This window comes from Odocoileus virginianus, chromosome 2, assembly GCF_023699985.2.
Source record: "Odocoileus virginianus isolate 20LAN1187 ecotype Illinois chromosome 2, Ovbor_1.2, whole genome shotgun sequence".
NCBI lineage: Eukaryota > Metazoa > Chordata > Mammalia > Artiodactyla > Cervidae > Odocoileus > Odocoileus virginianus.
This window is the reverse complement of record NC_069675.1, coordinates 64,642,123-64,861,040: the sequence shown is the minus strand read 5'-3', so window position 1 is coordinate 64,861,040 and position 218,918 is coordinate 64,642,123. Positions and strand designations below refer to the sequence as shown.

General features: G+C 39.9%; 4 protein-coding genes and 2 long non-coding RNA genes across 9 annotated transcripts; 2 read left to right on the top strand and 4 right to left on the bottom strand.

The window, feature by feature from the left end:
* Window positions 1-2,534: 2,534 nt before the first annotated feature.
* Window positions 2,535-27,900, bottom strand: MXD1 (MAX dimerization protein 1). Of its 2 annotated transcripts, none has more exons than XM_020877830.2 (6): window positions 27,817-27,900; window positions 26,971-27,070; window positions 22,108-22,137; window positions 9,600-9,714; window positions 7,702-7,861; window positions 2,535-7,510 (listed from the first exon to the last, which is right to left on the bottom strand). In XM_020877830.2, exons 1-6 carry the CDS (start codon window positions 27,887-27,889, stop codon window positions 7,320-7,322), a joined length of 669 nt encoding a protein of 222 aa, XP_020733489.1. In that variant the 5' UTR covers window positions 27,890-27,900; the 3' UTR covers window positions 2,535-7,319. The 2 variants fall into 2 exon arrangements, with proteins under 2 accessions (XP_020733489.1, XP_020733490.1); XM_020877831.2 differs by lacking the exon at window positions 27,817-27,900 and adding an exon at window positions 27,250-27,804.
* Window positions 27,901-28,558: 658 nt separating this feature from the next.
* On the top strand, window positions 28,559-29,297 carry LOC110127565 (uncharacterized). The gene is made up of 2 exons (XR_002310826.2): window positions 28,559-28,648; window positions 28,925-29,297. It is a non-coding gene; the product is annotated as an uncharacterized lncRNA (long non-coding RNA).
* An 8,587-nt stretch (window positions 29,298-37,884) lies between these two features.
* On the bottom strand, window positions 37,885-45,228 carry SNRNP27 (small nuclear ribonucleoprotein U4/U6.U5 subunit 27). The gene is made up of 6 exons (XM_020877834.2): window positions 45,122-45,228; window positions 44,029-44,149; window positions 43,280-43,392; window positions 42,490-42,569; window positions 39,274-39,338; window positions 37,885-38,279 (listed from the first exon to the last, which is right to left on the bottom strand). Exons 1-6 carry the CDS (start codon window positions 45,153-45,155, stop codon window positions 38,225-38,227), a joined length of 468 nt encoding a protein of 155 aa, XP_020733493.1. The 5' UTR covers window positions 45,156-45,228; the 3' UTR covers window positions 37,885-38,224.
* Window positions 45,229-45,307: 79 nt separating this feature from the next.
* On the top strand, window positions 45,308-59,708 carry LOC139039516 (uncharacterized). Of its 2 annotated transcripts, none has more exons than XR_011492826.1 (2): window positions 45,308-45,410; window positions 59,445-59,708. It is a non-coding gene; the product is annotated as an uncharacterized lncRNA (long non-coding RNA). The 2 variants fall into 2 exon arrangements; XR_011492825.1 differs by lacking the exon at window positions 59,445-59,708 and adding an exon at window positions 47,385-48,187.
* GMCL1 (germ cell-less 1, spermatogenesis associated) lies at window positions 50,454-101,911 on the bottom strand. The gene is made up of 14 exons (XM_070480609.1): window positions 101,397-101,911; window positions 94,760-94,883; window positions 94,032-94,128; window positions 92,718-92,815; window positions 90,321-90,433; window positions 89,299-89,364; window positions 87,506-87,590; window positions 85,908-85,998; window positions 80,698-80,835; window positions 71,871-71,940; window positions 64,312-64,387; window positions 59,490-59,635; window positions 57,321-57,408; window positions 50,454-50,826 (listed from the first exon to the last, which is right to left on the bottom strand). Exons 1-14 carry the CDS (start codon window positions 101,654-101,656, stop codon window positions 50,698-50,700), a joined length of 1,581 nt encoding a protein of 526 aa, XP_070336710.1. The 5' UTR covers window positions 101,657-101,911; the 3' UTR covers window positions 50,454-50,697.
* Window positions 101,912-105,096: 3,185 nt separating this feature from the next.
* On the bottom strand, window positions 105,097-176,158 carry ANXA4 (annexin A4). Of its 2 annotated transcripts, XM_020911132.2 has the most exons (14): window positions 176,028-176,158; window positions 175,352-175,585; window positions 151,113-151,165; window positions 138,221-138,308; window positions 132,746-132,840; window positions 130,011-130,124; window positions 129,086-129,176; window positions 127,608-127,687; window positions 125,458-125,514; window positions 117,686-117,779; window positions 111,535-111,630; window positions 110,884-110,942; window positions 109,750-109,872; window positions 105,097-106,175 (listed from the first exon to the last, which is right to left on the bottom strand). In XM_020911132.2, the coding sequence occupies exons 3-14, from the start codon at window positions 151,113-151,115 to the stop codon at window positions 106,116-106,118; spliced, it is 960 nt and encodes a 319-aa protein (XP_020766791.1). In that variant the 5' UTR covers window positions 151,116-151,165; window positions 175,352-175,585; window positions 176,028-176,158; the 3' UTR covers window positions 105,097-106,115. The 2 variants fall into 2 exon arrangements, with proteins under 2 accessions (XP_020766791.1, XP_020766790.1); XM_020911131.2 differs by lacking the exon at window positions 175,352-175,585.
* Between the last annotated feature and the right edge of the window lie 42,760 nt (window positions 176,159-218,918).

The window sequence follows — 218,918 nt, the reverse complement described above, 5'->3', positions numbered from 1 at the left end:
AATGCTGAGCCCTGAACAGGACTTCCTGTGGGGCCCTTGAGCCCTGGAAGCTGACTCTTCCGAACAGAGGAGAAGGCCAAGAGGGCTATATGGCCAGGCCTGCTAAACCAGGGTCTCTGTGTAGGGAGCTTCAGTGTGCCCGTCCGCGTCTAGGTCACACGACACCTAAGAGGTGGGCAAAGTGGTGCTCGGTGATGATGGGGTGATGGGGACGCCAAAGCTAAGGCCAAGCAGATCTGTATGTGGTAATGCTGGTGGAATCAGTAGAGTGATGTCATGGGGTCTTCAACCCAAAAGACGTGGTAGAGAAAGAGCATCTTCAGCTCTTGGACAGAACGTCCTCCTTCAGGAGCTGCCTGGGTTGCTGCCATGGGCTCCGTGTTAGGGTCCAGAGAGGGTGGTTACTCCTCACTGCCAGCTCGGAGAGATCCAGGGGAGGGTGATGACCAAGCCATGACAATCCACAATTGTCTTGTGCTTTCCCTGTTTCTGCCCCACTAACTGGAGCTGAAGGTGCCTCCTCAGAAAGTAGGTAGCTGCATTCAAAGGCTTAAAACAGAAAAGGTGCCTATGCATGAGAAACTGATTAGAACTTGACACAATTGCAATTTGCAAAAATTGAGGCAAGGGAGAGCGGGGCTCTGGCCAGAGGTCACCAGCTCCATGGACTCAAGGCAAGACGCCTCAGCCCTCTCTCTGAGTCCTCACCTGTGAAGGGGGCATAATGATGGCACATCCCCAGGGCTGTGAGAGTTCCTGGCCAGGGTCGAGGGGCACAGAGCAGAGCACTCAGTGCTCAAGAAGCACTCAGCACGTGTGAGTTGACCATGGGCCCAAATAGCAGAAGGGGACTCTCTTCATCAGGCTACTATGAACAAACAAAGTCAGGAAACCTTGAAAATAAGATTTGTCATCTTGTGGGCGAGGTTCTCTTTATGTGTGAGAGCTGTCTTGGTTATCTGTGGTTTAAAGCTTCCTCTCTCGGCCACAGTAAACAGGGGTCCTGATGCGAGGCAGAATGTAGCTTTCGTCCATGGTGCTGGCGATTTAGTTTTGGTGGATTCAGTTTGGAGCCTTCCACAGAGATGGGTCCCAGACTCACACGTCCTAGGAAGGCCTACCATATAGCTCTGCTTTTTGGGGAGAAAACAAAAGAGGTAGGCCTTAGCTTTTCTCAAGTAGAAATACCAGAAGGATCCTTTTTCATAACACCCTCAAGTCATCATAGTTCACTTTTGGGGCAAAATAAAAACCTTTCAAAAATTTTAGGTGGTTTTAGAATAAGAAGCCACTGGCCAAGAAGAAGAAAGACACCTTTTTCCTTAACAAGTGCTCTGCTGAGGGAACAATGGCAGGTCAGGACGACGTACTCAGCTCAGCAGACTTGCCTGGCCAAGGACTTGAACACGAAGCCTGCTGCTCTAGAAAGGAACTCTGAGAGGGCAGGGGGTTTGTGTATTTTGTTCATTGGTATGTCTTCAGCTCTAAGATAGAGTCTGGCTTAGCCCAGGCACTCAATCCCTGTTTGTCAAATGAATGAATAGAAAGGGACTTCCCTGGTGGTCCAGGGGCCAAAACTCTGTGCTCTCAATGCAGGGGGCAGTTCAATTTCTGGTCGGGGAACTAGATCCCGCATGCCATAATGAAGACTGAAGACCCGAGTGCCACAACTAAGACCTGGCACAGCCAAATAAGTGAATAAAAAATAATAAATATTTCAGAACAACAGCAACAACAAGGGGAGTCTGAGTGACTGTTACAGCCAGAGGAGTCTGAAGGAGAGATGATTAGGATTTAACATGTGTCTTTGGTAGGATCGTGGATCAAGAAAAACAAATGAAGTCCAAATAAATATTTAAAAAGTGAATGAATAAATGTGAATTAACCAAAGGGTTTAATATGTGAAAAAACAAATTTCCCAAACTGGGTGTGTTTTCTCCTCTCAGTGACTTGTCTTTCCTGGTGTGGTGTCCCCCTTTGCACCCCATCACTCACCACAGGCTCCCAGCCACACCCCAGCCCCAGGAGCTCTCCCTTCTCCACCATCTGCCTGGTTGTACTGACTCTTCTCTTTGCCTGCAAGGGAACACTCTTTCTCCAGGGCCCACTTGCATGTCACCACTTCTATGATTTCTCATAGCCAGTCCCTGTATGACTTTATCCCACCACCGACTGTATTGCATTGAGTGGTGAGTACTTTGCCCTCTTCCACACCAGACCACAGGCTGCCAGAAAGACAGCGTAGTCTGGTTTGCTGTGTGGTCCCGCAGACAGCCTGCATGATCAGATGTAGCACAGTGGAGCAGAGCCAAGAGCGAGTGCCTGAGCAGGAGAACAGGAGGAAAGCAGCGGGGAAGGGCCTCAATCGGAGCCACACGATCAAAGCTCCCATTACAGAATCCAAGTCCTGAGAACTTTTGGCCAGCAAATTTTCCATGATTATTAAAAGGAAAGAGAAACCTGATGAACTCAGTTCTCTAAGTAAAAAACCAAGAAAGGTTAAACTGGGTACAAAACATTAGGAAGACGAAAACTTCTTTAATAATGAAATAATTTATTATTTGTTAACGGTTGAACAATACAGAAGTTTACATATACACAGCAAAGATTCTCTAAAACATGGAGTAGTTCTCAAAATGCATGTACTAACTGTAGTAAAAAGCACCATTCTCTATGTCTTGACACAGGATTTACATTGGCATCATATTTACATCAAGAAATAAACATCTGGAAACAGAAATTCACACTCTTGTCTGCTGCTCCCTGTTTAGGCTGTGTTTACTGTTAGGGTGATGGCCCCCAACATTGATGGTTGACAGCAACATTCCTAGAGCACCAATTCTAAGGACAGGGGTCAAGGCAAGCTTGGTTCTCTGGTGAAAGCTAAAATGAAGAAAGCCCTCTCAATCCTCCACACCCTCCAGACAGAATATAAAATCAAAATTTAAAATCTGGGTAAATCTTAGAAACAAGTGCTTTACTAATCCTTATTTTATGATTTTGAGAGAAGACAAAGATACTCAATTTCTTCAGCCATTCAATAGCTGATGATAACAGTCCCAGGCAATTATTTCTTCTTTCAGAAGATAGGGTAAGAAAATCATCCATGTAGTAAATTAATGAAAAAATCATGATAAATCACATATCATACCCCCCTGCCCCCATCCCCCAATATTTCCAAAAACAAAACATCCCACAGTCTACAGAGATCTGATCATGTAGAATGAGAAAAAACACCTCATCTAAAAGGGTCTTTGGGTCATCTTCTCCCAGGAAGGATTTTTAACATCAGGAGTAGCCAGCTACTGAAACCTACCGCATCCAAGAGTTAGACATACAAAAATAAAAAGACTGACATGCAGGAAATTGCTTTGCAGCCTTTGTCTTTCTGGTGTTCAACACACAGGGCAGGTAAAAGAGGAAGACAAAGACACTTGGGGAAACAAAGAAGAAAGAAAGGAGTGAGATTTGGGGGACTAAATGGATTATAAAGCACAATGAAAGTGGTATCCTAGCCAATTCAGTATGATATAAAAACCTAAGTTATGTGTCTGTATATACTTTTCAAAAGTAAGTTTTCTCTTTAAAGGATGGGGGAGAGGAAAAAGGAAGTCCACAAGCATTATTAAGTCCCAAGATATTGCTTGGCAGTTATTCTGAACATCACAATCCTACCCAGTTTATACTTTTTTCCCCCACACCCCAAGATTTGCTTTTGGCCACTTCAGGGACAGAGAAGAGACCCATAGGAAACCCAGGGAAGGACCCTTTGTTTCTTTTGGAAAAAAGTAGAGGTTAAAGGAGAATGCCCATCTTTAAAAAAAAAAAAAATCCTCAAACCACTTAAGTGGCCAAGTGTAGGGTCAGGGCCTTCTTAGAGCTCAATTCTGAATCAACACTGAAATTATTTTAGCTTTGGGTTGACAGGAAGAAAAATCTAGGTCCTGCTCTAAAAGGTGACGTTCTTTGAATCACTAGCATAAGATATGTGACTAGAGAAATGAGCCGCGGTTACTATCAGCACCTTGAATTCCAGATCTCTGCTTAGCAAAAGAAACCAAAAACACCCTGGGTGCGTGCCCGCCATTCTAAGCCAACAGGCAGGGAAAGTTAGGTCTTCTGGGTGTTAGCAGAAGCACACATAGAAATTTTCTCACTGCATGAAATTAAACTGCACTACATACTCTTTATTTTCCCACTTGCATTGCAATGGTATCAGTAAGAGTGTAGATTTCTTCTTAGTTTCTTAAAACCAGTTTTCACATAAAAATATGCATGTGCCTATATTTACACACATCTATTATTTACGTACAACAGTCAAAGTCTTAAAGGCTGGGGTTTATATCTTTGCCCATCCCCTCCCCCCAATAACCCTAATAGAAAGGTTTTTCATTTTGCTTAAAAAATTAAAAAAAAAAAAATAGAAAAACCAGAACCAAAAAGACTGTCTAGCTCTTAACAGTCATGCTGGTGGATAAGTGAATGGCAGGGCAGATTGGCGAATCAGGGCGGCTGATCAGCCACATGGGGAAGAGGATTAGCTGCCTTGGGCTGAGTTTGCTGGTCCTGAAGCTTACAGTTTTGGTTAGAGAGAGGCTTGTCTGGCACGCCGATTTGGTCTGCCTCGAGCTTTGAAAGTTGTGTCTAACCCTGGTGTCAGTTTATCACAAGTGAATAAAAAATATAGAGATCTATCAAGTTCCACATTTATATGCCATCAAATTGAAAAGGACCAGACAAACAGTGCAAAGGTCAAATAATTACTATTTTATATTGGGACAGTACATTTCATATTTCAACCAAAAGACAAAAATGCAGTTTAACTCAAAAGGCACAATTAAAACACAGAAAATAACGGCATCTCTCAGATGCCTTATTTCTAAATTAAACAAACAAAATACATGAGTTTTGTTCCCTTCCCTCCCTCAACACAAGCCCACAAGCTTTTCCCAAAGTCTTGAGTTTTCGATGCCATACAGCATCCAGCATCATGGACTTGTGAGGCGCTTGAAGGTAGCAATTAAAATGCTTTCGAGGTCTAGTGAATGGCATTCAAAAGGGACCTCAAAGTGCAGTTATATCTTTTTTCAAACATGTTACAGGCTGAGCTGGCTCTTTGAACACTATCACTCTGCTTAAATTCAGGAAGCAGGCTTTAAAAATGCAAAAGGCATACAAGTTGTATTTCAGTGCAAATCTTCAGCTGGTAATTGGAAAAGATTCCAACAATTAAAAAACAGAAAAAAGAAAGAAAAATCTTTTGTATCACCTGCCCCTCCCCCCACCCAAAGCTGAAATGAAGAGAAAAACAGAACAAAAATAGAAGAATTAGAGATGACTTTGGAATCATTTAGGAATCTACTAGTTCCAATTAAAATTTTTTGAATACATTAAGAATTCATTTAAAAAGCAAAAATAAACACAAAGGTAATGTTTCAGACTGCTCTTCACGTCTAGAATGAGCTTCCGTGTGGAGTGCGTTTGAACTTTTAGTTGTGGGCAAGGAGGGGGCGCGGAGGAGGTGCGAGGCTGTGGTGGGGAGACCGCAGGCCAGCTGGGGGCACAGGCGGCCCCCACTACCAGTTCAGCCAGCGAGCCCTTAGGTTGCAGTGCGGCTGTAGATTTTAGGAATGTTCTCATCACGTTGTGACACACACTCTTGTTTCAGCGTCACAGTTATTACAAATGGTTCAAATTCAATGAAAAAGGTTCGCCAGAGGTTGAAAACATCGAGACCTCGAAAATATGAATGCAAAAATATTAAGGGGAAATGAGCCAATTTTGTAGATACCTACATACAAAGTTTCTAGAACATCTATAAAAGCACAAAGTTGTAAGAATTTATTTTCCATTACATTAGTTTATATAAAATGAATAAATAGTATTTATAGATTTAATGTGTCTTATGTACATATACATGTGCTCTGTTTTAGCTTAAATAAAAATGCTACAAAGTGGGAGACCACTTAAGGGAGAAATCATAACCAGAAAGAAAAATCAGCCTTTTAAACTATCAACCCAAAAGCCTCCATAAAGAAGTTCCCGGGTGCGTCCAAAAACAGTGAGGAGAGAGATTCTAGTAACACTGTACCATCCCCTCCTGTTCACCTGCAACAGAGAGTAGAAATGTGGACTTTTCCCCTTTCACTGATGATGGACACTAGCTCAGCTAGTGCCAAAGCTCAGTTATTGCTGAAAGTTACATAGGAAAATAGTTAAGGATTGGACCAAATGTCACTTATTCGGGAAAAAAAAAAGAGGCATAATCAGTTTGTATTAAGTGGGAAATGGAGATCTCATTTATCTCTGAGGTAGGAAAAAAAAATGTTCCAGAGACAAGTAGAAAAACCAACTTGGAGGGGAAACGTGCCTTCGGAGAGCAGGACACAGCACGGACCCAGGGACAGCGCACAAAAATAGATTGTACCATTGTTTTCGTGAGAACAAATAACGTTGGAACTTTTATAAGCAAGGTGTCCATCTGAAGGTGAGAAATACTGCTCCTGTCTGCACGTGGGTTGGGGCATTCACTCGGGGTGTGTGTACGTGTGTGTGTGTGTGTGTGTGTGTGTGTGTGAAGGGCATGTTTTCTGGAGGTATTCCTGACTCGTCACGGGTGGTGAGGGCCAGGGATAAGTGCTCTTAAATGCCACTTTCAAAGCTTACTTTGGAGTTCTGAGATCAGGATCTCAACTTGAGAAGTTTGTTTCCTTCAGTTTCCTAAGCACAAGACACATTCGGACGTTTCTGCTAGGCATGTCACACAGGAAGTCAGAAAACGTTAAGGAAGGTCTAGAAGACCACACAGGACAGTAAATAAGAGGGGGAAACTGCCGAGACGTCAGAGGTGCTTATTCGGCCTCAGAGTTCTTGGATGCTTCGAACTGATTGGAATGTACGGTCTCTCAGAGAGACTTGTGGAGAGAAAGAGAGAAGCTAGAGGATGCAATCAGAAATCCACGATCCTGGTCGGCGTCCCCCAACTTCTTGCGGGGCTAAGCAGCATTCAGCCACCCCAGACTGAGCAACACGGAGTCGAGGTGCCCCTGGGTGTCCTGGCTGCACTGACTGGCTCAGCGGCCAACTCAACCCCTTTCGAGATGGGGATCGGGGACTTAAAAAAAGGAAAAAGGAAAAAGAAAAAAACAGAAACCCACAATCCTAATCACTTCCTTGACAACTTTTAAACGCAGCTGCTCTTGGTGACGTGATACACGGAAGCCGACGTGCGAGGGGATTGTGGGCAGGTCCCATACGCTACCTAAATCGGAGCCGACAGGGAGGACCATCCGGGCGGCAGCCGAAGCGACCACGCTCTCCTAGAGACCAAGACACGTCGTCTTGTGACTGTCCTGGAGCTTTATTCTCTTGACGCTGGAGCTGGAGTAGCCCTCGTCACTGCCCAGGCTTTGCATGCTTCCCCGCTCGTCCGAGTCGCTCACGCTGCTGCAGCTCCAGTCCAGGTCGCCCGTGAGATAGTCTGTGCTCTCGACGTCCACGTCGATCTCTTCTGTGGGGACGAGACAGACCGCGGTGAGGGCCCGCTCTGGGAAAGACAAGCTCGGCTGCGGGGCCTGACCGCCGAGGGACCGGGAGGCCGGCTCCTGCAGGTCACACCCCTTGACTTCTCTAAGTCAGGGGGCCTCTTGGTCCCCGCTCTGCCCGGGTGGGAGGGGGGGCGGGGGCGGGGGGGACGCTCACCCCTGTCCGAGTCAGAGCGCTCGGAGGAGACAGTGGAGCCGGTGCTGTCCATCCGTATCCTCTCGATGCCCAGCTTCTCCAGCTGCCTCTTCAGGTGCCGCTGCTCTCGCTGCAGCTGGTCGATTTGGTGAATGGCTTTTCTGTCACAGTCTTCAAGTTTCTGCGGGTCGAAGGGGCAAGTTGTTGAAGGGCGTGGGCAGATTTCACAATCGGTGATGGCCCCGCACCTCCCTGCCTAGAGGTGAAATGTGCCAGTTTCCCACAGAAGCCGTCTGTCATGTCCCTTGTTGAGCTTCTCGCGGGGACAGGAAGCTGACTGGCTGCTGACCCCCCGTCTTCATCTGACTTGATCAGCGTCAGCGGCACGGTGGAACCTGCACCGTTGTGTGGATTCCGGGGTGAGCTGACACTCTGGCATTCGGCCCCCCTCAGCCACGAGAGTGAAAAGACTGGCGGGAACCCCCAACTGGTCTCCCCTGTCTGTGGTGACGCCTCCCCCAACACCTACTCTCTGAGCAACTGTGTGTGACAGAAGCTTCAGAAACATACCTTTCCCTGCAAAGGTACGTTTATTCAAGTACGCATCCCAATTGCACTCGTGATTTTTTTGTGTCATGCCAAATCTCAATTAACTTTTGTCTGTTGGCAGGAATGATATTCCCTTTTGAAGTTCTCATTCCAAACTGTCCAAATAAGAGCTTAGAAAACACATTTTCATAGATCACTTTGTTTTCACAAATCTGTTCTCTAGTTTCTCAGATAATTCTTCAGATAATTATGAAGACTTGTGTAATTGCGGTTGTTTTGCTCTAAACAGAGGTTCTTGCCCCACTGCTGCAGAACTGCCATGTATGCAGGCTACTAGCTATAATTCAAGTGACATGTGTCCACTTGTGACTATGACTATAAAAACACGCTAAACGGTGATTTTGGCTCAGGAGTTACCCTTTGCTTTTCAAGACACATACTGTGTGCTGACTTTGTTTCAGATCCTCTGGGAGGTGCTGGGAATACAAGGTGAATACAAAGATCTGGTCCCATCCTTGTCTGTATCCTAACATAGTGGATGCAGACAAGTGAACAGTCACACAAACCATGGTCAGATGTCAACTGTGATGAGTCCTAAAGAGAGAGATCCAGCAGTGAGGACCATCTCTTAACAGGAAGAAGGCGACTCAGTCATGGAAGGTGTCCCTGCACCATGATACCTGTGCTGAGGTCTGAAGGATGACAAGAAGTTAACTAGGTGAAGAAGGGAGGGGAAGAGTGCACCAAGCAGAGGGAATAGCATGTGCAAAGGCCCTGCAGTAAGATAGCCTGACAAGGGCAAGGGACTGAGAAGGGCTGGGGGTGGGCGGGGGGGAGCGGAGAGGAGAGTGTCTGGCATGAGCTGCTGCTGCACAGGCAAGGGAGTGGGGAGGGGGCAGGTAAGGCAGGCCTGGTGACGCAGTATGTCCTGAGCAGCCGTGGAACACTTTTACATGTGGTGACATGTTGATTTGAACTTTGGCAGGACTGACCTTGGGAAGCAGGGAGATTAGTTTGGAAGAGCCCTCTGAGGAGTCTGCTGCAGTTCATGATGGTGTTTATGGAAACAGAGCAGGCTGTGGGATATGTGAGTCTTGAAGGCATGTGGCTAAGGAGCAAGATGATATCAGGATCAAGGGTGACCCTGAATTTCTGGCTTGTACATCACATGGACAGCTGGATGGACAATTTAACTTCTGGTTCTTGGGGGTGAGAATTACTCAGTTGGGTGCTGGACATGTCTGTGATTCGTCCAAGAGGTAGGTTGGAAGAGTTCAGCGGAGGGAACTGTCCTGGAGACAGTCTCTCATAACAACAAACAAACTCTAAGTGGGCAGTCAAGACAAAAAGGCACCTCAGGATGCACTTACCTTTATGTGCAATTTGGCTTTTGTTAATAAACTCAACGTAGTGTGTCGATTTGATTCTGGACCAAGTGGCACCAGCCCCTTCAACTTTTCCAGGCACAAGCGAAGGTGGGCCCGTCTACAAAAACAAGATCACAGAAGCACTTGAGACTTTCATAGCTGACCAGAAGGCACCCAGGAGAACAAGCTCTAACAGAGTATGAAGTTGCCCAGGCCCACTGACGGCAAATGCCACCAGGGACTTCTGGCCAAGTGAACATCTTTTGAAATTAGGCAACTCTGATAAAAACCAAGGAGATGCAAAATCCATGGTTTTCTAAAGTTAAGTCTGTAACACACATCAAGGGTAAACACTGATATCTATACACTATACATGTCAGCGAGAGAATCCTTTGAACCCATACCTCTCTTTCCCCTTTCAGGACCACTAAATCATGACAACTTTATCTTGCTGTATATAATATTTATCCTTGTGAATGACAAATGTGTATGGTTATTCGTTACAATTTTATTAATAACAGCAAAGATTGAAACAGCCCAACCCATCATCAATAGGGACTGGTCAAGTGAATTAGGGTGCACCCAGACAGTAGAGTAGTATGCAGCTATGAAAGACAATGAAAATATGCTCTATGCATTACGAGGAAAGAGCACTCAGATATGCTGTTAAGAAAAGAAAAGCAAGATACCAAACTATGCCTATAACATGCTAGCTTTGAGTACAAATGGAAGAAAAATAATTATCTATATTCATATCTTCTTGTGTGACATAAAGAAAGTCTGAAATGATACATAAGAAACTAGTAACAGCAACTGGGCAGAGAAGCATCAGGGCTAGTCGGACAGGGACAAAGAAAGAGAGGGAATTTTTACTGAATAATTTGTTACAGGTTTTCGTTTTTCAGCCATTCAAAAAGTTAAATGCATTTTTTCCAAAAATAAGGAAAAAGCCTATCAGTGGTATTGCTACACCAACAAGCATGCTGAGAGCTGGCAAGGACCACCTGTATGTCTTGGAGCAGGACAGAATGGGAGGAAGGCTGCCTGAGGCAGAAGCTGCAGACACTCACTGGAGAGACAGCATTTACTACAGACCAGAAGCACAGGAGTCTCTAGAATTTTGGAAATGAATACTTCACTGAAACCCTGGTTTAGGCTTTAACCTGGAACCTAGCAGATTCCGTGAATGTAAGAAACAGCTGAGGTTCAGGGTTCTTGCTTCAGTGAACCTCCACCTCCTCAAAGCCTTCACAGGACATTCCAGTCCACAGGGCTTCCTCCTTTCCTCCTTTTACTTTTCATACTATTCATTGGGAAATTCACTGTTCTGCCTGAATTTTTTTGGTATTTGCGATTTAACCATTCATTGCTAACTCCTTAGAAAGTCAGGATTACAACTTAACTATTGTTGGCTTCCCTTGATGCCTTCCCCTCTCATATATATGCTTAATACATGTTTGCTGCATGGATGGTGTCTTCTGTTCCACTGGACTAAGTTTCTCGGGGTTTGAATGGTTCTGAGCCCCCGCCTCATCTGCTTCTGAGACTCCTTCCTCATCTAGCTCTCGAGGTTGCCCTAAGCTCTCCAAGGACCCCTAAGCCCTGGTGTCCATTCCTGAGCTAGGAAGATGTAGTGGTATAAATTCTGTACTATTTTATAAGACTTCTGCTTGCTCTGAAAACCTGCCCATGTGGAATGGCCACAAACAAAGACTCACATTAGAAGTTTGCTCCTTCAACTACTACATGAGGAGAAACACAAACACAGGACCTGTGTATAAAATGTACTTGTTCACCTCTTCATGAAAGAGCCATGAAAACAGATCCTACTATTAGAAACACTATGAAAAACTATGATTAGTCATATATAGCTATCTAACTTATTCCCACTACAAAGTTTACACATTTTTTTAAAAGTTCAAAAATTAAAATTAGACATTTTTTTCAGCCTGCTCACTGCAAACACTGCATGATTCAGAACAGTGTCATATTAGTCCTTCTATGATGTGGGTTTATCTATAGATATGAGTATGTAAATTCTTAAGGAAGTTTGTTTTCTGATAAAAATAATAAAAGTCATCTTTCCATGCAGTGTCATTTCTAGTTATCCAGGGAGTCGGGCCCAGAAAGGACAATTTCACTCCCTAAGTGTGGGTGGCCGAAGAACACTCCCAGTTGTGAAACTTGAAATCAGCCATTTGACTGATTCAAGCTTAGAGTAATACATGTTCGTTCAGTATTTGCTGACCTAGTTTTATGAAAATAGGACCGCAGTGCTTGCTGGATTTTTGTAGAGATCCAAAGCCAGCTGCTGTCTCTGGAGTGCCTGCCTCGGCCTGCTACAGCGCCTCACTGCTCCAGCCTCACGGCTGCCCTGCCCACGTGCCGCACACACATCCGCAGGCTGCTGCCTGCACCCACCTCAGGGGAGGGATGAGGTGTGTGAGGAAGCTTCAGTTCCATCATAGAGCAGTGAAATTCAATTCTTGAGCCAGATGCAGAAAAGCAAACAGACCCCCCTGTAGCAGCTTCCACCGAGGGTCCTCGACTCCAAGACATACCCCTACCCCCAAGCTGGGACCCGTCAGCCAGCCATGAGCACCCATGGAGCGCCTAGATCTAAAACAAGTAGAACAAGCTCCTGTCTCAGCTCTCTGTCCTCAGTCCTGACCCCTCCCCTGCCCAGGGCTCTGGCCTTCGAGAAGGAGCCTACTGTCCCACCGTGAACCTGGCCTAATCCCCTCTTCCAGGAATTAGCAGGTTTGGCTACATCTCCTCAACAGGAAGCCACTCGACACCTCCATCTGACCCTTACTTGGGTCCCCTCTCATCACATATTCAGACAGACCTCTTCCTGTTGTCAAGAGCTGCCTCCCAGCTCCCCACCCCCGCCCCGCCGCCAGCAGAAAAGAGTAGTCAAATCCTGGCCCCCTCCTGCCCCAACTGCCTCCTCTTTGCGCTGATCCAACTGCTTTGTAAGTGATGGACTTTGACAAACCTCACCTGCTGACTCTTCAGAAATATTGTTCTTGTTATTGTGAATAGGTTGATACACCTTTGGTCTACAGTAGCACAGAGAAACTAGTCTTTGATCTGGATACTCAGAGTCAAGTGTGGCCTATAACTAGTGATAATTAAACTAGATGCAAACTACAGCTTCTCTTTGCTATGCTTTTTTTTTTTTAGTATCTCAAATTTTATTTTTGTTTTTAATTATTTTTATATTCTGAATGTGTCAGTCACTATACAACCAAATATTAGCGTAATGATTAAGGGTAAAGGTTTGGGACTCTGGCCATGCCACTTATTTCCTGTGTGACCGTGGGCAGATTACTTAACTCCACGCAGCGTCCGTTTCCTTGGCAGTGGAGGAGGATGACAATGCGTCCCCGCAAGGCCTGTCGTGAGTGTTAACTGAGACGGCGTATGCGAGCCCAGACCAGGGTCTGACGGGAAGTGCTCTGTGTATGGTAGCAGTTATTCTCTCAATCCTAGCTTCCTTTGAGGAAGGATAATTGCTGGGAGCAAACACAGATAATTATAACCCTATCATATTCCTTTCAAAATCAACAGGGAACTCAGAGTGTCTCACTAGGTAAACAGAGGCTGTCTGGTTAAAATCCAGTTCACTCAACTCTTCCTTAAGGAAAACGGACATCTTTTGTCATTAAAAGATTTAGTGGAAAATCTAATCCATTTTCTATGGAGATACAGATCGTGCTTATGCCAAAGGTACTATTTTTTTTTTTTTTTAACATTTAAAAAATTAGCAGGGACTTTACAAAACAACCCATGCCAAAGGAAAGACTCGCTTGGGGCCACCCCCATTATGCGGAGGCAGGGCTGGAAGGGATTCCGAGGTGTGGCGGGATCCATCTAAAGCACATGAAGACTCCTGCCTATATCTCTAGTGCAAAGGCCAAAGGCAAGTAAAAATCGGAGCAAAAATGTACTGACCTTGGAAATGCAAGTACATTTCTGGATGTGTTATCTATACCCAGAAAACCTAAAATATTTCATGTACGATAGCAAGAAGAAAGGAAAGCACGTAAGTACAGACTTAAAATAGTCTGGGAAGGCTCTCTGGGAAGAAAACTATAAAACTTTGCTGAGAGACATAAGAAAATCTGAATAAATGGAAAAAATAGCACATCCCTAGATATGAACCCTCAAAGTAAAAATATCAATGTTACCCAACTTTTTCTACAAATTTAACATAATTCCAAGAGAAAAAAATCCCCACAGCATTCTTTTTAATGCTGGGAAATTAAACTTCATCTAGAAAGAATAAAGAGACTGCCAAAATTCTTAGAAAAGAAGAATGAAGAGGACTGTGCTATACTGATCATTAAGTTGTATTACAAAGTATCAATAATTAAAAACAGAATATATTAATATAGGAAAAGGTGGACAAATCAAAGGAAGAGAAGAAAAAATTCCCAGAATCAGACTTAGGAATAAATGTAAATTGAGCATATAATGGAGCTAACACTGCAAATCCTTGGAAAAGAACAGATTACTCCGAAAATAGCAGGGGAGTGGGGAAATAAATATCAAAAGACATTCTAAATATATTAAACATTTAAATATAAAGTATATTTGGATATGACTTTTTTCTGTTGTTAGTTTTCCTGAACTCATGTCAGCCACGAATTATGGAAAATTAAACCTGCAAGTGAACGAGGTCATCAGTGAAGTGGGCTCTGGTCTTTTGGGGGCACTTCCTGCCACTCAAGCTTGGCACTGACAGAACGCACGTGGGTTCACCAGTGTGCTCTCAGACAATTCCGAATGCTGCCCTTTTTATTTCTGCTTCCAGACTCAAGCTTCTTTGATTCTATCCACACCTTCCTTGCTCAGGTGAGCAGATTTGTAAATTGATGGAAAGATGCAACAAAAAAAAGGTCTCCAGGTAGAGAAGATGCCGTTTGCAGACAGTGCTCCTGAATTTACTCTGTTATCCCTGTATACAAGTTCTTCCTGACTTGTATGTAGCCAAGACCAGGAGGAATGGTACGAAAGCAGGTGTGCAGTTGTGTGTGTGAGTGTACTGAGAGAAAGGCATGTTATCAGACATTACTCTTCTTTATGGAGGATGTAACTGAACTCTCTCTGCCAGATTTTCATAGTGAAATGTATGACACAAAAACGTATCAGGCTGGGGCAGAGCGAACAGGATGGTAGCCAGTGAAGAGGACAGATAAGTAATGAGGTTCACAGATGGAAATCCTGAAACATACACTTGGCTGTTTCATTCACTTATTAACCTCTAGCATCTCTCAAAGGATTACTATGCACTGCCACCTTCCTAGGTGCTGGTGATAGAATGCTAAGTGAGACAAAGTCACTGCCTTCGAGGTACTTAAAGTTTAGCTGAAGTTTACATCAAACATGTAAACAAATTATTGCAGAATCACTTATCTCGGCTACCTTCAGGCTGTGACAAATAACAGCTCCCACTGAAAGTTCTAGAACGGACCCTCCTTTGCCCTCTACCAAACATTATTTTTCCTTTTCCCTTATCCACATCTTGTTTGACTTAACTTCTCCATAAGGGTTTTCAGAGCTTTCACAGCTTATTAGAAGCTTGTTTCCCTTTCCAAATAGATAACATTCATTTATTCTTTCACTTGCATGCTGTAGACCTCCTGTGTATCTATTTGTTGTTTCTTCCATTACCAACTAACAGAAGTGACTGTCTTCCATTTCGTGTTAATCCACTCGAGTCTACAAATAATAAAGCACATGCAGATGCTGTCCTAAGAGTAGAATCTGATCTCTTTGGTAATTCACATGCCTTCTCTTTGAGGAAAGCTGTGCTTAGTGAACATGATCCACTGGACCTCACCGAGTATTAGTTTTCATTAAAACTGGGCCTAAGACTATTAGAAGGGAGAAAATAAGTTACATAAACCATGCCTATTTCCTCTCCTACTTTTGTGTGGATACAGATTCAGCCAATTAAACAGTAAATCCTATAGGACAACTGTAGGGTGAAGTGAAGTGAAGTCGCTCAGTCATGTCCGACTCTTTGCGACCCCATGGACTGTAGCCTACAAGGCTCCTCTGTCCGTGGAATTTTCCAGGCAAGAGTACTGGAGTGGGTTGCCATTTCCTTCTCCAGGGGATCTTCCCGAGCCAGGGAAGGTTGAATAACTGGAGGATGAATAAAGGTAATTTCCAATATGGGTATGTATGAGCTGCATAGTGATTTTAAAATAGAATATTTAGTATAGTCTAAGAAGAAATAACTCTTATGGTGTCAAAATTTACTCCCCTAAAAGTGACTACAGGTCATGGAGATCATAACCTTCTCCAGATTTTGAGTTGAGACCAAAGCCTTACTGGATTACAAAAAAATCCAGGGGAAGAATACAAGTCACTCTCTGAGGGAAAAAAGTATTCTCCTTTTTCTAAAATGGTCCCTTTATAAATACTGCCAAATGCATCTTTATTACTGACTTAAGTGGAATCTTGGAAGGTTTTGAAGATCTTTCATAACTGTGATAGTAAGCTTTGTAAAATACACAAATATAGCCATACATCCTCACTGTATGGGAACATGACACTAAGTGAGCAATACGTAAACAGTAATTCAGGCTGACTACATTTTAATAAAGTCAATTCTCTATTAAAGTATTAAATACATAATCATCTATTTAATATTTCCCTTATAGAGCCAAATTTTTAAAAAACACAAAATATAGATTATAGTTAATACCTGTTAGCTCTATCTCACCCTTCAACTATTACTGTCTAGGACAAAAAGTCAGGGAGTATCTCCAGTGTTCTGGTAGGGAATTAGAAATTGGCTGAATAACTAGCTTGTTTCTTCTACAAGTTCTTCCAAGAGGTACAGTCCTGAAAATGGATTCTAGTAGCACAAATCAGGGTGCACCTCCACACCATCACCAGAGAGATCTGTACACTAATACCTATACCTTTCCTTTGTAATGACCAGGCTGTGTCTTCAGCCCCCTGTGGCAACAAAACAATGTGGATTTGTTACAACATTCTAGTGAAATGTGAATATGGTCAAGGGCGTTCAAAAGCGGAAGAGTGGTGCAATGCCCATCACAACTCAGGCCCCGCCCCTTCCGAGGGGGTGCGGCCATTTGAAAAGCACGACTCCAGGGAGCTGCGGCCATTAGCACATCTTTCCAAGAGAGGCCTGACGGGAACGGCTGCTCAAGTCAGACCAGGTGCTATGAAATACTGTTTGACCAGATGAAAACAGCAGCTTAGGTCAGGCTGCCGAGTCTTTCTCACAGAGCACACACAGAAATCTTTTGTCATGGGGTCAGAAGACTCTGGCAGAGGTAAGCTCTCTAGACCAGCTGCTTAATTCCAGAAAGGCCTGCATGTGTGTACCATTCCAGAAAAAATGGGTGTCTACAATTAAAGGAGATGCTAGAGCCTTCTTTTGAAAAGGAGCCCATTCAAGCACCTGACTTCTGACCCACAGGCTGCAGCGTATTTGCATTCACTCAGCCTCCATTTTGCTGAGCAGCGTATTGAAGGGCATTCAAACCAGAGGAATTACCAGCTAAGGAAAAGAGCACAATTATCATCAATAAAGGGCATAAAAAAAGACTAAAAGGTTTCCCACATCCCAACAATAATTAATTAGTAGTAGTAACAGTGGGAAACAAGTAGCAATTTTAAACATATACACATAAATCCAGGAATACCTTTTACAAGGCATGTGTAAGATTTACCCGGAAACACAACAAAACTTGGCTTAGAGACATAAAAGAGATCTGAGTAAATGAACATACATATCAAATCCTGGATGGAAAACTCTAATATGTAAACATGTACTTTTAAAGGTTAATTTATACTGAAATTATTTAGTTTGAAATTTGAAAATCCCCAAAGAATTTGGGGTATGGAGAATTGAAAGACTAACTATAAAATTCATTAAGAAAAATAAACTGGTAAAATAAAAAAAGAGGAGGAGGGAAGAATAGGGATTTGCTTTACCAGATCCTAAACTGCATGAAACCACAATGATTAAAACTGTACACTGGTGCAGGAAGAGCAGACAGATCAGTGGAACAGAAGAACAAGTCTAGAACCAAACTTAGCCATAAACAAGAATTTAGTATACAAAGAGGCAACAACTTTAAATAGTGTGAGAACATCGATTCTGTAAAGGCAAATGACAAACAGGACAACTGTATGATACCTGAAGGGACAACACCGTTTTGTTTTTTGTTTTTTTTAGCCACATGGCATGTGGATCTTACTTTCCCAACCAGGGGTTGAACCCACGCCCCTGCATTGGGAACACCAAGTCTTAACCTCTAGACTGCCAGCAAAGTCCACCAAGGGGCAATTTCTTTCATATACACCCTATATATTTTAGAATCTTTTCAAAATAAAGAAAAAAATGCTCAGTAGAGAATTGGGCAAAGGTTATTTAACAGGCTTCCCTGGAAGCTCAGACAGTAAAGAATCTGCCTATAATGCAGGAGACCTGGGTTGGATTCCTGGGCTGCAAAGATCCCCTGGAGAAGGGAATGACAACCCACTCCAGTACTCTTGCCTGGAGAATCCCATGGACAGAGGAACTTGGTGGGCTATAGTCCAGGGTGTTGCAAAAAGCTGGACACAACTGAGCAACTAACACTTATTTAACAGGCAATTCACACACACACATACAAACTGTCAAAGATAATGAAAACTGTTAAACTGTCTTAGTAATACAAGAATGCAAGTTAAAACAAGTTGTGTGTTTGCTTTTTATCTATCTAATTTATAAAAGGCTTAAGCTAAAATATAAACTTGTGAAAGTAGAAGGAAAATATGGCCTATAATCTGCCTGGTGGGCAATCCAGCAGTCAACATCAAAAACCACAACCATTTGGATACCATTCATTTCACAACCATGAACTTACCCTAAGGAAATAATTATGATGTTGGACAGAGATTTATCTATAAGATAATTTAAGGAAGCATCAATTATATTAGCAAAATACTGGGAAGAACCTAAAATAGGAGACTGGTTATATGAGTTATGGCACACCATATAATGTAATATTGATTTTTAAAAAGTATGCACAAAAGTCTAGTGGATAGAGAACTTAACAGGAATGTTGACAGTTGTTATTGCTGCAAGGTCTGTTACTGGTGATTTTTATTTTCTTTGTGCTTTTCTGAACTTTCCAACTTACTACACTAAACTATTTTAAATGTTTCTTTCCAAAAAGCCACTGAAAGATACATTTCAAAGTTTCACTGATCTCCTTGGGCTTCTAGAATTATGGATGATTTAATTTTTAGTATATGATTTTCTATATTTCTCAAGGCTTCCCCAGTGGCTCAGGAGTAAAGAATCTGCCTGCAATGCAGAGGACGCAGGAGATGCATGTTCGATCCCTGGGTGGGGAAGATCCCTTGGATCTGTCCAGTATTCTTGCCAGGAAAAACTCATGGACAGAGGAGCCTGGTGGGCTATGGTCCATGTGGTTACAAAGAGTAGGTCACGACTGAAGCGACAGAGCACACAATATACTATATTTCTCAAAATTTTCTATGAGATCAGTTTTTAAAAGCGAAAGAAAGACCACACACTCACCATGGGTGTTTCCTTAGGAGGCTAGACTCACAAAATCAGTTAAAAAGCAGAGAAGCACATGCCAAGTGACAGATGTATCTACAGTGACACTAGCTGAGCCCTCCGCCCTGGGGGCTTGGGTTCTGTTGGGCTCTGGATCCCAGCACCAGGTACCCAGCATCTACGGTGCTCCACGAATGCCTAGTCTATCGAACAAAAATCAGCGCTACCGCCTCTGCCACTACCACCTCCATCTCCACCATTCTAGAAATCTTTTAATTGTCCCACCACTGCCAAGATTATCAAAGGGGCAGTTTGAATATAATGTCCTCATAGTGGAGTCCTGATGCACACCAACTATTCAGAATCTCTAGAAAGCCACAGAAAAGGTTTTGGTGTGAAAAAACTTAACACAAATCTAATTAACTCAGCAATGTTAAAGGGGAAAAAAAAATCCAATTATTAGAATTCTTTTCCTCAATTGCTTTTTTTTTGAGAGCCATGTCAATCTTTTTTTTTTTTTTTTTAATGTGATGTTAAGGAAAAAAATGGCCTAAGTGTGTCAGCATTTTGCAAGTTGGTCTTCTTTTGTAGGATTCAGCTACGAAAACCAAGGAGACTGCAGCTGTTCAATTGACCATCAAACCTTAAAATCATAAGCATCTACTCTTTACAAGAGAAGAACCCAACAACTTTAACTCCCTCCCACCTCCCCGACCAGCAATTGCAGCAACCAGCACTTGGTTAAATTAACTAAATGTGAGTCTTTACTTCCCTCTCTTCTGCTCACATGCTTTAGACTAGAGGAAAAATGATCAAGACCATAGAAGACGAAATTCCAAAAAAGGAAGGACAATAAGGAAACTAGATCACTAGCCCTTCAATAAGCAAATGTTGACTGGTCACAATCTGAATTATAAGCAACCGGCCCTGTGATGACTTCAAGTCCAGTTTTCTAGAACCTTTACCTCCATTGCTTCCTGTGCAGACTGTATGTTTCTCATTAGACAAACTACACTTCTTTAAGATGGAGACCATGCTGATTTCATACCCCAGGATGAACTTACTTAGTACCCCAGTACTGAGCACAAGCTCTTAAGACATGGCAGGCAGAAAATAAACATTCTTGAACTGCTAAAATAAATGATAAAATTGACATCCTCTGGTATTCCTGCACAGGTGAAGCACAAAGCTGAGTACACCTAAGAGCCCTTACCTGAAGGGATGACATTTTAATAATACAAATAAATGCCTATGAGGAGGAGGAGAACTAGGAGGCTTTTCAGCAGAAACAGTCCCAGTTAACCAGTTCCCCTAAAAAGCATGGAGATGTAAGAATCTAAAGATGAGAAAGAGAAGCCACATCAGACTACCTTTCCGCCTTCAGAAGAGATACTCTGGAGTTTCCAGTTCATCACACACACACACACACACACACACACACACACACACACACACATAATGCTAAATGTTTGGCCTGTTCCAAGATTATCCTCCCTTGTCAGGTATGGTATTCCCTTTCACTGATGAAACATGCCATTCAGAACCTGACTATCAGAGTCAGACTCTCTTCAAAGAGGGTTTGCATGAAATAACCACGTGTTTAGAGAACCATCATCACGCATCATCCTGTTCATGCAGAGCACCGAGAAAGCACTCAGTCTGGATGGGCAGCCTGTACTTCAAACTGATGGGAGTTCAGAGACCAGAATGAGGCTTGTTCAGTGGTCTGCAGCCCTGGCTGAACATGAGAATCACCTGGGGTGCTTTTAAAAAAATACTAGTGTAGGATCTCAACCCAAATCAATTAAATCAGAATTGCTAGGGGTGAGGTCTGAGCATTGGTGTGTGTTTTGTTTTTTTTTTTACCTGAAGTTCCACAAAGAATTAACTTTTTTCAGCATGATAAAAGCAAGTGGTTATGTTTTGTATTACTAGAGGTAGAAGAAAATGTGCTTTTAAAAACACTCCACAGAGAGTTTATTATACAAGATTGGTAAAATGCTGATAATTGTGGAAGCTGTGTGATGGATACATAGAAGTGGATTACATATTCACTCTACTTTTGTATATTTGAAAAATTCTATAATAAAAAGTTACTCTATAAAATGAGCAGAAATAAAAATGTGTTCTCTTACCCCAAAGAGTATTTGACTGTGTGTGCATGCTAAGTTGCTTCAGTTGTGTCTGACTCTTTTTGACCCCATGGACTGTAGCCTGCCCGGCTCCTCTGTCCATGGGATTCTCCAGGCAAGAATATTGGAGTGGGGAGCCATGCCCTCCCAACTCACATGAGTGTATGTGTATACTATATTTAATGGAAAATAATTTTTTAAAAAACATTAAAATAAAAGCTTCGCAAGTGATTCTAACGTGCAACCAGAGTTGAGAGTGACTAGGCCACATTATTTGAAAAATAAGGAGTCAAATCAGCAGCAGAAGGGAAGTCAGGTGAGATGTGGTAAGATGGAGCCAAGGGAGGGTGGCCCGCCTTGTCTGAGTGCCTCACTATCTCCAATTTCTGCTTTGCATATATTTACCTAAAATTTGAGCATCTTTATTCACAAGTGAACTTCTGTATGTGTATGTATATATATATCTATGTGTGTACATGATTTAAGACAGCACTACCAATTATATTCAGTAGCATGTAATTTTTGAAAAACACTATTTGCGGAAATATTACCTCTGACTTAAAACACTTTGGCCTTAGAATAGTCACATGGAAAGCCCTGCTGGGGAACAGCAGGCTGCAGGGGTGAGGGTTGGGGGTGTCATCTTGGGAACTGGTGAGCCGTCTATCTAAGGGCTGTACAGGCAGTGCTGATTAGAGGGTCCTGAGTGAATTTTAATATCAGGAGCTCATTGTGAGAAGTCAAGAGCAGCAACCAAGTGTCAGTGAAAAAATACATCAAAGCTCCCCCCATCCCACCCCCGGAACCCCCAACTCACCTATTCTTCTCCATTTCATTGTGAGTCGATCTGAAAGAGGGACCAATAAGAGAAACATTATTCTTGTTTTAAAGGACTGCTCCAATGCCAACACAATTATTTTAACTTCTTTCTCTCTCAAGCTGGAGGGAGAGAAGACAGAGGAAGGGCTCTACTAAAGAAATTAGTCCCTCTGGGGAAATAGATAAATGTAAATATCTCAAACAGCGTTCAAGGAGAAGGGAGAAACTGAGAGGCATGCATTCCCTAGTGGAAAAGTAATCCATTTTAAGAAAGGAAATAAAAGGGTTCTATTTATACAAAGGGAAAACAGCTGCAAAATGTGATGCGAATTTGGGTTATATAATACCACAAGGCTTTCTTTAGGCTGAGCGTGGAACACCAGAAATTTGGCATCCCCACCCAACTCTGCAGTTCTCTAGGTGTACTGTACACCAAAATTGTATGCTAAGTTGTCTGACTATAGGACACAGTTTTAAAAGGATAAATATAACCTTTCTTCCCTCAATCTTTCTACTCCTTGAAGTTATTTTATGGCATGCAACCTCCCCAAAGATGCTATTGTTGAAGAGCTACCAAATGTTTTTAGGAAGGGGATTCCAAAACTCAATTCAATGTAAAGATGACAGGCTGGTTAAGGCAGCCCTTTGGGTGGAATCTGAGGTCCAGCTTTGCCACTGACTGATACTGTGGAAGAAATAAAAACGCTTACCATCCTGTCCTTTACTCTTTTGTAAAATGGAAATAAAAATAATTGCCAATTATCTACAGAACACATGTGGATCAGTGAGGTAGCAACTGTAAAAGTGATGAGAGAGGCTTGGATGAAAGCACAGGTGTGTGTGAAATCAGACTATTAGTGTGTTTATAGCTGACCTTGGATATAAGGTCTGGCCTATGGATTTATGGACAGGTTTTCACAGATGTCACAAGAAGTCAGTCAGTGTGGCTATCTCAGTGTCCATCTCACATAACTCATCCCAACTAGTGAAAAAAAAACTTGAGGAACCTTCCAGCATTATAAATGAACTGAATCTTGACCTTAGTTTTGGAAATTCTCTAGAATCTAATCAGTTCAGGAGAGATGACGCCCTGGCTCAGGTCAAGAATTCTGTGGGGCAATAATTGGAACTTTACTGGGCATTGGAAATAAATTCTCACAGTAATCACGGAGAAACCATACTTTTGTGAATGCTCAATCACGCATTCACATCAAGGGGCAACACCATCACGTTCATTCACACCAGAGACTGGTTGTGGGATCTGGGGCATTCTTGAAATGGGAAATTTCTAATCCAGCACTAAACTTCTTTTCCACAAGGCTTCTGGGATATCAATTTTCATTCACAAGGAAAAACAAACAAGACAATAATGACAGTATTTTAAATTTTAGAATATTTGTTTCCTAGATAAGGGATATATGAACCTTAAAACTGGTTAACTTGAAAGCTTTAAATTGATTCGCTTGGTTACCCTTCAGTGTTCTTCAGTTATGTTTTTTTGATGTATACTTCACTTCCTGCAATGGCCAGCAGGATATCACAGTTAAAAAGAGTCTGGCCTGCAACTGCAAACCTTTGGCTTCATAGCACATGGCATTCTGGTTTTAACAGAGAATAATAAGTTCAAAGTCTGACAGATTTTTTAGATGGATGAAAATATATGATGACAGGTGGTCAAAATTTCCCTGTTTAACTGCAGACAAGGACCATTCTGAGGAGGTGGAGAAGAGAAGGGTGGATATTTGAAAAGAACATGGTGTCTGATTACAGAAAAATCAGAGCACCACAAGTTACCCTTATCCCATCTGGATTCTTTGAAGGTACATATAAAAAAATTCAGAATTCCCAAGATTATCTTTTTTACAAATTCCATAAGCAGCACAACTCCTTCCAAACTTTGAACAGTTTTGGAAACTATGGATCTTATTCGATTACTTAAGAGTGTTGAACACATAGTGATTTTTACAAGGGGACTTATACCTAACAGCTAGGACATTACTGAAGTACATTTGGTTTAGTGAAACTAAATTTGTCTTTAATAAAAGGGAGGCCATTCAAAAAAGGCCGTCCAGAGACTCCCTGTCAACTCTGTTGATGGGAAAACATTTATATTTTTAATTTAAGAATCATAAGAATATATAGACACCTTGTATCAAAATCATTTTCCATGTGATTACTGAAAAGATTGGATAATTCTGGACTCATTGATAAAGGTCAAATGTCATCACTTAAAAATATATTTTAACAAAAATGTAACTAAGCCAAACCAGTCCCTGGGTTAAAAAAGACTCACCCTGTCAAGTCAGCTATATGACCACTGTCTCATAAAAGAACTGGGTGAGAGGGCTGAGCTTCCTCTTTCACATGAGTGCCAATGCCTGCTTCACCAATGTAACAAAACACACTTTTAAAAACTCTGGATTTCAAGTCTAATTGTTTAAGTAACTAATTTAAAAAATCAGTAGGAACGAAAAAAAGATTCCATCTTCCTGTAGTTCTCCAGATGATTCGAGAACAATCAATATTCACAATTTCACTTGTTTTTGTTTTTTAAACAAGCAATTAGAGAAATTTAAGATCTGCATTTTCAGTTTCCAAGAAATTTGCTATGCAGCTAAATCTTATTTTTTTAAAATTGTTGTCCAAGGAAGAGTAACCCCCAGATGATACAAGCAAAGAGCCCAGCACTTCAACCTGAATTAACAAGAATACACTGTTACCAATGGTTACCTAAACCAGAAGTAATCTATAGCTCTTAAATCAGTTCAAAATTCTGACCATACATGGCCTTGGATATAAGTCTGATTCAAATCAAGGGGTCAAACTGCATTCTCTGGGGAGATGTCTCATTGCTCAGGTAAGGGTCATTCCAAACAGGTCATGAAGGAAGTGATTACATTTAAAGAAAACAACCTGCTGTTGCTTCATCTGTTTTGCTTGGTGCAATCTCCAGGTTTAATCATGGTCTCGCAGAGATCCCTGCACCACTTAAATTACTGCATGAATTGATCATTAGTTAAGAACATGAAAAACTGTGAGAGCCTCCTGTTTTTAACCATGGAAAGCAAACCAAATCCATTGACAGAAATAATAGAGCTTTCCCCCAATCCAGAGTTGCAATCATTTTCCCAGGAATAAAGCTGGATACTAAAGAAAAGAGAAAGAATCTATTTCTTGAATTGAAATTCTCAACTATCATTATTTTTCTTTCCTAATCACTTTTTAGAGAATGGAATGGCAATCTACTCCAGTATTCTTGCCTGGAGAATCCCATGAACTGAGGATCTGGTGGGCTACAGTCCATAGGGTCGCACAGAGTCGAACACAACTGAAGCAACGTAGCATGGCATAGCATGGCAATCACCTTTTGGGGCCAAGCTACTTCTCATCGACAACATCCCCTTCTTCTCCTCACCACTGAACACCCTTCAACAACTTTTCTGTGAAACTTAGGAAAAAACAAAGTACTAAGGATAAGCCTTGACTATTAATGTGAACAATTCCTCTCAAATCATGAGTGGACAAGAGTAAAAGTAACAAATGAACTACACTTTTCCATAAAAATAAAGCCAAAGCCTTCACTGTCTTGTCAAAAAGTTATTAAAAAAATACTGTAACAAAAAGCAACACAGATATTGCTTTATACCACTGCACACTACAAGTCAGCATTAACCTTCTTCTTAAAGGCCGTCAGTACTCATGCATAGATCTACTTGCTACCACCTTCAGATAATGCCAAAGGTGGGAGGGAAAGGAAAAACCACCAGGAAACTAATGAACAGGTTCATCCTTCCCATGCCTTCCTATTCAAGAGCTTGGCACATATGTGCTGCTCACTCATATCCTGTGGTTCTTCCAATGCTACGGACAATGGGGTGAACCAAGGACAGAAGAGGAAGGAAGAACAAGGGTGTTAAAGGTTTAGGTGGGAAACTTCTGGCTTTTAGTAGTCTGTATAATGTCATAGATGCTAACCAAATACAGTTATTTGCAGAGAGTATTCATGAGAATGGGAGATGGACAAGGATTCTAAATCAGTAAGGAAAATGTCAATGATTTTCAATTACTGGAATAAAAGGTATAATTCAATGAGTCTAATAAAAACAGATTTCCCAGCTAATGTATATATTAAGGTCAAAGAGGGGAAAAAGTGGGTGCAACAGCATTAATGGAGTACTCATTTATATCAGGAAGTACATTCAGGGTTTTATTATGTGATTTCATTGACCATTAACCAAATACTTTCCAGTGAGACTTAACAAATTTCAAGAACTACAAGATTAACATAAAAAACTTGTAGCATATGAATATTTTAATATTATATCAATCTATTCCTCCATCACCAACAAGCAGGTTTGAACCTCAATCATTCCTCTTTGCCATTATAAATCGAGTGACAGATTAACAGACATATCACTGTATTTAATTTACATGTCAAATATGAAATCCTACCGCCTATGCCAAATCAATACTTTAACATATTTATAAAATCTTCACTATGTAAAGTAAAAAGTGGGTAATGTCCAGGATTTTCAGCTATAGAAAACTTGCCCTGAATCTGCAACTTCTGAAGACAAAATACTGTCACTGAGGCTAATGTCACTTGAAGTTTCCACAGATTTTTTGTTCCAAAAGAGATGAAAAGCAAAATTAAGTTCTGGAAAATAAAAGTTCATAAAGAAATAGAAAACACTTCCATTGCTCTTTTCAGTCCCCTCAACTCAAACAGAAGGGTTTCTTCCAATGCCTTAGGACTACGTATACATTACTGAATCACGACTGCCACTTCATTTACGGGGTTAAAACCCGGTATCATCTGCGGCATAACCTAAAAGAGAAAGGGAAATATTTACCAAATTACCTGCTACTGCTGTTATTCTTCTTGGATTTGCTCCTCCGTTTTAAGGCATCTCTGTCCTTGTTATTGTATGGTAACATGGAGGCATAACCATGTTCAGCTTCTAGAAAACCGGAGGATCCAGTTAATAAATGAACCCAGAACAGTCAACACTCTCTCCCCTTCACAATATTTCCTTTTAAAAATGGATTTATTTTTCATTAAAAGAAGACTGTGGAAATAATTAAAAGGAGCACGGTGGAATTCTTAGAACAATGATTGTTTTTTTAATTGAGTGAATACCCTCAGTTCGGAGCAGGTGTAAGGAGCATTCCAGCTGCTCATTGTTGAGAAAGACACAGCAAGTCTCATGGAGCCTGGGTTTCCCATTGGCAACGTCCAGCAGGTTGGTGTATATTAAGTGGGACCGGCCTCAGACGAAGGTGCGGGGCCAGACACTGGGAGCCAGAGCCGAGGACGGAGGATGCGGGGCAAGGGAGGCGCTGCTCCGCCGACTGGGAGACCCGACGCCAGGCCCACTTGGGGGCGGACCGGGAAGAGCGGGGTGAGGTAAACCAAGCGCTTGGCTGAAGGGGCCCCGGGCACCCCACTCGCGACGGGATGCGGAGGGGGAAGCGCTCAGGATCCCGGGAGCAGCGGTCCCTTTCCACTCCCATTCATTGACTTTGGGGCAGCGACGGCCTCCCTTCGGACCGCGCGTGGGGAAAGCTGGAGGGGTTGGGAGCGCTCGCGGGTCGCGCTCTCAGCTCCTCCAACCACCCCCGGAGCGGCTGGGCGCCTGGATCCGCTGCCAGGCCCCTCAGAGCTCCCGGCACTAGCTCAGGCCGGACCCCTCCCGTCCCCGTGCACCTCTCTCCCGTCGTTCCAGGTAGTCGGCCGCCTCCAGCAGCATCTGGATGTTCATCCGAACCGCCGCCGCCATTCTGCACAGGGGGCCGGAGCCACGGGACCAACCCCCACTGGACACAGGCTCGCCGCCGCCGCCGGACACCCGCGCCCCGCTGTGGACCCCGCAGAGCAGGGCTGAGAGAGCCTCTCTGGCGACCACGCTCGCCGGAAGGGGGAGGGGACCGGCGAGCTGGGCACCACCGACACCGTGACAGAACCTACAGAAGAGCAGCAGCCGCCACCGCCGCGGAGTGTTTATCCCCGACTCACCGTTCCCCCGCCCCCAGGCCCTTCTCTTGACAGGCCCACTTCGGCTGCATTCCTCATTGGGCGCCCTAAAGAATTCCCCGCCCCTGGACCTGTCCGATTGGGGGAAGGCACTACGGCCCCATCCCTCAGAGTCCGCTCCTCTCCCTGGTTGGTCACGCTTGACAAGGCCCGGGCTCCACCTCCTCTTTCCAATTGGTGACAGGATTCTCAACTCCGCCTCGTGCTCCTTCCCTGTTTTCCATTGGTTCTATATGGACAACCGGGCCCCCTTTTGCTTTGTTAGTATTGGCCAAGAGCTACAGAAAGCAAGCCACTTTGCCTGTCTCCCATTGGTGGAACCTTCCGACACCGCCCAGCTACGATGACGTCATCTGTGCCCTGGCTAGCGATCCCTGAATGGCTGGTGGTTAGACGCCGGGCTATTCCTACCCGAATCTGGCATTGGATCGCAGGGCTGACCCGGGCACCAGCAGCGCTGATTCACCGACCCCGCCTCGGACCTGTTGCCGGAACCTGTCTCCGGGTAAAAGTTCCGGGGATCTGCTGGACGTCACTAGAGTGGAAGCTGGCACCGCGCTTTACCTGGGCGCTCTGCCCTGCTCGGGTTCGGGGCCAGATCCCCGGGCCTGCTAGCTGCGGCCCGGAGGTTCCAGGCTTTCCGCGACCGAAGGCCCCGCCGACAGCCCGGTAGGGCGGTGGGCCTGGGGCTCCGGCTAGCGCCACGTGGCTGTAGCACTCGGCGGGGGAGACTGTCTCGTGTTCAGTGCTCGCCACCCAGCGTTTTTCTCTCTCTCCCCAGAAAGCACTGGAATCGTGAGGCTGTACACCCCGCCCTAAGCGCTGGCCAATTACTCCCTCATGCGAGTGTATTTTAACAGCTCACAAACTTCCTGTACCTGCAGACTGACGCCGAATTCTGAGATTTGTTTGACATCTCTTTCAGAGTCTTTCCTTCCCTTTTAATTCTAGAGGAAAACATTCAAAAAGAATACTTCCTATTCAAGACGGCTGTAAATGATGTTTTTGTGTGTGTGGTACCACTATAAATGTACGTAGAACAGAACTAAAATTTTTAAGAATTGTTCCTTAAGCTATCTGAGACCCAAGTTAACGCTGTTAATATACTGAGAGCTCCATTTTAAAAAACTGAAATAAAACTCTTGGTAAATTGAGACTCCTGAATATAGAAATGAGTAAAGCATGAACATATTTAACAAAGCTTTTAAGAAGTTTATTGTTGCCAATATGTGAAAACAATAGCTTGTCAGGTAATTTACCTATATTATTGCTAATCCTCAATATAACCCCATTAGATAGGTTAATTATCTACATTTTGCACATAAGGAAACTGATGCCCAGAGAAGCTAAATGACTTTCTTAGACATCCATTCAGCCAGAAATGGAAACTGAACCTAGATCTGTTTCACCCAAAGCCCATACTATAGGTGATAGTTTTTCTAAAAAACAGGAATTAAGAACTGGATCTCCATGAGTCACAAACACTGACAAACACGGGGGAAAGAAAGAAAAACATGTAATTATTATGGTAAGTTTTAAATATGTCTTTTCTAATGGTTGATAAATCCATTAAACTCAAAAGAAGAAGAATAAATAGAGTAACCCAGTCCTGACATATAGAACACATATTTTCTGGTTTTAATGGTTAATTGGATCTAAAAGCTGATTCTTTACAGCAATTAATAAATACACTGAAGATAAAAGTTTTCAAAAAAGCACAAAGAGCTAGAATTGGGGATATAAGTTTATAAAAATTATAAAGATATAATTTTTAACTGCACATTGTTTGTAAAACAAATCTGAAAATAGTAATGAATATAGTTTTTACTGATAGTAAAAACACTGATTTCATTCTTCATTTTGGATTCTGTATACTTCTATATTTTCTCTTTGATTTTATTATGAACATTTAGCATCTCTTTATTCTTTCTCTTACCCTCAGCTCTTTTTTTTAAAAAACCCAGTCTTATTTCAAAATCATGATCCTTCCCCTGGAATTAGCCTGATTGAAAATCACACTTATAAAATTAAAAAAGGAAAAATGGTTGAAATCTGAGTCAGATATAGCAAAGGAACCATTTAAACACCGACAAGTTTTGCTTAAATTCCAAACAAAAATAAATTACATAATATATAAAATCAGAGAATTAAGACTAAGGAATGGACCTCTTTCTGTTCCCTGGCAGCGGAGGAAGAAATCAGTAAGCCAGTAACACCAACTAGGAAATTAGTTAGTATCATGAAGAACTCCAAATGGTGTCTGATGCCACCTACTGGACATCAAGCAGGAAGTATAAAACAAAGGGTTTTTTCTTGTTTTTCTAGCAATTATTTTATACAAATATATTACAATGACCAGTTAGATAATCTGAAAGTATAGATTTTGAAGAACTGAAATCCTAAAATGAAGAAGTGATTACCCCCAGCATCTAGCACTTCAAAGGCATTACACAAGCACTAACAGATGGAGAGGCAAAACCCTCAGAATAAGAACTTGCAATTCCAGAATGTTTTAACCTAAATTTTATGACCAGAATTTTAAGTAAAAAGCTATATGAAATAGGATAAACATAGGCTGACAACAGTTTACATCCTTGAGCAGGTATTAAGCTAAACTGGCAGAACTGGAAACTAAAAATATATTGAAAATGGGAAGCACAAAAGATTGTATTTGTCAAATAATCTTTACTGTATTTTTTTAAAAAGCCCTAGTTTCCTTCCTCTGAGGGGTTTATACTCTAGGTGGGCAAGGGACAGTATGTAAATACCAGTGCTGAATGGCAGGTTTATTAAATGCAGTGGAACTTCTGACAGACAGGTGCATTTCAGTTGAGTACCTCAGAGTGCAGAGAAGACAACTGTTGGTATTCTAATCCTTTAACTGTCTAAAAAGTTCCAGAACTGCTGAATGCTGAATTCATTATAATGTTAATGACATTAAAATGAATTTTGTTTTCTAAGTTTCTGAGGAACTGATTTTATTCTTCGAAGTCTAAAAATCAGGACTGTGATTTACTGTCTTAGTATTAATCCCTTTCTTTGTGGCTACCTGGGACACTCTAACATAATGATATACAGTATCACAAAATTAAAATTTAAAAACCTTTAAAAACACTGATCTGCAAAAGTTAATTACTCCACAAATATTTGATACTTTTAAAAACAGAGCAATGGCTAAACGGGTACACACATTACACAGAACACTAAGTTTAAAAAAAAAAAAAGACGAGTATATATATATATATATAGGCAAGGAAACATCTCCAAGGCAGTGCTGAGTAAATACCTGAGTTATAAGATGATCCCTGTAGCATATTATCTGTGTAAAAAAAAACAAGAAACAAACCAAACACCTCAAACTAGGCTTTCCCCCTCATTTCTAACACTAAATCTGATACATATATATATATATATATATATACAAGCATGCACGTCTGGAAGGAAACACTACAAAGGATTCACAGTGAATCAGGACTGCTCAGAAGGGATTAAGCAGTCATGTTTTAAAATTTTTGTAGGAAAAATGTGTTCATTTAAGAGTTGGATAACTAAAGGTTAACTTAAAAACTTAGGGAAGTGGAATGAAGTTTAAGTCAGAAAGAGGAAGAGAAATATCACATATGACATATGTGGAATCTAAAAATAAATGGTACAAATGAACCTATTTAAAAAACAAAAATAGAGTCACAGATGCAGAAAACAAACTTACCAAGAGGAAAAGGGGGGAGGGATAAATTGGGGGACTGGTATTGACGAATTCATACTACTATATATAAAATAGATATGCACCTCCTGTATAGCACAAGGGACTCTACTCAGTACTCCATAATGACCTATATGGGAAAAGAATCTTAAAGAGTGGATATATGTATAACTGATTCACTTTGCTGAAGAGCAGAAACTAATACAACATTGTAAATCAACTATACTCCAATAAAAATTAAAAAAAAAAAACCACTAAGAGAAGTCCTTAAGTGAAGAAATGTTACTAGATTACATTCAGGTACAGGTATTCGTTGAGTGCTCTACTGGTTGCCAGGCACTTGTGGTGCTGGGGCTGCAGCAGCTAACAAGACAGAAACCCTGCTTCTGAAAGGTCAGAGACAGTAATACAGAGTATGTCAGGCACTGATAAACTATAAGGAAAAGGAAACTGCAGAGGATGTGGAGAAACTGGAACCCTCACAAATTGCTAGTGGGAATATAAAATAGTGCAGTTGCTTTGGAAAACAGACAGTGCTTCAAAAAGTTAAACATGGGAGTTTAACTATATAACCAGTAATAGCACTCCTAGCTATATACCCAAGAGAACTGAAAATATTTGTTCATACAAAACCTGGATACAAATGTCCATAGTAGCATTATTCATAATAGCCAAGAAAGTGGAATAACCCAAATTCCCATCAACTGATGAATTATAAGTTACAATGTGACATGTGGGGGCTTCCCAGGTGGCACAGTGGTAAAGAACTCACCTACCAATGCTGGAGACAGAATTGGGTTTGATCCCTGGGTCTGGATGATCCCCTGGAGAAGGAAATGGCTACCCAATCCAGTAGTCTTGTCTGGGAAATTCTACTGACAAGGAGCCTGGCTGGCTACATCCATGGGGTTGCAAAGGGTCGGACATGACTGAGCATGCACACACGCATGCACACACATCCACAGAACAGAGTATTATAAACTATAAAAAAGGGATGTGTGTGTGCTAAGTCCTTTCAGTCATGTCTGGCTCTGTGCAACCCTATGGACTGTAGCCTGCCAGGCTCCTCTGTCCGTGGGATTCTCCAGGCAAGAATCCTGGAGTGGGTTGCCATTTCCCCCTCCAGGGGATCTTCCCAACCCAGAGATTGAACCCAAGTCTGTCTTCTGCATTGGCAGGAGGGTTCTTTACCACTGAGCCACCTGGGAAGCCCTTTAAGTACTGTTTATGATACAAGATGAATGAATCTGGAAAACACTGCTATGCAAAAGAAGCTAGACACAAAATGTCACATATTGTGTGATTCCATCCATTTGAAATGTCCATTTACATGAAAATGTCCAGAATAGATACACCTTTAAAGACAAAGTACATTTAGCGGTTTCTGGGGTGGAGGGTAAGATGGATGGGGAGGGATGAGAAGCAGCTGTTAATGAGCATGGAGTTCCTTTTGGGGATGATGAAAATATTTTAGAATTACTGGCAATAAATACATAACTCTGTCAATATACTAAAACCACTGACTGGTATACTTTTATTTATTTCTGGCCATGCCACATGGGGCCTGTGGGATCTTAGTTCCTGCAAGTTAGTGCAGAGTCCTCATCACTGGACCGCCAGGGAAGTCTCTGAAATGATATACTTTAATAGGTTGAATTTTATTTCAATTTTAAAAAAGCTAAAAAGTAAAAATAAAAATAAAATAAAAAAAAAGCTAAATAAAAAAGAGTAAAACAGGGTAAAAGGATAGAGAGGGAAGGGGAGGCTGCTGTTTTGGACAAGGTAGTCAGGAATGACCTTATTTTAAGCAGTGACCTGAACAATATAAAGAAGCTAACCATGTAAATCTGAGAGGTGGGAGGAGGGAGAGGAGGGACATTCCAGGAGGAAAGGCAAGTAGGAAGACTCTTAAGGTAGATGCATATCTATTTTTTTTTTTTTTTGCATATCTATTTTTAAGGAACAGCAAAAAGGCAAGTAGTGTGGCTGCATGCAGTAGCAAGGGGTGAGGCTGCAGGAAGCCACAGTCCAAACTATACAGATGTGTTGACCCACAGTAAGGACTGGTCTTCACTCTAAATGATAGAAAGCCATCAGAGCCAGAAGCAATGACCAGATGTACATTTATAAGGTTCACTCTGCTGCTAGGTAGGGAATAAACTGAGGCAGAAGGGAAGGAAGGAAATCTATTAGAGATGGCTTCTGTTAGTATAGGTGGGTGAAAAATGGTCAGATTTGATGTACATCTAATCACCACAATATACACTTTAAATATCTTAAACTTGCATTTGTCAATTATATCCCAATAAATATGGGGGGGAAAAGTGGTTTGATTCAAAATATACTCTCTTAGAGCTGAAGGGATTTCTAATGAATCAAATGTGCCGCACAGAAGAAAGAGAGGAGCGAAGGATGAGCCTAGGGAGTTTCACTCTGTGCAAAGGTGTAAATGGAGAGTTCACTCACTGAGATGGGGAAGCCTGAGAGAAGATGACTGGGCAGGGAAATGAGAAGTCAATTCATCTTAAATTTGAGGTGCCTACTAATCCAAGTGCATGTACAAGACTGGAATTCAGTGAAACAGTAAGGCCAGAAGTATACAATGGAGAGCCACGGCAGAAGACATTTGACGCTTTGTGAAGGGATAACTCACCAGAGGCAGACAGGAGAGTCTAGGGGTTGGGCCCTGGAGCACTCTGACATTTGGATACTTAGAAGATTTGGCAGAATTTATGTCTTCTGAGAGGAGCAGCCTGTTAGAAGAAGACAAGAATGCTCCATCTTTGTTATTCTTACAGAATCAGATGATCTGATGGATAAAAGTTCCTTCCAAGCAAGACTTGATCTCATCTCTAGATCTTTAAAGATTTCTTCCTCTTCCATTTCTTTGGTGTTAGCTCACAGAGAGTGAACCTATTGCTCTACTAGGTATTCTCAGATTATTTCTTTACAAAGTATGCTGCCTTGAGGATCTCAAGTTAGCGTGCTGAAATGACAATCATACCGAACACCACACTAAAATGACAATCTAAATACCCATTGTTTGATTTGGAGTATATTATTTCATTCCAGAAATTTTAGCTTCCCAATAAGACAACTGGGTGTGCTTTTCTTTAGATGTGCACAAATGTGGTCAGAAACAGTCCTTATCACAGATACTTTACAGATAGGCTGTATTTTGGATGGTCAGGATATGGGAATCTACTCATTTGGCAAAAAGTCTAAGCAAAATAACCCAACTGCTTGGGGTAGTGACACTTGTGCAGTGGGTACTACAGGCTGTACAGCTGATGTAGCGCATTTAACGAATTATAATTGCTACCCTTAAAAAAAGAGGCAATAAGGTTTCCCTGATGGCTCAGTGGAAGAGAATCCACCTGCCAATGACAGAGACACAGTTTGATCCCTGATCTGAGAAGATCCCATGTGCCGTGGAGCAGATAAGCCTGTGCACCACAACTATTGAGCCTGTGCTCTGGAGCCCCAGAGGCACAACTGCTGAAGCCTGTGCGCCACAAGAGAAGCCCATGCCCATGCACCACAACTACAGGGTAGCCCCCACTCTCCGCACCTAGAGAAAAGCCTGCAGAGCAACAAAGACCCAGCCCAGCCAAAAATAAAACAAATAAAATCATTAGAAAAGGAGTTGGGGATGGACAGGGAAGCCTGGCGAACTGCAGTCCATGGGGTTGCAGAGTCAGATGTGACTGAGTGACTGAGCTGAACTGAATATTACCTACTCTGATAAGAAACAATCTTAAGACGTGGTAGTAAGTGAAAAAATAGGTGCAAAATCGAGTGTAAAGTTTGCTTAAATTTGAGTAATAAAAGACACATATACATATAAATTATATGCTTATGTATTCATGGAATATCTCCAAAAGGATACAGTTAGCTCATCATATTGTGTTCCATGTGTTTATATTGGTTACTCAACACCCAGCACCCCCCCAAATTAAAAATCTAGCCACAAAGCCTCAAATATCAGTGAGACAGGAAACAGAATAGGTAATGGTCATTAGAAAAGGAGACTCCTTCAAATAAGAAAAAGAAAAGCTTGCTGAAAGATAAATGGAGCCAAGGTTTGAAATTAGTATTTCACAAAAGAAATATACATGGCTAATACATTCTAAAAACATACATCTTCCTTAGAAGCTAAACAAAACCAAATACCATTATTTTAACCATCAGACTGGAAGCTTAAAAAAAGAAAAAACACTCAATATTGGTACACGTATACAAAACAGGAATGCTCATACTTTACTGGTGATGCTTAGGTATTAGCCTTCTAACCACACATGTATCAAAAGCCTAAGCATGCACATCAAGGGTAAAGCATGCACCTTTCTCTCACCCAGCAATGCCACCTCCAAGAACTAAACAGGAGCAAATAAGGCAACAAGTACAAAAAGATACATGCAACAGGGATACTACTTCATGGGTGTTGTGTTTTGCTTTTTTTCCCCTTACTCCTAAATAATCTACTCATAGCTTTAATTATAACAGCAAATCTTGGAAGGGAAGCCAATGTTCACCAATAAAAGATTAGTTAATGAATTACAGTATAAACAAGTAGCCACTAAAACCTAAGTTTCCAAAGAATTTATAAGAGCATTTAACAAATGTTCACACTACATGGGAGAAAAAGGATCAGCAAAGAAAGCAGCATCCGATCTCTTTGGCTAGGGGCAAGAAATAAACACCCATAGGAGCCTGGAAATATAAATACCAAAATGTTAACATTCTGGGGGTAGATTATAGGTGATTTTTGGTTTTTCCCCCTACCTTCTGATTTCTCCCAAGGTGTTTTTTATTTAGATGAGAATACCAGACCACCTGACCTGCCTCTTGAGAAACCTGTATGCAGGTCAGGAAGCAACCGTTAGAACTAGATATGGAACAACAGACTGGTTCCAAATCGGAAAAGGAGTATGTCAAGGCTGTATATTGTCATCCTGCTTATTTAACTTATATGCAGAGTACATCACGAGAAACACTGGGCTGGAAGAAGCACAAGCTGGAATCAAGAGTGCCGGGAGAAATATCAATAACCTCAGATATGCAGATGACACCACCCTTATGGCAGAAAGTGAAGAACTAAAGAGCCTCTTGATGAAAGTGAAAGAGGAGAGTGAAAAAGTTTGCTTAAAGCTCAGCATTCAGAAAACTAAGATCATGGCATCCGCTCCCATCACTTCGTGGCGAATAGATGGGTAAATAGTGGAAATAGTGGCTGACTTTATTTTTGGGGGCCCCAAAATCACTGCAGATGGTGATTGCAGCCATGAAATTAAAAGACGCTTACTCCTTGGAAGGAAAGTTATGACCAACCTAGACAGCATATGAAAAAGCAGACATTACTTTGTCAACAAAGGTCCATCTAGTCAAGGTTATGGTTTTTCCAGTGGTCATGTATGGATGTGAGAGTTGGACTATAAAGAAGGCTGAGCATCGACAAATTGATGCTTTTGAACTGTGGTGTAGAAGACTCTTGAGAGTCCCTTGGACTGCTAGGATATCCAACCAGTCCATCCTAAAGGAGATCAGTCCTGGTTGTTCACTGGAAGGACTGATGTTGAAGCTGAAATTTCAATACTTTGGCCACCTGATGCGAAGAGCTGACTCATTTGAAAAGACCTTGATGTTGGGAAAGATTGAGGGCAGGAGGAGAAGGGGACGACAGAGGATGAGATGGTTGGCTCGCATCACCAACTCAATGGACGTGAGTTTGGGTAAATTTCGGGAGTTGGTGATAGGGAGGCCTGGCGTGCTGCGGTCCATAGGGTCGCAAAGAGTCAGACACGACTGAGTGACTGAACTGAACTGAATAAGCATGTATTGCTTTTCAACTGGGGAAATATGGTATTGGGGCAGGGGGCAAAAAACACAGAAGACACAAAAAATCCAGTTATATTTTTTTTCAATATTCTAATTTTTAAACCTATGAAGAATCATGATATCTAAATCTATGTATGAAAAAAGAAAATGTGTAGGGAGATTCTTTTTTTCTAGTTATAAAAATGTCAAATACGAAAGGGTAGAAATTATTGCTTTATTTGAGAAACTTACTTCCAAATCACTTTTATGTATTTTAAAAAGTCATAAAGAACATCCAAGAGAAAAACATATACAGTTTCCATAGGAATAAGGACAAAAAAATGGGGTTGATGACTGCCCCAAATGATATTTCCTAAAGGAAAAAAATGTAATATTTAACTTTTTTTCTTGAGGCAGGGTAAGTGAACTACACACATCATAAATAAAATTTTCTTACTTTACAAGGAGGAAGGACTGTGATCCTGTTTTTGATGCATATTAAATACAAAAATCCACTGTTCTTAAGATGAGGGAAAAAACATCATTCTTCAACAATTCAGCTCATGCAATGAAATCCAAAGGTCTGTTGAATCCACCTTTTCGATTCATGTACTGCCTACGATGAGAAAATTTATTTATTAAAAAAATTGTGGGTTTGTTTTATAAAAGAAATAATCATATGCTTCAGAAGTTAAAACTATAAACTATTTCTAAAATGGCAACATCTAGGGCAATAAGTATTCAAAGTCAAAATCTAAACAAAAGTATGGAAATATATTTCAGTATTATTTGGGAAGATTCTACAGACTTAAAAAAAAATCAATTGAAAATCCATATTTAAGTAACACTAAACAACTACCAAGTTTAAGGAAAACAGAGAAGAGTTTCAAATGGGTACCTATCAAGCAAATCTGATTACACACTGTACTAGTTTTCCCCATAAGACCTTATTTGAAGGTAATTTTACAGTGGATTGTTGATTCTAGTATTTTAACTCACAGCAGTCTCAAATCACATTATTCATATTCCTAAATTAACTGAAGTATTAGTCTAAATTAACTGAAGTGATAAATGTAGAGAAAAAGACAATGTTTGAAGATGTCTTGACTTTCCTGATCAAGGGCTGAGATTTCAAGTATGGATTGGTTTGTTTTGTGGTGTTAATAAAATATGCCTATACTTAACAGAAAGGTATTTATAGTTGAAATCCTTACATAATCAATTTAGATAGATAATTCAGGAGGAATCTATTTTAAAACCTATAATTTTAATGAAATTAAAGTCTAAAGACTTGAGATTATGCTATTTTGAAGGAAGAACTACTTATAATCTAAAATATTTAAGCCAACTAACCTTTCTCTGTAATAGTTTCTGGTTCACAGGTAAATTTAAAATTATTTTAACATACAACAATATAAACAAGGAAGATTAAATCAAGGAAAAATATGGAAACCTCACTAAAGTAAGGGATTGTATAGAAAACAGCTACATTTCCTACAAACATGATTATCCTGAAACCAATTCTTTCCCGAGCATATAATTAAATTAATATAATTTAATAATATAATTATAATATAATATTCAAACGTAATAATGGCAGCTCTACATACCTATACTTTCTCTTCTGAGACACATTTATGGCATAGGCGTTTACAGAGCCATCCACCTTTTTCCCCTGGAGAAAAGCAAGAAACAAAAACCAAAACACAGACACAAACAAACAACACACAAGAGAAAGAATATAGTTAATGACTTGATCAAAGAGCTGGATTCCACAGACCTCTTTAATGGCAAGATTTCATTTAAGCATGACGTAGTCCAATGACTGAAAGAATTTTCAGATCCTGATGATATCCCAGGAACTTCCAAGTGTTATAACTCTGTTCACATTTTTAGTCACATATAAGCAAATACCAATATTCAAACCAACAAACACTCATATGTATTATGTGCAAGGCATGCAGGGAAAGTAGGTAGCAGAGCCTCACCTTTTCTGGTCAGAGCATTCTTCAAAACCAAATATAAGTTATGGGTATCTCCTCTAGAAAAATTCATAGTCACAAAAATTTAACTTATGACCTGAACTGATGGGATTCTCAAATCAGTCACCATTCGTATATAATCCCATTTCTTGCATAGGCTTTGAAATTTTGATTTTTAAATCAAGAATCAGGGTAACAGGTACTAATGTTGTATCACTTGTATCTCAGACTTTCTTTTTCATTAATTCCTTTATGGGTCTTCTGATTCAGCAAAATGAACTCACCACTTTCTGTTCCTCATGCCTAAACTGCCTTCTTAACTCCCATCCAATCTTCAACCGTCTGGTTCTTGTGCATTCTTCAAGGCCCACGTCAAATGATCCAGCTGCTAGGAAGAGCTCTCATCTCTAACTCCCACAGAATGTTAACTGTGCTTTCCTAACAATTCCCTCATTTTCTACCCTCCATTTATCATGATGTCTAATCATGATGGTAACATCTACAGGATCACCATGTGTAACATCACACTGTTGTTGTTTAGTCACTAAGTCACATCCGACCCTTTGCAACCCCATGGACTATAGTCTGCCAGGTTCCTTTGTCCACAGGATTTCCCAGGCAAGCATACTGGAGTGGGTTGCCATTTCCTTCTCCAGGGGATCTGCCCCACCCAGGGATCAAACTCAAGTCTCCTGCATTTAGCAGGCTGATTCTTTACCACTGAGGCACCAGGAAAGTCCATTAATCTTTTTTACTAAGTTCAATTACTGAAGGCTAACTGATTTTTGAAAATTATTTGTAGAGTTGTATATTTTCAGCTCTTTTTTTTTTTTTAGCTCTCTTTTCATGTTGGAATAGAAAATTTGTCCATAAATAAACAAAACCAACTTTGAAATTTTTTAGAATGTTAAAATAGAAGGGAAAATAAGTGACTAATTTGGCATTTGAAGAGGTTCCACCATAGAATGATGATGAAATATTACAAGATACACATTACTAAAAAATACAAATGAGCTGAGAAACTATAACTGACAGTCCTGAAGCCAACTGCGTATGAATTAACATCCTTGTCGATGTCATTAAAAAAAAAACTGACATCATTTGTTCTTGTGGTATTCCATAGTTTTTATGGAATCTGTAAATTCTCACCTAATTTTTCCTTTATAAACAACCATCTTCAGCACAGACTACATTTAGAAGTAATGGCTCCATCTTTACATCTGATTCTCAAGAATTCTAAACATAATGTCAGGCAATAGTAAAACCAAAAAAACCCACAAAAAACCAGGAATTCTAATAAGGTCCTTCACTATTCTTCTAAAAACAGTGAAATTTAGTTGTCTCATTTTGAAAATATTTTTATTCATCCAATATACGTATTAATAAACCAGTTTACTTACAAAACCCTCATTGGAATAGCAAACAAGGAACTGGTATAGTCAAGAAAAAAACCTGATAGAGAAATTGCATTAAATTTTAAAATGGGGTTCACATAACCATTTGTGAGAATCAAAAAGCTCAGTCTTAATTTTCTCACCTCAAAACAGTCATGCCTCTGGTACTCCTCTTAGGCCACACACTGTCATTTAAAAAATACATGGGAATCCTACAGAATAACATTAGTTATATGCTCTTAGAGCATCTGCGATTACCCCACTCCATTCATGACATAATGGAACACAAGATTAGGGGAAGTGGATTACTTTTGACACCCCTCCTCAGAGACTGCAACTTCTACTTGCAAAATGAAAAGGACTTAAAATTCTATAAAGAAAGTTTTAAAAATATATTTTCTCTCCACACACACTCTCCTTGTCTATTCTTAATAGCTTCCTCTCTCTCTCCTCCCTTCTCTCTTCATTCAATTTCCTCTCTCCCTCCATCTCCCCTTTGCTCTATTTCTCTCTACCCCACCTCCCACTCCACAACCCTTTGCTCTTTTGCCTCCCCACCTCCTTATTCTTCTCAATATGATGGTCAGGGCTAGAGAGCATTCAAATTCCTGTCAATCCCTCTTTTTGAGTTATGAGATATGTATGCAGCTTGCAACGCTATCTTTATCTGGCAGCTGCTTTTCATTCTGTTTCATAGCACTTCCCTTTCCTACAATCCTTTCTTTGGTTAACCCTATCAGCCTGACACCTCAGAGTCATCACTGACTACTCACCTCCATTCCCACCACCACTAACTCTTGCTTCTGAATTGTTCTCAGTATTCCAGCCTCTCTCCTCAAGTCAGACCTTCATCATCTTTCACTGCATGACTGGGCAGTTCTCCCAGTCTTTTGTTTGTCCTCCATGAGGTCTCAGGTCATCTTTCTAAACATACATATATTCTGTTGCTCCCTTGCTTAAAAACCATTGCTTCCTCTCATCACCAAAATAATCAACTTATATTCCTCAGTATGGCTAAGGATATCAGCCTTCCGTGATTTGCCTCCTACCTCTATTTCTAGCCCCATCTATAGTCACCAGCCCATCAACACCCTTTCTCTAGTCACTGAATTTGAACCTCCTCTAATACTCTATGCTGCTTCACGCTGACAGGGCATCTCTGTGAGCTTTTCCCTCTACTTCAAATGATCTTCCTCCTCTTCTTTGTCTGATCACCTCTACTGGCCCTTTAAGATCTAATTCAAATATCCCAAGCAAATACTCCCTAAATTTCAATGGCAGCCCACAACTTCCTTTGCTTTCAAATCCCTTCACACAAATAGTTACTGTCTTCTAACAGAATAAACTTGTTATCATTGGAAGAAATTACAAGTGATAGTAAAAGAATATTGAAAAATGGGGCAGATCAATTCACATTAAGAATACTTGACTGGCTACATGTTTTACTTACTTTTGTGGAGTCAAAGGAGGCAAATCCCATTAACTTCATCATTTCTATTTCTTCCTCTGTTTTGCCCTCTAAGTCTTCCTCTACAAAAATAAGTGATACATTTTAAACTAATTTTATACATAAAAAAGAGAACTGGCAATAAATTAATAGCTGTTCCACTTTACCAGCAGAGAATATACTAAACAATTAGCTAAAGACTTGAATTTAATGAAAAATCCCTCAAACTGGATAGAAGATAACTTAAGGTGCAAGGAAGAAGTGTGGTCTCCATCCTCCATTGTAAGAGACTGCTTAAAAGGATATGCTTGGCATCTTTAGGAAGGACCACCTTCAACATCAGACAGTGAAGATACTTCCAAAATAGAATATGTTCATGTTTTTAACTGTCCTTCCTGTATCAAGAGCACCAAATAACTAGTAATTAGGGTACAATTAAAACAAAATCTCAAAACCATATGCAGTGGAACAGTGTGTGTGTGCACTCAGTCGTGTCTGATTCTTTCACAATGGCATGGACTGTAGCCCGCCAGGCTCCTCTGTCCATGGGAGTTTTCAGGCAAGAAGAGCAGAGTGGGTTGCTTTTCCTCCTCCAAGGGATCTTCCCAAGCCAAGGACTGAACGTGTGTCTCCTGCACTGCAGGCAGATTCTTTACTACTGAGCCACTGGGGGAGCCCCTAATGAATACTGTCAAAAACTTAAAGAGCTAAGTGTTCAAAAATTATACTTAATTTTATAATTGAATTTCTAAACAAGGCTGTCCATTTCCTACAGTTATTTATCTAATATTACCAGTTATCTGACGTTCTTTGCTCTTTGTTTCTTTTGTTTCTTTCTTCTCCTCATCTCTTCTTTCTTTCAGTCGAGAAGGGGAAGGAGATGTGGATCTATGTCGTCTTGGAGATCTAATATTTAATAAGGAAAGATGTCAGAAACAGAGACATACCTGGTGACTTGTGTTGACGAGCACAGATAAACATGAGTGCATGAAAGGTAAAGGCTGAACAAAAGCCGGATTCCAGAGAAAGGAATTTGTTCCCCAAAGCAGAATGAGGAAGAAAGTTCTGCCTAGGCCCTGACTATTAACAAAAAATTATTTATTGTTTAATTATCAGTTACACTCAGTATAGCTAGGCTAAAAACGTTTTTGTAAGGCAGAAAAAAGAAAACCAAAAGTGTTTGATGGTTATTAAGAATCAGAGTCCACTTCTAAGATTCTTCCAAGATCTCACACTCTTGATTATATGGTTGACTAAACTATTATCACCAAAAGTTTATAAAAAAATAAGACTATAATATACAAAACGCTTATTTCTTACTCCTGCTAAGTGCTTTTCATGTATGACTTCTCATTTACTCCTCAAGGCAACTCTACCATGTGGATTGTTATCAACCCCATTTTACCAATGGGAATGTTAGGTTTAGAATAAAGTGGGATAAAGTTCCGCTGATGTCATGAAACCGCAAGTCCCTTTGGTAACAACAAAGTCAAGGGCAGCGACTGCGCAGCTGTGGTAAAACTTCTGCTCCGCTGCACTTACCTGGAACGCCTTCTGTGTGGGGAGCGAGAGCGGCTTCTTCTCCGATCTCGCTCCCGGGACCGGGACCTTTCTCGGCGCCTGCGTTCTCTTTCCCGGGACGTGGACCGAGACCGCCTACGCTCTAATAAAAACACAAAATTGCAGAGTCGAAAATTACTTCAAACATCTACTGGATGCTGAGCCGGCCAACAGTAATATAATGCAAGCCATTTCTAGATGTCACATTTAAAAAGTAAAAAAAGACACATGAGATTAATTTTAACAGTATAGATTTAACCAAAACCACCACCATTTCAACATGCATTTTATATATATATATATATTATATATATATAAACATATTCTTTTTATCCGCACTAATCAAGGAAAACCGGTGTGTTCGACACTTAAACAGCAGTTCTCAATTCGGATTGAGAACTTGTCAAGTGCTCAATAGTCCTCTGTGGTTCGAGGGCTCATTTAACGTTTAAGATAAACCCTGATTAGCTGAAGGTAACAGAAACCAACGAGGGGGCAGAATCGAGGTTCTATGTGAAATCTTCCCCTCTCACTGCCCCCTTTAGGGGGCTGGGGCCAGAAGTCATTAACAGGTGAGCACCCTGAACGCAAACTCCTAAACGTCGATTTCCCTACTGTAAACTGGGGAGGAAACCCTGAGCACTCAAGAACCTGGCGGCAGCACATGCTGAGCGTTACGGAGTGTGGCATCCATTCTCATGTTAGCTTTTAAAAGGTAATATTTACCCTAGATGTCTAATTACGGGAATTCGGACGCAGGAGGGCTGGATGACTTGCACTCGGTCACCCAGAAACTGGAGGAACCATGGCCTGACTCTAAATTCCCAAGCCACAAGTACAACAAAAGTTATTACAGGAAGCTGACAAAGAGTCTGCCAAACCCCAGTTGGGTAAAAGACTGCCTTCAAACCGGAGGGCTGAAGCGTGTAGGGCCCAGGTCTTCGTTCCCAACAGACCACCTCTCTTCTCCGTAGAAGAGAAGGTTCCCCCCTGTCCGCGGCCCTTAGACTGGGAACCAACGTGAAAACGAATCTCCACCCGAGCCCCAGACCCTCAGAGTCTCTTCTACACTCACCCCTCCGTGGGGAGCGGCTGCGGCTGCGACCCATTTGGAATCCTCCAGTACAAGTCGACCCGGAAACGGCTGTGCAACAACTTCCGGGAGGGCCGGGAACCGAGCTTTCACCGCCGACTGGGAAACGTCCAAACGACTCGCCAGGGTTCCGGCTTCTAAAGAAGAGAGGCTGCCCCAACCTGATACCGCCTCATCCGAGCCCAGAGGTTCCGTCGAGAACAGAGTTGTCATCTCTGCTCCTCCAACCCCTTTCCTGGTGGCTTCACTATCTTCTCTCCCGTCTTTCGAGGTGGGCATTAGAATGTGCTTTGTTGTTGTTTAGTCGCTTAGTCGTGTCCCACTCTTGCGACCTCACGGACTGTGGCCCTTCAGGTTCCTCTGTCCATGGAATTCTCCAGGCAAGAATACTGGAGTGGGTTGCCAGTTCCTCCTCCAGGGGATCTTCCCGACCCACGGATGAAATCCTGTCTCTTGCATTGGCAGACGGGTTCTTTATCACTGACCACCAGGGAAGCCTCTGCTCCCTGTTATTCTAGAAATATAAGGAAAAAGCCATATATAAACCACCCTAACACAGTTCTCACCCCCGCCCCGCCCCCATTATTCTTTCCGACTATCTTGACCATAGGCAAAAAATAATTCATATCAAACCAATCTAAACTTACCATATGCAAAGTTTTAAGTCCATACGGGGATGCAGTAGGGCGGGTCAGGAGGCAGAGGGAGCAAGGGGAAAAAAAGCATGGCTGAGAGCTTTTGTTGAGTTTTGTTGGAGGGAATAGCAGAGGCTGGGAAGCAGGCTAAGCAGGTTCTCTAAGACTGATCAGCGGGCCTTGAGATTTAAGGGCTGTCCAGAGCTGTTGGTACCTGGCCCTGGGATCTGTGGCAGAGGAATAATGCCTTGACTTGTGAGCTTGATAAAGGAGGTGATAGGAGAGTAGGGGCTTCCCACTGGCTGGCTTACATACTAAAGTCAGACTCATAAGGGGACTCATTTGCTATCTCGCAGAACTAGCTAGTCCTGGGAAGGGCAGTCTTGGCAAGGCCCCAGATGTCAAAACACCAGAAAATGTAAGCAATTAAAAAGGCATGATTAATACAATTATTCACAAAAACATTTATTGCACACCTAGTACCAGAGGATTAAAAAAAATTTTTTTAACTTTTAAAATTTTTGGTTGCGCTGGGTCTTTGTTGCTGTACACGGGCCTTCTCTAGTTGCAGCCAGCAGGAGCTACTCTCTAGTTGAGGTGTGCGGACTTTTCAGTGCTGTGGCTTCTCTTGTTGCAGAGCACAGGCTCTAGGCTTTCGGGCTTCAGTAGTTGCAGCAGGCAGGCTCAGTGCTTGTGGCACACGGGCTTAGTTGTTACACAGCACGTAGAATCTTCCTGGATCAGGGATCGAATCCATGTTGCCTGCATTGGCAGGTTGATTACTATCCACTGTATCACCAGGGAAGTCTTGTACCAGAGGATTAATCAATGAAAAAAGCAAGTCTGTTCTTGAGTGCTTGCAGTCCACTGAGGGATACAAACAAGTAAACAGTATCAAGATGCACCAGAGGGGCAGAACAAGATACTAGGAGTTCACATGAAGTGGATACCTACCTTGTTTCAGGGGAAGGGTTCTCAAGGAATGTGTCCAGGAGGAAATAATGTCTAAATGAGACCTTAAGGATGAGTAGAAATTAGCCAGGTCAAGTGGGGTGACTTTTGTGGTGGGGACAGGGAAAGATTGTCCAGGCAGAGGAGACTGCATGTGCCAGGGCAAGAGGTAAGGGAGCAGATGGGCTAAAAGTAGAGACCTACGGAGCAAGGAGTGAACGTGTGAAGGCCAGACTGGAAGCCTTGTAGGCTGTGGTCAAGTTACCCTGATGTAAAAGCAACAGAGAGCTGTTTGTTCAAGGGCTTTGAGGACTGGAGGGACTCACATTTGAGTTTATTTAGAGTACATGCTGGGTAACGTGGAGACTTGACTGGGAGGTGGGGGTGCAAAACACCTGAGGAGGAAGGTACAGTGGTCTAGGTTGGAAACTCCAGTGACCTACACTAGAGTGGTTATCCGTAGGTAAGGTGAAAGTGGCTGAATTTGAGAATTGGTAAAACTGGAAAAGCTTGATTCTTAGATGTCTGCATGAGAGTTCGAAGATTCAAGGATGGCATCCAGGTTTCTGGCTTGTCAAACTGGGTAGATGGTAACATCATTTGCTAAGATAAGTCATATAAGTTTTGAGTGAAGGCTATATATCTTGACCTAATTTGAGGAGCCATTCTGAACACCCAAAAGGAGATGCCAACTAGATGTGTATCTGGAGTTTGGAAGAGAGCTCTCGGCTGCAACCACACAGAAAAGGAATCATCAGAATACAGATGTTCATTTGAAGCCATGAGAGTGCATGAAACCACTCAGGGAGGCTGAGAGAGAAGGGCCTGGAGACAGCTAGAAGAACCCCAAAAGGAGACTAAGGGGTAGCCAGAGAAACAGCAGGAGTGTCATCAGGTAAGTTTTAAGAGAAGCCTGCTGTTTTAAGAACAAAGTGGTAAAATGTTAAAATGAAAAATAAAAAAAAATAAAAAACAAAACACCAAACCTTACCCACATCTAACCTAAAGGATTTAGCAACAGAGTCTTTGTTCACTCAGTTTTATAGAGTTGTGAATGACTTTTACAGTGAAGAGAGAATTTGTATACCCCCCCCCCCCCCTTTAGGTCTGTGTTGCTTTTGAGATATTAGTTCCTCCACCAGGGATTGAACCCAGGTCCACCACTGGACCACCATGGGGTTCCTTGCATAACCCTCTTGAGAAGTTTGTCTTGTGCAGGGCAAAATATGGACTTTCAGAAGAATCGCAAACTCTGTGGCTGGGAGGAAACTACTGTGACTTTTTTCTTTTAATGTAGTTAATGGATTTAGGTTCAAATTACTTGAAGTTATGATTCAACACATCATTCTAGGTGATTGATAAGTTATCTACCATTTGCAGTCTTATTATCCTTTTCTGTTCTTTACATGGGTTCATCTTTAGGGGAATATAACTCCTGACAGTTTCAACGTTAACAGTCCAATATTCTAGAGCACCTCTGTTCCATAGAACTTTTTGCAATGATGAACAGACTCTATATTTGCACTGTCCAATACAGTAGCCACTAGTTACTTGTGGTTAACTAAGCACTTGGAATGTGTCTAGTGTGACTGAAGAAGTAAATTTTAAATTCTATTTATTTTTAATTAGCTTAGATAGCCACAGTGACCCTATTTTTACATCTGATGTTGAAATTTACTTATTAGTGATGGCAATCAATCCTCTTTAAAGACTTTGAAATGTGATAAAATGTTGGCTACTAAATGCTTGGTAAAAAACCAATGACTACCACTAATCATTTAATTTTGCCTACCTTGCTAAAAGTTTCAAGCCAAATTGATTTTTTGAAAAAGAAAGATATATATCTCTAGTAATTTAGCATGGAACTCTAGAATATTTCCTCTTAAGGACCTCTTCTTTACTGATAGCCAAGTAAAAATAATTATTAGTTGGCTTAATCTTGTTTTTTAGCCCTTGCAGCTTAAAAGAAGACCTGGCAAAGGTTATAAGGCAAAAGGTGACCAACACAAAAATCTGCATATATATTAGTTCATATAAGACTTCAGCTGACCCTTAATACTTTATTAAAAATATTCCAATTAAAAATAATGAAAAGTATGCAAAGTATTTGGTAAGAAAACAAAAACAGATCTTACTGTCAGTGTGAAGTACTAGCTGAAAATTACCGGTTTCTCCAGTGAGAATACAACTTACTTATGACTGAAGAAATAATTATTTTGTTTGTAAGCAATTTGGCTAGGAAACAAACAAGGGGCAGGAACCATATATAATTCCAATTTGATTAATTCATACAAGTGAAATGAAATAATTTTACTAATATACTCAAGCTTTAATTATCTTTACTCCCAAGATTTGTAAAAATTCAGTTATTTAAATAATTTGACTTAAATTTATGTAAGGGTAAGGAATCTCTGATGTTACAATAAGACAGGAAAAAAACAAAAGCATCTCATGAAAGAGATATAGCCAAATACAAAAACAAGAAATGTAGTCTCTTTATACAGCCAAATTATTGTATTAAAACCATTCAAACTACAGTTCTAGGGGTGGAGATAGGGAAGGCATTTAAAAGTTTCCTTTAAATTCACCATGAGGATCAATTTTGAAAGGACAAAAGTGATTTATGAATCTCTGGACATATCGCTAGGGAATAAAAACTAGCAATTAGTTCTAAAAGTTAAATCTAACTAGAAAAAAATCAAACTTGGAAAAAAAATTCTGGTTTCAACTGAGTTATTTTTTTGGTTCATTTTATATGTTATTTATTCTTTCTCCAAATGGGTATTTATTTGTACAGATACACAAAAGTAATTCCCATTTTTCTTAAAACATACTAAAAATATATATTAACCACAAAAAGTACTCACTTTGACTGGAAAGATGATGAGCATGGCTATTTTCAAAATAGCAGTAAATCCAAGAACTGAACATATATAAATCATGAAAAATGTACATCTCATTTTTGACAAAAATAAGTTCTATTTATACATTAATGCTTTATTATCAGCTTCTATATGATATCCTCCGACCTTATTTACATTTACTATGAGATTTCTAATATTATGTGTAACTCAAAGGCACTCAATTCGGAGATTATAAAGTCCTGAGCTTAAGTAGGAAATAGGATTCCCAACTGAAATTTGAAAATAAATAATTCAAAGATCACAGAATATGAAAATGTTTAAAGTATAATATTTGGTACATAAATAATCTGTGACCTAATGATAAAGTTGTACAGAACATCAAAGAAAAGACCATTAAAGGCAAAGGAATATCCTCAGAATAAAACTAATTTTCTTCCCCTATTCAAGATCATTTGAAAGTCTGAAGCTGATTTTTTTCTTGTTAAAATTCTAGGAAAGCAAAATAAAAAAGCATGAAAATGCTTAAGTTAAATAAAAGTTCCTCAGCTTAGTCTTCAAAACCATGAAAAAAAATTTAATGATTAATAACATATAAAGACTGGAAGAATATCTGACTAGTAGGAGGAATCATAAAGAGCAGTTGAAAAAAAATTAAGGACAGCTTTAAATACACCAATTGAAAGAGCACTTATAATTGGCCAGATTATTCCTTTAGCATTCTTTTAGTCAAATAAAAATGAAACTAACAGACGGATTATTGAGGTTCACTAACATTAAGTAGGATCAAAGTTCAAGCTGAAAACTGACTCTATGGTTGCAGAGGAATGTGAAATTTTCCTATAGCAATTTTCTACTGATGCTAAATTAAAAAGCATGAGTTGATATCTTTATTAGCAAATGGTTTGACAGATATTCTCTTGGCTTTAAAATGCTTTTCCATATATGCATAGAAATGTAATGAGGATAAGAATAGTCTTCTGTATTATCTGTACAGTTCGTAAGGCCTTTGTCATTGTTAGTCACCTTAGATGTGAATATCTGCAGGGCCATTAAATTAAAGCTGGCCAAAAAGTTTTCAAAGTGCTACTGTTTCCAACTGGTGAGATCTTCAGTTTTCTGGATTTTCTGGATGATGACTATTTTCAGTTCTTTTTTCTGGCGATATATACAGGAAGTTACAGCAGATATATAAAGGGAAGATCAGAAGCCTGCTGTCCAAGTTCATCACTACTTGTTCCTATAAAACAAATTTGTTACTTTAATGATAATAGTAGTATTATAAAAATAAAACAGAGAACAAAACTGTTGAAACGAGTGAACTAAAGGTTAGTATGGTGGTTAAAAGTTTGCATCTGGAATCTGACAGTCACTATTCAAATCTCAAGAATCCACCCACTAGCTTTGTGACCTCGGGCAAGTCACTGACTTTATCAACTGCAGCTTCCTCACTGTAAAAGGGGAGAATAACCACTCCATAGGATTATGCTAGGATTAAATGAGACAGTGCACATAGAGGGCTCAGCAAAGCCAGCTATATATTAAGTAACCAATAACCGTAGTTATTTTCATTACTGGAAAATTTCTATCAAGTACCTACATATTTTATGAACAGATACAGCCCAGAAATACAGAGACTTCTCATTTGGCTTCTATGTCTGATGGTCTTTATGTACAGCAAATACTTGATATGAGTCATTAATAATGACTTGGGGGGTTGTCACTGTCACCAATAAGCATGGCTCCTTCCCACTCTTGTCTAAGATATCCCACCATCTCTAATGCAAACAAGTTATTTGTCTCTTGGAACCTAAAATACATTACCATGTAAAATCAATTTCAAGTTCAGTTATATCAATATACATGAGAGCAACTTGAGATTCTAGAGCCAGGAGTTGATACTACACCTGAGAGCTACAAACGGAACCCTCACTCACTCATGCTACAGATCTCTGGAATCATTTACCAGCAGGTTTTTGTGGAAAGAATAAATCCTTAGAGTATAAGCAGTAGCCCTGAAATGGGAACTCCTCTATTTTTTCAATAGTTGGATATATTCTCTGAACTAATATGCATTTGTTTCATCTTTATACATTCTAAAGAATATACTTTTTAAAGAAAGAATTAAAAAAATATTTGACTGTTCTGGGTCTTTGTTTGTGTGTGTGGACTTTCTCTAGTTGTGGTGAGTGGAGGCTACTCCTCATTGTAGTATATAGGCTCTAGGAGAGCAGTCTTCAGTAGTTGCAGCTCAGAGGCTCAGCAGTTGCGGCTCACAGGCTCTAGAGTATGGGCTCAGTAGGTGTGGTACACGGGCTTAATTATCTGCGGCACACGGAATCTTCCCGGACCAGGGATCACACCCATGTCCCCCCCTGCACTGGCAGGCAGATTCTTATCCACTGTACCACCAAGGAAGTCCCCGAAGAATATACTTTTAAAATACTGTTTAAAAATAAAATAAAGTACTGTTTAAATATAGAATTTTATATTATTTACTGAAGCATGTGTTCCTATAGAGGGACTAAAACTGGAACATTTGAGTGACAGACAAAGGCTCAACTAGATACAGCTTCTGTGTTGGAGCAGCAAGATAAATTTGGATAAAGAAGGTAGGGAACAGAAATGTTACACACACACACACACACACACACACACACACACACACACACTATAGTCTCCAAAATGGGCAAAGTGATATTTTGTTGTTTAGGTGAACAAAATGGATATGATGACAAGTCAGATGAGGCATCACCTGGGCTGACGGTGCAAACACGGTTGGCAGAGAGCAAGCATGTCAAACAAAGCACAGTTGACCTTCAGATGCTTAAGTCACCCTGGACTAGTCAACATCTGTAGCAATAACCTGAGTCAAGGCAGATTTACCAAGTCTATTGAGGACAAAGCCTTTGATAATGTGTGTATCTGATGATAAAAGCAAGATTCTCTACCCACAACTCTTAAGAAAATTAGCATTCTGGTATCTAAATATAGTTAAGGTTGGTGGGGGAAAGTATGTCAAAGACCCAATTCTGGGGAAAGAGAGCCATGCAGTTATCACTTGGGAGCTGAATGGACATACCAACTTCTGACTATTACACTGTACTAATCCCCATTTCCCATCCATTAGACACCTAACTCTTGCTTTGTTAAAACCTTTAACGCTGCCCGATGGCTCAGTTTATATCCATATGTGCACCTTTATCTTTAGAAAAGCTCCATTTTCCTTCTTCCACTATGGCATGGAAGCAGTGAAGTTCACACATCACAGCATCAGACATACTGGTGGTATCTTCCTAGTTTTCATCTGTTTCCAGACTCTTTTATTTCTATCTTTTCTGCTTCTCTGAGGCTCATGTTATTTATTTCTACTATAGATCTATTATTTATAAATTCCAGAATCCTTAAGTCCAACTCCTTACTAGAAGAAATCTTCACTTAGACATAAAGCAACTCAAGTGTAAATCATCAGCTACTGAATACTACCTACTGTTTCCATTCTTTTTGGGCCATCAGTACTGTCATGCTTGCAACTGGTTTTGATTCCCGATCCTAGTTCTTAAATACCTCACACCAGGTTACTTTTTTTGCCCACACCTTAAATACCAATGTTTCTTAGGTTTCCATCCTGTCATATTGTCAACATAATTTCCTGTAGGTTGTCTGATCCAATCATTATTCCTAGCCCAGGCACTGCTGATAAAACTCTAGACCCACTTATCTACCAGTGTACCAATTTTTACCTCAGTGCCCTCAAATCAAATATGCTTTAAACGGAATTCATCATCTCTTTACCCCCAAGTCATGTTCATTTTCCTTCCTATAATTCAAATATAAGGGAAAAAAGTTGCCCAAGTCAGAAAGCCAGGTACTATCTCTGACTGCCTTCTTCCTCACCCTCACACACACTTAAGCATCAAATTCTACCAAGTGCACACCTTAATTTTAAGAACCCATCAACATCTCCTCACCCCATTACTATCCTCCTTAAGTTAAGGTTCTCGTTTCTGATCTGGGTTACAGCAAGAGCATTTTTTTTTAAATTGGATATTGGTTTCTTTATTTTTTAAAAGGGTCTTTACTGAGGTATAAACATACAAGTTACATAAAATATACAGTAAGTTCTACTATATGTATATACACTTGAAAAACCAGCATACTCAAGATAACAGACATATCCATCACCCTCAAAGTGTCCTTAGGTTCCTGATGCTTCCTCCCCACTCTGGAAACCAACTGCCTGCTTCTGTTCCATAGTCTGCCTTTTCTAGAGTCTTAAATAAAAAGAATCATACGGAATGTACTCTTTTTTTTGTCTCACTTCTTGCATTTAGCCTAATTATTTCATCCATGTTATTGTGTGTACCAATAATTCATGCCTTTTTTACTGCTGATAATTTGCATTATAGCAATAGTTTGTAACCTGTCTTCCTGCCATTATCATGCCTCTAAGCTCAAAATGGATTATAAAGACCTAAATGTAAGATCAGAAACCATAAAACTCTTAGAGGAAAACACTGGCAGAACATTGTATAAAACATAAACTCACAGCAAAGTCCTCTATGACTCACTTCCCAGAGTAATGGAAATAAAAAACAAGTGAGACCTAATTAAACTTAAAAGTTTTTGCAAGGCAAAGGAAACTACATAAAGAAACTGGGAAGACAATCTTCAGAATGGAAGAAAATAATAGCAAATGAAAAAATTGACAAAGGATTAATTTCCAAAATATACAAGGAGCTCATAAAACTGAACACCAGAAAAACAAACAACCCAATCAAAAAGTGGGCGAAAGACCTACTAAACAGACATTTCTCCAAAGAAGACATACAGATGGCTAATAAACACATGAAAAGATGCTCAACATCACTCATTGCTGCTGCTGCTGCTAAGTCACTTCAGTCGTGTCCGATTCTGTGTGATCCCATAGACGGCAGCCCACCAGGCTCCCCCCTCCCTGGGATTCTCCAGGCAAAAACATGAGTGGGTTGCCATTTCCTTCTCCAATGTGTGAAAGTGAAAAGTGAAAGTGAAGTCGCTCAGTCATGTCCGACTCTTAGCGACCCCATGGACCGCAGCCTACCAGGCTCCTCCATCCATGGGATTTTCCAGGCAAGAGTACTGGAGTGGGGTGCCATTGCCTTCTCCGACATCACTCATTAGAGAAATGCAAATCAAAACTACAATTAGTTATCACCTCACACTGGTTAGAATGGCCAACATCAAACAATAAATACTAGAGAGGGTGTGGAGAAAAGGGAACCCTTTCGCACTGTTGGTGGGAATATAAACTGATACAGCCACGATGGAAGACAGTATGGAGATTCCTCAAAAAACTAGGAGTAGAACTACCATATGAACCAGCAATCCCACTACTTGGCATATATCCTGAGGAAATGAAAACTGAAAAAGGCACATATACCTCAATGTTACTGAAGCACTATATATGATAGCTAGGACATGAAAGCAACCTAGATGTCCATCATCAGATGAATGGATAAAGAAACCGTGGTACATACATACAATGGAATATTACTCAGCCATAAAAGGAATGCATTTGAGTCAGTTCTAAAATGAGGTGGATGAACCTAGAGCCTATTATACAGAGTGGAGGAAGTCAGAAAGAGAAATATCATGTATTACCCCATATATATGGAGAAAGATGGTACTGAGGAACCTATTTACAGGGCAACAATGGAGATGCAGACTTATGGACACGGGCAGCAGTGGAGGAAGGAGAGGGTGGGACAAATGGAGAGACTAACATGGGAGCATATACACTACCATGTGTAAAATAGACAGCCAATGGAAATTAGCTATGTGACTCAGGGAACTCAAACCAGGACTCTGTAACAACCTAGAGGGGTGGGAGGTGGGAGGGAGGTTAGAGAGGGAGAAGACACGCATACCTATGGCTGACTCATCTTGATGTACGGCAGAGGCCAACACAATATTGTGAAGCAATTTTCCTTCAATTAAAAATAAGTTAAAAAAAAAACTACCAGACCAAAAAAAAATGATGTTGCCATACATTTATTGACAAGAAAAGCTACATACAACTAAGTGGAAAAAAAGCAGGTTACAAAGTAGTTTAACTGTAAGATAAAATTCTGGAAAAAGAATATAGGAGATGAAAAAAGTGTCATCTCTCAGTGAACCATGTATGATTTTTTTTCCTGTTTATTTTTATTTTCTATAACAAACTTCCATAAGCTACATAAAATACATATATGCAACTCCCATAGCTCTCTACAGATCTCAGGAAAAAGTCCAAACTCAATCCATAGCCCATCATGCCCTGCTCTACTCCTGATCTCATCCTCTTTCAAACCTCTCAGTTCCCTGAAGGACCCATATGCTCCCTGGGCTCCATCTGAGGACTGGTTCAGGTATCCATTCACTTTTCAACTTGTCCAGAAGAGGCTTTCCTGAGCTGTCCCGAACCACTCCCCAACACCAGAGTAAAGGTTAGAGATATCTCCCTCAATGTCACACTCTTTGAGCCCACCTCTCTTGTGCTACTCAGCTTTATAACACAAGTTTCTCTTCATTTCCTCCACTCCTAGCATAAAACTAGCATGTAACAGGGACACAAATGTTTGTTGAATGAACAAATCAAGGAACACTAGGAATACAACTATCTTGGCCTGGTGATTTTTAATTAAGTCTCTGGCTGCTTTGGGCCATGACAGTGTTTTTTTACGGAAGTTCTAAGTTGAAGGTAAAGACAGACAATGTTCATGCAGCTCCAGAGGGTAAGAGAGAGACCAGTAGAGAAATTCAGTGGAGGCTGATTTGAATTTATTATGTATCTACCTTGTCATTTACTACCTCACATGACAGAATCAGTTTTTCATCCTTAAGAGTTCCAAAGTAGTTGAAGACCCTCCTTAAGAATGCTATTAAAGAAGTTCTCATACAAGGCAGGGAGGTCAGAACTATCACTTCCAAGGCTGCTCCATGCAGTGCTAAATTCTGATATTCTATGACAGGCTCTTCAGTCTGATGAAAACTGCTAACTTCTTTGTATGTGTGTTTTGCTTTTTATTTTCTATTTTTTTCTTTCAAAACTGCTAACTTCTAATAATTTATGTAAACTATAGGCTCCAAAACCTTTATAAACACAGTATGTCCTTTGAAATGATGGTTAGCTTTACTAGAAACAAACTTCCTTGATTTTTAACAGCACTCATTTTATTTTTTGAAACTGGTTTACTTTTGCATCATGATGTTTTGAAACTTATACATGTATGTTATTGAAACAAATGGTCTTAGAGATAATTTTAGGAACACTGTAGATGTCTGTCATTTTAGAAACCCGCTGTGCTAGCAGATTAGGTTCTCTTAATATCTAGGATCTATGGAAACTTAGCAGATTGTTTTTAAGGTATCTGTTATTAATGTATAAATAAATGCAATAATGAACACAATGGAGAAAACAATTAAGAGTCATAACTTTTTGAAGATCATGTTCAAGATGAATAATTATTTCCGTACTGTCAACTTTTCCCTGCTCCTCAAATCAAATTGTATTTCCTTCTTTTTTGTCTTAGTTACACTTCTGCTAGAATGGTGTAAATCTGAATGAGTGAACACGGCACTTCCATCTTTAATTTCAAAAAACTCTCAAACCAATCTTTAAATCAAATATTAAAATCTTCTTATGAATTTTCAAAAAGGAGTCAAAAGACAAATACTACAATAAAAAATTAACAGAAAAATAATCAGACATACCTGGTCCTTTTCAAGTGTAAGTATTTGATAGCCAGTTGTTCTACTGCATATTAGTTTTCCACTGCTATCAAAAGAGGCCAAACGTAATCTAGAATAAAAACACACGAACAACAAAAAAAAAAAATGATTTTTTAAAGTGCAGATTAAATAAGCCATACTTTAATTTCTACTTTTTTCTTCCATATTCTTTTACTTTATTTTTAAATTTTTATTTACTTACTCTCTAGAAGTCTTTTATCTGGTAATACTTTGCAAAGTCTTTTCAAACTATAAACTGATTCCGTTTATATTTTTAAGCTTGTGCTATTATGTATATCTGGGATATAAAAATAATTTATGTTATGCCTTTTTAATTGTGATAAAATATACATAAAACTTACCATTTTAACCAAGTTTAAGTGTATAGTTCTTAACACCGAACACATTTCACACTGTTCCGTTGTAGTCAATACCATCATCCATCCAGAACATTTACTTCTTCCCCAAATGAAACTCTGTACCCAGTTACATGAATTTCCCAGTTCTACCTCAGCCCCTGACAATCACCATCCTATTTTCTGTCTCTATAAACTCGTCTACTCTATGTACCTCATGTAAGTGGAATCATACAGTGTATGAACTTTTGTAACTGGCTTATTTCACTTAGCATAGTGTCTTCAAGGTTCATGTTACAGCACATGTCAAAATTTCCCTCCACTGTAAGGCTGAATAATATTCTGTTTTAAGTATATACTATGTTTTATCTGTCCACCTGTTGACACTTGGGTTGCATCCACCTTTTGACTATTGTGAATAATGTTGCTATGTATACAAATATGTTTGAGTCCTTGGTTTCAATTCTCTGGGGGTAAATAACCAGAAGAGGAATCGCTGGGTGATATGGTAATTCTATGTTTAATTTTTTGAGGAAATGCCATACCATTTTCCACAGAGTTTGCATCATTTTAACATTCCTAAACTTCTCCACATCTTCACCAACACTTTTGTTTTTGATATTAGCCATCCTAACAGGTATGAGGTGATGTCTCACTATGGTTTTGATCTGCATTTTCCTAATGATTAGTGATGCTGAGCATCTTTTCATGTGCTTACTGGTCATTTGTACATTTTCTTTGGAGAAGTATTTATTTAAGTTCTTTGTCCATTTTTGAATCAGTTTTTTGTTGTTGTGGAATTTAGATCTCTTTGTATTCTGGATATTAATTCATCAGATATATGGTTAGCAAATATTTTTTTCCTATTCCACGGGTTACCTTTTCACTTTGTTAAGTGTCCTTTGGCACATGATTTAATTTTGATAAGTTCAACTTTTTTTTTGGTTATTGTTGCCTGTGTTTTGGTATCATATTGAAGAAATCACTGTCAAATTTAGTATCAAAAAGCTTTCTTCCTGTTTTCTTTCAAGAGTTATTTTATTGTTTTGGCTCGTATGTTTAGGTCTTTGATTCACTTTGAGTTAATTTTTGTGTATGGTGTAACATAAATATGACTTCCCAGGTGGCACAGTGGTAAAGACTCTGCCTGCCAATGCAGGAGTTAAGAGTTTGATCCTTGATATGGGAAGATCGCCTAGAGAAGAAAATGGCAACCCACTCCAGTATTCTTGCCTGGAAAATTCCACAGACAGAGGAGACTTGCCAGCTACAATCTGTGGGGCCACAAAGAGTCGGACATGTCTGAGCATACACACACATAACGTAAATATGAATCCAGGACTTTTAAATAATCTGTTCAATAAGCTATTTTCCAATTTGTCAGCATCCTCTACAGAAAAATATTGCCAGCTCAACTATTAGGCAAAGTTGGACATCTGAAATCCTATAGAAAGTTAAGGATAATATGAGACATGTTTTCTTATAAAAGTACCTTGTTGTATTTCCAGTTTGGACCTTTTAAGATTAGCAGCAAGGAAATAGCTTTAAGCCCAGTATCAAGCCTATACCATTTATATTTTAGCACATTCTTTCTTCCTGATATATTAGATCTAGGTTTTATACTTTAGATTATTAATACACTTTACAGGAATGGAGCTTTATCATTTCCTTCCCGTTTCATTGTATATTGTATCTTACCAAAGTTCTACCACTGTTGGTAATAAATTATGGTTTTATTTCATTTTTATAGTTCTTCTGGAGTGAGGAAGAGTGGGGTGGGAAAACTTCATCCTACCTAAATGCTATGCTCCTTCGAGGCTGTAAACTGACAGATCCACTACATGGCTGATTCAGTGTATTGCGTTTGAAAATGATGTATCGATTGGTGTAAGTTACAAGCAGGTCGAAGCCGAAGTTAAAACCTGTCCACCGCCAGCAGTACTGAAATACAAAGGAGAAAGATTAACTTCAGTTTATCATACTAGCAAGTCAAAAATTAAAAGATCAAAATGTCTTTTCTTTTTTAAATTCATTTCAAATATTCCTCTATCATGGTTTCCTAATTTTGTCAGTGCCTTAAGACTTACCACACAGAATATATCTGTAAGACGTGTGAAAGGTTTACTACACAGACATGGTATATATCAAAGCGAGCAAAAGCAGCCTTTATAATCATTATTCCTTAAGGTACTTTCTTAATATTGTCTCTTTATGGTTTCATCAACTCTCCACACTGTAATTTTATCATAACTAATATGGCTTTTTACCACAATTCAAAGGAGGTATATAGTTTAGGAAACTAGGAGTCTAGATAAAGGTAGTAAGAATCCATTAAAATTTCTCCTGCTTTAAAAATACTCTGAAATACCTTAAGTGATACCTTGTGTGATTTCTCTTACATGTAAAATCTAAAAAAAAAAAAAAAAAGTATTAAAAAACTCCTAAGCTCACAATTACAGAGAATAGCTTGGTAGTTGCCAGAGGTTAAGGGGTAGGGAGTAGGAGAAATGAATGAATACTGCTTTAAAAAAAAAAAAAAAGTTTAAATTAAATTATAAAAATACTCTAAACTAACCAACACAATCACCAACTGAGATATTTTAAATACCATCAGGAGGGACTTCCCTAGTGGCTCAGTGGTAAAGATCCGCCTGCCAATGCAGGAGGCACAGGTTTAGATCCCTGACCCAGGAAGATCCCACGTGCTGTGGAGCAACTAAGTTTGTGCGCCACAACTATTAAGCCTGTGCTCTAGAACCCAGGAACTGTAGCCACTCCGTCCATGCGCCCTTAGAGCCTGTGCTCCGCGACAAGACAAGCCACCTCAATGAGAAGCCCATGCACCACAACTAGAGAAAAAGCCCACAGAGCAACCAAGATCCCAGTGTAGCCAAAAAATAAATAACTAAAACCATCATGAGGCTCACAAGTTTGTTTATTCTATTAACTAATAGTCAACAGACACTACTAAGTAAAGCGGCATGCTACAATGATGCTGAAGTTAGGGCTTTGAGTGCTTGGTTGACATTATGAATTACAACATTAAATCAATAGTTCATTGATTATTTATTGAGCACATATTTTGTGCCAGGTACTGCTCTGGTCATTAAAGAGATGGCAGTAAATAAGTTTTAGCCCTAGTAAATGTATATTTTAATACATGTATGTTTCTGTGGAGGAGGACAGAATGTAATTCCAGGAGAGCGTGACAGGGCAGAGGATGGGGGCTGGCAGCTGGGGAGCCTACTGGTTCAGGCAGGTGGTCAGGGAACGTCTAAGAGATGCTACATGACTAGCGCCCTGAGTCAACTAACAAGCGGACCAGGTAGCTATCTGGGAAAAAGTGACTTAGACAAAGGGAACAACGAGTCCAAAGCTCTGGAGGTAAAAACATGCTTGGCATATCTGAAGAACAGCAAAAAGGGCCATGTGCCTAGGGTAGTAACTGAGGGGGACAGAAGCTGGAGATGAGTTCAGAGAGCCAGTCAGGGGCCAGAGAATATAAGGCCTAGTGTCCATAGTAGAGAAGAGTTTGGATTTCTTCCAAATGTGATAAAAGTCTAATGGAAAATTTTAGAGAAGGAGGTAACATGATCTAACTTGCATTTTAAAAAGATGATTTTGGCTGTTGAGTGGAAAACAGAATGTACAACAAGAGTAAAAACAGGGAGAGCAGTTATGAAGCTACAATATAGTCCAGGCAAGGGGTACTGATGACTTGGATTTGGGGCACAGTAGAAGAGAGGGCAAGTATATTTTGAAGCTATATATTTAAAGGAACTTCTTACAGACAACAGGTGTGGAATGAAAAAAAGAAGAACCCAAAATTTGGAGCTTATACAATGAATGAACAAAGGAGCTATTTATGGGTTGGAGAATACTTGGGAAGGAGGAGTCTGGCAATGAAAATCAGAGTTTAGCTGGGCCTATTCTATTTGAGATGCTATCAGGATTCTAAGATGTCACATGAGAAACTGGATACAGGAGTTAGAAAGTTAAGTGTTAACTTAATGGTGTTAAGTCACAGGACTAGGGGAGATCACTTAGGAGCCAGCCAAAGAGCAAAGACAAGGAAGAAGTCCAAGTACTGATCCTCCAGTCATATCAACATTTGTTGAGAAAGAGAAGGATCTAGCAAAGACTTAGAGGAAGCAGCCAATTAGGCAGAAAAAAACCCCGCACAATGTGCTCTCCTGGAAGTCACAGAGAAAATCTCCAAGGAGTGAGTGAGCAGATGGGTCACACTGCCAAGAACTTTCAGAAGATTAAAAACTACTTGATTTGGTAATGCAGGAATCAGTGGTGATAGTGGCATGGCAGTTTCACTTGAGTGTATTGGAGTAAATGAACTGGAATGAAGACAGACAACTTTATTCAATGAGTTTTGCTTAAAAATGGTGCAGGGAAATGGAGTGGGAGCTAGAGTGGAATGTGGGTCAGGGAATGGTTTAAGATGGGTGATGCTGTAGCATGTTATATGCTAATCAGAATGATGCAGAAGAGAAAAACTGACAACGCAGGAGAGAGAGGTGATTGATGACTATGAACAAACCTTCTGAATACGTGAGAAAGGATGGGGTTGTTACAGGAGGAGGGGATGGATTAGGACAGACACATACAGTTCATCCATTCTGATAAAAGTACAACACACGGCTATAGATGCAGGTAGACTGGTAGTATTTTTGGTAGAAGATGCACAGATTCTCTTCCTATTGCTTTTATTTTCTGAATAAAGAAAGAAGCAACGCCACTGGATAAAAATAAGGGTGGCAGCACTGCCCTTGAGAAGGTATGAGAGTTACTCCAAGTGTGAGAGGATAAGTTCACTAGGGAGATGCAAGGATCACACAGCATTAAAGACCTGCTTGAAGTTTACAGTTACAAACAAAACCTGCTGGGGTATATTTGGTGTTTTTCCTTAGTTGAATTCATTTGTATGGAAGCAGACATGGAAAGCAGGGGTTTCCCTGGCAGCTCAGTGGGAAAGAATCTGCCACTCCAATATTCTTGCCTGGGAAATCCCATGGATAAAAGAACTTAGCAGGCTATAGTCCATGGGGTCTCAAATGACTCAGACATGACTTAGCGACTAAACAACAATAATTGGCATGGAGAGCATGGAAAGGGGGGATTTAACAAGAACTGAGGACTAGCCAGGCGAATCTGACAGAGTGAAAAAGGGAAAAGAGAAATTAAGAGTATAAGCCAAGGACCAATTTCAAGATGTAACATAAAATTTAAGTCAAGTAAAGAGAGAAGTAGGGATGTGGTGAGAAGGTAATGGAAAAAAGACAGTAAGGACAATGTAATGTACATTCCAGTGGGGTCAGAAAGATGCTGGGAGGTCAAATACTAGAGGGAGAGCGCTACAAAGATACACTCTGCAAATGGTGTGCTTAAAATGGAGATTTTGAAGGGGGTGTATGAATCAGGCATACAAAATGGAGGATATGCTTACAGGAAATGGGTACCTGAGGTAGAGTGGAACACAAGATCATGGAGGGAAGGAAGGTTCAGGAAAAGATACTAAAACCACTGAGGCTGCTAAGAAAAGTGGGGAGAAAGCAAGCCAGCGAGCCCAGGGAGTGATGGCCATAGTCAGAGTACTGAGTGGTGAAGAAGTATGCTTGTCAAAGGAGATATCATTCAAGTATGATGAGGGTGGAACAAGGTCTGGGAGTGGCAACTAGGATGACTGAGGAAGATGCTATTTCTCATTCATATTCTCATCATTTATCACAACTGTTAACACAAACATAAAATAATAAATCTTTCAAAACTTAAAAGTTAAAATGAGGAAAAATCTGGGAGAAAAACAACCAAATGGTGATCTAAATTAGGCTGGTGATCTGTTCCACATATAATATAGATCGCCAGTCCAGGTTGGATGCCTGAGACAGGGTGCTCAGGGCTAGTGCACTGGGATGACCCTGAGGGATGGGATGGGGAGGGGGGTGGGGAACACATAGAAATAAAAAGTTAAAAAAAAAAAAAAATTAGGCTGATTTTTTTTTTTAAAGATAAAAATTACAATTAGGGTAGAGTTTTAAAAAAAATGTAGTTCATGTCTCCTTAATGGCTGTAAAATCAATTTAATGGGTCACACTCAGTTTTTAAAAATAAATTAAGTAGAAACAAAGCTTGGGACACAGCAGCTGTAAGCACTGTTTTGTAATACTTTTGTTTCCCTTATAAGCATTTGTACTGGGTGGTAATGAAAACCAATCTTAATGTGGATGGCAATCAAATCAAAAAGGTTTGAATGTCTTTGATCTAGGGTTGTAACTGTAAGATAGAATCACTCTTAAGACTACGTAATGGCTCTCATTAAAGATATTAAGATATTAATAGGATAAACTTCTTATTTATCTTAATTTCTGGATTACTGAGGGATCTTCTCATATCTCCTACCTAGACTCCAGAAGTTTAACAGTCTCATGAAAGGCTGACAAATCAGTCACCATTGAGCATGTAACTCCTTGCCCAGGAGATCATGCTACAGAAACTAAAACACACAAAAATGCTCTTCTGAGTTGTAACATATATCATGACTATTACTGAACGCATATTTTGCACTAACAGTATAACAATTTGTATGAGTTACAACCCATACTTACTTCACCATCTTTGGCAAGCTTTCTACCACACCTCATGCTGTTTCCCTCTAGTTCTTCTTTATTAATTTCTTGAGGCCTAGAAATATACATAAAACATGAAATCTCATAGAAAATAAGCAACTAATAATTGAAAAATAATTGTTAGTTCAAATCAATAGGAATAAACTGCTACTACATTCAAAATTTTGTGGTGTAGATAAAGATCAAAATGCAGGGATTAAATCTAGCCTATTACCTTTGCTAAATAAAAAATTTTAAATCTTTAGTGTTTCACTTATTGCCTTGACTTCTAGAACACTTTTACAAGGGCACAGCAAAACCAGAGAAGAGGTGAGGGAAATCTATGAGAAATTCTGCTTATTAAGAAAGAAAAATACTTAAAGTCTATTAAGTAAAATTTATTAAAATCTATTATATAAGATGTGACTTGGTATCATCTATTCTTACTGTTTTACACAGAACCCATTTTTTAAGAGTAGAAAAACCAAGTTCAGCATTTAACAGAAAACTGCTGTAGAACTTTATCAATTAATCTTTACTTGGCCCTTTAAAAACCATAATCAACTAAGAGAGAGAGTGTTATTTCAGTATGAAATAATAAAATGACATTATTACTAGCTTAGAATTCCAAATGATAAAAGTAATGTAATATATTCATTCATATATAGCATTTATTAAGTACCAAGATACTGGGGCTATCATCCTCTCATAAATATACTGAAACAAATACAACAAATAAAAGTTAATTAAATGTAGATAAAATAGAACATGCCCTTGACATCCAAGACCCCAGTCTAGTAGGGAGCTAGACTTAAGTAATAGTATAATAATGTGGAGAGAACTAATGTTAAGAGCATGAAGAAGGCACAGGTTTATTGCCTGGGGTTAGAGTGAGATCATCATGGAGGAAGTATTATTTGTGCATGAGAAGGAGTTTCTTGAGGTAAAGGTCAGGGATAACCTCTGCAGAAGAAGGCCATTTCATGCAGAAGATCAGTAGGTAGAAAAGGATCAGAGCATGAAAGGATACCAAATGTCTGAAGAATGTAGTGCAGGCAGAACCTAAAATGAGCATGAGAGACGAAGCAAAAGCATTTGGGACAGACTGCTGAAGGGCTGCCCCTGCTACACTATATATAAACTTTAAGATGAGAGAGTTCCCATGTATTTTTTGTTACTTTAAAATTTTTTCTCATGAAAAATTTAAAACATGTAAAAGTAAACAGCATAATGAGCCAAATTTTTTCTTACCATCTAGGTTCAGTAATTTTTAGTTTTACTCTCAACCCACTTCTCCCCACACTCCCAACTGACTATTTCTGAGGCTGATCCTCCAGACACCATATCCTTTAATCTGTAAATAGTTCAGTATGTACTTCTGAAGAATAAGAACATTCAAAAAATATTGACACAGATTTATCACACATGAAGCAATAATCCCTAACTAACCTCAAGTGTCCCTGGTCCTATTTAAGCAGGGAAGTGAAATTATATTTATATGTAGGAAGATAATCCTGTTGGCAATGTGGAAAAGAGTTTGGAAGAGGAGAACCCTGGAGGGAGACTTTACTTGATGATAACTCCCGAGAGTCCAGGGAGTACACTGTCTTTCTCATTTCCTGGCCTTGCAGTAGCAAGAAGATGCTCAGCATGTGTGGGATAGAGTGCTTCATTAGGGGCAACACAGTCATATACTTCTGAGGGCAAGAAAACCACTTATTCTAGCTCAGACGCTTAGGTAAGACTCTATATTATAAACTAAAAAAGGGTATACATGAGAAAAATCTTGGGGAAAAAAAAAAAAAGACCATCCATCATATAAAAACTGAATATACAAAAGAAGTAGGTAGGATGGTTTATAAAATATTTCATACATTACAAAATTCTTCACATCCAAATTCCAATAAATAATTTACTTTCATTGTTTGGAGGGATTTTTCTTATTCCTATTCCAACTATCTTACTATATTTCTGCAAAGTAAGTATGCTATGAATATATCTGGGAGAAGATGAGATATAAATTATAAGTAAATAGAAACTAAGAACCCTGGATAACAATCTTGTAATCATTATCATGAGTTTACAGAACCCTTTCACATACTCACTGTTTAGATACAAACACACTAGACTATTATTTTAGTAAGTTTTCTGGTATATAAAAATAAATTAAGAGAGACTGGGACAGGAATAAAATTAAATGTAAAGCCCTTCTATAAACTTATAGGTGGACTGTCTCTTCATACTGCCTATACCAAGGAGCTAGTATAAAGGTCAAACAACACATGTGGAAGTACTTCTGTGAACTGCAGAGCACTACACACTGATAAAACAGATAACATGCTTCCTCTTAAAATGAAGACAGTACAGAAATATTTTGTAGAGGCGTCATGTGCTTTTGACAAAGACACCTGTATCTAAATGAGTTAATTCACCTTAAAGTCTTCAAAAAACCTATCACATTAGTGAAAATTTGACAATATCACCACAAATAAGAAAATCAGCTTTACCTATACACATATATAAAGATCATGCTTTATGAAAGCGTTATTCCAAGTAACATTTCAATTAGGTTAAAAGAAAACTGTAACACTGAGACAAAGCACATAAATTATTCAATTTTACTAATAAAACAAATGACAATGCAAATACCCCATAACTGACCAGAAAGATAAATATTTTTAATATTGACAGTTAAAGAAATATAAGGATAAAAGTTGATTACATGATCTTTTCTCTAACAGCTCTTGATTTTAATACTGTTACTGTTTTTTTTCCAACATAATGAGTCCATTTAAAAATTCGTAGCAAAATCCACACACCTATCATCAATTAATCTACAATAATGGAGGCAATAATATACAAAGGGGAAAAGATAGTCTCTTCAACAAGTGGTGTTGGGAAAGCTGGACAGTTACATGTAGATCAATGAAATATGAACACTTCCTCACACTATATACCAAAAAGAAAAAATAGTTTATATACCTAAGTATAGAGACATGATAGCATAAAACTCCTAGAAAAGAATAGGGAAAACATTCTCAGATATAACCCAAGCAGTATTTTTTTAGATCAAGTCTCACATGGCCAAAGAAATGAAAGCAAAAAGGAACAAATGGGACCTAATCAAAGTTAAAAGCTTTTGCACAACAAAGGAAACCATAAACAAAATGAAAAGACAACTGACTGAATAGGAAAAAATACTTTCAAATGATTTGACTTTCAAGGAATGTTAATATCCAATACATACAACAGCTCATACAACTCAAAAAGAAAATGAACAACCCAATCAACAGTGGGCAGAATACCTAAATAGACAATTCTCTAGGGAAGAAATATAGACGGCCAATGGGCACGTGAAAAGATGCTCAATATCGCTAATTATTAGAGAAATACAAATCAAAACTACAATGAGGTATACTTTCATACCAGTCAGAATGGCCATCATTAAAAAGTCTATAAGTATTAAATCTGGAGAGGGTATGAAGAAAAGGGAATTTTCCTACACTGTTAGTGGGAATGCAAATTGGTGCAGCTGCTATGAAAAAATGGTGCAGAGGTTCCTTAAAAAGCTAGATTAGAGGCACCATATGATCCAGCAATGCCATTCCCAGGCATATATCCCCAAATGATGAAAACTCTAATTCAAAAGGATACATGCACCCTAGCACTATTTACAGTAGCCAAGACATCCAAGTAACCCAAGTGCCCATCAACAGATGATTGTCTTAGAAAGATATGGTGTACACACACATAAATACATAAAGTGGAATATTACTCAGCCATAAAAAGAATGAAATAATGCCATCTGCAGCAACATGGATGGATCTAGAGAATACTGTACTATGTGAAGTAAGTCAGACAAATTATCATATGATATCACTTATACATGGAATCTAAAAAACAATAAAAATGAATCGATACAAAAATACCCAACAAATTTGCTTATAAAACAGAATCAGATTCACAGGCATAGAAAACAAACTTATGGTTACTAAAGGGGAAAGGGTTGGGGGGTAGGGATAAATTACGAGTATGAGGTTAACAGATACAAACAACTATACATAAAACAGATAAGCAACAAGGATTTACTGTAGAGCCCAGGGAACTATATTCAACATCTTGTAATAGATTATGATGGAAAATAATCTGAAAATAAATATATATATATATATCTGGATCTTTTTGATGTACACCTAAAACTAACACAATATTGTAAAATCAACTAAATTCAGTATTTAAAAAAATTTTTAATTGACAAACCATTAGCAAGACTCATTAAGAAACAAAGGGAGAAGAACCAAATTAACAAAATTAGAAATGAAAATGGAGAGATCACAACAGACAACACTGAAATACAAAGGATCATAAGAGACTACTACCAGCAGCTCTATGCCAATAAAATGGACAACTTGGAAGAAATGGACAAATTCTTAGAGAAGTATAACTTTCCAAAACTGAACCAGGAAGAAATAGAAGATCTTAACAAAACGATCACAAGCAAGGAAATCGAAACTGTAATCAGAAATCTTCCAGCAAACAAAAGCCCAGGACCAGATGGCTTCACAGCTGAATTCTACCAAAAATTTAGAGAAGAGCTAACACCTATCTTACTCAAACTCTTCCAGAAAATTGCAGAAGGTAAACTTTCAAACTCATTCTATGAGGCCACCATCACCCTAATTCCAAAACCAGACAAAGATGCCACAAAAAAAGAAAACTACAGGCCAATATCACTGATGAACATAGATGCAAAAATCCTTAACAAAATTCTAGCAAACAGAATCCAACAACATATTAAAAAAATCATACATCATGACCAAGTGGGCTTTATCCCAGGAATGCAAGGATTCTTTAATATCCGCAAGTCAATCAATGTAATACACCACATTAACAAATTGAAAGATAAAAACCATATGATTATCTCAATAGATGCAGAGAAAGCCTTTGACAAAATTCAACATCCATTTATGATTAAAAGCAGGAATAGAAGGAACATACCTCAACATAATAAAAGCTATATATGACAAACCCACAGCAAGCATCACCCTCAATGGTGAAAAATTGAAAGCATTTCCTCTGAAATCAGGAACAAGACAAGGGTGCCCACTCTCACTACTACTATTCAACATAGTTTTGGAAGTGTTGGCCACAGCAATCAGGGCAGAAAAAGAAGTAAAAGGAATCCAGATAGGAAAAGAAGAAGTGAAACTCTCTCTGTTTGCAGATGACATGTTCCTCTATATAGAAAACCCTAAAGACTCTACCAGAAAATTACTAGAGCTAATCAATGAATACAGTAAAGTTGCAGGATATAAAATTAACACACAGAAATCTCTGGCATTCCTATACACTAACAATGAGAAAACAGAAAGAGAAATTAAGGAAACAATACCATTCACCATTGCAACAAAAAGAATAAAATACTTAGGAGTATATCTATCTAAAGAAACAAAAGACCTATACATAGAAAACTATAAAACACTGATGAAAGAAATCAAAGAGGACACAAACAGATGGAGAAATATACCGTGTTCATGGATTGGAAGAATCAATATTGTCAAAATGGCTATACTACCCAAAGCAATCTATAGATTCAATGCAATCCCTATCAAACTACCAATGGTATTTTTCACAGAACTAGAACAAATAATTTCACAGTTTGTATGGAAATACAAAAAACCTCGAATAGCCAAAGTAATCCTGAGAAAGAAGAATGGAACTGGAGGAATCAATCTGCCTGACTTCAGACTCTACTACAAAGCCACAGTCATCAAGACAGTATGGTACTGGCACAAAGACAGAAATATAGATCAATGGAACAGAATAGAAAGCCCAGAGATAAATCCACAAACCTATGGTCACCTTATCTTCGACAAAGGAGGCAAGGATATACAATGGAAAAAAGATAACCTCTTTAACAAGTGGTGCTGGGAAAACTGGTCAACCACCTGTAAAAGAATGAAACTAGAACACTTTCTAACACCATACACAAAAATAAACTCAAAATGGATTAAAGATCTAAATGTAAGACAAGAAACTATAAAACTCCTAGAGGAGAACATAGGCAAAACACTCTCCGACACAAATCACAGCAGGATCCTCTATGACCCACATCCCAGAATTTTAGAAATAAAAGCAAAAATAAACAAATGGGACCTAATGAAACTTAAAAGCTTTTGCACAACAAAGGAAACTATAAGCAAGGTGAAAAGACAGCCCTCAGATTGGGAGAAAATAATAGCAAACAAAGCAACAAAGGATTAATCTCAAAAATATACAAGCAACTCCTCCAGCTCAACTCCAGAAAAAAAAAATGACCCAATCAAAAAATGGGCCAAAGAACTCAACAGACATTTCTCCAAGGAAGACATACAGATGGCTTACAAACACATGAAAAGATGCTCAACATCACTCATTATCAGAGAAATGCAAATCAAAACCACAATGAGGTACCATTATACGCCAGTCAGGATGGCTGCTATCCAAAAGTCTACAAGCAATAAATGCTGGAGAGGGTGTGGAGAAAAGGGAACCCTCTTACACTGTTGGTGGGAATGCAAATTAGTACAGCCACTATGGAAAACAGTGTGGAGATTTCTTAGAAAGCTGGAAATAGAACTGCCATATGACCCAGCAATCCCACTTCTGGGCATACACACCAAGGAAACCAGATCTGAAAGAGACACGTGCACCCCAATGTTCATCGCAGCACTGTTTATAATAGCCAGGTCATGGAAGCAACCTAGATGCCCATCAGCAGATGAATGGATGAGGAAGCTGTGGTACATATACACCATGGAATATTACTCAGCCATTAAAAAGAATTCATTTGAATCAGTTCTAATGAGAAGGATGAAACTGGAGCCCATTATACAGAGCGAAGTAAGCCAGAAAGATAAAGACCATTACAGTATACTAACACATATATATGGGATTTAGAAAGATGGTAACGATAACCCTATATGCAAAACAGAAAAAGAGACTCAGATGTATAGAACTGACTTGTGGACTCTGGGAGAAGGCGAGGGTGGGATGTTTCAAGAGAACAGCATTGAAACATGTATATTATCTAGGGTGAAACAGATCACCAGCCCAGGTTGGGTGCATGAGACAAGTGCTCGGGCCTGGTGCACTGGGAAGACCCTGAGGGATCGGGGGGAGATGGAGGTGGGAGGGGGGCCGGGATGGGGAATACATGTAAATCCATGGCTAATTCATTTCAATGTATGACAAAGACTACTGTAATGATGTAAAGTAATTAGCCTCCAACTAATAAAAATAAATGGAAAAAAAAAAAAATAAAAATAAACAATGCTATGATGTACCATGGGGGCTTCCCTGGTGGCTCAGACAGTAAAGAATCTGCTTGCAATGTGAGTTCCATCTCTGGGTCAGGAAGATCCCCTGGAGAAGGGAATGGCCACCCCACTCCAGTATTCTTGCCTGGAGAATTCCATGGACAGAGGAGCCTGGCAGGCTATAGTTCATAGTGTCACAAGGAATTGGACATGACTGAGTGTCTAACACATACACACACACGCACGATATAGTATACTTACCCCACCTCACTGTCTTGTTCTGCTCGGAGCATAGCCAGCCACTGCTGTTTATACACAGAAGATAGCCATTCTAAAATGTAAAAACAAATATAATATAATAAGAAATATGGAAAAACAAAGGATTTAAAATTTTAAGAGGTTGATAAAATTTTTACCATCTTAAAATTCAAATTTCAAATGGCAATAAGTAAAGCTGGTAATCTGTATTTTACAAATATGCTACAACATATGGCCTCATGATCTTTAAAATGGTAAACGTTATCTTCCTTTGCCTTAGGACAGACTCTACTTTAATCATATATATTTAAATCTTTAGTTAAAAGTATATTCTTACATCTAATGGTTTTCTCTTCATAGCTCATACTGATTTTCATGTGAGAAACAAACCAAAAGTATTATTTTCAGTGTTTACAAAAGCTTTAATAGAAAATTGAATAATGGAACGTTCCTGTACTGAATTATCTAAAAGCAACTAAATAATGAGAAGTAAACCATTTCTAAATTATTAGATGAATCAAGCACACTCAATAAATAATTCTGACACATTAGGTTTAGATAACTATTATAATGAAAATTACTGTAAATGCAATATAATAGATATTTTCCTTCAGTAGTAAGCATATTAATTTTTCTATAAAATGAGACTTTGGAAGCTGAGATTTTAATTATTTTACATAAAAACATGGACTTACTAAAAACCTAAGTAGAACTGGCTTAGCACCGTATTTACTTTTTTGTTCTTATTTATTCCCAACTAAAAGGACAGTTTTTCTAATTTTTAAGTGATTTGTCTATCTCTACCAAAAGGCAGGGGGAAAACCCTAGTGCAATTAAAATCTGGATGTTCATGTCATAATTCTCTACCTAATAAAGGTACCCAGATGATTTGCACTCATTTATTAGTGTCCTTCCTCAATATCCTCCATAAATATACTTTTGAGTGTTTCTTTCCTTAAAATAATATTGTTGCCATTATAAAGAATAACTGCTAAATATCTAGGTGACAAACAATTCAGCTTTAGTAGGTAAAGACTAACAGCAAAGTTTATGTGACTCAGTATATCTACAAACATATTCAATCTTACTTGCAATATATTTGGATTTTTAAGTTTTGTTTTACTGTATTTTATTTTTTTAAAAAACAGCTGATCCCTTCCCATTAAAATGATTTCTCAACTCACTACAGGTTATGCCTATAGTTTGAAATTCACTAATTTAGAGATAGAATATGGCTTTTCATTATTCCCTTATAAAAATGGAGTGAAAAGGTTATACATTCACATTCACAAATATCATATAAGCTATATCCCATGAAAATGATTCAAAACTTAGTTTCAACAACTTTGAATAATCTCCTTTAAAACTAAAAACATTTTTTTTTTTGGTTGTGCCGTAGAGTTTCCTAAAAATATTTTTAACAAGTTAAAAATGTGTGTAGATATTTTTGTCTCTCCTTTCTTGCCTTAATCTAAAGGTAAAAAGTCAAACTAGAAATCTTTTCAGTCACTGGTAGTTCATCCAATAGTTCAGCCTTAAATAAGTCAACAGAACCACTGGTTTGAATGCAGTGCTGACAGATGATGGATAAGGAGAAATCCCTGAAAAAAACAAGACTGAAAAACATGGGATGAAAAGTGAAACAACTGCCTTTATGTAGAGCTTTTAATATGATTATATGCAGACATATCTCCAAAAGGTAGAGTTTGCCAGAATCCTTTTCGGCAGTTAGTGTTGTGGAAAGATTCTGAAAAAGTGCCTTCAAGAAACTTCCACTTAGTGAAAACAAGTTCAACCACTTATTTTAAACTTTATTGGACCAAAATCCAAAACAAACTCAAAACTGGCACATCAAGGTGGCACTGGATGGCACTATAAATCAGCAGTTGCAGATGTAATGATAACAGTCTTAAATGTAAACACAGTACTTTTCTAATAGAAAAAGGTCAGAATGAATTTATTTAGATAATTTCTCTTGTCTTATACAAAGGATATGGGGAAGGGGGTCTCCAAGAGCAAACTGTTTGAAAATCTAAATGTCTTAGATTTACAAAACTTTAAAAAACAAACAGAAAGATAAGATACACCCCCTAGCTTGCTTAAATGAAAAAGTGTATATTCAGGTATTTCCTGAAAAATCTGTATGCAGGTCAAGAAGCAACAGTTAGCACTGAACATGGAACAATAGACTGGTTCCAAATAGGAAAAGGAGTATGTCAAGGCTGTATATTGTCCCCTTTAATTTAACTTATATGCAGAATACATCATGTGAAATGCCAGGCTGGATGAAGCACAAGCTGGAATCAAGATTGCCAGGAGTAATATCAATAACCTCAGATATGCAGATGACACCACACTTACGGCAGAAAGCAAAGAAGAACTAAACAGCCTCTTGATGAAAGTGAAGAAGGAGAGTGAAAAAGATGGCTTAAAGCTCAACATTCAGAAAAATAAGATCATGGCATCCGGTCCCATCACTTCATGGGAAATAGATGGGGAAACAATGGAAACATTGACAGACTTTACATTTTTGGGCTCCAAAATCACTGTAGATGGTGACTGCAGCCATGAAATTAAAAGACACTTGGCCCTTGGAAGAAAAGCTATGACCAACTTAGACAGCATATTAAAAAGCAGAGACATTACTTTGCTAACAAAGGTCCATCTAGTCAAAGCTATGGTTTTTCCATAGTCATGTATGGATGTGAGAGTTGGACTGTAAAGAAAGCTGAGCGCAGAAGAATTGATGCTTTTGAACTATGGTGTTGGAGAAGACAGTCTTGAGACTCTTTAGAGTCCTGTGGACAGCAAGGAGATCCAACCAGTCCATCCTAAAGGAAATCAGTCCTGAATGAATATGGAAGGACTGATGCTGAAGCTGAAACTCGAATACTTGGGCCACCTGATGCGAAGAACTGACTCATCTGAAAAGACCCTGATGCTGGGAAAGATTGAAGGCGGGAGGAGAAGCGGACAACAGAGGATGAGATCGTTGCATGGCATCACCGACACAATGGACATGAGTTTGAGTAGGCTCTGGGAGTTGGTGATGGACAAGGAAGCCTGGCGTGCTGCAGTCCACAGGGTTGCAAAGAGTCAAACACAACTGAGCGACTGAACTGAACTAATATTCAAGTATACACAACATAGAAAAATCTACTCACAACTAGTAAAGCTTTATAGCAAAAAACAGCCTACAGGTTGAACTATTATATGAAGCACATTGTCAGAATTAGATCATGAAGGTGTAGGAAAAAGCCTACATAATAAAAATTCCTATCTGGATAAGTAAGAATATCTTGTACAGAGCATCTAGGTATATTAGTATAAAAATGGAGTAGTTCAGCTCAAAGATCTTCATGTATAATAATCTAAAATCTAGTTCCAAAAGATGACAATTTAACTTACTGAGTACAGTATTTTTCAATAGAACTACTTACATGAATTTCTGTATTAGATTCTTTCCATTTTAAGCAACTTACTTTCATAAAATTCATACTTTAATGATTATCATCTCTACGTAACTTACAAAAACATTAAAAGTTCCCCCATTATACCCACAACAGTAATTCCTGACATTAAAAAGTTACAAGGATACCCGTAAGGGAATAAATCTATTTCACCACTTTGTTATCAAGAGCCAAATCAAACATACTTGAAAGAATGGTGACTCAAAATTACTGCTTAAGTTTATGCAATTGGATATGCAATTTTAAAGAGATTAAACCTAGTGGAATTCTTTTAAGTAACCAGTAAGTTGCAGTTGGGGACTTCCCTATAGCTCAGACGGTAAAGAATCTGCCTGCAACTCAGGAGACCTGGGTTCAATCCCTGGGTCAGGAAGATCTTCTGCAGAAGGAAAGGCAACCCACTCCAGTATTCTTGCCTGCAGAATTCCATGGACAGAAGAGCCTGACAGGTCACAAAGAATCCAACACACGCTTACTTAGGCTAAGCGACTAACACACACACAGATGCAGTTAAAAAAAAGGCGGGGGGTGCTTTAGAACAGGAAAGACTTGGGCTGGCATTTGAGCTCTGCTTCTAACTAGCTGTGTGACAGGATAGTAATACTTCATGTATAATACAGAATAATTACCTTGATAATTTTAAAGATTATGTTACATAATAGACATTAAATGCATAATCTGGCATGTTACTGGGACACTAAAGAATTTACACATTTACTTTTTCTTCTCCCCTTTATAATTCTTAGATTAGGAATTAGAATCTGAACTTATTTGATAGGTAAATGCAGTGTTGGGCCATATGTAAGTTGGTATGTTTTAGGACACAATTTTAGTTCACACAAACTGAGTGCCTACTACCTATCAAGTACCTAAGAGAAAAAGCTGAAAAACATATGGCCCAAGAGAGCCACAGATATATTCTGTACTAGAGTAATCTAGCAAGAGATAATGATGCCTTAACAAGGAAGTGGTAGCAGGTACCAAAAAAAAAAAAAAAGGCTTGAGAATTATCTAAGAAAAAAATATACAGGACATGGTGAATGGATGTGGAAGAAAAGAGTCTGAGGAGGAATAGGATGACTTCCAGGATTCTGCCATTTTTGAGAGAATGGGCAAGTTATTAATATTGATGATTGATAAGCAAATATAGGAAGAAAAAAGAATGCAGGGATTAGGACCGGAGGGGAAAGATTAAGTATTCTTTTGAATAGACGAACTGAAGCAATTTATAGATGGCAAGCTATCAGTTGGATATCTAAGTATGAAACTCAGGGAAGAGGTCAGAACTGTATTCTTTCAATAAATCATAGGAATGAAGGAAATCATTTGGGGACACTATGTAGAATGAAAAGATCAATGGGCCAAGGGTACACTTAGGAGGTTAAGAGGTGGGCAGAGTAAGAGAAGCTTACAAAAGAAAATGAATGGTCAGAGAGATAGGGAAAGAATCAGAAGAGTATAGTATTTCTAAACTAAGTACTGTACAGAATTGAAAGAAAAAATAATAAACCATGATATAAAATGCTAGGGTAGTTAAAATAGGACTAACATAAGATCACTAGATTTTAAAAACAGGACAGTCCTAACTTTTGCTAGAAAGTTTCAGTAAAATAGTGGGGGCAAAAGACAGATTGTAGTGGGTTGAGAAAAGTCTGAAAGGTAAGAAGATGGAGACAGCAACTATAGACTACTTTGAAGAAGGTGATTCTAAGGCAGAGGAATAGTTACCATGAAGGGGACTCAGGGTCCAGACGGGAGTGGGGGGATTTGGTTTGTTTTTTTAGTAAGAGGTTTGACCATATTTATAAGCTGAGGGAGAACAGGAGGGGCTGAAGATACAGATTATTAAATGACAGCATAAAATTATAGGATTATGAACACAGTAGGAAGTTGGCCTGAATAGGAAGGGAGCACTTCAACCTCTGGGACAGGACAGGAAGGAGAGGTAAGTAAGACTAGAAATCTGAATAAATCTTTGCCTGATTACCTTGAATTTATATAAAAAACAACAGAGTTTCCATGGGCTTCCCCTTGTAACTCGGTTAAGAATCTGCCTGCAATGCAGGAGACCCAGGTTCAATTCCTAGTTGGGCAAGATCCCCTGGGGAAGGAAATGGCAACCCATTCCAGTATTCTAGGCTGGAGAATCCCATGGACAGAGGAGCCCGGCAGGTTATAGCCTACAGGATCCCAAGAGTCGGACACGACTTAGTGACTAAACCACCACCACCCACTGATAGTGAGGTGACTGGAGAGGAAACTTGAACAGAGGAGCAGAGGTTTGCTAAACAACTGCTGAAGCAAATTTTAAAAAGTCACCAAGTAAAAGTGATATAAGGAGTCGCAAGGTCCAAGCTTAGCAATGAAATATGAGTTTGCAGCGGCACCAATATAAAGTTATAGAATGTTCTGGAGCAGTACTCAGCACAAAGTAGAGGGTATTAAGAACAAAGAAGGTTTAATTTAGTTTTAGAATTTTGTAAAGTAGGACAAAAAGTTGAAGGCAACTGTGAGAGAGAGCAGTTCAGATGATCTAACATGAAATCCAGGTCTGAAAGGAAGAAAAAAGTAGGAGGCTTGAAAGACTGGCAGAAAATGGAGTTTAGAATGGACTGGAAATCAAATAACAGTGTAACAGGGATGAGACTACAACCATCTAGAAGGTTATTTAGAGCCTGCAAACTACTGGATTTCTGATACTGAGACATTTTGGGTTACAGGAAGAGTCAAATGTAGCAAGTGCTTAATGGTCAGCAGATAAATGTTACAGGAGCTAAGGTCAAATTACTAGGAGGCTAGTAAATGTAATGATAATATGGACACATTACATTACTGAAGAAGGGTGGAGAAGCAGCCAGAAATCAAGTGTCCAGGTCTTAAATGAATGTGAAAGAAAGATTGGGGATCAGAAGAGAAAGAAGAGAGTATGAGCTGGATCACATGCAACAGGGATTTAGAAAGGGCACTCAGGTGGCTGGGCCGATGACTATGTGGCCTCCTAACCCTTTCTTAGCAGGATGTGTTGAGAGAAAGTCCTCCACAGAGGGAAAATACTCTCTTCTGAGAGAGCTAAATAAAATGGAGAGAATATAGGAGAGGATGTAAAGAGAAAGGTCTGGGAGAGATGGTAACAAGATAGGTCAGAGGTATCAACGGGGAGGGGAGCATGACAATGAGAGTATAGAACAAAACAGACTTAATGACCTCACCTAAGGTAAATCAAATTTCGTGGACCACAAAAAAGGCTGAGCACCAAATAACTGATGTTTTCGAACTGTGGTACTGGAAAAGACTACTGAGAATCCCTTGGACTGCAAGGAGATCAAACCAGTCAGTCCTAAAGGAAATCAACTCTGAATACTCATTAGAAGGACTGATGCTGAAGCTGAAGCTGCAATACCTTGGCCACCTGATGCAAGGAGTCTACTCACTGGGAGATCCTGATGCTGGGAAAGATTGAAGGCAAAAGGAGAAGCGGGTGGCAGAGGATGAGATGGTTAGATAGCATCACCAACTCAATGGACATGAATTTGAATAAACTCCAGGAGATGGTGAAGGACAGGGAATTCTGGTTTGGGGCAGTCCATGTTGTCACAGAGAGTCAGATACAACTGAATGACTGAATACAACAAATCTAATTCTATGAAATAATGGAATTCAACTGTGCTTAACACAGTTAAATCCTAAAATACTACAATGTTTCTACACAAAGTCTGGATTTAATTTGGAATTAACATATCTCTATTAAAAGTTTAATTTTTTTCTCTTTTAATTTCCATTTGAATTTAATTCTGACCTAAAGATGATAAAAGATGTATATATTAGAATTCCCCAGATTACTGAACATATAACTATGAATAATGTTAACACATTTGGCACTATTTCTGAAAAATGATCAGTGAATTTCAGCTACATAATTGAAACTATTTTCACTTATTTCAAATCTAGGATACACTCCTATTGAGAGAATATACGAATGTATCTTGAAGGTGTGAGCTATGTGGTCACTTTTTGCCCTCTCACAAACAGCATGGGATTTAATTTTATTTATACCCTGCTTTTGAAATGATAATTTATTCAGATATACAGGAAAAACTATTTGTCCATTTATATTTTAAAATGAAAAAAAACTGCCCTCTATTGTAATTTTAAGTTAGAAAAAATCATGGATGAAATCTGGTCAGAAATTTGGGATCTAAATTCTTTTCAATTTTATATTAAAGCAAAGTCAAACTAGAAATATTTATGCCCATCTTATATTTCAAAAATATAAAGCTTATCCCCTTGCATCATAGACACACCTAAATTAAACTACTTTAGAACAGACTTTATTTTTTAAACTCTTTAAAAATTTATTAGAGAGAGCCTTAAAAGAAGTAGGATTAGAGTGGGAGTATGTAACAAGCCCTGGCATCTAATGTCACACACGGCTAGTGTTTGGTGTATAATATATACTAAAACTATTATAAAGCTGCTATACTAAAGGGGAACATGATCTTCAAACGAAATGGAGACTGAGCAAACAAACAAATCTCAGACCCACAACCCACACAAATATAATACAAATGAATAATACAAAATTAACAAAAAAGCACTTTGTCTATAAACCTGCCTAGAGTGATTTTATTAAAAAATGCATTACTTTAACTACCAGAAATGTTAACTCTCAGTTTGGTTTCCACTGAATACCTTTATAAATAAATGTACAGATTTCAGTAACAATTTAAATCTATAAACACAATTATGTTAAAAACTAAGGTGTCAAAAATTATAATTTTCAGACAAATCTATACAAATTTACAAGTAAATCTTCAAATGCTACTTTCTATTTCTTAAATGTGAATATAGTACTAAATTTAATCCTACACAAGCACTAGACACTCAACTTAGAAAATTAAAACAGTAATTGTTTCACAAGTGTTAAATCATAACTAGCAAAGATATTACATTTGCTTTGACATAAAGTTTAAGACTAGGATACAAAACAGAAAACAGCAAACTTAAGCAGTATTAATAGAAAAAGAAATTGACCTCTAAATAACACTTCAAAAGTCAAAGTCTAGTCCAAAATAGTGTACTGGTTAAGCAAATTAAAGAACACCATGTTATAGAACACTATACAGCCACTTAAATGTTCTGAAGAGTATTTAAAGATATGGGAAGATACTCACAATATATAATGTGAACACAGAAAATTATCTACATGGTATAATTCTGCATGGTATAAAAATCCTTACTGGAATTAAGGATAACTTCTATTTTCTTCATTATTATTTCTTCATTATTATTTTTCTATGGTATATACTACTATTATAATCAGAAAGATTTTACTTAAAATCACAATTTTATCATGTTCTTACCTGAAGGTACTAGAGAATCTTGTTCAATAATTCTTGCGGAGGCCAAATCACTGATAATATACTGTAACCTTAAATGTCTGAATACTGACACAAATGGTTTTCCTTGCTCAGTTTCAAGGAAGGTCATACCTTCAAAGTCTACAGAACAAATAAAACCAAACAAAAAAGCTTAAACTAAATAGCCATTCTTTTCAAAATCTATTAATTTATCTATTTGAACTTGGGGAGATTTAGTAAAAAAAGCCCCAGGAAATTAACTTTGGTCCTAATTAGACCCTTGGGCTGGGAATTCAACTGATGCCCTTCTGGGGACTGGAGCTTAAAGCACATAGCCCAGCAAGGTGGGAAAGGAAGGCTTGAGAATGGTGGTTGAGGGTAGGATATCTTTCCAGAATCCCTTTTCCCAGGGACTGAACACTTCAGTGGAACTTGAGCCCAAATGCCTCACTCAAGGGTCTTCACAAGACACAAAGGACCTGGAACATTTCTTGGCATCTTTCTAATTTATACTTTAGTTACAAGTGATGAACATTACTTAAGACCTTAATTCTATACTACAATACAAAATAAGATACAAAGACACTGTAGCTGTGAATCTGCAACACAAGGGTAGTATTTATTGTTAAAATAATTCAAAGTTATTAATTTCTTCTTCAGGGAGAATTTAAGCTTATTTCCAGAAATCCTCTCAGCTGCATTCCAATATGCTCTCATGAGTGGGAAGGAAAGGTCTGCTGCTATCAAGCGTGGAGTTGCACATAATCCTTAGCCTGTTTTCTGTTACAAGGTATACCCACAGCAGTGGACTCAGCCTTATTGCTATTAAGGATAGGAAATAAAAGAAGCAATCCTTAAGTATAACTATGCAGAAAATTTTCTAAATTTCTATTGTTCTCTTGGTCCTGATGCATATATAACTGAAAAGACAAATAATTAAGATAACCTAAGAGAAATATTGGGCTTCCCCTGGGCTTTCCTGGTGGCTCAGATGATAAAGAATTTGCCTGGGGAGGAGCCAAGATGGCGGAGGAATAGGACGGAGAGACCACTTTCTCTCCTACAAATTCATCAAAAGAACATTTGAATGCTGAGCAAATTTCACAAAAGAACTTCTGATCGCTAGCAGAGGACATCAGGCGCCCAGAAAAGCAGCCCATTGTCTTCGAAGGGAGGTAGGACAAAATATAAACGACAATAAGGGAGTCGAAAGAGCTACGGACGGAGAGCCGTCCCGGGAAGGGAGTCTTAATAGAGGAAGTTTCCAATCACCAGGAAACCCTCTCACTGGCGGGACTGGGGGGAGTTTTCGGCACTGTAACTGGGAGGAAAAATTAAACAAGGCCCACAGATTACGTGCCTAAAAGCAACTCCCAGCAGAAAAGTACCCCAGACGCCCGTACCCGCCAGCAACAAGCGGGGCGGAACGGAGAGGAGCGGGCGGCATTGCTTAGGGTGAGGTCCAGCCCGAAGACCCTGAGAGCAATCGGAGGGAGCTTTTTTAAACTGTGGGATAGCAAGGGACAAAATTAACCGGCCCGAACACACTGCCGGCGGTTCGCAAAACAAAGGGACTGAGAAACTCCAGCGAAGAGCCGGCCCATCCCCGCTGGAGGTAGGAGGCAGGGGGGAGGGGAAAAGGGCAAACTCAGCCCCTGAGAAGCCACCCCCTCCCACACTGCAAACAGGCCTCCGGTTTCTAGCTAAAGACTTCCTGAGACCCGACTGGCGGTGCGTGCTGGGGCCGCGGAGGGAAAAAGCGCGCCGTACCCGGGGAGAGAGGGCGCCCAAGCCTCTGGCTGCCTGGGCCGCTCGCCGCGGAGGGATAAGGCGCGCCGCACCCGGGAGAGTACGCCCAAGCCTCTGGCTGCCTGGGCCGCTCGCTGCGGAGGGAAAAGGCGCGCCGCACCTAGGGAGAATACGCCCAAGCCTCTGGCTGCCTAGGCCGCTCGCTGCGGAGGGATAAGGCGTACTGCACCCGGGAGAGTGCGCCCAAGCCTCTGGCTGCCTGAACCGCTCAGGCCGGGGAAGACACAAAACGCAGGAGCAACCGAATCTGCGCTTTTGTGGAGTACCCGAAAACTGGAACCGCACTCAACGCAGGGCCCGCTCCATGTGGAGCAGCCGGGAGCCTGAGCAGTGTAGACGGCGAAAGCACAGACACCCGTGAGAGGGGGAAACCCAGTGTGGCCGGAACACGGTGAGCGCTATCCACACAGAGCGGTGTCTGTCTGCAGCGCCCCGCCCTCCCCGTAGCAGGACTGAACTGAACTAGAGAACCTAAATAAGAGATCACCTCCGCCCGCCTGTGTCAGGGCGGAAATTAGACACCAAAGAGACAGCAAACAGAAGCCAAATAAACAAAGGGAACCGCTTCAGAAAGGACCGGTGCAACAGATTAAAATCCCTGAAGGTAACACCGGCTACAAGGGAAGGGACCTACAGATATCGAGAAGTGTAAGCTGGAAAGAGGAGCTATCTGAAATTGAACTGAACCTACGCTGACCGCAACAACCTCAGAGAAATTCCTAGATATATATGTACATTTTTTTTTAATTTAAAAAAAAAAATTTTTTTTTTTCCTTTCCCTTTCTTTTTTTTTTTTTTTTTTAAATTTTTTATTTTTTCTCTTTCATTTTCTTTTATAATTCCCTATTACTCCCCCATTACTCCTCAACTTTCATTTTCATATATATTTTTACGATTTTTTTATTTGGGAAAAAAAAAAAATTTTTTTTTTTTTTTTTTTTTTTCTTTTTCTTGTTTTTCTCTCCTATTTCCTTTTAGAGTCCTCTAATACTCCTCTATTATTCCTTAACTTTCATTTTCATTTCACTATAGCCACACCAAAAAAAAAAAAAAAAAGAGAGAGAGAGAGAAACCCTATTTTTAAACTGAACTTCATATACAGTTCTAAATTTTTTTGTGTTTTTGTTTTTAAATATTGTATTTCAAAGAGTCTAACCTCTACACTAGATTTTCAATCTTTGTTATTCTCCCTCAGAACACCTCTACTTCCTCCATTCCCCTTCTCTTCCCAATCCAACTCTGTGAATCTTTGTGGGTGTCTGGGCTACAGAGAACACTTTGGGAACAGATAACTGCGTAGATCTGTCTCTCTCCTCTTGAGTCCCCTTTTTCTCCTCCTGCTCACCTCTATCTCCTTCCTCCCTCTCCTATTCTTCATGTAACTCTGTGAACCTCTCTGGTTGTCTCTCACGGTGGAGAATCTTTTCACCATTAACCTAGAAGTTTTATTATCAGTACTGTATAGTTGGAGAAGCCTTGAGACTATTAGAAGAATAAAACTGAAATCCAGAGGCAGGAGAATTGAGCCCAAATCCTGAGAAAACTAAAGAATTTGCCTGCAATGAGGGAGACCCAGGCTCAATCCCTGGGTCAAGAAGATCCCCTGGAGAAGCAAATGGCAACACACTACAGTATTCTTGCCTGGAGAATCCCATGGACAGAGAGCCTGGTGGGCTACAGTACATGGGGTCGCAAAAAGAGTCGGACATGACTGAGTGACTAAACAACAACAAAGAGGAATATAGTAAAATATAGTGGGTAAGGGGACTACAAGTGATCTTTTTGGTCTTATTTTCTGGGTATTTGTCACATTTATAATTTAAAGACTGTTTGAAATAAACTTCTGAAGTCCTCTTTGAAAAACAAGGGCATCAGGTTTTATGCAGTAGATGTTTCCCTGAAAAGTTATCTTAAACTGTATACGTTTATACTACTGAGGCTGGGACAGAGGGCCTAGAGTGGAAAAACCAGAAGGCAGAGGGGACCACGGCTTCCTATTCTAGTTTCTGCCATTCAGGCTACAAAGTAATTTCTCTCTTGATGGACTGTTGCAATTAATCCAACTGGAGCTCAAATGAGCATAAATTTATGTCAAAATTTACCTAACATCTACTGTTTCTATTGAGCCTCTTTGTCTTTTTAGCTTCTCTACCTTCTTTATCTTTTCCAGCTTTAACTTCTGTTTTTTAACTTAAATTTTCTCCTCTACTTTTTTCCTTTTCTTAAATCCCTCTTTAACTTCCATAAAGTATAACTTAAGACAGAAATTGTGTTTTATTCTTGAAGCAAATCAAGTTAGATTTAATTGCTATGGTCATTTACACATTTTTGGTCATGAGCTTCAAGGAAAAATAATTACCTAGTAAATCTCACTACATAATTCTAGAAAATTTATTTAAATAAGACTAAAAGAGCACACTGAATTTTAATATAAGAGACTCTATTCATCAATACACCTTTAAAAAAGTTAAAAAACAATCTAAACTGAAAGATAAATGCAACATATATTTGTGACAAAGAATTGATTATCAAGAATATATAAAGAATGCCCACAAATCAGTAAGAAAAGACAATTACAATATTAAAATAGGAAAAAGACCTGAACAGACATTTCACAGAAGAAGAAACATATGCTGATAAACACACAAAGAGCTGTTCAATCTCTTTAGTTTTCAAGGAAGTGAAAAGCAATACCACGGTATGAAATAGTTCAGTAACAACAAAAACAGGATGATATGTTGTCCAGGAGTAAGTTGAATATGGCTTGTACTGGCATGCATTTCTTTCCAACTCCACATTCAGTAGTATCATGTTAGCCTGAAATTAGTCATGCTAAGAAAATTTGTTATCATTAAAATTAAAAAAAAATGCTATAAATAAGTGATTATTTTTTCAGAAAGCCAGCTTACCAGCACATCACTATGTTATGCATTCATGTTAAGACATGTGTAGAATGCCATAACATTATTTTTTAAAAGCAAGGGAAAAATAAACACAAAATTAAAGACAGTGGTTGGGGAAAGCTGAAGTGACACAACAGGAAAGAAGCACATGAATAGACTGAATTATTAATGTTCTACTACTTGATTAGTTCATTGAGGTTCAATACTTTTTTTTTTTTAAAGAAAAAGGTAGTTGTGCATAGGTAAACAATGATAGTGAACTAAGAAAATCATGAACTAAGGACTGTGATTTTTATCCACTTTTTTGCTCCTGATGGCCATTAATTTTTTTTTTCTGTAGTCTCTTTTATCCAACCTAAATTTTTTCAGTATAAATAAAGGATTGAGTTAGATCACTGCCAAGGTCCTCTCCAGCACTAAAATTCTCTATCAATAAATTAGGGTTCAATTTTAATTAAATTTCAACTAAAAAAAAAGTTTGAGTAACAATTTTAGTCACACCTTTTCTCCTCTTAGAAAACCAGACATCTGTTTCAGTCAAAAGCTGTTTTAAAGATCCATTCCAAGAAGGCACAAGTTGAAGGAACATCCACTAAAGTAAAACAAATAAGAAAAAAACCCCGTAAAACTTCATCATTTTGAGTTCACATTTCCAAACTGCTCTCTTAAAACATAGTATCTAAAAAATGTAATTTCCATTTTATAAGCAACTGAAAGAAGTACAACTATTACATGATATGCTCATGATAAGCCTTAAATTCATCATGGCATTAATCGTTGTCCAAAGATAAAAACTAGATGAGCATAAAAGGAATAAGCTAATACCTGAAAAATATTTATGGCTTCAAATGCACTATAGTTTTAGTATTGAAAAGGTAAATGTTCTACGTGTGTGTGTAAACACAAACATATAAAATATACTATATTATAGGGTGTAGACACAATACACACACATATATATATATATATATACAGTATATAAAATTTACTAATTTATTTTACTCAATTAACAATTAAATTTCACTACATACTATGTGACGTTAAAAAAAATTAAATATGGGAAAAAGGAGTTTCTCATTGTCTAACTGCTGTTGAGACAGTATGCACAGTAATGAAGAACATGAATTTTTAAATCCTGGCCCTATCAATTAATAGAGAGGGAAATTAACTAGTTTCTCTGGGCTTTAATTTCTTCATTTGCAAGATGAGCATGATAATATGTCAACCTCACAGGACATTAGAATTAATATGGGTAACATACTTAGAGTGCCTAGCACATAGTAAGCATTCATCAATACTTATGATAAAGAAAGAATGCTACCAGTGGCTCAGAGATAGAAATGGGCTGTCTACCTTCCTTTAATGATAGGTTACCACATTACTAAACTTCTTTGAGGAAAAATAGTAATAGACTCTCACCCAGAAGGTGACTCATTCCCAGGTTTTATGACCATATTAATGTAAACTTGGTGCTAAGGACAAAAGGCTGACAGCAAAATCACGCAGTGGGGAAAGCAACAGACTAGAACTCACAGACCTGGGTTCTGTCTCACGTCTGCCATGTAGTAATTGTAAGAATTCTAAGTGTTACCATCTACAGAACAAAAGTAATAGCCCATTTGTCTCTTCAAAGTTGTGAAAACAAAATTATACTAAAAATGTTGAAACCTTACAAAAGGATGAAATGAGACATATGCCTTAAGTACAAAAGACCTTTAAAAGAATCTCAACATTCTCTAAAAAATGTGCGAAAAATTCATCATAAAGTTATTAATTCAACTAAAGCTCAATTCTAAAAACGTTTCTGAAAACCATATAAAATATTTAACATCTCTGATCATGTAAATAACGTGTTAATTATTGAAAAAAAAACATTTGGAAAAAAAACAGAAATGTATTCCTAGAAAAGTATAAAGAATAAAATTAAAATTACTCATGATACCAATTCCCTAAAGCCTAAAGACTTAGCATTCTGGCATATTTCCTTTTCTTGCATATATAATCACTCTCTTACCACTGGACACTAGCTGTTTTCAGTTTTTCACTATTATAAGCAATGCTGAGTGGATATCTTTACACATATCACATTATGGAAATACCTTTTTAAGGGCTGTGTATACATCCATCTCCACTTGCATCACAAATAAGTTAGATGAACCAATGAGTTGTTTCATGACATTTATACTAGAAAAGATAAAACAGAAGTAGTGAGCCTCGCTTTATACAAAAGTCAAAGACCCTGGTGGAACTGAAAGCTTTTTAAAGTCTTTTTTATCAAAAGAAAACACAGAATTAAAAAACTACATCAGTCTTTTTGCCCAAGACAAAGAATCTTAGACAAAAACAATCTATTTGAATGTAAGGATACTTATAATTCAGACTGTACGCTGCAAAAGGTTTTTTCTTTCGCTGCTGAGGAAACAAAGAGCTTGCTCTGCTGATTAATCAAGGTAAAGCAAAGTCCTAATAAGATAAGTTTTAGCATGCTCTGATAAAGTGGCAGCCTTCCCTTTCTTTTGCCTTTCCCTTTTATTCAATTAACAAAAATTCTGTCAAAATTCACTGAAGAAGATATATCTTCAAAGTAACCTTTTACCTCTAGGCTTAAGAGAATTGTTTAGTCATAAAACAAATTTTTATTTTATTAAGGGAGTAATATCAAGAAATAAGTGTTAGTGTAAATTTAGAATGGAAATGATATTACTAGCTCTTTTCTTTTTTCCCTTTCCCCCCACTACCCTCAACAAGCCAGAAGAGCATCTGAATTTTTAAGGTGACCACTATGATTTAGCTTCCTTTTGAAAAAAACCTCAGTGAGAATTATAGAAAAGAAAAAGTGTTTCTAATGACTTTGTTTATGCTTTGACATCATTTAGGTGATGATTTTCTGGTAGAATACAATACTTCTCAAATCTTTCTATCAAAGTACCCCTTAAGGGCAGATGAAAGGAAAGGACCCAGGAATCTAGGAGAAGGCTAGCCATAAAAATAACATTCCTATTAATTTTTGTACTTATAAGCCCAAAGAAACTTGAATTCTTTCTATTCCACGATGTGTTTAAACATAAAAATGTTTACTTCTCTCCTACTCCGCCCTACTCTTCTCCCCCCAAAAGTCAGCAAAACTGACAAAACCAGCAGGCCACTCAATGTTAAGCCTTTGGTTTTGTACATTTCCATAGTAACGCTATATACTCCCAGGGACATTTGTACCCCTGTTTCAGAACAGGGTACTGAACCCTGTTCTGCAACCCTGCAACCCTGAAAGTGTTTTATAGAGTTTCTGGTCTTTAAAAGTTCATTCCAACTCTGAATTTCTCAGACCCATGGCAGATATGTTAGCTCCATTATTATAAATAAGTTCAGAGAGAGCAGAGACCATGACGTAATTACTTCTGCCTCCTTCAAAGCCCTTAACAGAGCACCTCTACACATAGCAGCCATTCAGAAGCTACTTGAAGGGAGGAAGGAAGAATAAGCAAACCAGATCAGAAGCCCACCTTAACTGTGAATTTAGTTTCATCAGTCTTAGTAACACGTTTAAGACAACTTTCTCAAATGTAATTTCTGGACAATAAGAAATAGTGGTTTTTAAAATACATGTTTAGATTCTCTAAGAGTCCAGAAAAAGTGAGATAACCCTAGAGACTTTCTATAGTTTTACAGCAGCAATGAATTTTTCCATTAAAATTGATCAAAACAGTAGACATAATATGCACTATATCAAAAAAATGCATTGTATCATTTACAACAAAGGAAAGAGACTTAGATACATTTCATTAAGTTCACTTTTTCATAATATATTTTTGTTTTATACAAAAATGTCTTGCATACTTCAACAAATGAAGAACAGTATTTTGGATAATTATGAAGCTTTTTAAAATTCAAATACCTGAGTTCTTTAAAAAGTTCAACATTCTGGTGAGTCATCAAATTGTTCAGAAGCCATTCAAGGCACCTGAAATTAAAACATGGAATTATTTCATTATACATTATATATTTATGATTTATTAAGTAGGACATACAGTTAAAGTAAAAACAGAATATTAATCTTGCTAGGACATGCTCAAATATTTTAATCTAACAACTGGAAATTTAGTACTGTTTTTGTCAGCAGTTAGTAAGGGAATATTCCCTTAATATTAATAAGAGCCTTTCTAATTGAGAAAACTTCAAGTTTGTGTTAAATGGTTTATGAAGGGCCTTACATACTTCTGTTACCTTCTTTATAATTTGAAAATGGGTACTGCAATTCTCAAGAGTTAAAAACACTGCCAGTAGTTGCACTGATATACAGTCAGCCCTCGGTATCCGTGGGTTCTCTATCCGTGGATTCAACCAACCGAGAATTAAAAATATTGGAGAAAAAAATAATAACTTCAGAATGTTCCAGAAAGCAAAACTTAAATTTGTCTCAAGACAGCAACTATTTACATAGCATTTACACTGGATTTATAACTATTTACATAGCCTTTATACTGGTATTATAAATAATCCCAGAGATGATTCACTGTATACAGAAGGATGGTTATTTGAAAATACTACACTATTAAATAAGGGAGGTGAGCAAACGCAGATTCTGGTATCCACCCAGGTCCTGGAACTAATCCCCTACGGATAGTGAGGGACGACTGTAATAGCTATTATGCCTACTGCTTTAAAACATTTAATAGCAATGTACTGTAAAGAGGGATCATAGTTTTTATAAGCATGTATAACCCACCCACAGTCACAGAGACCACACTTGAGGAGTTTACTAATTAGTCCAAATATAAAAAGGAACCTTTTATAGCAAATTCTATTCTTTTTTTTTTCCTCTTTTTTTTTTTTTAATAGCTATACATTCTCGTAAGAAACCAAAGCAATCAAATTCCCAAAAGTGGAATGAGAGGAAAAACAAGTAAGGTAACTCACTTTTTCTTTACAGAGTCTAATCCATAGGTCCCTGCTGATGTGTAATAGCCACACACAGTTTTCACATTAATTGTCTCCTTCATTGTCTCACCACACTGCTGTATTAAACCATCCTGTAAATATAAATAAGCACTGGAAAGGCCCATTTCATGTGGGAAAAATTAGCTCTGAATATGTGCTTTCACGTATTAAAAAGGAAAAAAAAAAGGAAGAAAGAAAGAAAAGAAAGAAAACTATTAAGTGCAGCAAGCCTAAGTCTTTTTTGAAAGTCCAGTAAAACTTCCTAAAAAAAAAATTCAGCAAGTATTCAACTAAATACTTGAACTGAAAAATGGAAGGGAGAGGGTAAAAGCAGTAAAACAGAGATAAAAATTGCCACTCTCTTTTCTGTTCTCCTCCTCTCTGGACCTTTGCAAACTTAAGTAGCATTCTGTTCTGCCTGTTCTTTTAAAACTAAGACCTTTTACATAGTCAGATGACTATGTAATGGGCTAGGCAAGTACACAGTATGAATCACACAGTATAAACTTACATTGAAATTTTAATCTAAAATGTTTATATAGAAGATTTCAAATAGCTAATTTTATTTAATATAGGGAAAGAATTCTGTCATTTTTTACTCAAATTTCTGAGCTATATTCACCATGCAAGAGTATTACTGTTAAACAGCTAAGTCACAAAGATAATGCAGAAAGTGAATTTACTCAAATTTGTGAACTACATCTACCATGCAAGAGTATTATTGTTAAATAGCCAAGTCACACAGATAATGCAGAAAGTGAATTTAGAATAAAACTGAAAAAGGATTAAGAGTTTAAAAAGTATAATTATTGAACCTAAGTATTGAAAAGATCAAAACATTTAAAAAGTCAAATTACCTCAGCCAAAGATATTTAACAAGCTATTATTTCAAATAAATCAGTATAAAAATGCCACATAAAAAGAAACTTAGCTTTTTAAAATGATCAAAATAAAATGTTGACTCAAAATTGGGATTTTAAACTTTCCAAGATATTCTAGACTCCGCCCCTTTCAACATCCATCTGTGTCATCAGGTCTAGAGGATAATCCCTGCTTAACCTTGCCAGTATCCAGTTTTCCTCTTCATGCTTTTACCCTCATCTAGACCCTCCTGTGGATTACTGCAATAGGATTTATATTCAACTTTCCTTTCCGCTTATCCTTCACATTGATAAAGCATTCTTTCTAAAATACAACTCTGAACTTTTCAAAAGCACTTATAATATGCAAAGTGTTAACTTTTTAAAAGGTACTGAGGGACTTTTGTGATCTGGCCTCTACCTCCTTTTCTCCAACCCTTCTTCTATTCTATGCTAGATCTGTGTTCCTCTCAGATTCTCTAATGCTCCATTATTTTCTCATTTCTATATTTTAGTTTTCTGCATGAAATGCTCTTTCTTCCCCTATCTTACTTCACAAGATAAACACATTTCTAGTTTTTAAGACTCAACCTCAAACACAACTTCCTTCTTTGACACTACCAGGTTAAAGTGACCACTTTGCACATCTACTAAATGCTACAGAAAGTTTATCATCATATCTATAATATTGGACAGCTCTTACTTTACTCTTTGGGCCTATATATCAACCCTTCCTCCTTGACTCTATACACATTACATTGTGAGCTTCTTGAAGGCATAGATATCTTTATTTACCTCTGGATCTCTGTGCCTAGCTTGACACACTGCTCAATATACGTCTGTTGAATGAACAAATCTGTCATTCTACCAATAGATTATATACACTTAGGTGGTTTACACACAATTATTTCCTAAGAAAATATTTACACAGAAAGCACTCAAATGTTTTCCGAATCCATGAACTATATGAATTAATAATCAAATCATAAGCCACTTGCTTCATAATAGTCAAGGAAGTCATTAATGCACAGAAAGAAGTGAAAGTTGCTCAGTCATGTCTGACTCTTAGAGACCCCATGGGCTATATAACCCACGCAATTCTCCAGGCCAGAATACTGGAGTTGGTAGCCATTCCCTTCACCAGGGGATCTTCCCAACCCAGGGACTAAACAAGTCTCCTGCACTGCAGGTGGATTCTTTACCCCCGGAGCCACCAGGGAAGCCCCATTAATGCATAGAAATCTATAAATGGATTTAGACAAGTATATTTGTTCCACATTATAGTCATTCTAAGATCTTTACATACAAACAGCCTGCATTCATTTTATACAAGTATCAAGACCCTCCTCATTTGTAGTAAAGTTTTTGGTTAAACATTTTAAATGACTTATCACAAAAGAAGTATTTATATATTTATTTTAAAAATTATAAAAAGCTAGGTTTTACTGTTTTTGGAAGGGATACCTTGAAACAAAGACACAAGTGTTACTCTTTTTTGAGTAATATGCATACTTACCAATTGCAGCATACAAGCTGCTGCCAAAATGGCAATGACTCGACTTGGCTTTATTAAGACATCGTCTCGATATAATGACCCAAATGCCACCTGAAGTGCTGAAATCAAAATACACAGATAGAACGAAATAACAATTTTAGCTGTAAGAATATTACAAGAATAAGGACAGTCTTTATACACTAAGACATATGTCTAAATCTAGTATAAAAGGATAAGATGATTATCACTAATAAAACTACTAATAATGGTTATGGACTGATGATACTTTAATAACAATGTTATACATTTCCATCAATTCTATCAAATCATGCTGGATTCTCCTACATCTAACCTTGTTATCAGTTAGTGGTCAGAATTAAGACACCCTTAGAAAGAGTTTTATGACGATATCCCCGAGTAGATCAATCATTAAGTACAACTACACAGACCAAATGACAATCTTAACCCGTGTTTCAGTGCTTCACTGCAGAGCATGGGATCCTGGTCCTGTGAGTGAGTGCTCAGCTGTGTCCAACTCCTTGTGACACCATGGACTGTAACCAGTCAGGTGGTCGTCTATCCATGGGATTTTCCTGGCAAGAGTACTGGAGAGTGTTGCCATTTCCTCCTCCAGGGGATCTTCCTGACCCAGGAATTGAACCTGCATCTCCTGCGTATCCTGCCACCACAGCTATTTGAACCTGTCCATCCTTTTCTCTACTGCCATTCTCATGTGTGTCCTGCAAGGTTTGCTTTATAAATATTCTTTGCCTATGAGGTCATACTGGGTGCCACCACTTCAGTTTTCAAAGAGAGAAGCGGGAGCAGCAGGATAGGAGTTAGAACTATAGTCTGATCCTACCTCACTAAGCTGCTCTGAGACCTAAATTAAGTCTCTTAAATCCTCCTGGCCTCAGCTTCCTTATCTAAAGACCATTATAACTCTAAAACAATACTGACTACCTGATACATCTACTTGTTCCCAGAAAAGATCTTTATGTATAGGGAATAATCAATGAATACTGTTTACTGGCTTACTGTTTATTGGTCATACTTCTCCTTTCTTCACTCTGCATCCTCTATATCCCAGGCAAATATATTTTTAAACATGAAGGAAACAGATTGATAAAGCTGACACGACAAAATAAGATTAGAGATATACAGAACAGAATTGATAAAGTATAGAGTAAATCAATAAAAAATTGTCACTGTGGAGTGTTAAAAGGAGCTTTTTTCCTAGTTAACAAGGTTAGAAGAAAATATTTTCTGCCAAAAGGACAAAAAGGTTATTTTTTTTAATCATTTTTACATAATAGTAATTATGGTGGCAGTTACCTTCTATATCAATATTCTGGTCAGGAATCTCCAGTTCAATGGTATTCATGCTGGATTCTTTCCAAGAACCACTGAACATACTAGAAAAGTAGCCAGACTTAACAAAATGAAAAAGAAATTATGATAAAGACACTATTAGGCTTATCAAAATACTATGTTTTTAATTAAAGAAAACTAAATTCTCATATTACTATCTGAACTGAATTCTTATTTACTACTTGAACCAACTAAGCTTTTCACTAAGTGGAACAATTTCTGAGTATATTACATATATATGTTTTCCTTTTCAATAGTATTCTAAATTCAAGCATAGAAATTATATATTTAAGTATCTCATAAACATACGACTGCACACAAGATGGATATAAAATAATACAAGGAAGAGAGAAAAGAAACTAAAAACTGTTGAGTCCTTAGCCTATCCTCTTCCCCTAACTTTCCATTTTTGTCAACACAAGGCACTAAAACAAGTACCTCACTGGAATGACAAAAACATACTCCTAGGTTGGTATGACAATGAAAACTCAAAATCTGTTTCCTAGACCAAACTAAGTTTTCACTAACAATATTCACAGTGTATCTCTTAAAGAATGAGACTTTCCATCAGACAGGACAAATATTCATGCAAAAGACTACTGTGAAATACAATGAGAAAGAACAAGACTTAAAAGAATGAGTTGTTTTAAGCGACTACCTTGGCTACTCAAAGAGAAAAATAAAATACTTACTTGACATAAATATATTTTGTGTAAGCTCCATTCTTCTCCTAGAGCACAAATTTTAATGTCACTGTTTTCACCATTTAAAAATAATGTTTGATAAATATATTTGGACGTACTCTTCAGTTTTTTCCTGTTAAAAGAAATGCAAACATTATATATGTGTAATACTGAGTATTTTACTTATTTTGCATGTAACTCTAAATACTCCTTTTGCTCAATTTCTATTAAATAGAACCAATCTGCCCACGGAGTAAAAAGATAGAGATATTATACATTCAAATATGCTTATGTATGGAAGGGCACATAAAAAACTAATAATAGTGGTGATCTCTGGAGTAGTCTTCCCAAGAGGAGCAACAGTGGATAGAGGGGGGGTGGGGTGAGAGGGAAACCTTTCACTATACAGCTTTTTGCAATTTTTGATTTTTGAATTAAGTCAATTACCTATTCAATAAAGATAAATCAGCATGATGATTTTGCTTATTTCCTTGTCTAGAAATCAGCACTATGGACAATGTCAATATAGTTGCAATAACACTGCAACTACAAAATGAAGAACAAGACCTACCCAAGTATTTTAAAAGTAATTTACATTTGATCTTACTTTAGTACCAAACAACTTTTTAAAAATGTAATTTACTTTTATTTTTGGTGTGCTTGGTCTTCATTGCTGTGCAGGCTTTTCTTTAGTTGCGGCAAGCAGGGGCTACTTTCCGGTTATAGCGTGCGAGTTTCTTATTGTGGTGTCTTCTCTCATTGTGGACAATGGACTCTAGGACATGCAGACTTCAGTAGATGCAGCTCTGGGGCTCTAGAGCAAAGACTCAGTTGTGGAGGCGCATGGGCTTAGCTACTCTGTGGCATGTGGAATCTTTCCAGACCAGGGACCGAACCCATGTCTCCTGCATTGGCAGGTGGATTCTTTATCATTTAGCCACCAGGGAAGCCCCCGAACTATTCTTAAACTCCTAAAAATGTGTTTTTCCCTAAATCAGACAAATGGTTCACAGCCTCAGACCAAAGGTTTTCAAAACTATGCTCAATGGAGCAGTGTCTTAGGCTTTACAAAGGACAGTGAGGAGTGAACTCTGGGTATCCCATCTAACCTCAACCAGAACAGCATCACATATTATTATGCATCTGTAAATATCCTGGATTTGTGCATAAGATTTAATTTAAAGGAAGAACTGTGTAATTTTTGTTTTGACAATCTGTGATCAAGATGGTCCATCCAGTAGGTGAGGAAACCCCTAGGCAGAGGTTGCTCAATATTTTTTATACTCCTGGCCAATTCTGACAGCTTTCCTAGTAAAACTTTTAAATGTTAAAAGAAAAAAATCATTAATCATTGATTATTAATGAAAATGTAAAATTAATGATTGATTTTTTATTAAATGTTTAAAAAAATCAGTAATCATTCTGACGGCATCTTAAATCTGTGTATTGAATACCTCTTCCCAACAGACAATAAAAATTGCACATGCTTTGGTGGTAGACAGACTTGGCTTTGAGTCCCAGCTCTATCACAGCTCAGTTACCTTACATGTGACAAAAGGGTATAAATACTCACTTCATTGGGTTACTGTAAGAGATAAATGAGACAAGTAGTCTCCAGTTCCTAAAAGCACTCTCTCTAGATTATATGAAGGTTAAAAGTGCAGAAAGGAATAAACCCACAACAGGAATAAGGTGAGGTTGGGCTTATCACGTGATGAGAAAATTCCATGGATCTGGAAGTTAGAAAACAAACTGGAATGGAAAAGAGCAGTGAAAGCCACAGCCCAAAATTTATCAGGATCTAGAATGGAGGGTGAAGCCCTTCAGAACTGTGGGGTGGGGATGGGGCTGGGAGGACGAGATGTCAAGAGAAAAAGAAGGCAGAAATGAGGCAGAAAATGGGGAAACTTGTTCCCTAATGACCTCCACCACTATGAACACAGAGTATAGATAACTCCTGCAAACAGAATCCAAGGTTTTTCTAGAAAGAAACAGAATATATTTATCAGGAAGAATTAAGACTTTGGTGTAGGTGTTGGAGCCTCATCCTGGCATTTGAGCAATCTGTAACCTGTTACTTACCAACCTATTCACCAGGATTTAATCCTGGTTCCCAAACAGTGTACCAAAGCACCTGGAGCACCACAGCAAACTCAGGGAGGCATGTGAAATATTCCAAACTTAAAGGAAATCACAGCAACATCATTCAGATACTATGTGATCTACACTATTAACTTGTTTGGACCTGACTATTAAATATTTCTTTAGGCCAGAGGTGCCAAGAAAAACATTACTGAGACACCAAGGGTACTGTGAACCAGTAACGTTTAGGAATCTCTGTTCTGAAAAAGAGCATGCTGCACCCATATACAACCATATACAACTTAGTAGGCAATCTTCCTACTCAAAGGGGAGGCTCAGTAGTAATAAATCTATTTATTCAACACACACACACACACACAAGCTACCCATTCTGAGGCAGACAACCAAGGATCTCCCAACATGAGGAAAATTAGGAGTATTAAAGACTATTTTTAAAAAGAGAGAATTTGGCATCAGAGGAAATGTATAATTCAGGGGAAGGAGAACTTAAAAAAAAAAAACCCAATACTTTAATTATAACTAGCACACCTACAGAGTTGAGATTTTTTGTTGTTGCCGCTCAGTCAAGTCCAACTCTTTGAGACCCAAGGACTGTAGCACGCCAGGCTTCCTTGTCCTTCATCATCTTGTGGAGCTTGCTCAAACTCATGTCCATCTCATTGGTGATGACATCCAACCATCTCATCCTCTGTCGACCCCTTCTCCTCCTGCCTTCAATCTTTCCCAGCAACAAGGTCTTTTTCTAATGAGTTGGCTCTCTGCATCAGGTGGCCAAAGTACTGGAGCTTCAGTTTCAGCACCACCAATCGAAAGCATCAATTCTTTGGTGCTCAGTCTTCTTTATAGCCCAACTCTCACATCCATACATGACTAATGAAAAAACCATAGCTTTGACTAGATGGACCTTTGTCAGCAAAGTAATGTCCCTACTTTTTAATACACTGCCTAGGTTTGTCATAGCTTTTCTTCCAAGGAGCAAGTATCTTTTAATTTCATGGCTGCAGTCACCATCTGCAGTGATTTTGGAGCTCAAGAAAATAAAGTCTGTCACTGTCTATTGTATCCCCATCTGTTTGCTATGAGAGTTGAGATTATTACATTTATAAAATAGGATGCTATGATAAAGGATGACTCAGAAGAAGAGGGAGAAAAGAGCTCTCAGGACCAAAAACATGGTTGCTGAAATTAAAAAAAAAAAAGGAAAGACAAAGTTAAAGAAAATTTCCTAGAACATAAAGCAAAAAGGACCTAGAAAGAAAAAAAAGAGAAAGAGGTGCAGTCCAAGAGATCCAAAATTCAGTTAAGAGGGGTCCAAGAAAGAAAAAACAAAGATAATAGAAGAAAGGGATTTACAGAAGAAACTTTCCCCAAAGCAGTCTTTAGACTGTAAGGATCCACAAAGCACCAAGGCCATTAAAAGACCTATACTTAAGCATCTTCTAAATTCCAAAATACCAAAGAAAAACTTCCAAAAGCTCCAGAGAGAAAAAAAAGTCACCTAAAAAGAAAAGAGAATTAGACCAGTATCATATGAATAAATACCATCGGAGATATAAAAAGTTATTTCAGATTAGACTTCTATACCGAGTCAAAAGATGACTAAAGTGAGAGACTAAATTTACAACTAGGTAAGCACAAATTACCTTCTTTAGCAATTTTCTTAGGAAAATATAGGATGTAGTTCCCTCAGAGAGTTCAGAAAAGACATAAGCTACAGAAAACAGGATCTAATCCTACAGACACGGTCAAAGTCTGTCCAACATAAGTGTTATCTTGGGACAAGATAAGTGTTGACCTAGCGGGCAATGAATCCAGATTGGAACAGGAGGATGAAGGTACCTGAGAGGGAGGTTGGGTTTAAATAAGACGGACTCCATTCAAGTATGTTCGGAAAGAGAAAAATCTGAAGACAGGATGAAGGAATATTATTTTTTTGAATATTATTATTATTTTGAATATTATTATGGTGGGGGTGGAAGCCAGTCAGAGAAGTCTAGGAAAATAAAAAAGCAACACACACACAAAAAAGAGTACTGTTTTAATAAGCTACAAATGAAAACAGGGTCCGAATTTAAACACTTAATGGAATGTTAAAAAAAAAAAAGAAAAAAGATTCAATTTAATTATCAGGTTAGAAGATTTCTCCCAAGAGGAAAACAAGTGGTTGTGACTTTGGACCCAGGAAGTACGATTTATAATCCTAGCACACTACGTGACTCTGCGGTGAACAACATTTACATAGCTCTAACAACAAATAACTGTTCACTAGATTTCCATTTTGAGACACTCTATAGACAAGAAACTAAAGATCTGGTTGCAGAACAGCTGAATTTTAAGTCTTGTTAATGTAAAATTAAAACATGAACTTGACAAAAGGTATTAGGTAGAAAGTGGGCCTGGAGACCAAAGCTTTTCATGGAGTGGTGGCTGAGGTAGAAGTGCACACGAGACAACCTCAGGAAGCGTATCATCGACAACTCACAAAATTCCTGATCTTAAAATTTTCTTACACCCTTTGTCCATGCTGAGCTGAATAAACTAGGCATCTTATGCTGGTATACTAGTATAACACACTAGATTCTGATATACACTTCCTAATAAAGATTTGCTTTATTAGATTTTCCATTCCACTCTACTCACGTAACCTGGGGGTCGGCAAACTTTTTCTATAAAGGTCTAGACGGTAAATATTTTCAGTTTTGTGAGCCAGACAGCCTTCAGGCTAGTTTTGATGGCATGCCAGTGGGTGGTTTCTTGCTAGCCAGTCTCAGCCTTCCACAACTTAGCAAACTTTTCTACCATCTAGAGGGCCACAACTCCTTTAACATTTGAATCTCAGCTTGGAAAAGGTGTCCCTATTCCAAATTTGTTTCTTCCCTGGATAGTCTGTCTCAGCCCTAGAAGTAGTGACTGCTCCCTGTGTCCTCTATTCTTGTATTTTTCAGAGATCTCTTTACTTCAATAATGGTTATATTAAATTTTCTTTCTTTAATTTCTTTCAAATTAATTAATTTCTTTCAAACGGACCCCGACACATATATTTCTATGTGTGTGTGTTAGACGCTTAGTTGTGTCCAATTCTTTGCAACTCTGCAGACTGTAGCCTGGCAGGCTTCTCTGTCCATGGAATTCTCAGGCAAGAATACTGGAGTGGGTAGCCATTCCCTTCCTGACCCTGGGATAGAACCCAGGTCTCCTGCATCGCAGGCAGATTCTTTACATCTGAGCCATCAGGGAAGTCCCATATATTTTTATAGTGACATTAAATACAGTGGTCTAAATACTAATTGAAAGGCAGAGATTATCCTATTGGATTTTTTCAAAAACAAGATTCAACTAAATGCTGTCTACAAAATACTACTTTAAGACACAGGTTAAAAGGGAATCAAAACAAAGTGGTACTGGCTATAGTAATACGGATGTAAATATCTTTATATTTTGTAAAGATAAGGGGAGCCGATTCATCAAGGAGACATAATATTTACTGACTGCTTCCATACCAGGCACTGTGCATTGTATTAGCATCTCCATTTTAGTCATGAGGAAATAAAGCTATTAAAAGCAAAACACAGCCTAGAACTCAGAACTTGAGCTCGTAAAACTATACTGCACTAATTCTCCAAAAAGGGAACTGAACAGTTTGACAGTCGGGTCCATTTTTGTAAATATAAACATAAAACTGTATGAAAGGATTTAGAAATCAAATTACTTAGAGGTTATTATGATACTCTTATTTTACAATAAACATGTAACGTGTAGCATAAAATTTTACACTCTTTTAAAGTTTCCTTTAAAAAATTACATCTATGTGACCCACTGATGGCCTTAAAAAAAGGTAGCAACGAGACTGTTTATGTGAAAATATATTCAACTTACAAAGGACATTTTAGCTCCCAAGTAAATACTCCGTTTTTCAACTCTTCTAAAAAAAAGGTTAAGCAAGCTGCCTTACACTTGGTCAACGACTCTGAGTGCTAGAGACGCTGAAAAGACTCTGTTGCTATTGAGGAACAAATGTACACATTACTGATAAATTTCACCTTTATAGTTAAAAAGAGCCCCTGTATGTAATCATTTCCCTTTCGCTGAGGGACAACAGGGCTGCCCATTTCAGGGCCTGAATGTACGTGTCTCGTACTATTCAAGGCAGCCGGATGCAAAACAACTTAATTCTACTGTCACCCACTCAAGAGAGGACCAAGGTGTATTACGGAAGGCCGGCCGGCTGGCTCTGTCTAAGGTTTAACGAGGCGCAAGCCTTGGCTTGGCGTTTCTCAGTCTCATCTTGGGGCGGTAGCACCACCCTGGCGGCGTCTGCGGTTTACAAGCCAGACCACGGGGCGTCTCCCCAGGTGCACCCCATCCGGCCCGCCTCGGACCGACTCTTAGGTCTACCCAGTCAAGGGCACGTCCGGCTCTTCACAGGCTGGGGAGCGCCGCAGCCCCCGAAGCCCCCAGGGCTCATCCCCAGGCCGGGCCGCGGAAGCCGCCCAACAGGTGCGAGAGCGGACAGTGCGGGCGTGTCCCCCTCCCCGCCCCGTACCTTCGAGGGGTGTTGAGGAGCCGCTGCTGCTCGTCCCCTTCCTCTTCATCCTCGTCGGTCTCGGAATCGGGGTTACAGTAGCAGAAGGCCCCGCTGTTCCGCTTGCGCTTGTGACTACCCGGACAGTAACAGAAGCCATGGCCGGGCGCGTCGCCACCAGTCTCCGGCCTCCGGGCGGAGCCCCCAGCCCCAGAAGCCGGCTCCTGCTGGGCTCGGGCTCGCCCTGGGTGGCGCAGCACCCGGCTGCTCAGCGAGCCCATGGGTCACGGCTCCCCGAGACGGCAGGGAGCGCACCTCAGGGAGCCCAACACAGACGGTCTCCCGCCATGGCCCGGCCACCACCGCCAGTCTCCACAGAGCCCGAGTTGCCTACACAGCCACCTTCTCACGCGCGGCCACGACCGTTGCCGTGGACACCACAGCCTCCATCCTCCGCCCCGGCCGCCGCGTCTGGCCGCCACTCGCGCGAACCGCAAGACCTCACCCCCTAGCTTTTGCAACAAAGCGCGGAACGTAGGACGCATGCGCACGGCGAGCCTCCGGAAGGGGCGGGGGAAAGCGCGCGTACGGCACAGGTGGAGCCTGCGCAGAATGGGTTGAGGGCGGGAACCGGGCTGCGCGTGTGCTGTCCCCGGGATATTCACACTGAGCTTGGCTGATCTCTCCAACAATCCTGAGTTGGAAGCAGAACTGCCGTTTAGCTTTAGTTTGGACATCACTTTGTGTTAGCAAGACTGGCAATTCTAGCTTATTCGTTCTTTCTGCAAAGATTACCTAAACTCCAGATGTCTTCTGGGCCCTGTGACCGGCACGGGGCAAAAAAGACATTGCTGTTTGGGGGTCTTTTTTGGAGGAGCTCACCATGTGTGAGCTTGGCGGTGCAGAGTCCGACACGACTGAGCGACTGAACACCAACCATGTGCGAGGGTCACGCCCTGCTCAGGCTTTCCAGGAGAGGAGGACCTCGAATGTGGAGCTTTGCTAAGCCCTTGGGTTTTTGTGCATGTGTGTTTTATTTTTTAATGTTTTTTTAAATCGAAGGATAATTGGTTTACAGAATTTTGTTGTTTTCTGCCAAATATCAACATGAATCAACCATCGGTATGCATATGTCCCTTCCCAGCCCTTGGATGTGTTAAGGGGCACCTCTCGCCTGCTCTGAACTGATTACGGCGAGTCATTCCCAGGACTCTTTTCCTTCCCTCCCAGCGGCAGTGGGATGTCTGAATAGGCTTCATACCGGGCCTGTCAAGGTTTCAAGTGCCTTCTGGAGGTCCAAGCAAAACTTACAGGTGCTGAGCAAAAATTAAAGTTGTATACGTGGAGTATGCAGCCATTGCTATGGACCCTGGGCAGTCAGCTTTCATTCTCTGATTACCTTCTGCTAGTTTTTAAATGAAATGTTTATGACAGTGAAAGTGAAAGTCTCTCCGTTGTGACTCTTCGAGACCCCCTTGGAATTCTCCAGGCCAGAATACTGGAGCGGGTATCCTTTCCCTTCTCCAGTGGATCTTCTCAACCCAGGGATCAAACCCAGGTCTCTAGCATTGCAGGCAAATTCTTTACTGGCTGAGCCACAAGGGAAGCCCTTATAATGACAGTATTTATAATGAAATATAAATGGAATACTTGAAATGAATTACTCTAATATGATAAATACCTATGGACTCACCACAAATATAACTTAAATTTTAGTAAAAACTTCAGTATATTATACTAGCTTTGATTCATTCAAGTAGAACAATACAGATAGGCAGAAACTCCCTTCCCTCTACACTATCCTCAGAATGGTTAGATCATTATTCCCATGCATGTTTTTATATGTGTACCCATAGCAATATATTTTCTTTTGCGTGTTTAGACATGTAATTAAATGGAATCATTCATACCTATCATTCTGCACCCTTCTTCTCTCTCAAAATTATACTTTTGAGACTTAATCAGTTGACAAATCTCTAGTTAATTTTCACTACTCATTTTGTGACTAACCCAAAATTTATCTTTTCCTTCACTGAGGGAGTTAGGTTGTTTCTACTTTAATGTACATAAGAGCAGCAGCAGTGAATACCATGTGCAGAGATTCACTAAATAGATCCCCAGAAGTGTTTGCTGGGAACTTTATATAACTTTATTATCTATTGCCAAATTACTCTCTGAAATGATTGCACTAGTTTATACTCCCATCATGGTATATGTAACTTAGGGCCCCAGTGTACTCACTCAGAAATATGAACTGAGAGAGGCTGGCTGAGGTAGCTTGGAAGGGAAATGTGGAGGGGAAGAGCAGATCCCCTGCTGCACCGCCAGAATACCTTTTGTCAGCACAAAAGGATACACATGGAACAGTTGTGAGCCACTATAAGACAGCAAGCATGGGATCCTGTCTAAAAGGACTGGGTGGCATGACAGACTTTGGCACAGAGCCTGAGTTTCTAGGGGCTGAAAAAAGGAGAACTGCATTTGCTTGTGAAAGGAACCAAAGATGAGTAGTTTATTGATGATGGACTTGTAAAGGAATGCAGGATTGTCTTTAAGAATTAGCCTTTAAACATCTGATAGCATCACACAACACTGATCATCTATCATCGCAGCACTAGCAGGTAAAAAGTTTCCTGTTCCCCTTTCCTCTTCTCCTTCCTGCTAGGTTGGGGAGGGGAGGTTTAGAAGGAAGCCAAGGTGAAAAAAGAAGCCTACTGTCTCCAAATGCCAGCTTCCTGCTGGCAATAAACCAGAGCTGAACAAGGGGAGAAGCCTCAGCTGTAAATGAAGTTTGGAATTTTAACTGAAAACATTCATTACTGAAATGATATTTTATGACCTGCACAGTACGACTTTTTAAAACCTAAGAATGACCAGAAAAGTCACAACCTTATCCTCTATCTAGAATTTTCATCTAAAGACAGGAGAAGAACTAGACCCAATGAATAAACGTAAATGGATAGTGGGAGAAAAAAACTAAGTTGCTTCCTAAGTATATTACAAAGTCGTGCTTATTCAACTTAACAATCATTCCCTCCAGGGTGGCTTTACCGCCTCTCTAGAAAGTTTCTCATCAACATATACAATTTGTTTTAAAATTCTGGCTAAGGCATATATTGGGTTGGCCAAAAGTCCATTCAAGTATTTCTGTAACATCTTATGGAAAAACCTGAATGGACTCTTTTGGTCAACCAATGTAATTTAAACATAAAATCACCAAAAATTTGGAGTGCTTCCAAAGCTAAATAAAGTTGACCTGGAGATTGCATGCTTTTCTAGGTAGGAATCGAAGCAGCAGTACTATTTCCTACAATTAACTGCAATGACTAAATATTCATGTAAATAGCTTTCACCAATAGTCAAGCACTTGCAGTAGGCAAGAAGAAACAAATCCCTATATTTCACCCATCAAAATACAACAAATATTACAGAATGAACAAAGAAGACAAATATTTTTATTCACTATGAATGGTCTACTTAGTAGAACTGAGAGTATCACTCATTTCCAGAGATAAATTAAATATACTATTTTCTATCATTAAGTAGAGTTTGGTATATGTGAACATTAATTTTACAGCTGTAAGGGTAAATATGTTATTTTCCTTAATGCTGTACTTTCTAATAGAAATTGAGTAATATAAATCCTTCAAAAAGATCTCACTTCAGAATCCAGGATGAAAAAACTCACAGGCAGAAAAGTCAATCAGGGAAAACATATACCTCATTTGAAATGCACCATATTTTATTGGAATTATTTTTCTGTGTTGTATGCAAACTGAACTTTTAAATTAAATCCAAGTACACCTTTACAATAATTCTAGAGTTGAAAGGCACAGTGCAAGTCAACAAAATGCAAGTATTCAAATCAACAAAATTAAAAATGATTTTAAAAATTATTTTTAGCACAAAAATGTGTAAATTCAGAGCACTACACCATCACCAGAATATGTAGTTTGACACTTAATTTTTTCACATTCATCTTCAAGCTGGCTTTAAGACCATTATTATTATTATTAACCCTAATATTGTGGAATGTCCAGCATTTATGTTTGGTAGTCAGACATATATGATCTGTATAACCACACAGAGTTGAATTTATTCAGACAAGTCAGTGAGTTTGTTATACTTCAACCTGGAGAGTCTAAGTGACCTTAATGTAAGATGTGATGGAGCGAGTCTCCAATGCTGAACTTAGTACTAAGATCAACTAGCACTTTAGATGAAAACCTAAACAAAGCAGATGTGTAGATGCTTTCAAACAATTACTGTAAAATAGCAAACTGGATAGATATTCTTACTAACTAGATGCTGACAATTTCAAATCAAGAAATTACTAGCCACTCTAACAATAGAATGAGGGAATAAAAGAGGTTTTAGAACAGTCTTCCGGTCTTCCACTTCAATAGTTTTCACCAAAAAGAGAATATGAAATAATGTAATATAGCCCAATTTCTGTGAAACAGAAACAGGAAGAGATCTGTTGAAAACATGGAGCACATTCTTATTTCTAATTTGAAATCTCCTTTTAGGTTTTATGAGCTTTGAAATGCAAGTACAGCTTTAAAGCATCATAGTGGGTAATTATAGATGAATAATAATACAGGCTATATCCTAGGAGGCATCTGTAGGCGTTTTAATTGGAAATAAGCATTCTGAGATAATGCTAATAGCAGTGTAGAAAAATTAAGTTAAAAAGAATTCAAAGTGTAGGGAATCTTCCTGTGCTTTCTGGATTTTATTTTAATCATCTCCTCCACAGAGAATGAGCAGCACCTTCCTGTAGTCTCCGGATGTGTCACCCTGGTGGTGGAGGGGGCAAGAAAAGCAGAGTTCAGTCAGAGAAACGGGCTTCAAAATAGAATATACAGCTCAAAGTTACCTAGGTTACCTTTTCCAATCTTGCCTGGATTTTTCTAGAAGTGTTTTTTGTTTTGTTTTTTTATTTTTAAATGACATTTGTTATTTTTTATTACAAAAAGAACACTTGTTCAATGTAGAAAATAAAGACATAAAAGAATATAAAGATCATCCATAATTCCAACATCTAGAGATTACTATGCCTAACATTTTGGTTTTTGTATATCCTTCCTGACTTTTTTCTATGCATACAGATTCCTACATGATGAGATTGTAGTATTCGTCTGTATTCTGCTTTTTACTTAATATTGCTGATCTCCTATTATTAAATATTCCTCCACAACATCATTCCTTAATGGTTACAGAGTATTCCATTTTACATAGGTAAAATAATTTATTTGATCTCCCCCCATTGGATATTTATGTTGTTTCCAATTTTTCACTATTAAAAACACTGCTGTAATAAACATACATTTTTGTGCATTTTCTTAATGATTTATTCAGAATAAATTTTCATAAAATGGGAATTGCCAGATCAATGATCATGCATTTTCTTTTAATAGGGTTTGCAAAACAGCCTTCTAGAAAGAAGAAATAATTTTTATGTAGAATTTTTCATGGTCTAAATAATAGATCAGTTTTTGTTAGTGCTTCATGGGTGACTAGAAAAGATGGAATTGGATTCAAAGTTTAATGTATATTATTCAAATCAACCTTAATACACTCTTGTTGATACTTTGCCTCATTGATCTGTCAAAAGATAAGGATGTGTTAAACATATCCAGCAAAGTATCCCCATCAACATTCTTCTGAAGTCTCAAGTTTCTTATTTGTATATTTGAATGCAATACTGTTTGGCACCTAAAGTTTCATGGTAATTTAATCTTGGTTGTAACATGTAGCTTTTATCAAAATACAGTGATCCACTTTTTCTCTGTTTAATGCTTTTCCCCCTTAAATTCTTTTTTTTTTCTTTCTGGCCATGCTGCACAACATGTGGGATCCCAACTAGGGACTGAACTTGTGCCCCTTGCATCGGGAGCCGAGAGTCTTAACCACTGGACTGCCAGGGAAGTCCTGAATTCTTCTTTTTACTTATAGTATAACCCCTGCTTTCCTTTTATTTGTCTAACGTTCTTTTCCCTGGCTTTTTCTTTTAAAGCTTCTTACATATCACTGTATTTCAGTTGTTCTTTATAAACAGTATGCAGTAGGATTTTGTATTTTTACCTAATCTGGGAGTTTATTTATTATCATAACTTATGTTTCTAACCTCACTTCTGTCTTTTTTCTATTATTTACATATTTTCTATTTCTATCCTGCTCCTTTTGGCAATTGTTATTGAATGGGCCATGTAGTCTTTATTTTTAGACTTTCCAGTGTTGTATGATATGAGTGTGTGTAAACACATATATTTGCATATTTATACATATACAAACACATAATGTAAATATATTTGTTGAGCTGTTTCCGCAAGTCAATATTTTTTACCCCGTCATTTTAGGGTCTGTGTAGTATTCCATTGTATAGATTTTCCATAATTTCAGTCATCCCCTATTGGTTAATAAAAATGAAAATAATATGTAATAAACTCTGTAACCACTAAGTTAAGAATTTCCTGTTCCCCTCTTTCTCCAGCCCCTTATAACCTCTAGTGTACTTTTGGTCTCTATGAATTTACCTAGTCTAAATATTTCATGTAAGTAGAATCATATACAGTATTTGTCCTTTTGTGTCTGGTTTATTTCACTTAGCATGTTTCCAGAGTTCATCCATGTATCAGAAACTTCATTCATTTTATGTATGTATCTACCACACTGTAAACATTCATCTGTTAATGGACCCTTAGGTTGTTTTCACTTTTTGGTTATTATGAATAATGTTTACATTGGTGTACAACCTCGTTTTTATTTCTTTTGAGTATATACTTGGGATTGGAATTGCTGGGTCATGTGGTAATTCTATGTTTAATTACTTAAGGAAGTACCAAACTGTTTTCCACAGTGGCTGCACCATTTTACATTCACACCAGCAATACACAAGGTTCCAATTTGTCCACGTTGTCACCAACTTTTGTTATTTTCCATTTTTGTTTTAATTTTAGCCATCTTAGTAGGTATGAAGATAGTCAAACCCTCTGTGATTTTTTAATTGGATTGTTTGTCTCTTTGCTATTGAGCTGTAGGAGTTCTTTATATATTCTGGATAGTAAACTCTTACTAGATATGATTTGTAAATATTTTCTCTCACTCTGTGCATTAGTGCACCTTTACCTTATTATTTCCCCTAAAGAAATTCCTAAACACTAACAATAGCTACATAAGAGGTATAGTTTATTTTTTAAACATTTATTGCCAAATTGCCTCCTAGGAAAGTTAGACTAGTTTACAGTGCTTCTGTAATAGCTGGTGAGTTTTCCCCAAGCCTTTCTCAATGCTGGTTATGAGCTCTTTAAACTTTGTTAAGGTATTTAGTGAAAAATGATGATCCATTCTTATTTGTAATCTATTATGTATTAGTGAAATTAAACATTCTCCATATTTAGTGTCCATTTTGTGTTTCATCTTTCATTGAGTGCATGTTTTCTTTTTGTCCAGGTTTTCCTTTTGGATTTTTTTCCCCTTTTTCTTAGTGATTTGTACAAGCTCTTCAGATAGGGATATTAACCCTATATTATATGTTACAAATATTTTCCCATAGCTTCATTTACAGTCATCCTTGAATCTTAAAATTGTTTTACTTACAGCTAGCTATATTTCAGCACTGCAAAATAAAATGACCTCACAGATTGTACAGAAATAGAAACAACTTTCTGAATGCCTTGTAGACATAGTTACAGACTCTGCAGTTCAAATCACCCAGTAGCTACACCTCTCCAAGCTATGAGTAGGATTCAGAATATTTAATTCACAGATCAAATCCTGACTTGACATTTACTGTGCTGGGAACACCAGCTTCTAGGGACATAAGTCTTGGTTTCATATCCTTGGCTTCATATTTCATGTTCCTTCTGGTTTCCTCAAAGAGCAAAATTGCAGTAATGAGGGGTTTTGAGCAATGTCAACCATTTCTCATTACTCCCCATGCCATGTTAGGATGGGAAGTCTGGTGCCAGGTAAAGAACAGCAATTGAGGACAACTGTCGTGTTTTCCCTTATTTTCAGCAGACCTCGGCTGCCCCACGATGGGGTTCTGGATGACTGATTTAATAGCTTACCTTTTATTGTAAGCAGGTAGAAATGGAAATTGTGCTCTTAAAACCACTCATTAAAATATAATCTTTCTCTGTCTGGGATCCACATGAAATAATTACTATATTTAGAAGGCAAATATTTTCAACTTCTAACCAGGCAGAGATTTAAACATCCATGTGAAAGGAGACAGACTGGAAATATTTGAGAGTACCACTTTAAAGGGAAGGATATCTGACAAGAAGGAGATGATAGGAAGTGTCTAAATACCTAGGTCAGAACCTGCTCCTTTCATTAGCGTTTTCCCCTGGCTCCCATGACCCACCTTGATGAAGGAGTATAGAGACTTTCCATAGAGTCTCTTGAAGTTTGCCCGGATGTCCAACATATCAATCTCCGCTCGAGAAACCATCACTCTGATAAGGGTGTCATCATCGGTGCCCAAGCCCTAAGGAAGAAACCAGATCACTGCATAGAGAGCTGAGCTGGTTTTCAGACAGGGCCCTTCGTTAGGCTATCAAGGCAAGACTATGTATCAGTCTTCCATAGACATCCTTTGGACTACAACCTTAGGGGCCTGTGGAATATCACTCCTCCTCACAGAGCTCAAGGCTTTCTCCAACTTATCTTTCCAACCCTCTGTGTGCTGACCAGAGGAGACCACCCTCTGCCCTTCTAGAGACATACCTGTGTTCTCCAGCCTGCCTGCCTCACCTACAGTGATCCACCCATCTTCCCTTCACAGCTTCACCATCCTTCCTACCATGTAAAATCCTCTGATATAAAACTTCCTTTAAGGTTCTGCTTAAATATACCAGTTTCTTATAAATTCGTTTTTGATCCTCACCCCCAAACAAGCGTTTTTTAAAATACCCTTTCCTTTGTGTCCTTATGATATTTGGATCTTCAGTGACTGTCTTACATTCTGTTTTGTTCTTATGGTGTTTTGCACATACCTGCCTTCCTGTCTAGAAGTCCTGCCTTCCTGTCAAGGCTAGAAGTTCTCTGAGAGCAAGGACAGATTTTGATCTCTCTTGCCCCTCAGCAAGAGTGCTTGCACAGAGTACCATTCATGGTTAGGAGCTGGGGCTCTGAAGCCCGTCTGCCAGTGTTGGCATTCCTGCTCCATTAGGACCCTGAGCAAATTGCTTAGCCTCTTTATGCCTCAGTTTTCTCAACTATAAAATGGAAGTTGGTAATGGTACTTGCCCCACAGAGCTGTTGTGGGGATAAAATCATACATATAAAGCATTAGGAAGAGTGATCACACATTATATAAGTACTCAATACATATTATCTAGCATTGTAATTAGCAAGCACTCGGTGAAGTATTTGAAGAATTGAACTGAATAGCTCAAGCTGATTTTGGCTACTTTGTGTGGGGTATGTAAATAAGCATATGAAGGTGGACATATAAGACCCTCAGAGCCATTCAGATGCCAACAACGAGGTCATTTACCTTCATGGATTTATAAAGCCTTTCAGCAAAATATGCAGATTTGTTCCTCATGCACTTTACTGTCAAGAGATTAAAAAAAGAAATGAAAAACTTACAGATAAAATCTACGAGAAAAAAGTGACAGTTGTTCCCATTGTTTCTACAAGGTCTGAAATAGTATCTCTTGATGGTTTTGTTGGAAAAATGTAGTCAACAATGTTTTATGAGCATAGGCTATGCTAAATGCATTTTCACAGGTGGAAAGTACCCTCAATTTATTGTCAAGTTCCTGAAGAGATACTTAATAAAGGCCATTAAAGCAAAGGCACCAAAAAATTTCAAACAGATTATTGTTATCTGTACCATATGAAATAGTTTATTAGTTCTAACCATTCACAGACTTGCAAGAAGCAGCTAGTATAGGATTAACCTTCCCATGTACTGAGATATAAAGGCACGAAGGATATAAAAATATATAAAGCCACATGGTACAATAACAATCAGGCTGTATATAGTATTTCTCACTTAAAATTCTGGTTCGCACATCATGAGTGCTTTTAAAAAATTTTTATCCCTGAAAAAAAATTTCTACAACCCATGATGACAAATTGAGAACAAGAAGGAAAGCCTGTGAAGATTTGTTTCTCCACTCCCCACTCCCTACCAGCTTACCTATGGCCAGCAAAGCATCTTCAAAGTTGCCAGATGTTTCAGATTTAATACTCTGCTCAATATCCTTTTGTGCTATCCTTTTGTATTCATCAAACACTACAAACAATAACAAAATGAAATTATAAAAAATAAAAAAAAGAACAGAGGAAACGAAAATGTTTAAGAGAACGAGCATTTTTAACTAGACTATACTGGTTATTCTCCAGCATTTTTCAAGAGGAAACTAGTTAGCAATGTGGGTGAGAACCAGGGTGCCTATGACAAGTGGAACGGGCCAGAGATGTGGAAGGAATGTTGTGAATCTTGGAAGATGTAAGGCAAGTCATTTTCCTTCTGTGGGACTCTGTTTTCACCACATAAAGTGGAGATTACCTCTGGAGAGATACACTTTCTTAGCAGAATGTGTCTCTTCTTTAATTTTTGCCTTGGTAATCACCTGTATATTCATCTTCCTTTCAGCTCATCAAAACTAGAGCAATTCCTATATACAATACAATAGTCAAGATATGGAAGCACCTAAATGTTCATCAACAAGTGAATGGATAAAGATGTGCTATATATAAATACACACACACACACACACACACACACACATGCACACACAATAGAATATTACTCAGCCATCAAAAAGAATGAAATAATGCCATTTGCAGCAACATGGATGGACATAGAGATTATCATACTAAGTGAAGTCAGAGAAAAACAAATATTATATGATATCACTTATAAGTGGAATCTAACAAAATGATACAAATAAACTTATTTATACAATAGGTGCAGATTCAAACATATAGAAAGCAAACTTACGGTTACTAAAAGGGAAAATGTGGGGGAGGGAAAAATTAGGAGTTTTGGATTAGCAGATAAAAACTACTATATATAAAATAGATAAACAACAATATCCTACTGTAGAGCACAGGGAACTATATTTGGTATCTTGTAATAACCTATAAAGGAAAAGAATCTGAAGAAGAATATATACACGTGTACACATACACATAACTGCTGTATAGTGGAAAGTAACACAACATTGTAAATCAACTATATTTTTTCAAAAAATTAGAGCAATCCAACTTTTTCTAAACTTGGTCACATTTGATAATATCTGGTTGCATCTTTTAATAGACTTTAACATAACTAAAAATTCTCTCCTTAACAAATATTTTTAAATGTTAAGGATCTTCCCAGGTGTCTCAGTGGTAAAGAATCCACCTACCAATGCATGAGACGTGGGTTCAATCCCTGAGTAGGGAAGATTCCCTGGAGGAGGAAATGGCAACCCACTCCAGTATTCTTGCCAGGAAAATCCCATGGATGGAGGGGCCTGGTGGACTGCAGTCCATGGGGTTGCAAAGAGCCAGACACAACTGAGCAATGAAGCACGCACACACACTTTAAAATGTTATGTACATATTTTCCTCTCTTGCTGCCTCCTCCAGAGCCTACTTAGGGTGTGTATCTGTTTTATCTTCTTAACACTGCTTTCTTTGGAATGCTATCCCACAACCCCATCAGTCATTCTCACAGGACTGTCAAACCAGGGACACTCCTTTCACTGAACATATACCATAAGCTCTAACAACTGAGTGAGCAGTTCATTCAGCTAGGACCAATCAGCCTTACTCTCCTGGATATTTTTTGACTGAGCAGACCACGAGGATGGCTAAAAGCACAGTAATTTTTAACCTCAGAGAATGTAAGCATCACCTGGGAAACCCATTAAACTACTTGGGTGTCACTCTCAGAAATTCTAAATCAGCCTATCTGAAGTAGAGGTTCAAGAATCAGCATTTTAATTTTATATTTACTTATTTTTGGCTGTACTGGGTTTTGGTTGCTGCACCTGGGCTTTCTCGCGTTGCAGTGAGGGGGAGTTATTCTCTAGTTGCAGGGCTCGGACTTCTCACTGCGGTGGCTTTTCTTGCTGCGGGGAGCACAGGATCTAGGGTGTGCCAGCTCAGCAGTGGTGACACATGGGCTTAGCTGCTCTATGGTATGTGGAATCTTCCCAGACCAGGGATGGAACCCATGTCCCCTGCATTGGTAGGTGGATTCGTGGACCACCAGGGAAATCCAAGAATCAGCATTTTTAATGAAAACCTGATTTTCGAAAACTCTGCCTTAGAAATAAATCCATGACTCCCTTCTACTGCGATTTCCCAGAACTGCCTTGATTTCTAGTCTTTTTAGAGCTGTTCGGCTCTCTTCAGTACAGTAGACTGCTAGCATTTTCCATTTCTTTTTTATCCCACTCTATATTGTCTCCTCTTTTCCTATGTAATTATTTAATGTGTATCACTTGGAATTAAAAAATCCAGTTGACACATTTTTTAAACCTCAGTTTTCTCTACTCTAAAATGGGGAAAAGAAGAGAAGTGAAAGGCAAAAGAGAAAAGGAAAGATATATCCATCTGAATGCAGAGTTGCAAAGAACATCAAGGAGAGATAAGAAAGCCTTCCTCAGTGATCAATGCAAAGAAATAGAGGAAAAGAATAGAATGGGAAAGACTAGAGATCTCTTCAAGAAAATTAGAGATACTAACAGAACATTTCTTGCAAAGATAGGCACAATAAAGGACAGAAATGGCATGGACCTAACAGAAGCAGAAGATATTAAGAAGAGGTGGCAAAGAATACACAGAACTATACAAAAAAGATCTTCATGACCCAGATAATCACGATGGTGTGATCAATCACCTAGAGCCAAACATCCTGGAAAGCGAAATCAAGTGGCCCTTAGAAAGCATCACTCTGAACAAAGCTAGTGGAGGTGATGGAATTCCAGTTAAGCTATTTCAAATCCTAAAAGATGATGCCATGAAAGTGTTGCACTCAATATGTCAGCAAATTTGGAAAACTCAGTAGTGGCCACAGGACTGGAAAAGGTCAGTTTTCATTCCAATCCCAAAGAAAGGCAATGCCAAAGAATGATCAAACTACTGCACAATTGCACTCATCTCACATGCTAGCTTTCCTTGTGGCTCAGCTGGTATAGAGAATCCACCTGCGATGCAGGAGACCTGGGTTCGATCATCCCTGGGTTAGGAAGATCCCCTGGAGAAGGAAAAGGCTACCCACTCCAGTATTCTGGCCTAGAGAATTACATGAACTGCAAAATCCACGGGGTCGCAAAGAGTCGGACACGACTGAGTGACTTTCACTTTTCTTTCTTTCACATGCTAGCAAAGTAATGCTCAAAAGTCCCCAAGCCAGGCTTCAACAGTACATGAAGCGTGAAATTCCAGATGTTCAAGCTGGATTTAGAAAAGGCAGAGGAACCAGAGATCAAATTGCCAACATCCGTTGGATCATCAAAAAAGCAAGAGAGTTCCAGAAAAACATCTATTTCTGCTTTATTGACTATCCCAAAGCCTTTGACTATGTAGATCACAATAAACTGTGAAAAATTCTTAAAGAGATGGGAATACCAGGTCACCTGATCTGCCTCTTGAGAAATCTGTATGCAGGTCAGGAAGCAACAGTTAGAACTGGACACGGAACAACAGATTGGTTCCAAATAGGGAAAGGAGTACATCAAGGCCATATATTGTCACCCTGCTTATTTAACTTATATGCATAGTACATCATGAGAAATGCTGGGGTGCATGAAGCACAAGATGGAATCAAGATTGCCAGGAGAAATAGCAAGAACCTCAGATATGCAGATGACACCACACTTAACGGCAGAAAGTGAAGAAGAACTAAAGAACCTCTTGATGAAAGTGAAAGAGGAGAGTGATAAAGTTGGCTTAAAGCTCAACATTCAGAAAACTAAGATCATGGCAAATAGATGGGGAAACAGTGTTAACAGTGACAGACTTTATTTTTTTGGGCTCCAAAATCACTGCAGATGGTGACTGCAGCCATGAAATTAAAAGACACTTGCTCCTTGGAAGAAAAGTTATGACTAACCTAGACAGCATATTAAAAAGCAGAGACGTTACTTTGCCAACAAATGTCTGTTTAGTCAAGGCTATGGTTTTTCCAGTAGTCATGTATGGATGTGAGAGTTGGACTATAAAGAAAGTTAAGCGATGAAGAATTGATGCTTTTGAACTGTGGTGTTGGAGAAGACTCTTGAGAGTCCCTTGGACTGCAAGGAGAACCAACCAGTCCATCCTAAGGGAAATCAGTCCTGGATATTCATTGAAAAAACTGATGCTGAAGCTGAAAATCCAATATTTTGGCCACATGATGCAAAGAACTGACTCATTGAAAAAGACCCTGATGCTGGGAAAGACTGAAGGCGGGAGGAGAAGGGGACGATGGATGATGGCATCACTGACCCAGTGGACATGAGTTTGAGTAAACTCCAGGAGTTGTTGATGGACAGGGAAGCCTGGTGTGCTGCAGTCCATGGGGTCGCAAAGAGTTGGACATGACTGAGCGACTGAACTGAACTGAAAATGGGGAAAATAATGTCCGCTTTCATTATTATGTTGCAACAAACAATACTTATAATATACTAAGCACTGCACCTGGAAGATAGAGAATTAACAAAATTTTAGTTATTATGAATCCTCATTATTGTTGGTTGGTAAGAAAACTATGATGTTTGTTCAAATAATGCTTAAAAGATTTTCTTCCAGTGGCTTACAAGCACAAGTTACACTACTGACTTGTGTCTAGAAGCGAAAATTGTTAAAAATATATTAATATTTGCATTAAATCCACTTCTGAGGACATGCAGTTTCTGAAAAGTATCACCAGGGGGAGATGTGCTTTATTAATAATCAGGCAAGGGAAGGCAAAAAAATAGGGAGCTGAATCAGAAGTTGGTGCATCTGATGATGCTTGCATGCTCAGTCGTGTCTGACTCTTTGCAACCCCATGGACTGTAGCATGCCTGGCTCCTCTGTCTGTGAAGATTCACTAGGCAAGAATACTGGAGTGGGTTGTCATTCCCTTCTCCAGAGCATCTTCCTGACCCAGGAATTGAACCTGGGTCTCCTACATTGGCGGGTGGATTCTTTCTGAGCCACCTGGGAAGCCCTGCATCTGATGATAGTTCATGACATTTAATAACTGGAATAATCACTTACTGTCAGTGTGGAATACCTGAAATAATTGCAACTTTCAAATATATTGTAATTTTCAATTATTTTTTAAAGTTTTCAATTTAGCAAACTCTTTCGCCTCAAATTTCTCACCAGTTTTGTAAACTGTGAGTGATTATAAGGGCATGGTGAATTTATAAAATTAGGATATAGCATAAAGACCTAGAGAGCTTATATAAAACATGAAATATCTTACTAAACCTTTATCACTGTTTACAGGAAGAAAATAAACCAGGCAACAAATATTCTACAACTGTATAGTGCCTTTTCCCCAAAGAACTCAAAAGTACATTACAAAGACTAGCATTATCAGAAGCAAAACAAACTTTGCACATAAGAAATAAAATTTGAAATTATCCATTCTTCATCTTATGCAACAAAACCCCTAAAGAAATCACTTCTATTAGTTTTTACAACTTGGATGTTAAACAGGAATAAATGTCAACCAATATTTCTATTTTAATACTTGCTGATATACTAAAGATTTTGCCTTATATAACTAAATTTAAATAGAGCTACTTTAGGAAAAAAGATTGACGATGGAAGTGGGTGAAAGTGAAGTTGCTCAGTCATGTCCGACTCTCTGTGACCCTGTGGACTGTAGCCTACCAGGCTTCTTGGTCCATGGGATTTTCCAAGCAAGAGTACTGGAGTGGGATGCCATTTCCTTCTCCAGATCATGGAAGTGAGTTTCCTACAAACAGGAGTGCCAAACCTCTATGAACATATCTGCTGCTGCTGCTGCTGCTGATGCTGCTATGTCGCTTCAGTCGTGTCCAACTCTGTGCAACCCCAAAGACGGCAGCCCACCAGGCTCCCCCGTCCCTGGGATTCTCCAGGCAGGAATACTGGAGTGGGTTGCCATTTCCTTCTCCAGAACATATCTGCTAATTACTCATAATTAATCTTCCAGCAATTGACTCTCATGCATATCATTGCACTCAACAGTTCTCAAGCTAAGACATTTAAGACAGTTCAGTACAATTAGTAAAGTACTTTACACCAAGTAAAGGAAAAAAGGTTATCAGTTATGGGTAATATTTTCACTATCTTTCAAATAGTTTCTTTAGGAAAAAAAAAAGCAAGTGCCTTACCATGCAACAGATGATTTCGATTCCGAGAACAGAGAACAGTTAGAAATTTCACCTCATCTGTCCCCCATTTCTTCTCTCCAGCCTCATACAGGTCCTGAAGCCAAACAAAGCACGAGTTTAAAACACAACAGAGAAGGTGCCAGAACATCTGTAAATACTTCCAGAACTTCAAAGAGTGGGAGTTGGCTTAGTTCTGTTTTCCTGGTGACGGGGGTAGAAGTGGGGTTGGCAGCGAGTGGAAATGACTCAGGAGTTTTCCTTAGGTATAAGACTAATGGAACTCTATGATATCTCTGGGAGAGTCACGGCAAACATGCCGACTTTGTGGTTTGTCTTAAGAACCAAAAGGAAGGCTTAGACCTGGGCTGTTCCATATGGTAGCCACTCACTACATGTGGCTATCTGACTTTTAATTAACTACAGAGAATTTAAAATCCAACCCCCCAGCCATACTAGCCACATGTCAAGTGCTCAATGACCACATGTGGCTTAGTGGTCACCCATCCTAGACTCGGAAGGCGTAGAACATTTTCAACATTAAAGATAGGTCTATGGGACACCACCACTCTAGAACGACCTGTGGTTTACTTCTCTCTAGTGGCACGTGGCTTCTCTCCCCACTGTTCATTTATCACCAGCAGCTGGCTTGTTAAATTTCTCAAAATACCCTTCACTGATACATTTTGTCACTCCTTGGGCTCACCTCCATCTACTCAGCTGTTTCTTCACTTCCCTCTCTACTGCCACATGATTAAAGAGTCAGTTCTCAGGACCATGGAATTGTACCATTTTACAGTTGATTTACAATGTTGTGTTAATTTCAGGTGTTTAGCAAAATGAATCAGTTATACATATATACACTCTTTTCTAGATTCTTTTTCCCATACAGAGGACTGTGGAATTTTATTTTTATTTATTTATTTATTTTGGACTGTGGAATTTTAAAGCTGGGAGGATACAAAAGGTTTATCTAATTCAGTGTTTCTCAAATCTGATTCTCAGCAGCCTTGTGAGTGCTTCAATCAATAAAGTACAGTGTCGGTGACACTGATTTCTGAGGCTAGGTCATAAAGCTCAGGCAGCTTTGGTTCTCATGGAATGCTGGCTTTCTAGGTGGTCCCTCTTGAAAGGCAGCCACCATGCTCTGGGAAGCCCATGCCACCTGAAGAGGCCACAGGTATGAGACCCTTTTGAAGCCTGAGGTGAGCCCCGTGTTCATAGCCCAGACACCAGACACAAGTGATCGAGACTCCTACCCCCAGCCGTTTGAGCCACCTCTAAGCTGTTCAAGTCTTCCCAGCTAAGACCTCTGACATTATAAGCTTGAGGGAGTTCTTACACAGCGATTGTAACTAGAACATGAGGGCAAACAAGGAACCTTACATCTATCACAGAATGATACTTTTGTAAAATACCAGAAAAACTAACTTGAAAAGGGTAAAGTTTTAGTTATGGGTAGAAAACGGTATCTTTTTGTGTTAGTTTTTTAAATAACTAGTGAGGTTGGTCATTTTTTGGTGTATTTGCCATTTCTTTCTTTTTTTTTTTTTTTGAGTTGCCTGTTAATGTCCAATGTCTTTTTTTTTTTTTTTTAAAGAAATGGAGCATTCTTATTCAGAACAAATATGAGTAAGTTTCAGTAACAGTATTGAAACAGTAGTTTACTCATATATTTTCATATTAAGCTTACTATACATAGGGTGAAATTTCTCCCCATTCTATCATTTGATCTTTAATTTTGTTTGTGGTATTGTTTGGTAAAACAATTCTTTCTTTTTAAAATTTAGCCAAACTACCAATCCTTTTCCTTTATGGCTTCTATCTTAAAAGAAAATGCATACAAAATCCTTTTCCAGTTCCAGATTTAAAAGAGAATATTTAACTTTTTTATACTACCTTTATGGCTTACTTTATTTATGCTAAAAATTTAAATCTATTTGGAATTTATTATGCTGTCAGGTGAAAGTTGGGATCTAACTTTATTGTTTCTCAAACGGTTAGCCAATTTTTCCAACTCCACTGAGTAACCTGTGCTTTCTTCACTGACTTGAAATGCATATATTCTGTATATATTCCTGTATATTCTCACATAGGCTTGGTTCTGCTCTTAGACTTTCTATTATTCCATTGACTTCTCCCTATCTTACACCAGGACCACATGCTTTAATTCATTTGTACATTTATTATACATTTAACTATATATTAGGGCAAGTCTGTCCATACCCTTCTTGTAGAGATTCTAATCCCCACTGTCTTTCCTCTATCGTCCTCATCTTATGTGATTGTTTTGTCTTTTTTTTCCCCTGAAAATTGGAGGTATTTTCAGCATTGCCTTTGACAACAATAACTGTTTTGTGCAGTGTCATTTCTGATCAGTGCTGCTACTAATAAACATTTATTCTGTCTTTCCTTGTTTCATTTTAGAATATTTATTTATTTTTGACTGCATCGGGTCTTAGTGGTGACACACGGGCTCTAGAGCACAAGGGTCAATAGTTGCGGTGCTCGGGCTTAGTTGCCCCTCGGCATGAGGGATTTTAGTTTCTCACAGGGACTGAACCCGAGTCCCCAGCATTGGAAGGCAGATTCTTAACCACTGGATCGCCAGGGAAGTCTCCTTTCCTTGTTTCTAAGAACACTTCCCCTCCGCTCATCTAGCCTTCTCTTTATCTCTGCTTGCCTTCATGCAGTTCCATTTTCAGCTCCATTATTTTCTCATTGCATTTTTTTTTTAAAGCTCTTGTTTAGGTAATTAAAACCTGTCATTCTCTTACGTATGTCAGGATCCAGAGCGATCTGAAATCTGTCTCTTCCTTAAAGTGAGCCCCTGTTTGCCTCCCTTTGGGCCCCAGTTTCTTCATGGGTCACATAGTATTTGAGTTGAGATTAGTGGATGTGCATGATCTTTGATCTTGAAATGACAAACAGTTTATCCAGACCTGGTTTTCTCCACACAACACGGTGCAATGGATTCTTCTTTGAGCTCCTTACTTTTCACCTGGATGAATTTCAATCAGGAGGACTTGCTGCAGGTCCAGTGGAGGTGGCTGAGACACAGCCCAAGTCTTCCCTGAGGAGTTTCTCCATTTGCAGGAAGCCACTCTATTTCCATCGGGGGCAGAGAGCGTGTGTGTGTGTGTGTGTGTGTGTGTGTGTGTGTGTGTGTGTGAACTTCTTTTCTGTGTGTGTGTGTGACTTGCTGCAGGTCCAGTGGAAGCGGCTGAGACACAGCCCAAGTCTTCCCTGAGGAGTTTCTCCATTTGCAGGAAGCCACTCTATTTCCATCGGGGGCAGAGTGTGTGTGTGTGTGTGTGTGTGTGTGTGTGTGTGTGTGTGAACTTCTTTTCTCTGTGTGTGTGTGTGAACTTCTTTTCTGGGGCAGCAATGACTCTCTGGCATCCTTGGCCCAGCTTTGCTGCCCATCTGGCACGGTTTCCAGTTTTGATGCAGATTTTTCTCTATTTTTGTATTTCCCGGTTTGTTTTTCAAAGGGAATCAAATATGTGCCATATTCTAACAAAAGCTCTGAAGGGCATTTTCAATGTGCTTTTAATACATTATGAATTTCTTTTTCAAGTAGGAATTCTGAGCACTACCTGTTATTTCCTTGGGTGCAATTTTCATCTCAAGAATAGATAAAATTGGACATTTAGCTTCTCTATATTTTAAATTTTCTACCTTTGATAATAAATTACTACCTAATTTCCTCTCTCCTGATAATTCTTTTCATCACAAACTAATTTACTTGCCTCAAAACCCAGTTCCATAATACCCAAAGTCTGCAAATGGCCCTTTGCTGATGCACCTTTAAGAACAAAGGCTGACCAGATTTTCCTCTTGTTTTATTTTGGAAGAAGAGTGGAAACCTTGGAGAGTGGTTCTTAAGTTCTTTGTTTCTTTGTAAGACTTGGAGGATACAGAAAAATGAGTTCTAGTCCTTCCAGCATCCCCCAGCCCATATTTGTTGTTAAGCACCTTTTCACCTGGTCACTTACAAGGAGAACTATGCTCCTTGAAGGACTCCCAAATATTTGTTAAATTGCATGGTTTTGTTGTGTTTTTTAAAAATTAGGTACAATTGACATATAACATTATGTTAATTTCAGGTGCAGAACATAATGATTTGTTATTTGTATACACTGTGAAATGACCCCTCCCACAATAAGTCTAGTTACCATCTGGCACCATATATAATTATAAAGTATTTTTTCTTATGATAAGGACTCTTAAGATCTATTCTCTTTGGAACCTTCAAGTATGTAATATAGCATTATTGTTTTTTAACACAATTTTATTTATTTACTTTTGGCAGCACTGTGCAGCATGCAGGATCTTAGCTCCCTGACCAGGGATCAAACTTGTGTCTGCTGCAGTGAAAGTAGTCTTAACCACTGGGCTGCCAGGGAAGTCCCTAGTATTATTAACTGTAGTTACTATGCTGTACATTACACCCTCATGACTTATTTATAACAGAGTCTGTACTTTTTGACCTCCTTCACCCATTTTGCCCACCTCCACCCCTGCCTCTGGCAACCACCAGTCTGCTCTCTGTATCTATAAGCTTGTTTTTTCCTTGGTTGTTGTTTGTTTTTTTCATTTCCACATATAAGTGAGATCATATAGTATTTGTCTTTCTCTTTCTGGCTTATTTCAGGTAGCATAAAGCCCTCTAGATCCATCCACATTTTTGCACATTTTAAGATTTCACTGTTTTTATGGCTAGAGAGCATTCTTCTATTCATATATATGACAATTTCTTTCATTCATCTATTGATGGGTACTTAGGTTGCTTCTATTTCTTGGCTATTGTAAATAATACTTCTGTGAATAAGGGGGTACATATGTCTTTTTGAGTTAGTGTTTTCATTTTTGAGGGGCAGATAGCAGAAGTGAAATTGCTGGATCATGAAGTAGTTCTATTTTTATTTTGTTTGAGGAAACTCCAAACTGTTTTCCATAGTGGCTGTACCAATTTACATTCCCACCAACAGTGAATGAAGATTGCCTATTCTTCACGTCCTTGCCAACACTTGCTGTTTATTGTGTTTTTGATGACAGCCATTCTGACAGGAGTTAAGTGATATCTCATTGTGGTTTTGACTTGCATTTCTCTGATTACTAGTGATGCTGAGCATCATTTCATGTGTCTGTTGGACATCTGGATGTCTTTGGAAAAATGTCTATTCAGATCTTCTGCCCATTTTAAAACTGCATTGTTTGGTTACTTCTATTAAGTTGTACAGGTTATTTTTATATTTTAGATATCGACTTTTTATCAGATATATAATTTGCAAATATTGTCTCTCATTGAATAGGTTGCCTTTTCATTTTGTTGATGCTTGCTTTTGCTGTGCAGAAGCTTTTTAGTTTGATACCGTCCTACTTGTTTATTTTTACTTTTGTTGCTTTAGCTTTCAGCGTCAGATTAAAAAAATCATTGCTAAGACCCATATAAGGCAGCTTATCACATATGTTTTCTTCTAGGAACTTTATGGTTTCAGGTCTTACTTTGAAGTCATTAATTCATTTTGAGTGAATTGTTTGTTATGTATGGAGTAAGGTAGTCGGTTCTGGTTCATTCTTTTGCTTAGGGCTATTCAGTTTTCCCAACAAAATTTATTGAAAAGACTATCTTTTGCCCATTGTATATTCTTGGCTCCTTTTTCATAAGTTAATTGACCATACATGTGTAGGTTTATTTCTCAGATTTCTCTTCTATTCCATTGATCTGTACATCTATTTTAATGCCAATACCATACTCTTGATTACTGTAGCTTTGTAATATGAATTGCATGGTTTTAAAAAATCATACAGACCTAGAGTCAAAGAGCCCAATTCCTCCAGTTATGTAAACTTATACAAGTTATATAAATCTGAGAATCAGTCTCCTAGTCTATAAAACAGAAGTAGTATCTACTTCACAGATTTATTATAAGGAAAAAAAATGTAAAGTAGTTAGCACAATGCCTAGCACCTGGCAAGCCCACAAAAAAAGTGACAGTGGATATAATGTTTCAGGAATAAATTGCTCACTAACTCTTCATTTAAATTCAGGATTCAGGATAAGAAAGTTGTGGTACATATAGACAATGGAGTATTACTCAGCCATTAAAAAGAATCTATTTGAATCAGTTCTAATGAGGTGGATGAAACTGGAGCCTATTCTACAGAGTAAAGTAAGTCAGAAAGAAAAACACCAATACAGTGTACTAACGCATATATATGGAATTCAGAAAGATGGTAAAGATGACCCTATATGCGAGACAGAAAGAGACACAGATGTAAAGAACAATCTTTTGGACTCTGTGGGAGAAGACGAGGGTGGGATGCTCTGAGAGGATAGCACTTAAACATGTATATTATCATATGTGAAACAGCTCGCCAGTCCAGGTTCGATGCCTGAGACAGGGCGCTCAGGGCTGGTGCACTGGGATGACCCTGAGGGATGGGATGGGGAGGGAGGTGGGAGGAGGGTTCAGGATGGGGAACACATGTACACCCATGGAGGATTCATGTCAATGTATGGCAAAAACCTCTACAATATTGTAAAGTAATCTGCCTCCAATTAAAATAAATAAATTAATTTAAAAAACTAAATTCAGGATTCACCTGGGCTATGGAGGTTCCTTCCAGTATGCCCCCAAATGTTCTCCTAGAGGTAGCTGAAATGCACATAAGCATCTGAGAGTTTTAATACCTTCTCCTTCCTCGAAGCTTCTGGATTGAAGGCAATTTCCTGTATCTCCTTATGGGATGGGCCTCCCTGAGTCTTCAGAACTCTTAGGATTTATATACTTCTTTCACTTCTAGTGAAAGAAAACGGTTCTTTCCTACACAATCCTGAGTGCTTCATTGTTGTTCAGTCGTTAAATTGTGTCTGACTCTTTATGACCCCATGAAGTGTAGTATGTCAGGCTCATCTCTTCTCCACTATCTCCTGGAGTTTGCTCAAATTCAGGTCCATTGAGTCAGTGATGTAATCTAACCATCTCATCCTCTGCTCCTCATCCTGAATGGGACAAATCTCTCTCTAAGGTCATATACTGGTTAACAAAGTCTAGATCCAAATTGCATAGGTTCAAATCCCGGTTCTGTCATTTATTATCTGTGGGAACTTGAGCAAGATATTGACTTCTCTGAGCCTCAATTTCCTTGTCCATAACATGGGAACAGCAATACTTAGTTCATAGGGTTATTATAAGGAACCAATGACATACTTCATATAAAGAGTTTAGAACAGTGTTTGGCCCCTGGTAAGGACAAAACCAGGTCCTTACTAGATTTTATTAGTTATTATTTTTAGTGTTCTCTGGTCACAGTGAAAACACCATTAGTTGGTTTCAGGGCAGCCATCAATGGGCTGGATACCAGGGAAGCAACTGCCTCTTAGGGTTTGGTATTAGTTTTACCCATTTTACACAGGTTGTATTAAATGTTCTCTTTGGGGAAGAAAAAATGTGAGGTCAACAAAGCATAGGCAGGTCCCTTTATCACCTAGTGATTCAGAAGACGCTCTGTGATTTTTTGGGGCAGCCACACCATGGTCCCAATGTTAGAAAATCTGGAACCCAGGGATGCTTATATACTGATGCCCCAAACCAGCCCCAAGCCCCAGGTATCTCTGCAAGAAACTTCTGCTATTAAAGGCACCTGTGGGGATCTTTTTTCATAACAAATCCCAGCCTGACCAATATTCATTGAAATATAAGATGTCCACCAACTCGGCCTGTATCATAAGCAAAAGAGAAGAAAGAAGCTTCAGTTCTACTCACCTGGGCATCCTGTCTCACGAGAGCATCATCCAGATAGTTGCTTTCATCCCTGCCTCCCTGAGGATGAGAAAAACAAACCACAGAGACTGAGAGAGGATCCAAGAAGATCTGGGTGCCCTGTTAAGACAGAATGTCTGGGAACCCAAGGACAGGGTAATTAGACAGAAGTGGCATGAATGCAGCTTAGGGAGAAAGGACAGATGTCCTCTAGTGTGTTTACGTTACGTCCATGGCTCTGATCTGATCAAACAGAGGGTAAGCATGGTGTGGCTCCCTGATGTTGTGTGGGTGTCTCTGACAGTTGAAGGGGCAGGAGGACAAATATGGCCTGGTGAGTTCTCTTCCCAGGACCATAACCCCCTTTTGCCTCCCCTTCCTCCACTCCCATGTCTTCCCAGCTAGCTGACTTATGTCTCCCTAACTGGCAACTTTATGCTGATCAACACTGCCACATAGGAGCTGGGGAAAGAGGAGAATCAAGAGACTCTGGGGCCAACTGTGGGGGCCTGAGGAGCACCCCAAGTGCCCTGTCCCTCACCAACACAAGGAGGGCAGGACTGAAGGGTAGAGGAATGCCCAAGTGTGGCAAAATGGGCTACTTTTCTCTGGTTTGTTACACGATTTTAGCTCTAGGCTATTCCAACATGCTACAATCTAGGCATGGCTCTGCAGTGGTAAATCTGGGAGGAAAAGAAAAAGTGGGTAGGAAGTAAGAAAAGCAGGCTGGTTGGGACTTCCCTGGTGGTCCAGTGGTTAAGAATCTGCCTTCCAAAGCAGGGGACTCAGGTTCGATCCCTGGTTGGGGAACTAAGGTCCCACATGCTGTGAAGCATCTAAGCTCGAGTGCCACAACTACTGAGCCTGTGTCCTCCAGGCCCCGTGCCACACCTAGGGAAGCCCGCACACCGCAGCCAGAGAAGACGGCATGCTGCAACGAAGAGCCCCACACCACAAAGAAGACCTGGCACAGCCAAAGCAAAAAAATAAAATAAAATGAAGAGAAAAGCAGGCTGGCATGATTACGTAAACATCAGAGACACAGCAAAGTGGGAGCTGGAGATGCTTTCCAGGCTTCCACTTTGGTTGCTGGAGAAACAGAAACAATAGTAATAGAACAAGATGAGGGAGGAAAAAGAGTTGGTTTGGAGGCAAAATGAGTTCAAGTTTAGTTTAGGAGTACTGGGTGGACGGAGGGAGGTGATGGCAGAATATCCACAAGGGAACAGCGAAAAGGCAGTGAGAAATGAGAGTCTCACACTCTGGAAGGTCAGGCCTAAAGATAAAATTGAGAAGTGGTGTGAAATGTTTGTAAATCCATCTTTCTTTTCTGGCATCCCTGCCCCGACACTGGCCCAGACCTGCTTTTTTCATGATATCTGGAATACCAAGGTAACCTCCTGCCTGGGCTCCCCTCCTCCAGTTCAATTCATTGGACACACCGCTATCACATTACTCTTCTAAGACGTTCGAATCACATCACTCTACTGCTCCAAAACCTTCAGAGGCTCCCCACAACCCTCCAAAAAAAAAGCACAAACTCTCCCCAACATGGGACCCCGGTTCATTTTCCGGCTCAGCCAACTGTTCCCTGAACCCGCTCTGTGTTTCCTGACTCCTTGTCTTGTCCTCACTGTTCTTCCTGCCTGGAATATACCCACACACACCTGTGCCTCTTGAAATTCCAGCAACCCTCCTGGTCCTCTCTCAGCCAGCACCTCTGCCATGAAGCCTTTTCTTTGTTTCTGCAACCAAAATCTCTCCTTGAACCTTTCTTCTACTCTGTGCCTCTTTTTTGGCACATACTTTCATGCTTTTATTAGAGCAACACATGGGCCTGCTAGATCACCTTCTGACAATATAAATTCTTAAAGCCCAGGACTGCCTTTTAACCACATTTCTAACTTTCAATGAGTAACGATTGTCTGGCATATATTAAGTACTTGTATGTATAAATGAGAAAAAAATGAAGATGCAAGATTAGCTAGAGTCTTTAAGGGAGAGCATATAAAACAACAGAGAGGCTTCAGAAAAACACAGGGAAAAATTCCCATTTGGGAGGTTGAAAGGCTGAGAAAGGCTGGAAGAGCAGGTAGAGAGTGAACGTCTCAGTAAACCACCCCCCACCCCCATCAAAGGTGGGAGCGACTCACGGCGGACAGAGACACCAGCACGCGCTGGAACATGAACGACGTGTCAGAGCGAATGTCATCTTCAAGGCTCCGCCCATATTCTAGCAAGAGAGTCAAATTAGTAACATCAAAGTGAAGATCCCTGCCCAAACCCAGGTCACACCCCAGAGTCTTCCATCCTCTCCTGGACCAGCCTGATTACTGAAGCAGCACATCGTAAGGTTCTTCAGCCCATACACAGCTGATGAAAAACTAAAGTCTTGGTAAAATGGTCAAGATAAGTTGATGGTTAGAGCAGAAGATAAATGATTAGAGCAGAAACAAGATGCTCTTGTTCCTTAAATTGGGGATTGAGAAGGCGGGGCTCCACTGTGGTTCCTACTGTCTAGGGACCTGTCCTGAATGTGGTTTGCAGTGACATGCAGAACAGGTTAAGCAGCACGAGGAAAGGCAAACCGCGTGGAGGCTCTGAACCTGTGTTTGGGGACAAGCGGCGGGCTGTCCACAGGGAGAAGACCACAGGAGTCAGCGCTAGAACCAGATTCCCAGGTTTCGAATCTCCGGCTTTGAACCTCTACCAAAACACTCTTACTGTTTTGCTTTCTTTCTACCGAACTGTACGTTTATTACAGAAAACTTAGGAAAAACGAAATGAGTTAAATGAAGTGGTGCGGGGGAGGCAGGGAACAAAACCTCATCTAATCACCCAGAAATAATAATCATTGATCACATTTTGGTGAGTATCCTTCTTCATTTTCCCCACATGACATATTATTTTTGTTTCTTTAAGAAATGGGATCACAATATCTCATTTTATGATTTGTCTTTTTCCCTTATCCATATAACATACCACTCATTGTAATTTAATTATATCCTCCGATATACATTTTGATGATTATGTTGTATGGATGTGCCATATTTTGTTTAGCCACTCTGTTGGACATTTTAAGCTAATATAGATGACACTGTGGGATCTGAACCTTTGGACATTTTTTATTATATTCTTAGGTCAAAAAGGCATGCCTCTTTTAAAGGCTCCTCATACGTACTGTCCTCTGGAGATTTTTAAGAGAGGAGTATTGCCACTGAGCGACTGAACTGAACTGAACTGACTGCACTGAAGGTGGTTGCAGGACCTACAGCCTAATCTGAAGGTAAGAAGTTGAGGAGACTGCTCCGCCAGGTCAGTCCCTGGAATGCTAAGATTCAGTGGTGCCGCCACATTTGAATAAACACCTTTGATTCTCTGCTTGATACTAAAGAACAGCTTTCCAGCTTTCAGGGTAATAAACACTTCATTGCATAGCCTAAGAAGAGTGGCAGGTACACCTGAGAAGTCTCGAAAGCCAACAGTCATTTGGATAAACAGGGATCTGCCTGAGAGCGGAGCTTGTAGCTGAGGCTCCCTCGTGGTCAGTGTTTCAGTGGGTAACCTCCCACTTCCAGTCTAGTTCTCAGAGGACAGGGCCTCCACCAAGGCCTCTGAGGATGCTACATACGCAGCTGGTAGGTCTGGTTTATGCGCCGGATCTCCTCAGGCGTCCGGGAGGCCAGGATCTCAATCAAGCAGCCCTCATCCGTGCCAGCTCCCTAAATGTAAAAGCCAGAGGAGAGGGCGTTATGAGTCAGGTTACCAAGTTGAGTCCCAGAGACAGGAGGAATACAACCAGAAGCCTGCAGAGAATAAAGACAACTCACCTAGTTCCAGCAATAGGATTTGCTCATTTTTAACTTTCCTATCCAGATTCCAACATGTTTATTGGTCATAACAAACATTTCACGGGCTGTTTTTGGGTGTTGGTTAGGAATAGCTTCCATCCTCTGCGGCTTTTGTCTTGCCTTGGTCTCCCCTGTACTTTCCCTTTGAAGGACAGAATCTTCTGGCAAAGGCTGTTATCTCTGTTTCCCAGTGACTAGCCCAGAACCTTCCATGAGCCTGAGTGTTCACTGACGTGAGGGAGGAGGGCAGTCATAGCTGAATTTTGTACTTGGTCGCTAAAACTCGGCAGAGCCTGGCGTAGGGCACAGTGGCTCCAGCATCTTGGAAGGCTGAGAACTCTTGACAGGTTCTGAGCTTACAACAGACCAAGAGGCCCTCACAGTGTCAGTCAAAAGTTCCATTTCTCAAAAAAGGAGCTAATATGGCAATAAATTGTCTGGAGTTACACCACAAGCACAAGTATAACCACTCTGCAGTGGGCCACCGGGAAGAAAGAATTTCTTCACTTTGGGGGAAACAACTTTGAAGTTACAGTTGCTAGATTGTAATGTCCTGTTTTCAAGTTGTCTTAAATGAAGGAAAATCCTTCCCCCATACCCTCCTCCTCCACGCTCTCAGGCCTCTGTCATGGCTTCTTGAGAAAGCCCGGCAGCGGTCCTCCTTTGCACCCCCAGCCCCAAGAGCAGGAGGAGAGGAGCACAAACCTTCATCGCCTTTTGCAGCTCCTGCACATCATACAGCACCGTGGGCGTCATCATCCCCAGGATCACCTGCTCAAACCTGCCACTCAGCTCCGACTTCAGGTCGTCCATCAGGTCCTGGGACAAAGGAAGTGCTCCGCTTAACTGCTCCAGTAACAGGAAGCAGCCGCCCTCGGTGAGGTCCAGGGATGGCTGAGATCTCCAAGACCCTCTCAGGGGGCTCACGTCCTCGAAACCCTCTTCATAAGAACACTAAGACGTTGGGATCTGACATTACACCCTCATCCCCTCCCAGCTGTCCTGTGGAGCTTTCCAAAGGCTGCTCAGCATGTCTACAGATCCATAGTTATGTGAAAAGGCTATGAAAATACTCCTCCCCTTCCCAACTGTACAAGACCAAGTTTTCTTCCTACTGTAACCGACACCAGGTATCGCAACAAGGTGAATGCATAAGCACATATGAGAATCCAGTTGTCTTGCATTCAGCAGACATTAGTGAGATTTGAAAATGTAAAACAACACCAATCTTCTCACAACTATTTTTTTGTTTTGGAAAATAAAGCTATTTTTCCTGAAATTGTTATTTTTGCTAGCATGCAATGAGTTTTTATTGTTTTTAAAATAAGTTAACAAATACTTAGTTTTAAATATCTTCACTGTTAATTTCTAATACGGTCAATATTAATAGAGGCAACCAGCAAAAACAAAAAAAGTCTTCAGTAATTTAAGAATGAAAGGGGCCCCAAGATCAGTGTGTTTGCTCACTTATGAACACACCCTGAATATATTTCCAAGTCAGTATCTACCTACAATATTTTTAACAGCTGCAGAAATTTCTATATGTAGATGTAATATAATTTATTTTATCAATGCCCTGTTTCTACTTTTCTACTATTCTTCTAAATAGGCATTTAGTTGCATTCTTGTAATCATTCATGATTAATTCTTAAGGCTCAATTGTCAAAAAGAAATGTAATAATTACTTGGACAAAGGACCAAATTCTAAAGACATTTAGTCCCACTTCCTCTTACAGGTCAGAGAGTTTAAGAACCTGCTTAAGATCAGCTAGATAGTAAGGAGGCGATTTGCTTTCAAGTTCAGATCACAGATTCTCACAAACCTGAGTCCAAAACACTGTATTTTAATCTATTGTACCTATTTTTATGTTAATCCACATATATCAAACAGATGAATGAACAAATAAATTAGCATTCAGTCAATCTGTTAAGGTTGCTCATCTTAACAAACTGCTGTCAGATCAGCTTAGTTCTGAAGCTGAATAAATCAACCCCAAATATGTAGCCACACTTTAGCTCACACACCACAAGCATGTTCATTAAACTTCTTTGGGGAATCAGGAGATTTTAAAATGCCCAGAAGATAGTCCAAGCAACCTGATGGATAGAATCTTGTTTTCTGCTGGTGCCCAGCCAAGGTTGGCATGTAGATGCTCCCTGGAAGAGCTGAGCCAGGCCCGTCCTGCCCAGCAGCTTAATGCCTGTCTTTGGGAAGCAGCCTCATCTGACTAGCTTTTATAAATTATCTAGGAACAGAAATACTTATCATGGAGTTAACAGCACCTGAGACCTGGAGGCACTCACTGATAACGTTTACTCAATAAAAAGATTGTCTAGTCACACAGATAGGCTTTCAGTGATATGAAAAAACCGGGTGAATGACTCTGGTAAGTGAGCTGTTGGAAATAAAACTGAGACAGGGTTCCTCGGGGGTGGGGATCCAAAGCAGAAGGGGAAACATGGTGAGTGAACCAGTTCGGAATGCACAAGCCAGTAAAATGCACACACACATACACATACACACACACACACACACACACACACACACAGAACCCCATTCTATAACTGGTGGGGGTGGTTCTCTATTGAGGATCATTCAAAGGAATGAATATATGCCACAAATCGGTTCACATAGAAGAGTCAGAATAGACCCTAAATCCTAGGAGAGCCTATTTAGAACAACAAACTGGATTTAATATTTTAATCGGTTTGGAGGATCTTCGTTCACAAGTGGCCAAAGGAAGCCACCAGGTTGAGGGAAGGAGCATGGGAAGCAGAGCCCTGCCTGGTGCTTCAGAGCAGGGTGGGGGCAGTGAGTCTATTCCACAACTAAGTCCCTGCGAGAAATTGTGTGTGAAGAGACTAAACTTAGCCTTGAGCTTTGTGAACCAAGAGCTCTGTGAAATCACTTCTGGCTACGGACAGTGGAGGAACTATAGGACGTGTTGAAGCTGTTCGTTTGTTTTCAAGAATATCTTTAAACAAGGCAAGGGATCCACCTTTTAAAAACAAATGGCTGGGCTTCCCCGGTGGCTTGGTGATAAAGAATCTGCCTGCCAGCGCAGGAGACACGGTTTCTATCCCTGGTGCAGGAAGATCCCATACACTGAGGAGCAAATGAGCCCATGCGCCACAACATTGAGCCTGTGTTCTAGAGCCCCAGAACCGTAACTACTGAAGCCTGGGTGCTCTAGAGCCTGTGCTCCAAAATAGGAAAAGCCGCTGCAGTGAGAAGCACAACTAGAGAGAAGCCCTCCTTGCCGCAACTACAGAAAAGCCCACACAGCAACGATGACCCAGCACGGCCAAAAACAAAAATATAAAATTGTTTTTTAAAAATCCAAAACAAAGGGCCACTACTTCAGGGATCAAGTAGGAAGGGGTCCCTGCTTCCCTGTTGCCTGACAGATCCCTTGTCAAGGCGGAGAGCACAGGCCTACCCTGCCGATGGTGGTCTTGTAGGCTGTCCGAATTTCCTGGCGCTGGGCCGTGCTGCGATAGGCCAGGACGTTGATGATGGCATCTTCATCTGTGCCTGGTGGAGAGGAGACAGGGAGGGAGTGCGATTTGAGCAAGGAATGAGAAAGTGGATTCCTCTGTGGACACTGGCATAACCCTAACACACACAGAGAGCTTTCTAAGCAAAGAAGTCCTTATTCAGAGTGTTTGTCTATTTTGAAGGGAAACAGACACTAGATTTAGTTATATGTTGTTGTTTTTTAGTTGCAAAGTCATGTCCAACTCTTTCACGACCTTATGCACTGTAGCCTGCCAGGCTTCTCTGTCCAAGGAATTTTCCAGGCAAGAATACTGGAATGGGTTGCCATTTCCTCCTCCAGGGGATCTTTCTGACCCAGGGATCAATCCCTTGTCTCTTGCATCTCCTGCACTGGCAGGTGGATTCTTTACCACTGAGCCACCAGGGAAGCCCCACTAGTTATTTACCACTAGATAAAAGAGTCAAGGTCTCTGAGCAATAGTCTCCTTATCTACAAACGTGCATGATCACAGTACTTTCCTACTAGGGCTGCTGCAAGTGTTAAATAAAACAAATTAGTGCATTACTTAGCACAATGCCCAGTGCTTGCTAAATAGTCAGTACATGTTGACCAGGATCACCCGTTTCCCCTTCTCTGGAATTCTTCTCAGAGTCTTTGGATCACCCATATTTATCATCCATGTTCTTACCTTTCGCTCTTCACTTCGATCTCTTTATTATCTCCTCTGAGTTTTGAAACAGTTCAAATTAATTTTCAAAATTCACCATTTGGCACTTCATAGGGTTTAAATTGGCGGCTGATAGTATCTACTTCTTTTTAAGATCTGTAACTGTGTTTTTCTTTTCCAAGCTCTCTTTCCTGATCTCTGATTAGAAAACTATTTAACTTTATTAAAAGTTTTCATTTGAGTGACTCTTATGGTAGACTATTTCTTATCTTTTGGAAATGTTCACAACAAATAAAAATAGAATTTTGTGTTATTTCCTAAAAGAAAAAAAAAGCCATTTGAACTTTTTGTTGTTGCAAAAGTCACAGTGTGTGTGTGCTCAGTTGTTCAGTCATGTTCGACTCTTTGTGACCCCATGGACTGTAGCCTGTCAGGGTCCTCTGTCCATGGGATTTTCCAGGCAAGAATACTGGAGTAGGTTGCCATTTCCTCCTCCAAGAAATCTTCTCAACCCAAGGATCAAACCCTCGTCTCTTGCATCTCCTGCATTGGCAGGCAAATTCTTTACCACTGAGCCACCTGGGAAGCCCTGTGTAAATGTTATAGAAACCAACTCATTTTCCTTTTTTTTTTTTTACACATATGTACATTTCAAAAATTATGCTTTTCCATTACGGTTTATCACAGGATATTCAATATAGTTCTCTATGTTATACATTAGGGCCTTGCTGTTTATCCATTCTGAATGCAATACTTTTTTGCATCTACCAACCCCAAACTTCCAATCCATCTCTCCCTGCCTCCTCCTTGGCCTTCTCTATGTCTTCAAGTATGTTTTGTAGATAGGTTCATTTGTGCCATATTTTAGATTCCACATATAACTGATATGTTACTTGTCTTTCTTTTTCTGACTTATTTCACTTAGTTAATTTCCAGTTGCATCCATGTTGCAGAAAATGGCATTATTTTGTTCATTTTATGGCTGAGCAATATTCCACCGTATATATGTACCGCATCTTCTTTATTGATGCGAAAACTTTTTACAACCGCCCATGAATTCCCATGATGCATTATCCTACCAAACTTTTTCATTATGAATTCAAATTTAAAATGTCATAAATTTTGTTTGTTTTTTTGCAGCAGCTTTTACAGCAAGACTTTATTCTGATCCTTCAAATTGGCCCCTCATCTTAGTCACACCTGGATGTTCATATATGTTGGGTGAGTGTTCAATTTTTTATTGTTTACACTATATGGGGAGTTATGATGAGTTACAGAGGAGAGTCTATTTAAATATTTCAGGGAGAAATGGAAAATACATACATTCTTTGCAAAATTAAAGATCTACAAAAATGTGAGCTGTAGAGAGGAAACTATAGAATTTTAAGTTTACATACCTTAGGAATCTACTCTCTGTTCTTTTTTTTTAAAACAAAGAGGATAATAGATACAACCTCAGATATGCAGATAATACCACCCTTATGGCAGAAAGCAAAGAAGAACTTAAGAGCTTCTTGATGAAAGTGAAAGAGGAAAGTGAAAAAGTTGGCTTAAAACTCAACATTCAGAAAACTAAGATCATGGCATCTGGTCCCATCACTTCATGGGAAATAGATGGGGAAACAATGGAAACAGTGACTGACTTTATTTTTGGGGGTTCTAAAATCATTGCAGATGGTGACTGCAGCCATGAAATTAAAAGATGCTTGTTCCTTGGAAGAAAAGCCATGATCAACCTAAATAGCATATTACAAAGCAAAGACATTACTTTGCCAACAAAGGTCCATCTAGTCAAAGCTATGGTTTTTCCAGTAGTCATGTATGGATGTGAGAGTTGGACTATAAAGAAAACTGAGCGCTGGAAAATTGATGCTTTTGAATTGTGGTGTTGGAGAAGACTCTTGAGAGTCCCTTGGACTGCAAGGAGATCCAACCAGTCAATCCTCAAGGAAATCAGTCCTGAATATTCATTGGAAGGACTGATGCTGAAGCTGAAACTCCAATACTTTGGCCACCTGATGTGAAGAACTGACTCAATGTAAAAGACCCTGATGCTGGGAAAGATTGAAGGCGGGAGGAGAAGGGGATGACAGAGGATGAGATGGTTGGATGGCATCATTGACTTGATGGACACGAGTTTGAGTAAGCTCCGGGAGTTGATGATGGACAGGGAAGCCTGGTGTGCTGTAGTCCATGGGGTCACAAAGAGTCAGTCACAACTGAACTGAACTGAATAGATACAACCATCCTTTTTCCAGAACTCTCTTTCAGCTGAGGGCGGGGGGGAGTAAGTTCATTACCTTTTGCTTTTTTACCCCATTTCTGTGAAAGGCACCACCGTCTGGTCTGTTAGACTTGAACCCTCAAAATAACTTTGATTATTTAAACTGCTCTCTTCCTTCACATTCAGAGATCTTGAATATGCAAAATCTAGCTCTAAAATCCTTTTTGCATCTGTCCCTTCTTTTTAATTCCTACCACAACCACTCCAGTTCAGGATTTCTTCTTAGATAACTATAAAGTTTACCACTAGTAGTCTTACCTCCTAATTGGTCTTTCCAAAGTCCTGCCAGATTCATTTTCCTAAAACGAGAAATTCTCACAGTGTCTTTCCTCTGCTTAGGATACATGATGGCTCCCCACCATCTGTTGGATTTAGTACCAGCACTGGAGTCTGGCCTTTGGGACCCTCAATAGCACCCCATTCACTATTGTAAATATCCACATAAAAGGATACACGCAGCCAAATCCAGAGACTTTGCTCCTGAATTCCTGTACTTGACCTGACTATACTGTACTCTGTTCTCCTAACCTCCTTACTATACCAATCTATGGGATATGTCTCCCTAACCCCCTCCATCTAGCATCCTGATTCTGGCATTTGTTGTTTGCTGGACGATGCCTCTGGGTCAGCCTCCATGTCAGCAGTACCCTAGGACCCCTCTATGGCTCCTGCCTTCCCGGAAGTCTCCTAATCAGCCAACACCTATTTTGCCAGTACATTCCTACCGCAGGCCATGTATTTATCCTGACTCCCGGAGGCCTCAGCTAAAATGCAAAACAGGGCGATGCTCACTTTCATTCCATGCTTTGCTCATGCTGCTCCATTCACCTGAAACACATTCTCTCTGTCTATTTATTGAATAAACTCATCTCCCAAGGCCCATCTCAATTTCTATATCCTCCAAGAAGTTTTGCCTGATGCCCCTAAATGAAATGTGATCCCTCTGACTCCTAATGGGATCTTATGCCCCTCCGTCCTTATCATATTACTAACTGATCGCATTTCCATGAATGCCTTTGCCGCCGAGCATCCCTGGATGATTGGACCACAGGATTAGGTCTATGGTCCTTGTCTCCTCTGACTGTCTTTCTCTCATTGGCCCACACAGCAGGCACTGAAAACGGTTGGTGGTATCGAATGCCTCCTGACTCTGAGAATTCCAAATGCCATGTGGTCTGTGTTCCAAATTACAGTGCTCTTGCTATCCACCAAAGAATTAGCATACACCGGAAAAATGAGTAGGCCAAGTACTTTTTCCATTTTATTTATGAAAAAGAGGAAAATGAGAAGATAAATTCAAGGCAATGTCCTATTCAGAGATAGGCAGCAGGATAGTACAGAGGCTTACCCTCCAGTTCTAGAGTCAGAATGCCTGGACTTGCCTAGAATCCTGACTCTAACAAACACATCCTGCCCCAGAGACCTTTGGCAAGTTAACTGATCTCAGTAAACCTCAACTTTCTCATTAATAAAACAAGCTGCTGTCAAAATTAAAACATAATCTATGCAACACATTGTGCCTGACACATAGTAGAGCTTAATAATGGTTATTGTTGCTGCTAGTTGTATTGGGGCTGAGCAAGATGAATTCTTTGTGGATAGAAAAACTGGGAAATAATGCCTCATGGTCAAATGTCTTTATCCAAATCTTAAGGAGATTTTAAATAGCAGGTATGAAACAGAGAACACTTCTCAGGCCAAATGTCCACTCAGGCAAGTCTGGAGGGAGGCTCTAGGTCAGTGGAACCCGAAGTGCCCAGGCATGGCTATGTCCAACTGGAGGGAGGTCTTGGCCCTGGGGAGCTCCCAGAGGTTGGTGCACTGGAAGACAAGCCCTTCTGGTCACATACACACAACTTTCTCACATAAAGTCGTACACACCGCCCGGGGGCACTGTCCTAGCCACAGCTGTCACAGGAGCAAAGTACAGGGGTCTGACTCAAGGGAAAGAATGTGTACTTAGAGTTGGCAGGCCCCAGCTTAAGAAGGGCTCTTTGAGCGTGACTCAAGGCTCAGCTCCACTTACTCTGCATCTTATTACATAACTTCTCTGAGTCTCAGTTTCCCGTCTGTAAAATGGGGCAAGAATAACAGCTGCACCAGCTGCTCTCATTGTATCACGGGATTATGGTATCTACCCATTCACATAATATTTGTCAAAATGCTTTGTTAACCTTCTGGCACAACATGCATGCCTGGGTTAACTAGAAGACAAATATATTTCTCAAATTTGATAGATTTATTAATGCTGGAATGAAATTAATTGGGGAAGTCCAGAATGAGTTCATCACATTTAAAAGTCTATAGTAAAAAACCCTCCCTTCCAGTTTGCCTTGAAAAGTCACCTTGTCCCCACCGTGTTTTCTTAGAGTGAGACATACATTTGCTTCTGGACACAACGCCCTCTGGGCAACTCTGGGATGCGGGACACACAGGGGATGTTCACCGCCAGTGGGACACTTACCGAGCCCTTTCATGGCCTTCCTCAGGGTCTGGGCATCTTCGGCGGCGTTGAAGCCCGAAGTGGCTTTGACAGTGCCTCCCTTGGCTGCCTGATGCAGAAAGAAAGACAGAAAGGTGTGACCAAGAGGCGCCTTCCTGCCAGCACCGTGGCAACTCGCACAACAAACGTTTGTTGAGTACCCACCAGGGGCCAGACACTTGTCCGGGGGCGGGGACACAGCAGAGACTGGGAGAGATGAGGCTCTTGTTCCCTTGCGGCTGATGTTCAAGTTCAGCCAGAGGTAGACAGTAAAGAAGCCAATAAACAAATACTCCACCAGGCAGCTGGAGGTGAAAAGGGCTACAGGGCAGAGAGAGTCATGAGGGGCTGCCCCGAGGAGTGGCATTCAGGCTGAGGTCTGACTGCAGGAAGCAACTGACCCTGCAGAGATCTGGGGGAAAGTGTTGCAGGCAGAGGTAACAGCTGAGGCAATGGCCCCGAGGCTGGAGCTGGCTTCTGAGGGACAAGTGGGAACAGAGGTCAGTGGGACTCGACTTGGAGGGCAAGCTGGGGAGGGGTAAGGTAAGTGACACCATTACCTTTGAAGTAATCTTGTCTCCCCAGAAAGTGGGAAATCAAATCTGAATCCAATCAAACCTCTTAGGTCAAACACCAATTTATAATAAAGAAGAGAAGGAGGAAAATGTTAGCCCACAAAACAGGGCTGTCATCAGCATAATCCAGACTATGAGAAACACTACTTGATGAATGCTCTAGGTTCTTTAACAAATTGCCAGAAGAAGTAGAAAAGAGAGAAATGGAGGGGAAATATAACTTGAAAGATTAAAATAATCATAATGGGTAAACCTTATTGGGATCCTGAATCAAATAGTAAAAAAAAAAAAAAAAAAGAAATGACATTTATGAGGCAACTGGAAAATTTTTTAAAGTAAGCTGGATGCTTTTATATTATTTGCCTACTTGAATTTGTTCCTTTTTCATAACGGCACTTAGGGTATCAAATTTAGACCACTTTGCTCCTTTTCCAAGAAAGGGAGGGAAATAGATACCACCTTACATAAAAGTGGGGTGATGAATGCAGAGGGGCAGTTGGTTCCAGAGGCCTTCGTTCCAATGCTGCCAACCACACGTAACAGAACCTGCTGCTGCTGCCGTTCGGCTGCTCTGCTGTGACTCTTTGTGACCCCATGGACCGCAGCCCGCCAGGCTCCTCTGTCCGTGGGGTTTCCCAGGCAAGAACAGTGGAGTGGGTTGCCATTCCCTTCTCCAGGGAATTTTCCTGACCCAGGGATTGAACCCATGTCTCCTGCACTGGCAGGAGGATTCTTTACCACTGAGCCATCTGGGAAGCCCTGAACATGGACTTGATATTTGATGCCATTAAGCAACTCATGTTAACATTTTTAGGTATGATAATGTCTTTGTGCTTATATTCTATTTTTTGGGGAGTCGAATCTTATACACATTGAAAGAGTTTACAGATGAGAGGATAAGGTGATTGGAATTTGCTGCAAAATTACAGGTTAGGGGAAGTGGACACACAGAAGAAACAGGTTGACCATGGATGAATAGTAATAATAATATAATATTATTAACATATATGAGTTATGATTATATAATAATTATTGACCATGAGTTAATAATAATTATAGGTACAAAGGGGTTCTTTTTACTATTTGATCTGCTTTTGTATGTGTTTACACTTTTCCATAATAAAATAAGAGACATGACGAGGGGAGAATGAGAGCCTTCACAAGCTGGTGAGAAGCGAAAGGTGTTAGTGGCTCAGATGTGTCTAACTCTTTGTGACTCCATGGATGGTAGCTCAGCAGGTTCCTCTGTCCATGGGATTTTCCAGACAGGAATACTAGAGTGGGTTGCCATTTCCTTCTCCAGGGGATCTTCCTGATCCAGGGATTAAACCCAGGTGTTCCGCCCTGCAGACAGACTCTTTACCATCTGAGCTACGAAGGGAGCACACAAGTTGGTGAGGATTTTCTATTTTATTCTAAATATGTTATGAGCCACTGGCAGGTCTGATTTACACATTTGAAAGATCACTTGGGCTACTGTATGGAGATACAGAGATCAGTTTAGAATCTGGGCCAAGATCCAGGGATGTGATGGTAAACGAGGGTGAAATAGCAAAAATGGACACAGACAGACTCAGCACATGTTTTGGAGGAAAGGAGGCAGAACTTGATGATGGATTGATGTGGGAGGTGAGGAAAGAAAAGCAGCAAGTGTAACTCTAAATCATTTCCTTAAGCAGCCAAGTAGAGAGTGGTATCATTTATGTAGATGGGGAAAGCTGGAGACTACCAGATTTGAGATGGCAGTGAGGAGAGGGATTTAGAAGTTCTATTTTCAAAACGTTAAGTTTGGGATGTTCGTTAAACATCCAAGTAGAGTCTAGAAAATGGTTGGTTGTACAAAGTACATCTAGAGAGCAAGTCTCCAGTAATACACTCAGGACACATCAGCGTTTGGATGGTAGCGGACAAAATGACCTGGGGAGAAACTGAAGAACAGGGGTCCTAGGACAAGCCTAGACCTCTCTAGCAGCATAGGGTTAGCAGAGAAGGACCCGAATGGATGGCCAAGAAGGACTGGCCCTTGAGGGGCCAATAAAAGGAAAACCAGGACTGTGTGTTGTCCAGAGGCTGAGGAAGGAGGGAGAGGTCAGTGCCTGCTAAGGTAGGTATGAACAGAGGGCACAGAAAGGATGGTCAGATCTGGGAACATGGAAGGTCCTGGTGACCCTGACAAGAGCTTCAGCAGAGGAATGGAGGAGACAAAAGCCTGACAGTGTGGCAGAGGGAAGGAGGGGGCATCATGAGGAGGAGATAGCAGCTCTAGATATCGAAGGTGAGGACTAGCATCACCAGAAACCAGCATGCCTTAAAGTGAGACACACTCTGATGTGTACGAGGGATGAAAAGTTAGTAGAGACTAGTAGATTCTGCAAATACAGACTAAAAACTAAAAACGTCAACAAGCAAAACATGGGTTAGTGACCAGTAGGAACCATTTAATTGAATTCTGTCTTAGAGATGATATACTGATTAAGATCAAGGTGCCCCGAGTACTTCTAATGTATTTACTAAATTATTAATGCTATTTTAAAATTGATGTTATTTATAAGGGCTTCCCAGATGGCACTATCGGTAAAGATCTTGCCTACCTATCAATGCAGGAGACATAAGAGATGCAGGTTCAATCCCTAGGTTGGGAAGATTCCCTGGAGGAGGAAATGGCAACCCACTCCAGTATTCTTGCCTGGGGAATCTCACAGAAAAGCCTGGTGGGCTATAGTCCATGGGGGTCAAAAAGGGTCAGATATGACTGAAGTGACTTAGCATAATGTATGTGAGGCGGCATAGAGAAATACATACGATTCAATATAAAATAGATGAAAAAAATCAGTGAACGAACAAACCATAGAAAATTACAGTAAGTTGAGTTCAATTCAGTCACTCAGTCATGTCCCACTCTTTGTGACCCCATGGACTAGAGCATGCCAGGCTTCTCTGTCCAGCACCAACTCTCAGAGCTTGCTCAAACTCATGTCCATTGAGTCGGGTATGCCATCCAACCATCTCATCCTCTGTCGTCCCTGTCTCCTTCCACTGTCAATCTTTTTCAGCATCAGGATCTTTTCTAATAAGTGGCTTCTTCGCATCGGTGGCCAAGTATTGGAGTTTCAGCTTTAGCATCAGTCCTTCCAATGAATATTCAGGACTGATTTCCTTGAGGATTGACTGGTTGGATCTCCTTGCAGTCCAAGGGACTCTCAAGAGTCTTCTCCAACACCACAATTCAAAAACATCAATTTTTCAGCACTCAGGTTTCTTTATAGTCCAACTCTCACATCCATACATGACTACTGGAAAAACCATAGCTTTGACTAGACAGACCTTTGTTGGCAAAGTAATGTCTCTGCTTTTTAATATGTTATCTAGGTTGATCATAGCTTTTCTTCCAAGGAGTAAGCACCTTTTAATTTCATGGCTGCGGTCACCATCTGCAGTGATTTTGGAACCCCAAAAATAAAATCTGTCACTGTTTCCATTGTTTCCCCATCTATTTCCCATGAAGTGATGGGACCAGATGCCATGATCTTAGTTTTCTGAATGTTGAGTTTCAAGCCGACTTTTTCACTTTCCTCTTTCACTTTCATCAAGAGGCTCTTAAGTTCTTCTTTGCTTTCTGCCGTAAGTGTGGTGTCATCTGCATATCTGAGGTGATTGATATTTCTCCTGGCAATCTTGATTCCAGCTTGTGCTTCATCTAGCCCAGCGTTTCTCATGATGTACTCTGCATAGAAGTTAAAAAGCAGGGTGACAAAATACAGCCTTGACATACTCCTTTTCCGATTTGGAACCAGTCTGTTGTTCCATGTCCAGTTCTAACTCTTGCTTCCTGACCTGCATACAGATATCTCAAGAGGCAGGTCAGGTGATCTGGCATTCCTATCTCTTTCAGAATTTTCCACAGTCTGTTGTGATGCACACATTCAAAGGCTTTGACATAATCAATAAAGCAGAAGTAGATGTTTTTCTGGAACTCTTGCTTTTTCGAGGATCCAGTGGATGTTGGAAATTTGATCTGTGTTTCCTCTGCCTTTTCTAAAACCAGTTTGAACATTTGGAAGTTCACAGTTCAAATATTGCTGAAGCCTGGTTTGGAGAATTTTGAGCATTACTTTACTAGCGTGTGAAATGAGTGCAATTATGTGGTAGTTTGAACATTCTTTGGCATTGCCTTTCTTTGGGATTGGAATGAAAACTGACCTTTTCCAGTCCTGTGGCCACTACTCAGTTTTCCAAATTTGCTGGCATATTGAATGCAACACTTTCACAGCATCATCTTTTAGGATTTGAAATAGCTCAACTGGAATTCCATTACCTCCACTAGCTTTGTTCTGAGTGATGCTTCCTAAGGCCCACTTGACTTTGCATTCTAAGATATCTGGCTCTAGGTGATTGATCACACCATCGTGATTATCTGGGTCATGAAGATCTTTTTTGTATAGTTCTTCTGTGTATTCTTGCCACCTCTTCTTAATATCTTCTGCTTCTGTTAGGTCCGTACCATTTCTGTCTGTTATTGTGCCTATCTTTGCAAGAAATGTTCCCTTGGTATCTCTAATTTTCTTGAAGAGATCTCTAGTCTTTCCCATTCTATTGTTTCCCTCTGTTTGTTTGCATTGATTACTGAGGAAGGTTTTCTTCTCTCTCCTGTTCTTTGGAACTCTGCATTCAGATGGATATATCTTTCTTTTTCTCCTTTGCCTTTCACTTCTCTTCTTTTCACAGCTATTTGTAAGGCCTCCTCAGACAACCATTTTGCCTTTTTGCATTGCTTTTTCTTGGGGATGGTCTTGATAACTGCCTCCTGTACAATGTCACAAACCTCCATCCATAGTTCTTCTGGCACTCTGTCTATCAGATTTAATCCCTTGAATCTATTTGTCACTTCCACTGTATAATCATAAGAGATTTGATTTAGGTCATACCAAAATGGTCTAGTGGTTTTCCCTCCTTTCTTTAAGTCTGAATTTGGCAATAAGGCGTTCATGATCTGAGCCACAGTCAGCTCCCAGTCTTGTTTTTGCTGATTGTATAGAGCTTCTCCATCTTATCTTTGGCTGCAAAGAATATAATCAATCTGATTTTGGTATTGACCATCTGCTGATGTTCATGTGTAGAGTCTTCTTTTTTGTTGTTGGAAAAGAGTGTTTGCTATGACCAGTGCGTTCTCTTGGCAAAACTCTATTAGCCTTTGCCCTGCTTCATTCTGTTCTCCAAGGCCAAATTTGCCTGTTACTCCACATATCTCTTGACTTCCTACTTTTGCATCCCAGTCCCCTATAAATGAAAAGAACATCTTTTTTGGGTGTTAGTTCTGGAAGATCTTGTAGGTCGTCACAGAACTGTTCAACTTCAGCTTCTTCAGCATTACTGGTTGGGGCATAGACTTGGGTTACTGTGATATCAAATGGTTTGCCTTAGGAACGAACAAAAATCATTCTGTCACTTTTGAGACTGCATCCAAGTACTGCATTTCGGACTCTTTTCTTGACTATGATGGCTACTCCATTTCTTCTAAGGGATTCTTGCCCACAGTAGTAGATGTAATGATCACCTGAGTTAAATTCACCCATTCCAGTCCATTTTAGTTCACTGATTCTAAAATGTTGATGTTCACTCTTGCCATCTTCTGTTTGACCACTTCCAATATGCCTTGATTCATGGACCTAACATTCCAGGTTCTTATGCAATATTGCTCTTTACAGCATGGGACTTTACTTCCATCACCAGTCACATCCACAACTGGGTTTTGTTTTCGCTTTGGCTCTGTCTCTTTATTCTTTCTGGAGTTATTTCTCCACTGATCTCCAGTAGCATATTGGGCACCTCCCGACCTGGGGAGTTCATCTTTCAGTGTCCTATCTTTTTGCCTTTTCATACAGTTCATGGGGTTCTCAAGGCAAGAAAACTGAAGTGGTTTGCCATTCCCTTCTCCTGTGGACCACGTTTTGTCAGGACTCTCCAGCATGACCCATCTGTCTTGGGTGGCCCTACACAGCATGGGTCATATTTTCATTGAGTTAGACAAGACTGTGGTCCATGTGATTAGACTGGTTAGTTTTCTCTGATTATGGTTTCCATTCTGTCTGCCCTCTGATGGATAAGGATAAGAGGCTTATGGAAGCTTCCTGACAGTGAGATACTGACTAAGGGGGAATCTGAGTCTTGCTCTGATGAGCAGGGCCATGCTCGGTAAATCTTTAATCCAATTTTCTGTTGATGGGTGGGGATATATTCCCTCCCTGTCATTTGATCTGAGGCCAAAACTCTGGTGGAGGTAATGAAGATAATGGCGACCTCCTTCAAGAGGTCCCATCCATGCACTGCTGCACTCAGTGCCCCTGACCCTGCAGCGGCCACAGCTGACCCACGCCTCAGCCGGAGACCCCTGGACACTCACGGGCAAGTCTGGGTCAGTCTCTTGTGGGGTCACTGCTACTTTCTCCTGGGTCCTGGTGTGCACAAGGTTTTGTGTGTGTCCTCCAAGAGTCTGTTTCCCCAGTCATGTGTAAGGTCTGGCAGCTGTATGGTGGGGTTAACGGCAACCTCCTCCAAGAGGGCTTATGCCATACCCATTATGGTAAAGGAAGGGGTAGAAAGGAAATGGAAATAGAGACTTAAGGGTCAGTGTGGTTTTTTGATGTGAGACACAGATTTCTCTGCCTGGAAGCCAAAGCAAGACAGAATTGTAATCAATAATGAGAACTGCAGTGTCCACTAGAGGAAAAGAGATCATCTGCCCAGGAAAAACTCTGCTGTTCTTTGTACTGTGTGTAAAAGTGAAAGTTACTCAGTCCTGTCCGACTCTTTGAGACCCCATGGGATAGTCCCTGGAATTCTTTAGACCGGAAAACTGGAGTGGGTAGCTGTTCCCTACTCCAGGGGATCTTCTCAACCCAGAGATCAAACCCAGGTCTTCTGCATTGCAGGCGGATTCTTTACTGTCTGAGCCATCAGGAAAGCCCAAGAATACTGGAGTAGGTAGCCTAGCTCTTCTCCAGGGGAATTTCCCCAACCAGGGATCGAACCCAGGTCCTCTGCATTCCAGGTGGATTCTTTCCAGCTGAGCCACCAAGGAAGCCCATGCTATGCTGAGTGAGAGACAACCTGAATTACTGGAGCTCTTCTGGGCTTCCTGATTTAGCAGCAGAAGGAAGAATCAAACTAGCTTTGGTTTTTCATTTATCTTCCCCTCTGTTCGCTGACACAAAATATGACTATAACCTGTTAACAATCTGGGCTTTGCTATTCTGAATTCTGTTTTCTTGTCAATTGAAACTGGCCTAATTAGTCATGGCCAGCACTTCCAAAAATTGTTCTGTGTCATCCCCTTTCCCTTAGTTCATCTGTCAGGCATGCGCCACTGTGATGTGCATCTGATTGGTGGAGACAGCAGATGGGGGAGGATCTGCCTGAGATCCATGGTTCCCAGATGGCAGTGGAGTTCAGATTCATCTGGAAACCTTGCTCTGCTCATAATGGGTGTTATGTGCTTTTAAGATGCTAAGAGTTCACAAGCTGAGAGTAAGAAGAGATCGCCAAGGCTAAATTTAGGGCTGATGTCATACAGAGGTTTCTTCTGACTTTTCCGATAATGCTTCTTTTGGCAAATGGTAGAATTACCAAATTACCAGTGGTAGGATGTTATGGTGACAGCACAGACCAGCCTAGGGACATCACTATGAATTACTGCAAAGGGAGAGGGTTTTACATCTTATATAAGCCTTGGTTGAAAGGCACCTCCACAGCCTGGTGCCCATGACTCCAGTAAAATCTCAGATTCATGCAGACAGACAGATCCATCTCCTCTGCATCACTTGGGGGTCATGAATTCTGTAAAGAGAATCCTAATATTGGGAGAAATTTCACCTGTAGGTCTCTGTGAAGGAGACATGGTGGGCATATTTTGAGAGGTAGTAAGCTTAGTGGGAAGGAGCACAGGCATTGGAGTTGAACAGATCCAGGTTGGACTCTTGGCTTCAATGCATCCTAACTCTGTAGTCTAGGAGAAGTTTCATTTTCCTCACCTGTATGTTAAGAATAATAATGATACCAATCCACAGGGCTGTTGTAATAATGAAGGAGGATAATACAGCATAACGCTTAGTACAAACAGTAAATACGAAACCAAAAACTCAACTCAGTGGCGTGAGTGTCTCTCATCAGTATAATTCAACATGACCTCAGTAACATTTCTACAATAAATATAATATTGAGATTCTTATATCTGTTTCTGATAACATCCCTAATGCAAGTCAATGGGGTAATGTCAAAGAAAAATCTAGAATACAGCATTTGTACATGGTGGCAAAAACAATGTAAAATAGATCTAAGGCTCTCTTTAATTTGATTCAAGGATGTACATGTGGCCTGTAAAGGCATGGAGGATTTTTATACCCATAGGGCAGTTCTTTAGCAAGTCAGACTTGAGCTCTATGAGCTAGTCCACCTTAAGCTGGACTTCTCATGCCCACTGTGGTCCACATCAAGCCCATCCAAAGGCTTTAGGTCCTAGAGGGTGAGGGTCTTATCTGCTGTAAGACCAGCCTTTCACCTCCTGAATGTGGTCAACTTCTAACACTCATCACTTTTTTACACTTGACTGAGAAAAAGAGAAATCAATGACATTAACTTCCTTGGTTAGTGGTTAAGAATCCACCTGCCAATGCAAGGGACATGGGTTCCATCCATCCCTGGTTTTGAAAGATGCCACACACCATGTGCCACAACAACTGAGCCCACGTGCCAAACTACTGAAGCCCACGTATCCTGGAATCTGTGCTCCCACAACAAGAGAAACTACTGCAAAGAGAAGCCTGTGCACTGCAACTAGAGAGTAATCCCTGCTTGCCACAACTGGAGAAAGCCCACACAGCAACAAAGAACCTGTATACCCCAACAAAGACCCAGCATAGCCAAAAACCATATAAAATAAAAATTTAAAAACTTCCTTGGGCACTGAATTGCTTCCCCCAAAAAAGGTATGTTGAAGTCCTAACCCCCAGCACCTCAGTCTTATTTGGCAATATTGTCATTAAATTAATTAATTAACCAATTATAATAAATTAAATCAAGACGAGGTCCTACTGGAGTACAAGGGTAAGCTGCTAATTCAACATGAATGATGTCCTTAGAAAACAGCACGTGAAGACAAAGACACTCAGGGAGAAGCCACATGGTGACATGTTGTTGACTCCAGTCTCTGCTGAAGAATGCTTAAGATTGCCAGCAAATCACCAGAGGCTAGAAAGAGGCAAGGAAGAATTCCCCTCTGGATTTCAGAGGGACCTTGGCACTGCCAATACCTTGATTTTGGATTTCCACCCTCCAGAAACATAAGACAACAAATTTCTATCAATTTAAGCCACCCAGTTTGTGGCACTTTGTTATGGCAGCCATATGAAATTAATGCAGGCATATTACCTGTTTTCTTCTACTATCTGTCAATAGTAACAAGCAAGTTGGTGACTGGCTGTCAAAATTCTAAATGGCCTAGCTCAGCCCTTGACCCCCGCTGGAGACAGCTTTCTGAGTTGAATGTTTCACAAGGTTCTTTCGGAATTCCGATATTGAAAGAATTTTGGATGGTATTCAAACACTGCCCTTTAAAGCAAACTGCATTGCTGAAAGACACTAAGGAAGTGTTAGTCACTCAGATGTGTCCAACTCTTTTCGATCCCATGGACTATAGCCTGCCAGGGTCCTCTGGTCATGGAATTCTCCAGGCAAATACTGTGGTGGGTACCTAGTACGGGATTAAAATTAATATCTAACAAGATGAATGGACAGAGGACCATGCAAAGATAGCTTATCTGTGAGCATTCCTAGGGACTCTTTTTTTCAGGAACAAGATAAGCTGGGGAAATTTGTTCCTGTTAGTTCTGAAGTATCCATATTGATTCAATTCCAGGGCATAATGTATCATCACCTGTTCAGGGAAGGCAGGGGATTCCCCCCAAGGAAGGCTCCTCACGGCAACAGGCAAAGGGAACAGAGGATGTAGGGAAGAATGATGAAAACAAATAGCTAGAAATCGGTATTGTATCACAATCGATGAACTGTTACTCAGTTATTAAAACAATAATGAAGATGATAAATGTCAAAAGATTGGAACATGGTACAAAGAAATATGTAGCAGTAAAAAGGAATGGAACAAATTGTTGATATAGCACCATGCAGTCCATGGGTGGACTGCAAAAAATACAATGCTCATAAAAAGGAGTAGACGCTCTGTGATTCCATTTATAGGATCTTCTAGAACAGGCAAAACTAATCTATGATAAAAACAATCAAATCAGTGATTGTATTTCCAGACTGGAGTGGAGAACAGGGAGGAGACTGATCTGGAAGGGGCATGAAGGAACTTCCTGAAGTGAGGAAATGTTCTATCTTAAGAAGAGGGCAGATACATGGTACATTTGTCAAAACTCATCTACCAGTAACCATAAGAGCTATGCATTTCACTACACGTAAATTATACCTTTGAAAATTTTTTGTAGATATATGACAACAGTGGCTTTTAAAACATGCTTTCCTTTTAGAAATGGATCATATGGTCATTGTAGAGACTTGGAAAAAAATTTTTAAAAATTAAGAAGAAAATCTGAGTGGGAAGGGGAAGGATAAATTAAGAGGTTGGATTTAACATATACACACCACTATGTGTAAAACAGAAAACCAACAAAGACCTACTGCAAAACACAGGGAACTCTACTCAATATTATATAATAACCTATAAGGCAAAAGAATATATATATATATATCTGAATAGCTGTGCTGTATACCTGAAAACTACATGATATTGTAAATCAACTATGCTTCAATAAAATTTTTTAAAAGAATTAAGAAGAAAATCAAAACACCCATAACTCCATCGAGAGTAAATAATCTTAATATGTTATAAGATGTAATATAAACGTGTTAGCATAGAAAAGGTTAGAGTGAATACACTAACTCTTCTTTATGTTCTTATTACTACTATTTCAAAACCACTATTGAATGAGTAGGGTCTAAAACTAAAATGATGGAAAATAATAGGGAATTACAATACTGTTATTATATCGAATGGTTTTTCTTTCCTTTAAAGACATAATTAAAAAAAAATAAAGACATACTTTATCTGTCCAATAAGTAATAGTCATAATGGGAAAACAGGATCTACGAGAGCAACTGAGGCAATTTTCCTCAGTGGAAAGCCCATGAAAGGGTCACTTGGTTATAGTCTTCACATGTAGAAAGGCTAAGAGCTTGTTCAGAACAGGAAGAGCAATCCATTAACTTTGAGTCCCCAGAGCCAAATACCACACACAAAGTAGGGACACCATAAACATGTCTGAATAAACGTTGTACACGTCCAGGGAGAACCCATCAAGAACAAATAGATTTTACATGAAAGCATAAGAGATTTGGTGCAGACATGAGTAAGCCTTTGACTGTCAGGGATGATGAAGAAAATTCTAAAATATCTAATGAAAAGAAAAGTTAAACATATATTACTATTTGTTCTGTATAGTTTACACCTCCATTTTCCTAAAGGAAGGCATCAAGAGCTGGCAGAATGTCCAGGTCCTCTCTGGGTATAAGATTCTACTTCTATTATTTCTTCCCAGAAGACCAGGGATTAAGCATCACCTGCCCATTCATTTCTCATTCTCCTCATTTGGGCAGGAGAAGGAGAGCAGGTGGCCAGCCTCACATAGGGCCACATTTGCAGCTGAACGGCTCAGCTTCCGCATCAGTAGGAGCTTTATGGAACCCTCAAAGGGATCCAATTCCCTGCCTGTCCCAGAGATCAGATAACGAAGCTCAGAGGAGTCCAGCCACAGCTAGCAGCAGGAGGTGGATGAGAAGCTAACACACTCTGATGAGCCTAAAATGATAAGGTAGCACCCAAAGTGGACGGCAGTCATCTGCTGGGAAATGTGGTGGGATTTTGGATTTTTCCTTTTTATTTGCCTACAGTTTCTACAACGAACACATCGTGCTTCTGCAGAGAGAAATAACTTGTTTCTGCATCTCAAGATATTAGAAGGATTCAAAGGAGTCCCTCTTTGAATTAATTTTCAGGGTCAGGTGACTCACCAGCCCTGAAAGAGTGTTTCACCAGTGTTTCAGGTGACTCACCAGCCCTGAAAAGGTGTTTTTGGAAAAAAAAAAAAAAAAGAAACTACCTTTCCATTTCCTCCTCCCTCCCCTCTGTTGAGCAAACAACCCTTTGTATAAGACAGCAGGCCCTGATTACACATCCTGTACCTGTCTGGGGCTGGCACCAGGGAGGGTGAAGCCCGTCCCCAACTTACCATGATTATGACTCTATGTCAGGGTCACGGTTCGGTCAGTCAAGCAGAAGTTCCTGTGTGATAAAAGCAGAGGGGATGAGAGAACTGCCATTAAAATCATTAATCAAGATAACTCACAGTTTGTACAAAGTTAAGTCACAGGGAAATAACACCCAATTTCATCAAGAGGGCAGCTATTGATTAGCCAAAGAGACAAGAGCCAAGCTAATCATTAAAGAAAAACTGTTCTAAGAGGCAAGTGAATTATGCCAGACAAACAGTCTCCTAGCTGCTCTTCTGCTTGTAGATAACACATTACAGATATGATTCCTCTTGCTTAGTTAGGATGAGCTACATTACTTGAACTCAAGCAAAGCCTAGATTCTAAACTGGAAGTGTTAGTGGATCAGAAGAGGTGCCTCTTGGAGACAAAAGATAATCTGACTACATCAGGGGGAAAGTGCTGCACTCCAGCCTTTACCCTGAATGAGTCGTGTGTGTGTGTGTGTGCGTGCGCGTGCATGCATTTGTATGTGGTGACAGGCCACTGGCCCAACTCACATTAGACCTTTCTTTTTCCCAACGGCCACTGTCACTGCCACCATCTCAGGACTTAAAGGTGCTTCTTCCCTTTAAGCTACAGCCTTACCCACTCAGTTTTGCCCTCGGTTCTTCAGCACCCCCTCCATCAAGAAGCCTTGAGCCATCACACACGTTTTCAGTCATTTAGAATGCAAGAAATGTCTTTACTTTAGACGAGCCTCTGTGGGGCAGACTCACTAGCTTCCTATTTTCACATTCAGGTCCTACAGAAAAGGCTCCTTTTCTGAGCATTTGGTGAGATCCTTGAACTCAAAGAATTACTCCAGAACCAGAAACACGGGCATCACCTATGAGCTCTTTAAAATGCAGAATCCCAGGTCCCCAACTCCAGACCTACTGCCAGAATCTGCATTTTAACAAGATTCCCAGAATATCCGTCTGCACAGTGGTTTGAAAATCACTGGCCTAGATAAGCCTGTCAGGTTGTTGTTATTGTTTAGTCACTGAGTTTGTGCCCGACTCTTTGCAACCCCATGGACTGGAGCCCGCCAGGCTCCTCTGGCTATGGGATTTCCCAGGCAAGAATACTGGAGTGGTTTGCCATTTTCTCCTGCAGGGGAATTTTCCTGACCCAGGGATTGAACACACACTTCCTGCACTGGCAGGTGGATTCTTTACCGCTGAGCCACCAGGGAAGCCCAATCCTACCAGGGAGCCTTGTTCTACCATTCCCCCAGAATAACTGCGTCCTTCTTGGCCAACTTTATCACCGAGTCCTGCTGGGCCACAGTCACTCTTCATCTTCCACTTTCTGAGGCTCAGCTCCCTCTTCCTTGTTTCCCATCACTCACTGCAGACTTAGCGTGTTTGACCAGGGGGTCAATCCCTTCCTGTGGGGAATGTCAACTGGCTACGAGGCACAGCTTGAGCAAAGGTGCAGAGGTGGGGATAAGCCGTGGCTTCAGGGATGGCTTCAGGGACAATGAGATGGCGAGGCTGCTGGAGCAGAGGGCTCCTTCCGGGGAAGGCTCAGAGATACGGGTGGAAAAGCAGGTGGGGAATTGATTATTAAGGGCCCTGAACGTCCACCTGAGGAGTTTGATTTACAATGTAGGCAGTGGGGAAAGAGTGAAAGGGTTTGGTTTTGCAGAGAAATAATGTAAGACAAAACATACTTTAGCAAGTTACTATACTAGGGGGTAGACTAGAGTCAAAGCCAAGGAGTCAGGAAGGCTTGAGATACTATTAAAATACAGGAACAAAGATCTATACTAAAATAGGCAAAGATCTGGGCAGGATGTGGCCCCTGGGACAGGATTTACACATGACATTTTTGTAAGGAAGACATTATTGGATTTAGTGGCTCCTGAATTATCTGAATTTATATACTCAATCACTAAATATTCGTAACACACCTCTATATCTCAGTCATTGTTTTAACTAATAGAGATAATATGGTGAATAAGACAAGGAACCTGCCTTCAAGGAGCTTACAGTGTTTCAGGAAAGACTGACAACAAATCAAGAGATGATTACGTAAGACAATTTGATACCAGTTAGATGAAAATACAATAGGATAATGGTATAGAACAAGGATCAACAAACTTCAGCTCAGGGGCCACATTCTAATTTTAAACAGTCTATCAGACATGACTGAGCAACTAAACAGAGAGAAACAGATACCTTAGGCTCAGGACAGGGCTATCTAAGGTTTTAGGACATAGTTTTAGAGCAACTGAAAGAAAGCTGGTAACTCAACATAAGAGACTTTTCCCAAGGGAATACATATTCCTTTGCATAAGGGAATAATAACACTGTAAATTGTTGTTTAGTCACTAAGTAGTGTCCGACTCTGCAACCCCATGGACTGTAACCCACCAGGCTTTTCTGTCCATGGAATTTTCCAGGCAAGAATACTGGAGTGGGTTTGCCATTTCCTACTCCAGGGAATTTTCCCGACCCAGGGATTGAACCCATCCATGCCTCCTGCTCAGCAGGTGGAATCTTTACCACTGAACCACCTGGGAAGCCTTAAGCTATAAATAAGTTCAATCTATTTCAGGTTAAGATTACATGTACTTTCAGAAATAATTTACAATGAAGTCATAAAGAAAAATTAGGCATGTCAAGAACACACCCCTATTGTTTTTCTATAGGATGTTTAGAAGGACAATTATTACACTACTCCACATACTGCCCTATTATATCACTGCCAGAAATTGGCAACCCAGTGCAGACTCAACCATAAAGTTTCTTAAGTCCTTATGGCAGACTGCAGACACATGAAAAAGGCCCACTCCTGGTAACATTGCAGGAGATCATGCAGACAGCAGTGTGATACATTCCTCCCCACCCACCCAGACTTTGGACAGCAGGCAAATGAGACCGACTAGTAAAATCAGTAAATAATCATGAAAACAATGATATGCAAAACTCATCTAAGGAGGAAGAATGGCTCTCAAGATGAAATCAGCTGGCCAAAAGCTGTTAGACATATTTAAAGAAAAATTCTGTCCAACAGCAATGCAAGCTCAACCCAAAACCATCACTGAGGTTTACTCTAAAATGTTTCTCAAAACCCTGGCCTCAAGAAAGGCTGGCGTGGCCCCAGGATCAATGCTCCAGGCGTCAGACATTCCCCTACTGTGAAGATGAATTTTATCTATCTAAAACTCTTTACTCTGATTCCTTGATTGCCAAGGAACCTCAGGACTAGAGTTTGGCTTCCTATGTGGACTTAACTACAAAGTACTGCAGTATAAGGATTTTTTTCTAAGTAATAGTTATACTTTTCAATGTAAATAAATAAATTAACCATGTGTGCAAGCATGTGAGTGCCTATGAGTGATAAGCCTATAAATACAAACCTGTCCCTAAGAGATGAATCCCTTCTGGATGTGCTAACAAATACGATTTCTCTGCTCTTGCCAGAGGCGACACCATGGTGAATTCACCCCATGACCAGATGCTTTCTTTGAGACCCCCAACATAACCTGGCAGTTGGTCTCCATTCAGATGCACAACATTGACCCAAGACCGGCACTTATTACCCTTCACTGTGAAGGGGTCTGATGGCCTTGTGACACATTCTTACACTGAATCCTTCTCTTCCCTGTAAGATCACATGTGAGTGACTCATTCACCATTTTTCTCTGGTACATGGTTTCACTTTAAATCCCAGAGGATGACAAATTTAAACTTTTAGCCTGTGTACTTGTGGAGAGTGCAACTGGGCCCCACCCAGGCACTAAAGGCTTTTTAAAACTGTCTATGAAATAGGAACATGAAAGCAACTCTTCTCCATTGGATTTTTGATTCTTCTAAAGTTAAAGGAAATTTTTTTGCCTGGATGGGGTTTTTTATTTTTAAACATTTAATCCAAGCAAAGTGTGTAGGCTAAGCGAAGGCAAAGTTGAAGACTTGCTTGCTAAGCAATTCTTAGAGAAGAATCTCTTTCAACCCACCATCTGGCAAGTAACTTATGAACAGTCTTTTGTCCAAATTTTAGCCACTTATTCGCGGCACTGTTGGAACAGTAATAATAATTTCAATCCACAAATAATTAAAAAACACATTTTACATATAATTTAAAACATCCCCACTCTTTCTCTACCATTCATTCCCACATCATGCCCAAGTCTATTCAAGTTTTCTTCGCCAATGATTCCTTTGTTCAAAAGGCAGAGAGAAGGAAGGAAGAACATGTATTAAACACTCCTCTACATGACCTTAATCTACCTAATAACCTTTGGAGTCCTGACATTATCTCCACTTAACAAACCAGATGGATAATACAGTAATGAAAGTTGTTTATGGCAAGTTCTATATTGTATTAAGAGATAAGATTAGAAAAATAAAAAGAGTAATGAGATGGCCTTAATGATTGCTGGGAGAGCAGGCTGGGTCCTGCACTCTTAGTTTACTGTCTGCCCTCCTAAACATCTTTCTGCTTCACATTAATACCTCAGTTTCCCCAGGCACAAATCAATGCATATGCTAATAAATTTTATAAACATTTCTCTGGGCACTGTTTTCAAGTCTTCATAGTATAAAGTTTCAAATTTTCCTAAGTAATTTTCTCTCATTATCTGAGTGACTCCAAGTGCCACCTGTTGACTAGAGATCTCTGGAATTCTGGTTGGCTGGCTTTTTGATGGTGGAGGTGTTTTTAAATTATTTTGTCTTTTAATTGCAGACAAATTGTTTGGACTCCCCTCCTCCTCGCAGGCTAGTTAGCAAAGAAACAAGAAGCGATGCACTGGTAACACCAAGTACTGCTCTCAATCATGGAACTAATAAGATAGTTTCACTGATGTTTCACGCTCAGTCATTCAACATCATGATCTGAATGCCTGCCCCAGGCCAGGTACCATTCTAGGTGTAAAAGGCAACCTTAATCTCTCCACTAGTTACCTTCTTATCAAAAATTACCCTGTGCTTCGTCTGTTCAAGAGCAGCCTAACAGAAAAAAGTTCTGGCAGTGGTTGGTGAGAACGCTGCTGAACATCCTTCCCATTGCAAGGACTCTACACCCTTTCTGAACGTTCATCTCCCAGCCTTTGGTCTCCTCCTTCTGGTCACGGGGCTCACTCCTCCAAGGGGTAGCCTCTGTCACTGCTCAGTGGCTCAGCATCAGGAAAGCTGGCCTTGTATTCCTTGTTAGGTGTGCTGGAACTAGAGGGGCTTTATTTTTAATAAGTATTTACTGACCATCTAGTTACACTGAGTGCTTCGGTGCTTTACCATGGGCTTCCCTGGTGGTTTAGACAGTAAAGAATCTGCCTGCAATGTGGGAGACCTGAGTTCGATCCCTGGATTGGGAAGATTCTCCTGGAGGACGGCATGGCAACCCACTCCAGTATTATTGCCTTGAGACTCACCACAGACAGAGGAGCCTGGCTTGCTACAGTCCATGGGGTCGCAAAGAGTCGGACGTGACTGAATGACTAAGCACACAGGTGATTTATCATGCTTCCCCTTCTCACTGTCCAGTGAATTGGGCGAGATAACTTAAATTTGAGAAAAGTTAAGCATAATGCTAGAGAAGGCAATGGCAACCCACTCCAGTACTCTTGCCTGGAAAATCTCATGGACGGAGGAGCCTGGTAGGCTGCAGTCCATGGGATCACTAGGAGTTAGACACGACCGAGTGACTTCACTTTCCCTTTTCACTTTCATGCATTGGAGAAGGAAAAGGCAACCCACTCCAGTGTTCTTGTCTGGAGAATCCCAGGGACAGGGGAGCCTGGTGGGCTACCATCTATGGGGTTGCACAGGGTTGGACACGACTGAAGCAACTTAGCAGCAGCAGCAGCAAGCATAATGCTCAAAGTCTCTCATGTAGTAGGTGGTAGAAGCTGTGTTTTCAGTCACGGCCATTACTCTAGAGACCTTCATGCTATACCATGCTAAATGCATGTGTCTTTACATACATGTACAATTATACACTAAGGCCAGTGTCAGTGATAGAAGCTTTTAGGAGTAACAATGGAATCAAAACTTCAAATTGTCCCATCTTTTGCTGAGCTAAATGCTTTCTTTTTCTTTGTATCTTTAACAAGCTGGATGAAAAAAAAACAAAACAACAACAAAAACACTCCTCCCGGACCTATCTGCTGAACACCAGACTCCACTTAGACAGACAGAGCCCAATCAAGAGTGGTGGCTCTTTGAAGAGACCATGTTTCTAACCCTATATGCCCCTGCCCTAGTTCAGCCATCCAACCTTTCTAGTGGAAGAACAAGGCAACATGGCTCTGTGACAGTGTCTCTTGGAGCCAACACACAGCCAGAGTCATGTCATCTCCAGCTGAGAGGTACTCAGCGTTTCCATCCAAACTCCGTCCAGGCGCATTCTGTGCCCCTCCCCTCCATGACCGGGCCGAGCATCCTGTACGCAGTTGGATGGGTTCCACCCCCAATTGGAAAGTACCCTCGGTGCTGCCCACTTCAGAGACTGACTGATGCATCACGCCATGGAGACAGTCAAAGGCTAGAAATAATGGAACAGTTTGATTATGTTTATCCTAACATCAGCAATATTTAGACTGTCCAGGGTACACCAGTAGGGAGAGAAAGAAGGGCTGCTAGGAATAACTCTTCCAGCTTATGCTATGAACTGAAAACAGCACGGGCTTTCATTCAAAGTCTAACATGGGGTTTGGCGCAGCTCTGACATGTTTGCTCAAGCCCCAGATGGCAGTTTACTTACACGATTAGAGGCAGAGCCCCTCCAGGCTTGAAACACAGCTATTCTTTTGATCTCTCAGAGTTGATTCTCCCTTAATTCAGATCGAAACGTCTAGCAAACAGCTGAGAGAGCAATTCCCAGGCTGTGCTGTAACTACACAAAGAAAGCAGGACTAGAAATGGAGTAGAAACGCCTGCCCGAGAAAGAGTTCATTGCCACCACGGGTTGTTAAGAGTAGAGAAGGCTACAGACAGCGCCCAGCCCCACCCTCCCTGGAGACGGGAAACAGCCCTGTGTACACGTTAAGTGGTAGACCTGCCTCTGGGGAACATGTGCGATAATAACGTGTGGATTCACTCTCTGACCCAAGGTCTGGCAGGTGCTAGTAGCATGGGTGGGACAGGTTCCCACTAGCAAGGGAGAATCCATGCCACCCCTCTAATAGGAAACAGCAGTGGGAAGGTCCAAACCTGAGGGTGGTGTGGCCAACGCCACAGCCTAGCTGCCCATTTCAGACAGACAGGACCTCCTCCTTCCTTGGAGCCATCCTTTGAAACCATCATTCCTCTGTAACCAAGATGCTGAAGCCCAGATGCCAACCACTTGGCTTTATAACTCTCCCACACATACTTCCTCACTGTGTGATTTGGAGTAAATTATAATCTCTCTGTACCTCAATGAGTTTCCTCATTGATAACATGGAATTCATAATAACAGTAACTTCATAGGGAGGGTTGTGGCAAAGATGAATCAAGTTATTGCATCATATCAAGTACTTAGAATCTCACACACATTACGAACTCAGCAAATGTTAGCTATTCTTTTTATTACTATTCTCTCCGAGTAACCTTTATCCACCACATACACATATTCCAACATACCAGTTTAACGAACTGTTTTAGGGGTGGGTTACCAACTCCACCCATATTAAAAGTATCTGTGGTGTACAGAGTTCATGCTTTTACATTTACAACCGTTCAAACCAGATTTCCCTTAGGATCCTTTTGGCCACCAAGTTGATGGGGTCCTCTGTGTGTGTCTATCCTCCGACATCATCGTTGTTCTCAGAGTTGTCTGAATTCTAAGACAGCATCTTCCCTGGAATCTGCTCACCAGATTCCCATCCTGGGCCCCTACTTTCTTGCTCTTAATTCTTAGCAGTGCCTTGCACACAGTGGAGCTGTAAGAAACGCCTGTTGACTTTAACTGAACTGACCGCTCCTGCAGTCATAGGACTATGTTAAGTGCCTTGGCTCCTCCGGCTTCCAGAAGGCCTAGTCTCCAAGAAGGGCTCTCTTCCCCAGGGCGTCTCCTCCTCTTGCCTTATTTCTGGGTCCCCTGGTACTCTCTAATGAAGCATTAGCATATATGCAATTACTCCAGTCCCACTGAGGTTTACTTTCTAACCACAGAGGAAAATATATTCTCTATCTTGAAATCTTAAGGTAGGCAGAGATTTCTTAGGACACAAAACAGCACAAGCTATAAAAGTCAATATAAGTAAGATTCAGCAAAATTAAAAAAGATTTGTTCAGTAAAAGACACTATTAGAAAAGTGTCTTTTATTCTCACTAAAAGAAAATTAACAGAAAAGCCATAGATTGGGGGAAAATATTCATAACACGTGTATCTGATAAAGGAACTTGAGCTGAGAATATATAAAGAACTAAAAGTTGTAACACAAAGATGAACAAGGCAAGTTTTTAAATGGGCCAAAGGCTTAAGACACTTCACAAAAGAAAACATATGAATGATCAGTAAGTATATGAAAAGGTGCCTGTTATTGGTTATGAAGAAAACACAAATTAAAACCAAAATAAGATACCATTCACATTCCCTTAAAATGGTAAAAAAAAAAAAAGAAAAAAGAAAAAAAAAGGGAAGAAACAAAAACAAAAAGTAGACACTATTAAATGTTAGAGAGGGACTTCCCTGGTGGTCCTGTGGTTATGAATCCGCCTTCCAAAGAAGGGGACACAGGTTTGATCCCTGTGTACAACTCCACATGCTGCTGGGCAACCAAACCCGTGTAGCGCAACTACAGGAATGCCCACGCACCACAAAGACCCAGCACGGTGAAAAGTAAGTTTAAAAATAAATAAATAAATGTTAGAGAAGAGGTAGAACAACTGAAACTTTCAAACACTGCAAACCGGAGAGAACTATTTGGCAGTTTCTATTAAGGTTAAACATGAATCTACCCTTTGACTCGGCAATTCCACCTTATTTACCTAAGATAAGTGAAAACCCATATCCACAAGAAAACGTGTTCACATGAGAGTGTTCACATGAGCTGTACTCACACAAACTGCTGCAACAGGAGACAACTCAAATGGCCATCAACAGATAAATGGACAAACAGATTGCAGAATATTCATGCAATGGAGTACTTTTTAGCAAACGACTGACACAGTGATAACACAAGTGAATCTCTAAAACATTATTCTGAGTGAATGAAGCCAAAAAAAAAAACCCAAACTAATGTATAATGCTAGAAAGCACAAAAGTGGTTGCTTAGAGTCAGGGATTGGAGGCAGTGGTGAGGTGGCGGGGGACATACCTGCACAGGAGTGTGAGGGAAGGAACTTTAGGGTGTGACTGAATTGTTCCTGATTTTGATTGAGGCAGTGGTACCCAACTGTATACATTTGTCAAAATACACTGAACTCACTTCACATCCATTAGGATGGCTAGTATTAAAACAAAACAAATCAGAAAATAACAAGTGTCAATGAAGATATGATAAAACATGTGTACTGCACTGCTGGTAGGAGTGTAAAATAGTATAGCCACTATAGAAAACAGCATGGTACTTCCTTTACAAGTTAAAAATATAATAATTACTATGTGATCCAGCAATTCCATTTATGGGTATGTATTCCAGGTATATACAATCTGGAGATGCATACATACATATTAATATACACAGTCTTTCCAAAAAATTGAAATCTGGGACTCAATGAGATATTGGTACACCCACATTCATAGCAGGATTATTCAAAATAGCCAAAAGATGGAAGCAACCCATGTGTCAACTGATAGATGAACGCATAAACAAAATGTGGTACATACAACAGAATATTATTCAGCCTTGAAAAGAAATTTGACACAGACTTGGAGGACATTATGCTAAGTGAAATAACCAGACACAAAAAGATCACTACAATATGATTCCACTTATATCGAGAACTTAAGAGTAGTCAAACTCATGTAGGATGGTAGTGCCGGAGGTGGAAGAAGGGGCGAGAAGGAATTATAGTCTAGCAGGTATAGAATTTCAGTTCCACAAGATGAAAAGCATGGTAGTGATGGTTGCAAAACAATGTAGCTGTAATCACACCACCAAACTGAATGCTTAGAAATAGTTAAAACAGTAAGTTTTATCTTATGTGTATTTTACCACAATTTTTAAAAATAATTTTTATAGTATTCTTGCCTGGGAAATCCCATGGACAGAGGAACCTGGGAGGCTACAGTCCATGGGGTTGCAAAAGAGTCGGACACGACTTAATGACTAAACGATAACAACAAACAACAATTACAAAGAAAAATAAAATTTTTAAAATAAAATAAAAAGAAGCAATTTTTAAAAGTGAACTCCTTAAAAAAAAAAACACCTCACTGAACTAAGCACTTAAGATCTGTGCATTTTGTCATATGTAAATAATACTTCAATACAATAATAAACATGTCTACAGCCAAAAGTATGTGATTAAGATAATACACTCGCTGTCCATACATAGGGCTTGTTTTCCAAAGAAAAATATTGTTTAGAGTAGCAAACTTATAAGCCTGCTCAGGCATGTTGTAAAGCCGCTGGAAAAGTAACCTGGAGCAAGTTTTGTGAATGGAAATGTAGTGCTCAAGTCACATTCTGCTTTAAAAAGTTGTAACAAATACAGATGACTTAAAAAAAAAAAAAGATAATACACAGATATACAGCTTTGCAGGCTGAGGGTGGCCTCTCAGGTAAAGCCTGCCGCTGTGAGTCTTTCTTTAGCAATGTCCTCTCAAAGGCAAAATCCAACTCAGTGGAATCCAAAAATCCATACAGCTTTTGCATAGCATCATGGGTAAAGCCACATCTCCTCAGGGATAACAGCTATACAAAGAGAAAAATCTGTCCAGCATAGTTAAGCTTTGCCACAGGTTACACTGTTTTTCCCACTCCATTTCCCAAGTTACTTTAAAATCAGAGGCCCTCAAAGAAACATGAAAGGTCACTTAATTCCATTTTCCTCTTTCAAAAATACTGTAAGTAAACTATTCTGGGCAAGTAAGACTCAGACAGGAACCCCACTAACTGTTCACATAGGAATCCCAACCAGTTGGTCACAAGCTACTGGTGTGATCTCCAGCTCTTGTCTCTTTTACCACTAGAGTTTCTGTATGTCCACCTGCACCCAGGTCATCTGGATCCCTCCTTATGAATCACAGACTACAGGCCATCATATCCTGAGACCCCCAATTCCAAGGCTGTATGTCCACCTGCACCCAGGCCACGCGGATCCCTCCTTATGAATCACAAACTATAGGCGACCATATCCTGAGACCCCAGTTCCAAGGCAGACCAGTACTCTTGATTTTCTCTCTCGTCTCAGCCAGCCTAGGTCTCAGGGGTAAAGAAGAAGAGCACCTCATCAGAAAAAGGAACCCTGAATCTAACATCTGGTCTTTTATAATCTGTCCCAGAGAAACTAAAGGCCACTCCATCTTTCTTTACAGAATTCTTGTGAGGCTGGAAGGAGGAGACAGACAGGATCTGAATGAGAAACTCAAGTACCAGAGGGGAATGACTGGCAAAGAGGTGATGAGTGGCCAGGTTTCCTCTTGTCCTGTTAGGTTTTATTTGCCTACAGGTAGGAAAACAGTTATTACATAGCCCAGGCTTTTCCTCACCAACACTACCACTTCCATTTGCCACAAGGGAAGAAACTCCCTTCCCAAACGAGCAGGAAAAGCAGCTGAGTTTTCTTCATAGGTTTACACTGCTTTGACCCTGGCAATCTGGAATCAGCTGGGGAAGAAACACGGCTCTCTTAAAATGTCACGTTTTCTTCTGGCGCTGCCCATGCCCTGTAAATACTGGAGATCTAGCTCTGTGGGCGACTCTCTCTCCCCCTGGATCAGCCACTCCTTCCGTGGACCAGAGCAGGGATCTATTTTCAAATCTTTCCTGCGTTCACACTGACTCTGGTCAAAGAATACAAAAACAGAACTGATAGAATTCTTCCATGGTGGATGTCTGATTAACACAGGGAACTTGCTATTTCTGATGCAGCCTCTCCCGTTTTTTTTTTTTGTTTTTTTTTTTTTCATGAAAAACCTCATGAAGGCAAAGGAGGGCCACGGAAGAAACTCATGACAAAATCCAAAGGACTAGGACTGACATGAGACAAGATCAGAAGCTGAAAGGAACTGAAACTAACTAGAGGCAGATGGCGTGAACGTGTGTGTAAGAGACACAGAGAGAGAGCCAGAAAGAGGAGGATAGTGAGATGAGTGACGTGTCTCCATCAGCTCAGTGGGGAATCCCTCCAGAAAACCCCAGCCCAGCCCACCCACTTGAGCTGAGGAGCTGTGAGGTGGACCCTTTACTGACCCTACTAATTCCCCAAGCCAGACAAGAAGCAGAGTAGATGCAGGTAAAGGTGACCAAAGAAAAGAATCCTGGTGGAAAGGCACCCCTTTTGTATCAAAGAACCAGGCATTGGGGATAGGAAAAGATGCCATCTCAGAAAGGCAGAGGGAAACGGGGAAAACCAGTGAGAAACAGGAATTGGACTGAGTGCTATGTGAGCAATTTCTCTCCTGCTTAAAGCTGAGGCCAAGACAAAAAGGACTCAGGTGTCCTGTCCACCCTTCCTTTGACAGACACAGTCTGCACCTGTGTTGCGCAACATGGCAGCCACAAGCTGCCAAGCAGTTACTGAGTGATTGAAACGCAGCCAGTGCAACACAGAAAATAACTCAATTTGAATCCGAATTCCATTTAAAACTGAAGCAGTATAAAATATTTTTTCATAACACAGGACAGCAGCATTTTTTGGTGGGGCCAAGATTCACTGTAGCCGTTACACTGTGCGGTGTGCTTGTCAGCCACATTGCATCTTTTCTAGTATTATACTGAATCACAGCACCAATCCACTTGCTGTCAACATATTGATTCACTTTGATACCATCTATGCATTAATGCAACATTTTGAATGTGTTTTTTTGAATATGTTCTACAGACAACATGAATTACAGCGATACCTATATAAATTGTAATTCATAATTACATTTAAATACTTTAATTATAACATTTTCCAGTGTGAAAAAACAACAATGAACACTTAAAATTTTTAAAAGAAGGTGGCTTACTGATGTGGAATTGAGTGAAGAGGCAGAAGCACTGTGACTGGTCAGTAAGGAAAAAGAGATTCAATTTGCATAAGAGTAAATTAATTGGACAGATACAGTTTTTTTTAATATAAATTTATTTATTTTAATTGGAGGCTAATTACTTTACAATATTGTAGTGGTTGTGCCATACACTGACATGGATCTGCCACGGGTATACATGTGTTCCCCATCCTGAACCCCCCTCTGACATCCCTCCCCATCCCATCCCTCTGGGTCATCCCAGTGCACCAGCCCCAAGCACCCTATCTCATGCATCGAACCTGGACTGGGTGATCCGGACAGGTGCAGTTTTAATCAGCACCATCTTATAGAAAAACTTGAACGGACTTTCTCTCCAACCCAGTACTTTGGATCTATTGGGTAGGATAATTGATAATATTCATTTCACCCGTCTAGTTTTTGTTTTTAATGTGACTACTAGATAATTCAAACTTACATTTATGGCTCATTTATATTTCTATCACATAGCACTGATCTACACATATCTTGTGTAAAAATAATTTTAAAATTTCTTCTTTATTTTTTTTCTTTTTTTTTGTATTCCCCATCCCGGTCCCCCCTCCCACCTCCCTCTCCACCTGATCCCTCTGGGTCTTCCCAGTGCACCAGGCCCGAGCACTTGTCTCATGCACCCAACCTGGGCTGGGCTTTACAAGGTTGTATGGTTTCTACTGCACAGCAGTGCAAATCAGCTGTAAGTGTGTGTGTGTGTATACATCCCCTCCCTTTTGAGCCTCCCTCCCGCCCTCCGGCCCCTCTAGGTTGTCACAGAGTTCCAGGCTGTTCCAGTTGCGTTTTACAGCAAATTCCCACTAGCTCTCCAGTTTACACATGCTAGTGTATATATGCAATGCTACTCTCTCCATTCAACCAACCCTCTCCTTCCCCTGTTGCATCTACAAGTTCGTTCCCTACGTCTGTGTCTCTATTCCTGCCCTGCAAATAGGTTCATTAGTACCATTTTCTTAGATTCCATATATGTGTTAATACAGGATACTTGTTTTACTCTTTCTTGACTTACTTGACTCTGTTTAAGAGACTCTGGGTTCATTCACCTCAATTCAACTGACATATCCGTTCCTTTTTATGGTTAATAATAATTATTATAGCTACTGTTGAGCATATATTTTATTGTGTCAGACACTGTTCTAAATACTTTACATGAATAATTATCTCAGATATCTCTTTTAAATCTCATCAAGAAAATTATTTATCTTCTTGGTGACTTCATTTCCCCCATTTTTTTAAAAAAAGAAAGAAAAACACACTATGGTCTATGACAAAAGAACGAAAGCCTTGGAATGTGTAAAGGCAATGCTTATCCCTGAAAATAATTCACTTAATTATTCAGAAGAAACATTCAGGGACCCATCAGGCATCCTCAATATTTGATGGAAGAATAGCAGTCTAAACAGGAGGAGAAAAATGATTAGTATAACACCAAGAAATCCTTTGAGACTAAAGATTTTGGCTTAAATATTCTGTATTCAGAACACCAAGGCCAAGGTTAATTTTCTACCATCACCCTTTTCCTCCTTCCCAAATAGAAAGGGATTTGATTTTTAAAACGCTTATGTGTATTTAAGAGGGCTTACCAAATCTAATATTAATATAAGAAGGTTTACCAAATATTTAAATAATATTCTTTTCACTACTGTTTGGTTTCAACTATTCCCCCTTCCCCAAAATAGAATCTTCCAGCAAGAGTCCTTCTTAAAGAAATGAAGCATCTGCAGAGATCATGAAAAATTTAATATTAACACTTAGAGAGATCATAGAAAACAGATAATACCAGTTAGCTTAAAAAAAAAAACTCTTTACTTTTTTATAAAATGTATATAGCAGAAAATTTATTATTTGGTTTATTTCTGTTTTAGCAACCTCAGGATTTTGTGGTTGTAACAATGAAATATGGATTTGGGATAGTTAGCATTAATTTTATTTGTCACTATCAACCTCTTTTTCCCTCCAGTCGTTATTGTTTAAGTTGCCTGCCTGATCCGATAAACTTGTTTCCTAAACCCAGCAAGCATGTGGGAACAGGAAGAATGTTCCACTGCAGTGCTGAGAATTATGGCTCTTTCCTACAAAAGAAAAAGATCAACTTTCACAGGAATTTAGAGACTATAAGGCCTTTAGCAATCACATCTATTTCCCCCGTTCATTTTATTTTATAAATTATTAAATCAAATCTAAGCACTGAAAAGGCCATTTTAAAACAGTGTAAACAATGTAAAGTAATTAGCCTCCAACTAATAAAAATAAATGGAAAAAATAAAAAAAAAAATAAAAAAAATAAAACAGTGTAAACATACCATCTACTTACACTTTTTGTGTGTTCCAATCTTTTAGCAGTTGTAATCACAGTATGTATATCATTTTATGTTCTACTCTCTCTTCTTAATTTTCCTAATTTTACACAATCATCACATTTATTATTTTATTAATAATTATTTTAATTAATTTATATTCTTCCATCGTATTGATACATTATAACTTATTCAATGTCCCTACTACTTGGTTATTCAGGTTTTTTTATATGACTACAATCTTCATAATTAGCTTCGTAGATTTTGTTCTTCTTTTGACCTATTCCTTGTGATACCAATACCTGGATAATTATGAATATTTCCTGTTGTCCTCCAAATTTACAAGGATATCCAATTCTCAGCCAGTCAAAACATGTTCATTTGCTATATTTATTTATTATTTAATGTTTAGGTGTAAGACTGAGCCTTATCATAGGTTTAACTTCTTTGAATAAACACTGAATCGTCTCTTTTTCTACTTATACACTTTTTTTGTGAATTATCTGCTTGCATTTTTGCCCATTTTAGGGATCCTGATGCTTTACTAGCACATTTCTAGGAATTATACACATATTATAGAACTTAATCTTTTATACCCAGAATTTATTATTATGCATTTTTCCAATGTAATATTTTCCTTTTAGAAGAGTCAAACTTTGGGAGAAAATTTTTAAATCATATCTGTCCATCTTTTCCTTTGTATTGTTCCCTCTTCTTCTTACCTCAGTGGTTACAAAAGTCTCTTTTTTGATGAAATGTTGATAACCGTTGAGCTGGATGATGAATAGGTACATTAGGTCTTCTTTTACTATTCTGCCACTTTGGGTGTATGTTGGGAAAAGTTTTTAATAAAAAAATTTGTTTTTAAGTAGTTCATTTCCACTGCTAGAATAATCACTTTATTTTATTTCTGCCAGTTTTTCTCCCACGTCTTCCATATTCCAGTTGAGGAAACTCTTGCCCAGGAGGTTAAAGCAACTCTCTTACTATATGACTCATCTTGCTTCCCACCCACTAAACTTAGCCACATCATCTTCTGTTTTGGGCCCGGGGAAAACACCCAATGACAAAGCTATTTGGAACGAGCTAGAATTCAGTTTAAGAAAATTTGGCTGGAAGATCCTAAGTAGCTGGTGCTTTATTCCTGCAAGCTTACTCCAACCCTGCCCCACTCGTGAGCCATAATAAGACCAGGGGTGTGCTGATAAACTTAACAGCTGGCTCTCCAAGGAAAGAAAACCCTGATTTGTAGCCATTTCTTTGGTGTAAATATTTTCAACATGATCCATTTCAAGTTACTTGTGTGGTGTCACTGAACTTAGAGTTGGTAATCAGTAGACAACGGTATGCCATTATACAGTATTTCCACCACACAGACGCAGGAGACGTAAAGAACTTCAAGAACATATGTAACAGTAAAAAGTGGTAAAATAATTAGAAAGTGATGGGGTGTTTTCAATATAATTTGCTGATAAATATTTCTACCTTAATATAATTCATTTAATCCTAAATTCATTTAATTTTTAAAAATGGCTATATTTAACAATTAGTTTGAAAAAACCCTGAACATTTGACAGTCATTTCTGATGAATTTCCCACGTGGCTCAGTGGTAAAGAATTCATCCGCCAATGTATGAGACGCAGGAGAGGCGGGTTCGACTCCTGGGTTGGGAAGATCCCCAGGAGGGGGAAATGGCAACCCACTCCAGTATTCTTGCCTGGAGAATCCCATGGACAGAGGAGCCTGGCGGGCTACAGTCCATGGAGTTGCAGAGTTGGACACGACTGAATGACTGAGCATGCATTCTGATGGGTTGGTATGAGAAAGCCCCAAGACACCACTGGAGAACAGTAACAGAAGCAGGATTTTTTTTTTCAAAAAACTGGGTTAAAAAAAAATGACAAAACTTACCATTTTAATCGTTTTTAATAGTTAGGAGTATCTCTTCCCCATTGCTAGAATATTTGCTTTATTTTATTCCTATTTTCTATGTTTTATCCTATTTATCTTATTTTAAAATTCAGTGGCATTGATTACATTCACAATGTTGTACAACCATTACCACTCTCCATTCCCAGAACTTCTCCATCATCCTACATAGAAACTTTCTACTCATTAAATAATAACTCAACATTTCTTCCTTACCCCAGACTCTGCAAACCATCATTCTGTTTTCTGTCTCTATGAATTTGAATTTTATCTTATATAGGTGGAATGACATGTTTGTTCTTTTGTGTCTGGATTATTTCACTTGGCATAATGTTCTCAAAGTTCAACTATGTTTCAGTACCTATCAGAAATTCACTCTTTCTTAAGGTAAAAGCAGGGTTTTAAGACCAATATTTAAGGCCACCACGAATGCTCAGCATGGAGGGAGAGTGTGCGGGTGTCACACCATCTTCTCACCTCTGAAGTATAAGCCTTCCTCAGATTCACCAACATACAGAAAACCCAGGGAATCAAGTCCACCCAAAGCACAGCCCCAGTGAGGAGGTCACAGGCAGCTTTAATAGGGAGCACGAAAGAATCTGGAAAAGGTGGAAGATCCCATGTGCATGATTAAAATTCCCCTATGTTTATATTTTGACTATATCCAGACCAGTATTTCAACCTAAAAGAAGTTCATATAACTAAGTGGTTGTGAAAGTGTGGCTCCATGACCAGGAACATCACCATCAACTAGGAATTTGTTACAAGTGTAAATTTACAGGCCCAGCCTCAGACCTACAAAATCCAAAACTCGGGAGGTGGAGTTAAGAGGCTCCCCACATGATTCTGATGCATTCTCAGATTTGAGAACCACTGCTCTAAAGTAATGATTCTGGATTCCAACTACAGATACCTAAAAGGTTCCCAAACCACCCCATGGGCTTAAGTGTAGGTTCTTATTCATGATCCTTCACCAACAGTAAGTTAATGGGGAACTTCCCTGGTGGTCCAGAGGTTAAGACTTTGCCTTCCAATGCAGGGGGTATGTGTTGCATCCCTGGTGGGGAAGCTAAGAGCCCAAATGCCTCTGGGCCAAAAAACCAAGAACATAAGTAATAATGTTAACAAAATTCAATAAAGACTTTAAAAAATGATCCATATTTAAAAAATCTTAAAAAGAATAAGGTAATGGGGAAAAAACAAGCAAAATTTTATTAATAGAAGGGGGAGTCATAACATTAACATCTTTTAATATGTTATACCCATGCATGTGCATAGTTATGCATAAATATGACTCAGGATATGTGTCTGCCAAAGATTATTTGAATAGTAGAGTTCTCAATGGAGAAGGCAATGGCACCCCACTCCAGTACTCTTTTGCTTGGAAAATCCCATGGACAAAGGAGCCTGGCAGGCTTCAGTCCATGGGGTCGCTAAGAATCAGACATGACCGAGCGACTTCACTTTCACCTTTCACTTTCATGCATTAGAGAAGGAAATGGCAACCCACTCCAGTATTCTTGCCTGGAGAATCTCAGGGACGGGGGAGCCTGGTGGGCTGCAGTCTATGGGGTCGCACAGAGTCGGACACGACTGAAGCGACTTAGCAGCAGCAGAGTTCTCAAAACCATCTAGTGCAAGCACACCTTACTCCTGGCAGGCCTGATCTGTTAATTTACAAGATCTGTGAAACCCCAGATTCCAGTCTTCTCCCACATTTGAGTGTCGGCCTAGGCTGCAAGGCACACATTCAGTCCAGGAGACAGCAGGCTATGAATCCACAACAAGGGCAGAGCTCCAGTCCTTGCTTCAAGATCTAACCCCACTTGTAGGAGCCAGTTTATTCTGGCATCAAGCTGAGGCAGACTATTGTGCAAGACTTCTGCCAGGATTAGCAATAGTATCAATCTTTATTACACCCTCCTTCCTCATTGAGAGAGCCTTCCCGAGTTGAGGGCCTGAGTTTGGTAAACCAGGAAGGTGGGACTCTTCTAGGAAGAAAGAATGACTGGACCAAGGCAAGCCCATTCCAACTGCCACAGCGGTCTATGAGTAGCCATGTGACACATTGTGGAGGATGAGAAGTAAAGGCAAGCCTGTCTAGAGGCTTGGAGAAAGAGTGTTCCCCATGCTAAAAATGACTGAGTCAGCCTACCAACCTCCCCCTTTCTTTTGGCCTTGGATGAAGGCACGACTCGGGCTTCCCTGGTAGCTCAGCTGGTAAAGAATCCACCTTCGATGCAGGAGATCCCGGTTCAATTCCTGGCTTGGGAAGTTCCCCTGGAGAAAGGATAGGCTACCCACTCCAGTATTCTTGGGTTTCCCTGGTGGCTCAGACAGGAAAGAATCTGCCTGCAATGCAGGAGATCTGGGTTTGATCCCTGGGTTGGGAAGATCCCCTGGAGGAGGGCACGGCAACCCACTCCAGTATTCTTGCCTGGAGAATCCCACGAACAGAGGAGCCTGGCGGGCTGCAGTTCATGGGGTCACAAAGAGTCGGACATGACTGAGCAGCTAAGCACAGAAGGCATGACTCAGTGTCCGGAGCTATGGCTTCAAAAGGATCCTAATTAGTACAGAGGGTAAGGCACCTGGCATGGTATCTTGCGAAAAGCTCTTAAACTCTAGTGGGCACAAAAATCTCCTGGAGAGTGTTTAGAAATACAGACCTGGGGGATGTCAGACTCTAGAGCTTGAGTCAGTAAATTTTGGGTGGGGCTCAGAGACCTTACTCAATCAAGGTTCAATATGCAGTCCTGGTTATTCTCACATCCAGCTCTGATCCCTGACTCTCAAATAGGTGGTCTCTGCATGAGATCCCCTGTTTCAAAACTGCCACTTGCTGTGTGCAGGCACTCATCGTCTTTACTTAAACATTCATTTCAGGGCTTCCTTGATGGCTCAGTGGTAAAGAATATGCCTGCCAATGCAGGAGACCCAGACTCTATCCCAGATCTGGGAAGACCCCACATGCTGAGGAACAATGAAGCCCACGCACCATAGCTGCTAAACTTGTGCTCTAGAGCCTGAGAGCCGAACTACTGAGTCCACATGCCTCAACTACTGAAGCCTGCAGGCCCTAGAGCCCATCTCGGCAACAAGAGAAGCCACAGCAATGAGACGCCCATGCTTCACAACTAGAGAGTAGCCCCACTCTTTGCAACTAGAGAAACGCCCACACAGCAACGAAGACCCAGCACAGCCAAAAATAACAAATAAATAAATGTAAAAAAATTTTATTTTGCTCCTATCAGGTACTAGGCATTGTGAAAGAAACAAAGATGAAGATGATTTTGCTCTCAAGGAGCATGTAAGCCTGTAAGAGAAACAAAACTAGTACATAGCCAACCCAATGACAAAGCAGCACTCGGCAGCTATTAACATGAGAACTTCACGGAAGGGAGAGACTACAGACTAAGGAATCCCACCTCACTCCCCCACCCAAGACAGTCAAAGAGATTTCATTTGATTAAGGCTCAGATAGGATTTTAACAGCAAAGAGTCTGTAGGCGAAGACAGTAAAAATGAGGCTTCCGCTCTGATTATGACTGGTAAGACTTATTTGGAAAAGAGAATATTTGACCTTTGAGCAATACAGGTTTGAACTTCCCCAGGACAACTTATACCTGAGTTTTTTTTCACTAAATGCCACTGCACCACTACACCATCCACAGTTGGCTGAATCTGCAAATGTAGATCCCAAGATATCCAAGAACAAAGGATAAGGTGGTGGGGAAGTGGGAAGTATAAAGTGATACATGGATTTTTCAACTGGGCAGGAAATGCATCAAGGGTTAAATGCATTAAGTTTGGCTGGTTTAAGGATATGATGGGAGTGAAGACAAAGAATGGAACAATCATTTTTAAAAATAGGTCATTTGGGGGACCTCCCTGGCTATCCAGTGCTTAGACCTCTGTGTTTCCAGTGCAGAGGGTGCAGGTTCAATCCATGATAGGGGAACTCCAATTATAAATGCTGTGCAGTGTGGCAAAAAAAGCCTCTGGACTAGCCCTGCTCTGGCTGAATGGCACTCCTCCATGCCTGTGCACAAGCCCTTCTTCTCCTATTCCCACCTCCAAGATTATTCTCATTCCCCCTCCAGGAAGCCTTCTCTGATCACCCATGATGGGGTTAGATGCACCTCCTCAGTTCTATGGCAGGCTATGCACAGTGTATTGAGTCACTTCTCATGCAGTCCTAAGAGTTTTTAATTGTTGATTTGCTTGTTTATCTCCCTAAGGATGGGGTCTGGGTATTTTACCCTTGAATATCTAGCATCTGTCACATTGTATAATAAATAAATGAACCTTTATCCATTTGGTCGGGGCCACTGACATTCTGCCCACCAACTGAAGGCCCTTTCACACGCATGTCAGACCATATCTTTCAGATAAATTCCTAGTATTCAAATGCATGAACACAAGTCAATGGATTTAAAAATTTTCAGAAACACTGCCAAATTTCAGGGCAATTCTTAACATGGTGTCTAGGCATTTGACTGATCTCAGCATCTTGAACATTTAAGACAAATTCTTCATAGGTGGTGGTTCAGGTTCCTACAGCAAAGCTCTCTGTCCAGTTCAAACATAACTGAACAAGTTGCTCCCAATAAAATCAACACAACAGGCAGATTCCTGGGTCCCACCCAGGCATACTGCATCAGAACTCTGGGGGCAAGAATCTGTATGCTGTGCAAGCTTCGAGGGGGATGCACCCAAAGTTTGGAAACAACGGCTTTAGAAGTCATCTTAGTTTAACCATCTCCCCTTCCCAGCTCCATCAGAAAGGGGCTGTGGAGAGTCTGCCCAGATATCTCCGGTGACAGAGCTCCTGCCAACTCCAAACCCATCCAGCCTGTGGGTTTCAAAAGTCATTTCCTTAAATTCAACCAGAACCTGCCATCCAAAACACTCCTGCCCAGCTCTTCTCAGGGCCACAAACAGTGAGCTGATTCCCTCATTCACAAGCCAAGTCCCTCCTGAATCTAGGGCCATTAACCTGTATCCCCACACTACTGCCAGCTCCAGTTCTTCTGACCGTAGTTTACATATCAGCTTGACCAGAAGAAAGTTGAAAAGGAAAAGAAAAACATTTGGTCAAGATTAGTTTATAAACCAGGAAGCTGCAAATCCAAATGCCAAATCACTCTGAACCAAGCACTGACAGAGCCACAGTAAGGCAGGGAGCTTAAGGGAACAGGCTTTAGTATCCACTGTGTGTGTGTATGTGCACACACACACGTGCATGCTCAGTTGTGTCCAACTCTTTGCAACCATATGGATGGTAGCCCACCAGATGCCTCTGTCCATGGGATTTTTCAGGCAAGAATACTAGAGTGGGTTGCCATTTCCTCCTCCAGGGGATCTTCCGGACCCAGAGATTGAACCCAAGTCTCCCTGTCTCCTGTATTAGCAGGTGAATTCTTTACCACTGTGGAAGCCAGTATCCAGCAGCTGGATTTAAATCTTTTTGCAAGGAGTCCGACCCTTGTACCGCCTCTTGGAGCCTTGGGATCTCTTCTGTAAAACAAGTTTAATAATCCTGCCTCAGGCTGAAAAAAAAAAAGGATTAAATGAGGGGACTTCCCTGATGGTCCACTGGTTAAGAATTCGTCCTCCAATGCAGGGGCACATGTTTGATGCCTGGTCGGCGAAGTAAGATCCCACACGCTGCAGGGCAACTAAACCTGAGTGTCGCAACTACTGAGCCCAAGCACCACAACAAAAGGTCACGCATGTTGTGAGGATCCCACATGCTACAACTAGCATGCTATTCAAAGTCCTTCCAGGGAAGACACTGCAGCATCTACCAAACCGCCTCCATAAGTAGCCCTCATTGCAGTGAAAGCAAACTCCCAAAGCTTACGTTTGGGCCAAATCACAGCCCAAAGTCCAAACAAAAATTTTAGAAGTTTCTTCTTTTATATAAAGAAAGTATTTAAAATTTGAATCCTATCACAAAATATACCTGTAATTGTTTTAGTATAAAAAGCATTTTTAGATGGGGAACTCATGTATACCCATGGCGGATTCAAGTCAATATATGGCAAAACCAATACAATGTTGTAAAGTAAAATAAATAAATTAATTAATTTTTAAAAACCCGTTTTTATCCTCAAATATCTGGATAAAATTGGACAACCAAGGAAAATTCCCTCTCTCCTTTATTCTGATTCATCAGGTACTCTTTGGCAGAACGTCTGTTACTTGAGTGCCTGCCCTCACCTCCATCTCCCTTGGAGAACAGCAGGCTTAGTCTACCAGCAGATGAGCAAGCACTGGGAAAACTGATGAGCGGTAGATATAAGAAAAGAAATGGGCCACCAACCACAGTTTGAAATGACCAGGTAGTCATCACCCTTTCAGCATCCCCTTCAGACACTGAGGGCTGGCTTAGACTTGGCTACACGTTACTCTCTAAAAAGCTTTCAGACAAAAAATATCCCTAACCAAATGCAAGCATATCTAGGAAGGAAATTCACAGCACTTTTGACCCAGTAGTTGCGTGTATGTCTGTCTGTGTTTGCACTCATGTGTGTATCCCCAAAGCAAAAGAAATCTGATCTAAGCTGAGGGAGGGGGCCTGGCCTTGACCAGAAAGGACCCTGGCAAGTCAGCCGGTTCTGGCCGGCTATGGTTACCCATTTCCTCATTCCTGCCCACTTGCTTGCTCTTCCACCTCTGTCATCTGAGAATTCCATGGCAACTAAAGAGCTAGAGCTTCCCTATCAACAGAGTTACTTGCAATATAAGGAGGAGGCGGAGAGTACTAGAATTGATGGGCAATGGGATGCACCACTTTAGACGCGAGTGGGGGAGGGGGGGGTGGGCTGGGGGATCCTCTTCATTTTTCCCACTGTCACCTAGAGAGGCAGATACTCACTTTTCCTGAAAGCTGTGGGTTACTCAGGTCTCACACGCTCCCAACAGCTTACAGAAGACTTTCATCAATTTGGGAAGCACTTAAAGTTGGGCAGATTGTTGAAAAGCAATAACCTCTTTGGTTCCAGAGTCTCCAGCTGGTCAAAGCCACGACCACAGAGTAAGACTGGGCCATTCGCAGGCTCAGTTCATGGATCTCACAGTAATAACAGATTCCCATGTGCCAGGCATTGTACTGAAGGCATTAGGTCCACAAGGAGAGAAAGAGTAAGAGACAAGGAGAAAGGAGTAAGTTTCTTTAAAGGAGTAAAGAAAGAATTAAAAAAGCAAAACGTGGGTGTTAAGAGTCAGTTCCAGGGAATATTACTCAATCCTTTCTTTGTAATGCCTAAATCCAGCACAGCGCTTGGCACATGAACTCGATAAATAACTGCAGTGACCTCTGACATTCTAGGCTCCACACACTGCTCTGGAGGTCCTTCTGCGAGGGGCGGGTGGATACGGGCGGGGTCTGCCTCCCGCTCGCCCACCCGGAGCGAGTCCCGGCCGGCTCCACCCTGTTCCGGCGCCGGCACCTCCGCCTGGGCAAGGCGCCCGACCGGCCACCCCCGCGAGGCCCTCCCGAGTTGCCGCACCCCTTCTGGAGCCTAGGACCCCCGGCCCGGGGACCCCCTTACCCCAGAGGCCGAGATGGGACGGCGCCCGTTCTCTGCTGCCACGGAGATCACACCCAGGCAGGGCCGGGCAGCGGGTCTTATTCCGGACGGACCCGCCCCGCTTCGGGGAGGAGACTGAGCCCAAGTTCCTGGTTGTCCCTCTGCCCACGAGACCGGAAAGTCCTCCGCGGGCGAAGCGCACCTGGAGTGCGAAGAGGAGGGGATGACGCTCCCGGCTTCATCCCCGCCCGGGATCCCCGCCGGCCCCGCCCGGGGGCCCGCGAGTCGGAGCAGTGGAACTCTCGGGTTGCGGGTGCCCGGGCGGCGGAGGCCCGCGCCCAGGGCCTCTCCTGCCCGCGCCCTGCGCCCACCGCGGCCGGGATTGCCGCTCAGAGTCAAAGCTTCCTCCGCGGGACACTGCACTTTCTCAGGGCGAAGTGGAAAGTGGAACGGCACATTTACATTCCCGCGAAGCTCCCAGTCATTCCTCTTCTCCCTTGAGAAAAACCGAGTTCCCTTTCTTGGGGAAACTTTTGGGAATGGGAGTTTGGAGCAGTTCCAGAGCTTTCTCTCTTTACCTATAAATTACCTGTGTTCGCTGCTGGTCCGTAGCTCCCAGGTTCGGCCTTGAAGCAGAGCTTCCTACCCCTTCTTAAAGTCTTCTATGTTAGTATCTGCCTCCCCTACAGAACTCGAGCCTCTTGAAGACACTGACTGGGTCTACGTGGTCATTGCACACACACCCAGTACCATGCTGGTTCATGGCAGGTACTCCGTGAGTGCTTGCAAAATGAACCCATTGGGTATATAAGTAAATTCGGACTTTATTTTAAACAGAAGGTAGGAAGTTTTGGAGAGTGTGTTTTATATCCAACAGATAAAGTGGATGTTAGCACCCTGATAGCTGTAGAGGTAACGATAAATTATTTCCTTAAGATGCGGCTAAAGAGGGTGACAATATGGTTAAAGGCATGGGTTTTGGAACCAGACGGATTTGGATTTTGCCCCCCTTTTCTGTGCTTGATACTCTGAAGTTTCTGAACTTCAGTTTATGAACTAACATGGAAGAAACTAAGTTAACAAGACAAACAGTGGAAAAATAATGAAAAAAGGTTAATTCATTTTCTCAGAGGGATTAGAAAGACTACTTATTCCTTAAAAAGTGAAAAATAAAAGGTTGGAAATTGAGCAGATGCACCCTGCCAAGGTCACCTTTACTAGGCAGGTGTACTCAACTCACAGCGGCCCTTTTCTCCCACATAACTACCCTCATGCCGGGTTGAGAAGCACAGTCAGTGCTAACTTTATAGGATACAAAAGGCCAAGAACTGATCTATGATAGCCTTCCTATTCCAGAGCTCCCATGGGCTTAGCCTGAGGCTAAATTTCTGCAGAAACCACTCCTGTGTTGTTTCTTCCTCTGTGCAATCCTGCTTGACTCATAGGTTTTCCTGAGAATATCCCCTCACTAAAGCAATTACACAAGAATCTATGCCTCAGGCTTTGCTTCTAAGCCACCTGAGCTACAAGTATTCTATTTTATTTAATTAAAAAATTTTATGAGTATTTAAAAATTAGTATAATCATTGAAATTAAAGACTCAAAGAAGCCTTTAAACTAAGAATAGCAGGGGACTTCACTGGTGGTCCAGTGGCTAAGACTCTACACTCCCGATGCAGGAGCTAGATCCTCTAGATCCCACATGCCCACCCCAACCCCACTCCTCCTACCCCTTCCCACATCCCCTAACCTCCCACTGCAAGTAAAACCCACATGGCACAATGAAGATCTGGAGTGTTGCAACTAAGACCCAGATAGTCAAATAAATTAACTAATTAATTAAAGATAGAATGAGCAAATGCATTGCTCCCTCTTGAAATCTGACACAAGCAGTAGTAGATTTTTTTTTAAAGGAATGAACTAGTGCCAATTATACCAACATGAATGGACCTAGAGATTATCATATTAAGTGAAGTCAGAAAGAGAAAGACAGATATCATATAATATCACTTATATGTGAAATCTAAAATATGACATGAATGAATATAGCTAAAAAACAGAAAACAGCCTCACAGTTAGAGAACAGACTTGTAGTTGTCAAGTGGAAATAGGGTGGGAGAGGGAAGGATTGGGAGTTTGGAATTAGGAGATGTGAACTATTACATATAAATAAGATGGATAAACAACAAGGTCCTACTATATAGCACAAGGGACTATATTCAATATCCTGTCTGTAATAAGCTATAATGGAAACAATATGAAAAAGAATATGCATAACTGAATCACTTTGCTGTTCGACAGAAATTAACACAACATTGTAAATCAGACATATTTAAATAAATTTTTTTAAATAGTAGATTTAAGAAAACTCACAAGAACAAAAGAGGGAAAATAATTAAATTTTGGAAACTGGAAAGCAGATACTGCAGGTAATAATTAACTTAGCAGACCCGAGAAAACTGACTCCTAAGACAGGAGTAGAGAAAGCCAAGAAGCAACATGATATTATAGATTTACCCAGAATAACCCAGGTATTGCTGCACCAGGTCCTTCTAAAAGTAGGTATGTAATTATGACAAAAAACAGGAGGATTTTTCATTAAGTATGTACTGGAAGCAATGAATCTCCTCCACATACTTCCCAATATTACACAGGTGTCACTGCTCTCTCCCATTTGGGTGGAAAATCGGAAACATTCTCTGGAGGGGATAAAGCAGAGGCTCTCTGGAATGGGGCATACAAGGTATAGTCAAGATGTTCTGGCTATCTAAGGCTGACCAATAAACTACACAGATTTTGATGACTAAAATCAGTGGCCATTTTCTTACATCTCGTGATTTTGTAGGTCTGAATTTCAACAGGCCTTGGCAGTTCCTCTGTTTTGTGTGACATCAACAAAAATCACTTGGCCTCACATGAGTCAGAATAGTTATTATCAAAAAGACAACAAGTAACAGTGAGGATGTGGAGAAAAGGGAACTTCTGCACTGTGGGTGGGAATGTAAATTGGTGCAGCCATTATAGAAAACAGCATGGAGATTCCTCAAAAAATTAAAAATAAAACCACCGTATGATCCAGCAGTTCCACCTCTGGCTAATTATCTGAAGGAAACAAAAGCACTAGTTAGAAAAGATATATTCACCTCTATGCTCCTTGCAGCATTATTTATAATAGCCAAGATATGAAAGCAACCCAAGTACCCATCAAGAGATAAATGAATAAATTTTATATATATATATATACACACACACACACACACATATATACACACACATACACACGGGCTTTCCAATTGGTGCAGTAGTAGAGAATCCACCTGCTAATGCTGGAGACACAAGAGATGCAGGTTCAATCCCTGGGTGTCAGGAAGATCCCATGGAAAAGAAAACAGCAACCCATTCCAGTATTCTTGCCTGGGAAATCCCATGGACAGAGGAGCCTGGCAGGCTATAGTCCATGAAGTCACAAAGAGTTGGACACGATGGAGTACACACACACATGCATACATATATAAGATTTCATTCACATATGGAATCTAAAAGACAAAAGAAATGAACAGAGATAACCAAACAGAAACAGAGCCATAGATACAGAGAACAAACAGCTGGTTGCAGTGGGGAAGTGGTACGGGAAGGAGAGAAATGGATGAGGGAGGTTAAGAGGTACAAACTTTCAATTACAAAATAAGTGAGTCACAGGTATGAAGTGAGTCACATTGTGGGGAATACAATCAATAATATGTAATATATTTTTATGGTGACAGAGGCCAGCTAGGCTTATCATGGTGATCATTTTGAAATGTACAGAAATATCAAATCATTATGTTACATACCAAGAACTTTTATATAAATGTGTGTGTGTGCATGTATATATCTGTATGTGTGTATATATATATGTATGTGTGTGTATGTTTAAAAATACACCAGGTAAGACTTTTTAGAAAGTTCATTTGTTAGTATTCAGCTGGCAGTTGGGCCAGTCTGAAGGATTCACTTACATGTCTGGCACCATGGCAAGATGAACTGGAAGGCTGATAGCTGGCACTGTCCATCAGAACACATACACATGCCCTCTCTGCATGGCAGTATCAGGATGGTCAGATTTCCTATGGAGGTTCAGGGCAAGGCACCCAAAAAGGATACTCCAAGAAATCCAAGCAAAAGTTACTGGGCTTCTTATTACTTAGGCTGGGCAGCTCTTGAATGTTATGTCTATTGCATTCTATAGCTCATGGAAGTCACTAAGGCCAACCCAGATTCAAAGAAGGGGAATTAGGTTTCATCCCTAAGTGGGAGTACTAGCAAAAAAATTGCAGCCACCTTTAATCTACCACACAAGCATAGGGAAATGGTACTGAAATTGAAGATCTATCAATACATGAAACCTAACATAAAGAATATTGAGCTGCTCAGTATTCTTCCTTCACTTGACTCCTACAACACTGGCAACCAAGATGAAGAGTTTGAAATACTCTTCTCTGGGGAAAAGTAAAGACCTAAGAGACTGTCATCAGTTAATTAATGAAAACTGGAGCTACCCTTTAGTAAATTCACCGTAGTCGAGCCCTACCCTTTATACAGGCATACAGAGCTTCCAGGGAACTTTTTATTTCAATTTATTTTTTTTTCCATTTATTTTTATTAGTTGGAGGCTAATTACTTTACAACATTGCAGTGGTTTTTGTCATACATTGAAATGAATTAGCCATGGATTTACATGTATTCCCCATCCTGGTCCCCCCTCCCACCTCCCTCTCCACCCGATCCCTCTGGGTCTTCCCAGTTTATTTCAATTTAAATTTCTTGATTTTTATTTTTCTTTTAGCTTTATTAAGGTATAACTGAAATACAACACTGTATAAGTTTAAGATGCACAGCATATGTGGTACATATACACCATGGAATATTACTCAGCCCTTAAAAAGAATTCATTTGAATCAGTTCTAATGAGATGGATGAAACTGGAGCCCATTATACAGAGCGAAGTAAGCCAGAAAGATAAAGACCATTACAGTATACTAACACATATATATGGGATTTAGAAAGATGGTAACGATAACCCTATATGCAAAACAGAAAAAGAGACTCAGATGTATAGAACAGACTTGTGGACTCTGGGAGAAGGTGAGGGTGGGATGTTTCAAGAGAACAGCATTGAAACATGTATATTATCTAGGGTGAAACAGATAACCAGCCCAGGTTGGGTACATGAGACAAGTGCTCGGGCCTGGTGCACTGGGAAGACCCAGAGGGATTGGGTGGAGAGGGAGGTGGGAGGGGGGACTGGGATGGGGAATACATGTAAATCCATGGCTAATTCATTTCAATGTATAACAAAAACTACTGTAATGATGTAAAGTAATCAGCCTCCAACTAATAAAAAAAAAAAAAAAAGATGCACAGCATAATGATTTGACTCACATCCATCATGAAATGATTACCACAATAAGTTAGTGAGGATCCATCATCTCATACAGATACAAAATTAAACAAATATAAAAAGCACTTTGTGTGATGAGCATTCTTAGGATTTACTCTCAACAACTTTCATGTGTAACACACATCAGTGTTAATTATATTTCTCTTATTGTAGATTACATCCCTAGTACTTATCTATCTTATAACCGGAAGCCTGCAGTACCTTTTGACTGCCTTCATCCAGTTATTTATACCACCCACCCCTGACCTCTGGTACCCACAGATTTGATTGTTTTTCCTGTGAGTTTGTATGTTTGTTTGTTTTTGAAATATAACTGACCTCCAACACTGTTAGTTCCTATTACACAATGCAGTGATTTTTCTGTAAACATCAAAATGATCACCATGATAAGCCTAGCTATGATATGTTGCAGTACAAAGATATTACTTAGATATTGACTATATTCCCCATACTTTCATACCCATGACTCATTTGTTTTGCAACTGGAAGTTTGTTCCTTTTAATCACCCTCATCTCTTTCTTTCCTTTCCCCAGCCCCATTCCCTCTGGTAACCACCTCTTTCTTCTCTATAATTCTGTTTCCATTTTGCTATTGGTTCATTTGTTTTGCTTTTTTAGATTCCAAATATAAGTGAAATCATACCATACTTATCTTTCTCTGTCTGACTTATTTCACTTTAACACAGTACTCTCTAGGCCTATCCATGTTAAAAATGTTAAGATTTCATTCTTTTTTTTCCAGGTAGCATTTTACACCTCAGTCTTAGGGTTGCTAGATAAAACACAGGATACTTAGTCCCTTAGGATACTTGACTGCAAGGAGATCAAGCCAGTCAATCCTAAAGGAAATCAGCCCTGAATACTCATTGGAAGGACTAATGCTGAAGCTGAAGCTCCAATACTTTGGCCACCTGATGGGAAGAACTAACTCACTTGAAAAGACCCTGATGCTGGGGAAGATTGAAGACAGGAGAAGGGGATGACAGAGGATAAGATGGTTGGATGGCATCACCAACTGGATGGACATGAGTTTGAGCAAGATCCGGGAGTTGGTGATAGACAGGGAAGCCTGGGGGTGCTGCAGCCCATGGGGTCGCAAAGAGTTAGACACGACTGAATGACTGAACTGAACTGACTTAAAGTGGAATTTCAAATAAACAGCAAAGAATTTTTTATTAAATTACAAAATACTTAAATAAGTATGCCCTAAATATTGCATGAGATATATTTATATTAAAAATTATTTATTGTTTATCTAAAATTCAAAGTTAACTGAGTGTCCTGTTTTGTTTTGCTAAGTTTTACACTATTAAGTAAGAGCAAACAGCCAAATGGCATCAGAATTTAAGGGAAGGATCTCAGATGAAACAGAATAGGACAAAAGAAACTTGAAAGAAACAGCTATAGGGAGAGGTGAAAATTTTGAAAAATCTTTCATTGATCTCCCTTGAGAAATAAAAATAGAATAGAAATAGAATATATTCTCTGAAAATGAACACTCAGAGAACCAAATAGAAGTCAAGTTAAAAATATAGCAAAAATTTAAAACTCAGTGAAATAGTAGAAAGATGGGGCTTTCCTGATGGCTCAGATGATGAAGAATCTGCTTGCAATACAGGAGATCCAGGTTCAATCCCTGCGGTGGGAAGGTCTCCTGGAGAAGAAAACGGCTACCCACCCCAGTATTCTTGCCTGGAGAATTCCATGGACAGAGGATCCTGGCAGTCTGCGGCCCATGGGGTTGCAAAGAGTCAGGCATGACTGAGCGACTAAACACTTTTACTTTCACAACACAAAGTTGAAGAAATGTCCTAAAATGTAAAGACAGAAGGCAAAAAGAAAAGAAGGATGTAAGAAAGGATAAGAAAATTCAAAAGCCAGCCCAGGATTCCTGGGAAGCAGAAGGGAAGAAATCAATTAACTATTACTAATTCAATCATATATATTTAGAACTAAAGGGCATGATTTTCCACATTGAAAGTGCTCATTGACTCCAACAAAATGTACAAAACCACACCCACACCTAGGCATACCATGACAAAATTTCACAAGCCTGGGTACTTAGAGTAGATCTTTCCAAAGAGAAAAATGAGGTTGTATACAAAGGACCAAGAACCAGAATGTCATCAGATTTCTCCCTAGCAACACATGAAACTGGAAAACAATGGAATAATGTATTTGCAGTTCTGGGGGAAAATTTCTTCCAGCATAGATTCTTTGCCCATCCAAGCTATCAGTCAAGTATGGGGTAAATAAAGATATTTTCAGACATGTAAGATATTTTAAAAATGTTTATTTCCCAAGAAACTTTTCTTAAAAAGCTTTCAGGTGATATGTTCCACCAAAGCAAGGAGGTAAACCAAGAATTTAAAAAATAAATAAATAGCAGAATGCGCAATTGAAAATTGAATGGTAGGAAAGGGCAGTTAGTTAACACTATAGTTTTTGAGTCTGATTTTCTTAAAATGTAGAGTATTATCTAACATTTATATAAGCACTTACCATTGGAGGCAGATTCTTTACCATCTGAGCTACCAGGGAAGCCCTTAGATATAATATTTTATCTTGCATGGAGTGTCAGTATTACTATGGATGGCATACAATCATTTACAAAATTGTATTAAACTTCCTGTGGCAGATTGCATTTTTCAAAATCATTTGCAATAATATATTCAGTCTCTTGTGCTCTTCCAACCCCACCTTCCCTACCTAGTCAAGAGATGCATCTTTGTTCCTGTTCTTCGGACCTGAGTAGACTTCTTGGGTGAGCTTCTGTAACTGCACAAGAAAGTAATGCTTTTGAAGCTGGCTCTTAAAAATTGATACAGCTTTCATCTAGTTCTCTTACTCAGAGCATATGCTTGTGGACCCATGAACTGCCCTGAAGTCACCATGCTGCGGAGACCACACAGATAGTCGACATGTAGACAGAGAAAGTCGGAGGAACGCCAGCTGTTTCAGCCCCAGCAGTTTGAACATTCCCAGACTCAATGGCAAACATGCTAATGAGGAAAACAGATGACCCCTACATCATCCTTGCCTCACGGCAACCAGGTGAGAGACCCTGAGTAAGAACCACCTAGAGGAGCCCAGCCCGTTGCCAGAATCCTGAGAGATGACAGTAGTATATGATTATCATCGCTTCATATCATCAACATTGGGGTGTTATTTCATGTCACAATAGATTACCAGAACACTTCTAGATAGAAGAGGGGGGGCTCCTAGCCCAGACTTCTGAATATCCCTCCCCAATACTCACTGAAATGCCCACAGCACATAGAGGGGAAATTTTTACCCTGAGTGGCAAGCTCTCTCTGATATCCAGTCTGGCTGCTGGCCCAGAAGGAGGTGAGGACAAAGGCAAGGTAACCTTCAGCCCTCTGGGACAGTGGCTTTGCAAAACATTAAGAAGAAACCTTGCAGGAGTGACATTCTTTGCCAGATGGCTCTCTTCACAATCTTTATAGGCTGCTGGAAGGTAATCGATCCTCCAGCCTAAGATATTAGAAGAAGATTCTAAGGGCATCCAAACAGACAGGCAGGGAGCCAAGAAGAATTAGCTCATCCTCTTTGGGAACAAATGCAAAGCGTGTATTAATCTTTTAACATTCAAGGATGAGTAAGCACAAAAAAGGATATAAAACCATGAAAAAATTCTGGAACATAGAAAAGAGCATCTAAGAGATAGAAGAAGAAACTGATTTTTCAAGTTTTACAATATGAAGCAGAAGTAAGTTTGAAACTGTTTCTTCTATAACTTTGATAGACTGAACAGAACAAAAAACATAGAAGGGATCGGAGTAATATTATTTATGAGGTAGGATAAATAGTTATGAACTAGATTGGATTATTCCGTATTCTAGAGAGAAAAGAGTTTTTTACAATCATCTACTGAATAGTCGCAAAAACTGACAAGATGTTTTTCTACAAAGAAAACCTCATAAAATTCCAAAATGAAAATAGCGTCTCTGGACTTGCCTCGTGGTTCAGTGGTTAAGAATCATCCTACCAATGCAGGGACATAAGTTCATTTTCTGGTCCGAGAAGGTTCCACATGCTTCAGAACAGCTAAGCCCAAACATCACAATTACTCGGCTGGCGTGCCGCAACTACCGAAACCCACGGGCCCTTCAGCCCGTGCTCTGCAACAAGAGAAACCATCTCAATGAGAAGTCTATGCACAGAAACTAGAGAGTAGCTCCCACTTACTCCAACTAGAGAAAGTCCACGTGCAATGAAGACCCAAAGCAGCCCAAAATAAAAATTAATTAATTAATTGAAAGAATAGCATCTCTGTCCCTACTCTTTGGACTTGAGTGGACCAGCTATACCACTTCTTAGCTGATGACCTTAAGAAAATCAATTATCTTTTCTGTGCCTTAGTTTTCTTATTCATAGAACAGGGATGATAACAGTACCTATCTTATAGGTGCTATGTTATAATAATTAAATGATATATACATGTATATACATATAGAGTTCTTGGTTCATTGTAATTCTATATTAATGTTAACTATTTTCTGATCAGAGTTAATAAACTTAAAATTCAATAACAAACCTTTGAACTAATTCCTTTTTTTAGCCAATAATGTTTACTATCAACTAAGTGTACAAATACCATGCTTGGGGGCTCTTAAGGAAACTAACTTTCATACCATCCTTCAAGATATTGATATCATTTGATACCATCCTCCTCCATTGTCTCCTAGAATCCACTGATATCAAAGAAAAATCTGATATCCAAATGATTCTTATTTCTTTGTAGGTAATCTGGTTTTCCTCCCTAGAAAAATTTAAGATTTTTCTTTCCCTTGAAGAGCATGTTTAGAGCAAAACTTGTTTTGCTTGTCCTGGTTGGCACTCTTAGGTCTATTCACTATGAAGACTGAAATCTTTTCCAAACTCAGAAAAGTTCATCTATATTACATATCTCTTCCTTTTTCCCCTTTCTTTCATTCTGAAATTCTTAACTGATGCTGTGGGAACTTTTGACTTTATCCTCCAGGTCACTTGACCTTTCTTTCATTGGCTGTTTTTGTTTTCATTTTGGTCCTTTAGCTCTGAGTTTGAGAGAACTCTTAGGATTACGCTGAAGTCCATTGATTCCATTTTCAGTTGTGTCCATTCTATTCAGCCCATCTACCAATTTCGAAAAAAATATAACTTTGATTTTTATCAAAGAGCAAAGGCACATAGAAGAGACACAAGTAGTTCTATAAAGTTTGTTACAAAAAGAACAGCAATTTTTCAGTTCCTCTCTCTTCTATATTTCTACCAGGCAACTAGTGCTTCTTTAGGCACAAGCTCATCTGGGGCCATAGAATCCACTGATTCTGAGGTTATTTAGTAGTATGTCCCAATCACAAGTCATAGTAGTGTATTAGGTTTGCTAAAATAAAATCTCTGCAAGGTTTTCAAGAGGGAGTCTCATAAAGAAAAATAGCATTTCCCAATTTGAAAAGATACTTGCACCTCCACCTTTACTGTAGTATTATTTACAATTACCAAGATATGCAAACAACTTAGGTGCTCACTGGTGGATGAACAGATAAAGAAAATGTATATATATGCAATGGAATATTACTCAGCCATAAAAAGAATGAAATCTTGCAACAACATGGATGGGCCTTGAAGGCATTATGTGAAGTGAAATAATTCAGACAGAGAAAGATAAATAGCATATAATCTCCCTTATACGTATATATGGAATCTGAAAAACAAGCAACAGCAACTATTCATAGATACAGAGGACAGACTGGTGGTTGCCAGAGGAGGATGTGTAGGGAGGAGTGTGTCAAAGTGGCAAAGTATGTCAAAAGCTACAGACTTCCAGCTATAAAATAAGTGAGTCATGGGAATGTAAGGTACAGAATGGTGATTGCAGTTAAAAATATTGTAAAACATATTGGAAAGTTGCTAGGAGAATAGATTTTAAAAGTCTTTTTTTTCACAAAAGAAAAAAGAAAATTTCTATAGATGTGTGGTGATAGATGTTAACTGGACTTATTGTGGTGAGCATGTCACAATGTATACAAATATTAAATCATTATGCTGTACACCAGAAAATAACATAATGTCATATGTCAATTATACCTCAATCTAAAAATAAAATAAAGCTAAAAAAAATAAGAAAATCTGTGTTTCCAATCTCCTAAATTGAGAGTGAGGGAAAGAACAACGATAAGGAGATAGACAGGAAGACAGGTCTGCTTGGGGACAGCCCCTGTCCAACGGCAGTGACAGTTCTACCTTCAGTGCTTAACACTGGTTTTCCCTTTTCCCCCTGGTGGCTCAGATGGTAAAGTGTCTGCCCACAATGTGGAGACCCAGGTTTGATCCCTGGGTTGGGAAGATCCCCTGGAGAAGGAAATGGCAGCCCACTCCAGTACTCTTGCCTGGAAAATGCCACGGACGGAGGAGCCTGGTAGGCTACAGTCCATGGGATCACAAAGAGTCGGACACGACTGAGCGACCTCAATTTCCTTCCCTTTCCCTTTTCCCCCACCGCGTCAAACCTGAGGCAGCAATACAACGACAACTTGCTTCACTTCCGGCCTGGGTGCCTAAGAAGTTTAAGGCACAACATGGCAGCAGATGAGCAACCTGCCTAGATTAGTACAATCTTTGAATTAGAGTGCTCTTTGGTACTGTAATAATCTTTACTCAGTGAATGCCTTTGGTGTTTAGAAAGAGGTATTGCCCAATTTATCTCACTTTTAGATACTAGGATCTCAGAAATTTATGTTTACAAAACAGACATCGTAAACAATGGCAATGAATCCTCTATGAACCTCACTCCCCATCAGGAGATAGTCTAATCCTACTGGAAATGTATCAAAGAAAAACCTGCAGTATTTGCCATTTTTCCTTCCCCATGCCCCAAAAGAGGAATGTCTTTTCTTCTCTAAAACCTGTTTTTGTTACCATGAGATGCTGCAGCTCAACAAAAAGAGAAAGTTGATTTGACCACAGAAAGGGTAAACATTTGCATTACATCAATATAAACTTTAGCAAAGTTTGACAATCAAATAGCAATGCATTTGCCGATCTCTGGCTCCAGGGAAGTGCCCACTTCCACCTTTAACCCCACTCAAAAGCCTGGCAGCTGATGAGGAAAGTAATTTTCCTTCAAGATTGTTGATCTTTTTTTTAAACAAACAAAAAAAGCTGCTCTTTCGGCTTGTATTTTTCCTGCTGCTGTCAGGAAGTTTACACATACACCTCATAAAATTGAACCATCATTATGAAAATTAGCTCTGATCATAGGAATCAACATGGTCTCATTTGTTTTTGCAAATACCCCAGGTGAATGTGGACAGACCTGAAATGACTGCAGGTAAGTTAGCTATCACAAAAACACAGCAGTTGCAAATAATATAGGGTGAGTTACTGTGATAATCTATCTTTTCTATACAGTTGTCTCTTTGTATCATCCATGGGGAATTGGTACCAGGACCCCTACAAGATACCCAAATCCATGGATGCTGAAATTTCTTGTATAAAATGGCATAGTACAAAATACAAGACTGGGAGTGGCCGAGATGGCAGAGGAGGAAGACCTTGAGCTCACCTCCTCCCATGGACACATCAAAATTACTATTTACAGAGTACTGTTGATGAGGAAGACTGGAATCTATCAGAAAAGATCTTCTACAACCAAAGATAAAAGAAGCAACCACAACAAGATGGCTAAGAAGGGTGGAGACATGGTACAGTTAAGCCCTGTACCCCCAGGTAACCAACTCACAAATGAAAATTGCAGAAGTTCTCCCCGAGGAGCTCATGGTCTGATCTCCACATTGGGCTCCCTAGCTCAGGGGTTCTGTAAAGGGTGCACACAAAACCTCACATGTTCTGGGACCCAGGGCAGGCGTAGTAATTTGAAATGAGCCTGAGTCAGACTACCTACTGATCCTGGAGAGCCTCACCGAGAGGCAGGAGGCAACTGGAGCTCACTCTGGGGTCATAGACATTTTGGGAGAACTCCAATAATATGATCCTTAAGTCAGTGTGGTACTCACACAAAGACAAATAGATAGATGGAGCAGAAGAGAGAGGGCAGAAATAGATCATCACCCACACAGTCACCTGATTTATAACCAAGATAGCAGTGCAGTGAGGAAAGGATTTTCCTATAAATGGTGATGGGTCAATTTAGATCATGACAAAATAATGAATCTTGATAGTTATCTAAAAGAGAATCAATTACATGTAAATTGTAGGTCCAAATATGAAAGAAAAAAACAATCAGGAGTTCACGAGTTGCAATTATTGAAAGCCATGTACCCTAGAGCCCGTGCCCCACAACAAGAGAAGTCACTGCAATGAGAAGCCCCCACACGCCGCAACTGGAGAAAGACTCACAGAGCAACAAAGACCCAGCACAGCCAAAAATGAATAAGCAAATAAATAAAAATAAAATAAAATTATAAAATAAATAAATAAAATGAAAAGACTGGTTCTATCAAAAGTTGTCAAATCAGAGTCACTACTCCTTTTCTACATGGCTGATGGTAGTTAGTGCACCCACACTGGAAAACAGTTTGGCAGCATCCATTTAAGCTGAACAAATGTAGATCCCATGACCCAGCAATGTGTAGGTAATATGCATCAAGAGATATTTTCAAAAATTATATAGCAGCACGGTTTATAATAGCCAGTAACTGGGAACAGTGTACATGTCCATAAGTAGTGGAATGGATGAATAAATTGTGGTATGGTGACCCGACAGCAAGAGCAAGAACAAATTACAGCAAAACAGCATACATGTCTTTCTCGAAGAAAACACTGAGTGATAAGAGACATAGAGGATGGACTTGTGGTTTCTAAGGGGGCAGGTGGAGTGGGGGAAGGAACGGGTTGGGAGTTTGGGGTTAGCAACTGCAGACTATTATGTATAGATTGGATAAACAACAAGGTCCCACTATATAGCACAGGGAACTATATTCACTATCCTGTGATAAACCATAATTGAAAAGACTATATAAGAATATGCATTAAAATAATTAAAGTCCTGAGTGATAAAAGCCAGGCCCATATCAGTACCTAATCTGATTCTATTTAGGTGGAAAGTCCAAAAGCAGATAAGATTCATCAATGTTCTTATAAATCAGGGTAATAAAGAGACTAGAAGGGCTTCTGGGGGTCTGGTAACTGTCACTTGATCTGAGTGTTGATTACACGGTATGTTTACAAATTCATTGAGCTCTGCATGTTCCCGTATGTATGCTATGTTTCCATAAAATGTTTAAAATAAAGAAATCATCTCTTAGTAGAAATCACTGCATTTCCTTAACAGACTAATACTGTCACAGCCAGGGCAGGCTGACAAACGAATTTAAACTCCTGGGCTGATGAATGTTTTGGTTGGTTTTCTGGAAAAATTAATTTCAAAACCAGTCAGTGGTCTCACTGAACACTTTTGATAATTTTCTTGGCTGTAGCCCAACCACTAAATAGCAAAAGAACTTTAGGAGAAACGAATAATGAAGCAATGACTAAATACATTTTAAAGAGTTTCATATTTCACATATTTATGTATCTGGAAAAAAACTGTACTAAAACAGCTGGGTAAATGAAATAATTCTTAAATGCCATTTCTTTCTTAATAATAAATAGTTGATTGATTTTACAAGGAAACACAAAAACATAAGGTTGTGAGCAATTTAGAGTTCTATTTAGCTTCTTATAATGCATGTTAACCTCTAGGCCACATACTCTCCATTCAACCCACTGTTTGCACTCCCCTAGGCCTTGAGTCTTCTTCAGGCCTTGGGGATTGATTTTGAAGGCAGACAAGAGACATTACCACCATGATGGAAACGTTGTACGTCCCGACTGGAGTGCTGGTTCCAGTGGCATATGCATTTATTAAAACACACTGGACACTACAGTTAAAAATTGCACTTTTAAGTGGGGGGGAGGGAGATAAATTAGGGGTTTAGGATTAACATATGCACAATACTTTATATAAAATAGGCAAACAGCAAGGACCTACGTATAGCACAGGGAATTATATTTACTATTTTATAGTAATCTATAATGGAAAAAATATGAAAAAGAATCTATCTATATATACACATATGTATGGGCTTTCCTGGTGGCTCAGATGGTAACGAATCTGCCTGCAAGGCAGGAGACCCAGGTTCGATTCCTGGGTCAGGAAGAGCCCCTGGAGAACGGAATGGCTACCCACTTCAGTATTCGTGCCTGGAGAATTCCATGGACAGAGGATCTTGGTGGGCTACACAGTCCATGAGGTAGCAGAGTCAGACATGACTGAGTGACTAACACTTAATTTCTTTCATATGTGTATATGTATAACTGAATCATTTTGTTGTACATTTGAAACTAACACAATATTGTAAATGAACTACAATCCAATAAGAAAGCACAATCAAAATTTGCATTAAAAATTTCCCCGTAAAAAATTTTGTGCTTTTAAGTATAATGTAAATTATGCTCCAATTAAAAAATAAGAATGCTTAAAATTAATAGCCATTGGTTGTCTGGAGTTAGAATTTACGAAATCGATGCCCAGTGGTTTTATCAATAAAGTCTCCTAGTATTTTCCAGAAATACTAGCTCTCAGGGAGCTGGGTTCCCTATGGCTTGTCCTGTGCCTCCTGGATTTGAAAATTTGCAGATGGAAACAGTCAGGTGAATAAGAAAAAGAGAAGGGGCTCTGTATGAGCTTGGTGAGTGCTGTGAAACTGTTAATCCATTTAATAAAATTACATGGCAGGATGATAAGGCATTTCTGAAGCACATAATAAAAATACTGGCATCAAACTCAGGTCCTTTATACAGAAGCAGCCCCCTGCCTCCGGGCTTCCTGTTTCCTGTTTAGTTCTCAGTAAATTCTCTTTCTAGTACCTGGGGGAGGTTGCCATCTGGTGGCAGGAGAAGCAGCTGCAGGGCCACAAACTGCATGTGGGAAATCGAGCTTCGCTTTGTCTTTTTCCAGAACTCAGAAGGTATAATTCTCCTTCTGTGGATTGCCAGTGATGTGTTAGTCATCCACCAAGGGCTTGAAAAGATCCTCTGAAACGATTCATTGAAGTTGAAGAGAATTGAGGGAGTTCTTTTAAAAGGACATTCAAGGAACCTCTCAGGCCTGACTCTTCCCCAAGCTGGAGCAGCACATCGATGACAGCCAAGGACTCTGGGCTGCAATGAGCCCCTACTCACTGATGCATTTGTGCCAATTTTTTTTTTTAAAGTCTTCTTTCACCTGGGTGGACAATGCCCCTGGGTGAATAGCTCTGTAAGTGGAATACCAGCTTTATTTCAGCCCTCCTCACCACCTCTGCCGGGACCTCTTGTGCAGTAGACAACCTGCACAACCATCCCTGCAGCCTGGACGCAGCAAGAGAATCTTCTGCAGGTACCTCAGATGCCCACAGCAAACACCAGTGCCCAAAATCTGGGGCAGAAGATGGGGGCATCCCACCCTCATATGTACCCTTAAGATAGTTGGGCAACTACTGTTATGTGTGAATTTCAGTTTTCTTTCCAATAGGTACTATCAATTTTAGCTTTCTATTCAGGCCAAGTGTTTCCAGGTGAAATGGAAAAAAAAATGTTGGGAGTCTCTAATGTAGTGTCTTTAGGAAAATAGCGTCACACTGCTTTGCCATGAAAGACTGTGGCATAGAACTGAACAAATCCAAAAGTTATAGGTAAAGTGCTTAGGAAACTTACATTTAAAAATCTCTGGACAGACAAAAGAAACACTGGAGAACGACAGTGAAGATGCTTATTCATTTTGCAAACTTTCCTTAAGTACCCTGGTTTGAGATGTTGGCCTAGGAAAGGGTTACCATGGTGTTAAAACAAGAGTCCCTCTGCCTAGTGATCACACACACACAGACACACACTCTATGCCCTAGAAAACTTCTCTCACAAGTTCACAGTTAAACTTCACAAAAAGCACATCTTTGTGAAGACCTCTAGTTCCCTCTGCATTTAGGAGTTTCTTCATAGCATTTTTTTAAAGTGACATTTTTTCTATTTAGTTATTCATTTATTTTTAAATTTGCAGCATGTGGGATCTAGTTCCCTGACCAGGGATTGAACCCAGGCTCCCTGGATTGGGAGGGCAGAGTCTTAACCCCTGGACCACCAGGGAAGTCCCCTCTTCATAACATTTTTATAACACATATTGCATTTTATTATAATGACTTCCTTTTGTTTGTTTATATTTGTTCTATTAGCTTTCCTCTTCCACTGAATCAACTTTTAGTTTGTTGACTTTTCTATTGTTTCTTTGTTTTCTATTTTATTAATTTCTGTTTTATTCTTATTATTTTTAATATACTTTCTAGGAAAGATAAGGGGATCAGAGTCAAAATCACTTAAAATTCCAGATCTTTTGCCTCCTAATTAAATTCCATTTTCATCTTATCTTATCATTTTGCTGTTCTTAATATTTCTGAAAAGTCATTGGTGAAAAGTGTCCCTTCTTACAAAAATTGATTATAAAAATGTAACTGATTATAAGAATGTAACAGAGCAGCAGGAGGCTGAGGGGTCTTGATTAGTTTTCATCATCTAGTCCAGTAGTTCCTGAGCTTGGAATATAAACAATCCAGTGTTCGTGCTCCGTCACTCAGTTGTGTCTGACTCTTTTCAACCCCAAGGACTATAGGCCACCACATCCATGGGATTTCCCAGGTAACAATACTGGAATGGGTTGCCATTTCTTTCTTTCTCCAGGAAGATTTCCCGACCCAGGGATCAAACCCACAGCTCCTGCTTGGCAGGTGGAATCCTTACCACTGAGCCAAATCTGATCAAGTCACTTCCCTGTTCTTATCCGCCCTTGGCTGCTCCTTGCTGTCAGGATACATTCCTTTGCACTGTTGGAAGGTCCTTTGAGACCTGGCTCCTGCCAAGCTTTCCAGCCTCATCTCTTCCCAGCACTGTCTCTGCTCTTTTCCGGCATGAATGCACTTTGTTCCAGCTACCCTGCTTTTCTTGATTCTGGATTTTCCATGGATTTCCACGCAGGCACGGTATTCTTTAACTCAACAGCCTTTGGACACATACAATTGGAGGGGCTTGAATAAGAGTCGTCACAAGGGAACTGCTGGAAAGAGAGGCGATGTGGTACAAGGAGGCAGCCAATGCTAGTACCATCCTTAAAAAATGGAAAACTCCTTAAAGGCAGAGATTACAATTCGTATTGCTAGTCTCCCTTTCTCTTATCCCTCAAGGACCAAGCCTTGAGCATATGAAACAAATTCTAAATTGAATTTCTTTCTCTGGAAATATTCTCTAGTTTGCTTGGTTATTTTGGAAGGAAGCAGCAAGTCAAAGGCTTCAGAATGAAAGGAAGATGTGGCAGGTTCTGGAAAGTACAAGTAATTCTGCAAGTCTGAACCTGAATGATTCTGTGACATCTTCCAGGGATCTCAAGTTCTGGCTGTACATAGCAGAAATAGCATCTAATTGAGAAAATTAAATATGATTTTGTTAAGAGACTGTAGGAAAGGGAAGGAGGAAGGGTGTAATGACAAACATCCAGAGGTGGGGGTGACATTTATATTACAATTTATAGCCTTCTGTGGGAACTCTAAGCCTCGGGGAGGCCCTTTGCCCAACAGTTCAAGCTTTCATCCAGCAAACGTGGAGTCCTTGCTTCTGTCATGTAGATGAAAAGCAGGGTTCTCCTGGGGTCACACAGCGGGAGCTTTGACATTTGGGGAATGTGATTGATGAGTTCTGTCCTCCCACAGAGGAGTTCCATGGTGAGAGAGGACTCCAGAAGCCAAATAGCCAAGGGACCTTCCAAGCCAAACATCTGGAGTGTAATTCAGAATCTGCTGAGCTGTGCCAGACCCAGCTAGACACACAGCCCTGTGTTCCCATGAGGGCAGCCCCCAGCCAGACTTTCCACCATTAAAGTGGCTCTTTTTCTTTCCGGCTTTCTCCGTAGAAAACTCTTTTGACAACATCCTAGGGGGAAAGGATCCCATACATCGTGTAAGTTTCTCAGCTTTCCTGTCCCCTGGAAGAAGGCCAAGCCCTAAGGGCATGCACTGTAGAGGTCCAGGCAGTTCAGAGTTTAGGCATCACCAGAGATGAGTGAATCAGACAAGGTACCAGTCCAGGGCATCATGAGGGCCCAGGCTACCCGATGTTGAGGCAGGGCTTTGTGGAGAGGGGCCACAGGGAACAAGATATTCCAAAGGAGGGAAGCACATGAGCAGGGAGCTTCCTTAAAGGCACCTAGCCTACTTCCCAATTTTCTCTAGGAGTGGCCAATGACTCAGTGTCATTATAAAATCCATTATCTTTGTTCCTCCTTTAACTCTTCTCTGAGGACCTATAGAAAAAAATATTAATACCACAGATTAGACCCAGCAGACATCAGCAGGACATTAAATTTCACCCTGATTTTTTCCATCAATGAGTTGCTTAAATTATCTAAATTGTTAAATTTTTATTTTAAACTTTTAAGAATTAAAGTATGACATGTATACAATAAATGGAATAAATCACAAGTTTGAGAAATATATGTATAAGAGCAGAAATTATTATTAAGTAGCCACTTACCTTCTAAGCCAAGGGAAAAAAAAAATTACCTTATCCCAAAGTTTCCTTGTGTGCAGTTCTTTGTATTTTTTTAAATTTGTTTTTGTTTTTTTTGGTTAACAGTTCATTGATTTTAAGTAAATTTATGCTGTTATGCAACCATTACCACAATCCAGTTTTAGAACACCTCTGTCATGCCAAACCTCTGTCCAGAGTTCCTCAGGCACTCTGTCTACGAGATCTAATCCCTTGACTCTATTCCTCACCTCCACTGTATAATCATAAGGGATTTGATTTAGGTGTACCTGAATGGCCTAGTGGTTCTCACTACTTTTTCAATTTGAGCCTGAATTTTGCAATAAGGAGCTCCTGATCTGAGTCACAGTCAGCTCCAGGTCTTGTTTTTGCTGACTGTATAGAGCTTCCCCATCTTTGGATGCAAAGAATATAATCAATCTGGTTTGGTATTGACCATCTGGTGATGTGTAGAGTCATCTCTTGAGTTGTTGGAAAAGGGAGTTTGCTATGACTAATGTGCTGTCTTGGCAAAACTCTGTTAGCCTTTGCCCTGCTTCATTTTGTACTCCAAGGCCAAACTTGCCTGTTTTTCAAGGTAACTCTTGACTTCCTACTTTTGCATTCCAATCTCCTATGATGAAAAGGACATCTTTTTTTAGAGTTAGTTCTAAGTGTTGTAGATCTTCATAGAACTGCTCAACTTCAACTTCTTCAGCATCAGTGGTTGGGGCATAGACTTGGATTAATGTGATGTTGAATGGTTTGCCTTGAAACGAACCAAGGTCATTTTTGTCATTATTGAGGCTGCACCCAAGTGTTGCACTTAGCACTCTTTTGTTAACTATGAGGGCTATTCCATTTCTTCTAAGGGATTCTTGCCCACAGTAGTAGATACAATGATCATCTGAATTAAATTCGCCCATTCCCATCCATTTTAGTTCACTGATTCCTAAGATGTCGATGCTAACTTGAAGCATCTTGCCAACTCCTGCTTCATCACATCCAATTTACCTTGATTGATGAACCTAACAGTCCAAGTTCCTATGCAATATTATTCTTTACAGCATTGGACTTTAGTCTCACCACCAGACATATTCAGAATTGAGCGTCATTTCAGGTTTGGTCCAGCCTCTTCATTCTTTCTGGAGCTATTAGTAATTGCCTTTTGCTTCCCCAGTAGCATACTGGACAACTTCCAATCTGAGGGACTTATCTTCCAGTGTCATATCTTCTTGCCTTTTCATACTGCTCATGGGGTTCTCCTGGCAAGAATACTAGAGCAGGTTGCCTTTTCTTCATCCAGTGGACCGTGTTTTGTCAGACTCTTCATTGTGACCCATTTGTCTTGGGTGGCCCTGCATGGCATGGCTCATAGCTTCATTAAGTTATGCAAGCTCCTTTGCCATGACAAGGCTGTGATCCATGAAGAGGATCATCTCAAAGAAAAAGAAAAACAAGAAGGCAAAGTGGTTGTCTGAGGAGCCTTTATGAAAAGCTGAGGAAGGAAGAGAAGTGAAAGGCAAAGGAGAAAGGGAAAGATATACCCTACTGAATGCAGAGTTCCAGAGAGAAGCAAGGAGAGACAAGAAAGTCTTCTTAAGTGAACAATGCAAGGAAATAGAAGAAAACAAGAGAATGGGAAAAACTAGAGATCTCTTCAAGAAAATTAGAGATATAAGGGAAAATTTCATGCAAAGATAGGCACAATAAAGGACAGAAATGGCAAAGACCTAACAGAAGCAGAAGTAATTAAGAAGAGGTGGCAAGTATATGCAGAAGAAATATACAAAAAAATGTCTTAATGTCCTGGATAACCATAATGGTGTAGTCACTCACCTAGAGCCAGACATCCTGGAGCGTGAAGTTAAGTGGGCCTTAGGAAGCATAACTATGAACCAAACTAGTGGAGGTGATGGAATTCAAGCTGAGCTATTTAAAATCCTAAAAGATGATACTGTTAAAGTGCTGCTCTCAATATGCCAGCAAATTTGGAAAACTCAGTAGTCTCCACAGGACTGGAAAAATCAGTTTTCATTCCAATCCCAAAGAAGGGTAATGCCAAAAATGTTCAAACGACCATACAATTGCACTCATTTCACATTCTAGCAAGGTTATGCTCAAAATCTTTCAAGCTAGGCCTCAGCAGTACATGAATCAAGAACTTCCAGATGTAAAAGCTGGGTTTCAAAGAGGCAGAGGAACTTGAGATCAAATTGCTAACAGTCGTTGGATTATGGAGAAAGCAAGGGAGTTTCAGAAAAACATCTTTCTGTTTCATTGATTTACACTAAAGCCTTTGACTGTGTGGATCACAACAAACTTTGGAAAATTTTTAAAGAGATGGGAATAACAGACCAACAGCTTTCTGAGAAATCTGTATATTAATGTAGGCTGTATATCCATAAAACTTCCTGCTAGAAAGTGCTTTACCATAGCAGTTTACCATAGCAGAGCTCTGTTTTTGGAATAACATCTTATTGGCAACCCTTGAGATGTGAAATTTGGAATGAAAAGGACTCAAGAGGTAGTCATTAGGCTAGTTGTCACTATTTAGTTGCTGGTAAAGAAGCAACAGTTAAGACCAAACAAGAACAATGAACTGGTTCAAAATTGGGAAAGAAGTATGACAAGACTGTATATTGTCACCCCGCTTATTTAACTTATATGCAGAGTACATCATGCAAAATGCCAGGCTGAATGAATCATGAGCCAGATTGAATTTTGCTGGGAGAAATATCCACAACCTAAGATTTGCATACGGTACCACTCTAATGGCAGAAAGGGAAGAGAAACTAAAGAGCCTATTGATGAGGGTGAAAGAGGAAAGTGGAAAAGCTGACTTAAAACTCAACATTCAAAAAACTAAGATCATGGCATCTGGTCCCAACACTTCATGGCAAACAGAAGGGGAAAAAGTGGAAGCAGTGGATGATTTTCTTTTCTTTGGCTCCAAAATCACAGCAGACAGTCACTGCAGCCCTGAAATGAAAAGACATTTTCTCCTCTAAAGAAAATCTATGACTAACCTGACAGTGTATTAAAAAGCAGAGACATCACCTTGCTGACAAAGGTCTGTATAGTCAAAGCTATGGTTTTTCCAGCATGTATGGATGTGAGTGTTGGACTATAAAGAAAGCTGAGCACCGAAGAATTTATGCTTTTGAACTGTGGTGCTGGAGAAGACTCTTGAGTCCCCTGGACTGCAAGGAGATCACACCAATCAATTCTAAAGGAAATCAACCCTGAATATTCTTTGGAAGAACAGATGCTGAAGCTGAAGCTTCAATTCTTTGCCCACTTGATGCAAAGAGCTGGCTCATTGGAAAGGACCCTGACGCTGGGAAAGATTGAAGGCAAAAGGAGAAAGGGGCAGATGATGAGACGGTTGAACAGTATCACCGACTCAATACAGAGGAGCCTGGTGACTGACCAACAACAACGTGCCAAACAACCCACTCCAGTGTTCTTGCCTGGGAAATCCCATGGACAGAGGAGCCTGGTGGGCTATAGTCCATGGGGTTGCAAAAGAGTAAGACACTTCTTAGAGACTAAACAGCAACAACAATCATGCCACAACTTCCCTCCTGCCCATCTGCAGTCAGTCCCTACTCTTGCCTTCAGCCCCAGGCAACCACTGATCTGCTTTCTCCCTCTATGGTTCTGCCATATCTAGAAATTTCACATAAATAGAATTATATAACATTTGGGTTGGCCAAAAAGTTCACTGGGTTTTTCTGTTACGTATTTCCATAAATACGTAACAGAAAAACCCATGAACTTTTTGGCCAATCCAATACAGAGTCCTTTTCCTTAGCATAATGTTTTTGACGTTCATCATTTTTTTTTTTTTTCGCATCTGCCAATAACTTGTTCCTTTTATTGCTGGTAACTATTACATTGTGTAGATACAACACAACTGTTTGTCTCTTCACTAACTGGTGAGAATTTGGATCATTTCTAATCTGGGCCTCTTAAGAACAGTGCCACTTTGAATACTTGTGAGCAAGTACTTGTGTAGAAATGTATTTTCATTTCTCATAGATACATACATAGGAGTTTGAAATTGCTATGTTGTGAGTATATTTAATTTAAGAAACTGCCAAGTTTTTCCAAAGTAACTCTCAGTTTACATTTTCACTAGTGATGTATGAGAGTTCCTATTTCTTCATAATCTCAACACTTGTCATATTCTTTTTGGCTTATAGAAACTCTAGTAAGTCTGTAGTGGATTCTCTGGAGTATTAACTGGCATTTCCCTAGTGATTAATGGCAGTTAGCATCTCTGCATGGTGTTATTAGCCATTTGAATATTTTCTTTGATGAAATCTCTGCTCAAGTCTTTTGCCTATTTTTTTTTATTAGACTGTCTGATTAAGTTATAAGAGTTCTTTTTGTGCTCTGTATACAAGTCCATTATCAGGTATATGATTTGCAAATATTTTCTCCTAATCTGTATCTTAATTGTTTTATTAATGATGTCTTCTGAAGCGAAAAACTTAAATTTTAAAATTGATATATAATTCACATACTATAAAATTTACCCTCTTAAGTTGTACAATGAAGTGGTTTTTAGTATAGTCGAAGGTTGTGCACCCACTCCTGCTATCCAATTCCAAAGCATTTCCATCATCTCCCAAAAGAAACCCTGTTCTCATTAGTAGTCAACCCCCCATTCTTACCTCTTCCCACCCCCTGAACCACTAATTTATTTGCTGTCTCCATGGATTTGCTCATTCTAGACATTTCATATAAATGCAATCATATATTATGTAGCCTTTTTTTTTCTGGCTTCTTTCACATAGCATAGTGTTTTCAAGGTTGTAGCATGTATCATTATTTCATCTGTTTTTATGGCTGAATAATACTCCATTGTAAGGAACAGAATAAAGAGCCCAGAAATAAATCCACACAAAAATGTTCAACTAGTATATAAGAGAGGCAGCAAAAATATACCATGGAGAATAGATAATCTCTTTAATAAGTGGCACTGGAAAAACAGGACAACTACATGTAAAAGAATAAAATTAGAACATTTTCTCACATCATAAATAAAAATAAACTCAAAATTAGTTAAAGACCAAATGCAAGACCTGAACCTATAAAATTCATAAAAGTAAACATAGGCAGAACATTCTTTGACATCAGGATATCAATATTTTTTTTACAGGCTCTATCTCCTAAAGTAAAGGAAACAATAGCAAAAATAAACAAATGGGACCTGATTAAACTTATTAATAAAAGCTTTTGCACAGCAAAGGAAGCCATAAACAAAATAAAAAGGCAATCTAGTGAATGGGAGAAACTACTTGCAAATGACATCATATATCCAAAATATATGAACAGCTAATACAACTCAATATCCAGAAAATGAAAAACTCAATTACAAAATGGGCAGACAACCTGAATAGACATTTTTCCAAAGAGGATACAGATGGCCAACAAGCATGTGAAAAGATGCTCAACATCAGAGAAAGACCAATACTCTATGTTGTCACTTAAGTACAGAATCTAAAAAACAAACAAACAAATGAATATAATAAAACAGAAACACACTGTGATGGGAGGAGGGGTACGATGGAAAGGGAAACTAAGGGGTACATATTACTATGTATAAAATCAGACCCAGGAATATATTGTACAGCACAAAAATACAGCAAATATTTTATACTTTAAATGGGGTAAAATCTATAAAAACATTGAATCACTATGTTGTACACCTGAGGCTAATATTATAAATCAAATGGACTTTGATAAAAATAAATAAATATTTCAACAACCATAAAATGGTTAATGGTTACTTTTACATTATGTGAATCTTATTATGAAAAAAATTAGGAAGACATTTTGGAGATGCATGCAGTGGGAGACAGGATTTAAATGCTTGGGACTTTTGCCCAGCAGAAATGCCTTCTAAGCTACTCTTGATTTGAACAGGGCTGCATATGTTAGTTTACAGGTATGCTTTGCTTAAACCAGGAAGTAAATTATTAAATCCTTTGATGCTTCTAAACAAAGATGAGAATTTCACCTCTTCTCTAAAAAACTTGCATAATTAGAAAAAATTCATATGCTGAAAAAAACAGACTGCAGCTTTCATCTTGGTGCTCTCATTCTTCCTCCCTCAGATCACTCATTCCAGGGTAAGCTAGGTGCAATGAGGTGAGGTAGCCCTATGGAGAACTTCATATGCTGAGGAAAGGCTTCCAGCCAATATCCAGCAAGGAACTGAGGCCAGCCAGCTGCCACCTGAGTCAGCATGAAAGCAGATTCTCTCCTAGCTGAGTCTTCAGATAAGACTGACGCCCTGCCAACTTGACCACAACTGCATGAGAGACCAGAGGTACCCAGGTATGCCACTTCTGCATTCCCGGTGTACGGAAACTATGAGATGATAAATGCTTGCTGTTTTAAGCCCCTACATTTTGGAGTAATTTGTTACATAGCAATAGATAAGTATTACAACTACAGACTTACACTGTTCATATCTGTAGGTCCAGCAATTTTTCAAGGATAAGTGTTTCTCAATTTGTTTTCTGCCTGTGGTCAATTTCCAGAGCCCTAACACTTCATTTTTTCAATACTTTTATCCTGTTTTATACCTCTCATTTTTGCCAAGAAGATTCAACAACCTCTTCACATAGACATAGCCAGAAGTCTGTAAGGTTGCCTGATTTTTATCTTTTTAAAAAATTTTTTATTTCTGAAACCACTTTTGTTGACTTAGGGAAACACAAATAATGTCAAATAATTATTGACATGCCAGAAATATGAGAACAATATTAATTTAAAAAACTATTAGTATGTAATATGTAGTACTTGAACGTCCTTTAGATTTTGCACATAAAATAGAAATGATAATTTGTTCTTTACACAAATGATAACTTGTGCTTATGAAGATTTTTTCCTTTTTTAAAAAATTTTAAAAATTGTATTTATTTTTAATTGGAGGATAATTGTCTTATCTTAAATGCTTAAACTCCACTCGAAATAATCTCATGCCAATCCTCTTTAGTTTGCATAAACATTTTCTCAAGAAAGAGAAACTGTGTATTTTACTGACCAGGTTTCCAAGGTAATACCATCATTTCCTCACTATCCCAAACAGCCTTCCACCTGGCAACCTGAACTACCTAACTTTGGAGGAAACCAATCCTTTTCTATAAAATTCTTGCCCAGGCAACCTAGCAACACGGGAATTTACCTTAACTACTTCCTGAATTTTGTGCCATTATACAAGGATCCCTTAAAAAGGAAACAACTTGTATTTTTAATTTTACATAGCACTTCAATTTACAGAATGTGCTGAGGAAGACTTCGGGTGGTGCAGTGGATAGGAATCTGCCTGCCATTGCAAGGGACAATGCAATTCCTGGTCCAGGAAGATCCACATACCACAGAGTAACTAAGCCTGTGAACCACAACTACTGACACCCTCAGTAGGGCCAGTGCGTTGCAACCACAAATCCCATGTGCCTAGAGCCTGTGTTCTGCAACAAGAGAAGCCACTGCAATGAGACGCCTGAGCACTACAACTAGAGTAGTTCCTGCTCCCCACACCTAGAGAAAGTCCACATGTAGCGCTGAAGACCCAGCCCAGCCAAAAATAAAGAAACCAAATAAATAAATAAAGCAGTGTGAACACGTCAAAAGAAAAAAAGAATTGGCTTGAGTAGAAACGCTGATTGGCTTGAGTAGTAGACCTGGAGTAGACGAGATAAAGTAACTTACTTCAAACTCCTTGAAGAGAAATCAAGTTTTTAGATGCTTGGATTCAAAGAGGAAACCATTGTAATAGATACGATGATAGACAGTCCAGAAAAAGAAAGGGCTGGACATGAGGTGGGGCTTCCCTGGTAGTTCAGCTGGTATAGAATCTGCCTGCAATGCAGGAGACCCCAGTTCAATTCCTAGATCAGGAAGATCCCCTGGAGAAAGGATAGGCTACCCACTCCAGTATTCATGAGCTTCCCTAGTGGTTCAGATGGAAAAGAATCTACCTGCAATGCAGGAGACGTGGGTTCAATCCCTGGATTGGGATGGTCCTCTGGAAGAGGGCATGGCAACCCACTCCAGTATTCTTGCCTGGAGAATCCCCATGGACAGAGGAGCCTGGCAGGCTACAGTCCATGGGGTTGCAGAGTCAGACATGACTGAATGACTAAGCACAGCACAGCACAAACTTCAGGTATTTCTGGTTCAATTCAAAGTAAGACCCTTTGACTCACAAATAATTTTGGCTGATGCCCTTTATACCTTGGCTTTTGTAGACCTCATTTATGATTCAGGAATAATGATCAAATACAACCCACTCGTGCCAATGAGCCAGGCCTGCAAAATACAGAGCAGATGTCAGGATGGGCTTTAGAAATGTGGGATGAAAGGCGTTGGATAAATGAAGAAACATTGATGGGAACTTCCTGAGCACCAGTCTCAGTTTTCTGCCCTGAAGCCTCTTGCCACACGATGGCCAACCTTGAGGGCACAGCCAGACAAAGAAAGCAAATCTACAAAATAGGTGGATTTTTTTATCTTGTGGCTGCCTCCTCCACCCTCAGGACTTTTGTACTTCCTAGCAGCTGATCACCTAAACTAATGAAGCCCCCACTCCACATCCATCTCTATTACAGAGGGCTGTGTTGTTTACCAGGTACTTCCTTGTTTCTTTATTTGTCTACATGTTTATTATCTGTTTTGTCTTCTCTGGAGTATAATCCTGGGGCGGCACGGATTTGACTGTATTCTTCTCAGCACAGTGCTTGCAGTAGTAGGCATGTAGTAAATAGTTGAGTCGAAGACTCAAAGAAACTTTTTAAAAGTCTCCAATTCAAGCATCTTTTTAATATGCACACTGGACAATGACACATACTTCAGCCTTGTAGTGACCAAAATGCAATTAGTTTTGTCCCTGCGCTTCCCTCCAGCCCAATGGCAAACTCGAGAACTTGGGAGTTGTTTTCCACTCTGACCTCTCTCCTAGATTCTTGGCGCAGCCTCCTGTTATAACTGCCTCCTGTTGTGTTCTCTTAGATTTATTTCCTGCGTGACCTTCTGAAGCTTAAACCTGATTACATCATACCACTGCTTAAAACTCCTGGGTGGCTTCATATTGACCTCATACAAGGCCAAAATATTGGGACTTCTCTCATGGTCCAGTGGCTAAGACTACACCCTTTCAATGCAGAGAGCCAGGGTTCAATCCCTAGTCAGGGAACTAGGTCCCACATGACATAACCAAGCGTTCACATGCCCCAACTAAAAAGATTCCACATGTAGCCACAAAGATTGAAGACCCAGTGTGCTGCATTCAGACCTGATACAGCCAAATAAATAAACATTAAGCAGGGCACTCAGGCCTTCAGTGGTGTGACTCTTGTCCATCTGCCTACCCTCCACCTATCTCAGCCCCAGCCACACTGAGCTGCCTGCAGTTCCCCCCATGTAACTGCCCCGCAGCCTCTATTTCTCTTGCCTTCTTGTCTTCTGGTGAGTCCCTTCTTTCCTGAATTACCTCATCTATAAAGGTTTTTTTTTGTTGTTTTTACCAATATTGTATTTCTCAAGACTCAATTTTAAGTGACAGAAACCCATCACAAACTAGCTTTAGTAATAAAGAGGGATGTCATAACTCATATAAATGATGACTTGTTGGAGTCAGCTTCAGGAATGGCTGGATCCAGACACTTGAATGATGCTGTTAACTGTCTGTCTCTGTGTACACACACACATACATACTCCACACACATTTTGGCTTCTTGTTATAAGTTGGTCTCATTTTCTGTTGCTTGGAGGAAAATGTCACAGGATGCTCCAGACTTAAACACATCCCAAGGGAGAGCAAAAATTTCTTTCTCCTGGTCTCAGCTTATAAAAATTATGGGAGGGCTTCTCTGGTGGCTCAGTGGTAAAGAATCCACCTGTCAAAGGCAGGAGATATGGGTTCTATCCCTGGGTTGGGAAGATTCCACATGCCTCAGAGCAACTAAGCCCATGCACCACAATTATTGAGCCTGTGCTCTAGAGCCTGTGAGCCACAACTACTGAAGACACTGCAGCCCATGCTCAAGAAAATCCACCACAAGGAGAAGCCTGTGCACCACAACCAGAGAATAGACCCTGCTCGCAGCAACTAGAGAAAAGCCTGTTCAGCAACAAAGAACTAGTACAGCCAAAAATAATATAAATAAATATATATATTTTTAATTATGGGAAAGACTAAGATTACCTTGACTGAAGACACATGACTGGTCATTGACCTGTGGATGGAGGGACAAGTTATAACTGATCAGGCCTTGGACCATCCCTCTGTACCTGGGGAAGGAGGATGGGTACTCCCTTTGATGGAGAGCCGTTCTCCAATAAAAGAAAAGGTGCTGTTATTAGGAAAATAGACTAGACCACTAATGTTTATTATGATCATCTTTGCACCTTCCCTCTTGCTCTGTTCATGTTCCACTGTCTGCTGTGCAGAAACAGTGGGCTTAGTGGGGGACAAAACAGAATTTTGAGTCAGATGGACATAGATTCAACTATTGACTTGATAACAACTCTATGACCTTGAGAAAATTTTAAAACTTTATGTGCCTTTACTTTCCCATCTGTGTAACATTTTAGTCTTGTTGTAAGGATTAAAGACAACATACACAAAGTATCCTACATACAGTAGGTAGCATTGTTAATAACACTCATAATAATTGATTATATTTGCTTATCTTTTCCTTCTAGATCATGAGTTCCTGAGGCAGGGATTTTAGGTACAGTAAAACTTAGCTATACTAGCAAGGCTCAGGTGAATCATAGACTGATGTATCAGTTTGCTAGCGCTGTCTTAACAAGTACCACTGCATGGCTGGGCCACCCAGCATGGCTGTTCTATTGCTCTCTGTACATCCCCTGCTCCACCAGCGTCTGCTTTACCTACCTACACCCTTCTCACTTCCCTCTTAATCATAGAACCTAATCAGTAGGTGTGCTGGAGAAGACTCTTGAGAGTCCCTTGGACTGCAAGGAGATCAAACCAGTCAATCCTAAAGGAAATCAACCCTGACTATTCATTGGAAGGTCTGATGCTGAAGCTGAAACTCCAGTACTTTGGCCACCTGATGCGAAGAACTAACTCACTGAAAAAGCCTCTGAAGTTGGGAAAGATTGAAGGCAGAAGGAGAAAGGAGCAGCAGAGGATGAGATGGTTAGATAGCATGACTGACTCAATGGACATGAATTTGAGCAAACTCTGAGAGATGGTGGAAGACAGAGGAACCTAGCAGGCTGCAGTCATGGGGTCACAGAGAGTCGGACATGATTTAGTGACTGCTGAGCTGAACTGAATTAGGAGGTACGTATGTACTTGCCTCTGGCGCCAGCTAGTGATTATTCTAATCTTCAGCTCAGAGCTATCTCCACTAGGATAGTTTATCAAAGCGGTGGTGAGAGGTGCACCCCTTTGCTGGTTTCCCTGGCAACCAATGAGCCAACCTGATGTCAGTTCCCCCTATTCCCCCTCTTCCCCTGGGAGCAAAGACTGCTGCCACGTCCTGTCCACCATCTGCCACACACCATGGGGTTTCCCTCCAGGACCTTGCTTCAGACGTGTAAGATCTCCCTATCCATTAACCATTGTTGCCTTTGTTGCTGACTCCAGGCTCTTGCTTTGGTCTCGAGGCTGGGTAAATACAGGGCTTACAAGCCTGTGGGATGCAGCCCAACAACCACAGACTAGGCAACTAGAACAACAGAGATTTTTCTTACAGTTCTGGAGGCTAGAAGTCTGAGATCAAGACATTAGCAAGATTGATTTAATCTTAAGCACTTCTCTGGCTTGTAGATGACTGTCTTCCCTCTGTGTCTATTCAGTTCAGTTCAGTCACTCATTCCTGTCCGACTCTTTGAGACCCCGTGGACTGCAGCACACCAGGCATCCCTGTCCATCACCAACTCCCAGAGTTCACTCAAACTCATGTCCATTGAGTCAGTAATGCCATCCAACTATCTCATCCTCTGTCATCCCCTTCTCCTCCTGCCTTCAATCTTTCCCAACACCAGAGTCTTTTCAAATGAGTCAGTTCTTCGCATCAGGTGGCCGAAGTATTGGAGTTTCAGCTTCAGCATCAGTCCTTCCAGTGAATATTCAGACTGATCTCCTTTAGGATGAACTGGTTGGATCTCCTTGCAGTCGAAGAGACTTTCAAGAGTCTTCTCCAACATCACAGTTCAAAAGCATCAATCCTCTGGTGCTCAGCTTTCTTTATAGTGCAATTCTCACATCCATACATGATTACTGAAAAAACCATAGCCTAGACTAGATGGACCTTTGTTGGCAACATGCTTTTTAACATGTTGTCTAAGTTGGTCATAACTTTCTTTCCGAGGAGTAAGCATCTTAATTTCATGGCTGCAGTCACCATCTGCAGTGATTTTGGAGCCCCAGAAAATAGTTTATCACTGTTTCCACTGTTTCCCCATGTTTGTGTCTGTTAATACATCCTAATTTCTCTATCTTGTTAGGATACCAGCCCTACTGAATTAGAGCCCACCCTAATGATGCCATATAAACCTCACTCCCACTTTGAAGATTCTGTCTCTCCATAGAGGCACATTCTGAAGTAATGGAGGTTGGGACTTCAACATATACATTTGGGGGGAAATAATTCAGTCCATTACAATTAATTTCTGTTCACTGAAATAATTTACTACTGAAAAGGTATGCATGATAAGGCAAGTTTTGAAGACAAGGGAAGAATTTAGTTCTGTCTGCCCCAGTCTTGGCTTTACAATTACAATCCATTGCATTTATGTAGTCTTACTTTTTTGGTTCTCCAGGGTCTCTTGACATCTATTATTTTACTTCACTGTGTCATCCTAGGGGCCTGGATGAGGTTTCATGAACAGAACTGACCAGGGATCCAGAAGGAAATGGCAACCCACTCCAGGATTCTTCCCTGGGAAATTCCATGGACAGAGAAGCCTAGTAGGCTTCAGTCCACGGGATCACACAGAGTCGGACATGACTGAAGCGGCTTAGCACGCACACACGCCAGAAAACGAAAGGTTAACGAGAAATGGTCAGCAGGGGGGCTCTGTGACAAGCCTCGAGAAATGCAAGGAGAAACCCGTTGTTTTGCACTCAGACCTGGAGCTGGCCTAGCGTCTTACCAACTGACTCAATTACCTCTGGACATCGGTGCCTGGCTATTATTTCGGCTCAGGCCATAGTTTCATTCTAGGGCATCTCACCACAAATTAGGTCCCAGCCCAGGGATCTGGTCCAGCGTAAGCACACTTCTATGCTTGGGAACCGAGGGGACAACACAAGTTCATTGGGATCCCAGCCAGTCTTTCAACCCTGCTTGGGTCCCGGGAAATAGTGCTGATGTTTGGAAAATACTGTATCTCCAGGGGTAGCTGTGGGCCCAGCGGTAGTCACACTGAACAGCAGGCTGGGTGAACTGGATTTGCACCTGGATGCCTGCCCTAAAGAAAGCTTTACAGTACTTTGAGAGGTCTCATTCACATTCCCTCACTGAAGGCCACTGTCTGATCTTCTTGGGCATCCCTTCTCAGGCTTTGATTATTGGAAGTAGATGCTTGTATTCTATCAACTCGTTTATATCTGAAGTCCTGTGGTAGATGCCTTTGGTCTGCACATCATCCTTCCTTCCTTTCAGAAACAGTATACTGCCCTCCTTCAGAGGAATTCAACTCCCATTCCGTGGGCTCTGGATAGGGCTGTCATTCATGATGCCCTCACGTATCTGCCCTGACCCCTAGCCCAGAGCCCAGCCTCAACAGATGGGAAATATCCAGGGCTCGTGGGATGACAGAGCTGGCAGGAGGAGAGCTTCCAAAAGAGGGAGGTCAGAAATGTGCTCAAAGACCAGGCTGGAGTCTCATAAAGCTTGGCGAGAGGTCACCCATCACTGAGAACTCACTTAGGACAGAGGCGCAGGCTTGACTGTCCTTGTCCTTTCTCCTGTGGAGGACAGGGGAGCAAAGAGGGAAGTTTCTATGAATTGGGCTTTGTACATGCTATCTACTGTATTAGAATTTTCCTTCTGTTCAAGGCAGGTAGCCTGGGCTTTGTGTGCCTTCATCAGATGAAGTCTGTGCTATATGGTAGAGAGCAGAAGATGCTGAGACACATTTCTTTCTTTTCTTTAATTGTGCATGTAGTGTGTAGAGGATGGGGGCGGGGTGTGGGGGGGAATGCCGAACTTCTCCAAGTCCCGAACTCCTTAAAGAGTTAGGTGCCCCAAGGAAACAGGAAATACCTTTCAGAAAAACGTCGAAGCAGTGGAAGGACAGAGGAATTCTGGGGTCTGTTAACAGCAGGGGACTGAGGCCCCCACAACCATTTTATGTGGGTGTTGATGTGCTGGAGTCACATAACAGCTCATGGGAGGTGAATGTTCAGTTTTCAGGAATTTTGCCAGTGGGTTAGTCTTATTTCAGTAGCTTGAAATTAGCCAGGCTGGAGGTGTTTACACCATGGAAACTGGCCCAAGCTGAAGGTCAGGGTTCTTTCCCTGCCCCCAAAACCAATTACTAAACACTTATTGCTGTGTGTTAGAGTGACCTTTCTCCAAACATCATCATTCCAGCATATGGCTTCTTCCTTGGGAAGAATGAGTGACAGGTGGGAGATAGTGTTCTCCTCTAAAAAGCAGACTGAAGTTTCTTTATGAAACACATGGAAAATGGAAATAGAAGACACCCCATCTTCCACTCTTCCTTCCTCCTTCTTTTCTTCCTTCCTCTCTTCCTTTTTCTTTTTTATCTCATAATAATATACTGGAAATTTCAGAGACACACATGAAGCAGCAGGGTATGATGGTTGAGAGCAGATCTCTGCAGTTAGACAGAGTTTGGGTTCACACCCCAGCTCACACACTCTCTAGCTGTGTGATGTTGTATAAAATAAAGTTGGTGTGAGAAGCATCTTGTCATGTACTTGGGGCAGAAGTCAGGCTGCTCTGCTCATGGGCTCTTTCAGATCTCAGAGATTCCTGCCCTCTCCTGGTGTTGAGCCTCTGCCACCATGGCTGATAGCAGTCACAAGCCTGGTCCTCAGAAGGTGGGTAGGGTCTCGGTGCCATCCTGACAACTCATGCAGAACCCACGCCACAACACCCCAAGAAGCTCGTCTGCCTTTCCTAAGAACAAAATGCCAACTGCTCTGAACATCTGTCCTTCAGTCTTTTTAATGAGGGAGTAAGTAAATTCCATGGCTTTTCTGAATTTTGATTTCTTCATCCATAAGATGGATAAAATACAGCCTCATTGCTTTTTGTGGATACAGATTAACAGGCCCACAACCATTGCAAATTTGTGACTGGAAGTTTCTGGAGTTTCCCACTTGGATTCAATTAGGATCATGACTGGCATGGTTGCCTCCCCCAGGCTGAAAGAAAAATACCATCATTAACCTTTAATTATTCACAACAAACCCAAAGGAAAAGTCCTTGGCCCAGGTCCTAATGGAGTTATTAAAGCTCTGTTTCTATTCAGCTGTTTAAACTCAAGGCAAATAACCTGGCACTTTTCTGCGGCTTCTTTCCATAGAATGTGAAGGACCAAGAATAAACCCTCCCTACCAGTGCATGTTAGTGCTGGGACCAAACATCTTTGCCTTCCTGTTTTTTCTTGCTTTACTTTTCCCACCTATTGTTCTCATTTAGTTGTGTTATTGGAGTGTGTGTGTGTGCGTGTGTGTGTGTGTATGTAGGAGTACATGTGTGTGGTCTGTGTCGAGGGAGACTTCTGAATGGTCACACGTGGTATGTAAGGCTCTCCACTCTGCCCAACCCCTGAAAAAGGAGAGACAAAAGGGAAAAAAGAAATTAAGATGAGACAAAAACAGGCAATATAATTAAAAAAAAGAAGCCTATGTACAAGTCAAGTCTTTCCTTTCCTCAATTTTATGCTCTTTCTTCTTTTTATCGCATATGAGTTTATTTCCCCCCCTTCTCTTTTTGATGTTTCTTTGCTCTGTCTGTGCCCTCATTAACTCAACCTCATTAACACTTCCAAATCCAGAGGTCATTATCCTGACACCATCCTCTGCATCCCTCAAGTCCTACTTCTCTGTCTAAATTTCCCCGTCTGTTCTCAGGTTCTACTTCTTGTCAGCTGCCCAAGTTTAAAACAAGCAAACAAAAAAAAACCCCTCAGAATCCTTCCTTATTTAAAAATATGCTTATTGAGATATAATTTACATACAGTGAAAATTCACCTGTTTTAAGTATAAAATCTAATGCGTTTGAACAAATGTACATAGTCACGTAACCATCACTACAATTAAGACTTTTCCACTGCCTCAGAAAGTTTGCTTCCTATCACTGTAGTTTTGCTTTTTCTAGAATGTTATATGAATAAAATCACATAGTAGTCTTTTGTGTCTGGCTTCTTGTCTTGGCATATTGCATTTGAGATTTATCTATATTGTTGCATGTATCAATAAATCACTCATTTTTATTGCTGAGAAATACTGCATTGTATAGATGTATCACAACTGTCTGTTTACCAGTCAATAAACATTGGCTTTGTTTTGTTTTGGGTTATTATGAATTAAGGGCTATGAATACTCACATACAGGCCTCTATGTGGACATATATTTTCCCTTCTCATGGGTGTAGAATTTTATTTCATTTCTGGAAAGCAAATTGCTGAGCTGAATGGTTAAGTGTAATTTAAGTTTTTAAAACACTGATAAACTATTTTACAAAGGGGTTGCATCATTTTTATTCCCACCAGCAAAATATGAGGATTCCAGTTGCTCCTTATCATTGCCAACACTTTGCACTGTCAATTAAAAAAATATTAGCCTTTCAAGTAGATGTGTAGTATTACCTTATTGTCCTTTTAACTTTTGTTTCCCAGATAAATCATGTTCTTAAGTATATTTTCATATGCTTATTAGTCTTGAGGATACCTTCTTTGGTAAATTGTCCACATTCTTTTCTCATTTAAAAATTAGGCTATTTGCCTGTCAGGATGGCTATCATCAAAAAGAATATAAATAAACACAGGAAAGGAAACCATACACAAAATGAAAGAAAACCCACCAAATGGGAGAAAATATTTGCAAATGATGTGACTGACAAGGGGGTGAAATTTCCAAAGTATAGAAACAGCTCATACAACTCAATATCAAAAAACAAACGACCTAATCAAAAACAGGGGACAATATCTAAAAAGACATTTTTCCAAAGAAGACATATAGATGGCAAACAAGCACATGAATAAATGCTCAACATCGCTAATTATTAGAGAAATGCAAAGCGAAACAACAATGAGGTATCACCTCCCTCGGGTCAGAATGTGTGTGTGTGTGTGTATTTAGGTGCACACTCAGTCGTGTCTGACTCTGTGGCCCCATAGACCATAGCCCACCACGCTCCTCTGTCCCATGGAATTTTCCAGGCAAGAATACTGGAGTGGGTTGCTATTTCCTACTCCAAGGGATTTTACTGACCCAGGAATTGAGCCTGCATCTCTTATGTCTCCTGCACTGGCAGGCAGGTTCTTTACCACTAGCACCACCTGGGAAATCCCCCTGGTCAGAAGCACCATCATCAAAAAGTCTACAAACAATAAATGCTGGATAGGGTGTGGAGAAAAAGGAGCCCTCTTACATTGTTGATTGGAATGTAAATTGGTACAGCCACTATGGAGAACAGTATGGCAATCCTAAAAAAACTAGAAATAGAGTTACTGTATGATCCTGCAATCCACTCCTGGACATATATCCAGAGAAAACTATAATCCAAAAAAGATACATACAGAAAAAAGATACAGTGTTTACTGCAGCACTATTTATAATAGCCAATGCTTGGAAGCAACATAAATGTCCATCGACAGATGAATGGATAAAGAAGATGTGGTATATATATCCAAAGGAGTACTACTCAGCCAAAGAAAAAAAAAGAGAAATAATGCCATTTGTAGCAACATGGATAGACTTAGAGATTAACATACTAAGTGAAGTAAGCCAACAGAGAAAGACAAATATATCATATGATATCAATATTATATGTGGAACCTAAAATATGACACAAATGAACTTATTTACAAAACAGAAAGAGACTCACAGACACAGAAAACAAACTTGTGATCACCAAAGGGTAGGGAAGGGATAAGTTAGTAATTTAGGATTAACATATACATACTACTATATATAAAACTGATAGCCAACAAGGAACTACTATGTAACACAGAGAACTCTACTCAATATTTTATAATGACCTATAAGGAAAAAGAATCTGAAAAAATATATTTGTGTGTATATATATATGTATATCTGAATAACTGTGTGGTAAACTTGAAATTAACATGACATTGTAAATCAACTATATTTCAATTAAAAATAAAGAAGGCAAATAACAAACGCTGACAAGGATGTGGAGAAAAGGGAGCTCGTGTACACGGTTGATAAGAATGGAAATTGGTGTAGCCACTTTGGAAAACAGTATGAAGGTTTTTCAAAAAAATTAAAAATAGAAATAGAATTACTATATGACCCAGCAATTCCATTCCTGAATATATATCTGAAAAAAACAAAAACACTAACTCAAAAAGATACATGCACCCCAATGTTCATAGCAGCATTATCTACAACTGCCAAAATATGGAAGGAATCTAAATGTTTGTTGACAATTATATGAATAAAAAAGATGTGGTACCACATCTTTTTTATTCATTTAATTGTATACACCCACGCACACACACACACACAATGGAATACTACTCAGTCATAAAAAAGAATGAAATTTTGTCATTTATAGCAATATGGATGGATGTGGAGGGTTTTATACTGAGTGAAATAAGTCAGACAGAAAATGACAAATCTGTACAATGTCCTGTATATGCAGAATCTAAAAAATATAGCAAACTAGTGAATATAACAAAAGAGAACCAGACTCACAAACATAGGGAATAAATTAGTGGTTACAGTAGGCAGAGGGAAGGAGGGAGGGGCAATGTCAGGGCAGGGGATGAGGTACAAAATACTAGGTATAAAATAAGCTACGAGCATATATTGTACAACTTGGAATATAGCCCATGTTTTTTAATACTATAAATGGAATATCACCTTTAAAAAGTATGAATATTGTAGACCTGCAACATATAATATTGTATATCAACCACTCTTCAATTTTTAAAAAATGGGTTTTTTTTATTGATTTGTAAGAGTTCTTTAAATATTCTGGATAGGAAATTCCCTGGCAGTCCAGTGGTTAGGATTTGGTGATTTCAGTGCCATTGTCTGGGTTCAGTCCCTGGTCAGGGAACTAAGGTTCTGCAAGTTGTGTGGCAAGCCCCCCCAAATTCTGGATTATAAGTTCTTTATCAGATACATGTTTTGCCTATGGAAATAAATCAAAATTCAAAAGTCTTACATGAGGTTTTTCACATCAATGTTATTTACAATTGTGATGAAATTGGAAAGAAGTTACAATCTAATAAAAGGGAAATTGTTCACTTCCTTGAAATTCAAAGGAATATTTAAGTCATTTATTAACACTAAAAATATAAAGACATGGTAGCCTGCTTTTTATGTAATTTTTGGCAGAAAATAAAGTTATGTATCATATCAGCTATGCATTAAGAAAGCTTGGAAGTATATGTCAAAATAATAAGGGTGCTACTCTGAGTGGTAAGATTGTGGCTGGTGTTTAAATTCTCTACAGTTTTCTACTCTTTTCAAGACTGATACAGAAAGAAGCCTTAGTTTAAAAAAAAAAATCTCGTAAAGAAGTAAATGATTAACACTCTGGTTGGTGCTTCCTTTACATGCTCACCTAGACTGCAGCATGATTTGTGATACCATTAAAAATCAAGTGAGGGCTTCCCCAGAGGCTCAGCAGTAAAGAATCTGCCTGCAATGCAGAAACCACAGGAGATGGGGGTTTGATCCCTGGGATGGGAAGATCCCCTGGAGGAGGACATGGCAACGCACTCCAGTATTCTTGCCTAGGAAATCCCGTGGACAGAGCAGCCTGGCGGGCTATGGTTCATACGGTTGCAGAGTTGGACACGACTGAAGTGACTTAGTACACATGCCAAAACCAAGTGAGTTAGTTAATAGCATAACAGACCCCCCCAAAATCTTTGAACTGTAATTCCAGCTTTGCCCTTGAACTTCAGACAGTTTCTTACTCCTGTTTAAAATGGGACTCAGAACTGTGAAGTTAGCAAAGCTGTCATTTAGCGTTCTGGGGAACTGCTTCCCAGGTATGTACTCTCAAATACACAACAGCCCGTATACTTTTGTTCCCTGATTTGGGGAGATAATCTTGAGAAATCAGGCGTGTCTTTAATATTTAGAAGACAGAGCGTTTGTGCTCCTGGTAATACACAGACAGAGAGCTGGAGGGCAAGCAATGAAGGCTGTTAAAGAGAAAAGTCTTGAGTTGAAGAAAATACTGGAGGCAAGAATAGAAGAATAGGGTGAAATGAGGAAATGGAGGAAAGAATTGAGAACCTAAGTAAATCAGTCTCGGGACAGAACTATCAGGCTTTGAATAAGAACTTTGTAGCTACGGCTTGTGCCTGTGAAGTCTTATCCTGAAAATAATTTGTGTCCTTTTATTCATGAGAGCTTTCCTGGTGTCTCAGAGGGTAAGGCATCTGCCTGCAAGGCGGGAGACCTGGGTTCGATCCCTGGGTGTGGAAGATCCCCTGGAGAAGGCAAAGGCAACCCACTCCAGTATTCTTGCCTGGAAAATCCCATGGACAGAGAAGCCTAGTGGGCTACAGTCCATGGAGTCACAAAGAGTCGGACACAACTGAGCGACTTCACTTTCTTTTATTCATTTTCAATATTTCTAGTTCTACAGCTATTTATGTTATCCTCTGAAGACTGGAAGAAGAGGACAATTACTCCTGGGTTTATTGAGAGGAAGGGATTTAAGCTGCTTCTGCAGGGATAGGCCCTCATAAGAAGGCAGTTTCCTATTTTGTGAAGATTAGTGATTCAGCTCATATCAGAAATATTTTTGAGCCCAGTCACTTTACCAACAACAGGTACATGATGTATGTTTTCTGATGAGTAATCCATGAACCCAAGAAATAATATTTAAGTGATTATTCAGAAGATCAAATAGAGGGTTTAAAAAAAAATTTGGTAGCCAAAAAATTCTAACCATTTTTTTCCCCTGAAACTTGATAATATGGAAATACAAAGGGCCTAGAATAACTCACAAAATCTTGAAGAAAAGCAAAGTGGGAGAACTTCCTCTGTTATATATTTACATCTATTAGAAATTATTTTGGCACAAAGTTAGGCATACTGATCAATGAAATAAAGTATGAATCAATAAGGAGATCAATTAATATGTAGATATTTTATTTATCACAAGAGACACTGTAAAGCATTAAAGAAAAGATAATCTTTTCAATAAACAGCCCTAGGAGAATTGAATAAATTATGGGGAGAAACTTGACCCTTACCTCGCATTATATATAAAAATTCATTTCAGATGTATCATAGACTAAAATGTAAAAGGCTAAATAAAGCTTCTAGAGGAAGAAGAACTTCATGACTGCAAGACAAGGAAAGATTATTTAAGCACTAATCATAAAAAAAATGATCATTTGAGTATTAAATACATTACAATTTTTTTAAAACCATTTTTATTGACGTATAGGTAAGTTACAGTGTTATGTTGGCTTCAGGTATACAGTAAAGTGATTAAGTTATATATTATACATATATATACACACACATATGCACATATATATATTCTTTTTCAGATTCTTTTCCATTATATGTTATCTCAAGATGTTGAATATAGTTCCCTGTGCTGTACAGTGAGTCCTTGTAGTTTATCTGTTTTATACATAGTAGTGCATTTTTTTTTCATTTATTTTTATTAGTTGGAGGCTAATTAGTTTACAATATTGTAGTGGTTTTTGTCATACATTGACATGAATCAGCCATGGATTTACATGTATTCCCCATCCTGATCCCTCCTCCCACCTCCCTCTCTACCCAATCCTTTTGGGTCTTCCCAATGCACCAGGGCCCGAGCACTTGTCTCATGCATCCAACCTGGACTGGTGATCTGTTTCACCATAGATAATATACATGTTTCGATGCTGTTCTCTCGAAACATCCCACTCTCGCCTTCTCCCATAGAGTCCAAAAGTCTGTTTGTACATCTGTGTCTCTTTTTCTGTTTTGCATATAGGGTTATCATTACCATCTTTCTAAATTCCATATATATGTGTTAGTATGCTGTAATGTTCCTTATCTTTCTGGCTTACTTCACTCTGTATAGTGGGCTCCAGTTTGATCCATCTCATTAGAACTGATTCAAATGAATTCTTTTTAATGGCTGAGTAATATTCCATGGTGTATATGTACCACAGCTTCCTTATCCATTCGTCTGCTGATGGGCATCTAGGTTGCTTCCATGTCCTGGCTATTATAAACAGTGCTGTGATGAACATTGGGGTGCACATGTCTCTTTCAGATCTGGTTTCCTCTGTGTGTATGCCCAGAAGTGGTATTGCTGGGTCATATGGCAGTTCTATTTCCAGTTTTTTAAGAAATCTCCACACGGTTTTCCATAGCGGCTGTACTAGTTTGCATTCCCACCAACAGTGTAAAAGGGTTCCCTTTTCTCCACACCCTCTCCAGCATTTATTAGAAAGCCCAGAGATAAATCCACAAACCTATGGACACCTTATCTTCGACAAAGGAGGCAAGGATATACAATGGAAATAAGACAACCTCTTTAACAAGTGATGCTGGGAAAACTGGACAACCACTTGTAAAAGAATGAAACTAGAACACTTTCTAACACCATACACAAAAATAAACTCAAAATGGATTAAAGATCTAAATGTAAGGCCAGAAACTATAAAACTCCTAGAGGAGAACATAGGCAAAACACTCTCTGACATAAATCACAGCAGGA

Coding starts and splice junctions, on each gene's coding strand:
- MXD1 (XM_020877830.2), bottom strand. CDS start 27,889: ATGGCGGCGGCGGTTCGGATGAACATCCAGATGCTGCTGGAGGCGGCC. Junction 27,071..27,816: donor CCTGGAACGACGGGAGAGAG/GTGCACGGGGAC, acceptor CCGGTTTTCTAG/AAGCTGAACATGGTTATGCC. Junction 9,715..22,107: donor AATGAAATGGAGAAGAATAG/GTGAGTTGGGGG, acceptor TTGTTTTTGTAG/ACGGGCCCACCTTCGCTTGT.
- SNRNP27 (XM_020877834.2), bottom strand. CDS start 45,155: ATGGGTCGCAGCCGCAGCCGCTCCCCACGGAGGG. Junction 42,570..43,279: donor CAAAGAACGTCAGATAACTG/GTAATATTAGAT, acceptor TTATTTTTGTAG/AGGAAGACTTAGAGGGCAAA. Junction 39,339..42,489: donor CCTCCTTTGACTCCACAAAA/GTAAGTAAAACA, acceptor GCTTTTCTCCAG/GGGAAAAAGGTGGATGGCTC.
- GMCL1 (XM_070480609.1), bottom strand. CDS start 101,656: ATGGGCTCGCTGAGCAGCCGGGTGCTGCGCCACCCAGGGCGAGCCCGA. Junction 71,941..80,697: donor AGATTCTCTAGTACCTTCAG/GTAAGAACATGA, acceptor TTTACATTTTAG/AATGGCTATCTTCTGTGTAT. Junction 57,409..59,489: donor CGAAGGAGCATAGCATTTAG/GTAGGATGAAGT, acceptor TTTTTATTCTAG/ATTACGTTTGGCCTCTTTTG.
- ANXA4 (XM_020911132.2), bottom strand. Junction 130,125..132,745: donor ACAAGACCACCATCGGCAGG/GTAGGCCTGTGC, acceptor CCTTTGTCCCAG/GACCTGATGGACGACCTGAA. Junction 110,943..111,534: donor AGATGCTTTGCTGGCCATAG/GTAAGCTGGTAG, acceptor ATCTCTTGACAG/TAAAGTGCATGAGGAACAAA.